General features: G+C 47.4%; 8 protein-coding genes across 9 annotated transcripts; 2 read left to right on the forward strand and 6 right to left on the reverse strand.

The window, feature by feature from the left end:
- Positions 1–7,656: 7,656 nt before the first annotated feature.
- LOC310680613 (BPI fold-containing family B member 1-like) lies at positions 7,657–24,315 on the reverse strand. Its single transcript, XM_083447509.1, has 16 exons — positions 24,252–24,315; positions 23,842–23,968; positions 22,816–22,972; positions 22,071–22,178; positions 20,851–21,006; positions 20,071–20,161; positions 19,810–19,861; positions 18,511–18,602; positions 16,937–17,113; positions 15,223–15,267; positions 14,611–14,739; positions 13,497–13,564; positions 12,202–12,247; positions 10,699–10,762; positions 9,479–9,555; positions 7,657–8,255 (listed from the first exon to the last, which is right to left on the reverse strand). Exons 2-16 carry the CDS (start codon positions 23,951–23,953, stop codon positions 8,217–8,219), a joined length of 1,413 nt encoding a protein of 470 aa, XP_083303635.1. The 5' UTR covers positions 23,954–23,968; positions 24,252–24,315; the 3' UTR covers positions 7,657–8,216.
- A 5,798-nt stretch (positions 24,316–30,113) lies between these two features.
- On the reverse strand, positions 30,114–52,913 carry LOC310680626 (uncharacterized protein). Its single transcript, XM_083447538.1, has 12 exons — positions 52,776–52,913; positions 47,900–48,034; positions 43,689–44,232; positions 42,809–42,913; positions 40,768–40,914; positions 38,934–38,997; positions 38,555–38,615; positions 38,320–38,411; positions 37,135–37,177; positions 36,161–36,215; positions 33,090–34,517; positions 30,114–32,719 (listed from the first exon to the last, which is right to left on the reverse strand). Exons 2-10 carry the CDS (start codon positions 48,021–48,023, stop codon positions 36,181–36,183), a joined length of 1,215 nt encoding a protein of 404 aa, XP_083303664.1. The 5' UTR covers positions 48,024–48,034; positions 52,776–52,913; the 3' UTR covers positions 30,114–32,719; positions 33,090–34,517; positions 36,161–36,180.
- A 9,122-nt stretch (positions 52,914–62,035) lies between these two features.
- On the reverse strand, positions 62,036–88,370 carry LOC310680574 (BPI fold-containing family B member 4-like). Of its 2 annotated transcripts, none has more exons than XM_083447422.1 (16): positions 88,247–88,370; positions 86,642–86,773; positions 84,010–84,553; positions 83,192–83,296; positions 81,313–81,456; positions 80,335–80,395; positions 79,389–79,449; positions 76,332–76,423; positions 72,592–72,804; positions 71,410–71,463; positions 70,368–70,538; positions 68,458–68,525; positions 67,639–67,681; positions 66,533–66,596; positions 63,740–63,816; positions 62,036–62,386 (listed from the first exon to the last, which is right to left on the reverse strand). In XM_083447422.1, the coding sequence occupies exons 2-16, from the start codon at positions 86,751–86,753 to the stop codon at positions 62,363–62,365; spliced, it is 1,833 nt and encodes a 610-aa protein (XP_083303548.1). In that variant the 5' UTR covers positions 86,754–86,773; positions 88,247–88,370; the 3' UTR covers positions 62,036–62,362. The 2 variants fall into 2 exon arrangements, with proteins under 2 accessions (XP_083303548.1, XP_083303549.1); XM_083447423.1 differs by having other exon boundaries at positions 86,642–86,776.
- A 6,976-nt stretch (positions 88,371–95,346) lies between these two features.
- Positions 95,347–109,780, reverse strand: LOC310680583 (BPI fold-containing family B member 3-like). The gene is made up of 16 exons (XM_083447436.1): positions 109,715–109,780; positions 108,478–108,602; positions 106,397–106,862; positions 106,168–106,272; positions 104,531–104,671; positions 104,371–104,434; positions 103,481–103,541; positions 102,246–102,340; positions 101,200–101,376; positions 100,381–100,434; positions 100,110–100,277; positions 99,352–99,419; positions 98,002–98,044; positions 97,054–97,117; positions 96,873–96,949; positions 95,347–95,662 (listed from the first exon to the last, which is right to left on the reverse strand). The coding sequence occupies exons 2-16, from the start codon at positions 108,587–108,589 to the stop codon at positions 95,624–95,626; spliced, it is 1,734 nt and encodes a 577-aa protein (XP_083303562.1). The 5' UTR covers positions 108,590–108,602; positions 109,715–109,780; the 3' UTR covers positions 95,347–95,623.
- Positions 109,781–119,366: 9,586 nt separating this feature from the next.
- LOC310680608 (BPI fold-containing family B member 6-like) lies at positions 119,367–142,419 on the reverse strand. The gene is made up of 16 exons (XM_083447499.1): positions 142,345–142,419; positions 140,204–140,384; positions 138,885–138,984; positions 136,836–136,940; positions 135,799–135,945; positions 134,177–134,240; positions 133,957–134,017; positions 131,477–131,568; positions 128,958–129,134; positions 128,161–128,205; positions 125,421–125,579; positions 124,893–124,966; positions 123,665–123,710; positions 121,753–121,816; positions 120,468–120,547; positions 119,367–119,489 (listed from the first exon to the last, which is right to left on the reverse strand). The coding sequence occupies exons 2-16, from the start codon at positions 140,334–140,336 to the stop codon at positions 119,403–119,405; spliced, it is 1,434 nt and encodes a 477-aa protein (XP_083303625.1). The 5' UTR covers positions 140,337–140,384; positions 142,345–142,419; the 3' UTR covers positions 119,367–119,402.
- Positions 142,420–149,760: 7,341 nt separating this feature from the next.
- LOC310680257 (BPI fold-containing family B member 4-like) lies at positions 149,761–170,307 on the forward strand (the record flags this gene model as incomplete). The annotated part of the gene is made up of 15 exons (XM_083446634.1): positions 149,761–149,878; positions 152,101–152,209; positions 153,330–153,434; positions 154,252–154,407; positions 155,490–155,553; positions 156,431–156,494; positions 157,943–158,034; positions 158,943–159,119; positions 162,204–162,260; positions 163,324–163,491; positions 163,618–163,685; positions 165,607–165,649; positions 166,977–167,040; positions 168,685–168,761; positions 170,130–170,307. The coding sequence occupies 15 exons, from the start codon at positions 149,761–149,763 to the stop codon at positions 170,151–170,153; spliced, it is 1,386 nt and encodes a 461-aa protein (XP_083302760.1). The 3' UTR covers positions 170,154–170,307.
- Positions 170,308–172,258: 1,951 nt separating this feature from the next.
- On the reverse strand, positions 172,259–195,751 carry LOC310680616 (BPI fold-containing family B member 2-like). Its single transcript, XM_083447516.1, has 16 exons — positions 195,670–195,751; positions 193,713–193,849; positions 191,701–191,806; positions 191,469–191,573; positions 190,314–190,460; positions 189,260–189,317; positions 187,110–187,170; positions 182,784–182,875; positions 180,020–180,214; positions 179,336–179,377; positions 177,181–177,357; positions 176,118–176,185; positions 175,854–175,899; positions 174,355–174,418; positions 174,130–174,206; positions 172,259–172,627 (listed from the first exon to the last, which is right to left on the reverse strand). Exons 2-16 carry the CDS (start codon positions 193,816–193,818, stop codon positions 172,586–172,588), a joined length of 1,386 nt encoding a protein of 461 aa, XP_083303642.1. The 5' UTR covers positions 193,819–193,849; positions 195,670–195,751; the 3' UTR covers positions 172,259–172,585.
- A 3,216-nt stretch (positions 195,752–198,967) lies between these two features.
- Positions 198,968–236,689, forward strand: LOC310680241 (uncharacterized protein; the record flags this gene model as incomplete). The annotated part of the gene is made up of 17 exons (XM_083446594.1): positions 198,968–199,104; positions 214,518–214,629; positions 214,843–214,969; positions 216,433–216,520; positions 219,840–219,947; positions 221,915–222,040; positions 222,748–222,799; positions 224,268–224,328; positions 225,065–225,156; positions 227,791–227,964; positions 228,981–229,022; positions 231,488–231,643; positions 232,071–232,144; positions 232,475–232,523; positions 233,675–233,732; positions 234,778–234,857; positions 236,288–236,689. 17 exons carry the CDS (start codon positions 198,968–198,970, stop codon positions 236,327–236,329), a joined length of 1,578 nt encoding a protein of 525 aa, XP_083302720.1. The 3' UTR covers positions 236,330–236,689.
- Between the last annotated feature and the right edge of the window lie 336 nt (positions 236,690–237,025).

Below are 237,025 nucleotides of genomic sequence, written 5' to 3' on the forward strand. Positions count from 1 at the left end.
CATGGGAGCCGGTTGAAGCTAAATCCTTTGAACACAGAGGTCCTCTGGCTGGGATGGGACGATATGGGATTGGGGGGGCAACTCCCATCTCTTGTGGGGGCGCAATTAGTGCCAGCATCGTCCGTTAAGAGTTTGGGTGTAATCTTCGATACCTCCCTTTCCATGGAGGCGCAGATTGCAGCTACAACAAAGGCGGCATTTTTCCATCTCCGCCAAGCTAAGCAGTTGGCTCCTTACCTCTCTCACCCTGACCTAGCCACTGTGATCCACGCGACGGTCACCTCCAGACTGGATTATTGTAACTCGCTCTACGTGGGGCTGCCCTTGAGACTGACCCAGAAACTCCAGCGGGTGCAGAATGCTGCAGCGAGCCTCCTTACGGGGTCTTCGCTGAGAGATCACATTCACTCGGTGCTATACCTGCTGCACTGGCTCCCGGTGGAGTACAGGATCAGGTTTAAGGTGCTGGTTTTAACCTTCAAAGCCCTATACGGCCTAGGACCCTCGTACCTACGGGACCGCTTCTCCTGGTATGCCCCACAGAGAAACTTACGGTCTTCAAATAAAAACATCTTGAAGGTCCCAGGCCACAGATAAGTTAGGCTGGCCTCAACTAGAGCCAGGGCTTTGTCGGCCGTGGCTCCGATCTGGTGGAACACTCCAGGCCTTTGGCCAGGGCGTAGCCTGACTCCCTCCCTCGGCAATCTTCGCGGAGCTCTGGCCCAATGGTTGCCAGTGGCTTGAATTAATTAATTTTATAATGAATGATTTTAGAGTGTTGTTTGTGCTGTACTTTTGTACTGTTTTATTGTTGTTAGCCGCCCTGAGCCCGGCTTCAGCTTGGGAGGGCGGGATATAAATAAAATTTATTATTATTATTATTATTATTATTATTATTATTATTATTATATATATGTGTAAATAAGACCAAATCATCCTAAAGACACCGCAGTCTGCTGACCTTCATCCCAAGGAAACAGGACCTGGGTAAGAACCTGCAAGCCCCAGGGTCTCTCACTGCTTGGAGATTGGGATGGCGGGTAGCAAAATAACAACAACAACAACAACAACAACAACAATTTATTATTTATACCCCGCCCAGCTGGCTGAGTTTCCCCAGCCACTCTGGGCAGCTCCCAATTGAGTGTTAAAAACAATACAGCATTAAATATTAAAAACTTCCCTAAACAGGGCTGCCTTCAGATGTCTTTTAAAAATAGGACAGCTGCTCATTTCCTTGACATCTGATGGGAGGGTGTTCCACATGGCAGGCACCACTACCAAAAAGGCCTCCTTCCTGGTTCCCTGTAACATGGCTTTTCACAGTGAGGGAACCGCCAAAAGGCCCTCAGAGCTGGATCTGTGTCCAGGCTGAACGATGGGGGTGGAGACGCTCCTTCAGGTACTGTATACAGGACCAAGGAATATTGTTGTTTTCTTACTGAGCTCCCATTCCAAAGTGGGGACTCAGCCACACAGGTCAATGATAATGTTTAAAATGCATTATAAAAATGTGACACCAGGGGCGCTTTACAGCAGTACATCGACAGCTATGTAACATTTTTTTCTTAGCATTTTTTTAGATTCCTGTAAATCCAACCAGGGTTTAGCTGCCCATATCTGATGCTCCCGTGAAAAGCTCTGCCCTCTAGTGGGATTTCAAGAAGTTCTGTAAAAGATAGAGGACTATTGTATTGATGAAAACTAAGTGTGTGAAGGTTTATAAAATGCAATATAAAATTAGGAAATGCGTATTTAAAAATTTGAATAATGGATGATTGTCAGAGAGGTTGAAGGAAGTCTAAAAGAGAAAATATGTGATAAATTTAGACTGGATACTATAAATGTATGTTGGAAAATTTATTTTTTTTTAAAAAAAAAGAAAAGCTCTGCCCTCAGCTGTCCCAACCATTCTCCACGCCTGTACAGACCCTACCTGGGTGATAGATTTTCTAAGTATCCGAAGAAGAATCTTCCAGCGCCGTGGCGTGGCTCTGGGTTGTGGGCCGAAATCAAATGGGTTAGTTCTTCTCCCAGGTTGGACTCGACCAGGCACTTTGCAAGCTCTGAAAGAAATGCAAGTCCATTATAATTGTGAGTTTGATTGTGGGCATAGCCGTGAGCTCCGCTAGAGCGCATGGTCTTAGGGGGATGAGCTCTTGCAGGGAGAAAACCAGGATGAACGAGAAAGGGAGTTAAGGGAGGAGTTAGCAGCCAGCAGCAGCTCTGCTTAGCTGACTGCAGCTTCTGGGAGATTGTGACTTCGAAATAGCGGAGGTGGGGGGTTGCAAGGGCATTTAGAGGGGTGGCCCAGGATGTAGGACCAAGAGACATGGATGGCGAGGGAGCTGCTGCGGTGACTTGCAACACCTGCGCCATGTTTATCTTCCTGCCTGAGAATGTGCAAAACAGCACCTGCAGCAAGTGCAAGCTGGTTGCCTTGCTGGAAGAGAAGGAACAGCAACTTGGGGCACTGGGAGCTACTGGGCGAGAGGAGGAATTTCTCAATAGAGCAGAGTGGACTGTTTTGGAGCCATGACACAGATGGAGTGACCTTAAGAAGGAGGAATATCGTCCACTGCAAGAGCTGAACACCTGGAGGACCTTGACGCCAAGAAGCAGGGCTGTCAGGAACCATGCTGTGTCACTGCAACTGCAAAATTGACACCTGTCAGGATGCTGTCAGTGGCTCCCAGCTGGTCGCCCAGGAAAAGACAAGGGAAAGTTTCCTAGCATCCTTTTTTATTTCAGTCTTTACAGAGAGAGGCTATAGAACCCAGCCTCTTGGATAATGGCGTTGTCGCGAGTGAATCTCCACCACTCATCTCCCCCACTTCCTTATTCGTCATTCTCACCATCTCTTCTAGGGGTGCTGCTACGTGCCCTCTGTCTCTGAGCTCTTTGCTCTCCTACTTTTAAGGCTCACCAGGTTCTGGGAGATGGAGGGTCTGGAATGCTTTCTAATGGCAACGTGTCAGCCGGGCGTTGTTGCTCCGGCTCTCCCATGATTTCCTAGCTTTCCCTCTCATCTGCCTCTGAGCTGTAAGGTAAAGGCAAAGGGACCCCTGACCATTAGGTCCAGTCGTGGCCGAATCTGGGGTTGTGGCGCTCATCTCATTTTATTGGCCGAGGGAGCCGTCATACAGCTTCCGGGTCATGTGGCCAGCATGACTAAGCCGCTTCTGGCAAACCAGAGCAGCACACAGAAACACCGTTTACCTTCCCGCCGGAGCGGTACCTATTTATCTGCTTGCACTTTGATGTGCTTTCTAACTGCTAGGTTGGCAGGAGCAGGGACCGAGCAACAGGAGCTCACCCCGTCGTGGGGATTCGATTCGCTGAACTTCTGATCGGCAAGTCCTAGGCTCTGTGGTTTAACCCACAGCGCCACCCGCGTCCCACCTCTGAGCTGTGACTTCCCTCAAAGCCCTGTTGTGAATCTATACTGTCTTCCTCTTGCTCCTCCCTTGAAGGGTCAGGGTGGGGAAGCAGTCTCCACCGTTCCTCCTCTGCCCAGTCTCTGACAACACCATGCCTTCGCCTCAAATTCCGATTCTGGGCCAGAGGAGCAAGGACAACAGTTGCAGACTTCAGAATACGCCAAGGTAGCTGTGAATGGTGTAGTGGATAGAACAATTCCTGTCCCTCCCCAGAGGAGGAAGAGACGTGTGGTGGTGGTGGAGCCCTTGTTTTGCCTGTAGAAGACTCTGGACTCCTTTCCTAGCCTCTCCTGTTAAAGGAACTCAGTGTCCTCTGCCTGGGGAAAGGAGACTCACTCACCAGGCTGGCAGTGCCTCCAGTTTCCAAAATCCCCTGCCCATCCACCTCTCGTGCCAACTGCTCGGCAAGGTGGATCTGCCTACACTATCTGATACAGAAAATGGGAATGTTTTCATTTCCCAGAGGCAGCTGTGATTGTGTGGCTTCCCCAAGTCAGGGAGATGTCAGTGTGATGCTTACTTTCTTCCATGTATTTCTTCTTGATCCTCATAAAGAGCCCCCGGCCCTCATGCCCCAGAGCCAGGCTCAGGAAACCGCAGAAGAAGAGAAGTCTCCATGTTCGGACCATCTTCTCCTCTTGTTGCAGAAATTTCTAGCATGAAGTTCGCAAGAAGGATGCCAGAAACCTAGAGGTGCCGGTTAGAGATGATAGGGAAATATTCAGGAGGGTTCAGTCCAGCGTCAAATATCTAATTCGCAGAGAGAGAGGACTAGTAGACGAGTACTTTCCAGGAAAAAGTTGGCAACTCTGTGGACGATTATCAGTGTTGGATGGGGGGGGGGGGAAATAAATTTTATTCTGTGTACATCTAATTCACATGTTCCAAAGCAAAACACGAAGTAAAACTCTGCTATCCTTTGAAATTCACAATTCTCTGAATTTTGCAATGCAGTTCTCCAGTCAATTAATGTGCACCAAAATGTTCTGGGGTAAAATCTCCATACAAGTGTACATTTTTGGAGAAATAACCCATAAACATGCATCTTATCAAGGAAAGTTTTGCTTTGCAAAAATGCGTGCATTAGGCAAAATCACATTTTAAAAAGTGTCTCTGTAAGGACATTTTCATGTTGACTTTTTAAAATCCCCAAAGGGTATGGAAATGTAGAGAACTGACCGTAACACTGAAAAGTGAGAAACTGAAATTGCATATTAATCTATCCCCAGTCATGGACTACAAGGTATACCTTCAACCATAGGTTTTGGGTTGCTTCTTGACCCCTGATCCTGGGTGCTCCAGAAATCCCTCCCCATGCGCAAGCCCCCCCCTTCCCCCCACCCCACAGGACTTTGCCACCACAGGCAAGAGACCAGAGCTGGGCATGCAGCTAAGTTAGCCGTTTGCTGCTCACCTCTTGGAGTCAGCTGCAATTCTGCAAAGATGAAGCCCTTTTGCTTTTGGGAGTCTCCACCAGACCAGGCTGAGAGAGAGGATTGATCCTGCTCTGCTGCTGCTGCTGCTGCTGCTCTGCTGCTGCTGCTGCTGGCACCAGAAGTCCCTGGACACAAATGTTCAGGTAACCTCACTCCCCAGGGATGCAGCTGTGTACTTGCAAGCAATCTGCTCTCACACCTGAGCCCTGACCTCAGCTATTGCTGGGTTTTGCTGCTGGAAGGGAACAGGGCGAAAAAGCTTCCAACATATATAAAAACATAGTGAAGCATTACATGTTAAAAGACTTCCCTATGCAGGACTGCCTTCAGACGTCTTCTAAAAGTTGTGTAGTTCTTTATCTCCTTGACATCTGAAGGGATGGTGTTCCACTGAGAAGGCCCTCAGTCCCTGTAACCTCACTTCTCGCAGGGAGGGAACCGCCAGAAGGCCCCCGGAGCTGGACCTCTGTGTCTGGGCTGAACGATGAGGGTGGTGTTATAAGAATTTTAACGTCTTAGATATATAATAAATGTTCATAAATGTACCAAGCAAAACGTACATAAATATATAAACCACATGTCTGAAACCCCACAGAAAAAAAGGCCTGAACAAATTGGCCTCAAATATTTCTCTGCAAGGTCAAAGTGGGAAAACTCCCCATTGTTTTTTCCTTCACAAATCCTGTCTTAAGGGCACATTTAAGATATGAATAGGGTGTGAGCCAGTGACCTGGCTCAGGAACTAAGTATTTATCATTACAAAAGACTGGCCAGGCTCCCCAGGGTATCCAATCAAGTAAGCATTAACAGGTCACCTGCCAGACAGGAGAGAAACAAGGACAGGAGAGAAACAAGGCACTCAGATTTCTGCTGTAGACCGCCCTTTCTGTGATGTAGGTATGATGTGTCTGGGGGGTGGTCTTGGATTCCAGGGCGGGCAATTTAAAATGTCTATATAAGGGCGGGCACACCTTGGTTCTGGGTCCTCCTCCTTTCCTGCGTGTGGTTGTGAGCACCCTGTTGCAACAGTTCAATAAAGATTTCTGTTTATTACAGTGGAGACGCTCCTTCAGGTCTACTCGGCCGAGGCCACTTAGGGCTTTAAAGGTCAGCACCAACACTTTGAATTGTGCTCAGAATAATGTTCCTAAATTCAACAGAAAGGGGGCACTCTTTGATTTCTTTTGGGAAGGACTATTTATATGCAGATAACAGCAAGGTCAATCGTGTTTGTGTTAGGAACTGGAAGCATTTAAGTGGCAGCTACACTGTGATTCTATTCTGAGATTTTATTTATTTTTATTTTTACAGATGGAGCTGGAAAGTGTCTTTGATAAGAAGCTGATTAAGACCGATTGCTGAAATCAAAGACAGATCAGGGAGACAAAGGAAGAAGTGTTTTTGGCTTCCCTTGCCCAATCTCCCTGCTTTATTATCAAAGCACATCGCTCTGTGTTTCTTAGATTTGCCTGTGCTGTTTTATGTTGAATTATGTGGGGGAGGGGAAACACATAAACAGCGCATATATACACACAAAGTTGCATGTTGTACGCGTGATATTCCACAATGCACTCACAAATTTCCATGGAGAAGGTGGAAGGGCTTGTGTTGCTTTTGCGTCTGCTAAAGTGTGGTCATGTATGCAATATTGCAAGGAATACTCACAAAGGAGGCTGCTAAAATGTTTCAGACCAGTTCCTTTGTGAAATCAATCGGCCCTAGTGAATGTGAACATCACACTCATATAATATTCGAATTGTTCATAAAGGTAAAGGTAAAGGGACCCCTGACCATTAGGTCCAGTCATGGCCGACTCTGGGGTTGCGGCGCTCATCTCGCTTTACTGGCCGAGGGAGCCAGCGTCCAGCTTCCGGGTCATGTGGCCAGCATGACTAAGCCGCTTCTGGCGAACCAGAGCAGTGCACGGAAACGCTGTTTACCTTCCCACCAGAGTGGTACCTATTTATCTACTTGCACTTTGGCGTGCTTTCAAACTGCTAGGTTGGCAGGAGCTGGGACCGAGCAACAGGAGCTCACCCCATCTTGGGGATTCAAACTGCCAACCTTCTGATCAGCAAGTCCTAGGCTCTGTGGTTTAACCCACAGTGCCACCCACGTCCCAATTGTTCATAGTGTAATAGAATAAGGTCTCTCTCTCTCTCTCTCTCTCTCTCTCTCTCTCTCTCTGTGTGTGTGTGTGTGGCGGGGTACAATCACATCCTTTTGTGACAAAGAAGCAAGTCTGCCAGCCCCAAATCATTATGATATTCATTTATATCCCCCCTTCCAAAGGAGTCAAGTCACAGGATAGTCCGAATACCCTGAAGAAAATGTGGTTTTCTCCTGCTGCCCTGGAGCAAAACACACTTATTTGGAAAGAAGCACTTGTGGAAGGCTGATCTCAGCCAACACCATCCCCTTTGTGTGGCAGCGACTCCAAGTCCTCGGTCAAAGAGGTCTCCCCCGCCCTTTCTCCTGAGAGCCGTTTAGCTGGAAGTGCTGGAGACCCAACTTGTTGGGACCTTCTACATTCAAAGCACCTGTCCTTCCAGCCAGCTAAGCCCACTCACGGTTGAAGCAAAGGCACCGTATCCACATCCCCTCTTCTGCATCGCCCCACATGTTTTGTGAGTTCCTGACATGGAAATCAGGTTCTGGGGCTAAGCCATTATTCGAGAAGACCCTGCCGCTTCAAAATCTGAGCTCGGGAGTCTTGCCTTTGGCACAAGAGGGGAGAAGGTTTTTGCCCTAGATGTGTGAAAAGAGCAGACTCTGAAACCTTTGTGGTGTTGTGAAGAGAAATGTTTTATTACCAAGGCAAGATAAGCAAGCAGAACATCTTAGCAATTCACAGAGGGAACCCTGCAAAAAGACTCTGGGCCAAACACTCCACTGCTTTCAAACAACAGACATTCAAGGCAAGGTTTCCCAAGAGGCAGATTTGACTCCAGCCTTACGGGATTTCCTGTGGTCTCAAGACTCAGGTGCCCTCACTTTTAGCTTTGACATTTGTGCCGTTCCCAAATGGAAGGAGGCAAATCTAGCTCCGGAAATCGCGTTGCAAAGGATCCATTGCTGCTTTCGAGCCCCTGAAGCAGAGAGCCAAGGGATGTCACAGGCCCCAGAGGTCCAAAGCTCTGCCCGTCAGGGGTGCTTCAGTTGTGACCCGTGCATTGCAGGGGGTGGACTAGATGACCCTCGGGGTCTCTTCCCATTCTACAATCCTACGAAAGCAGAGGCGTAAAGGGGGAAGGGAAGGGAAGCAGCAGCAGCAGCAGCATTATCCATCTCGTTCCAGGATCTTTCCCTCTGATTCAGGTGAGGATCTTGACCCCCACATTCAGGAAGCCAGGGGGGGAGCGAAGAGCAGAAGAGCGTTCTGTGAAAAGGAAGACAGTCCCGTTAATGCTGGCCATCATTTCAAGTAACCAAACAATTTAACCCCTGTGTTGCAAACAATAGTCAGTAATATCCAAGGCAACACGATGACCAAATACAATGATAAGATATCAATATACAGTGGTACCTCGGGTTAAGTACTTAATTCATTCCGGAGGTCCATACTTAACCTGAAACTGTTCTTAACCTGAAGCACCAGTTTAGCTAATGGGGCCTCCGCTGCTGCCGCACCACTGGAGTACGATTTCTGTTCTCATCCTGAAGCAAAGTTCTTAACCTGAGGTACTATTTCTGGATTAGCGGAGTCTGCAACCTGAAGCATATGTAACCCGAGGTACCACTGTACACTCTTTATATACTATGAAATATATGAAATCACATAAACAGAAAACTTGTGAATCTCTGAAAATCACAAAATATGCACTCTTAATGGATTCTCTTGAAAACATAAAACCAAATAATCACAAGTCTTATAAGTCTCTGAACGAAGCAATGTATCAGTGGGTATATCCAGAATCGCTGTTCACAATGTCTGTTTGCGAACTACTTCAGCGGCATTGGACGCCATAAACAAAGCTTTATCACCAGATAAGAATCTGATACATTGCATTAAGAGTACATATTTTGTGACTTTCAGAGATTCACAAGTTTGTGCTGTTTATGTGATTTCATATATTTCATATTATATAAAGAGTGTCTATTGCTATTGTATCATTGCATTTGGTCATCGTGTTGCCTTGGATATTACTGGCCACAATTTCAAGCCTGTTTTCTTCTTGGCTATGGCATGTGGGCTCCCAAGAGCAGCTCACAGCCGTTTTGCTCCACAAGGCGCTGGAGATTTAAATGCATAGCTGTCAACTTTCCCTTTCCTTGCGAGGAATCCTATTCGGAATAAGGGAATTTCCCTTAAAAAAGGGGGAACGTTGACAGCTATGTTTAAATGACTAGCAGACTTTGAGAAGCTGGCATCACTCGATTCATCAATTATTATTATTTTTTGGGAATTAGTAGAACCATTGGATTTTGAATATAGTGTGTGTCAATGGATAATTGTTGCCGTTTCAAATTTTCTTCTGTTATTATCTTCCTTAGTGGGTTGTGCAAACCGCTGTTCTGGATAATGCTTTTTACAGGGCAGGGGTCCTTATGGAACCAAGGGGGTGGAAAAGTTTGGGGACCACTGGACTAGAGCATCCTTACCTGGCCAGGGGCAGCGTTGAGATGGTCAATGCCAAGCTGTTGCACCAGAGGCAACGGGAAGCCTTCTGCCAGCAAATCTGAAAGAGAAAAATCTCATGAGCACTGGGGACAAGAAAGAGAACAGATGAAATTGCCCTTTTCACACATTGCATTGGACGCAGGGTGAGCTGTCTGTCTGTCTGTCTGTCTGTTTGTTTTGGTACCATCAAGCAATGTGCATCAAGCAATTTCATGAAATAAATAAACCTTTGCTAGCAGGGCCACAGATCTGCCAAATAATGTGACTGAACAGCCAGGGGCACTGTGATAATTATTATTTTTAATCAGAATGATTTAACAGGCAACCTGATCAAAAAGTCAACACCCCAAGGAAAGAGAGAGGAGGAGGAAGATTGGGGGAAGGGGCAAATCAATCTATTACTCCTCTGTGCCATTTTTATATTAATTATATTAATTAATTAATTAATTAATTAATTAATTAATTATTCATATTCATGTGTGTTCCTTCATAAGACTATTCTGTCTGTGCATTAATCTGCAAAAAAATTAATAAATTTAAGTCTGCAAAAATAATTTTCTGGCAATGTATATATTTCTGGATGCATTTCAAGCACATTTTGAGCCAGGAATTGCAGCACAACATTCAGTTAGTGCCGAATCTGGAGACTAACTAAGGGCTTCTCCTCACTTCTGCTAGTCCCTTGCCTAGAAAGCACGGGCCCAAGCACTTTTCTGAGTGGTGTTGCCTTTGCCCGTTCATTTTCCTGGCAAAACCCACTCTTTAGCGCTGAATCAGAACAAACATCAGTTCACAGAAAAACTGACTGATGTTTGCTCTAATTTGGCAGTAAAGAGCGGGTTTTCGTGGGAGAAAGTGGTGGGACATTCCTTAGATTCCAACCTGCACTTGAGTCCAGAAGTGTTGGATCAGACAAGTTCATACAATGCAATTCCGAAAGCCCTTCTAGAAAACAGCTGCATGTCCCTGCCCTGTTTCGGAGACTTTTCACCTGACAGAGTTGGACTGATGTGCACAGCTGTCTTTGCGCATATGAATCAAAGTGACTTCATGTTTTCCATGGCTGTGGACGTCATGCAGCAGTCCAGTGAATGACCCCCCCCCCGGGTGGCTGGCCCCCAGCAGCAAGACAGGGAAGCTGATCGCTGGATCCTGCGCAGTATATGTTGTCTCCCAACCCTCCCGACCTGCCACCACTTACGGTTCTGATGTGGTAAAAGGAAGGCAGACACCAGGTGTGAAATTGCGCCCCTCAGGTGCTGCACCTGAAACACGAAGGAAGGAAGGAAAGCAAACAGGGGAGGTCAGATGATGACAACAACAACGGGAAAAAAGGTCCCTCCGTTAATTGGAAAGCAAGTTTTCATCTCCATCACAACTTTGCTGCTGCATTGCTGAATCACACTGGTGTTTCTAGAGACACTCAATTTAAATGTCGAAAAGCATTTCCAAACATTTGCATGGATGGATAGAACGGTTTTAATGTATGTTTATTATTATTCACTGCTGGGAAGCAGTTCTTAAGTTGTGCAAAACAAACAAACCACGTTATTTTAAACACAACCCCTCCAACCTCCAAAGGGCACACACACACATCCTCTGCAAAGGGGTGTCCCGTAAGGTAAAATTTCTGGAAAAAAAGAATTATCAGTGAGACCAGCTTCATGCACACAAGGAAGCGACCGGACCACAGCAAGAACCAGTTTAGGAGGTGCCCAAAGCTGGGAGTGAAAATCTGCTCCAGTTAAGGAGCAAGGAGGGCTCTGCATGTACAGTAAAAATAAAAAGGACTGTGGTTGGATGAGAGATGGTTGGGGAAAAGATGGAACAACCTAGATGACACTCCCTCCAATATAATGTGTCACAATGGAAAGCTCTTGCAGACTGTTTCGACTCTGTCCTGGGACTCAGCCATACAGCTGCAAATAAAATGTTTAAAGTGTGTTGTAATGTGCATTATGGGACCTGGGTGGTGCTGTGGGTTAAACCACAGAGCCTGGGACTTGCCGATCAGAAGGTTGGCAGTTCGAATCCCCGCAACAGGGTGAGCTCCCGTTGCTCGGTCCCTGCTCTTGCCCACCTATCTGTTCAAAAGCACATCAAAGTACAAGTAGATAAATAGGTACCACTCTGGCGGGAAGGGAAACGGCGTTTCCATGCGCTGCTCTGGTTCGCCAGAAGCGGCTTAGTCATTCGCTGCCTCCCTCGGCCAATAAAGCGAGATGAGCGCTGCAACCCCAGAGCCAGCCACGACTGGACCTAATGGTCAGGGGGCCCTTTACCTTTTTAATGTGCACTATACAAATGTGACACTAGATGGCGATGGTGAGCTATGGCAAATTCAATGTATTTTTCAAAACGTTTTTTAAAAAAGCATTTTCACGGCGTTTTTTATATGTGTCTATTCCACCCTGTAATGCCTTACTGAATAAAGTCTGGCTAACCAGGAATCTGGTTTGAGCCTCTGCCCTTCAACCCCCAAAGGGAATTTCCTTTTCCCTTGCACAGAACAGGACGGCTGTCCTCTAAAGCTGAGCAAAAGTGACCCTCCCCCAACATCCCCTGGCCTTTTTGCAGGAGGCGCAATTGGAATGGGAAGCTGGAGGTTTATTAAACTTGTGGCTGAGGTAAGATTTGAACAGGGGACTTTCCTACTTTCCTGGGTTACAGGCTTAGCCCTGCTTTCTGGGGATATGCTACTTACATCAAAGTTTCCAACGGAAGAGTTGATCAAGGAGAGATTGTCAATCCTGAAAAGAAACAATAAAACAGGAGATTTTTTAAAAAATAATAAAAATAAAAATAAAACGTGTTTTGGCTAAAAGTTTCTCTTTGCTAAGGAACGGCTTTGTTGCATCCGAGCAACAACCTGAAATGTTGTATTTAAACCAACTAGTCCATCTCTATAATTCTATGATCTGATGATATTCCGGTTAGGATACTGATGTTCCGTTCCACCTTAAAACAGGTGTGTGGATTGTTGTATGTCACATGTCTGTTTACTCTCCAGCACAGCTTGCTGGGAACTTCCGTCTTGTGTATAGCTTTTGCTTATGCTGTTTGCTTGGACACGAAGGGGAGAAGACATGTTTTCCCCTTTGTCCTGATGCTGAATAAAATGCCTGGAAATATGCTTTACACAGCCTCTCTCTGCCCTTCTTTTGCGAAGAGTTATTTTCTCTGCTGGCTTGTGTGCTCAGCTTCTGAAGGTTTCTGAGGCTCGAGTCGCAGTTTAGATGCTGATCCAAAGACCGGAGATTGCCCGGCTGCCGGCCGGTGGGCTGGAGCCAGCTGGGGGCTTGCCAATTGCCCCCGTTCCCTTGGACGCATCCCAAAAATTCCTTCTGGCTGCAGAGGGAGCTGGCATCCAGTGAGAGTCTCCTGCAGGAGTCAGAGTGGATTCCCGCCCCCCCAAGTCCCATTCCCCTTCTAGCCTCTCATGTTGCTTTGGCGCAGTGGTTCCCAATTGGGGTCCGCAGCCCAATCCCTTGCCTCCCCCCAACTATTCCCACCCCCAATTTTGGCATGGTAATATCACAAATTGTATGGTCTGTTTTAGCGCTGTGCGGTTTTTCAATACATTGGCCAAAATCACTTTTGAAATTACATAATGCAATACAGTCATACCTCATGTTGCATTTGCTTCAGGTTACTTCTGGGTTTCGCTATTCGCGCATGCACAGACGCTCAAAATGACGTCACGCACATGCGCAGAAGTGGTGAATCGCGACCCACGCACGCGCAGACGCGGGTTGCGTTCTGCTCATGTTGTGAACGGGGCTCCAGAACGGATCCAGTTCGCAGCCAGAGGTACCACTGTAACGATTTTGACCCAGCAATACACAGCAATATATCGCTCTTTGCGTGAGGGAGAGCAGGGAGGCTGATTTCAAGGCACCCCCAATATCGCACGGTAATGCGACTGATCTGAGCTTCCTTCCCCAGCGCAGGCTCTTTTTACGTTCCTGTGATGCCAAATAAATTGGGGGTTTTCTTTACCCTTCAAGGTGAAGAGTGAGTCTCAGGCTCCCTCCGGCCGCAGAAACAGCACCAAGCGAAGTCACCGTCTGTGATTGAAAAGAAGATTGGCTGTTAACTTGAAACGCTGCTGCATTCTGAACTGAACCTTGGGGGAAAGGGGAATTCCTGGGATGCTCTGCTTCGGGGTTTCATGAGAGCATCTCTGTGGCCTCTGGGAGAAACAGGATGCTGACCTACACAGTCCCTTTGGTCTGATCCAGGTGGGCTTTTTGCAAAGCCACTTCCGCCCTATGGAGGAGGTAGGGTTGCAGGCGTCCCCCCCCCCTTTCCCCTATTATGTTTTTATTGTGATTTTATTGGTGTTAGCTGCCCTGAGCCCGGCTCTGGCCAGGGAGGGCAGGGTATAAATAAAATTTATCATCATCATCATGTGAAAAGGTTGGTTGACCACAAACTTGACATGAGCCAACAGTGTGACGCGGCAGCTAAAAAAGCCAGGGCAATTCTGGGCTGCATCAATAGGAGTATAGCATCTAGATCAAGGGAAGTAATAGTGCCACTGTATTCTGCTCTGGTCAGACCTCACCTGGAGTACTGTGTCCAGTTCTGGGCACCACAGTTCAAGAAGGACACTGACAAACTGGAACGTGTCCAGAGGAGGGCAACCAAAATGGTCAAAGGCCTGGAAACGATGCCTTATGAGGAACGGCTAAGGGAGCTGGGCATGTTTGGCCTGGAGAAGAGGAGGTTAAGGGGTGATATGATAGCCATGTTCAAATATATAAAAGGATGTCACATAGAGGAGGGAGAAAGGTTGTTTTCTGCGGCTCCAGAGAAGCGGACACGGAGCAATGGATCCAAACTACAAGAAAGAAGATTCCACCTAAACATTAGGAAGAACTTCCTGACAGTAAGAGCTGTTTGACAGTGGAATTTGCTGCCAAGGAGTGTGGTGGAGTCTCCTTCTTTGGAGGTCTTTAAGCAGAGGCTTGACAACCATATGTCAGGAGTGCTCTGATGGTGTTTCCTGCTTGGCAGGGGGTTGGACTCGATGGCCCTTGTGGTCTCTTCCAACTCTATGATTCTATGATCATCATCATCATCATTATATTTTGGTGTCCCAGCTACTTACAGCACGAACAGTGAAGAGATGCCGGCTGCTGAACACCTTGACGTCGATATTCTGCTTCACCTCGATCCTTCCTACGGTCAAGGCAAGGACAGGAGCCCCGTAGGAGACCTGCAAGGCCCGTATTGTGCCCTGCAAGGATCCAAGACATGAAGAGGAGACCCCAAAGACACAATTAGGCTTCGAAGAGACTCTCACTTAGCACTTTGCTCCATAGATATTACGACTGTGCATCAAGCCTTGCAGAGTATTTTATTGATTGATTGATTTCATAACATTTTTATACCACTTGGTTGCAAAGAATACCCTCAAAGCAGTTTGCAGAAAGCAACAAAGCAGTAAAAGGACCTGTGAAATGATTAAAAGCAGCTATTTATAACATGCAAATAATAATTAAGATCGCAAATAATTAAGATGCAAATAAACTACATACAGATGAAAATCCTTGCCGCTTTCTATCTGGATAGGCATTGCAAAAAAAGCACCTGATTGGTGTCAATAGGCGGGGAGTTCCAATGGTCCTGCCACAGTAGAAGTAATAATATGCATATACACGCCATACATACATATTTGGCAGAGGGAGGCTAGAAATGATGGATCTTTAAAAATACTGACCTTAAAACCAGACAGAGCCGCCATCTGTTGACTGAATGCAGTAATCTTTGAAGAAACAGAAAGAAGAAGAAAGAGTTTATATTCTCAGTTTTTCTCCCTCCCTTATCTTTCCACAGAGGGCTGTGTGAGAAACAGCTTCGCTGCTGCAAAGGGCTCAAAGCAGCAAAAGAGGAACTCTGAACGTCATCATTAATTAGAACAAGGGGACTCATTTTTATTTTGGGGGATGGGAAGAGCTTCCTGCAGCCAATCAGAAGCCGTGATTTGGTTTTCAAACTTTTTTTAAATTGTTTTTTTATTTTTTACCAACCACCAAAACACAAGCAGCGAAACCCCCCCGGCGGCTGATATACTGGGTATACATATTCAATAATATACATATTCAATAATATTCAATAATAACATATTCAAATCAACCATATGTACACTTCTATATATCTTAACACTTCTCCCTCCACAAGGTTTATTTAACTTTTAACATTTTAATTGCCCCAAATTGTTCAAACCTACCCAAATTATTCAATATCTTCTCAAACCAATCCTCCTCTTTCTCACTGACCTTAAGCCCTTTCATTCTATGTATCTTCACAGTTAGGGTATTCTAAAATTATAATATTATTCAGTTTTTTTCCTCCATTGGTTCACCCCTACCTCTTCTGCATTTTTCCAATTTGTTATGTACTGAGTTGAATAGGATCCAAAAGGCAGCAGTCTTATTGGTCCTAGCACAATAATATTCAGAATGCAGCAGTCTGATTGGTCCTAGAACAATAGGATCCAGAATGCAGCAGTCTGATTGGTCCACAGGAGCCACCCAATCCAGCTCCAGGTGGAAGTGAATCCACAACCTGATTGGCCTACAGGTGAATCCCCAAATTAGCCAATCACGTGGGGCCCATTGTGTAAATAATGTATATAAAGCAGACATTCTGGGGGAACATCCATTCCTCCTCACCACTATGAGCTGAACAAAGAGCATGAAATCCACTCTTGACTCCGAGTATGTTTCACAATTACTCGCTATAACCTGTCTGGCTGAGAAAGCCAAGCAAACGTTTTGGAAGTCGAACGGACTTCCGGAACAGATTCCATTGACTTCCAAGGTACAGTGGTGCCTCGCAAGACGAAAAGAATCCGTTCCGCGAGTCTCTTCGTCTTGCGGTTTTTTCGTCTTGCGAAGCAAGCCCATTAGCGGATTAGCGCTATTAGCGCTATTAGCAATTTAAGGGCTATTAACGGCTATTAAAGGCTTAAGGGATTAGCGGATTAGCTGCTAAAAGGCTATTAGCAGCTTAGCGCTTTAGAAAAAGGGGTTGGGGAGCGAAAAAAACCCTCAAGAATCGCAAGACATTTTCGTCTTGCGAAGCAAGCCCATTAGCGGATTAGCGCTATTAGGGCTATTAGCAATTTAAGGGCTATTAACGGCTATTAAAGGCTTAAGGGATTAGCGGATTAGCTGCTAAAAGGCTATTAGCAGCTTAGCGCTTTAGAAAAAGGGGTTGGGGAGCAAAAAAAACCCTCAAGAATCGCAAGACATTTTCGTCTTGCGAAGCAAGCCCATAGGGAAATTCGTCCTGCGAAGCACCTCTGAAAATGGAAAACCCTTTCGTCTTGCGGGTTTTCCGTCTTGCGAGGCATTCGTCTTGCGGGGCACCACTGTACGACTGTAATGCATTAAAAACGTTGAAATGCTAAAATGAACTCAGCACAATACCTCCTGTGGACTGTGGATGTTTATAGCCCTTGGAGTCAAGAAAGCTCGGAGCATCGCGCTCAGCAGGTGGTCGCTGAGGAGCATGTTCATGGGAGCATCGCCCAGGGGCGCATGGGGAAGCGGGGCGGTGCCAGAGGGGACGATGTAGTTCTGCCCTCCAGGCAGGCGGACGGTGCCCTAGAAAGGAAAGAAAAGCCAGAAGAGCAAACAGGATCTATCTGAGCCCAGCCTCATTTGGGTCTAACCCTGACACATGAATTGCAAGTTCATTCTCCAAATTTGGGCATTCTATACATAGTTATAAGTTGCCAGCAGGTGTAGAGGGGAACCCAACATTTGCAGCAATTCAAGCTTTCCAGGAATGCTTCTGAATAGCAGGTGTTGGAAACCTCAGGACAGGGAGAGCGCTACTCTGACGCACAGATCCTGCTTGCGGATTTCCCTGTAAGGCATCTGGTTGGCCCCTGTGAGAACAGGATCCTGGGCCTGATCCAGCAGCCGGCCCTTCTTAGGTCCTTAATGCAACAGCCAGACTCTCCCCACTTGTGATTCCCACAATGGGCATAGAGAGGCACACTGTCTCTAACAGAGGAGGCAGGCCAGAGAGGTTTATTTTATGCATTCATTTCATTAAAAAATAAAAATTAAATTTTTTTCATTAAAAAATTACGCACTGTTTGACTGCAGAAAAAGTGAAACAAGAAGAAAATGAACAATGATAATTTAAGGTCTTTGGACAGCTAAATCAACAGTAGACTTAAGCTTGCCTTTCTGGGCAGGTTTGTCTAAACAAGAATGTTTTTAGGTAGAGGTAAAGGGACCCCTGACCATTAGGTCCAGTTGTGGCTGACTCTGGGGTTGCGGCGCTCATCTCGCTTTATTGGCCGAGGGAGCTGGCCTACAGCTTCCGGGTCATGTGGCCAGCATGACTAGGCCACTTCTGGCGAACCAGAGCAGCTCACGGAAATGCCGTTTACCTTCCCGCCGGAGTGGTACCTATTTATCTACTTGCACTTTGATGTGCTTTCGAACTGCTAGGTTGGCAGGAGCTGGGACCAAGCAACAGGAGCTCACCCCGTCGCAGGGATTCGAACCACCGACCTTCTGATCGGCAAGCCCTAGGCTCTGTGGTTTAACCCACAGCGCCACCCGCGTCCCTAAGAATGTTTTTAGCAGGCACCCCAAAAAGTACAGTGAAAGTGCCTGTCTGGAGTCAATAGGCAGGGAGTTCCGAAGTGTAGGTGCGGCTACACTAAAAAATCGAGTTCTTAGCCACGTGGAAAGGGTCTTATGCAGCACCTCTAACAGCGCCAGTTATGCCAATCAAAGTGGTTGAGTGACAGCTACAACTCGTTAGATTGAGGCCAGCATAACCCACATCCTCTGTTGAACATGGGCCAAGGAAACCCGGGCTCAAATCCCCACAAGGCATTGCATTTTGTAATGATTCAAAAGATATAGATTAGCAAAGCAACGTGGAGGAAAACATGAAGGTCCCAAGGGCCACGTCCTGGACCCCTCCTGGTGAGACGCTCCTGGCCTCCCCGCCCCCTGCAGCACCAGCCCTGATTTACTTCATAGCCAATTTGCATGACTCCGTTGCGGAGAGAGGTGGACGAGGGTCGCAGCTGGATCATGTCTCCGTGCACATAGGAGGACGAGGAGCCTGGGGGAGAAGGGCAGGGGGAGATATTGTCAACCCAGGGGAGAGGCGGAAGGGGGGGCGGGATACAATGCAAGCAAGGCTGGTGGAAGCAAACCAATTTCACAGCGTGTGGATGGAGCCAGAGTTTCTTGTTGCTGTCTGCTCTGTTGTTTAATAAACAACAACAACAACAACAACTTATTATTTATACTCCGCCCATCTGGCTGAGTTTCCCCAGCCACTCTGGGCAGCTGCCAATCAAGTGTTAAAAACAATACAGCATTAAATACAGTGGTACCTTGGGTTACAGATGTTTCAGGTTACAGACTCTGCTAACCCAGAAATATTACCTCGGGTTAAGAACTTTGCTTCAGGATGAGAACAGAAATCATGCAGCGGCGGCAGCAGGAGGCCCCATTAGCTAAAGTGGTGCTTCAGGTTAAGAACAGTTTCAGGTTAAGTAAGGACCTCCGCATCGAATTAAGTACTTAACCCGAGGTACCACTGTATTAAAAGCTTCCCTAAACAGAGCTGCCTTCAGATGTCTTTTAAAGATAAGATAGCTGCTTATTTCCTTGACATCTGGTGGGAGGGCGTTCCACACGATGGGTGCCACTACCGAGAAGGCCCTCTGCCTGGTTCCCTGTAACTTGGCTTCTCGCAGCGAGGGAACTGCCAGAAGGCCCTCGGCGCTGGATCTCAGTGTCCGGGCAGAATGATGGCGGTGGAGACACTCCTTCAGGTATACTGGACTGAAGCCAAGTTACAGGGAACCGGGCAGAGGGCCTTCTCGGTGGTGGCACCCACCCTGTGGAACGCCCTCCCACCAGATGTCAAAGAGAAGAACAACTACCAGGCTTTTCGAAGACATCTGAAGGCAGCCCTCTTTAGGGAAGCTTTTAATGTTTAATAGACTATTGTATTTTAATATTTTGTTGGAAGCCGCCCAGAGTGGCTGGGGAAACCCAGCTAGATGGGCATAGCTGTCAACTTTTCCCTTGTGAGGAATCCTATTTGGAATAATGGCATTTCCCTTAAAAAAAGGAAAACGTTGACAGCTATGCAGATGGGTGGGATATAAATAAATTATTATTATTATTATTATTATTATTATTATTATTATTATTATTATTTGGCTGTGGCCTCTGTCTTCCACAACACTTTCCCGCAGAAGTGCTTGGGGATAAGGAAAAAGGAGACAGAGGAGATGAATGCAGAAGACTCTCACCTTGGAGCAAATTCAGCACATCTTCTAGAAGCATGTTGACAAGTGGGCAGAGCTGCCAAAAAAACAAAGCAGGGAAAAAAGAAAACCACTCAGGTGATTGACAAGGGAGAGGAGTCATTCTCAGGGGCTCACAATGGAGTGTGTCTGCATGTGTGTTGCTCTCATGCGCAGTTCAGGAGCATCTCAGCAAGCCAGACCCCAGGAGGACCACTGGCCTTCGTGCCCCGCAAGAGGACCAGAAGGAAGCCGCGCACCACTCACCTCTTTCTGCAGCAGATGGGGAACCGTCTTCTCCAGAATGTCGGTCACTGCTCGCAGGAGGTTGTTGACGGTCTGGAGAAGAGGTCCTTTTCTGGAACGAAGGGAGAACGTGTCAGGGCAGGGACATGTGTCACACCAGGGGCTCAGTCCCCACAGCCCTCTGCAAACATCTGCAGCAGGGAGCCTGTGTGGTCGGGATTCTGCACTGCCCAAGGAGCCTGTGTGTGAGTTCAGCAGGACCCCCCCTCCCCATGGTCATATTTGCCCTGCGATAGGTGGGGGCAGTGGGGACAGAAGAGCGCCGGCTCTACTGTTAGGCAGAGAGGAGTGGCTATCTAAGGCAGGATGTCAGCAAACTTTTTCAGCAGTGGGCCGGTCCACTGTCCCTCAGAACTTGTGGGGGGCCGGACTATATTTTGGGAAAATGAAGAAGAAGAACGAATTCCTATGCCCCACAAATACCCCAGAAATGCATTTTAAAAAAAAGGACACATTCTACTCCTGTAAAAACACGCTGATTCCTGGACCGTCCACAGGCTGGATTGAGAAGGTGATTGGGCCGGATCCAGCCACCAGACCTCAGTTTGCCTACCCATGATCTAAGGCAACTGATGCAGAAAGGAACAGAGGAGTCCTTGATTCCTGCGTTGCAGGGGGCTGAACGAAAGGGCCCTTCCAGCTCGACATTTTTGTGATCTTGAAGGCCACGGCCTTTCCTCCTAGTCTCCTTCTTTATCCAAAAGGATTGGCATCTATCCAGTTCTATGACTCCATACTCACTTGTTGAGGAGGGTGATTCTAAGGTGGCCAGGGTTATTGTGGCAATTTCCAACAACGAGTCTCACATGGCCGCTCACTGGGTCTGTCAGGATTCGAACTGCAACCTGGATGTCCAGGTACAGCTTCACGTGAAGGAGCCTGCCTAGATTGAGTGGCCTAAAAACGGGGAAGGAAAGGGGCATTAAGACATACTTTAGGTAAGACACCACCTCCGAGGGCCATCTGTCAGGAATGCTTTTGTTGCAATTCCTGCTTTTGTGGGGGTTGGTCTAGATGACCCTTGGGGTACCTTCCAACTCTACTCAGATTCTCTAAAATCTAGACATTTGACAAAGCACACCGTTTCCCTTGCAGAGATCAAGAGATCTTCTCCTGGTACAGCTGTGTCCTCCAGAGCATACTTGGTTTGCTTCTTTTGGCTCGTGACCCAAAGGGTAGCTCAGTGGGGGAACACCTGCTCCGCATGCAGAAGGCTCAATCCAGGTAGGCCTGGGAGACAGCCGCTGTCTGCAACCTGGAGAGCCATTGCTGCTGCGAGTCAGTGTAGACAATACTAAGATAGATGGGTCAATGGTACACGGCAGCTCCTTAGGTTCCCCTTCATCCTTGGTGATGGGGGCTTTGCAAGGTCTTAGGGACGGAATTAGTGATATATGGAAGTGAGAAGTGAGAGCTGGACCATAAAGAAGGCTGATCGCCGAAGAATGGATGCTTTTGAATTCTGGTGATGGAGGAGACTCTTGAGAGTCCCATGGACTGCAAGAAGATCCAACCTCTCCATTCTGAAGGAAATCAGCCCTGAGTGCTCACGGGAAGGACAGATCCTGAAGCTGAGGCTCCAATACTTTGGCCACCTCAGGAGAAGAGGACTCCCTGGAAAAGACCCTGATGTTGGGAAAGACAGAGGGCACAAGGAGAAGGGGACAACAAAGGACAAGATGGTGGGACAGTGTTCTCGAAGCTACCAGCATGAGTTTGACCAAACTGTGGGAGGCAGTGGAAGACAGGAGTGCCTGGCGTGCTCTGGTCCAGGGGGTCACGAAGAGTCGGACATGACTAAATGACTAAACAACAGCAAGAACAAGGGATGGAATCCACAAACCTTTCTGTATTGGAATGCACTGGTCTTAGAGCATGTTTTGAAACCCAGGCTCCCCTATCAGCCTGCCTGTGTCCTGTTCCACCCAGCCACCCTTAAAGAACCATGGGGAAGCACTCACAGATTTATTTCAATCTCCACATCTGCTGGGACAGTCACAATAATGTGCTTTGCTACCTCATCCAAACGGATGTCGAGTCGGAGAAGCTCTATGTTTCTGATCTTCACCCTGTTCAGAATGGCAAGGGCACAACATTTAGAACGCATTTTACAGAGCACAGAAATTAAAGCATAATAAACAGCGTAATAACAGACGGCATAATAAAAAAATCATAACAACGGTCCCCCGTGTCCCCAGCTTTAACAGACCATAGATTACCATATTTTTTGCTCTATAAGATGCACCAGACCACAAGATGCACCTAGTTTTTGGAGGAGGAAAACAAGAAAAAAAATATTCTGAATCTCAGAAGCCAGAACAGCAAGAGGGATCGCGGCGCAGTGAAAGCAGCAATCCCTCTTGCTGTTCTGGCTTCTGGGATAGCTGCGCAGCCTGCACTCGCTCCATAAGACGCACACACATTTCCCCTTACTTTTTAGGAGGGACAAAGTGAGTCTTATAGAGCAAAAAATACGGTATTTAATGGTTGAAGTCCTGGGTAAAGAATTATGCTTTTGCCTGGTGCCTCAAGGACAGTGCCAGTCAAGTTTCTCTGGGCAGAGCATCCCACAGATGGGGAGCCACCACAGAAAAGGCCTGTTCTCCTGTTGCCTAACTCTGGACCTTGCAGAGAAGGCACAACCTTTTAAGCTGTCTTTTTTCAGTAGCGCACTCCAGATTCCGGCTGTCACATCCCACAGCTCACCCCAAGATGTTGCCCAGAAGCCCGTCCACCAGGCCTCCGAGGACGGGGAGGTTTCCTAGGCCCAGCAATCCGCCGGAACCGCCTTGCAAGATGCTCTGGAGGGGCAAATTCTGGAGACGGCCGACCAGAGCCTGGCTGTCCAACCGATGGGAAATCACTAAAAGCCAAGGTGAAAAGGGCAGGTTAGAGATTGATGGGGTCAGAGGGACTATTCTGCTCGTGGGCTTGAGAACCTAGAGCGGCAGTTGCCAAACTTTTTAGAGAGGGGAACGCCACCCTTTTGTGTAGACCAAGCAGTTTAAAAAGGAGAAGGAAGGGACAATTTAACCATCATTGCTTATATGAAAATTATTTCTACAGCCAACAGTCAGGTATACAACGCAAAAGAAGGAAGTTCTTTTCCTAATAAAGGTAAAAAGGTAAAAGGACCCCTGACCATTAGATCCAGTTGCGGACAACTCTGGGGTTGCGGCACTCATCTCGCTTTATTGGCCGAGGGAGCCGGCGTACAGCTTCCGGGTCATGTGGCCAGCATGACTAAGCCGCTTCTGGCGAACCAGAGCAGCGCATGGAAACACCGTTTACCTTCCCACCGGAGTGGTACCTATTGATATACTTTCACTTCGTGCTTTCGAACTGCTAAGTTAGCAGGAGCAGGGACCGAGCAATGAGAGCTCACCCTGTTGCGGGGATTCGAACCGCCAACCTTCTGATCGGCAAGTCCTAGGTTCTGTGGTTTAACCCACAGCGCCACCCGCGTCCCTCCTTTTCCTAATATATGCAGCCAATTCCTGAATATGAATGGAGGCAGTGGCTCAGGCACTTCTTAGTTCCTGCTTGGAAGCTGAGGGCTAAGGGGCGCAGGATTGTGTCTGCTGAGGCTTGTACATGAGGAGAGGAAAGGGGCATTGGATTGCAATGTGCAGAGCACCCACGTGCCGTCTGGCTCAATGAAGCAAAGGGAAGCAGCGCCAGGCAGGGTCAGGGAAGAGCCCCCAGAGCCCCTTGTGCAAACCCTTGACTTACGGCGCTGAAGCATTTCTGGGCCAAGATTGACAATGGCCTGAGGACTGGCATATCCTTGGGTGTTCTGGGCCAGGAGGCCGCAGAAGATGGCGAGGGCCAAAACCGGAAACATCTTCTGTCCTTGGACCTGTTGAAAAGGATGGCGTCGGTGTGTTAAGAAACAGAAGAGAGAGGAAGGAGGAGGAGGAGGAGAGGCAGGCTTGCTTTCTGCTGTTCCAGAGCTGGTCAGACTAGATGACCCCCTGGGGTGCCATATCTTTGTATTATGCAAATCTGGAATGCCCCCCCCATGCCATACCAAAGTAACACAATTAAGCAAGTGGAATTCTTCCACTTTGCACGACTGAGGAATATTTTTTCCAGCCCTGTGTGACAATCTGCCACTTTCGGTGCACGCGGACCTTTCTTACCTAGATTGCGTAGAAAGTCTCGTCTCCGTCAGCTTCTCCTCCGTCTGTCTCACGAAAAGCCGGTGGCATTTATATACCCCACCAAGGAGGAAAAGCGAGGGCCCGTGCAATGGCTTCCGCTGTTACCAATCACCAAATATTTGTCTATAGGTTGAATCCTCCCAAATAAACAAATATTGATCATGCCAGCGAGCAGGTGTCAAGTTCAAAAGCAAGTCCCGAACCAGGACTGTGCTTGGGGATTTCTGGCAAGATGAAGCTTCTGGTTATGGCTTAGTTGAAATCTCATAGAATCATAGATCGTAGAGTTGGAAAAGACCCTCCAGCCCCATTTGCTGCAATGGAGGAATCTCAGCTAAAGTATCCATAACAAATGGCCATCAAATCTCTGCTTAAAAGCATCATGAATAAGAAACTGGGTACCCACTGGCCCAAATTTGTGTACCTTTGGGAATTGGGAGTCCCACCTGGCCTAGTTTGCCCAGAAGGGATCAAATCAGTTGTGACTCTGGATAGCCTCTTCATTTCTTCTGCCCCTGAGTTGTGCCTCCTTCGCTTTCTGGTACTCACAGGCTGTGTTGGGTCTGTCGATATTCTGCCAACGGTTTCCTAATGAAGAAAAGGGGTGTTGGGGTGTTAATATAAAGGTAAAGGGACCCCTGATCGTTAGGTCCAGTCGTGGCCGACTCTGGGGTTGCGGCACTCATCTCACTTTACTGGTCGAGGGAGCCGGCGTACAGATTCCGGGTCATGTGGCCAGCATGACGAAGCCGCTTCTGGCGAACCAGAGCAGCGCATGGAAACGCCGTTTACCTTCCCGCCGGAGTGGTACCTATTTATCTACTTGCACTTTGACGTGCTTTCAAACTGCTAGGCTGGCAGGAGCAGGGACCGAGCAATGGGAGCTCACCCCGACGCGGGGATTCGTACCGCCGACCTTCTGATCGGCAAGTCCTAGGCTCTGTGGTTTAACCCACAGCACCACCCACGTCCCTTTGGGTGTTAATATATCCTCAACATAAAATGGAACTGAATTCAACAAGCTGACCTCTGGGTCCATTATGCTTCATGCATTCACCCAGAGGTAAGCGGCCATTCAAATCTCTTTCCACATTTGCCCATGATGTATGTACTTGGAATTTAGAAAAACGTGTCTGTTCATTATCTTATTCAAACACCCCTGGACCCTTAGGGTGAAGGGCCTGAGTTTTTTAAAATGTGGATGGACTTTTATTTAGATCAGTGGTTCCCAAACCTTTTCTCTTGGACTTCCCTCCTGCCCTTTGTGGGTCCTATTGTGAATCATTTCCTCCTGCATCTTTTATGACAACCCAAATCTTTTACCTCTCCACTGTGTGCAAAATTCACCATTAAACTACAAGTGATATTCCAATCCTACTAATGATTTTAACTGTTTACAATGGTATTGAAGATAAGTTATAAATTTTACCCATTCCTTATTAAATTTTGGTCTTCCTGATTCCTGGCCTTACAATTTCATTGTACACAGGTTGTACATTGACAATAAAGGTATTATTATTATTATTTCTGATTCTTCCAGTCATTTTATAGATATTTCGGCATAATCCATAACTTGATCTGCCATTCTTCTTTGGTAGGGACTTTATCTTATTTCTATCTGTGGGCCAACAAATTTAGGGGGCGATCTCCTAAAAAGAAAGCTCAATGACTTTGGTTTGTTTCCTACTCAGTGGTCCTGCCTCCATCATAGGTCTTCTCCGCCGAAAGGAGAAACCACCATTTACAGTGGACCATTCAAGTCTGCCATGTTATTTGGCTATGATGCAGTGACCTGCCTACCAGATTTGAACTACATGGTCAAACAACTGCCAGAAGCAGCCTGTTAGGTACGTTACTTAAGTATGTTTCTGAGCACAATTCAAAGTGTTGGTGCTGACCTTGAAAGCCCTAAACGGCCTCGGCCCAGTATACCTGAAGGAGTGTCTCCACCCCCATCGTTCTGCCCGGACACTGAGGTCCAGCTCCGAGGGCCTTCTGGCGGTTCCCTCCCTGCGAGAAGCCAAGTTACAGGGAACCAGGCAGAGGGCCTTCTCGGTGGTGGTGCCCGTCTTGTGGAACACCCTCCCACCAGATGTCAAAGAGAAAAACAACTACCAGACTTTGAGAAGACATCTGAAGGCAGCCCTGTTTAGGGAAGTTTTTAATGTTTAACAGACCACTGTATTTTAATACTTCGTTGGAAGCCGCCCAGAGTGGCTGGGGAAACCCAGACAGATGGGTGGGGTTTAAATATATTATTATTATTGTTGTTGTTGTTGTTGTTATTATTATTATTATTATTATTATTATTATTATTATTATTATTTATTATTATTATTACCACAAGGTCCTTCCATGGCCAGAAGCTTAGAAGTTTAGATGGTTGATGTAGTGATGAACAATGAATGGGACTGTTATGTATTCATTGGTCTGTGCTTGCCTGAGCTTGAGTCTGAACTAAGGATTCTGGGCTCCTGTATTCTGATTTGAGACTTGATGTGCAGTCACAGAACATTTCAGGATTTGGGCCTCTGCCATTGGCCCTTAAACCTTGAGTTATGATTCGCAGCTTGGAAGTTTAGACAGCCAATCACGTTGGCAGTGAGAGTGGCCCAGACTTTCAGGAAGGTATATAAGCCGTTGCTTTGCCCCTGTTTCCCAGTTATGTAGTTCAGTAAAGGTTCTTGCTATGATCGCTGTGTCTTGCCTCGTGGGAAGCCACCTACGCTTCAGGGACCTCCATGTTGAGGGGCAGAAAATCTGTGAATTTACCCCCTGCAGACCCTGGGAACTGTTTGCAGCCTTCCTAGAGGCATTTGGGGTGAGAGTGTAGGGATAGACTAAGCTTGATGTGTGGTCCAGTAGAACTTGTATTAACCAAGGCGCCCTTATTTCCGCAACGGACTGTTCCATTAACTGATCCTGATATAAATGTTAGCGTTAAAAAGACCTTTTTGGCACCCCAGCAGAAATTATCTCCTGCTGTCAGGCACATCACTGACACTTCCTTCTGAGGACGCAATTGGCTCCGTATCTCTCAGTTCATCAAATAACCTTCTTTGGTTTGTGGTTTTCTTTTCCCCTTTCCCCTCTTTTGTTAATATCTGGCAAGCAGAAGAACATTTCTAAAGTGGCGTGATGGTTGCGCACACTGGCCGTGACCTCCCTTGAACGCTCTTCCCATTGCATAGCCTTTTGTCCTCAATCGTTGACTGAAACTAATCGCAGAGACCAGGAAGAATCTGATATGCCAGAAGGGCAAAGGCTGCCCAGGGTGTTTTGCTAAACCAAGGCTGATGCAAACTCTAAGAGTCTCTCTCGGCATGTGGCCCAAATGGACCCCTGAACTGTCAGAGAGAGTTGTGGGGCATGATCTTGGATCATGTGTCCAAAACGTGATGATGATGATGATGATGATGATGATGATGATAATTTATTTATAACCCGCCCATCTGGCTGAGTTTCCCCAGCCACTCTGGACGGGTCCCAATCGAGTGTTAAAAACAATACAGCATTAAATATTAAAAACTTCCCTAAACATGGCTGCCTTCAGATGTCTTCTAAAAGTCTGGTAGTTGTTGTTCTCTTTGACATCTGGTGGGAGGGCGTTCCACAGGGCAGGCGCCACCACCGAGAAGGCCCTCTGCCTGGTTCCCTGTAACTTGGCTTCTCACAGGGAGGGAACTGCCAGAAGTACCTCAGAGCTGGACCTCAGTGTCCGCACTGGATGATGGGGGTGGAGATGCTCCTTCATGCTTGGATCATGTTAAGAACATAAGAAGTACCTGCTGCATCAGGCCCACAGCCTACCCAAGGCCAGTATCCGCTTCCCCCAGTGGCCACCCAGATTCTCGTGGAAAACTCTCCTGCTGTCAGGACAGCACTCTCCAATCCCACAGTTTTCTGCAACGGTTCTTTAGAAGCACTGCTGCCTCTGACCCTGGAGACAGACAGGGGCAGTCTTTGGTCTTCTACATTTCAGCAGCATCCTGTGAGAGGCCAAAATTTGATGCCTCTCGCCTTCCATTCTGCTCAATTCACTATGTTGTCATTATGACGTCCTGTGGAGCCCCCCTAAAGCCCAGTGCTAACTTTACAATTCTGAGTTTCAACTGCAGAAGTTGGGGACTGATTGAACTTCCAGTGTTATGGACTGAGTTGAATACGATCCAAAATGCAGCAGTATGATTGGCCATAGAACAATAGGAGCCAGAATGCAGCAGTCTGATTGGCCCTAGAGCAATAGGATCCAAAATGCAGCAGTCTGATTGGTCCTAGAACAATAGGAGCCAGAATGCAGCAGTCTGATTGGTCCTAGAACAATAGGAGCCAGAATGCAGCAGTCTGATTGGTCCTAGAACAATAGGATCCAAAAGGCAGCAGTCTGGTTGGTCCTAGAACAATAGGATCCAGAATGCAGCAGTCTGATTGGTCCACAGGAGCCACCCAATCCAGCTCCAGGTGGAAGTGAATCCACAACCTGATTGGCCTACAGGTGAATCCCGGAATTAGCCAATCACGTGGGGCCCATTGTGTAAATAATGTATATAAAGCAGACATTTTGGGGGAACTTCCATTCCTCCTCACTACTATGACCTGAATAAAGAGCATGAAATCCACACTAGACTCTGAGTATATTTCAATTCTGATGACCCTTTTCTGAATCTTTCCCATTTATTCGGTTTGCTAGTAGTTTTATCTTGCCCAGGGCAACCCAAAGCAACTTTGTGAGGTGAGGCGACCAGGTGTATGCAGAACTCCAAATATGGTTGCAGCATAGATTTGCAAAATGGCATTATGCTATTGGCAGTCTTCAATCTCTTTCCTAATGATCTCTAGCATGGAATCTGCCTTTTTCACAGCTGCTGCACACTTGGCAGAACCACCGAGAGGAATGACAAAGCAGGTGTGTGTCTGTGACACCTCAGGATGGGGGTGAAATTTGGGTCGGTCCACATTTTAGTGCAAACCTTATCCACCCCTCCTAAAATAATAGCATAGCTGTCAACGTTTCCCTTTTTAAAAGGGAAATTTCCTTATTCTGAATAGGATTCCTCGCAAGAAAAGGGAAAAGTTGACAGCAATGACTTCCAGCCTCAAAAACACCACTCCATCATTGAGCCACGGCAGCCTCCCGACTAAATGTTTCCGTGTCCATTCCGGCTCAACAATGTTATGATTCTATGTAGTGATATGTATCAGTGTCAAGAGCACTGGTTTCTCCATCATATACATCTGAAGTTGGCCTCTCTCTTCAACTCAGAACCTTTCTTCCTTTCTTCTCCTCTGAAATGAAATCTGTTTGCTTTTGCTTTTTCTTTATCCTGCGGCCGCCCTAGAGATACTCATCTTTCCCCATAATAGAAGGCTGCGGAGGGTTTTCTCAGAAGAACAAATATTTAAAGGCACTAAACCATGACCTTGGCTTTTCTCCTTCAAGCTACGCAAACATAGCTGGCCCCAAAGACAAAACCCTCTCCTTCTGGGAGCGCCATTTCCCTGCGTTGCGGTTATTACATAGTGGTCAGGCTCCCAAGGCGGTAATGCTTTTGCCCTTTGGAGGTGCCGGGTCCTTCTCACGCCCTTTCCAGATTATCGCCAGCAGTTATTGTCTAGCCACAAAAACGGGTAACTCAATCGGCCCCTTGGCTCGCGTCTCGGTTTACACTGTGATGAGGATACAGTCGTGGGGCGTCAAGCTGCTGAGAGAGAAGACTCACAAAGGATTCCTCTGGGGGACACATGAAATTGCATAACTTCATTCAGATCGCAGAAGGAACAAGAAACTGCCTTCATGAATTGGGGAGACAATTAAGAACATAGGAAACTGCTCATGCCAACTCAGGTCCAGATTATTTATTTATTATGTACATTTAAGACAGTATTTCCCACACTTCTTTGACGACTCTGACCCCTTTTTATCCCCCGTGCCCTCTACCCTACGAAAGGCATTATTCAGAACAGTGGTTTGCCTGACCCACTAAGGGGGACAATCGCATGATGACATTCAAAACAGTAGGAATTAATTGTGCATTTATTCCAAATTCCATTTCAAACTATTTAATTAATGCAACAAAAAGCATGGACTTGATCTAGTGAAAAAAATTTTTTTTAATACATTCTTACTAACGAACACATAGTAGGAAATTAATAGCATAAAGTATTTATATATAGCTCCTTACAAAACAAACCTACACCTGTTACAGTTGTACTGCAACTAATTTAAAGGAAAATCAAGACCTATTACGAATAATTGGCTCTCTTGTGACTCATGACAACACAGAATCGTAAGTAGAAACACGAACAAAGGAAATAGCTTTGAAAGTGAAAAGAGCACTAAAACTTTAAACATGAAGCGAGGAAAGTGTTTTGCTCTAGGTTCTAGCCTCATCAATCATATTCTCGAGGCAGTTCACGGGAGATGAAAATAAGAAAGAATATAAGGACAAAATAAAACAGCAGAAGCAAAAAGCCACAAAATGACAAAAGGCAGCATAAAACAAGCAGCAAGATCCAATTGCAAATCGAAAACCTTGGGAACACAAAAAAAAAGAAAACACCTTAACTTGGCAAGGAAAGGACGATGAAGGCGTGTTTTCAGGGGCTGATGGGAGTTGTGATGCAAAACATCTGGAGGGAGCCACCTTGGCAAAAGCAGGCAGAAGCTCTCCAGGGCACCAGAAAGGGGTCTTTCATCTCCCTAACTAGTTATGCCAAAGTTCAGATCTGGGAAGTTCTTTGTCCAAAGCAAGTCTTCCGCTGTTCATTCCTTAATGTCGGTTAAGGCTGCAATCCTCTACACATTTCCCCGAAAGCAAGGGCTCATCCAGATTCCTTTTGTGCCACACTTTCCAGACACAGGTCTATGCTTTCCAGGTCTGTAAAGTAAAGGGACCCCTGACCATTAGGTCCAGTCGTGGCCAACTCTGGGGTTGCGGCGCTCATCTCGCTTTACTGGCCGAGGGAGCCGGCGTACAGCTTCCGGGTCATGTGGCCAGCAGGACTAAGCCACTTCTGGCGAACCAGAGCAGCGCACAGAAACGCCGGTTACCTTCCCGCCAGAGCGGTACCTATTTATCTACTTGCACTTTGATGTGCTTTTGAACTGCTAGGTTGGCAGGAGCAGGGACCGAGCAACGGGAGCTCACCCCGTCGCAGGGATTCGAACCGCTGACCTTCCGATCGGCAAGTCCTAGGCTCTGTGGTTTAACCCACAGCGCCACCCATATCCCTCAGTTCCAGGTCTTTATCCAAGCATTTTTTTTTTGTCCTCCAGCTTTCTTCCAGGAAAACCTGCTGAATTAGAACAAATGGCAACCCACAGAAAACCCGATTGATGTTCGTTCTGTTTCAGCAATAAGCAGCCAATTTTCCTGGGAAAAGTGGTGGTGGAAGATACAGACCTGGAAAACACAGATCTGTGCCTGGGAAGTGCGGCACGAAAGGAAGTCCGGATCAGCCCCAAGTCTATTGAACATTTAAGTTGTTCAAACTTCCAAGTAGGCATGTATGTGGGTGTAAGCCACAGTCATGTAGGTCCATGGAAATCAATGGGTGCGACTGATTTCAGTGGTTCTACTCTGAGCATGCGGAACACTGAATAGCACCCATAGTCCAAAGGCACATGATGTGGTGAGCACGTTGAAGCTAAGCAGTCAGTGTTTGGGCTCCTTGGAACCCCACGGACAGGGACTTGAGCCCCCAGAGAGAAAGAGAGATATGCAGGCAATGCTGAAGGGGGTATAAGCCTATAGGATTCTGCCTTCTTAGTATTCATCCCAAAAACCCAATATTCAGCTAACTGGAGGACTTCTTAAATTGGATTTTCAAAGTTAGATATGGATGAGTTCAGTGCTTTATATTTTACAAAATTAATAGATTTTTATGCACTGCTAAATTTTAACGATTGCACGTTTTTAATTCTTAAATTAAAAAATGCCTGAATACTTGCATGATCAAACAGACAACTGAGCAAGCATTTCTGCAGGTCTAGGTTTTTCTGTTCCTCATTCAGGCTACAAATTGATTACCTGTCAACCCTTCCAATCAATTAATTGCTCTGATTCCCTAAAGCAACAGTTCTCTCTCTCTCTCAGGAGTTCTGGTTTTCGTCTAGGTAGGAGATGTTGTCTCCTCACACCGGCAATTTTTATGTGAGTAACTTGTGTCCCTTGCAGAACTGAATTAATGTTATAATTGTAAGAAAAATTATTCACATCCTTGCTCTTATCTGATCTGTTTGTGCTGATAGACCTCAAGGAAATGAAAACGAGCCTATGTTTTTATATTGAAAGCTGCCTCATGATCCTCAGACAAAGGGCAGTATAGAAATTCTATTAATAACAATAATTAGCTGCAGTAGATATTCTTTAAAGTCTGTTTGCCCCCAGCAACTAAGACACCCACCTGATAAGTGGGGCAGAAGTAAAGCTTCCCTTTACTTTAGCCTGGAGAAGAGGAGGTTAAGGGGTGATAGGATAGCCATGTTCAAATATATAAAGGGATGTCACACGGAGGAGGGAGAAAAGTTGTTTTCTGCTGCTCCAGAGAAGCGGATACGGAGCAATGGATCCAAACTACAAGAAAGAAGATTCCACCTAAACATTAGGAAGAACTTCCTGACAGTAAGAGCTGTTCGACAGTGGAATTTGCTGCCCAGGAGTGTGGTGGAGTCTCCTTCTTTGGAGGTCTTTAAGCAGAGGCTTGACAGCCATATCTCAGGAGTGCTCTGATGGTGTTTCCTGCTTGGCAGGGGGTTGGACTCGATGGCCCTTGTGGTCTCTTCCAACTCTGTGATTCAATGATTCCCTGGTCCACATCTAAGGAGCTGTCCCATGAGAAAGTTGAAACCCACATATGAAGAGAGAGTGGCCTTGGGATCAGGGCCATCTTGTCCACCTCCCAGGGAAGGCATCCTGGCAGCCCACTGAGATACACGAGGGATGGCCTAGAATTCCCTGCAGCGGGAATTCTAGTACATGCTTTGATAGAGCCTACATATGAAGAGATGTAGAACAAAGAGTTTGTGAAAGGATGCTGTTAGGAGAATCTGCTTGCTGAGACCGTATTATGGAAGTTTGTGCAAGGAAAACCTGGCCTCATGCTGCTGAACTGGGCACCAGGCATGCTTTGTCTCAGAGAATGTGACTCAATTTCTATGCATGTGTGGAGCTAATGCAAGGCTGTGTAACTGATAGGGTCACGGACTCCATTTTTGTGGGTTTCCCATCAAATCAAATTGTTCTGACCAAGTAAAGACCATCATGGTACTGTATGTTTATTTAAGAAACCCACGGGACCCCCTTGGGTCTGATTCAGCAGCCAGGGTCTTCTGCAACTCTCCAGAATAAGCAATGATGCCTTGCTGGATGTTTGTGACCCCATATCTAAGGGCACGAGCTACTAGTTCACATTTCTTTTGCCTCTGTGTCCGGTTGCCATTCAGGGCAGCCAGCAACACCAGCTGGTCTCCTTCGTCCTCACACCAGCCCTGTAGGCTTCGATTGTCCCCATGCTGCAGACTGAATAACTGAGGCCAAGAGCAAGGACTTGCTCAAGACCACACAGAGGGTCTGTGGACAAATTGGGACCTGTAGCCAAATTTTAGGGGTTTGGATTGGACCTGTACCTCTCACTCTGGGTGTTTGACCAAATCGCTCTGGTCTATCCAAGTCTTTCTCCACCTGCTGCCCTCAGTATGTTTTGGACTACATAGGAAATAGGAAACTGCCTTATGCAGACTCAGACCACCAGCTATCTAGCTCAGTAGCTTTCCAGGATTTCAGGAAGAAGTCTCTTCCAAGCCTGCCTAGAGATGCTATCTGGGGTAGACCCTGGAACCTTCTGCTTGCAAGGCAGGTGCTGAGCTAAGGACCTCTCTGACTACAATTCCCAGCACACCTGCAAAGGCTGGGACTGAAAGTTGTAAATATCCTAAATATCTTGAGAGCGCCAGGTTGGGGGAGGCTGGCCAAGGTAAATGCAAGTTCAAGGGAGAATATGGTCTCCTGGCATTTTGGGGGCTGCTATAGAGAAGTTGAGGAACATTATCCACCAGCACCATGGAGAAGATGAGGAGAGATGTGTTAAGGATTCACCCCTCAATTCAGTTCCATCTGCCAAGGAGGGCGCTGTTCACAAACTGGATTTTGTCCAGAGGTACAAAGGCACATTGCGAAGACAATGGAAGGTCTGTGAGGCAGGTCATGAGCCGAGAAGCCAGAGGAGCTGCTGGCAAGCTTCATCCTAAAGAAAACACGAGATCAAAGGTGCGCCCGAGCATCTGCATGCTTTAAAAGGTGATTAGAAGAGGGAACATTGGCACACCTTTCAGTGAAGTGGCACAAGAGGTGAAGTGGCGGGTTCGAATTACAGGGAGGGGACTGAAACCTGAGGAACGCTAATTCATCAGGAATGCATCCAGCTTTAGGAACTAGCAAAGGAACTAGCAAATGAAGACAGGGTTTATTTATTGCTTATTTGTGGCACTTAGATCCCACCTTTTTTTTCTCCAAGGGGGCCTGTGTGGTTCTCCTCCCCCTCCACATTGAATGCCCACAACAACCCGGTGAGGTAGGTTAGGCTGAGAGGCAGCGACTGATTTCCAAGGTCAGCCAATGCACTTCATGATGAGTGGGGATTTGAACCCTGGTCGCTGTCAGGCCCTAGTATTGTTTTGGGGGAACAGGAGGCGGGCAGGGGTGGGGGACTCCCTGGTCCTGAATGGGGTAACTGTGACCCTGAAGGACCAGGTGCGCAGCCTGGGAGTCATTTTGGACTCACAGCTGACCATGGAGGCGCAGCTCCATTCTGTGTCCATCTGGTACCAGCTCCATCTGGTATGCAGGGTGAGACCCTCCCTTCCCGCAGACTGTCTTGCCAGAGTGGTGCATGTTCTGGTTATCTCTCGCTTGGACTACTGCAATGCGCTCTACGTGGGGCTACCTTTGAAGGTGACCCGGAAACTACAACTAATCCAGAATGCGGCAGCTAGACTGGTGGCTGGGAGCAGTCGCTGAGACCACATAACACCAGTCCTGAAAGACCTACATTGGCTCCCAGTATGTTTCCGAGCACAATTCAAAGTGTTGGTGCTGACCTTTAAAGCCCTAAACTGCCTCAGTCCTGTATCCCTGAAGGAGCATCTCCACCCCCATCGTTCAGCCTGGACACTGAGGTCCAGCTCCAAGGGCCTTCTGGCGGTTCCCTCACTGCGAGAAGCCAAGTTACAGGGATCCAGGCAGAGGGCCTTCTTGGTAGTGGTGCCTGCCCTGTGGAACGCCCTCCCATCAGATGTCAAAGATATAAACAACTACCAGACTTTTAGAAGACATCTGAAGGCAGACCTGTTCAGGGAAGTTTTTAATGTGTGACATTTTAATGTATTTTTTAATCTTTGTTGGAAGCCACCCAGAGTGGCTGGGGAAACCCAGCCAAATGGGTGGGGTACCAATAACAAATTATTATTATTATTAGTCCGACCCTCTTGCCCCCACTGGCCAGCACTGAATGAACAGCTTTTTCTGCAGAATGGAGATCCATGTTAGGGGCGGGGCCTCCTGTCACAGGTTCAGTGAGTGCAGTGCCAATCGCATTGTGGGACAGGCTGACGGGACCCTGTTCTGTCACACCGGCTGTTTTCAGGGGCTGATCACCCACACTGCCACCTTTTGTGGGGGGCTTAAAGGCTGGGAGTGGGTTGCTGGCAGCCCCTGCAGCAAAAGGAAGTCCTGCACTGAAGTTGCACAGAAAATCTGTGCGCGGGTGCATGGATGGAAGTAACCATCTATGGTTCCTTGTGAAACCACCATGCAGCCATGAAGCCACAGCAGGGAATGGAGGCTGTGAGAGTTTCAGGAGAGCAGAAGGTCTTGGGGATCTGTACTCACCGGATGCTTGCAGAAGCCCATCAGTGAGTCTTGTGTCCACCAAAAGAACGGGAAACTGCAGAGAAGCAAGCTAGTTATTGATTCCCAACCGGGCAGCCCAACCATCGCCTTCCACCCCTGCCCATTTGATCTCACATGGCTGGGGTTGGCCTGATTCCTGGGACATCAAAGGGTGTGTTGTGTCCATAGGTGATCACCCTTGCAGCCTCAACAGCATCCTTAACATTGGGCGCTCCCTTTATAAAATTCAGGGCAGCTCCTACACTTTGAAACTCCCTGCCTGTTGTCATCAGGCGCCTTCGCTTTTGGGGCATGCTGAAAACATTTTTTGTTTAGACGAATTACCCGGATCTTTAGAAAGCCAATGCAAGTTTTAATGTGTTTGCAGTCCGTTGCTATTTTAACTTAAGTTATTCTTGTTTATTCATCCCACTGATGTTTTTTGTGGTTTTATCTCTTTTGTAAAACGCTTGGAGGTTTTATTTTATAATCAAAGGGTGAACACATTTTTATGAAATAACTAAATAAATGCAGTCAAACTAGTTGCAATAGGAGCAGCCAGGTTTCCTTCCCCTGTTGACGTCCAAAGTCTTTTTTTCTTTTTTAACCCACAAACAGAGGCAAAAATCTCAATGGGTGAGTGGAGAATGACCCTCCTCTCTTCCCTAATGCAGACCCTTTTCTCCCGGCTCAGATCTGAAACAGGAAGTGCCTGAAGCAGGTATTGGGCACGGCCAGGTAAGGTGGTCCCAAGCAGTGGGTTCAGCCCACCACACCTGTGTGTACACCTTTTGCTGCAAAAATAAGCCTCCACATCTCACCTCACACGTGAATAAGGCAGACGTATCCATGAATAAATGGGGTTGCCCCCATCCTGTCTGGGTTGGCCCTTGGCCCAGAATCCCAAAAAAGGAAACATCGTGATTCTTAAGTATCGCAGCCCATAGGGATGGTGGGAAGGAGGGGAAACTTACACTCGAGTAGCCACTTGAGGAAGGCTCCCGGAAAAGGCTTGTCCTACAAAAGGGGAAGAAAGAGAGTCAGATAAAACTGGACACACTTCTCCAGGGACTGGGAGAGATTGTTCCATGAAGAAAGTTCTGCTTTCTTCATAAGGATGCAAAAATAGCCTGCTGGATCACGGAAGGAAGGTTTGCATGTGTGCCCCGTGCTGCGTGCTTCTCTTTTTCCTTCCCCCCAATAACAAAATATTTCTGCTTCTGGTCTCAATCTTGTTTTGCCCTCTCTAGCCCCCTTGTACACACTAATTTTGGGGAAGGGGGGGCGTCAGCTCGGCCCTGCAAAGCAGTGTCATTGCTTGGGTTCCCTTCAAGACATGTGCTCCCACTTAAAGGTAAAGGTAAAGGTACCCCTGACCATTAGGACCAGTCGTGGCCGACTCTGGGGTTGCGGCACTCATCTCGTTTTATTGGCCGAGGCAGCCGGCGTTCAGCTTCCGGGTCATGTGGCCAGCAGGACTAAGCCGCTTCTGGCGAACCAGAGCAGCACACGAAAACGCCGTTTACCTTCCCGCCGGAGTGGTACCTATTTATCTACTTGCACTTTGACATGCTTTCAAACTGCTAGGTTGGCAGGAGCTAGGACCGAACAACGGGAGCTCACCCCGTTGCGGGGATTCGAACCTTCTGATCAGCAAGTCCTAGGCTCTGTGGTTTAACCCACAGCACCACCCACGTCCCATGCTCCCACTTACACGCATGCAAAAAGTGGCGCCGAAAGGGGCTTGGCGGAAGTGAGGAATCCCCACCTACTTTAAGGGATCAAGGCAGCTGTGGAAACCACTGGTGTGGATAATGTAACTGAGCTAGCTGGGCCAATTGTTTGACTCACTCTGTTCTTGGGCTGACTCACTCTGTTCATCTCCACACCCCACATGAGATCACTTTTATAAAAGAGGAGGCAGAGATGGGGAGACAGGCAAAGGCCCCAAGATTGTGGGAAATGCACCCCTGGGTGTCTACGGAAGTGGAAGCTGTGATCCATATTTCTCTCCATTTAAGGTTAATCGTAAAAGCTTGAGGTCCCTGGGGAGGGGAGCTTTGTCCAAGAGAAGCTTGGGCAGAAGAAGTCCTTAGAACATGGAAGCACACCAGGAGGAGCAGGAGGAGCAAGAAAGCCAATGCATGTGAAGAACACACCTTCAGGTCCATTTCAGAAAACTGTCCCGTTGAAATCGGCACGCTGGAGAGAGCTGTCTGGAGTTTCCCAAGGAGCCCGAAGGAGGCGTATTCTGAACAGGGAGGGGAGAGGGGCATGAATCAGGCCGGGGGGGCCACAAGAGAGTCCATTGGAAGCTGGGATGGGGCAGGATTACGCCATCAGCAGCTCCCCACAAGCTTGCAAACGAGAGGAAGGTTTAGAAAGGAAGCTTACTGTTGAGAGCTTGGAGTTGCATGTTGACAACATTGAACCAGAGTTGGAACACTGGGCACATCTGGAAAGAAGAACAAGGCCACCTTCTGAGATATCACAAGATCAGAGTTCTTCAACCTTGGGTTCCCAGTCATCTTTGCCAATAGGGATGATGGGACGTAGTCCAAGAATATCTGGGGACCCAGGTTTGAAGAACACTGGACTAGATGACCCTTGGGGTCCCTATCATCATCATCATCATCAACAACATGGAAATAATAAGTCAGATGCTCTGCCACTGAGCCATGGCCCTCCCCCAACTACGTGCTCTCCAGTTTCCATTCTTCCAAGCCATTTGCCAGCCTTTTGCCCCAATACATGTAGACAATTGGCTACTCACCACTGAAGGCAGGAGGGCACGGAGGCCAGAATTGATGACGCCACTCAACAGATTTGCAAGCAAGCTAAGGAGGAAATAATAATAATAATAATAATAATAATAATAATAATAATATTTTATTTATATCCCGCCCTCCCCAGCCGAAGCTGAGCTCAGAGCGGCTAACAACAATAAAAGTAACACAACATTCTAAAATCAATTCATTCTAAAATCAATTCAGAGTCAAATCCATGGCAACCATTGGGCTAGAGTTCTGTGAGGATTGCCAAAGGAGGGGGTCAGGCTGCGCCTTGGCCAAAGGCCTGGTGGAACAGCTCCATCTTGCAGGCCCTGCAGAAAGATGTCAAGTCCCGCAGGGCCCTAGTCTCTTGTGACAGAGCGTTCCACCAGATTGGGGCCATGGCTGAAAAAGCCCTGGCTCTGGTTGAGGCCAGCCTAACCTCCCTGTGGCCTGGGACCTCCAAGATGTTTTTGTTTGAAGACCGTAAGGTCCTCCGTGGGACATACCAGGAGAGGCGGTCCCATAGGTATGAGGGTCCTAGGCCGCAAGAGACAAGAGGAAGAGCCAAAACAACACCAGTCAGATTTCAGGGCTGGATTCCCCATTGCTGTGCTGTGTCTCCTGCTCTTATCACCAAGGAAGGTGACCTTATAGGGATTTGACTTTTGATTATGATGGTTGCTTAGGGCTACTTTGGCCTTGATCCAGGAGTAGGTTGTGCAGTGGACATTATTAAGATGCAGATGTCTGGTAGCCAATAAGAACCGTAGAATTGTAGAGTTGGAAGGGACCCTGAGGGACATCTAGTCCAACCCCCTGCAATGCAGGAATCTCAACATGTGGTCCCCCATCCAATTTGAACCCATGCTGGACCCTGCCTAGCTCTGCAAATGTACTAGCAGTTTTATTGCTGCGCCACTAGGAGGCTGCAGCAGCAATAAATCTGCAATTTCCCCTTTTCCTAATAGTGAGAGGGTTTCTCTGCCCCCTTGCATACTGTTAGAATATTGGAACAAGCCCTATAATTCTGAACAAGACAATGAATGAAGGGGGGAAATGGCAAGGATTCAAAATGGAAACAGAATGAAGTTAGTCCCACTGAACTCTGGGGGCTTATCCACACTTAGCTCAACTCATTCCAGGTAGAGATGTGGTCCGTGGATGAGCATTGTTTTGTTTTGTTTTGTTTTGTTTTGTGTTTTGTTTCTGCCCTGAGCTTTCCCCACAAAAAGCTGAAACGGAATGAACGTCAGTTCGGGTTTCCCATGTATTGACATTTGTTCCAACTGAGCTTTAAAGAATAGATTTTTTGCGGCGAAAACTTCATAGCAAAAGAAAAAGAAAAGATCCTCGGGCATGGAGCATTAAGTTAAAAACTTTGCCTTGAAAGAGTGGAGGAAAGCAAAGTGTGGATAAGCTTTGAGTGCGAGCAATAAGACCTGGTTGGCCAATCTGGTTTACTGATTTCATTAGCACAAGGACTTCTGCTTCCACAAATGAATGTTCCCCCTTGCTCCTCTGTCCCCACACTCCCCCTAAATCTGATCTGGGGGTTCATCCAACCCTTTGGAGAAGATCTGGGGAGGACACAGGATGTACATAATGGGGAGTTCTACTGTGGAAGCAGAAATACTTGCGCTAATGGAATGAGAGGTGCCACCTTTTCAAACACCGCAGTGATTCTCAGAGAAGCAGAGGTGATGAGGTGAAGTCAGAACAGGTAAGGATAGAGGAGAAACTGGGAGAAAATTTAATTTTAGTCTGATTTATTTACATTTCCCAAAATGATAAGGAAACCACCCAGATAAGCCCCTAAAACCTTTAATAACCAACCTGCTTGGCAGCTTGATGCTGAAGCCAGCGACCATATCCTGGCAGTTCTTAAGGACCAGCTTGAGATCTCCCGGTTTGTCTTGGGTTAACACCAGGTGAGGGCTGATGTCCATCACCACAGAAGTTCCGCTGAGAAAGCTGAGCACCCTGGGAGACAAAGTCAGACAGCGGTGCTGGGCTTTGAGTGTTGGGAAGGGACCTGCAGGGGCCAGAGAGTGTTCTGGGATGTGTCATCAGCTCATGTGGGGAATGGCCAGAGGCTGTAGGGCCTTTCAGAGGCGCTCAGCATGAACTAAACTGGAAGCGTGACCCAGAACATGCTCAATGCTTTCTGGCAGCTGTGGGTTGCAAAAGAAAAACCGCAGTGGCAGGCAAGCTGCCTCTCTTGTCAACCAGCTTTAGAGAAACACCTGGGTCATTCTTTGAAGACCTCTATTCCGTAGCACTAAAACTGATGGGCACTGAATGAAGCTGGATGTTGGAAGATTCAGGACACATAAATGAAAGTCCTTCTTCATGTAGGGCGTGGCCCACAGGAGGCCACGAACCTGGGTGGCTTTGAAAGAGGATTGGACAAATTCATGGAGGAGGAGAGGGCTATTGGTGGCTACTAGGATGGCTACGTTCTCCCTCCACAGATGGAGGCAGTGATGGTTCTGAATACCAGTTGCTGGAAACCAGTTGCAGGAGGGGAGAGGAACCCCATGCCTGGGTCCCGCTTGCAGTGGACAACATCTGGTTGTCCACTATGAGGATAGGATGCTGGACCAGATGGGCCAGTGGCCTGATCCAGCAGCCAGCTCTTCCTATATTCTTAGATTAAGACATTGTGGAGCACTCCATGCTCTGGGGATGTCTCTTTGTAGAAAGGCTGGATGAGAATATAGTGTTGCAACTCAGTGCAGGCCACCAACAGCACATAAGGCAGGACCAAACCATGCAGGCTCGGACTCTCCTCTGCACCTCCCTCCTGAAGGTTGTCCAGGAGCAAGGGGGAAGTCCCACAAGGGCATCTCAGCCCTTCTGGTTGACAGTGGTTTAACTGCAGAGCTTTGGGGCTGCCTAGAGCTGGTTATGGTGCTGGAGGAGACTCAAGAGAGGTTGGATCTTCTTGCAGTCCATGGGACTCTCAAGAGACTGCAAGAAGATCCAACCTCTCCATTCTTAAGGACTGCTCACTGGAAGGACCGATCCTGAAGCTGAGGCTCCAAGACTTTGGCCACCTCATGAAAAGAGAAGACTCCCTGGAAAAGACCCTAGAATCATAGAATCATAGAGTTGGAAGAGACCACAAGGGCCATCGAGTCCAACCCCCTGCCAAGCAGGAAACACCATCCTGATGTTGGGAAAGATGGAGGGCACAAGGAGAAGGGGACGACAGAGGACGAGATGGTTGGACAGTGTTCTCAAAGCTACCAGCATGAGTTTGACCAAACTGTGGGAGGCAGTGGAAGACAGGAGTGCCTGGTGTGCTCTGGTCCAGGGGGTCACAAAGAGTCAGACATGACTAAATGACTAAACAACAACAAGAGCTGGTTGGGGCAGCTGAGTGGGACAGTGAAGGAGAACCTGGGGGAACTCAGAGGCATTTGGACAAGGAGAGGCACTGACCAAGTCAACAAATCCTCATTAAGGTTTTTGTGGTGGGAAGGAGCTACCTTGGAAGGAACCAGACAACCAGCCCATCCGTTTTGGCCACCTTGACTTGGTATGGAAGCATCTCTGCAAAATCTCAGGCAGAGATCCTTCCTAGCCCTCCTGCTTATTGGAATCCCTTCAGCTGGAGATGTTAGGGGCTAGTCTTTGCTGACTTGGTGCTCTCCCTATACCTTTTGCACTATAACTCCCATCAGCACAGATATATGATGCTGGGGCTGATGGGAGATGTAGTCTGGCAACATCTAGGAAAAGAGAAGGTTGGGGAAGGATGCTAAGAGGTGCAAGATATGTCTTCTGCTACTGGACTTTTGCCCTTTCCTGCTCATGTTAATTTCAGAACAAGCTGAATGTGAAGGAAGCAGCTCTCGCTCTCATGACTCACCCTGGCAAATTAGTAGTAATGGTTGCATGTAGGTTGAGCTGTAGCTCATTTCCACGGATGACCTTCCAGGACCCTCCAACAACCTCAAGGTTCACAGCATTAAACCTGCAAATTGAGCAACATAACAGAAGGGAGAAGATGCATGGAGACCCCAGAGTGGTCGGCACACATTGCAAAGTTCTTATTTGCTCTTCAGGTTGATTCATGTATCCATCCCACTCTCTCCTCCCAATGGCACTGATGTGGTTCAACCCCAACAAGATGATAGATTTTGCCTAATAAGATGCTCTTAGAATCATAGAATTGTAGAGTTGGAAGAGAACCCAATGATCATCTATTCCAAGACCCCACAATGCAGGAATCTCAACTAAAGCATCCATGACAGATGGCCATCCAATCTCTCCTTAAAAACTTCAAATGAAGGAGAGCCTTCTGAGGGAGTCCATCCCACTGACAAATGGCTGTTACCCTCAGGATGGTCTTCCTAATGTTTAGTCAGAATCGCCTTTCTTGCAACTTGAATCTACTGGTTCATGTCCTATTCTCCACTTCCATGTGACAGCCCTTTACGTATTTGAAATTGGCTGTCACATCTCTTCTCAGTCTCCTCTTTTCCAGGCTAAAGATGCCCAACTCCCTCAACCGTTCCTCACAAGACTTGGTTTCCAGACCCTTGGTCACCTTGGTTACCCTCCTCTGCACCCCTTCCAGCTTATCAATGCCCTTCCTAGCGGTAGAAGGGAAGAGAAGGAGATCAGAATTGGCCTGTAGTGCAACCAAGTCCAGAATTAGGGGTGGTGATGGACCTACAGCTTCTCATTCTGGTTGGGGACGTGGTCTGTCAACTGCAATGGCTGCTCCCTTGCCCACACCAACTCACCATTGGAATGGCTCCTTGGATCCTCCACCGCCGAGGAGACCTCCCAGACCAAGTAGGTTTCCACCAAGAAGGCCGTTCTCTCCACCAAGAAGATCACCACCCAGGAGGCCATTTTTGCCGAGGAGATCGCCACCCAGAGCACCACCTAGAAGGCCGCCACCTCCAGATTCACCACCACCGCCAAGTAGACCTCCGGTGGTGTTGCCAAGAAGGCCTCCGCTACCACCGAGCAGGCCATCTCCTCCAGCAACAGCGCCGAGCAGGCCACCTCCATCGCCACCTCCAACAGCACCAAGCAGGCCACCTCCATCGCCACCTCCAACAGCGCCGAGCAGGCCACCTCCATCGCCACCTCCAACAGCACCAAGGAGGCCACCTCCACCTTCTCCTCCACCGCCACCAACAGCTCCAAGCAAGCCGCCGCCTTTGCTGTCACCTCCACCACCAACAGCTCCAAGTACTCCATCTACTGCTCCTCCTCCGACAGCACCGAGCAGGCCACCTCCAAGACCACCGAGGAGACCACCTTTGCCAGAATCACTGCCTGCACCAAGAAGATCCCCGTTATTTATATATTACATTTATAGCCCACCTTCTCTCCCCGAGGAGCTCAAGGTGGCCGGCGTGGTTCTCCTGCTTATCCTTCAATCCCCGGAACAACCCGGTGGGGTAGGCTGGGCTGAGAGGCAAGGAGTGGAGCCAGGCCACTCAGCAATTCATGGCTGCGTGGGGATTTGAACCCTGGTCTCACAGGTCCTAAACTCCACCCTACCACCCGCTCTTTCTGAGATAGTGAGAATCATCCAAGGAGACATGTCCCCAGCGATGAGAGTGGAGGCGCACATCAGCCTAACATCAATCTATAAATGGCTGTCACTGAAACTGCTCCCCCGTGGTATAGCTCCACTGATCCTTTGTGACCAGTTCCAGTCAGGTTGGTAGACAGCAGTCCTGAACACTCTTCAGAAACTGGGTTTTGCCCCTCAAGCCCTTCTAAGTCTGGACTTAGGCCAAGCAAAAGCTATGGTTAGGCAAAGAATTATAGACACCGAGAGACAACAGGACTGCTCAAGGTGCCCCGACTACAAAATTGTAGTAATTGAGAGATATATAGCTGCTCCAGCAGCATATCTCTTTTTTCTTGTATCCAAAAATGCAAGAAGAAGAAGAAGAGTTTGGATTTGATATCCCGCCTTTCACTCCCTTTAAGGAGTCTCAAAGTGGCTAACATTCTCCTTTCCCTTCCTCCCCCACAACAAACACTCTGTGAGGTGAGTGGGGCTGAGAGACTTCAAGGAAGTGTGGCTAGCCCAAGGTCACCCAGCAGCTGCATGTGGAGGAGCGGAGACGCGAACCCGGTTCCCCAGATTACGAGACTACCGCTCTCAACCACTACACCACACTGGCTCTTACACTTGCCAGAAGCTCGGCTCTGCCCTCGCCAGTCTTGGAAGGATCCTTTAAAAAAGTCCCATATGACCAGAGAATTTGCGCCTGTCCATTGGGGGATATAGGAAGCCCTGAACACATACCGTATTTTTTGCTCTATAAGACTCACTTTTTCCATCCTAAAAAGTAAGGAGAAATGTGTGTGCGTCTTATGGAGCGAATGCAGGCTGCGCAGCTATCCCAGAAGCCAGAACAGCAATAGGGATTGCTGCTTTCACTGCACAGCGATCCCTCTTGCTGTTCTGGCTTCTGAGATTCAGAATATTTTTTTTCTTGTTTCCCTCCTCCAAAAACTAGGTGCGTCTTGTGGTCTGGTGCATCTTACAGAGCGAAAAATACGGTATTTTTTAGATGTCCCTTTTACGATGAGGCACGTAGAGAAACCATTGACCCCCTGCTGGTGAGGCTTACTGACCTCCCGGTAAAGCAAAAATTTAATCTTCTCCTGTTAGGCAAAGACCACAAGACGACCCGGATTGTCCCCAGATTCAGTACACAGATCTGTAGGAGCAGACCATCCCCTGATTCAATCTAGTTTGTTAAGAAAATTCCCAAAACCAGATCCACGGGCGACTTTGGGTCATTTCTCTATCTTAAACTTTTTATGTGTTTATACACCTATCACACTTTTAAACTTAAAATCCATTGTTGTATATTGTTTTAGATGTCTTTTTTGCTATTGGGATTGTAGTTCCATTTGGGTTTCACAAGCTGGTCTCTGAGCGTAATAAATTTCATGTTCAGATATGTCCCCAGGAGCCCCTTTTCCCCAGCAATGTCTGTGTATAATAGACCTCCTGTGCCAAATATATTGTCAATACGGATGCTATTTAAGTAGTCAGACATAAAAATATTTATAGACTACGGTTTCATTAAAAATATATATCCAAGTGGCTTACAAGAAGAACCTGCAGGATCAGGCCAATGGCTCAAGGTCCTGTTCTCGCAGTGACCGGCCAGATGCTCCAATGGGAATCCTGCAAGCAGGATCCAAGCAGAAGAGCCCTCTCTCCTACTCTGGTTTCCAGCAACTGGGATTCAGAAACATCATGGCCTCCGACTTTGGTGGCAGAGTAGAGCCACTGTGGCTAGCAGCCACTAATAGCCCTTTTTTCCTCCGTGAATTTGCCAAACCTCTTTGAAAGCCATCCAGGTTGGCGACTGTTGCTGCCTCCTGTAGGAGTGAGTACCATAGTTTAACTACATAAAGGGACCCCTGAGCATTAGGTCCAGGGAGCTCACCCCGTCACGGAGTTTCGAACCGTAACCTTCTGACCATTAGGTCCAGTCGTGACCGACTCTGGGGTTGCGGCGCTCATCTCACTTTACTGGCCGAGGGAGCCGGCGTACAGCTTCTGGGTCATGTGGCCAGCATGACTAAGCCGCTTCTAGCAAACCAGAGCAGCGCACGGAAATGCCGTTTACCTTCCCGCCGGAGCGGTACCTATTTATCTACTTGCACTTTGACATGCTTTCGAACTGCTAGGTTGGCAGGAGCAGGGACCGAGCAACGGGAGCTCACCCTGTCACGGGGATTCGAACTGCTGACCTTCTGATCAGCAAGTCCTAGGCTCTGTGGTTTAACCCACGTCCCTGTACCAGTGGCACAAAACCTTTCCTAAAAGAAAGGAGGCAGAGCAGTCTCCCATCAATCTCTTGGTCTCCAGGGAGATCAGATATCTGCAGTGTATTTCGACGACAAAAAACCAAATAGAGATATTTAGCCACTAACTTGGTGAGCTCCTGATCATTCCCCAGTAATAGAAAATATATGGCCTCCAACTCTGGTTTCCATTTGGGGATGCAGAGTTGATCTAGAAATTGCTGACAGAGATCAGCTTATGGAGCCATATGCATAAGGGTTTCCACCAGGTGGCCTTCACCTGGGCAAGGTCATTCTCCTTCCACCCTGCCTGAGAACCTTCCCCAAAGGAGGTTTGATGGATTTGAATTAAACCTGGTCAGGGAAAATGCCCTTCTTTCTTGAGGGTTAAGCAGAAACTCAAGCTAATTGTGGTTAATTTCATGTGCCCAAGAATGTTGAAAGTTAAGAGGGGAGCATGTTTTCTCTGCGGCTGCTGTTCGTTCCTGGTGCTCGATATCTCACAACCTAGTTTTTATTATAGCCTTGGCAGATGGTAGGGACATCGATCGCAAAAGTTCCACTGACAGCCTGAGTTGCTGTACCTTCTTGTTAAACTGTTGTAGGCCTGGGGGAAGAAAGGGGTCTAACAAAACTTCGCTGAGGAGAGCATCTTTACCAGCATAGAAGAAATCTCACCCAGGCGATAGTCTCTACCTTGTGTTGACCTCCCTCTAGACACAAGACTGCCTAGGGTAGACAGCATGAGACAGTAAAGATCTTGAAGAGGAAAACTGCTTGGACTCATTCTACCAACTGGGTAAACCCTGGCAGCCAAACTGGAATGCCCAGTGGCATAGCGTGGGGGGTGCAGGGGGGCCGGCCGCACCGGGCGCAACATCTGGGGGTTAGGGTTAGGGGGCGCAAATCCACGGGTTAGGGGGTGCAAATTACTTGCCTTGCCCCGGGTGCTGACAACCCACGCTACGCCACTGGGAATACCATAGTACAATTGAGCTATAATTTTGGAGTTGAAGACCTTAAGGGCAGAAGTTTCTTAGAAATGTGTTTCCCAAGGAATTTCATCTTTGCTTTCATATAACCCATGGAAAGTGTGGGAGCTGGACTTCTGCTGCCTCTTCAGCTGCCCCTCTTGTCACCCCTTTGAGGTCCAACTCACCTTTTTCAGTCTTTGCTGAGCCTGAACCAAGAAGACCGCCCAGCCCAAGACTTTGCGACGGAACCAAGGACCTGCAGAAGATGGTGACCAGGCACCACGTCTTCACCGCTGTCAAGGTCTTCATCCTCCTTGCATCTGCAAAAGAGAGAGGGGCAAGGCAGCTGGAGCAGGTGCGGGGTGCTCAGGTGGGAAGGGAACAAGCCAGATGTGATATGAACAGCCACATTTTCTGCTCAAGGTGTGTGGCTTCTAGGTTTTCTTGTGTGTCTTTTTTCTGTTTTAAGCCTGCAGTACAGAGTGTTGTGTTTTGATCGTATGGACGCTACTCTGGAAGGTTGGTGGTTCGAGCCCCCCCCCCCCCCCGGGACACCTATGATTCTTGCATTGGAGGGGGTTGGACAAGATGGAACTTTATATTTCTATGATTCTAAGATTTCTTTGGATGAGAGGTTAAAGTGGTGGCATATTTACTAGACTCTCTGCAGTGGTATACAGTGGTACCTCGGGTTACAGAGGCTTCAGGTTACAGACTCCTCTAACCCAGAAATAGTACCTCAGGTTAATAATAATAATAATAATAATAATAATAATAATAATAATAATAATTTATTTATACCCCGCCTATCTAGCTGGATTTCCCCAGCCACTCTGGGCGGCTTCCAACAAAGTATTAAAATACAGTAGTCTGTTAAACATTAAAAGCTTCCCTAAACAGGGCTGCCTTCAGATGTCTTCTAAAAGTCTGGTAGTTATTCTTCTCTTTGACATCTGGTGGGAGGGTGTTCCACAGGTGGGTGCCACCACCGAGAAGGCCCTCTGCCTGGTTCCCTGTAACTTGGCTTCTCACAGTGAGGGAACCGCCAGAAGGCCCTCGGAGCTGGACCTCAGTGTCCGGGCAGAACGAGAGGGGTGGAGACGCTCCTTCAGGTATACTGGATTGAGGCCGTTTAGGGCTTTCAAGGTCAGCACCAACACTTTGAATTGTGCCTGGAAATGTACTGGGAGCCAATGTAGGTCTTTCAGGACAGTGGTATATGGTCTCGGTGGCCGCTCCCAGTCACCAGTCTAGCTGCTGCATTCTGGATTAGTTGTAGTTTCTGGGTCACCTTCAAAAGTAGCCCCACGTAGAGCGCATTGCAATAGTCCAAGCGAGAGATAACTAGAGCATGCACCACTCTGGCGAGACAGTCTGCGGGCAGGGAGGGTTTCAGCCTGCGTACCAGATGGAGCAAAGTTAAGAACTTTGCTTCAGGATGAGAACAGAAATCGTGCTCTGGCAGTGCCGCAGCAGCAGGAGGCCCCATTAGCTAAAGTGATGCTTCAGATTAAGAACAGTTTCAGGTCAAGAACAGACCTCCAGAACGAATTAAGTTCTTAACCTGAGGTACCATAGAATCATAGAGTTGGAAGAGACCACAAGGGCCATCGAGTCCAACCCCCTGCCAAGCAGGAAACACCATCAGAGGACTCCTGACATATGGTTGTCAAGTCTCTGCTTAAAGACCTCCAAAGAAGGAGACTCCACCACACTCCTTGGCAGCAAATTCCACTGTACTTTCATTCTCTGAATTACGAGCCGAAGAACAAGGCGAGGCAAGCCTGATGATTTCCGCCCTGCCGAACAGCAGAGTTTGGTCTATCCCACATAACTTCATTATTGTTGAATATGACCCTCCTTCCTAGGAGTTCCTGCCATCATTAACTGAGATTCTGACTTGCTAGAATGTCTCTCGCGTCCTGCCTTTGATCAGTGCACACGAGTGGACTCACTGCCATGACTACTGAAAGAGAGAGGAAGGCCAGGATTCAGGCAGCAGCCTTCAGTGCAGGATAGAATCAAAGGGGTTTGCTGGCATCTCTTTTGCAGACACGCCATGGACCAAAATTGGCTCCTTTGAAATCTTTGAAGCCTGCTTTTGGGGGAGAAAACGTGAAGTTATTCGGTATAAAAATAAGCGCTGCTTTTTCCTGCTCAATTAAACATGCAGGGCTTAAAAGGAAAAAAACCCAAAACCTACCTCCATAATAGCTATGGACAAAGTGACTGCATGGTCTCCTGGCAGAGCCAGGCTTCTGAGATGACACAGAAAGGTTACTGTGCTCATTTTTGTTGTTTAGTCATTTAGCCATGTCCGTCTCTTCGTGACCCCCTGGACCAGAGCACACCAGGCACTCCTGTCTTCCATTGCCTCCCGCAGTTTGGTCAAACTCATGCTGGTAGCTTCAAGAACACTGTCCAACCATCTTGTCCTCTGTCATCCCCCTCTCCTTGTGCCCTCCGTCTTTCCCAAGATCAGGGTCTTTTCCAGGGAGTCTTCTCTTCTCATGAGGTGGCCAAAGTTTTGGAGCCTCAGCTTCAGGATCTGTCCTTCCAGTGAGCACTCAGGGCTGATTTCCTTCAGAATGGATGTGTTTGATCTTCTTGCAGTCCATGGGACTCTCAAGAGTCTCCTCCAGCACCAGAATTCAAAAGCATCCATTCTTCGGCGATCAGCCTTCTTTATGGTCCAGCTCTCACTTCCAGACATCACTACTCGGAAAACCACAGCTTGAACTATTCGGACCTTTGTCGGCAAGGTGATGTCTCTGCTTTTTAAGATGCTCATTTAGACTGGCTGATTATCATCTTTCTGCTCAGTTTCCCCCAGTGGGATGGGTCTTTGGGGCAAACAGGTGTGACTTTATCATTCTGGCTAACAGCAAAGTCAAGTGGTTGAGTGCCGAAAGGGATGGAGCCAAGCCTGAGCCACAAAGAAAGAAGAAGGAAGAACAAATGGCTGGCACAAAAGAGTGAACCCCAAGGTATGCAAAGGGGGGGGGACATTTTCCTTTTTTCCAAAGGAGCTAAAGGGGGAAGGGGAGATCTCCATGATGACCCCTCATGATCAGCGGCCTCCGGGAGTGATGCAATATCAGAAGGAAAAGGGAAATGGGGAAAGAACTCATGAATTCACAGGTTCACAGAACTGCAGAATGGGGAGGGACCCTGAAGGTCATCCATTCCAACCCCCTGCAATGCGGGAACCGGCTCCTTCAGCCCCTTAGTTTCCTGGAGAAGTGAAAGGATAGTGATCACAGCAGAGAGACTTTGATACAAACATGGATGGGGGAAAAATCTAGTATTATTCCCTTTGGAGTCATGGTGGTGGGAATTAACAGAAGTAAAATTAAAAGAAAGGATGTGGTTAAGGTTTATTAATAATATTAGCAATTAGGGAAGAAGAAGAGTTTGGATTTGATATCCCGCCTTTCACTCCCTTTAAGGAGTCTCAAAGCGGCTAACATTCTCCTTTCCCTTCCTCCCTCACAACAAACACTCTGTGAGGTGAGTGGGGCTGAGAGACTTCAGAGAAGTGTGACTGGCCCAAGGTCACCCAGCAGCTGCATGTGGAGGAGCGGAGACGCGAACCCGGTTCCCCAGATTACGTGACTACCGCTCTTAACCACTAAACCAAACTGACTCATCTTGGGAACCCATCTTGGACTTTCTGTGTAAAAAGGAAATGAATCTGAGACACCTTAACTTGGAGGAAATATGGTTTAGCAGAAAGTGGAGTCGCTGGATGCTCACATTGACCAAAGGTGTTAAATTATCTTATCTCCTTCTTTTATATAAATGGCAGGTGGGGAATTGGAAGTTCCTCTCTTGAAGTTTTTGCTCATGGTTCTCTTCTTTTGTTTTCTTTATTTTTCTCGTTCCTCTTTTTATCCCTGTTGTCCCTTTCTTTTCCTGTTTCTTTTCTTTGTTTTGCATCTTTCGCAGTTGCAATTTTATTGTACCGTGAGGAAATTTCAATAAAAAAATCTTACCAGCGGGGGAAAAAAAAGAGAGGAGTCCTTTGGGTGTGGAGTGTTCATTCACACACAAACTGAGCTTTCCAAAATATTAGACATTCCAAACAGCACTTCCTTGTTATGTGGGATGAAAGGAACCTTTGTTGGTTTCCGTAGAGACGCCACATTGCAGAATCCCACCTTCCCCCCGCCCAGGGGATTGAGGTGACACCCCTGGTTTTTCCCCTTCCTTACTTAACCCCCACAACAACAGCCCTTTAGGCTGAGAGAGGCAGGGACTCCCCCCCCCCATCACCCTGCGATCTTCATGGCCGAGCGGAGAATTTGAACCCAGGTCTCCCAGGTCTAAGCACTGAAAATTGACCTTCCTTTTTGAAAAAAACCACCATCATGTCAAGAATCATCTTTTCATCTCCCCTCTGCTTGGAATCACCCCTAAATATCTCTCTCTGTTTTTTTACTACTATTGATTTTATTTCATATCCGCCATTACTCCAATTGCTCGGGACAATTGCTGTTTTTGCCAATTCAATCTCCAGGAACAGATTGAAAGTACATTTCCAAACCTCTGCACACCATTTGACTGTAAAAACAACAACCTCAAAGCAGTTTACAAAAATTTAAAACAATAAAAAAAATGCAGCAGTACTTTAAAAAATAAAAAATATTATTTTTATGATTAAAACCTACAAAAAGTTAGAATGCTAAAAGCTGGGCAGGCTTGTCTAAACAAGACTGTTTTTAGCAGGTGCTACAAAGAGTACCGAGAAGGCTCTTGCTTGACCTCATGAGGCAGTCAGTTCCAAAGTGTAGACACTCCACAACTGAGTTCTTACCAATGCAGAATGGGGGTTATGCAGCAGTGCCAATTCTGCCGATCGAAGTGGCTGAGTGGGCACTTTTGGGGTGAGGCGATTTCATAGGTAAAACTGATCCCTTTTAGGCATTCCTACGCAAACTGCACCCCCCCCCCCAGCTGCTCTTTGGAAGCAGAAGAAGCCCAGCCAACCCCGCTGTGCCTTGCTTGGAGGAGAAGCGGAAAATGCTGCAGCGAAAGCGTTAGGAGTTTTGTGTCTCTTACCTGGGACGCCTTGACATTTGCAAACAGGTCTCCGGGGCTGCCTTATCTGCTGCCGCTGCTGCTCTGCCACAAGAGCCCTTATATAGCCAAGCCCAGGGCTGGTATAAGGGGGGAAAGAGGGTTCTGGATTGGCAGCATTCGGAGATGGTATCAAGGCCCTGCACAAAGGATGGATTTCGACACTCAGAAGCAAACAGGAGGCACTTGAAACAGCTCTGGGATGCCTCCTTCAGCACCTGGACTTCTGCTTCCTGGAGATCTTACATAACTTTGTTGTTGTTGTTGTTGTTTAGTCGTTTAGTCACAACCTCAAATATGCAGATGACACAACCTTGATGGCAGAAAGTGAGGAAGAATTAGAATCATAGAATCATAGAGTTGGAAGAGACCCCAAGGGCCATCGAGTCCAACCCCCTGCCAAGCAGGAAACACCATCAGAGCACTCCTGACATATGGTTGTCAAGCCTCTGCTTAAAGACCTCCAAAGAAGGAGACTCCACCACACTCCTTGGCAGCAAATTCCACTGTCAAACAGCTCTTACTGTCAGGAAGTTCTTCCTAATGTTTAGGTGGAATCTTCTTTCTTGTAGTTTGGATCCATTGCTCCGTGTCCGCTTCTCTGGAGCAGCAGAAAACAACCTTTCCCCCCTTCTCTATGTGACATCCTTTTATATATTTGAACATGGCTATCATATCACCCCTTAACCTCCTCTTCTCCAGGCTAAACATGCCCAGCTCCCTTAGCCGTTCCTCATAAGGCATCGTTTCCAGGCCTTGGACCATTTTGGATGCCCTCCTCTGGACACGTTCCAGTTTGTCAGTGTCCTTCTTGAACTGTGGTGCCCAGAACTGGACACAGTACTCCAGGTGAGGTCTGACCAGAGCAGAATACAGTGGCACTATTACTTCCCTTGATCTAGATGCTATACTCCTATTGATGCAGCCCAGAATTGCATTGGCTTTTTTAGCTGCCGCATCACACTGTTGGCTCATGTCAAGTTTGTGGTCAACCAAGACTCCTAGATCCTTTTCACATTAAATAAATTAAATTAAATTAAATTAAATAACCTTTTAATGAGGGTGAAAGAGGAGAGCGCAAAATATGGTCTGAAGCTCAACATCAAAAAAGCGGAGATCATGGCCACTGGTCCCATCACATCCTGGCAAATAGAAGGGGAGGAAATGGAGGCAGTGAGAGATTTTACTTTCTTGGGCTCCATGGTCACTGCAGATGGTGACAGCCGCCATGAAATTAAAAGACGCCTGCTTCTTGGGAGGAAAGCAATGACAAACCTGGACAGCATCTTAAAAAGCAGAGACATCACCTTGCCGACAAAGGTCCGTATAGTAAAAGCTATGGTTTTCCCAGTAGGGATGTATGGAAGTGAGAGCTGGACCATAAGGAAGGCTGATCGCCAAAGAATGGATGCTTTTGAATTCTGGTGCTGGAGGAGACTCTTGAGAGTCCCGTGGACTGCAAGAAGATCCAACCTCTCCATTCTGAAGGAAATCAGCCCTGAGTGCTCACTGGAAGGACCGATCCTGAAGCTGAGGCTCCGATACTTTGGCCACCTCATGAGAAGAGAAGACTCCCTGGAAAAGACTCTGGTCCAGCCCTCTGAAATGTAGGAATCGCAGCTCAATGTAGGAACAACATCTTTGCATTCAATGTGTCATTTTATTTTTAAAGGCAAGTAGCATCTGCTTGGGACGCGGGTGGCGCTGTGGGTTAAAGCCTCAGCACCTAGGACTTGCCAATCGAAAGGTCGGCGGTTCGAATCCCCGTGGTGGGGTGCGCTCCTGCCGTTCGGTCCCAGCGCCTGCCAACCTAGCAGTTCGAAAGCACCCTCGGGTGCAAGTAGATAAATAGGGACCGCTTACCAGCGGGAAGGTAAACGGCGTTCCGTGTGCTGCGCTGGCTCGCCAGATGCAGCTTGTCACGCTGGCCACGTGACCCGGAAGTGTCTGCGGACAGCGCTGGCTCCCGGCCTCTTGAGTGAGATGAGTGCACAACCCTAGAGTCTGGCAAGACTGGCCTGTACGGGCAGGGGTACCTTTACCTTTACCTAGCATCTGCTTATGGGGCGGGGTGGCGAGTGATCTTTTCTGGGATTTAGAGCAGGGGCAAAATTGCTCTCAGTGTGTTTATGCCAATGCCAAGAACCGTCTCCCTGTTTCCTGTGATCCCAGGGGGTCTTCCTCTCTCTGCTTCTGGACCACACCAGAGCACAAAAGAATGATGGGAATCGGCTGCAACCTCTAAACCAGGGGTCAGCAAACTTTTTCAGCAGGTGCCCAGTCCACTCTCCCGCAGACCTTGTGGGGGGCCGGACTATATTTTGGGAAAAAAACAAAATGAACGAATTCCTATGCCCCACAAATAACCCAGAGATGCATTTTAAGTAAAAGCACACATTCTACTCATGTAAAACCACACTGATTCCCGGACCATCCCTGGGCCAGATTTAGAAGGTGATTGGGCGGGATCTGTCCCCCAGGCCTTAGGCTGCCTACCCATGCTCTAGTCTAGAGGAAGATTGTGGAGTCAAAAACAAAAGCCCTAAGCAGGAATTTCCTGAGTCCTGGGAAGACACTCGGATACTATGACAGAGAGAAAGGGAACATGATGTACAGCCAAATAAAACAGACATGATCCTGTGCTCACCTAAAAGCACAACTTCACCTTCCTCAAGTGGTCTCTCAAGTACCAGAGGGACTAGAAAGTCTTTTTTCTTCTTCTGGAGGGACAAAACTGAAGAGAGTCTGATTTTAGGGCTATTTCCTGATCATTTGTCCTTTCTGCTTTCTTGGAACGTTACAAACAATATTTGTCTGGTGTTCGCAATCTTACTTCCTCCCATTAATCTCAGTGATGCAACTTGAGAGAGAAGAGCAACTCTGAGATTGCCAAAAAGGCTTTCATACTGAATCTGAAGTGTAATTCCTGGGAACCTGAAATGAGTAATAAAGTTGGCTGCCAACTCCTTAAAGATAGACACGATAATTACTGAAATGATTATGCATTCTTTATCAATCTTCTGAGAAAAATACACAAAGCCACAGAGGCTTGCAAACTATCCAACCTACGATAAACTTATAATGTCTGATTTCAATGGATTTTTCAAGTGTTTAACTCAGTCTTCTGTTTTCTTTATCTTTTTAGGTAAGTTCAGGAAGATACCAACAAAAGGTAAGTTCGGTGTTGTTCACAATACTGAGAGATGCTAGTGAAGTTGTAGATGGATGTTGATGAAGTTGTAGACAGGGTGCCGGCGTTTTGCACCAGTTTCGCACTGGCAGTCCCAGTAAGGCCGCTGTTTGCCCCCAATGGGGCTTGCAGGTAGCACACTCCCAAGGCACTGTATTTTTCGCTCTATAAGACGCACCAGACCATAAGATGCACCTAGTTCTTGGAGGAGGAAAACAAGAAAAAAAAATATTCTGAATCCCAGAAGCCAGAACAGCAGGAGGGATCTGGCTTCTGGGACAGCCTCTTGCTGTTCTGTCTTCTGGGATAGCCGTGCGAAGCCTCTCTTGGGCAGGGGGATGAAGGCTCCCTTTAAAGAGTGCGTGGAGTATGTGTGCGGCTCTTGGGGACTTTTCGGGGAAGAGCCATACACACACTCCCCGCAGCTCTTTAAAGGGAGCGCTGAGCAGAGCCTCCCACCTGCATTCACTCCATAAGACGCAGGCACATTTCCCCTTACTTTTTAGGAGGTGAAAAGTGTGTCTTATGGAGCGAAAAATACTGTAGTTTTCCGGGCTTCTTCAGTGGTCTAATCTCAAAGCCTTGATATGTATATTGATATTCAGTCTCATAGAGAATACTATTTCTTAGCTGAAGCTTGTTGTTGTTGTTATTGTTTAGTCGTTCAGTCGTGTCCGACTCTTTGTGACCCCCTGGACCAGAGCACGCCAGGCACTCCTGTCTTCCACTGCCACCCGCAGTTTGGTCAGATTCATGTTTGTAGCTTCGAGAACACTGTCTAACCATCTTGTCCTCTGTCGTCCCCTTCTCCTTGCGCCCTCCATCTTTCCCAGCATCAGGGTCTTTTCCAGTGAGTCTTCTCTTCTCATGAGGTGGCCAAAGTACTGGAGCCTCAGCTTCAGGATCTGTCCTTCCAGTGAGCACTCAGGGCTGATTTCCTTCAGAATGGAGAGGTTTGATCTTCCTGCAGTCCATGGGACTCTCAAGAGTCTCCTCCAGCACCAGAATTCAAAAGCGTCAATTCTTCGGCGATCAGCCTTCTTGATGGTCCAGCTCTCACTTCCATACATCACTAAGCTGAAGCTTAAGAGACTGATTTGCTTAGCAGATAGTATTCGCTATGAAATTCTCTACCTTGGGACTGTGCTACCTGCAGAGTGAGAGTCTTTTGGTCCAGCACTCTGACAAGAGGATTTGCACCAGACCAAGAAAGGGGCATCTGGAATTCAAAACAGAAGTGGGGATTGGCTTCTCTGATCCATCATGTGGGCAGCCAGATGCCTCATTGGGAAACCTGGATCTGAGCAGAAGAGCCCTCTCCCTTCCTGTGGCTTCCAGAAAAAGGGATTCAGAAGCATTTCTGCCTCCAGCTGTGGAGACAGAGGAGAACCATCCTGGTGAGCAGCCATCAATAGCCCTCTCCTCCGCCATGAGTCTGTCTCACCCCCGTTTAAAGGTTTTAAAGGTTGGTGGCCACCAATCCTTCCTGTGGCAGTGAGTTCTGTAGTTCAACTATGCGCTGCATGAAAAAGTACTTCCATCCAGGTTGGTGGCCATTTAATAATGATGATGATGCTGTTAATGCTGAGACCCTGATGTTGGGAAAGATGGAGGGCGCAAGGAGAAGGGGAGGACAGAGGACGAGGTGGTGGGACAGTGTTCTCGAAGCGACCAGCATGAGTTTGACCAAACTGCGGGAGGCAGTGGAAGACAGGAATGCCTGGTGTGTTCTGGTCCAGGGGGTCACGAAGAGTCGGACACGACTGAACGACTAAACAACAACAAATGATGATGATGATGATGATGATGATTAATACCCTGCCCATCTGGCTGGGTTTCCCCAGCCACTCTGGGCGGCTTCCAACAGAACACTAAAATACAATAACCTATTAAACATCAAAAGCTTCCCTAAACATTTCTGGCTCCTGCAGCTGTGAGTTCCATAGTTTGAAGCATTGTGCAAAGAACTATTTTGCTTTATCTGTCTTACCTTTCTGACATTCGACTTTGCTGGGTGTCCACAAGTTTTAGTGCTATGAGAGAGAGAGAAGGAAACTTTTCTCTTTGCACTTTCTCCATGAAGTGTACAGCTTTATAAACTTCTATCCTGTCGCCTTTGACTCGCATTTTCTCCAAACTAAAAAAATCCCAAACGAAGCCCCCTTTCTCCATAGGGGGTCTCACTCCACCCCTTGACCATTTTGGTGGCCCTTATCTGAACCTTTTCCAACTCTGCAATGTCCTTCTTGAGGTGAGGTTACCAGAACTGAACACAGTTCTCCAAATGTGGTTGGACCATCAATTTGTACAACCGCATTGTGCTATTGGCACTTTTATTTTCAGTCTATTTCCTGACGATCCCTAGCATGGAATTTGCCTTTTTCCACCGCTTCCTGTAATAAGATCCACTGGACTTTCCCTCTGTTTGCTTCCCCTCCACACACCAGACCTTTAAACAGAGTCAAAGCTTTTGCCTGAATTAATTGTAACCTTAAGCAAACTAGCCAGCTTAATAGAGTCATAACCCAACTTTGCACCAGCTGACAATTAAATTAATTTAACCTATTAAATATGGCGCTCTTATCACAGTTCCCAGAAGGCACAAGCATCATTTCAAATATTTGCCTTTAAAAACCTCAAATTTAACGCACAGATTTTTATTTTATTTTTAAACCACTCAGCATGGCAGAGGTAATTATTAGAGGGTGGGACTGCCCTCTTGTGGCTGGTAGTGGGAATGCCAGTTTTGTCTCTTCAGTCTGTTTTTCTCCTATTGGTCAAGGAGTGAGATGCGCAAGGAGATGGTCCTCATGGTTGGTCGTCATACAAGTAAGCCCAAGGCTACAGACAAAAACTGAAAAACTATCTACAGGCCAGGGTGCCCATTTTTGAAATATATCCGCCTCTTCAAAATAAAAGAAAAAATCCCGTCTCAATCTCAGCCAGTCTTCGCAACCTGGTGCTCTCTAGGTGTCCCATAACCTGTAAAATTACTTGCCTGAATAAAGATCCTTCTTACTCACACGTGAGAGCCTCTGATTTTGTGGTTTGGGGCAGGAGATAGGACTCAGGTTTCCACCATTCCTGCCCCCATGCCCCCCCCTCCTGTGCCAGAGCCTGCCAAGCCAAACTCGATCCCGATGTTCTCGGGTTGGGGCAGGTGGGAGTTGCAGCCCATCGCAAGGTAGACAAAGGCTGCGGGAAGGGGAGAGACTCCATCAGACCAGGCCTCCTTCCACCTGCCTTGCTCCACCCTCTAGTCTCTGCTTCTCAATTTGTATTATATTATTTTATGTACTGTGGCTTGCAGTTGTTTTACTGATTATTGTTGTTGTTGTTTAGTCGTTTAGTCGTGTCCGCCTCTTCGTGACCCGCTGGACCAGAGCACGCCAGGCCCTCCTGTCTTCCACTGCCTCCCACAGTTTGGTCAAACTCATGCTGGTAGCTTCGAGAACACTGTTTAACCATCTCGTCCTCCGTCGTCCCCTTCTCCTTGTGCCCTCCATCTTTCCCAACATCAGGGTCTTTTCCAGGGAGTCTTCTCTTCTCATGAGGGGGCCAAAGTCTTGGAGCCTCAGCTTCAGGATCTGTCCTTCCAGTGAGCACTCAGGGCTAATTTCTTTAAGAATGGATGCGGTTGATCTTCTTGCAGTCCATGGGACTCTCAAGAGTCTCCTCCAGCACCATAATTCAAAAGCATCAGTTCTTCAGCGATCAGCCTTACTGATTATAGTTTAGAAATTTTTTATTGTAACTGTTGAGTGGACTTCTGTTTAACTTTTATATGTTATTATTATTTAATGCTATTCTAATGATTGTTGAATGTTACTTTTTGATGTAAAAAGGTAAAGGGGCCCCTGACCATTAGGTCCAGTCGCGGACGACTTTGGGGTTGTGGTGCTCATCTCGCTTTATTGGCCAAGGGAGCCGGTGTACAGCTTCTGGGTCATGTGGCCAGCATGACTAAGCCGCTTCTGGCGAACCAGAGCAGCGCACGGAAACACCATTTACCTTCTCTCCGGAGTGGTACCTATTTATCTACTTGCACTTTGATGTGCTTTTGAACTGCTAGGTTGGCAGCAGCAGGGACCGAGCAACAGGAACTCACCCCGTTGCGGGGATTCGAACCGCCGACCTTCCGATCGGCAAGTCCTAGGCTTTGTGGCTTAACCCACTGCGCCACCCGCGTCCCTCATAGTTTAGAAATTATTTATTGTAACTGTTGAGTGGATTTCTGTTTAACTTTTATACATTATTATTCTTTAATACTATTCTAACGATTGTTGAACGTTACTTTTTGATGCAGGTTGCCTATTTTAATGTTATGTTTTATTATCACATTTTTGTCTTGCATTAGATTGTTATAAGTTGTACATTTTTTGTTTCTTCAGCTTGCAAACCACCTTGAGTATTCTAAGATAGAAAGACGGTATACAAATTAAAAATGGTGGTGATGATGATGATCTAATCCCGCAGCCTATCCAGGCAGGGACTTGCAAGGAGGGACCTAAAACATCCTTGTACGCTTCTGAACACCGAGGGGCTCAGCTGAGCCCACTGGTGCCCCTTCCTCCTTTTTCACTGCTTTGTCTACCTGGCATCCAGCACCTGAGCCAGATGCGAGAGGGAGGTGGTGACAAAGGAACGTGGGAAGATGCTTGATGCCTGACCATTTACCCCTCTAGCTCAGGGCCCTCGTATTTACGGGACTGCCTCTCCTGGTCTGCCCCGCAGAGGACCTTAAGGTCCATGAATAATCATAGTTTAGAGGTCCGGGGTCCTAAGGAAGTCAGACTATCCTCCACCAGGGCCAGGGCCTTCTCAGTGATGGCTCCAACCTGGTGGAATGCTCTGTCCCATGAGACCAGGGCCCTGCAGGATTTAGCCTCCTTCCGACGGGCCTGTAAGACAGAGCTATTCCGCCTAGCCTTTAATTTGAATTCAGCCTGATCTTTTATTTCCCTTCTCTTCCCTCTCCCTCCCCTTTTATGAAGATCACCCACTCTGAGACCCCACAGCTAATTCTCCCCTGGCTCAAGTAGGACCAATTCAGCCAGCTAGCCCTGGGGGTTATCTAATTGATTTTTGATTTTTGAATTTTATTGTTATTCATGTTTTTATACTGTATTTTATGCTGCTTTTATAATTAAGTGTTTTAAAGTGTTTTAAATTTGTTGTTAGCCGCCCTGAGCCTGGTTTTTGAACTGGGAAGGGCAGGGTATAAATTATTATTATTATTATTATTATTATTATTATTATTATTATTATTATTATTCTGACTTGTAATGGCGCTCCAGGGTTGTAAACAGAGGGAAAGATTAATAATAATAATAATAATAATAATAATAATAATAATAATAATTCCCCCATCATCACGTGCTGTCTGATCTTTCTAACCGGAGATGCAGGAGACTGAATTTGGAACCATCTGCAGGCAAAGGAGGGGCTCTGCCACTGTGCTCCAGAAAACAAAAAGAGCCTGTTTGGGTCAATGGCCCATCTAGTCATGGCAGGGCAGGGGGTTGGACTAGATGACCCTCGGGTCCCTTCCAACTCTAGTCTATGATTCTATCACTAAAAGAAGCAAGTTTTAGAAAAACAAAAGAGCTGCATCATTGGCACAGATCCTTCTCTTTGCTATCAACAGGCCCTCCCAGTGGCAATCCATTTGTCCTCATTTCATCGCTGCCAGATGTTTGCTTGGTTGTTGTTCCGCCTGGCCTTTGGCTTGGAATCAACTTGATCCCCTCTTTCCTTTCTCCTTCTGTGATGGAACTCCTATTTGGGGACGTAGGACCAGTCTGAATAGTTGGCCTTGGTGAAGACTTGATGTTTTCATCCCCCAAAAGTTTTTGAGTTTCTGCTGAAATGAGGCTGCATTTTAACGTTTTAATGTTGTATTTTAATCTTGTTTTTAAGTTGTATTTCAATCAATTTGTTTTATATTTGGTGTTAGCTGCCCTGAGCCCGGTCTTGGCTGGGGAGGGCGGGGTATAAATAAAACTATTTGTTGTTGTTGTTGTTTTTGCAATGACTCTAAAGAGACTCAAGGTCACTCCAAATGCAGTGGAAAGGAGAAATGTTTTATTAAAACAATGCAGGAAATGCAGTTTGTGTGTTTATGTGTGTGCACCCTCTGGGAAATGGCAAAGCTGAAGGGAACGGAGGAAATGCCACGATCTTGTGAGTGACCGGGTCTCGCTGGAATCCTTCTGCACTCAAAACCCAGTCTGTGTTTTCCTGGAAGGAGCCCGGCCTGATTCAAATGCATTGTACAGTTTGAAAGACGATGTTGTGGGGCAAATTGGTCGGGAACTAGCTGGCCTCTTCTCCGACTGCCCTTGCGCTCCACTGAGTACCGTCTGGTCTCCTCTTCGACTCACGCAGACAACACAAGCAGATCCTGAAAAAAAGGGCGAAACCAAGAGCTTCAGTTCTCATTTCTGGGACCCCCTCAGCTCTGGTCCAACATCCTTGTTAGGTAAAGGTAAAGGTACCCCTGCCCGTATGGGCCAGTCTTGACAGACTCTAGGGCTGTGCGCTCATCTCACTCAAGAGGCCAAGGGCCAGCGCTGTCCGGAGACACTTCCGGGTCACGTGGCCAGCGTGACATCGCTGCTCTGGCGAGCCAGAGCCGCACACGGAAACGCCGTTTACCTTCCCGCTAGTAAGCGGTCCCTATTTATCTACTTGCACCCGGGAGTGCTTTCGAACTGCTAGGTTGGCAGGCGCTGGGACCGAATAACGGGAGCGCACCCCACCGCGGGGATTTGAACCGCCAACCTTTCAATCGGCAAGCCCTAGGCGCTGAGGCTTTTACCCACAGCGCCACCCGCGTCCCAACATCCTTGTTAGTGGATTCATAATAATAATATTATAATAATAATTTATTATTTGTACCCCGCCCATCTGGCTGGGTTTCCCCAGCCACTCTGGACGACTTCCAACAAAGATTAAAAATACATTAAAGTGTCACACATCAAAAACTTCTACCTATAAGAACACAAAAAGAGCCCAGACTCTGGACCAGACCAAAGGCCGACCTAATCCAGGATATAGCAATATTTCAAGATATTGTGACAAAATTCTGCATGACGGTTCCTGACATCAAGGAACAAATTTGTGTCTGTGTTTGGATATAACTGGATGCCGTTTTGAATCAAGATGGCGGGCTGAACTTTTCCAAACCCCAAATTTAACCAAATTTAAGAAACCATAACCGAAATTTGTGTGACGGTTCCTGAGATCAAGGAGCAGGATTTTCTCCATGTCTTAATACGATTGGGTGCCATTTTGAAGCAAGATAATAATAATAATAATAATAATAATAATAATAATAATAATAATTTTTATTTATACCCCGCCCTCCCGCGCCAAGGCCGGGCTTAGGGCGGCTAACAAGCAATAATAAAAACAAGTTGAATGATTTCAACTTAAAAACAAAATTAAAATACAACATTAAAATATTAAAATGTAGCCTCATCGCAGGAAGAGAAAGGAAAAGAAAAAAGAAAGAGAGGGAGGGAATCAAATTGGCTCCAAGACCAAAGGACCACACTGATTTTAACCACTGATTTCCAAACTGTACTTTTTGGTTCCTAAGAATTTTCAAAGAACTCCAGGCACTTTCTGCTAGTGAGTCAATTTAAAAGTCTTCAGGCGGCAAAGGCTTCTTTGGGAATGAGCTTAAGCGTGTCGTGACAATTAAGCCTTGTGACAGAATACGGCCAGGAATGATCCGAGCTGGGGCACTTACTTCAATGACATCGATGTCAGCATTGTCAAAGTCTATATTCAGCAACTTGGGGAGGGGAACTCCATTACCTAACACACCTGCAGCCAGAAAGGAGAAAAATATTAGTTTTCTAGTATGAAGGGGAAACTGAATGCGATGAGGTTGTCGCATCTTATTTATTTTGTACTTGCTTCACAAATGCAATTTTACTGCTGATTTTCTGCTGTTTGCACCTGTGGTATTCCCCACAATGTTGGCAGTATAGATATTTTTTGATAAATATTGTTTTGTTTTGATATCTGCCACAAAATATCACCTGCAGAAAGAGGCAGATTTGATTATTCCCTCCAGGAGAGAAGGAACGAGGGATCCCAAAGGTGTGGGAATGCTCAGGGATGCAGGAGAGGATATATTGTTTGATTATATCCTTTTCCAACTTGTGTAAACAAGTTCACAATTTAGCAGAGTAACATTCCCCGTTTTAAACTCACAGCAGATGCGTTTGCTCAGGCTCGCTAAAGCCTCTATAATAACTCTTCTAGTATTTCCCCCTTATTCCCTCATAAAAGATAAGACACGACACAGTCTTCTATAAAAAGTATAAAAAGGTTTACTCACACACCATTCTGTTCACAATAGGATCCCAGAAGGCAGACTTAGCTTAGAAAAGTAACATACACCTGGAAACTATCTCATAAGGAGACAGTCCCTTTGTCCTCTCTTGGCTGGAGGCCAAGAGAGCATCTTTGGCTAAGCAGATACTGCTTCTTCGATGCATGTAGTCAAAGAGAGAGAGATGACTGCCCTGCCCTGTGCTTTTGTCATTACCTGCACAGGTGAGGCCCCGCCCACCTCTAGTCACATGCAGAGGAAGTCTGTCCCAGCCCAGAAGGAAACAGGAAGTTTACCTGCTGGCTGGAGAAACATTCCTCCCCATGTGTAAACATGTTCACTCTAGGAATGTTGTACTTGACTGCTCTTGTGTTTTACATCCCACAAAAGGGAAATGTAACAAGATTTGGGAAGACGAATAGGTCAGCACCTTTCGGGATGGGAGAGTCTTCTTTTCCAGGAGTGATCTAAAGCTTTTGAATTCTGTGGAATCCCTAAAGAAGGTTGTAGGAATGGAGCTACCTGGTGTCAGATGAGCAGCAAGATTTGTGCAAGTGGCTTCTGCAGAAATTGGGAGTTTCAGATTTCTCCTGAAGAGGAAACCAGAGTCTCCAAAATGTAGCAAATATGAGCTGGGCCTTCCAAGAACAAATTTCTCTATTTTGCATTCTTTCTGGTTCACACCTGCCCCTATTTTAAGGTTACCAGATTTTTTTTCAATGAATCCGGGGACACTTTTCAACTTTAGTAGGAATGATAGGTTTTTAAAAAAACAAAAAAACATTTTATTAAAATAATTCAACATTAATGCATACATATTACAAATATACAGGCAAACATACATTTCATACAGTCCTTAAAAATATTCATACATACCCACACTCAATCCCACACATACTTCCTTGTCCCACCACCATCCCTCACCCCACCCTTGTGCTAGACTCCCAATCTACTCAATTGCAATTTCTTTCCACTTCTATTACTTTCACACACTTTTAAACCAACTTTCTACTTCTTTTTCGGTTACACATTGTTATCCATCTTATTTAGTATTTCAGTATTTATAACAGAACTTGTTTATTCTAATAGGAGTTCTGATTTTTTTTGCAAATATCCTTTAAACACCTTCCAGTCCTTGTCTATCTTCTCTTTCGAGATCCTTTTCCAAAAATTGGAAAAGTGGTATATTACCGACAAAAACAGAGTGGCTTGCCAAATTATTGGAGCATTACAATATATCCAAAACAATGGGAGAAATTGGAAGGAACAATAGGATTTTGTATGGGGACTGATTTGTAAATCCGGGGACTGTCCCCGGGAAATGGGGACATCTGGTAACCTTAACCTATTTATAAAAAAGAACAAGATTGTCAATGTTATGTACTGAGTTGAATAGGATCCAAACTGCAGCAGTCTGATTGGTCCTAGAACAATAGGATCCAAATTGCAGCAGTCTGATTGGTCCTAGAACAATAGGATTCAGAATGCAGCAGTCTGATTGGTCCTAGAACAATGCAGCAGTATGATTGGTTGGCAGGAACCACCCAATCATGCTCCAGATAGAAGTGAATCCACAACCTGATTGGCTCACAGTAGAATTCCGGAATTAGCCAATCATGTGCAGCCCATTGTGTAAATAATGTATATAAAGCAGATACTTTGAGGGGACATCCATTCATTCCTCCTCACCACTATGAGCTGAATAAAGAGCATGAAATCACTTTGCGACTCTGAGTATATTTCTTGGAAGAAATGTTCCACTTGGGAGTGGAAGACCTTTGCACATTTACGAATGATCACTGCTGTTCTCTGTCATAATACTGTCCAGATTGCTATTACACCTGCTGCTAAGCTGGACCCTTTCATGTCCGACCTTCTTCTATGAAACAACCTACATTTTTCCAACATTTCAATTTTTTATTTTGCAACCCATCACCTCTCTATTTCATTTCCCTGAGCCGTGGCTCTTCTCCATCCCTGCAGCAAAGCAATTTTTATCCAGGGATCCAAAATCAAGGCTACCTGCGACATCCCTGCACTCCACTCTCATCTCATTTCAGCTTTCTGAGCAAAATATGTCTCTAAGACTACAGTCTGAACTGCCCATGGCTTGGCACGCAATTAGCTCCGCTCTGAATTTTCATGCAGCGCGAAAGAAAGTTGTTAGAATGTCAAATCACGGTTTTTGTAGAACGACCTTACCATTCATAGCGGGAAGGAACGCAACATCAAAGATCTTGCTGACCAGCCCCTCCATGAGGGAGACCTGCGTCAACAAAAGAAGCGATTTCAGTTCAGTTGATAAGTTTATTGTTCTCGTCAAAGACCATGAGAAACCTGTAGCAATAGCTTCAATAAAATAATAGACAGCGGTGCCTCGCAAGACGAAATTAATTCGTTCTGCAAGTTTTTTCATCTTGTGAATTTTTCGTCTTGCGAAGCACGGTTTCCCATAGGAAATGCATTGACGGTTTCCCATAGGAATGCATTGACGGTTTTAAGAAAAAGGCACAAGACGTTTTCGTCTTGCGAAGCAAGCCCATAGGGAAATTCGTCTTGCGAAGCAACTCAAAAAACTCTTTCGTCTTGCGAGTTTTTCGTCTTGCGAGGCATTCGTCTTGCGAGGTACCACTGTATATATACAGTCATACCTCGGGTTACAGATGCTTCAGGTTGCGGGGGGTTTTTTTTTTGTTGTTTTTTGGGGTTACGGACTCGCTGAAACCCGGAAGTCCCGGAACAGGTTACTTCCGGGTTTCGGAGGTCACGCATGTGCAGAAGTGCTAAATCGCGCTTTGCGCATGCGCAGAAGACCAAATTGCAACCCGCGCATGCACAGACGCAGCGCTTCGGGTTGCGAACATGCCTCCCGCATGGATCACATTCGCTGCCCGAGAGTCCACTGTACTGATTATACTGTTTTTATGTAGTGCTTCCATTTTTATGATACTATTTTATTTATTCATGTTGTATATTTTGCACACTGCTTAGGAATTTTAAAATAATAAGTGGTTTCGAGATGTGGGAGAGCTGGGAAGCAGAGTTCTTTCCATCAGCTCTGCAGTGACAGGTCAGCCCCATCAGGAACCACAGCTTAGAAATTGGTGCCTGAGCTTTTATTTTTCCTCTTCCCTCCTTGTCCCTTTCCCCTTGTGTGTCGTGTTCATTTCTCTCTCTTTTTAGATTTTAAGCCTCTGAGTAGGGACCATCTTGTTTTGATTGTAAGTAAGCCACTCTGGGAGCCTTTTTTTGCTGAAGAGTGGGGTACAAATGTTCTGAACAAATAAATAGATATAATATGTTCTTACATCAAATTTCCCAATGGACGAGGAGGCCACTGAGAGATGTGACCTGCAGAAAAAGAAGAAAAAGTGAGAGCAGTCATTGAGGATTCAGACAACCTTAGTTGGCTCCAGGGAGGGAAATAGAGATCAGATGCAAAAGGCCTTTCCCACATCTCCTCTACTATGGAGGAAGCACAATTCAGGGAAGGAATGAGGAGAGAGGTCAAGTGTTGTTTTTATTAATAAAAACCATTTAAAAACAAAATAGGCTTCTAAGCAGTTTACAAGTTTAAAAACCAATTGCACAAATGTTGAAATATAAACATCCCTAATTAAAATGTTGTAATGGTTCTAGGGGTTGCTCGTGCGTAAGCTTGTCCCAACGTCTGGCTGGGTTGCCTGAGTGAACCTTTCCTGTCCGGGCATCCACTCGCCCGTGGCTGTCTCAGTCGCTGGCAGAATCTGTCAGTGGGCGTTTCTTAAACTTCTTCCAGCAAAGAAGCTATTTGACGCCTAGTCTTCTCCTACTCTCTCTGTGCGAAAGCCTTCTGCACAAGGAGGGCGTGGGCAGCGGAGGACTCTTCCTCTCCCCGCTGGTCCCCGGCAAGGAATCATGGGACCGCCTCACCGATTCCCCCATCTCCCCCCCCCTCCACTGGAGCTACGTTGATTCTCTTCCCCAGAAGACGGGCTGCCTCTCCCACTCCCGGGACGCTCTCTGGGATCCCTTCGGAGCTTGCTCTCTCCCTCGGACACTGATGGCAGTTCCCTGACAAATGTGTAACAAAATAATCCCAATATAGCACTTAAAATATAAGTGCCCGTAAGAAATGCCGCACTTACTTCTCAAGAGCAACGCTGATTTTCAGTTTGTTGTCCTCAACAGAAAACGAGGCCAGCAAAGTTGTGTCCTGTGGTGAAAAATGGGGAAATGGTTCGTTTCTTAACCAAGCCCTTCCTGATTCCTGATGACTGAGCAGAGGAGTTATTCAGCCTGGAGATATGAGACCTTGGATACATCTCTACCATTGGTTGAGGTCTCCCACAGCCATGATGACTTATGACCTTACTGACTGGATAGTTTGTTGGTCAGTGTGGTGTTCTGAGAGTGAGAGACATTTGGAGTTTGTTAAGAGAGAGCTAGTTAAGATCCGTATCTGTTCTGTTCTTGTATATAGTAACTTGAAGTCTGCTGTAAATAAGGAACACCTATAAGTAACCAAGTTACTAGTAGCAGCTTTGTCCTGCTTTGTCCATCCTGCCTGCAACTGATTGCTTTCTGGAACTCTGCGTATGCTCTGCTAAGATCTGGCTAAAGTCCTGCAACAGGTCAAAGTTGAGAAACACCAATATAATCCCCTCGTCCCATGTGTTTTCCATCACCTGGTAGGCATCCCATCATCATCATCATCATCATCATCATTTATTTATTTATTTATTCCCCACACACCTGGCTGGGTTTTCCCAGCCACTTTGGGCAACTCCCAACAGATCATTAAAAAGGTAAAGGGACCCCTGCCCATTAGGTCCAGTTGTGACCAACTCTGGGGTTGCAGTGCTCATCTCGCTTTATTGGCCGAGGGAGCCAGTGTACAACTTCCAGGTTATGTGGCCAGCATGACTAAGCCACTTCTGGCAAACCAGGGCAGCGCATGGAAACGCCGTTTACCTTCCCACCAGAGCGGTACCTATTTATCTACTTGCACTTTTGATGTGCTTTCGAACTACTAGGCTGGCAGGAGCAGGAGCTCACCCCGTCGTGGGGATTCAAACCGCCGACCTTCTGATTGGCAAGTCTTAGGCTCTGTGGTTTAACCCACAGCGCCACCCGCGTCCCTGATCTGATCTGGTAAGGGACTTATTGTGTCCTTAAGAGGCATAACAGCACTTTATTCTGCCTCTGGGTCCCAAATCATCCAGCCTCCCCTAGCTAGGAAACCTACTCCACACATCAATACGTCATCACTGTCGCTGCACGTCTGCGATGACAGCAGCGCGGATACTATTGGCCCAGAACTATGAAGGCGAAAGTTGAACAGACCAGTGGTTGCAAAAATTAATGAAAATTATATGAAAGGTTAACATCGGAATGGTTTATTGATTAACTAAGACATGCAATATGATATCAGATGATCAGCACTTTCAGAGCAGAGCATGGGAAGTCACCCAAAAATAGAAAATTTGGCATTTCTATTTGGCTTTTTTTGTTTGTATTGCAATTTGGAATGTTTTAATGTGGTTTTTATTGGATTATTAAATTGAAAAACTTAATAAATTTTATTTGAAAGAACAACTACTGGCCCAGAGATGGGAAGAAGATAAAGTCCCGACCAGATGAAGATGATGGACTCCGCCAAAATGGCAAAATTGACCGGGAAAATCAGAAACCAGGAAGAGAAGAACTTTTAAGAAGGAATGGGGAAAATTGACACTGTAAAGAACTAAAATCTTTGGCAGGATTTGAGTACCATTTGTAATGTACCAAAAACTAAGGTAAAATTGGATTATTCAAGCAAAACAGAGAAAATAAGGGAAGCAGTGGGAAAAGATTGAAAATGGTAACCATGGAAGGGCGAAGGGGAATCAAATGATTCAGGGAATCCTAAATGATGATGATGAATTTAAATTTGCAATGTAAAATGCAATATATATATATATATATATATATATATATATATTTAAAAAAGAAAGCCTGTTCCAGAGGGAGGGAGTGAAAGTGGGAAGGTGTGATGCCGTCATTTCTCGATACTCACAATTTCCAGCGTGCAGAGAGATTGATGAGCGTCATTTGGCTTCGACGCCAGTATTTCAGCGCTGGCTATGAGGTGGATCAGGCCCTTGTCTTTCTGCAGCTTCACTGTTGGAACATCAGGGACCGACACCTTCAGAAGGAGGGAGCGCGGCTCTGGGAACATCTGGAACACCTGCAAACCATGTCCGCTTTATTACTTGCTTGTTGCGTTTTATAGCCCGCCTGTGTCTGGAGGGCACCGGCTTGGGGAAGCCTGATGTAAATATCCCTTAAAATATATTGAGACTGAAGTGAAAGAATTTATGTAGGGCTAAAGGTCTAATGGGTGTGTTTGCTTTGTGGTTTTCTTTGAATTTATGATACCTGTACAGGTATTTTTGCATCTTAGTGGCAAACAGTCCTTTTGCTCTTGCAGTTATTAGTTATTAGTTATGTTTTACGCAGGAACCAGGCAATGGAGAATCCTTTTGTTTTTAACTAGGTGCCAATGGAATTATTGCAGTGACCTTTTCACAGCTTTCTCCATCTGAGGCTGCTTGGATTCATGTTATGTACTAAGTTGAGTAGGATCCAAAATGCAGCAGTCTGATTGGTCCTAGAACAAGAGGATTCAGAATGCAGCAGATTGGTCCTAGAACAATAGGATCTAGAATGCAGCAGTCTGATTGGTCCTAGAACAATAGGTTCCAAAATGCAGCAGTCTGATTGGTCCTAGAGCAATAGGATCCAAAATGCAGCAGTCTGATTGGTCCACAGGAGCCACCCAATCCAACTCCAGGTAGAAGTGAATCTGCAACCTGATTGGCCTACAGGAGAATCCCGGAATTAGCCAATCACGTGGGGCCCATTGTGTAAATAATGTATATAAAGCAGACATTCTGGGGGAACTTCCAATCCTCCTCACCACTAGGAGCTGAATAAAGAGCATGAAATCCACTCTCAACTCCGAGTATATTTCAATGGAAAACTTCAACTGTGCAGGTAAAACTAAGCTGAAGCAGAGCTCAAATTCAGGCAGCACTGCACCAACTGAGTGGACTCACCGAAGGAATCAAGGCCCCAAGAGTCGATGTTGTCAGAGGAGGAAGCTCAGGGAACTGGGGAGAAGGAAGGGGAAAAGAAAATGGGCAAACAATAATACAGACTCCCCGGCTCTTTGCTAGTTATTTTACTTCTTCATGCAGCGCACCGTTAAACTATGGAACTCCCTGCCACAGGAGGTAGTGGTGGTGACTAAGGTGGACGGCTTCCAAAGAGGATTGGACAAATTCACAAAGGACGAGAGAGCTTTCTGGCCACAGTGATCCACGTGACGGTCACCTCCAGGCTTGATTATTGTAACTCGCTGTATGCAGGGCTGCCCTTGAAGCTGACCCAGAAACTCCAGCGGGTGCAGAATGCCGCGGCGAGACTCCTTACAGGGTCCTCGCTGCGAGATCACATTCATCCAGTGCTTTACCAACTGCACTGGCTCCCGGTGGAGTCCAGGGTCAGGTTCAAGGTGCTGGTTTTGACCTTTAAAGCCCTATGTGGCCTAGGACCCACATACCTACAGGACCACCTCTCCCGGTATGCCCTGCGGAGGACCATAAGGTCCACAAATGACAACAGTTAGGAGGTCCCAAGCCTCAAGGTGGTTAGATTGGTCTCAACTAGGGCCAGGGCCTTTTCAGTACTGGCCCCGACTTGGTGGAACGCTCTGTCACAAGAGACCAGGGCCCTGCGGGACTTGACATCTTTCCACAGGGCCTGCAAGACAGAGCTGTTCCGCCTGGCCTTTGGTTTGGACTCAGTCTGACCCTTATGTTTCCCTCCCCTTATGGTTTTAATCTATGGGCTACTATTAAAATGAGGCTGCATTTTAAATTGTATTTTTAACTTGTATTTTAAATTGTCCCCCCCCCATTATGTTTTTATTGTAATTTGTCTGATTCGTCCGCAGGAGCCACCCAATTCAGCTCCAGGTGGAAGTGAATCCGCAACCTGATTGGCCTGCAGGAGAATCCCAGAATTAGCCAATCACGTGGCGCCCATTGTGTAAATAATGTATATAAAGCAGATATTCTGGGGGAACTTCCATTCCTCCTCAGCACTATGAGCTGAATAAAGAGCATGAAATCCACTCTCGACTCCGAGTATATTTCACCCCCTGTGCCTTCAGCTTCCTGCCCTGGCTGGGAGATGCCAAGAGATGCCCCCCCCCCAGCATCCACTTCCCAACTCACCATCCCATCCGAAATATCGATGTTGAGGGCCTCTTGCTTCTGCAGAACAGCCACGACGGAGCTGAGGAAGTTCACCGAGAGCCCCAGCTGGGAGTTGGTTGTGTCGGCCATGGGGGGCATGGGGGGCATGGGCACCCTTGGCGGCAGGGGAGGAGCTTCCGGCTTGCCCAGTGGGTAGTTGAGGAGGGGTCCGGCCACCTGCCCAACCACAGTCTAGAGGGAAGGAACAAGGATGTGAGGCAGGCGGTCCCATTTTGCTGCGTGCGTGATGGGATGGAATCCTAGCTTTGAGGCGGTTTTCAAGGTCATCTAAGAAAGGTGGCAGGGGCACAGGTGGCACTGTGGGTTAAACCACAGAGCCTAGGGCTTGCTGATCAGAAGGTCAGCGGTTCAAATCCCCGCAACGGGGTGAGCTCCCGTTGCTCGGTCCCTGCTCCTGCCCACCTAGCAGTTCAAAAGCACGTCAAACTGCAAGTAGATAAATAGGTACCACTCTGGCGGGAAGGTAAACGGCGTTTCCGTGCACTGCTCTGGTTCGCCAGAAGCAGCTTCATCATGCTGGCCACATGACCCAGAAGTTGTGCGCCGGCTCCCTCGGACAATAAAGCGAGATGAGCGCTGCAACCCCAGAGTCAGCCACGACTGGACCTAATGGTCAGGGGCCCCTTTACCTTTTTAAGGAAGGTGGCAGGAAACACTAGTCTAATAATCCTGGCAGCTGAAGGCCTGAATGTGAAATTTCCCAGCCTGGCTCATCTCCCCAGTCAACCCAGGCTTTTTGCCCAGAGCTGCTAAATTTATTGGGGTGCCAGTGAAGTCTTGCACTGTCTTTGGCTACTAACCACAATGGCTCTGTTCTGCCCTCACAGTTGAAGGCAGCGATGCTTCTGAACATCACAGGAAAGGAGAAATTTGCTCTTGCCCTTGGGTCCTCCTCGTGAGTTTCCCATAATGGGCATCTGGTTGGCTTCTGTGAGAACAGGGCCTGATCCAACAGGCTATCCTTATGTTCTTACTTAAGAGGGACATTACCCCGTTATCCTTTGCCAAAGGGCAAAAGATGCCATGCAGTGGCATGGAATAAACAGCTGCCCCTTCTGCATCCCAGGCTGGGACATTCTCTGTCCTCAGGCAATGCGACCGGCCGAGGTGTCACAAATTTGTCCAGAGCCAGCCTGGAAGGCGATCTGTGACTTGAGGCGCTAATACTTCAGGCTGACCCAGTCAAGGCAAAGAACTGCTTATCACACCCCTTTCCTAGGGCTCATCCTCACCGCACCTGAACATCCACGTTTTCTGCTTTCGTTTTGTCCTCTGCTGACCTCCACAGGTCCATACCTGACCGCTTTGTGCACAGATAACAAAAGTTTTGAAACCTGGAGTTAGGGCTTCAATGGATTTATCTTGGTTTTCATTCCCTCCACCCATCTGTCTGCTTGTGGACCCGCCCCTCCTTTCTTCATCGGTGCCTGTATACACACACACACACACACACCCAACAAAGCACAAGAACCATTTGTGATCACTTCTCCCCCTCAAAAAGCATGCTGCAAAACAGGAATAGAGAAGATTTCCACCCGGAAATAGACAGACGGGTTTAAGGCATCGGTTTCCCAAACCTTGAGGATCTTCGCACCGTGTGTACCCTATTGACTTCCTTCCTTCCCTTCCACCTTTGTGCTTAGATTTCCCTCTCTCCATCCCCAGGGGAGAGAAAGAAACCTTCGCTCTCTCCTCAGAGGAAGGGAAGGAAGGAAAAAGAGACACAAAGCTTCTCTCTCTCACACACACACACACACACACACACACAAACAAACACACCTAGAAGCGAAAGAAGGAATGGCGACCCCAACACTCCCCACCTCCTCGTTTAAAGCCCTATACAGCCTAGGAGCCTCGTACCTATGGGACCGCTTCTCCTGGTATGTCCCACAAAGGACCTTACAGTCTTCAAGTAAAAACATCTTGGAGATCCCAGGTCGCAAGGTGGTTAGGCTGGCCTCAACCAGAGCCAGGCCTTTTCAGCTGTGGCCCCGACTTGGTGGAATACTCTGTCACCAGAGACCAGGGCCCTGAGGGACTTGACATCTTTCCGCAGGGCCTGCAAGACGGAGCTGTTCCACCAGGCCTTTGGCCAAGGCACAGTCTGACCTCCTCCTTCTGTAAACCTCATAGAACTCTAGCCCAATGGTTGCCATTAATTTGATTCTGAATTGATTTTAGAATTAATTTTAGAATGTATTTTAATTAATTGATTGTGATTTTTATGTTAGCCGCTCTGAGCCCAGCTTCGGCTGGGGAGGGCAGGATATAAATAAATTATTATTGTTATTATTATTATTATTATTAGCCCAGCTGGAAAACTTGTGCATGCCATCGATATCGCACACATCTGATTTTTCTTAAAGAGCTAATAGCGTGCCTCTGGGGAAGGTGAACAAAACACAACTCTTTGTGGCTCTACCAACCAGAAATGAACAGGGTCGCTCCCAGAAGCGACAATGAGGACTAGAGTCCTACAAAGGAGGTGAAGGCAGAAGGGAGGTGGAACTCAACCAAGCAGAGATAGTGGAGGAAGTGTCCGCCGGTGTGATCTCGCCAGCAGATTCTTAAAACCTTTTCGCTTTACTATCAGTTAGCAAAAAGATGGGAAATCAAAATGCCATCCTAGCAGTAGGAATGTCTTTTGTTCTCGCAAAATAATGAGGGAAGAAGCAGGGCACAAAATGAATGAAGTGGAGGCAAAGATGGACCCCTGGACAAACTGGCCCTTGGCCCACGAGTCCCTCCCATACCTCAGCAAGGAGCTGTGATTCCCCTTCCCCAAATAAGACCCAATTTCCATGCCTCAGCCTTTTTGGCCCTATTTGGAGAGAACCTTTTGGCGCTCTTCACAGTTTGAGTTTTCATAATCCAGTATAGCTGGGCATCGTCTGCAAATCTTTTCTGGCACTTGAAACAATAAGTGCAAACTTTTATTTGGCTCTGGTGAAGAAGGACCTGGTGCCCGCACCTTGCCCTTAAGCCACCACCCATGTTCTGTGCTTCGCCAGGAGCAAGGCTCTTCTTCTCCAGAGGGAAAAGCAAGGGAGAAACTCTGAAACATACCCTGAAATGCATCTGCGCTGGGATTCATGAGAGCTGAGACAGGGTTGTGGCTTTCATTTAGCAAGACTGAAAGTTTGAGACTCTCTGCCTTAGTCTTTGGCTCATGACACCCAATGCATCCATGTTCCCTGGCGTTCCTATGCATTGCCTGATACAGTGGTACCTCTGGTTGCGAACGGGATCTGTTCTGGAGGCCCGTTCACAACCTGAACAGAATGAAACCCATGTCTGCGCATGCACAGGTCGCGATTCGCCGCTTCTGTGCATGCGCGTGACGTAATTTTGCATGTCTGCGCATGCGCGAGCAGCAAAACCAGGAAATAACCCATTCCGTTACTTCCAGGCAACTGTGGGACGCAACCTGAAAATGCTCAACCTGAAGGAAATGTAGCATGAGGTATGACTGGGCTTTGCAAACTAATAGGACAAAGGACTCATCCCTCTCCCATTGTCATCCTCTCCAGTGAGTTCAATAGGAGCAGAGCAAGGAGAGCCAGACTCAAAGGCCACTCCCATGGCAGACGTTGGTCAAGACCCACAGCCAAGCAAAGCAGGTGACTTTGCGGAGTCCGAGCCAATCCACGCAGGGGCCACCCCACCATTAAGATCCATCTCAGCAAACTTGGACTTACATTCAAATCAATTTCCAGGAAATGTCCCGTCACAAGCGGAAGGCTGGAGACAGTGTACTGGACACTTCCCAATATACCCAGAGGGACCAGAGCTGGGAGGAAAGAGAAAAGGAGGAGGAAGAATTTAGGATTTCTCATGCTTTGGATTGTCAATAGCTCCCCAGGCTTCTCATAATCAGGGTATTCTGACTTAACATTAGGAAGAACTTTCTGATGGCAAGAGCCGCTTGACAGTGGAAGGTGGTGGGCTGTCAGGCAGCAGAGGAAACATCCTCCATAGCACGTTGCCAGGAATGGATAAAACAAGAAAAAGTCCTGACCATCTGCTTCTTATTCAATATTTACAGAGGCTTGGAACACAGCCTCTTGGAATAATGGTGTTGTCCCAAGTGACCCTCCACCGCATTTCCCTTCCACTTCCTTATTCATCACCATCTCCTCTACGGGTGGTCCTGAGGGCCCTTTGCTTCTGAGCCTTTGCTCTCCTACTTTCAAGGCTCGCCGGGTTCTGGGAGCGGGGATGGTGGTGGTCTGGAATGCTTTCCAAAGACACTGTGTCCATCAGCTGTCGCCCTCCTGGTAGTTCTTCTTCTTCCTCCACCTCTCCCATTATTTCCCAGCTTTCCCTCTCTGAGCTGTGACCTCTGTAATTCTGAACTGTCTTCTTCTCTGGAAGGGTCAGGCTAGGGAGGAGGTCTTCACCGTTCCTCCTCTGCCCGGTCCCTGACATGGACTCCCCTTCAATGGATGTGATGGCCTGGGACTCGGGCTCGGACTCGGAACCAGAGGAGTCTCAGTCCGCACTGGATCCTTTGCCTCAGGTGGCTCGTCTGGGGCCAGATCCTGAAGAGCCCCAGCCTGCACAGGTTCCCCTGCAACAAGCACCAGCTGGGCCGAGTCAGGGGCCTGAGCCTGCCCTGGCTCCAGATGTGGGGATGACCTTGTTGCCTCCAGCTGGGCCATCACTTACAGCTGCTCCACTACCGGTTGGGTCAGGAGAGGCTGAGGCGGCCTCTGGGTCTAGTAACCCACCGACGTCTCCCCAGCTGCAGAGACTCAGGTCTGAGAAAAGGAGAGACCTGGGTACTCACAGGAGGAGTGCTCGCAAAACAGGGAGGTGAGTCACTGGGGGATCAGGACCGCCGTTACCCCGACAGAGATAAAAGGCTGTCGGACCCCGCCCAGGTTGCGGGAGCAACATTACTGTTTGCTGTAACCTGCCTGAGACCCTGTGCCTGACCTAGCACGGTTTCCTGCCTTGGCCCTGTTGGACTGACTCCTCGTGGAATCCTTGGATTCGGGACCGGACCTGGACTGTGTGGCTCGGGTTAACCCCCGGGCCCAGCACACTGGAGCTTTTTAAATAGAGGTTGGAGGCCATCTGCCATGGATGCTTTAGCGGAGATATCTGCATTACAAGGGGTCAGAATGACCCTTGTATAATTCTATGATGCTGTGATTCTTGGCCACAGGTTGTGGGAGCCATCAAAAGCAGCAGAGAGTTGGACACAGGCCAACCCAGCTCTTAGAAGAGACATCTACTGGGAAGTTCTGCTGTGTCATCCCCAGACCTGGGAACTGGGGACTCACCAGGATACCAACCCTAGCTTTCAAAATCACCTTACAAACCTCCGTAAGAGAAGAATTGAGTGCACAGCTCCCCCCACTACCTAATCTGGGGTCCTCATTCATTTTTAAAACCCTAAATTATGGAGACACTGTGCTGCCTCCTCCCAACTCCTGGTCTGCCCCGCAGAGGACCTTAAGGTCCATGAACAACCATAGTTTAGAGGTCCCAGGCCCTAAGGAAGTCAGACTATCCTCCACCAGGGCCAGGGCCTTCTCAGTGATGGCTCCAACCTGGTGGAATGCTCTGTCCCATGAGACTTCAGGATTTAACCTCCTTCCGCAGGACCTGTAAGACAGAACTATTCCGCCTGGCTTTCAATTAACGGGATGCCGGCTACAAACCTCGTTTCACTGAACTATTCAGTTTCCTCAGAAGGAAATAGAAAAATCATAAACTTTAAATGGCCAAGATTCAAACAAGGGTAGAACCCCCAAAATTCTGACGTGTTATAATCGTAGCTTGACCCAGGTAAAGCAAAGCACAGTAATAAAGGATTGAGGACTCAAAAGTACAGTTTCTAATAGTGAATTTACAAAAAAGGATGGAAAAACTAAATGGCCAGTTTTAAACAAAGCCCAACATGAAGAAAGCCAAGCACAGTAATAAAGGGTTGACTGTGAAAATTCTAGTGCTGCTTTTACAAAAAGGTTGAAAAACCTAAATAGCACAAATTCAAAGAAAGGAATAGAAGATAAAGCTGTTTTAGATTCCAAAGAAACTCAAGAACAGGGCTGAAACACTCCCATGGTCTAGATGTTACTGCTGATGTCTTTAACATCATCAGTGCAGGATCCAGCGCCATCAGTTGCGTAGCTCTAGCATTCAGACCAAGGAAATTCTCTCTCTCCAAAAAAACTCAAGGAATTCTGGGAACGCCTCACTCAAAATAGATAGCTTGGTTGCAATTTAGCCCTCAAATATTATCACCAGCATCCTGTGAGCAGGGAAGGGAAATGTGTGGTCATTCGCATTGGAAAACAGCATTGAGTCTCTTTTGGGGGTGGAAGGCAGACCCTCCAAGCGCCCCTATTTTCCAGGGACATTCCTGATTTAGAGAAGCTGTCCCAGTTTCTGATTTGATCCCAGAATGTCCCGCTTTTCCGTAGAACATCCCTATTTCCATTGGAGAAATGTTGGAGGGTGTGGAGTTATTCGACTTCTGAGCCGTCTGAAGGCAATCCTGTAGAGGGAAGTGGGGTTGTTCTTTTTAATGTTTAATGTTTTATTGTGTCTTTATATATGTTGGAAGCTGCCCAGAGGGCCTGGGGCAACCCAGTAAGATGTGTGGGGTATAAATAGTAAAAATAGCATTATGGAATGGGACGTCCCTATTTTCGTTGGAGAAATGTTGGAGGGTATGGGAAGAGGCAGTGAGATCATCCATATGAAAGAATGGGAAGACAGAAGGAACCACAAGAGAAACTTACAGTTCACAAGTCCCAGCTGATCGTTCACTAGGCCCAGAGTGATGTCTAGGACTGGACACAGCTGAAAAATTCAATGTTCTAATGAGACGTTTGTGGCAAAATGTCAGGAATCAAATTGTAATACACAGTGGCGTAGCGTGGGGGGTGCAGGGGGGGCCGGCCGCACCGGGCGCAACATCTGGGGGGTAGGGTTATGGGGCGCAAATCCACGGGTTAGGGGGTGCAAATTACTTGCCTTGCCCCTGGTGCTGACAACCCACACTACGCCACTGGTAATACATGCAAAGCAATTGTGCTCACAGTTATTTTTCTTCTTCTTCCCTTTAAGTTTCATCAAAGACTATCTCTTTTTTATTATTTTTATTTATGCATTTTCCAAAATTTAATACGTGCATCTTAAAGGTAAAGGTAAAGGTACCCCTGCCCGTATGGGCCAGTCTTGACAGACTCTAGGATTGTGCGCCCATCTCATTCAAGAGGCCGGGGGCCAGCGCTGTCCGGAGACACTTCCGGGTCACGTGGCCAGCATGACATCGCTGCTCTGGCAAGCCAGAGCTGCACATGGAAACGCAGTTTACCTTCCCGCTAGTAAACGGTCCCTATTTATCTACTTGCACCCGAGAGTGCTTTTGAACTGCTAGGTTGGCAGGCGCTGGGACCGAACAACGGGAGCGCACCCCGCCGCGGGGATTCGAACCACCGACCTTTCGATCGGCAAGCCCTAGGCACTGAGGCTTTTACCCACAGCGCCACCCGCGTCCCATCTTACAATTCTCTTTATTCATCTCATTTCTCCGGACATCAAAGACTTATCCCACAAGGACAGAGTTTGGTCCCCAAGCCAGGAACTACACTGAATTTCTACAAGCATATTTCTATCCTAATGCATTTCCTGAGCCAGATGCCATTGCACGTTGGATGATACCTGCCCCGGCTGATCACTTACCAGTTCTGGAAGGAGCTTGTTAAGGACACGTGCCAATAAATTATCCACAATAGGGAGTAGGCTGGAGCAGTGTAAAAAAAAAAAGGTAATTAATTAAATATTTTCTGCAGTCTTAAAAACAAGCAAGATGTGAATGAAAACCAATGAATTTGCTTGACTGATTTTCAGTCCTGAACATAGATGGACATGAAAACTGTAAAAGTGTTACTGAAATTCTTGCAAACCAGCTTGAGTTTAAAGCCAGTCTGAAAAGGGGAGTGCTTCATCTGCTGCTGTGTCAAAGTGACCGAAATCTACTCAGAGTTGAGAGTGGATTTTATGCTCATTATTCAGCTCATAGTGGTGAGGAGGAATGGAAGTTCCCCCAGAATGTCTGCCTTATATACATTATTTACACAATGGGCCCCATGTGATTGGCTAATTCCGGGATTCTCCTGTAGGCCAATCAGGTTGCAGATTCACTTCCACCTGGAGCTGGATTGGGTGGCTCCTGTGGACCAATCAGACTGCTGCATTTTGGATCCTATTGTTCTAGGACCAATCAGACTGCTGCATTTTGGATCCTATTGTTCTAGGACCAATCAGACTGTTGCATTCTGGATCCTATTGTTCTAGGACCAATCAGACTGCTGCATTTTGGATCCTATTGTTCTAGGACCAATCAGACTGCTGCAGTTTGGATCCTATTGTTGTAGGACCAATCAGACTGTTACATTCTGAATCCTATTGCTCCAGGACCAATCAGACTGCTGCATTCTGATTTCTATTGTTCCAGGACCAATCAGACTGCTGCATTCTGAATCCTATTGTTCTAGGACCAATCAGACTGCTGCATTTTGGATCCTCTTCAACTCAGTACATAACACCCACCCAGGGGACATCAGGGGAAATCAGGATCTGGCCCACCAATCTCATCCCTGGAATAAATAAGGGGAGTCGCTCCATCCCTAACCCCATAAGATGTCAGCTGCAGCTCACCCTCTAAGGAGCCTGACTTTAATGCCTCCAAGAAGGGTGTCACAATGGTCGATCACCAGCTTGGGGTAGCCGGTGCCATCCATGGTCAGGCGGACAATGGCCGTGAGGTTCACCTCCACTGCGATGTCAAGGAACCCAAGGAGGCTGCATTGGAACGAAAAGAGAGAGTCTGGTGAAGCTTCTTTGTATGATGCTTTTAATAGCATCCTGGGGTCCTCCAAAGGTTTTGGAGGACAACTGCCATCAGCCCCATCATCATACAGCCATGCTGACTGAAGCAGATGTGGTTCAAAACATCTGGAGGCCACTAGGTTGGGGAAGGCTGCTTTTAAGTTGTTGGGAGGAGGTTGCACTTCCCACATCTGTAAGATGAATGAGCCAGTTGAAGCTTTTTAATTGGAGGGGGGTCTGCTTGGGATGCCACCACTAGGTGAAGGCCAAGGAACAGCGAGCCGGTCAAAGGCCTTTTCTGTTGCATTCCCCTCGTAGTGAAACTCTCTGCCTCTGGAGATCCATCACTCACCACAAATATTGTGGACATATTGTTGCTATTGAGGACATATTTTTCACTCAGCCGTTGAGGTTATTGCCAATTAGGCTGAGGAAAACTGGAAAACAGTCTATATGGAATTGTTCCGACTTGCTGTTTCAAGGTTGAAGATGATTTTTATGTTACATTCTGTTATGTGTTTGACAATTTGATTTGTGAATTGCTCTGGGGGTTTCTAAACTAACCTACTATATATTGCGGAAAGCTGTTTGTTTTGCGCTCAGACACTTCGTAAGATATCATAACCAAATTTATCATGGTGGTTCCTCAGATCAAGGGACAGGTTTTCTTCTGTGCTTGAATACAAATGAGTGCCGGCTTGAATCAAGATGGCAGATCAAACCTTTCAAAATTGCACTGATTTTAACCACTGAGGTTTGTTTGTTTTTTCTTATAATTTCCAAGCAACACTGGGCACATGTCTACTAGTAAATACCTAAAGTTCCATGTGTGGAGTGTAAATTGACTCTTTTATGCATTGCAGCTAACAGAAGAACAGAAGAAGAGTCCAGATGCTGGATCAGGCCATAAGTATATCTAGAGCAGAATCCTCTCTCCCTCACTGGCCAACAACATTCAGGAAGCCCACTGCCAGGTCTTCCTGAAATTACCCACTCCACGGTTGCTTCACCCAAAACTGCTATATTCAGAGTCATTCTTCCTCCTAGCTCCTGAAAGCGAGTCCAGAATGAAAACCAGCACCACTGCTGGAGGCTGAAGGAGTGCAAGTAGCCCAGTGTAAACCTCTGGCCAGCCTAAAGAGCAGCTGGTATGGTGTGTCTCCTCCTTCCTGCACCATGTGGTTAAGAAACTAGGGAGCCTTTGGGCAAACAAAATCCTCTGCAGTAATGGTTAGAAGAAGGAGTGTCTCCACCCTCATCGTTCTGCCCGGGCACTGAGGTCCAGCGCTGAGGGCCTTCTGGCGGTTCCCTCGCTGCAAGAATCAAAGCCACAGGGAACCAGGCGGAGGGCCTTCTCGGTGGTGGCCCCCACCCTGTGGAATGCCCTCCCACCAGATGTCAAAGAGATAAACAACTACCTAACATTTAGAAGACATCTGAAGGCAGCCTTGCTCAGGGAAGTTTCTAATGTGTGACATTTTAATGTATTTTTAATCTTTGTTGGAAGCCACCCAGAGTGGCTGGGGAGACCCAGCCAGATGAACGGGGTACAAATAATAAAATTATTATTATTATTATTATTATTATTATTATTATTATCATCATCATCACCATCATCATTATTATCATTATTATGAACCTCAACCAGAGCTAGGAAGCTGCCAGCAACATGTGCCTTGAGTTGCAGGGGTCAAGTTGCTCTGCTTACCTCTTACCGTTGAGCGCTACCCTGGTATATAGATCCAAGTGGACTCCAATTCCAGGCAAGAGTCTCAGGTTGATCCTGGGAAGGGTCAGCTCCACAATTCGTAGCCTACAAGGAAGAAGCAGGCAGTGAGGTCATCCAGACAAAGCTCTCTCTTATGACCCGTGGGAACCACTCTCTAAAAAAATAGATGTGGACACATTTGGACTGGAGATCAGACTCACATACTGTATTATTATTATTATTATTATTATTATTATTATTATTATTGCCCAAGGCAACGCAAAGCTACAATAAAACAAAAACAAACAAACAAACCCGCCGCATAGGCTGTATCTACACTCAGCTTTTAAACGTTATGAGAACGGTATTAGGAATATCGTTCTAAAATGTCAAAACAGGAAACATTCTCTTTTGCTTTCTCCCCACTGTTTCCATGGTTTCCGGTTGCTCTGCAGTGCCCTCTGGTGTCACATTTTAATAACGTTGAAGAGCAGAACGCCATGTGACTATATGGTTATCAGAACCATTCCTTAATGCTTTAAAAACCATGTGTGGAGATCCGGCTGCGGATACATTAAAACCAGGGGGGACAATACACTGCAAACAACCTACCCACTTCTAAAAGGCCACAGATCGTTAAGGGACAAAGGCCTGGTTACAGAGGCACCTAAAGATATATAACTCTGGCAACATGGGGCTCTGCCTGGGAAGAGCATTCCACAAAGAGGGAGCCACTGCAGAAAAGGCCCTGTTCCCGCGTGGCCACCCTGTACAAGCCGCCGATTAATTGTTGCAAGGATTACGACTCTCCTGCTTACCCTGTGAGTCCCTGGACGGTGCTGAGTAAGCCTCCTTCTCCCAGGATGCCGAGCACGCCTCCGCCTCCAAGAAGCCCTCCGTTGCCCAGGAGGCCCCCGTTGCCCAGGAGCCCGCCACCACCGCCCAGAATCCCTGCAGTGCCAAGCAGACCTCCGCTACCCAGCAGGCCTCCCGGAGCTAGCAGCCCACTAGCACCCGGACCACTACCAGCCCCGCCATTGCCCCCAGGAACTGGAGGGGCAGCATAGGCAGCTTGCATCCCCACAGGGTCACCGCCACCTCCTCCGCCACCAAGCAAGCCTCCGGTGACCCCACCCAGGAGACCTCCACCGCCGCCACCACCAAGGACGCCTCCCAGAAGGCCGCCACCACCACCTCCTCCGAGTAAGCCCCCAGTGACACCTCCCAGGAGACCCCCTCCACCACCGCCACCACCAAGGACGCCACCCAGCAAGCCACCGTCCCCGCCACCGCCGCCTCCGACCGGAAGTTCTCTCATGGCTCCTTGGAGGGCGTTGCTCTGCGCCATTGAGCTGGAGACGGCTGTGGAAGCAAGTTGGAAAAAGAGGTCAGGGCGAGCAGGACAGTGGAGCCGGAGGGCTTCCCTGTTGGGTCTCGAGGGAAGCTCTTCCACAAAAGGCACAGGCTGGCTGGATTGCAAAGGGCAGAGCTCGACGGGTTAGATTAGGGGCTCTCAAACTCACCCCCCCTCCAGTTCCATAAACTCGGCTCCAGGGCCCCCTGCCCTACAAAAACAGCATTATTCAAAATAGTGGCTTGCATTACCTGCTAAGGAAGAGAGAAGCACATTATAATTCGGGGTGGGTATTGCTTCCCTTGACTTGGGAGGGGGGAGCTTGTTACGATATTCTGTTCCACCTTAACAGATGTGTGGAATTGTTGTATGTCACATGCCTGTTTACACTCCAGCACAGCTTGCTGGGAACTTCTGTTTCGTGTATAGCTTTTGCTTATGCCCTTTTGCTTGGACACGAAGGGGAGAAGACATGTTTTCTTTGTCCTGAAATAAACTGCTTGTAAATATGCTTTACACAGCCTCTATCTGTTGCGAAGAGTTTTTTTTACTCTGCTGGCTTGCGTGCTCAGCTTCTGAAGCTCAAATCACAGTTACATCCAAGGACCAGAGATCTTCCGGCTACCGGCCGCTGGGCTGGAGCCACCTAGGGGCCTGCCAGTTGCCCCCGTTTCCTTGGAAGCATCCCAACAGAGCTTCTGTATATGCTTGAGAACTACCAACTTATATCCCGACTCGACCACTGAGGTCACCAGCAGGAGCATCCCTAGTGAGGCTTGTTTGACAACAATGAGAAACTGAGCCTTTAGCGTCATCGGCCCAGGGCTGTGGAACTCTCTGCCACTAGGGATTCAGCAGGCGCCTTCTGTGCCACCTTTTAACTGCCTGCTGACAACTTTTCTGTTCCGCCAGGCCCAGGCAGGCAATTAAGAGTGGATTACTGGATTTTGTTTTCTTAACTTTGCTGTTTTTAACTTCTTGTGCTTTTATTGTATGGTTTTGTCCTCTTTTTACTGTTAAAAACCTCTTCTATACGTTTCTGCAATACAGTGGTACCTCGGGATATTCCAGAGCCTGGTTCGCATCCTGAATAGAACGTAAGATGCGACAGCGCGTCTGCGTGTGCGCGGGTCGCGTTTTGCCGCTTCCGCGCATCCGCGTGACGTCATTTTGAGCGTTTCCGCATGCGCGAGCAGCAAAACCCGGAAGTAACGCGCTCTGTTACTTCCGGGTTGCCACCGAGCACAACCCAAAAGCGCTCAACCTGAAGCACATTCAACCCGAGGTATGACTGTATAAAGATAAAAGATAAAGGTACCCCTGCCCGTACGGGCCAGTCTTGACAGACTCTAGGGTTGTGCGCCCATCTCACTCAAAGAGGCCGGGGGCCAGCGCTGTCCGGAGACACTTCCGGGTCATGTGGCCAGCGTGACATCGCTGCTCTGGCGAGCCAGAGCCGCACACGGAAACGCCGTTTACCTTCCCGCTAGTAAGCGGTCCCTATTTATCTACTTGCTCCCGAGAGTGCTTTCAAACTGCTAGGTTGGCAGGCGCTGGGACCGAGCAACGGGAGCGCACCCCGCTGCGGGGATTCGAACCGCCGACCTTTCGATTGGCAAGCCCTAGGCGCTGAGGCTTTAACCCACAGCGCCACCCGCGTCCCTGACTGTATAGCAGCATATAAATATTTTTATAAACAAACAAACAAAAACACATAACACCTCTGTCTTGTCTGCATTCAGTTTTTGGCCCACATTCAGCCACCGCTGCCTCTAGGCCTTTGCTCACTCTTGTCTGAACCCTTTGAGGTTCGTTGTTTTGCAGGCTCCCGAATGCTCTGAATCTGCCACATGTCTTGCACTCTGGGCTTCACGGTGGTGCTCCTTAGAGCGACTGCAAAACTCACCCAAAGTGAAACCTTACACAAAATACTGGGAATTCTGGCTCAGGTAATGCAGCCAAGGAATTCTGGAAACCTTAGTAAGGTCAACACTTTTCTTAGGATTTTTGCACATCCAGAATTTCTTAGGGTAGGAGATAAACTGGCGGACCTTGGTCTGTGAGGTCCATTCCAATCCTAGCATGGATAGACTTACCGTTATGCAATACGCCCTTATTGACCCGGATGACAGCATCTGTTGGAAGCAGCTGACTCTCTGATCGCATCAGCAGGCAGCTGAAGATGGCAGCACACCAGACGGCTAACATCTTGGCTGAAGCCGCCACACCTGCTGAGATAATTTTATTCTTATCGCTAATGTTATTGTTTTACTTTTCTTGCAACCACTTTGAGGGTTGTCGTTGTTTACTACTACTACTACTACTACTACTACTACTAATTTATTTGTACCTCGCCCATCTGGCTGGGTCTCCCCAGCCACTCTGGGCGGCTTCCAACAAAGATTAAAAATACATTAAAATGTCACACATTAAAAGCTTCCCTAAACAGGGCTGCCTTCAGATGTCTTCTAAAAGTCTGGTAGTTATTTTTCTCTTTGACATCTGGTGGAAGGGCGTTCCACAGGGCAGGTGCCACCACCGAGAAGACCCTCTGCCTGGTTCCCTGTAACTTGAATTCTCACAGCGAGGGAACCGCCAGAAGGCCCTCAGTGCTGGACCTCAGTGTCCGGGCAGAACGATGGGGGTGGAGATGCTCCTTCAGGTATACAGGACCGAGGCCATTTAGGGCTTTAAAGGTCAGGACCAACACTTTAAATTGTGCTCAGAAATGTACTGGGAGCCAATGTAGGTATTTCAAGACTGGTGTTATGTGGTCTCGGCGGCCGCTCCCAGTCACCAGTCTAGCTGCCGCATTCTGGATTAATTGCAGTTTCTGAGTCACCTTCAAAGGTAGCCCCACATAGAGCGCATGGCAGTAGTCCAAGCGGGAAATAACCAGAGCATGCACCACTCTGGCGAGACAGTCCGCAGGCAGGTAGGGTCTCAGCCTGTGTACCAGATGGAGCTGGTAAACAGCTGCCCTGGACACAGAATTAATTTGCGCTCCACGGACAGCTGTGAGTCCAGAATGACTCCCAGGCTGCGCACCTGGTCCTTCAGGGGCACAGTTACCCCATTCAGGACCAGGGAGTCCTCCACACCTGCCCGCCTCCTGTCCCCCCAAAACAGTACTTCTGTCTTGTCAGGATTCAACCTCAGTCTGTTAGCTGCCATCCATCCTCCAACCACCTCCAGACACTCACACAGGACCTTCACCGCCTTCACTGGTTCTGATTTAAAGGAGAGGTAGAGCTGGGTGTCATCTGCATACTGATGAACACCCAGCCCCAACCCCCTGATGATCTCTCCCAGCGGCTTCATATAGACATTAAAAAGCATGGGGGAGCGGACGGAACCCTGAGGCACCCCACACGTGAGAGCCCAGGGGTCTGAACACTCATCCCCCAACACCACTTTCTGGACACGGCCCAGGAGAAAGGAGCAGAACCACTGTATAACTGTGCCCCCAGCTCCCAGCCCCTCAAGATGGTCCAGAAGGATGTTATGGTCGATGGTGTCAAAGGCCACTGTGAGATCCAGCAGAACTAAGAAACAGCTCTCACCTTTGTCCCTAGCCCGCCGGAGATCATCAACCAGCGCGACTGGTGTATAATTTATTTATTTTTTACAAAATAAACTAATTAAAAGGCAAATTGGTTAAACTCTGCAGAGGGTGTTCTTGCAGACCAGATCTGAGTTACCTGAGTGCACCTTTCTGAAACTAAGGGCTAAAGGAGAGAAATCAGCCCTGCTTCCGCCGATTCTCGATCACGGAGAGTGTTTGGTGCTGCCCATGGCCTCCTTCCGCTTGCCTTCTCCTGGCTCTGAAAAAGGAGCGGTGGCAAAGGCCATTTATATCAGCATCGAGCGGCGGGGCGGGCATGAAACCAGCGCCAGGGACGTGGAGATAACGGGCTCAGTATGCGGTTTGCCATATTCCAGTAAAAATAATTCTTTGCAAATCTGGAACGGGAGTTAAGCAAGAGGGATCAAGTGCCCTCTCTCCAGGTTCCAGGATGTCTTTCTTTGCGTTTGGCAGGAACGATGGAGGAGGAACCGTCTCTCAGCCCACAGAGATTCTCGTTTCTGCAATCTCTCTCTGCTTCGCACAGGGCAGGTAAATAGTTATCGCCTTTCAGGGCTTATCTAGATAGATCTCATTGTGGACAGTGGCACATTTGGGTAATTTAAGACTTTGGGCTTAATGGTCTTGTTCCTGTCTTCGTAAGGTCAGGAGTTTTATTTCACTTACTTTGGAATTTGGTAAGTCAACTCTGCTGTGCTTGGAGGCCTCCTACTCATTCTCCAGGTGGGGACCTGGACTTCTGCGCCCAGTTAATGCCCTGATGGCACTGCTGACTATGGAGATTAGGAAGACAGTTCCGGCGCTCCAAGTCTCATAGAATCATTGAAGTAGAGTTGGAAGGGACCCAAGAGTCATCTAGTCCAACCCTCACACTGTTTTATATTCAGAGTATAGTCGTACCTTGGAAGTCAAACAGAATCCGTTCCGGAAGTCCATTCAACTTCCAAAATGGTCAGAAACCAAAGCACGGCTTCTGATTGGCTGCAGGAAACTCCTGCAGCCAATCGGAAGCTGCGGAAGCCCCGTCGGATGTTCGGCTTCCAAAAATATTTCCCAAACTGGAACAGTCACTTCCGGGTTTGCAACATTCGGGAGCCGAAACGTTTGAGAACTAAGCTAACGTTTGAAAACCAAGGTACAACGGTATTGACTCTCCTTAACAAACCACATAGTGATGGAAGGACCCACTATTCACATAGTTTGCTGGTTAAAGGTTTTTGCTTTCGCCAGAGAGCTGCTTACTGGATACCATTGCATGTTATTACAAAAAAAAGATGGAAAATTCAGGACTGATAAAAGAAAGTGCTTTTGAACTAGGGAACTCACTGCCCCAGGATTGGTGGCCACCAGTCTTTAAAAACCTTTAAACAGGGATGAGACAAATTCACGGAGGAGGAGAGGGCTATTGATGATGATGATGATGATAAATTTTATTTATACCCCGCCCTCCCTGGCCAGAGCTGGGCTCAGGGCGGCTAACACCAGTAAAATTACAGTAAAAACATAACAGGGGAAAGAAGGAAAGAAAGAAACCAATTTAAAATACAGGTTAAAATGCAATTTAAAACGCAGCCTCATTTTAAAAGTAGGCCATAGATTAAAACCATAAGCGGAGGGAAGACATAAGGGTCAGACTGAGTCCAAACCAAAGGCCAGGCGGAACAGCTCTGTCTTGCAGGCCCTGTGGAAAGATGTCAGGTCCTGCAGGGCCCTGGTCTCTTGTGACAGAGCATTCCACCAAGTCGGGGCCAGTACTGAAAAGGCCCTGGCCCTGGTTGAGACCAATCTAACCACCATGCGACTCAGGACCTCCAAAGTGTTGTCATTTGTGGACCTTAAGGTCCTCCGCGGGGCATACCAGGAGAGGCGGTCCCGTAGGTACGAGGGTCCTAGGCCGTATAGGGCTTTAAAGGTCAAAACCAGCACCTTAAACCTGACCCTGTACTCCACCGGGAGCCAGTGCAGTTGGTAAAGCACTGGATGAATGTGATCCCTGGCTACAAGCCAGGATGGTTCTGCTCTGTCTCCACCACTGGAGGCAGAAATACTTCTAAATCTCAGCTGCTGGAAGCCGCAGGCGGGGAGACAACTGCTCCTGTGTTCAAATCCTTCTTGCGGGTTTCCCACAGGCATCTGCTTGGCCCCTGTGAGAGCAGGGTGCTGGACCAGATGGGCCATGGGCCTGATCCACAGCCAGTTCTCCTTATGTTCTTATGACTGCTAAGCCTCAAATGTGCTCTCCTCATGAGGCAACGGACTCTTTGAATGGCTGTCTCTTCTGCTCAGAAATAAGGGGAGTGAGAAATGATATATAGGATGAGCAGAGAGCAATTGTTGAAAAATATTAAATAATATGGATGAATCCTAATCATAGCTGTCAAGCGTCCCTTATTTGGCGGGACAGTCCCTTATCCCAGCGCCATGTCCCGCTGCTGTCCCTTATTGATGATGTCCCTTAAATAAGCTACTGAAGGTAATGGGGCCCTTTCTAGGTCCAGCTGTCCTTTGTCAACAACAAATTGTTGCTGTTTTTTTGTGTTGAATATATGCTATATGGTAATTTATGGACCTAATAGGTACCTGAAGCCATTTGCACGCAACAAAATATGTATTTTATCAAAGTAATCGTTGATCCCTTATTTTGGCTGCTGATCCCTTATTTTCGAGGCTGCTGGTCCCTTATTTTCAAATCTGTAAATTGACAGCTATGATCCTAATATAAAGAAGAACTAGACTCAGAGCTGAAAATCTCCTCCCTGTCCCCCGACTGTGATGTCCACCCTGGGTGTCCCATTTCAGGGATTTCCTGTCCTTGAACCTGAGTGGCCTTTTCCTGAAGATTAGCCTGAGAGGATCTCAAGTCTGTAGCCCAGCGCTGATAAAGCTGACGCCCTGTTTTGATAGCTTTGGGTTCCAGTCCCTGCAAAGACCATTCTCAGAGACATGCTGAGATTAGCGTCAGCTGCAAACTGCCACCAGACCATAATGATATCCTTGTCCTGGCGAAATGAACAGTTAATACCCTGGCGAGATAAAACCCAGCAATTAGTTCCCTGATCAAATGAGGGTTACACAACAGGGGTTGCGAGGGGAGAGCGGAATTACCTTCCCAAACAAAAAGCATTTTCAAAGCTCATCAGCTCCTTTTCTCCACGTAAGAAGATCTGTGGGAGAGGCTGGTGAATACTGACTTTAATTCCAAGAGAAAGCACATTGAAATGGACCAGGGGCCCACAGGACACCGAGACAAGACAGGCTATAATCACATCACCATTAACACCGTGTTATCATATTTTTATCCTCCTGACCAAAATGCCTAAGGGGATTCTGAGATGGAGAATGAACATTAGAAGTACCTACTGGATGAGACCAGTGGCCCATCTAGTCCAGCACCCTGTTCTCACAGTGGTGTGGTGGCCTGGGACTTGGGCTCAGACTCGGAACCAGAGGAGTCCCAGTCCACACGGGATCCTTTGCCTCAGGCATCACCTGAACCAAGTCTGGGACCTGATTCTGAAGAGTCCCAGTCTGCACAGGTTCCCCTGCAACAAGCACCAGCGGGCCGAGTCTGGGGCCTGAGCCTGCCCTGGCTCCAGATGCGGGGATGACCTCGTTGCCTCCAGCTGGGCCATCACTTACAACTGCTCCACTACCGGTTGGGTCAGGGGAGGCTGAGGAGGCCCCTGGGTCTAGTAACCCACCAACGTCTCCCAAGCTGCAGAGACTGAGGTCTGAGAGAAGAAGAACCCTGAGTACTTGCAGGAGGAGGGCTCTCCATTGGGCAAGACAGGGAGGTGAGCATAGCTGTCAACTTACAGATTTGAAAGTAAGGGACCAGCAGCCTCGAAAATAAGGGATCAGCAGCCAAAATAAGGGATTTTCCAAGCACAGGTATGTTCAACTTCTGAGCCCCTCCGAGCCAAAGGCAGAAATCCCAGCCAGCAGCCAAACAAAGCCTCAAGCGGTGGTTCCCACAGCGCAGCAACCCGGCAAAGGGGATGCAGCAAGGAAAACCACCGTCACCTCTCCGCTAGGAAGCGCTGAGCAAAGGCAAGTCCCCAGGCAATGCGGCCGATTTGATTGACACAAGGCATGCAAGCTCCACCCCCCAGTCGTTCTTAGACTCCTATTGGCCGGCAGGGAGTGAGGGAGAGGAGCTGCTTCCTTTGAAACCCGGGAAATTTAAGGGACATCATCAATAAGGGACAGCAGCGGGACATGGCGCTGGGATAAGGGACTGTCCCACCAAATAAGGGATGGTTTACAGCTATGGAGGTGAATCGCCGGAGGATCAGGACCACCCCCGACAGAGATAAAAGGCTGTTGGACCCCGCCCCAGCTTGTGGGAGCACCATTGCTGTTTGCCATAACCTGGCAACATTGCTGTTTGCCAGATCCTGTGCCTGACCTCGCCTGGTTTCCTGCCTCGTGTCCTGCCTTGCCCTGTTTAACTGATTCCTCATGGAACCCTTGGATTCGGGACCAGACCTGGACCGCATTACTCGGGTTGCCCCCTGGCCCAGCACACCGGGGCACAAGCCTGGGCAGTGTCCCCGGAGGTCCTGAGATGCTCACACAACAAGACCGCCCTCTCAGCCTCACTGATGTGGTCGAAAGGGAAGCAACAAGCACCAGCTGGGCCGAGTCAGGGGCCTGAGCCTGCCCTGGCTCCAGATGCGGGGATGACCTTGTTGCCTTCAGCTGGGCCATCACTTACAGCTGCTCCACTACCGGTTGGGCCAGGGGAGGCTGAGGAGGCCCCTGGGTCTGGTAACCCACCAACATCTCCCGAGCTGCAGAGACTGAGGTCTGAGAGAAGGAGAGACCTGAGGACTCACAGGAGGAGTGCTCGCCTTCGGGTGACACAGGGAGGTGAGTCACCAGGGGATCAGGACCACCCCGACAGAGATAAAAGGCTGCTGGACCCCGCCCCAGGTTGCGGGAGCAACATTGCTGTTTGCCAGAACCTGCCTGTGACAGTGGTGTACCGTGGGTTGTCAGCACCCGGGGCAAGGCAAGTAATTTGCGCCCCCTAACCCGTGGAGCCAGGTAGGGGCAGAGAGCTGCGAGTGCGAGCGCCCCCCCCCCTCAGATGTTGTGCCCGGTGTGGCCGGCACCCCCTGCACCCCCCACGCTACGCCACTGGCCTGTGATCCTGTGCCTGACCTTGCCTGGTTATCCACCTCATGTCCTGCCTTGGCCCTGCTGAACTCACTCCTCGTGGATTTGGGACTGAATTTGGGACTGGACCTGGACCATCCTACTTGGGTTACCTCCGGGCCCAGCACAAGTAGCCAGCCAGATGCCCCTCATGGGAAACCCACAAGCAGGGTCCAAGCACAAGACCAACTCTCCCCTCCTGTGGTTTCCAGCTGCTGGCATTCAGAAGCATCACTGCCTCTGACTGTGGAGGCACAGCAGAGCCATCCTGCCCAGTAGCCATCAATAGCCCTGTCCTCCTCCGTTAATTTCTCCATTCCAGTTTTAAAGGCATCTGCCTTGGTGGCCATGACTGTCTCCTGTGGCAGTGAGTTCCATAGATTAACTATCTGTTGTGTGAAGATGTACTGTCTTTCATTTGCCCTGAATCCAGGAGGCATCCAAGGGAGCAAGTAATAGGTGACTTCAGTTATCTGCACATAGACTGGAGTCAGGACAAAGAGAGGCAAATTCCTAGGTGACCTAAATGGCTGTGCACTGGGGGAGACTGTGATAAGAATTTTAAAGTCTTAGATATATAATAAATGTCCATAAGTGTACCAACCAAGCACGTACATAGATCAGCACAGGAAGACCGACCTGAAACCATTTTTGATTCCCAAACTGACCAAATGTTTTCTCTGCAAGGTCAAAGGAAAATGGAAAAGCCTCCCCATTGTCTTTTCCTTCACAAATCCTGTCTTAAGGGTATGTCTGTCTGTGTTTGAATAGGGTGAGCCTGTGACCTGGCTCAGGAACTAAGTATTTATCATTATAAAAGACCGGCCAGGCTCCCAGGGTATCCAATCAAGTGAGCATTAACAGGTAACCTGACAGACGAGATAAACCAGATAAACAACACACTCAGATTTCTGCTGTAGACCGCCTTTTCTGTGATGTAGGTATGATGTTGGGGGGGGGCTTGGGTTACACCCCTTATGTGATGTATGTATGATGCATGGAGGGGTGGTCTGGAGCTCCAGGGCAGGGAATTTAAAATTTCTATATAAGGGCAGGCACACCTTTGTTCTGGGGTCCTCCTCCTTTCCTGCGTGTGAGGGGAGCACCCTGTTGCAACAGATCAATAAAGATCAGGCTTACTAGCTGCTTTGCTTCTCAATATTCTCTGGTTGGCCTCTTTTATTTTCTCCTACCAATAGGGAACCTACTTAAGGACTCTATATGGGCTCTTGGATACCCCATAAGGGGGAAAGGGGCAGATTTTTGTTCACAACAAGACCATGGAGCAAATCACAGGGGAGGTGAAGGCACCCTGGGATGAGTTTCTTCCAGGGACCAGGTATTGCCACCCAAATAAATTCCACGCAGAAACTGGTCCCTTTGGAGATTCCTACTTTGTTTGACTCAGCGCTGCACCACACTAGGACAAGTTGGTTGTGCAAGCAGAAGTGAATATTAAAGACCCTGGCATCGCGTTCACAAAATTGCCCTTTCACTGAACAAAGCAAATGTTGGAAGTTTGAGGCTGAAGAAAATGGAGAAGGCCACTAATTTGGACGGCTTTAAAATGGAAGCCATCAATGGCTACCACCCATAATGGCTGTGTACTGTGATGGTTTCCAGGTCCTAGTAGTCCAATACTCTAACCACTACACCACATCACATCGCTGGTGATGCCAGCTGATGGGCAGGAGGACAGGGTTTGATCCTGAATTAGCTGTGCCCACTGCGCCCAGCAGGATTCAATCCTAGCTCTTTTGCTGATGCGTGGGGGTTGAAGCCCTTTGCAAAAGTGCTCTTTGAAGCACCTCTGCTTTGTAAACCACTTTGAGTGCTGTTAGGGTGTTGTTGTTTTTCTATAATCAAGTGGTATATAAGTTTTATGGAATAAAATTAATGTGGAGAAATAGCAGTGGCCCCATGTCTCCCTTTACTAATATTTTAGGGGCCTACAGGTGAGGAGGGATGGTTTGGCTAAAACTGTAGCTGGGAGGAGAGATGAAAAGGTCTTCAAAGTGTATTGAAAGTGGAAGAAAAACACAGACAGGCTATAAATGCTGAGAAAGTGACATATTTTTACTGAGTGAGGAAGTCAAGAAGCCCCCCGACAGTACACAAGCAGCCCAGAGTTCTTGCCAAGCCAGAACTAGAGGAAACATAGCTGAGGTCATTCTAAAGGCAGCTCTGCAGCTCAAGGAGACGATGAAGAGGGATGAGAGAGGACTCTTCTGCAGTCAGATTCCTGGGCCAAGATGTCACCGGGAACAGCAAGGAGCGAGGAGGAGACTTCTGCCTCAGAGCTCATTTCTGCAGCTGTGTGGATACGTCTACTCTAGAGGAGTTTTGGAGTCACGCTTGCCACCAATGCATTCTGCCGAAAAGAAAAGCATCACAGTTACGGAAGAAACCTGGCTGCATTTCCATGAGAAACTGGAACATCTCCAATCACTACGTGAGCCCAACACATGGCCAGCCTGCTAAATTTGCACATGCCCCAGTTTCGTGGTGCAGTTCTCCAGCAAAATAACAGAAACTGTATATATTGGAGGAAAGTGTGCGAAAAAGGCATATGTTCTCAAACATAGCATACCAATATGTATGTATTAGTCAGAATTCCATTACAAATGGCGGTATTTAGAGAAAGCAACAGTGAAAGGCATACAATTCATTAATTAAGTAATCAATTTTAAGATAACCTGCTGTGGAACTATGGAGAACTGGATTTAAGACAGGAGAAATGAGAAACAGAAACACTGGAAGGGGTAGATCTGTCCTGATTGAATTAAAAGCATGCTTTGCTCCTGAATCTGAAATCCCTTTGGTTTTCTTTGTCTCCTGTCTGTTACATTTCTCGTCCTACTATCACATCTGTCAGCCTCATCAAATAAAGAAATACGAAGCTCCTTACATCATAAGCCGCCCACTCTCCTCTCTCCAGAAGTAGAAAGGATGCTTTCCTCTGCCCCTCTTGCTCACCTGACATGCAGGTCATGTGTCAATCACTGGACCGTTTTAAACTGAGCCCTAGTTAGAGTAAACCCCATTGAAATTAATGAACTTCACATCCATTAGCCTCAACGGAGTTTACTTTGAGTCAGAAGTAGCACCGAGGGACGCGGGTGGTGCTGTGAGTTAAACCACAGAGCCTAGGGCTTGCCGATCAGAAGGTCGGTGGTTCGAATCCCTGCAATGGGGTGAGCTCCCGTTGCTCGGTCCCTGCTCCTGCCAACCTAGCAGTTCGAAGGCACGTTAGTGCAAGTGGATAAATAGGTACCGCTCCGGCGGGAAGGTAAACGGCATTTCCGTGCGCTGCTCTGGTTCGCCAGAAGCGGCTTAGTCATGCTGGCCACATGACCCAGAAGCTGTACGCCGGCTCCCTCGGCCAGTAAAGCGAGATGAGCGCCACAACCCCAGAGTCGGCCACGACTGGACCTAATGGTCAGGGGTCCTTTAGCACTGAATACAACCCACTAAGTTGCGGGTTCTCAGGTGCAGCGTGGAACATGTTACAGATTTGTTCAAGGTGGTGCTCAGCCCACGTGAAAGCCCGGTTTTCAAGAAATGAGCAGCTGAGATCTTACATCAACAATGTTGACATCCCCAGCGGCGAAGTTCAGGTTGAAGAGGTTAGGGAGCGGGATTCCTATCTCCAGGGCACCTGGAAGAAAACCAAGAAACAACGCTAGACATGCAGAATGGGTTTTGCATCCCAAAGGCAATGCTGAAATGGAACGCCTATTGCTACAAATACGGCTCTTTTACCGTTGATCACAGGCAGGTACCCAATTCTGAGAAGGTTTGTGATCCAGGTTTTGAGTACGGCAACCTGCAAGAGAAAGTGAAACTTCTGCATCATCAGTTGGTGAGAGAAAGAGATGTGCATAGCTGTCAACGTTTCCCTTTTCTTAAGGGAAATTCCCTTATTCCGAATAGGATTCCTCGCAAGAAAAGGGAAAAGCTGACAGCTATGGAGATGTGACCTGTTGGGTTGCTTACTTCAAATATTTCCCAGCTAAACATTAGGAAGAACTTTCTGGCAGTACAGTGGGCGCTCGGGTTGAGAACGTGATCCGTGCGGGAAGCACGTTCGCAACCCGCAGCGCCGCATCTGCCCATACGAGGGTTGCGATTTGGCGCTTCTGCACATGCGCAAAGAGTGATTTAGTGCTTCTGCACATGCGAAAGTGCCGAAACCCAGAAGTAACCAGTTCTGGTACTTTTGGGTTCGGCGAGGTGCACAACCTGAAATCGCACAACCCAAAGCGTCAGTAACCTGAGGTATGACTGTATGACTTCTTCAGGAGGTGATGAGCTCCCCTTCATTGGAGGTTCCTAAGCAGAGGTTGGGTGGCCATCCATCTGCCAGGGATTCTCTGGCTGAGATTCCCGCATTGCAGGGGGTTGGACTGGATGACCCTGGAGGACCCTTCCAACTTCACAATTCTATGATGGGACTTCACCCTTTGTAGCTCAAGCACCCAAGGGTTTGTGTGGCTGCCCCAGATGCCGTCTCCACCTCTGCTCCACCAGAAAGCCCCAATCGTGGACGGGTTCAGCCATCTCTTTCTCTTTCAAGTTCCAGGTGAGATGCAGAGACCTTGGGAGTTCTGCTCATGGGACAGGACTTCTTCTCCCCACTCCACCCCGCCCTGCTCCCTCAAAACCTTCTCCAAGGGGTCCACTGCAGTATTGGGTGGAAGGGAGTCTTACATCAAAGGAGCCGATCTGGGAAGACGAGACGTTGAGGCTGACGCTGTGAAGGGAAAGGAAAGGAAAGCATTGGGTGCTAGGCTGCACATCTGGCCCAGAGAAGTCCTCCACCATCTGATGGCCCCTAGTCATCTTGGACTACAACTGGTTGGGACTGATGGGAACTGTAGTCCAAGACATGTAGAGGACATCATGTTGGGGGAGAGCTTCCAGATCATGGCCGAGAAAAGATCAGGAAGAAAGGGGACTATAAACACAGTGCAGAATCGAGAATCATGGACTACACCTCTGGTCCCCCCCTGCCCCCCTTACCTCTTAGCAACCCCTAGGTAATCTCACTGCCCTCCAGGGGGCAGCATCACCCACTTTGGGAACCACTTTCTCCAAATCAGGGACAGATTTTGGTAATGTGGCCCCAAGCAAGGACAAAATTTGATGAGCCCCCTAAACATTTCTTATTTTCACAACAATTCCTTTTGGTACAGTTGCTTTTTAATGGATCTTCTCAGTAGGTACCCATATAAATATAGGTTTTGCTACTACTACTACTACTACTATTTTGGTGCCCCCCCCCCACCCTCGGCTCAGTGTCCCTGTGTGGAAGAACCACCGACACCACCTTAACTCCAGTCCTGTCCAAATGCCGTTTGTTATTCTGCACCATAACCTAGGGATCTAGAGCATGGGTAGGCAAACTAAGGCCCGGGGGCTGGATCCGGCCCAAACACCTAAATCCGGCTGGTGGATGGTCCAGGAATCAGCGTTTTTTAACATGAGTAGAATGTGTGCTTTTATTTAAAATGCATCTCTGGGTTATTTGTGGGGCATAGGAATTCGTATAGATAGATAGATGATAGATAGATAGATAGATAGATAGATAGATAGATAGATAGATAGATGATAGATAGATAGATAGATAGATGATAGATAGATAGATAGATAGATAGATATAGATATAGATATATAGATATAGATAGATAGATGATAGATTGATAGATAGATAGATGATAGATAGATGATTAGATAGATGATAGATAGATAGATAGATAGATAGATAGATAGATAGAGATAGATAGATAGATAGATAGATAGATAGATAGATAGATAGATATAGATGATAGATAGATGATAGATAGATAGATGATAGATAGATAGATAGATGATAGATAGATAGATAGATAGATGATAGATAGATATAGATGATAGATAGATAGATGATAGATAGATAGATAGATAGATAGATGATAGAGATATATAGTCCGCCCCCCCACAAGGTCTGAGGGACAGTGGACCGGCCCCCTGCTGAGAAAGTTTGCTGACCCCTGATCTAGAGCATCAAGATCCACTTACTTGTCAAGAGATAAGGAGACGGCCAATTTTGCTCCTGAAATGCGGACAGATCCACTCAAGTCGATTTGCTGTAAATGCAAGATGACTGGGTAAGAGACTGGCCCCTTTCCTTTCGCTTTTGCAAAACCAGCTTTGGGTTGAGATTCCTGCATTGCAGGGGGTTGGACTAGATGACTAGAGTCAGGTCCCTTCTATGATTCTACGATTCTGCTCTGTTCTGTTCCCAACTTCTATGCCCCACTGAGGTCAGGGAAGGGCTCTTTGTCATAGCATGCATGGCGTTGCGTGCCCTCCTTCCTTTCGGCTAAGAGGAACTGCCACACCTAGAAAGAGGAATCCTGGTGGCTTTCAAGGACACCTAAGTGTCATTTAAAATAAATAAATAAACCCAACACAGAGACAATTGGGGGTGGGATGGGATTACTGACACCCAAGCAAAGGTTCTTTGAAAAGAAATATTGAGCCAAGAGTGCTAGCAATGACTACCACCTTTGCCTCCACAATGCTTCTGAATATCAGTTGCTGGAAACCACAGGAAGGGAGAGGGGTTTTGCGTTCGAATCCTGCTTGCGAATTTCCCGCAGGCATCTGGTCAGCCACTGTGAGAACAGGATGCTGGACTAGACAGGTCACCGGCCTGATCCGGCAAAGCTGTTCTGATGTTCTTACGAATTTTCAACTGCATCGGCTAGATACCCAGGGCAGGGCAGGCGTTGGAGTTTCAAGCTATGCACCATTCACCCCAGCCCATTACTTACAGCATTCAACCCAAAGAGAAGCTCAGGGCCGGAGTCTGCGAGGGCGAAAACGTCAACGGCAGCAGCGAGGGTCACCGTGAGCTTCCCGTTTTGCAAAGACACTCCCGGAAGGTCGCTGATCCGGATCTTGACCACCAGGGGCAGGCTTGTTGGCAGCAGCCGGGACAGCTGTAAAAAATGGGACAGGGAGAATGATTCGCACTCAGGGCACAGGGGCAAATCACTTGACACACCCACCCAAAAAGTGAGATGCCCAGTAGGATTTCCTTACCTGAGGTAGCACAGATTGAAGTGCAGATGTTGTCAGTGGGACGGCTCCACGGAGCTGGGGGAAAGCAAGATGGATGCAAAGAATTTTAAAAGGGGAATGTCTTCTAAGTGCCACCCTAATCTTTTCCCCTTCAGCCTGACGTGGTGATTTCCTTCATGTTCATCCTCTCAAAACAAAGAAAGACGGGGAGAGGGGTTGTTCCCAATTTACAGGTGCAAAACTGAGCCTGAGAATTAATGGGTATATATGTTTGTGTCACGAAATTAAAAGACGCCTGCTTCTTGGGAGAAAAGCGATGACCAACCTAGACAGCATCTTAAAAAGCAGAGACATCACCTTGCCAACAAAGGTCCGTCTAGTTAAAGCTCTGGTTTTCCCAGTAGTGATCTATGGAAGTGAGAGCTGGACCATAAAGAAGGCTGATCGCCAAAGAATGGATGCTTTTGAATTCTGGTGCTGGAGGAGACACTTGAGAGTCCCATGGACTGCAAGAAGATCAAACCTTCTAGGACCAATCAGACTGCTGCCTTTTGGATCCTATTCAACTCAGTACATAACAGGGCCTTCTTGGTGGTGGTGCCCTCCCACCAGATGTCAAAGAGAAGAACAACTGCCAGACTTTTAGAGAGCCATCTGAAGGCAGCCCTGTTTAGGGAAGCTCTTAATGTTTGATGTATTACGGTATTTTAGTATTTTGTTGGGAGACGCCCAGAGTGGCTGGGGAAGCCCAGACAGATAGGTGGGGTATAAAGAAATTATTGTTATTATTATCCTCGGCAGACTCTTCAAGGACTATCATTTCCGGGCCAGGCAACTCACCGCTTGGTCAGTGATGTCTACGTTGAGCTGCCCGTTCTTCATTACCAGCTGCAGCAAGGAGGAAATGAGGTCGCCAGAGAGAAGCAACTGGGAAGTGTGGTCCCCAGCTGGAGGAAGAGATGGCAGCTTGCTTGGGGGAAGCTTGATGGAGTTGCCTTCATTATCAAGCACTAAGACCTGGAAGAAACATAAAAGAAAAAAATCAGAGGTTCAGAGACATTTGGGGACCCACAGAACTGGACGTCTGTTAAGTATAATTCAGGCATAGGCAAACTCGGCCCTCCAGATGTTGGGTTTTTTTAAAAAAAAAATGTATAATTTATTTTCAGTGCAAAATTACAACAAAAATTACAAACATTGAATCCAAAATAAAACAGTACAAACAAGAAAACAAAACACAAGAGAAAAAAGAGCACAAAAACACAAAAAACAAAAAACACACATCTACAAATAAAGCCATATCATCCTTCTAATCTAGTCATTACATACATATACACATATTGACTTACTTCCTTTGTTCTAAGATCTCAAAATTTTTATTCTTTCTTGGTTGTTGTGTCTAACGTAGATTACCTCTATCTTTATACTTTTTACACCATTTTTCTCTTTCTTTAACCCTGCAAAGCATCATATCAGTATGTAATGAATGATGCTCGTCCCTCCAGATGTTTTGGGACTACAACTCCCATCATCCCTAGCTAAGAGGACCAGTGGTCAGGGATGATGGGAGTTGTAGTCCCAGAAGATCTGGGGGGCCGAGTTTGCCTATGCCTGGAATTGTTTAATTGACACCGAAATGGGCAATGGCTTAATGTGAAGGCTTTCACATCAGCTATATTAAGTTCTCTGAGCTCCTACATGGGTTGATAGCTAGCTGTTGTTATTCTCAGCTTCTCTCTCTCTCAGCCTAGCCTACCTCACAGGGTTGTTGTTCTGAGACTCAAATTGGGAGGAGGAGAAGCATGTAGGCCACCTTGAGCGGCTTGGAGGAAGAGGTGGGATATAAATGCAATTAATCAATCGATCGATCGATAAAGGTTCCTTACATTCAGATTCAGCACGATTTGTTGTTCATCGCTGAACCACGGCAGGCCAGCCAGGGTGTAATGTAGTTTTCCCAGCGTACCGAATGGGCAGACGCCTGTGGAGGAAATAAAAAAGAGTAAGGCGTAAGTAACCAAACAAACCCCTGTGTTGCAAAGAGAACGTCGGCAATGTCTAGGCACACAATGACCATGTACATATGCAATAGACAATCTTTGTAGAATTCCTTCAAACCATAACAAGTACAAAATGAAATCTTTAGTTTCAAAGTCTCTGAAAATCTTTAAATGAAGCAAGATACTAGACTTTGTAGAAAAGCAATGACAAACCTAGACAGCATCTTAAAAAGCAGAGACATCACCTTGCCAACAAGTATAGTTAAAGCTCTGGTTTTCCCAGTAGTGATGTATGGAAATGAGAGCTGGACCATAAAGAAGGCTGATGCTTTTGAATTATGGTGCTGGAGGAGACTCTTGAGAGTCCCGTGGACTGCAAGAAGATCAAACCTCTCCATTCTGAAGGAAATCAGCCCTGAGTGCTCACTGGAAGGACAGATCCTGAAGCTGAGGCTCCAAGACTTTGGCCACCTCATGAGAAGAGAAGACTCCCTGGAAAAGACCCTGGTGTTGGGAAAGATGGAGGGCACAAGGAGAAGGGGACGACGGAGGACAAGATGGTGGGACAGTGTTCTCGAAGCTACCAGCATGAGTTTGACCAAACTGCAGGAGGCAGTGGAAGACAGGAGGGCCTGGCGTGCTCTGGTCCAGGGGGTCACGAAGAGTCGGACACGACTAAACAACAACAACAAAACGAGGTGGGACTTTACACAACACATAGCTAAGCATTTCACTTGTGCTTTTAGACGGCTCAAACCCTTTCGCAAGCAATGTCTCAGCCAACAATGCAACAACCCTGTACATTAAGGGATCATCATCCTGTCTTGTTTTGTGCCTCATTTCTAAGCACAGGTCCTCGCTTTAAAGCTCTGCGTCCAAGCGTTTGTTTTGTTTGTTTGTTTGCCCCAGCACTTGCCCTGCGAAAACCTGCTTTATAGCGCTGAATCTCAGCAAACCCAAATTGCAGAAAACCCCAACTGCCGTTTGTTCCTGGGGGAAGCAGCAGTGGTGGTGGGGCGCTCTGACACTTCAAAGTGGGGAGACAGCAAGTTGTGCAACATTATATACGCTAGTTGATGATCCAAAGGAGATGGGGAAGGTGGAGGTCATGGAAAACTTACTGTTGACCGTGCCAAGAAGGGTGTTCACAATATTCAGCACAAGATCTACAACTGGACACAGCTGCAACAAAGGGAAAGGAGCAGGAGTAAAGCCACAGAACTGAATGGTCCCCACATCCTTTGTTGTGTTATCTGAAAAATAAATCTCCCTGTGCAGCATGCCGGCCACTTGCAAGAAAGAAATTCTCATCTGCTTATTCTGGTGGCATCCCAGAGATGCAATGGCAGACAACAAGGACAACAAGGGGTGAACCTTTTACTTGTAGCAGCTATTGCTCATCCTGATTGCCAGAATGGTAAAACTCTAACTCTGAGGTACGGAACCTTTGGCCTCCAGCTTCTACTGAACTACAGCTCCCATCAGTCCTAGAAATATGGGCAATGGTCGAGGATGATGGGAGTTGTGGTTCAAGAACAGCCGGAGAGCCAAAGGTTCCCCCTATTGGCAGTCTCCACTTCAAGTGTGGAGCCAGTGAGAGCCAGTGTGGTGTAGTGGTTAGAGTGTCGGACTAGGACCTGAGAGACCAGGGTTCGAATTCCTGCTCAACCATGAAGCTCACTGGGTGCGACCTTGGGCCAGTCACTGCCTCTCAGCCTAGCCAACCTCACAGGGTTGCTGGGATTCAACGAAGAAGAGGAGAACCCTGTGTGCCACCTTGAGCTTCTTGCAGAAGAAGGTGGGGCATAAATGCAATAAATAATAAACAAATAAAATTCCTAGGGTATCCTTTTGCCTTGTATCAGTATTTACAGCCGCCTTAACTATGTCTGTTGCTCCATCTCATCCACTGCAGTCTACTCTGAATAGCAATGCCTCTCCTAAATTCAGCAAAACTATGATGCAAAGAAAGTGATCGACAACTGAGCTGGCAAATTCTCAGAAGACTCACCACTCCAGGGAGGACATTGCTCAGGAGATTAGTCAAGACCCTGTCCAAGTTGAGTGGAAGGAACCTAAGGAAGAAAATAATTGGGGACCGTGAGTCTTTAAGGTGTTTCAGTGGCTCGTAGCCACAGTGGCTGTGTTCCTCAGGACCTCTGGTCACTCACCCAGACAGGATCTGAATGTTACCCAGGTTGGTCTTGCAGTTTTCCACAACTAGGATGGGAGTGCCTGACTTGTCCTGGACCAGACGTGCATTTGCTGTGATGTTCACTTCCACCAGAAGATTCAGCAGCCCACCCAAAAGCCTGGAAGACAGAGAAGAGGTGGAGATGAGATCGATCACCGAACCAGGTCCAGTTTCAAAATGTATTCTGCAGGTACTCAGATTGCAATGGCTTCTTTGTCAGGCATTGCTTGGGGCACAAATATCAAAAATGCCCTGCAGGTCCTATGACTCCTATTCTGGGTGTGGTTTTGTTTTCCCCAGCAAGTTTTGAAATCTATTATTTTGACAAAGATGGATACTGGAAGTTATCTCCCATTACACTGTGTAACTGCGGTCTCAGTTCTTAGTCTTTAAGTACCCGAAATGGCACCAGCCATGAATGCTTGGTGAACCCAAGTACACAAATGGTTTAGAGAGAGAGATACAAATTGAAGCTAGGGGAGGCCCGCTCCCAACAGCCCAATAAGAAGGAATGACTGTGCTCAGTGGCCATAGAATGATGACTGACAGCTGGGGGGAGGGTTGGGGAACTGAGGGAAGGGGGATGGAGTATCCTGGAAAGGGCATGGCTGGCTGGCCAGAACTACAATAATGTGTTGCAGATCCCTCTTGTACACTATCTGTGAGTCCTGCACAGATGCTACTCTCTGCAGATTTCCTTTTCACGTGGAAAAGGTTGGGTGCCCTCTTTGTCCCCCTGTGGAAATCAAGAAGCAACCTCTTGTGATTCCTGCGTTCCAGGAAGCAGGACTAGATGACCCTGTGAGTCCACACGTCTATGAGTCTATGACCCTGTGCACATGGGCACTTAAGTGGAATTGAAGTTGGATCCAGAGATATGTGTGTGCATAGATGTGCTCATGGAATCACTCGTAGATATGGTGATCCACATTCAGTGATGGGGACCCAATCCGCGAACGAGCAGGTACATTGGCTTATTCCATAGAAGTGAATGAGGGAGCTGCTTTGAGTGAAGGATTGCCACCTGTACATGGAAGCCTATCCCCCAACCCAAGCAATAATAATAATAATATAATAATAATTTATTATTTGTACCCCGCCCATCTGGCTGGGTTTCCCCAGCCACTCTGGGCGGCTTCCAACAAAGACCAAAAATACACTAAGATGCAACCCAACCCAAGCAACCCAACCATGGATATGAAGGAGATTGTGTCCCAAATAAATCTTCAGGATACTTCAATGCTGTTTAAGGTTTTTTTATAATCATCATCATCATAATCAAAGACTTTATCTTGAACTGGCTAGGATAGGAGAACACCTGGGAAATTCCTGGTGAAATAAAAATCCTCGTACACTTTTGGAGGATGAATAAGAGGAGAAAATTCTTGGGCCTTCTCAACAGGAACATGGAAGGCTGCCTTATGCAGAGTCATGGCCATTGGTCCATCTAGCTCAGCTTTGCCTACACTGACTGGCAGTGGCTCTCCAGGGTTTCTCAGCCCAACCCAGAGATGCTGCTAGAGATTGAACTTGGATTCTTCTGCCTACATAGCAGGTGCTCAGCCACTGAGCATCTCTCTCCCCGCTTGCTACGTCCCATGGAAGTCGACTCACGTATCTCCCTTGAGAGCAACTTTGGTATAGATGTTCAGTCCGACCCCAACGCCTTTCAAGAATTTCAGTGAGACCTTGGGAAGGACGACGTCCACCAACTTCAAGCTGGAGGGTGAAGGAGAGGCAGTCAGGAGCAGAAGCTAAATCCACAAAGCAACATCTACATCTTGCCATGGGGAAACGTTGAGTTCTACCCCCTGTGTTTTTCTCAGTAATAGAGATAACTCACCCAAGGAGACCTTCACGTCCAAGGACACCACCGAGGAGACCTCCTTTGCCTCCTAGGGCACCACCGACAATCCCAAGAGGTCCTCCGCCTTGGCCTCCAAGAACTCCTCCAGCCAAGCCTCCGACCAAGCCGAGAGGACCTCCTCCTTGGCCTCCAAGGGCACCTCCAGCCAAGCCTCCGACCAAGCCGAGAGGACCTCCTCCTTGGCCTCCAAGGGCACCACCAGCCAAGCCTCCGACCAAGCCGAGAGGACCTCCTCCTTGGCCTCCAAGGGCACCTCCAGCCAAGCCTCCTACCAAGCCAAGAGGACCTCCTCCTTGGCCTCCAAGGGCACCTCCAGCCAAGCCTCCGACCAAGCCGAGAGGACCTCCTTGGCCTCCAAGGATCCCTCCTAGAAGGTCTCCACCAAGCGCTTGCCCCAAGAGTCCCTGGAGCAGGTTGCCTTTGGCCAGCGTATCTGAGATGCCTGGAAGGAAGAGACAGCATTGAGCACAGGGGACAGAAGTCAAGGAAATACAAGTCAGCGTTGACATTGTCCTCATCAACTCTATACAAGGACACAAAACAAACAACTATCTCATTAGCATGCTTTTCCACCAGAGGTTGGGTGGACTGAACCTGGTTTATTAAGCCTGCCTCTTTCCACGTCCCAGGCAATAAACTGCCTGGATCCTTCGACTGTATGAGTCCAGGCAAGGACATTTCATAGAGTTGCAAGAGACCCTCAAGCGGACTTCTACTTCAGCCCCCTGCAACGCAGGAGTCGTAGCAAACAAATCCCTGACCCATGGTGACCCAGCCTCTGCTTAAAACCTCCAAAGAAACAGAGCCCACCACCTCCCAAGAGAGCCTGTTCCACTGTCTAACAGCTCTTACCATTAGAAAGTTCTTCCAGATGTTGACCCACAATCTCCTTTCATATCACAATTACCATTCACATACAGTGGTACCTCGGGTTACATACGCTTCAGGTTACAGACTCCGCTAACCCAGAAATAGTACCTCGGGTTAAGAACTTTGCTTCAGGATGAGAACAGAAATCGCACCACAGTGGTGTGGCAGCAGCAGGAGGCCCCATTAGCTAAAGTGGTGCTTCAGATTAAGAACAGTTTCAGGTTAAGAACGGACCTCCGGAACGAATTAAGTACTTAACCCGAGGTACCACTGTATCAGGAACTGACAATAGGGAGCTGATTTCTGATTTTAATATTTGTATGGTTTTATGCACTGGTGTTGTAAACCACCCTGATTTTTTTTACTGAATAAAGGTAAAGGGACCCCTGACCATTAGGTCCAGTCTTGGCCAACTCTGGGGTTGCGGCGCTCATCTCGCTTTACTGGCCGAGGGAGCCGGCGTACAGCTTCTGGGTCATGTGGCCAGCAGGACTAAGCCGCTTCTGGCAAACCAGAGCAGCGCACGGAAACGCCGTTTACCTTCCTGCCGGAGCGGTACCTATTTATCTACTTGCACTTTGACATGCTTTCAAACAGCTAGGTTGGTAGGAGCAGGGACCGAGCAACAGGAGCTCACCCCGTCACGGGGATTCGAACCGCCGACCTTCTGATCGGCAGGTCCTAGGCTCTGTGGTTTAACCCACAGCACCACCTGTGTAGTGGTATATAAATATTTTAATTGCTGAATAAATAAACTGCTGGGAGGGGGCAATGCAATTGTCTGGATTGAGACCGTCCCCCTAATTTTAGAAATGGAGGTTGTATAAACCTGGGGAGGCGCACATCACATCTGCTGAGCATGCGTTATCCTGTTCACTTTTGATTTCTGCCTGGCAGGGGGGTTGGACTAGATGGCCCTTGGTGTCCCTTCCAGCTCTATAATCCTATGAAACACCTGTGCAGATCTGAGGGTCTCAGTGGCTGTGCTGGCCCATCAGGGGATGAAGCCCGTTGCAGAGGCACACCTGGGCACACAAGCGCCAAGACCATTGTAGCCACTCCTGTTTTGAAGAGGAGGCTGCCAGTTCCTGCTTCTCTGCAAATGCTCATTCAAGAGTCGGGTGGTTCCCTTGGCCATTTCTCTGAATTTTCATATTTTAGAAAAATCGGAAAGTTCCAGAGCTCACCATTCTCCAGGACATCCTTATGCAGCCGGGCCATCGAAAGGACATCGTCAGCAAGAGCTTGGGTGGAGGGCAGGAGGCCGCAAAGGAGGAGGACAGTCCAAGCCTTTAGCATCTTGATCTGGTACCTAAGAAAATATTACTGGTTGTCAAAAGGAAGGAAGGAAGGAAGATTTGTCCGTGCATTTTTAAGAAAACCATTTTATGCATTGACTTGCTAAGTGCAACCGATTATATCTTGTGATATTTTTCTAAGGCCTGAAACCACCTATTTCTATCATTGAGAATATTTGAATTTAAAACCCTGGCTTGGGGACTGTCCCCACACAAATCCATCGTAGCTTCTAGCTGCTGTTATTGTGTACAAACCTGCCTTATGGTGAGCCGGACCTTTGGGCCATCTTAACTGGGGATGCCTAATTCTGACACACAGCACGTCTCCATCCTCACCCCCCCCCCCGAGGTCTGCCCCAGTCCGGATGGCTGGAGACCCCAAGGGTTGAATCCTGCATGCAAAGCAGCCACAGGTATTCTGCTGCTCAGTTACAGCCTCTCGACTGGAGCAGGACTAATGGATCCGGTGTTTTCCCCACCGGAAAAGCTTTCCCCACAAAAGCCAAACTCCGTTTGGTTAACAATTCAACAACGTATTAAGCCCAACCTTCATGAAATGAATTTGACAGACCACCTTCCATAAATGTCTCCCAGAAGCAAGTCCCATTGAGTTAAATGAGACATATTCCATGTAAGAGTAAGGATCAACAAATCTGTCAGTTTAGGAGTCTCTCGGTTTTTCTCTTCTTCTTTTTCAGTCTTAAGTTGGCAGATTCCTGCATCATTTTGCCATTTTTTGAAGTTTTCATAACTCTTTAGCATTCTATTGTGCATTCCTCCATGCACATTTTGGTATGCCATTTTGCCCAAGAGACACATTTTTGCAAGCAATTTCCCTTAACGTAATGCATTTTGTACGCTTTTCTTCACTAATATAGGTATCCTTCTGCACCCTGTTCCCTAATTTTTGCACTGTGCCACAAAAGTGGCCATCTCAAAGACAGCTCTGTTTCAGTTCCCGTATCATTTTGAGATGTGTGAATGGGTTAGATTCGCATCCAAATGTGAACGGAACTGAACTGACCACAGCCTGAGAGCACCAGCGCTCGCAAGATCCTTTCCAAGCTGTGAAATCAAACTCGGCAGTTACTTTGGGAGAAGCACACCTAGGCGTCTCATCTCTTACCTTGCTCAGCTTGAGGTGTCCCAAGATGCTCCTCACCTGTTGCCGCCTGAGGAAGATGCTTCAGACCCGCGGCATGTGGTCCTTATATATCTAATATCTGTGTCAGGAATGAGGAAAACTGGATTGTTTGTGGACAACTCATGATATTTGCTCGGGTGTAAAATAGCAAGTGGTTTGCTATTTATGTCCAATGCAAACATTTCCTTAGAAATCTCAAAAGCTGTGTAAATCGTTGAGCAATGTGTATCGAACATCTAAGGAGGTGTATTTGGTTCAGCGTTAATCTGGGGTGCCAATTCCCAAGGGGCCAAGTCAATCATTCCTGCCTACCTAGGGAAAAGCCAAGATTGGGTGTTCCATGCTAGGCGTTGGTGAAGCAAGAGTTAGCATCAGACGCTGACCGCAATACTTAAGGGATTATGGCCTTGTTTGCACCAGGGCTTATGCAGGATGGGGTCAAGCATTGATTTCATGCTTTCTGCGCAACAGCCCTCGGAGATCCGTAATGCACCGTGGCCTTAAGCAAAAGGAATTATCAGTAGCTGCTAGCCAGGATGGCTATGCTCTGCCTCAACAGCTGGAGGCAGTAGTCCTTCCAAATGAGAGTTGCTGGAAACCACAGGAGGGGAGAGCCATCTTGTGTTTGAATCCTGTCTGCGGGTTTCCGACAGGGATCTGGTTGACCACTGGGAAAACAGGAGGCTGCACTCCATGGGCTATTGCCCTGATCCAAATATACCGTATTTTTCACTCCATAAGATGCACTTTTTTCTTCTTTAAAAGTAAGGGGAAATGTCTGTGCATCTAATAGAGTGAATGTGTGGTCCCTGGAGCCGAATTGCCCAGGGACAAAAATCAGATCAAGCTTTTTTTTTTTTTTTTTTTTTTTTTGAAATAGGGAAGTGGGTGTTGAAACAAAGCCGCTGATTGCAAGCGATCGGGAGGGAGATAAGGGATGCTAGCAATAAAGGAGGCTGCCTGAGAGCGGGGAGGTAAAGACAGCAAACCTGCAAGGAGAGGAGACAGGAAGACTAAATCAATGAGGAGAGAAATTAGAAGAAAAGGAGGAGCAAAAAACTACTCCAGCTAAGGAAAAGAGACTAAGGCAAACAAGAGGGAAGGGAGTGTTGAGAGGAAGCAGCTGATCAGTGGGATCAGGAGAGAGATAAGGGACACTAGAGATAAAGGAGGCTGCCTAGGAGGGGGGAGGTAAAAGCCCATGGATCCTCAGGATTTTTGCATAGGGTCACCCCAAATTCACCATCAGATCACATAGCATGTCCATAGCTACAGCCTGCACCAAAAAAATCACTCACCCACTGTTGTGTGGGGCCACAATGGCGCAAAAATGTGGTTACAAAGCACGGATCCACATGGATTCTCAGAATTTTTGCATTGGACTACCCCAAACTCACCGTCAAATCACATGTCTGTGGCCACAGCATGAACCACAAAAATCATACATCCATGGTTTCATTCAGAATATTTTTTTTCTTGTTTTCCTCCTTTAAAAACTAGGTGTGTCTTATGGTCAGGTGCGTCTTATGGTTTGCCAAACAACCTCACTTGTCCAGGGAAAAAGAAATCGAGTGAAGTGAAAAATGGCAAGTGAAGGAAGAAAGGGCAATGGTGGGGGAGACAGGGACCCTCTATAGTACAGTGGTCAGATTGAAATAAAAAATATCACCATTTGCATTGTCATTCAAAATGTGGAAACAAAACATGCCTCTCAATAAATCTGCTTTATTGATTATACCTCTTAACCTTTTAAAGGGAGCTCTGTTCCTTCGCCTTTGAGAGCAACCAGCCATGCAGAAACTAAACAGAAGCTTTTCCTGGCGGGGAGATGAATCTGCAAGGCAGGGAGCAGCTTCACCTCTCCTTTTTCTGCATTCCAGGAAAATCAGGGCCAGTAAAAGGAGCAGTGGCAACGCCAGAGGCAGGTCTGTTGGTGGAAGTCACTCTGCTTGGCACAGGACTGGGCTCACTGAGCTACTGCAATTCTGTCTCTTTGCTGAGCCAAAGAAGGCTCTCAGAGCAACTGACAAAAATAAGTAATAAGACGATCCCTGCCCTTCGGCAGACAACCTATGTTTATGAATTTAGAAAGCCAAGAAATGGAGAGAAACCCAAATTTTCAGGTTGGCCAACTCCGCCTCCTTCTCCTCCTGGCACACAGTTCCTTCCCCTTGGAGCTCTCGCTTTGCTTCCTCCCCTTTTGCCACGCAGACTCATGCAGAAATGGGACACAGGTGGCGCTGTGGGTTAAACCACAGAGCCTAGGACTTGCCAATTAGAAGGTCGGCGGTTCGAATCCCCGCAACAGGGTGAGCTCCCGTTGCTCAGTCCCTGCTCCTGCCAACCTAGCAGTTCGAAAGCACGTCAAAGTGCAAGTAGATAAATAGGTACCGCTCCGGCGGGAAGGTAAACGGTGTTTCCGTGCGCTGCTCTGGTTCGCCAGAAGCGGCTTAGTCCTGCTGGCCACATGACCAGGAAGCTGTACGCCGGCTCCCTCGGCCAATAAAACGAGATGAGTGCCGCAACACCAGAGTCGGCCGCGACTGGACCTAATAGTCAGGGGTCCCTTTAACTTTTCCTCATGCAGAAGGGCTGGCATTGGCCTTCTCTTGGGCACCGCAGAGCCCTTGGGAACCTGGCTGGGTGCATCACTGACACATCCTCAGATAGAAATTTGGGGGCAGGTGGGTCGGTGCCCTGCTCGAAGTTTTGCATCTGCCAAGCAAACGACACAAACTAGGGAGCTGTTCTTTTCTAGCCCTGGGACAGTTTGAAGGCCTGTGGAATGATAGAACTGTAGAGCTGAAATGGGTCATCCCGAGGCTCATCTAGCCCAAACCCCAGCAATCTTTTGAGCAACATGGGTTTCGAACCCACAACCCTAAGATTAAGAGTCTCGTGCTCTTCCGACTGAACTATCCTGAGTTCTAAGAGGGGAGGCCCTTTTTAAAAGAAGTTATAGATACACACATACTGGGATAGCTCAGTCAGTAGAGCATGAGACTCTTAAGGTTGTGGGTTCGAGTCCCGAGTTGCGCAAAAGATTCCAGCACTGCAAGGGGTTGGGCTAGATGATCCTCATGTTCCCTTCCTACTCTGCAAAATGGATATATGTATAAATACATAGATGTTTCACATGGTTTTTCTCTAGTTTTTTTTTAGAGAAAAAACTAGAGGCATATTTACTGAGTATAATGAGTAAAGATGGAAAATTATTATTCTACTCCTTGCACAAAACTGGAAAGGGAAATATATACCCACAAAGGATGACCGGATGAATAAACTAATTGAATTTATAGAATCAGCAAGATTAACTAGCAGGATTAAGGTACCGATCAAACCAGAAAATAAAAATACAATGGAAATGGTTTGAAGATTATACGTCCAAGTAAGTACTGCTCAAAAACTAACATGTTGATATGTTTGGATTAATGTTTGTAAAGCTGGTTAAAAAAAAATAGTTAAAAGAGTTAAGAACTATAAATTTAGATAAAAATTGCAACGTGAAATGTTATAATATAATATTTAGGAGGGTGAGGGACGGTGGAGCGAAGTCACAAGGGTGTTTTAATGTCTGTAATTTAGGGTGGTAGGGTAATATGAAATTTGTTTCGTGTCTATGTGTTTGTTTGTAAAAAAAAAATTCTAATAAAATATAAGATTCAATTTTTTTAAAAAAAAAGATGTTTCACATGTTTACTGGAATTTCAGCAGCCGGCATTGCTTTGCATTTTTCATTTTAGAAATGCGATTTTTAGATTGCATTTCTCTGTGGTTTGTCGCTCTGCACTCTGACGGGAGGAAGGGCAGTATAGAAAGGGGATCAATCATTTATTCATTCAATCCTTTCTCTGGCTCCCCTTTAGGGTTACTCTTTCCCAGTCCCTATACCCCAGAAACGGCAGGGCCTTGTTCTGCTTCTGGTGGGCAGCAGGGCTGATACGCAAAAGCGTTGGCTTGTACCCAATCGCTTTCAGGCTCAGAGGAACAGCTGATTTTCCGGGCAAACAAGCCTTGCTGCTGCTGCTGCCACAATGTTCTGCTCAGGTGACAAGGAGCTTATTAAGGCATCCATTGTCCCAGCTGAGACGCTGCAAGCTCCATGAGTTTCGGTGCCAGAGGAGGAGAGAGAGAGAGAGAGGCGCACAATGGTTTGCTGACAAGGGCCGTATCATGTTATCTAGGCCTTTGATCCCCATCAGGATTGGAGCCAGATCCACGTAAGAAGGGGGAGGCCACTGTCAGCAGTCCTGCGATAAAGGTCACCGGGTTGCTTACAAGCTCTGGCATGGCGTGTGTGATGATGGAGGCAATGACGCCTGGTTGCAAAAGCGGAATGTCCTGTCTCTCCCCCGTGGTGACCTTTCCAAGGTCTTCCTGGGAAGCAGCTCCTGTTTGGAAAAGCCACTTTGAAGAGACAGAGGCCTGGGCAAAGGCTTCGCAAAGGGGAAACTCTGTGCAAAGGAGCTGGGCTGAAGAAGATCCACAGCATTGGGACCACATAACACTGGTCCTAAAGGATCTACATTGGCTCCCAGTATGTTTCTGAGCACAATTCAAAGAGTTGGTGTTGACTTTTAAAACCCTAAATGGCCTTGGTCCAGTATACCTGAAGGAGCATCTCCACCCCCATCATTCAGCCTGGACCCTCCCAGAGTCTTCTGCTGGTTCCCTCACTGCAAGAAGTGATGTTACAGGGCCTTCTTGGTGGTGTCACCCTCCCTGTGGAACACTCTCCCATCAGATGTCAAAGAAATAAAGAGCTACGCAACTTTTCTAAAACCTTTTCTAAAACCTCCCCACATAGGACTGCCTTCAGATATCTTCTAAATCTAAGGCAGCCCTATGTGGGGAGGTTTTTAATGTTTGATGTTTTCTTATGTTTTTATACATGTTGGAAGCTGCCCAGAGAGGCAGGGGCAACCCAGACAGATGGCTGAGGTAGAAATAATAAAGATTATTGCTATTATTACGATCACTACGCTTAACTGCAAAGGATTAGTTCATTTTCTCCTTACAGCCGCTGGACCCATAATTGCATAGCCGAGGAAATCCAACTCCGAATGATCCTTTTACACCCGAATAAACATATATATGAGACACAGCCCTGTCTGAGCGCCTTGCAAGAATGTAGGTGGCTTGTGAGGGGTGCAGGCAGGAAGCATGATTTTGGTGACACCTGGTTTCCTTTTTGCATTTATGTTATTTGTGGTGGTGAAGCCCTTACGATAATCTCCACTGAGTGAGGGTTTGTAGACGGGCCGTGTTGCTCCTTGATGACCATAAATAAGCGATAATACTATCAGGTTTCTTGCAGCTGAAATACCGTCCTCTGGCCGTCCATCTTGGTGGTGCCGCAGGGCATTAGAGAAAAGGCTGGCATCTCCCTCCACGTGTGAGCTACCACCATGGTGCCAAGGGTCACAGTGCCTGCTTCCAGGTCCACAGGGTCAAGGTGCTCCACAGAGCTGGAAAAAGGTCTTGCTAGTTATGTAAGTGCTTTTGAATTCTAGTGCTGGAGGAGACTTTTGAGAGTCCTATGGACTGCGAGAAGATCAAACCTCTCCATTCTGAAGGAAATCAGCCCTGAGTGCTCACTGGAAGGACAGATCGTGAAGCTGAGGCTCCAAGACTTTGGCCACCTCAGGAGAAGAGAAGACTCCCTGGAAAAGACCCTGATGTGGGGAAAGATGGAGGGCACAAGGAGAAGGGGACGACAGAGGACGAGATGGTTGGACAGTGTTCTCGAAGCTACGAACATGAGTTTGACCAAACTGCGGGTGGCAGTGGAAGACAGGAGTGCCTGGCGTGCTCTGGTCCAGGAGGTCATGAAGAGTCGGACACGACTAAACAGCAACAACAACAACTATCAGGTGGAGCAATTTCTATTCCTCTGTAGCTTACGCACACTATCAGAAAAAGGATGAGTTATTTAATGGCTCTATATGTTTCTGGACTTTATTTTGCCCTAAAACAATAAAAAATATGGGGAGGGTTCATGGTAATGGTGTGAAAGGGGAGAAGGCAGGCAGCAACTGAAAACTGAATAAATGAGCAATAACTGGAGAAAGAGCCAAGAGTCCACCTCTGCTCCCTTGAGCCTGGCCTTGCACCCTAGAAGAGTCATTACTTGGTCTTTGTCTTTGCTTTCTTATGTATTTTGTGTTCTCGTTTTGTATTTTTATGTTGTGAACAGCCCTGTATCTTAGGATGAAGGATGGTATACAGATTTTTTAAAAAATAAAATAAATAATAATAAATATACTGGTGGGAAGGTTTAAGGATGGTTCCTCTGGATTTTTTAGGCACTGCTTCCCTATATTCCCAAGGGCAAAAAACTTTTCAACGTCATTCTTTTGAGTCCTTCATTTTTTTAAAAAATAATAATAATATAGGTCTTTATTAATTTTCAAGAATACAGCTGCGCAAATCAGTCAAAGGAAACAAAAGAACTGTGACAGTAACCGTAACTGTGCCCGAATGAGTTGCAGAAGTTGTCTCTCGTACGTTCCTCCACTGAAAAAGTAGTTGCATAATTTTCAAAGAAGGCTTCTCCATGACAAAGAAGCAACGAGATAGTTCTCTGTGTTATGCCGTGAGAGCTTTCTGGCGAAACGTATGCAAAGACCTTTTCAGAGAGAGGAAGCCTTTAAGGGCACCAGCTGAGGGCCGGCTCAACAGCAGAATGGGAAGGAGCGGGGCAAATTTGGATTGCGGTCCTAGCTCACTGTCCGCAAAAACTCCTCCTGATCACAGAAAGCCACCCAAGATGTGGGGGTATGTTTTAAGCTGTTTTTAGTTTTTTGTTGATTTGATGTGGTGTTAGAATAGAATAGAATAAAATAGAATTTATTATTTATACCCTGCCCATCTGGCTGGGTTTCCCCAGCCACTCTGGGCAGCTTCCAACAGAGTATTAAAATACAGTGGTCTGTTAAACATTAAAAGCTTCCCTAAAGAGGGCTGCCTTCAGATGTCTTCTAAAAGTCTGGTAGTTGTTCTTCTCTTTGACATCTGGTGGGAGGGCGTTCCACAGGGCGGGCGCCACTACCGAGAAGGCCCTCTGCCTGGTTCCCTGTAACTTGGCTTCTCGCAGTGAGGGAACTGCCAGAAGGCCCTCGGCACTAGACCTCAGCCCATCGGCTGCATGTAGATGTTGAAAAGCATGGGGGAGAGGACAGAACCCTGAGGCCCCCCACAAGTGAGAGCCCAGGGGTCTGAACACTCATCCCCCCCCCTTTCTGAACACGGCCCAGAAGGAAGGAGCGAAACCACTGTATAACGGTGCCCCCAGCTCCCAGCCCCTCTAGACGGTCCAGAAGGATGTTATGGTTGATGGTGTCAAAAGCCGCTGAGAGATCCAGCAGAACTAGGAAACAGCTCTCACCTTTGTCCCTAGCCCACCGGAGATCATCGACCAGTGTGGCCAAGGCAGTTTCAGTCCCATGATGAGGCCTGAATCCCGATTGGAAGGGATCCAAATGTTGTTGATTTTATGCATCGTTAAGCTTTGGAACTCCCTCCCCCAGTGATGGCTACGAATCTGGATGGCTTTAAAAGAGGATGAGACAAAGTTATGGAGGAGGAGAGGACAATTGATGGCTACTAGCCAAGGTGGCTCTGCTCTGCTTCCATAGTCGGAGGCAGAAATGCTTCTGGATCCCAGTTTCTGGAAACTACAGCAGGGGAGAGTTGGTCTTGTGTTTGAATCCCATTTGCGGGTTCCCCACACTCATCTGGTTGGCCACTGTGAGAAGAGGATCCTGAACTAGATGGACCATTAACCTGATTCAGCAGATGTTCTTCTGATGTTTCTGAGTACGTTTCTCAGTGCATTTCCAAACACAATTCAAAGTGTTGGTGCTGACCTTGAAAGCCCTAAACGGCCTCGGTCCAGTATACCTGAAGGAGCGTCTCCACCCCATCGTTCTGCCCGGACACCGAGGTCCAGCGCCGAGGGCCTTCTGGCGGTTCCCTCACTGCGAGAAGCTAAGTTACAGGGAACCAGGCAGAGGGCCTTCTTGGTAGTGGCGCCCGCCCTGTGGAACGCCCTCCCACCAGATGTCAAAGAGATAAACAACTACCAGACTTTTAGAAGACATCTGATGGCAGCCCTCTTTAGGGAAGCTTTTAATGTTTAACAGACTACTGTATTTTAATGCTTTGTTGGAAGCCACCCAGAGTAGCGGTGGAAACCCAGCCAGATGGGCGGGGTATAAATAATAAATTATTATTATTATTATTATTATTATTATTATCATCATCATCATCATTATCATTATCATTATCATCATCATCATCATCATCATCATTATCATCATCATCATCATCATGTTCTTATGCTCTTGTTTTTTAACGTTCTTCTTTTCAAGACTACCTGATCCCTTATACCCCATCCAATAACTGAGACCTTTGGGGCTGTCTCTGTTTGTGGCACCCATGGCCCAAATGCATGTGTCGCAATGCTGCCATGCATCCAGGTTTTCCTGGACGTTACTGGGATTTCAAAGGCGGAATTGACATCTGGGTGGGTTTCCGAAAGGTGGCACTTTAACCGGGATCTTAGGCAAGTCAATCAATTGTGTGTGTTTTTGGTGTATCCTATTTTAAAAAATCAACAATTTTGGGGCGTCCTGGTCCTTTACTTTTTGAAATATGTATCGTAACTGCTAGAGGCCATCTGTTCAGTGTTGTGGATCTTGTTCCATCAGGCATTTTAAGGTAGTGTTTCAGTTTACGATATAGTTTTTTCAGTTCGTTTCATGCATGATTTGTCTTTCTGTCCACAGCTTAGAAGTGTGAGGGATTAAGCAGTATATGAATGTCTTGAAAAAAATAAAGAACAGAGCAAAATCTCACAGGAAGCAGCCAATAGTGAACCGCTGGAAAAGGTTGCCTGCTTCTGTCTGCAGAATTCGATGCCTTATGAGGAACGGCTAAGGGAGCTGGGCATGTTTAGCCTGGAGAAGAGGAGGTGAAGGGGTGATATGATAGCCATGTTCAAATATATAAAAGGATGTCACATAGAGGAGGGAGAAAGGTTGTTTTCTGCTGCTCCAGAGAAGCGGACACGGAGCAATGGATCCAAACTACAAGAAAGAAGATTCCACCTCAACATTAGGAAGAACTTCCTGACAGTAAGAGCTGTTTGAATTTGCTGCCAAGGAGTGTGGTGGAGTCTCCTTCTTTGGAGGTCTTTAAGCAGAGGCTTGACAACCATATGTCAAGAGTGCTCTGATGGTGTTTCCTGCTTGGCAGGGGGTTGGACTCGATGGCCCTTGTGGTCTCTTCCAACTCTATGATTCTATGATTGTGTGGACACTGAGCCCAACTCATTGACATGACGTTCATGTTTCTGAACATCCACAGATTCCTGGCAGGCTTCTGGCCAAAGGAAAACAAAAGAAATGCAGAAGAGGAAACATGGGTTATTTTATTGAAGGAACCCGCAAAATATCATGCCAAGCCTCTGGGCAGAGAGTTACAGCCTAGAGAGCTGGGAATGGGGGTGAGCGTTTATCAGGCAGGCGAGGAAGAAGAGTTCTCCAATCAAGGCCCACTCCAGATCAAATTGTAGAGTTGGAAGGGACCCATTCTAGGTGGATGTGCTCTTTTTGTTTTGGATCAAGTGGGATCCTCTGGGATGCAGGTGCAGGTCTCTGGCCTGTTTTTAAACAGATATGTTTTTAAACTTCTCCAAGTGTGCCATGGAATCGTCCTCAACGTTGCTGTGGTCCACGTCAATGATCACTTCACCCTGCAAAGGTGGCGGGGGAAAGCCATTAGGATTGCCACATTTTTTAAAAAAACAAGGGCTCTGTGTGTCCTTTCAACCACAACCCAATCTGCCCCATGGCCTCAATCTGACCCTCACCCAAAAAATCAGGCCAACCCACCCTGGACCAACTCAGATCTTGTCCTGAATCCGGGGGCACAGCTAATATCATACCCTCCAACATTCCTCAAATGGAAATAGGGACATTTCTCACTCTCTAGCCAACTGACCCTCCTTGTGTTAGGATATAGTTCCGTTCCACCTTAAGAGGAACAGGCATGGCTGTTGTGTGTCACATGCCTGTTTACTTCCAGCACAAGTCTGCTGGGAACATCCGTTGTATATTGCTTTTGCTATTGCTGTTTGCTGGAGACGAAGGGAAGCAGACATGTTTTTCCTTTGCTCCTGAACTATGCTGAATAAATTGCTGTAAATAATGTGCACACATGTCTCTGTCCGCCACTTCTGTTGTGAGGATTTATTCACTCTGCTGATAAGAGCGTGCCGAGTCTCTAAACGTATCTGAGGCTCGTGTCGCTGATTGATGCTGTACTGGGAACTGGAGATCACCCGGCTGCCGGCCAGTGGCTGGAGCCAGCTGGGGGCCTGCCAAATGCCCCCATCTCCCCGGAAGACGGGGGAGACCTTGACCCCCTATTTTTTTTTGCCCCCCTCACCTCTGCAGAGTATTTTTATCAGAAAGGGGTCACAAGTGCCACCACCATGACACCAACGAAACACAGCACACAAAGTTCAGGCTGTTTCTCTGTGGTTGGAGTACAGGGGTCATGGAATCGTAGGACTGTCGAGTTGGAAAGGACCCTGGGGGTCATCTAGTCCAACCCCCTGCAATGCAGGGATCTCATAGCTCAAGCTAAAACCTTCCTGCTTGTTCATCAGACAACCACGCAGGAACGAAAAGCCAACACAAGGCTGGCAAGCGCATTGCCCCACACTGACCTCCACCATCTTGAATTCAGGATGATTATAGTCAGCCCCCATCAGGTTGGGCATTTTCATCTGGTTCTTTTCCAGGGCATCTGAAAAGTGTAAAGAAGAAAGTCGTGTTGGCTTTAGAGATAGTGGCAGGAAGTCTTACTCATAGCTGTCAACCGTCCCTTATCTGGCGGGAAAGTCCCTTATCCCAGCGCCGTGTCCCGCTGCTGTCTCTTATTGATGATGTCCCTTAAATTTCCCAGGTTTCAAAGGAAGCAGCTCCTCTCCCTCCCTCCCTGCTGGCCAGGGAGGAAGGAGGCTCCAACTGTGTTGCTTGGCTGTGTTGCTCACCCAATAAGGAGTCTAAGAACAACTGGGGGGGTGGAGCTTGCAAGCCTTGTGCCGATCAAATCAGCCGCGTTGCCTGGGGACTTGCCTTTGCTCAGCGCTTCCCAGCGGAGAGGTGACAGTGGTTTCCCTTGCTGCATCCCCTTTGCCGGGTTGCTGCGCTGTGGGAACCACCGCTTGAGGCTTCGTTTGGCTGCTGGCTGGGCTTTCTGCCTTTGGCTTGGAGGGGGTCAGAAGTTGAACATACCTGTGCTTGGAAAATCCCTTATTGTGGCTGCTGATCCCTTATTTTTAAGGCTGCTGGTCCCTTATTTTCAAATCTGTAAGTTGACAGCTATGGTCTTACTTCTGAAGGCTGGAGTCATTGCACTGCCAAAACCCTTCTCCTGCCTATGCACCACCTTCAGGCGGAAAACCCAAGTTGCCATTTGTTCTGATTCAGAGTTAAAGAGCAGGTTTTTCTAGGGAGATTGGAGGGGCGAGGAGCACTCAGACACAGACTGGGGAAAACGTGGACCTGGGCCTAGAAAGCATGGAGCAAAACGTACGTAGGAATGAGCCCTTCCGGACCTATCCAGAATACTGCAGTCAGAAGCAGCGTCTGGGTGGGAATCGAAAAAATGTCTGGGGAAATCCGTACGTATGGCAACCCATGTTAGCAGTGTAGTTTTTGGTGATTTCCCTCAAAAACAGGAAATTTGCCAACACAGCTCAACAACTTTGTGCAAAAAAAAGATCTGCAACTTTTCTGTCCAGATTTTCACTGTTTGAAATATGGCAACCACCCTAAGCAAACATCACATCTGAAGGCAGCCCTGTTTTGGGAAGCCTTTAATATCTGAACGACTGTTGTATTTTAATATTTTGTTGGAAGTCACCCAGAGTTGCTGGAAACCCAGCCAGATGGGCGGGGTATAAATAAATACATTATTATAAATTATTATTATTATTATCATCTTACCATTCATCCTTGGGACGCAAGTGCTGGCTATGGCATTCTGTATATATTCCTTTAGTTGGTCTTCCTAAAACAAGAGGAAGAGGAAGTCTTCATTATGGTTGATACACAAACTGCATATGAAATCAGTGTTAGTCCTCCACACTCAAGTAAGGGGACGACAACAACAACAACATTTCTATCTATCCTGCCCTTTTCTTAAACCAGGAATCAAGATGGCTCACAGAAATTAAAACAACACGGATAAAATATGAAAACATATAAAGGCTCATTGTTGAAAAGCAATTAAACTCTAATAGAATTATTATTATTATTTGAATATGCATTTTATTTATTTGTTAACATTCTTATATTACATCGGTAAACATTGTCATATTACATTACAGGACTTGCTATAATATAATTTCCAACATGTATACAAAAATTATATACAAATTTTATATACCTAGAAAGAAAATGAAACAACAAAAAAAGAGAGAAAACAAAAACAAAATCCCCACCAAATCATATACATACCAACACACTAGACTTCCTGTCTTTCCCATTGTATATTCCTTTTTTACAAATGAATGTACTCTTATTATTGTATATTTCTTTACATTTTAACTAATACATTCCTATATCAATATGTGCTCTTTAGAATTAAAACAATATTTACAAAACCTACTCTATTGAAATACTGTTCTGAGTTTGGGTCGTTTCCGTTGCTGAAGGAGACAGGCAAGTTTCTTGGTGAGTTGATGGCCCCTAAGTATGGATCCCTAAGTATGGGGCGTGGGTGGCACTGTGGGTTAAACCGCTGAGCCTAGGACTTGCCGATCAGTGGTTCGAATCCCTGCGACAGGGTGAGCTCCCTTTGCTCGGTCCCTGCTCCTGCCAACCTAGCAGTTCAAAAGCACGTCAACGTGCAAGTAGATAAATAGGTACCACTCCAGCGGAAAGGGAAACAGCGTTTCCGTGCGCTGCTCTGGTTCGCCAGAAGCGGCTTAGTCCTGCTGGCCACATGACCCGGAAGCTGTACGCCGGCTCCCTCGGCCAATAAAGCGAGATGAGCGCCGCAACCCCAGAGTCGGCCACAACTGGGCCTAATGGTCAGGGGTCCCTTTACCTTTAAGTATGGATCATTATTATAAGAGGGGAAGTTGCTTTGTGCTGGAGGACAAATGGATGGGCTGCCTCCCTCCCATGGCTGAGATCTACAACCTGAGATCCTTTCAACAGCGGGCATCAAACCTGAGACCTTACACACAGGCAAGGCAGGTTTTGGATCACTGATCAGGACGGAACAAACGTTAGAAGGGGAAAAGTTCCCAGAGCACTATGTGGGAATTCTCTAGAAAGCCTCTTGAGATGCTAAGCCACAACCTCCTGGGACCTGCCAGCTTGAAGAATTCCTGTTCAGGCTGCATGCAATTGTATACCAGGGAATCTCTCACAGAGCTAAAGCCACTATTTCCTGAAGAATTTTTATCTCCAGATTCTCAAAGAGGGTGGGGAGAAGAGCAGAGGTGGGGTGGTCTAGGCGATGTTTCTGAAAGGTCATACAGTGGTGCCCCGCAAGACGAATGCCTCGGAAGACGAAAAACTCCCAAGACGAAAGAGTTTTCCATTTTCTGAGTTGCTTTGCAAGACAGATTTCCCTATGGGCTTGCTTCGCAAGACGAAACGTCTTGCGCCTTTTTTTTTAAACCGCCAATGCATTCCTATGGGAAACCGTCAATACACAGTGGTGCTTCGGCAGACGAAAAAATTCACATGACGAAAAAACTCGCAGAACGAATTAATTTCGTCTTGCGAGGCACCACTGTATTTGGTTCCAGGACCTGAAGTTCCCCACCATGCCTTAAATCCTTCAGGAGATAAGACAGCAATTCCGTGTGCGCTCTTGAGTAGCCCAAGACAACCTCACACTTACATTAATGTCGCCGACTGAGGGAAAAGTCACAGATATTGCTGTTGTCCTGCAAAACGAAAGAAAGGCAGCATGAGAGGACATGCCAGTGTCTCCATCGCTTCCTCCTTGGCTGCTTTCTTGTGCTTAGTGATATTTCATTATTTGTCGTATTGAAGGTTTCCGCTACTGTTTTCCTCCTCTCACCTCCCTTCAAATCCTTCCTCAACACCCCGTACTTCTTCCACAAAAGGGCTGTAGATTCAAGACGGACAAAAGAAAGGCCCTCTCCCCTTCACACAATGCAGAGGAAGGTGCGGGGAGCTTGAGAGAGGAAGGAATTCATTTCCATCCATTTTTGGAGAGGACCAACCTGATCCAACATTCCCAAACTAGCTTTCGGATTAGACTAGAACCCCCAGTCGGACAGCACACATTTTGCTTTGGGTTTTTGATGTACAAGAAGTACATGTGAAAATACATGTACTTCATAAAATATCCACCCATAAATTGTGTCATCCTAGTGAACGCACCAAACAGAATTGAAAAGTGTCTATTTAGTGTAAAGCAGGCATAGCCAAACTCGGCCCTCCAGATGTTTTGGGACTACAATTCCCATCATCCCTAGCTAACAGGGATGATGGGAGTTGTAGTCCCAAAACAGCTGGAGGGCCAAGTTTGGCCATGCCTGGGGTAAATAGTATGTATCTTGTACTGTATACAGAAAATGCAAACGACAGGATGCAATGGAACAGATTGCTGATTGGATGCCAGCAAAACTGAAACGGGTGGAAATACCTGCTCAAGTCATTCTGAGCCTAAATATGAATCAGGAAGGCACACCTTGTGGGAAAATGTCCAGCCTCATATATGCCACCAAAAGGGGGGGGGGCGGGTTGGTCTTCATGGGCGTGAGAGGAAAATGCCATGAACTGTGCCCTCTCTGCTACAGAAAGGAAGCAGCATTTATGATGCTAATGAGCAGATTGACTAATCAAGGTTTTAAGTGCACATGTTCAGACCTGCCACTGAAATTTCACATACCAAGAAATGTGATAAAAGAAATGGAATAAAAGAAACGAGAATGTTTAAGGGGTTTGAATGGGCCATGGGGTGCTTCTTACATCCCTAGAAAAAAAACAAAGTTTTAAACTTCATGTATAAAAACAGCCATAGACTTGGAAAAGGCCCCCAGACCATCTTCTTCAACTGAGGATTTGTTGAAGGACGGGAAGAATACTCAGCTCAGTACCTGCCCGTTTCCGGTTGCAAGAAGACTTTCATGGTGTCCTCCATCTGCTCATAGCCAGTATCCCATTTGTGCTCCTGCAATGGAACAACAGAAGGAAGCCCAAGTGAGCACATTGCCCTCCAAAGTGACGCAAGTCTGCAGCAGAGGGAGAAAATGACAAAGGCTCTACCCTTTGCAAATGTACTTAGAGAAATGTGAAACTTTTAATTTGTAAATTTGAGTTTAAAAGGGCGGTGTGTGTGTGCGCGCGAGGGAGGTAGAAGTGTTCAACTGTTGATGTGCAAATTAGCAATGAGGCCAGAAATCCTACGGACTTGTTTTTAACTTTATCAGCCAGTTTCTAAAACATGGCACCAGGCATCTGGAAAACCTGGGGTGGAAACACCTGCTCAGTTCATTCAAATCCTGAATATGTTTTGGGGAGGGGGCAGGGGGGCCTTGGGGGGGGGAGCCCAGCAGGGGAGACAGCGCAAGTATAACATGTCAGGAACTGCTGGCCCCTGGGAGTGAGACATAAATTCTGCCTACCATGTCTATGGTGCAGACGGGTTCGTTGTCTGGGTCTGTTTTGACGTCTATTGTTGAATGGACTATCATGACACTTTTGCCGTCTTCGATGAGAACCTTGGGCGTTTCTGCAGATCTGATTTCCAACTTCACTTTCTTTGAGGGGTCCATATCTGCAAGCTGCAGGAAGTCAGAACGCAATTAAAAGCAGCAGTGTAAGGAAGCAGAGAACCAAAAGCTCTTGCAGGTACTCTTATTCTAAGTTTAGTCCTCCTCCTCCTCTGTCGACTCAGGAATTGCCACCCTTTCAATATTTCCCAAAGGCCTTTTTCTTAATACAGTCATACCTCGGGATAAATGTGCTTCAAGTTAAGTATTTTCGGGTTGCGCTCCGCGGCGACCCAGAAGCAACGGAGCGCGTTACTTCCTGGTTTCGCCGCTCGTGCATGAGCAGACGGTCTAAATGACGTCACACGCATGCGCGGAAGCAGCGAAACGCGACCCGCACACGCGTAGACGCGCGGACGCGGGTTGTGTTCGCTTCAGGATGCGAACGGAGCTCCGGAACGGATCCCATTCCCATCCCGATGTACCGCTGTAGTGGGGATATGAAATGTTATCAAAGACCAAAGAAAAGCACTTCAGAGAAAATACAGGGTGTCAGCCCTGAACAACTTTCAACTGCCCCATTACATTTATATTTAAGATGCCAAGAAGGACCAGTGTTCTGGCACTTTCTGTTTGGGGGGGGGAAATATTGAGTGCATTCTGAGAACATGTGCCACATTTGTTTTTGGAAACCTATCATTAAGCTTGCATTGTCTGAAGATGCTTCTCTAAGGCTCTGTGATAGTTTGCTTGGCTGCTGTCCCTGACCCCGGTTTCTGCAGAAAAGCCGATTGACGTTGTGTTCCGATTCCGGGTGGTGGGGAAAGTGGAAGCTTTTTCAGGTTTTCCATAATGGGCATCTGGCTGGCCCCTGTGAAACAGGATGCTGGACCAAATGGGCCATTGGCCTGATCCAGAAGATGCTCTTCTTATACTGAGTTCTTCAGATCATTTGTTAATTGGTCGAGAAGATGTGAGGCTTTAACAATGAATCTGCAGCAGAATGCCAAGGGAATAAATTTTTCACCCAGTCACACTGTGGGTCATAGGGTCATAGGAGCCAGCGCCCAGGGGCCATAGGGTATTCAGCCCCGCAAAAATATTTGAGGGCTGGGTGGGTGTCAGTGTCAGAGCACTTTCCCTCGCTGGAAGTCTGTCGAATCAAATCAGTCAAATCAAAAATTTAAAAAGGAGTGGGAATGTTTTGATGAATATATGGCAAAATATTGCTCAGAAAACATTTCGCTAATATGCCTAGATTAAAATGTGAAGTACTGGATGGAAGAAAAATTAGTAAGGACAGATAATAAGAATATATAGATGATTTGAGAAGATTGTAGAATGCAAAGATTATTGTGAATTGTATAATGTGGAATTGTATAATGTGGAGGAAATCGAGTGGGGGCGGAGGGAAGTGGGAGGAGGGAGAAAAGAATAATAGGATGGACTGAGGAAATGGAAATGTATGGGGGGGATGGGGAGGAAATGGTGTTGGCTTTGGTACATCTGTATTGTAATGCAATATGTGAAAACCAAGAAAAAAGAAAAGGGGAAAAAATATTTGAGGGGGCTGAGTCACCTCAAATGATGGGCATGGCCACTCAAATGGTGTGTGAACACTACATCATGTGATTGGTTGTGTGGGTGGGGCTTACCTGCCCCCCTAATATTTTAGTCAGGTTGGCACCCTTGTTGTGGCTGCAAATCAAAGGGTGGTTTCACAGGGGTTTCTGCCCCCTCAGAATTCAACCTTCCTGAAGAACGACCAGACACAGCCTTTCTTCCCCCAGATCTCTCAATGGCAGTTGTCAGGTGGTGGTGTGGTTGCTCAAGAGCAAACAGGCAAGACTCCAACCTGTCTTTTCCAGGCTTTATTATTAGTACAACCTATTTACAGTGAAGGGATGCGGGTGGCGCTGTGGGTTAAACCACAGAGCCTAGGACTTGCCGATCAGAAGGTCGGCGGTTCGAATCCCCACGACGGGGTGAGCTCCCTTTGCTCGATCCCTGCTCCTGCCAACCTAGCAGTTCGAAAGCACATCAAAGTGCAAGTAGATAAATAGGTACTGCTCCGGTGGGAAGGTAAACGGCGTTTCCGTGTGCTGCTCTGGTTCGCCAGAAGCGGCTTAGTCATGCTGGTCACATGACCCGGAAGCTGTACGCCGGCTCCCTCGGCCAATAAAGCGAGATGAGCTCCGCAACCCCAGAGTCGGCCACAACTGGACCTAATGGTCAGGGGTCCCTTTACCTTTACCTATTTACAGCGAAGAGCGTCACAAGTTCATGTCTGGCTCAGTCACTAGCAGAATCTGGGAGTGGGCGGTCCTTGTACCTCCCCCAGCATAACAGTCGCGTGACCCCCATCTTTCTCCTCCTCTCCTTGCGTCGAAACCTACTGCGCAGCCTTGGCGCTGGCAAAGGGGTCCTTCTCTCCTCTCCGGCTTGCTCAGCCTCGGCACTGAGGCTCTCCCTAGCATCCCCTGGTCCCACCACCTCCTCTCCACTGGAGGTGGGGCTTTCCTCCTCACCAGAGGAGGAGCTGCTTCGCAAGACCTTCAGAGGTTCCCCATAACACAACTGCCCTCCCCCCTCTCGCCTCTGACCTGATGGCAGTTCCCTGACAGCAGTGTTGTGATAAGCAGTGAGAACTCACCCCTGGTATCATTTCTTTCATCTTGCCCACTGTTAGATCAGAAATCTGCCAAAAGAGTGAGGAAAAAACCACATGAATGGACAGTTTAAACGCAGCAGTGGCTCCATCTAAAAGTAGGAACAGCTTATTTCAAAGGCAGAGCCAAAGGGAGCAACGTGAAGAGATGCCACAAAAGCAGGGAATTCTGCTTTCAGTAGTGGTGGAGCCTAGGCTCGGTCAATGGAAATCATGATTAGCAAATGCAAGTGGAAATGTTTCTTTTTCAAAGGTACAAACTCATCATCAGATGGCAAATTCCGGAAAGCTTGCAAGCAGCCAGATGGCTCCAGTAACAAAAAAGAACCTAAAACCAGCAGTTCTAGTTGTGAACGCTTTCAAATTATCCACTCTTGCTTGCCTCAAAGTGCCACTCAGCAAATCTCCATCTACTTCCTACCTCTGATATCCCTGATCTCGGGCTGTGTCTGAAGACTGAGGACCAGAAATATGAGAACCTGCAAGAAACTGAAATTGCCTCCCATCCCTAGGCGGGGCAGCGGCAAAGTCGGAACCAACAGAGCCAATTCCACTGGTTCATCCATATAGCCTTGACCTCACCACTGGTCTTCTTTGCCCCATCCAGGTGAGCGGCAAAAACGCCACTGTCAGGAGGACAGAAGGACCTTTGCTCTGACAGCAGCCACCGCTGACTTTCTCCAGTCAGAATTAATGGTGCATCACCTTTAGAGGAAATTCTGTCACAGGCACAGAAGTGGACATGCCAACAGATTCAAGGAATCAAATATCTGCTCACTCACCGAGTCACTAGTAGCGTCGCAGTCCAAGTCTTTCTTGAATAGTTCCAGCACGGTGTTCAGGATACCGGTTGGTATGATGACTTGAGTAATGCCATCAGGTCTTTCGGGAGACCCTTCAGAACCTGGTGCTTCACAGACATTTGAAATTTCATTTCCATCTCTGTCACGGACTACCGGCTAAAAGAGAAGGTAAGAATAATGGTTGCATCATTTGAAAACTACCCAAAAACATAATCCACATTTACATTCGATGGGATGTAGGACCTTGGCCACCTTCTTTTTTCTTTGTTCCTTTGGTCATTTACAAGTGTGTGTGTGAATTACATCCTCCTTGACAGGGCCTTCTCTGTGGCAGCCCCTGAGTTGTGGCATTCCCTCCCCACAGAGGTGGACCTGGCTCCTTCATTATCTAGTTTCCATTGGATGCTGAACATGAACCTCTTTGTCCTGGCCTTTGACACTTCAGATACATATTTTCAGGAATCAAACTATTCTTATGACCAGTGCTTTTTTTCCCCTAAAAAAAATGTTTAGGGGTACTCTCATTTTGACTCAAGACAACCACCATTTTATAGTTCAAATCAGGAAAAATGGACAAAAGTACAAAGATTCACAAAATGTTTAGGGGTATGTGTACCCCTGTGCATCCCCAGAAAAAAGCACTTCTTATGACTGTAAATTGCTTTCAATATTGTGATTTTTAATTGTTATAGCCTGTGCTAGAATCTTACCGTGAAGGCTGGGTAATAAATTTTGGTCGCCACTGAAATTTTAAAGCCCAAAGTCCACCAATGAGTTATGGTTCTGTTTTGTTTTGGTTTTGGGTGCTCTTTTTAAATTGCATTTATGTTTTATCATGATAAACTACCCTGGGGGCACTTTCTAGGGCTAAAGGGTGGTATAGAAATGTGTTTGTTTCTTCATTAAGGGAAGTCGTAGTCCCACCCTATTCTGCCTTGGTCAGACCTGAACACCACCATTTAAGAAGGCTATTGATAAACTAGAAGGGGGGGCAGAGAAGAGCAACAAAGATCATAAGGGGAAGAAGAAGAAGAAGAAGAAGAAGAAGAAGAAGAAGAAGAAGAAGAGGAGGAGGAGGAGGAGGAGGAGGAGGAGGAGGAGGAGGAGGAGGAGGAGGAGTTTGGATTTGATATCCCGCCTTTCACTCCCTTTAAGGAGTCTCAAAGCGGCTGACAATCTCCTTTCCCTTCCTCCCCCACAACAAACACTCTGTGAGGTGAGTGGGGCTGAGAGACTTCCGAGAAGTGTGACTAGCCCAAGGTCACCCAGCACCTGCATGGGGAGGAGCAAGGAAGCGAACCTGGTTCACCAGATTACGAGTCCACCGCTCTTAATCACTACACCATGCTGGCTCTCATCATAAGGAATGGTGGAGGGAGTTGGGAATGTTTAGCCTGGAAAAGAGGAGACTGAGAGATGATATGAGAGCCATCTTCAAATATCTATAGGGTTGTCCCATGGAAGATGGAGCAAGCTTGTTTTCTCCTGCTCTATGGGTAGGATTCAAACCAATGGCTTCAAGTTACAAGGAAGGAGATTCTGACTGAAGTCAGGAAGAACTTTCTGACAGTGGAATAGTCTTCCTCGGAAGGTGATGGACTCTCCTTCCTTGGAGGTTTTTCAGCAGCGGTTGGATGGCCATCTGTCATGGATTCTTTACCTGTAATTCCTGCATTGCAGGGGGTTGGACTGAATGACGCTCAGAGTTCCTTCCAACTCAATAATAATAATAATAATAATAATAATAATAATTTATTATTTATACTCCGCCCATCTGGCTGGGTTTCCCCAGCCACTCTGGGCGGCTTCCAACAAAATATTAAAATACCGTAATGCATCAAACATTAAAAGCTTCCCTAAACAGGGCTGCCTTCAGATGTCTTCTAAAAGACTGGTAGTTGTTGTTCTCTTTGACACCTGGTGGGAGGGTGTTCCACAGGGCGGGTGCCACTACCGAGAAGGCCCTCTCCCTGGTTCCCTGTAACTTGGCTTCTCGCAGGGAGGGAACCGCCAGAAGGCCCTCGGTACTGGACCTCGGTGTCCGGGCAGAACAATGGGGGTGGAGACGCTCCTTCAGGTATCCTGGACCGAGGCCATTTAGGGCTTTCAAGGTCAGCACCAACACTTTGAATTGTGAACGATGGGGGTGGAGACGCTCTTTCAGATATACTGAACTCTACAATTCTATGACTCCATGATTCCAAATAAAACTGGCTGACAAGATGTTGGACTGAACGGGCCTTTGGTATGATCCAGCAGGGATTTTCACATGTTCCTATAACCTTCTGCCTCTGCTTCACAGCTGAGCAGATCCCATGCTTTTGTCAAAGTCAAGGGGTACTGGCTGCAGAAAATGAACACCTCTTGCTTCGCTCCTTTAAGAGCCTTCACTGGGCAATTTCAATTCATAGAGAGGGGGGAGGCTCTGAAAGATCATGAAAAGTGAAACTAAGTGCAAGAAGATATAACTGGCACAAAGCAGAGCTATCCACACTTACCTTGAACTTCATGTTCAAGGAGTCATCATATACTTCTGGCAGCCCGTCCATTGTATACTGCATTGTTCCCCGCTCACCAATAGGGCATTCCTCTGGGAAAATGACATGGAAAATGATTTGCAGCATCTGACAGGGCAAATAACCATGGGTGATGTAACTATTGCCTTCGCACCTGGCCTGAGGCTTCCCGGAAGCCTGTCTACTCTTGCAAAGCAATTCCTAAGTCCTTAAGCTACTGCCCTGGCAGAGTAATGTCTTCCTCCATGAATAAATCTGACTCGGGGCTTATCTGCACTCACCTTTTGCCCTGCCCTTTCCAGGCACAGGTCCATGCTTGAAAGCTCCAAGTCCAAACATCATCATCATCATCATCAAGATGAATTTTAACAGGGAGAAATGTAAAGTATTGCACTTGGGCAAAAAAAATGAGAGGCACAAATACAAGATGGGTGACACCTGGCTTGAGAGCAGTACATGTGAAAAGGATCTAGGAGTCTTGGTTGACCACAAACCTGACATGAGCCAACAGTGTGACGCGGCAGCTAAAAAAGCCAATGCAATTCTGGGCTGCATCAATAGGAGTATAGCATCTAGATCAAGGGAAGTTATAGTGCCACTGTATTCTGCTCTGGTCAGACCTCACCTGGAGTACTGTGTCCAGTTCTGGGCACCACAGTTCAAGAAGGACACTGACAAACTGGAACGTGTCCAGAGGAGGGCAACCAAAATGGTCAAAGGCCTGGAAACGATGCCTCATGAGGAACGGCTAAGGGAGCTGGGCATGTTTAGCCTGGAGAAGAGGAGGTTAAAGGGGTGATATGATAGCCATGTTCAAATATATAAAAGGATGTCACATAGAGGAGGGAGAAAGGTTGTTTTCTGCTGCTCCAGAGAAGCGGACATGGAGCAATGGATCCAAACTACAAGAAAGAAGATTCCACCTAAACATTAGAAAGAACTTCCTGACAGTAAGAGCCGTTCGACAGTGGAATTTGCTGCCAAGGAGTGTGGTGGAGTCTCCTTCTTTGGAGGTCTTTAAGCAGAGGCTTGACAACCATATGTCAGGAGTGCTCTGATGGTGTTTCCTGCTTGGCAGGGGGTTGGACTCGATGGCCCTTGTGGTCTCTTCCAACATTATGATTCTATGATTCTATGATGATGATGATCATCATCATTATTATTACCCTGCAAAAATCTGCTCTTTAGCGCTCAATGGGAGCAAACGTCTTTGGGTTTCCCTCAGATTGCTGTTTGCTCCGACTGAGTTTTAAAGAGCAGGTTTTCATGGGGAAAGCCCAGAGCAAAAACAAGGCTACGTGGACACCGAGCTTTAAACCGCAGGCTGTGCCTGGAAAGAAAAGAGGAAAGGTAAGTGTCGTCTCCCTTGGGAGGTTGTGGAGGTTTTTAAGCAGAGGTTGGAAGACCACCTGCCATGGATGATTTAGTTGAGATTCCTTCATTTTGCTGTATTTTTAATCTTTGTTGGAAGCCGCCCAGAGTGGCTGGGGAAACCCAGCCAGATGGGCAGGGTACAAATAATAAATTATTATTATTATTATTATTATTATTATTATTATTATTATTATTATTATTACAGGGGAGGGGGTTGACTGGATGACTCTTGGGGTCCCTTCCAACTCTGTCATAGATTCTATGATAAGCCAGAACAGGTTGCTAAGAAAGAAGGATGCCAGAGGCTGTAGCTTTGGTTCCTGAGCACTATTCCAAAGCTACGGTTCAGTCAGTCTGAGAAAAATGAGCATGCACATTCTCTGCCGAATGCCCACTTGCAAGATTCCCATTGCGACGCGCAGGATTTCCTTGGCAGGTAAGTCAAAGTGGAAAGAACTGTGGACAGGTTGAGGACCACTGGAGGAGCTGTTTGCCCGGACACTGAGGTCCAGCTCCGAGGGCCTTCTGGCGGTTCCCTCATTGCGAGAAGCAAAGCTACAGGGAACCAGGCAGAGGGCCTTCTCGGTAGTGGTGCCCGCCCTGTGGAACGCCCTCCCATCAGATGTCAAAGCGATAAATAACTACCTGACATTTAGAAGACATCTTAAGGCAGCCCTGTTCAGGGAAGTTTTTAATCTGTGATATTTTACTGTATTTTTTTATTTCTATGGAAGCCGCCCAGAGTGGCTGGGGAAACACAGCCAGATGGGCGGGGTACAAATAATAAACTATTATTATTATTATTATAAATACTTATTCAGATAACCACCTGGGTTAGATATAGCGGAATGAACAGGGTCCTTCATTCATAAAGCTTGTGATCACTGTGGGTTATCTTGGTCCTAGTTCGCCACATACCTGGGGCACTGACCTGAACCGAGTTAAAAGGAGCAGTATAGAAGAAACAGCCTTGGTCAACCTGGTTTCCTCCAGGCATTTTGGACTACACTGGCTGTGAGCTGAAGACCAACACTCCCAGAGGGCACAGGTGGACCAAGGCTGGCGTAGAAGGTGCCAGCTGAGCTTACCAAATGCTTTCTTCATTTTCTCCTCTATGTGTAAGAGCACTTTCTCTGCTGCTGGGCACATCTAGAAGAGAGAGAAACCCGAAAGGCATTGAAACAGACTCAGATGCTGTTAACATGTTTTCATGTGAACTGTGTGCACCAAGCATATTTCTGCACAACCTCAACAGACAGCAGCACACCCCCCCCCCCGTAGGTTCTCTTTCAGGTCCATCAGACTCACCATGCCAGGGAGGACTTTAGTGAGGGTAGAATTAAGAAATTTGTTCACAATCTTCGGAAGCATGCTGTGGGGAGGGAAAGGGACTTCGTGAACATGAGGTGTTGGGAGACCTGAGCTGAGAACAAGAGCCATCGCTTCTTTCCTGGCATCAAAACCTATGAATGCGGCTGCTTTTAATAAGAGTTGCCATTGATACACAGCCATCCTCATAGGTTTTGAGACCAGCAAAGCGCAGGGAACTTCTGTTCACCAATGAATTGAAGTTTTTTGGGGGTCTTTTTCCTCCAGAGGGTATCTAACAGCTTGTCCACACTTCCACTTGTCCTGTGCCAACACCCCAACCCCAGTCTCCAGGGAAGCTACTTTTATCCCTGCTGGGGAGCAAATACAAATACCATATTTTTTGGTCCATAAGGCGTACTGGACCATAGGGTGCACCTAATTTTTAGGGGGGGGGGGGATCAAGAAAAAAAATCCATCCCGCTCACTGTCTTGGCTTCCTCTTTAGTCGCGCACAACCTCTCCAGCCGGGAGAGGCTGCGCGCAGCTTTGGCAGAAGCCAAGGAAGTGAGTGGGGTGGATCCCGCTCGCTGTCTTGGCTTCGTTTTTAGCCGCGGGGCTGGGGCAGGGGAAGCCCGAGCTTCCCTCGACCCCAGCCCCCAGAACAGGCAGCTATCTGCAAGCCTTCCGAGAGCAGCGGGAACTCCTGCTGTGCTCGGAAGGCTTGCAGATAGCTGCTTGAAGCCCCCGGAGCGCAGCCTTTGAAGCCTCCGCAGAGCAGTGGGGTGAAGGCACCTGCTGCCCTGTGGAGGCTTTGCACAGGGGACAGCCTTTGAAGCCTCTGCAGGGAAGCGGGGTGCCTTCACCCCGCTGCCCTGCGGAGGCTTTGCACAGCCATCCCCAAACTAGAACAGCGAGACGGAGCGCTGTGCAGCCGTCCGTCTCCCTGTTCTGGCTTTGGGCTTAGCCGCACAGCTTGCATTCCCTCTATAGGACGCACACACATTCCCCCTTAATTTTTGGAGGGGGAAAAGTGCATCCTATAGAGCGAAAAATACGGTACCTCCTGCGAATCATGACTTGTTTTCTACCCTCTGGTTGAAAGCATGCTAAGGAGGTTCACATGGTGTCTTCATTGCATGTCTTTAAACACCAGGCAAAAACATTCCTCTTCTCGCAGGCCTTTGGCTAATGAAACCATCTATGGCAGGAGTTGACAGCCTAAGGCCCATGGGCTTGCATGCACCGCACTAAACCGGTGCGGAGCAGAGCGGGGACCGCCTTTGGCAACGCTGGCTGGCTTCCCATTGGCTGCAGGAAGCTCAAACGTCTGGGACCCTGTGTGATCGCCATAATGACGAACACAATTTTCTTCTCTGCCACTTCTGATAGCAGTTGGCAGGGGGAGTCTGGGTCCTAAGACGTGGCAACCGGCAACACAAAGCAGCTTAGCCTGCTCAGGGAATGCCTTGCAGACCAATAGCGACGGGAAACCTTTCGACTGGATGCTGCCATCAGAAAACACAGGACGAAAACACCCCTATTCTGCATATTCAGAGAATATGGACTGCAGAGCCAGAGCAGAATTCAAAGCTCTTCCTTGGAATCTTGCTGGGACTCACCTGCTGGGAAGGTTGGTTTTGCAGCTTACCAGCTCCACCATACAACTCCTTGATTTCAACCCGAGTTCTTCATTCTCATCGTATTCCATGTAGCTGACTGTTATCATGCTTGATTTTACCGTGATCTCCATGGTGCCACCTATGAAGCTGCACAAAATGAAAGCTGGTTCTTAGGGACAGCAGTTTCTGACATACTTGGCCCTCCCTCACACTTCACAGTGACCAAACCGTTATCTACCGTATTTTTCGCTCTATAGGACGCACTTTTCCCCCTTCAAAAATGAAGGGGAAATGTGTGTGCGTCCAATGGAGCGAAGAAGCCATAGCCCCGCTACCCTCTCCCAGCTGGAGAGGTGACGCGCGGCTATGGAAGGATCCTCTTTAGCCGTGCGCCACCTCTCCAGCTGGGAGAGCGCGTGAGGGGCTAAAGAAGCCATAGCCCCGCGACCTCTCCCAGCTGGAGAGGTGACGCGCGACTATGGCAGCAGCCTCTCCGCTGCGCCTTTCCACTGCTCCCTGACCTGCTCTTTGGGGCTGGTGGTGGACTTCCCCCCACCAGCCCCAAAGAGCAGGTCGAAAGGAACCTGAAGCCTGGAGAGCAAGAGGGGTCAGTGCACACCGACCCCTCTCGCTCTCCAGGCTTCCAAGGTAGCCGCCTGAACACACCTTAAACGGCACCTTGTTTTAGAGCAGGAAAACAAGAGGGGGGAAATTCTCCCCCTCTCTGTGCAGCGCCTCCTGCCAATTCGCTGAAGGGGCGCTGGGCAGAGAGGGGGAGAATTTTTTTTCTTGTTCTCCCCCCTCTAAAACAAGGTGCGTCCTATTGTCCGGTGCGTCCTATGGTGCGAAAAATACGGTAAATTCAGAATCTACTGGCTGATGAGAAGTGAGCCCATCAAGCTCTGGGGGGCACCATGTTGGCCATCCCTGACCTAGTGCACCCTTGGGATCACCTAAAGGACTGGACTGCTGCTGTGTCTTTCTCCGAACCACCCTCTGAGATCTTGCCCTGTACTTGGAAGCAAGCTCTTGCTCACCTTTTCCCAGCAATTGTTATCTGAGATGTCACGTTCATTTCGATGTTCCTAGGTTCTAGCAAGCGTATTTGAATCACGGGGGGCTGGATATCTTTAACTTTCAGCCTATGGGACAAAAGACACAATGCATTGAAGCAGAGAGACCATGGAAAGAACAGGCATGGAGTCAAAGCAGCCATCAGCGTAAAGCTCTGATTCAATAGTAAAATGAGGGTTTTCTGGGGGAAAGCGCTGGGACCCCAAAACAAAAACTGGGTGGGGGGGGAGAGGTTACTATATTATGCGTTTTTGTGTTTTTTTATAGTGTAAACCACCCTGGGATCCTCAGGTGGACAGCGTAATAGAAATTTAATAAATAAAATAAAAAATGCAACTCATTGGGGAATAAATTAGGAGAAATATATCAGCTTCTCTTTATTTCTAGTCTTTATTTTCCACATCACTTATTTATTCTTTAAAAAGTCTTCGCAAAAAAAATCATCAGCACCGTGGGGGAAAATTTTCCTAATCTGCACAGGCTTCTATGCGCTTCTGCCAAATTTACATATTTTTGGCAAAGCAGTTTTTCCCTAATATAATGCATTGTTGTATTTACCCATCCCCAATAAAGTATGCATTTTTATAGACACTGTTACCCCAGTCAATACATTTTTAAATAAAATTCCTTCCCCATACCGACCCAAATGTTTGTGTGACATGACAGCGCTTTCCAAATAATAATAACAATAAATTTGATTTATACCCCGCCCTCCCCAGCCAAAACCGGGCTCAGGGCGGCTAACACCCGATATAAAAACAAATTGATTGAAATACAACTTAAAAACAAGATTAAAATACAACATTAAAACATTAAAACAGGTCATTGCAAGAGGCTGTCACTTATAGTTTTTGCATACAGGGACAGCATTCCGTGGGCCAAGTTAAAATATGTGTTGATCTTCTCAACTTCTTCCAGTACACTGGCATTAGTTCGCCTGTCCTCCCAAGTGATATGTATAATTTTTCGGAGACACCATTGATAGAATCTTTTGAGGAGTTGGAGATAGCGTTTGTAAGTGGCCCATGTTTCACAAGCATACAATAAGGTTGGTAGTTTGTTTTGCATTTTGGTTTCCCTGCGAATGTCCCTCTCCTCAAACACTCTGCACTTCAATCAGGAGAAAGCTGCACTTTTACATATTTTTTCATATTTTACATTTTTTTTATATCACTTGGGAAGACAGGTGAACTAATACCAGTGTACTGGAAGAAGCAAAGATCACCAGTGTTGAAGCAATGATTCTTCAACATCAGCTTCGTTGGATTGGTCATGTTGTGCAGATACTTGATGATCATCTTCCAAAGCAAATACCGTATTTTTTGCTCTATAAGACTCACTTTTTCCATCCTAAAAAGTAAGGGGAAATGTGTGTGCGTCTTATGGAGTGAATGCAAGCTGCGCAGCTATCCCAGAAGCCAAAACAGCAAGAGGGATTGCTGCTTTCGCTGTGCAGTGATCCCTCTTGCTGTTCTGGCTTCTGAGATTCAGAATATTTTTTTCTTGTTTTCCTCCTCCAAAAACTGGGTGCGTCTTATGGTCTGGTGCGTCTTATAGAGCGAAAAATACGGTACTCTATTCCGAACTTTAAAATGGAAGGTTTAAAGACTCACTCAGGGCAAATCTTTAAAAATGTGGTATAAACACTGATAATGTGGTAACACTGGCCTGCGAGCGCTTTACCAAGGGTGTCCTGGGCTTTGAAGACACTCGAACTCAGGACACAAGGGAGAAACATGCTAAGAGGAAGGCACGCTTGGCAAATCCACACCGTGATCAACTCCCACCTGGAAACCAATGTCCCCACTGTGGAAGGACGTGTGGATCCAGAACTGGCCTCCACAGTCACCTACGGACACACCATTAAGACCATATTCATGGAAGACAATCTTACTGCAAGGGATCGCCAGAGAAGGTCTTCTCGACACATTTCTACTGGCGCACTGGCATGCCAGGTCCGCTTCCAGTTGGTACAGGCTGACATAGCACTCCCCCTTCCCAAAATGCCTCACCCTTTGATGCCTTTGATAGCTTTCGCGCCACCCTGGTTTTTGGCCGCAGATTCTGCCAGTTCCTCCATAATTTTGCTGTCAGTCATGGATTTCTTGGAAGCTGAAAGAGATATGCCAGCCCGTGAATTAGACCAGTAGAGCCCGGTTGCCATAGCTCACTATGAAGCAGCCCACAGGTAAGGCCATTCCTCCATTACTATTAGAATTGTAGAACTGTGCAGTTGGAAGGGACACCAAGAGTCATCTAGCCTAACCCCCTGCAATGCAGGAATCACAACTAAAGAACCCTTGACAGATCACCATCCAGCCTCCATTTAGCTTCTTATTAGCAGGACATCCCCTCTCTAAATTTCCCCCCTTTAAAGAGTTAAGTCTAGTCAGGGTTCTTGTTTAACCAAGATTTTAAACCAGGCTTTGTAAAGCTTCCTTATAGGGTTTGGGTACATGATGACTTTAGGGACATGGGTGGCGCTGTGGGCTAAACCACAGAGCCTAGGACTTGCTGATCAGAAGGTCAGTGGTTCAAATCCCCGCAACGGTGTGAGCTCCCCGTGCTGGGTCCCTGCTCCTGCGCACCTAGCAGTTCGAAAGCACGTCAAAGTGCAAGTAGATAAATAGGTACCGCTCCGGCGGGAAGGTAAACGAGGGCCTGGCATGCTCTGGTCCAGGGGGTCACGAAGAGGCGGACATGACTAAACAACAGCAACAATGTGCCTGTCTGGTATGAAAATCTGATGTGTCTCTAAAGGACCACAAAAACAGAAAGATGCGTTTTATTCCCATTTAAATCATTTTAACTGAGTTGCATTGGAGGTGATTTTGGGGAGGTATATTTCCTTTTCTTTTGAAGTGTGGGGCTTGCAGGGGAAGCGGAAGCCAAAACCTGGTCAGGCCGGTCTAGTCTAACCAGGCAAGAAGGCTGAGTCAAGTCCAGGCAAAGGTGAAGGCAGATCTCGCTGAGCAGCTCCCAGTGGCTGAGCTTCAGAAGATGTTGTCTCAGCAAAGAGCTGAGTCCGTCTATGCAGTGGTTGGCCCTGCCTCCCTAGGGAGCTAGGTTTATGTTGTGTTTATGGTGCATAAGGGAAGAACTGGTTCTCTGAGTCTGAGCAAGCTACATCCTCAGTTCAGGAGAAGCCTGGGAAAGGGGATAAGGGTCTTTCTCCCCCACCCAAAGTGGAACAGCCTGTTCCCTTCCTCATCCGCTTCTTTCTCAGGGTAGCGAAAGGGACTGGTTTGGGAGTCATGGCAGATCGAATTGCTTCCCAGGAGAGACATATTTGTACATCCAACAAGTTTATGCTTAAGTTTATGTCACTTACCGACCATTATTGTATGTTTATCAATTTTCGCCATGGGCTGACGGCACTCGGAGGTTTCGTCAGAAAGGGCTGCCCGGCTGCAGAACAGCAGCAGCAGGCAGACCTGTGTTGCCTTGAGACAGAGCCCCATCATGCGTCACCACCACGGACGGAAGAAAAGGGAGAAGACGAGACCGAGGACCTGAGGTGGAAGGAGCAAACGTGGAAAAAACAAACCCACAACAACACGTTATTAGTTTGGCTTATGAATGAATTACGGCGGTTGAGATTTAGAACCCAAAATGAGGGACTTTGAGGGTGTACAAAAAGTGAGTTCGAATGTGTCGCCAGAATTTCTTCATTCAATTAAATGTCTAAGTCACAAAAACATTAAGTCACCATTGCTGTATTTTTAACTTGTCTGCGGGGAGAAGCAAATGAGCTCTTACGCAGCCGCAATTACTTTTGAGAAGATCTGTGAATCAATCCGCTCCATTTTTTCCCCCAGTGGAAATTATTTATTTATTTAGAATATTTCTTAACTGCTTTATATTCCCAAGAATCTCGAAGTGATTTGCAACAAGATGAAAACCAGATGCAATAGGACAGAATTCTCAAAACGCTGTTCAGAGTAGAGGTCCAGTCCCTGAATAAGATAGGAGTGGAATGCTTCACTGGAGTCCTAGATTCACTCTGTACATGCCTTATAACGCAGAGCAAACCTCTCTGCTCAGATTGAAAGACCTATCTACTACCGTTTTCTGTTTCCCACCACATTTCATTTATTTATTTAGCAAGGTTTATATATCACTTGATTGTTTTAAAAAACCACTTCTGGGTGGTTTACAAAAATGTAAAATAAAAAACTTAAATCTGTTGACTAGAAAGTTAGAACTAAGTATTTAAAGAATGATTTTTGCAACGTGGTTTTTATTCATTTTCATCTTTAAACTGTTTGACATGTTTGCACTGAGATATAGCTCTGTTTGCATTAGAGCACATGACATGCAACAATTTCATAAAAACAAAACAATAAACAGTCAAGAAGAAATTAAAATCAACCATAAGCTAAAAGCACCTCCGTGCCTCCGTGCCGAGATAGGCTTGCCTAAAGGAAAATATTTTAAGTGGGTGTCAAAAGGCACAAAGTCCTGAAGTGCAGGTGCTGCCACACTAAACTGAGCCCGGCTTCAGCTAGGGAGGCTGGGATATAAATAAAATTTTATTATTATCATCATCAAACTAAATTCTAATTGATGTTACATTTTAGGGTTTGTCCAAATGACCTGTTTACCCTGCATTTGCCATGTTTTGTTTGCCTAAGGCTTACTTGGAGGTTAGACACAGTCCTGTCTTTACTGAGCATTCATTCTGATTTATTTGGGGGCCGGTTATATGAGAATGAGCCTTCTTGATTCGCTTGCACAAAGCTTCTGCGGAGGTCAGACTACGTCTATGCTTTATTGAGCATCTGTTCCGATTTGCTTGTGAGGCGATTCTATGCCTTCCTGTAAATGGTTCACTATTTTCACACTTTTGTGCACATTTTCCACGTCCCTTTCCTAGCCACGGAAGTGGATTTGTTGCACCAGGGTAGGTGCTTCCGGGCTGTCACTATTTTCAAGCTGGATTCAATCACACCCTGGCAAATTCAGGGCAATTCAAGCTGATCTGGAGTTCTTGCAAAACAAACCTGCTTCCCCAAAAGATTGGAGTCTTTTGCAAGAAGGAAAGTTACAGGGAAATTCACTGGACTGGCACATGCTTGCTTTTGATGCAGCAGCATCTAACCTCCCTACAAGCAAATCAGAACGGATGTTCATTTTAAAAAAGTTGTCTGCAAGTGACTGGTAGCAGAGCGCTTTATACCACGCTAATCTTGCAAACCTAAATTTCTGATATGTGCTTGTTTCCCTCCTGCCAATTAACGGCGGTTTGGAGGCTCTCTGAATTAGCTGCAAGCAAATGGTGACATGCGAGCCATTTTGGACGTAGTAGTAATTACAGGCTCGTTTCATAATCCCACTCGATGAAAAGGACTTTTTGTGCAGAGAATGCGAAATCAGCAAAGTCTCCAGCCTCAAAGGCCGTCTCCAGAACCTTTCTCTTTCTTGATCTCCTACCATCAGAGGTATCTTTGGACAACTGCATCGCTCACTTACCTGTCCGGCTGGACTGGAGATTCCTCAGGAGCAGACAGAGCTTCACCTGCTAATCTCCTCTTGGATGATAGGGAAGCGCCACATATTATATACTCACACCAGGAATGAAAGAACCAATTCAGAGCTTCGATAAGCGCCGGGATGTGCAAAGTGAGCGCACGGTGGCATCTTCCAAGGTAAATATTTTTACTGACATATTGGAAAATTTTGGAGATGTCGCCGAGTGCCAGGGATCATATGACTCTCTGGGAGGCGCACAGAGGCAAGGCACAGGATCAGGCCACAGGAGCCCAGCAGGTGACGCTAAAAAGAGCAGGAGGAGATGGGTGGAAAACGGGGCTGTCCAGAGAGGAGGACGACACCACACACGTGCACCGTGCGACACGTGGCTCGCACTTTCTCACCAGGGGATCACCAGCCCTGGCTCCTCTCCCCTGCTATGGTTTTATTGGTTTACTTATTATGGTTTCCCATCCCTGTCCCTCCTTGTAAGGGGGGTTTCATTTGACGGAGGAAGCAGCCAACACTTTCCCCCACTCCAGCCTGGTCCTATAAACTGTTTCACATTAAATAGACGCCACCTCCTTAACATTTATTTATTTATTTTTCTTCCGGGTCTGAGCGCAAACGGAAATGGCTGCTTTCCTCTGATCTCTCAGAGGAAGAGCTCCGAGAGGGACGGGGTTTTACCGCTTCGACGACGCGGGAACCCCCTGAAACCGCAGGCGGGGAAAGCCTACGGCCGTGGGACTCAGCGGGCACCGAAAGCGCAGCTCCAGATCGTCTCCGGGACAAAAAACAGCCCCGGGGAACGGAGGGGGGGCTAGCGCGGTGCTGTGAGGCTATCGCTACCTTCTCAGAGCGACGTCACATTGCCGGACAAAAAAAGAATAACAAACTTAACATACCTAAAGAGAGGGGGGGAAAGAAACTCAATTAATTAATTAAAATTCATTTTCATAAACATTTTAGTTGACTTCCTCTAATCTCCTCCATCTGAATTTCCTCTTAATTTGAATGTAGCAGTTTCCAATATCATTATTTCATAAAACAATATTACAATTTCTTTACCTTTCTTATTGTACATTTACTTATTTATACATTTAAGTCTAATTTAGTCCTAGGCCTGATTGGTTCTTTCAAGTGCTTACATATCTTTAATATTAGAACATTTATTCAAATAGTCTTTAAATTTCTTCCAATCTTCTTGGTAGTCCTCTTCTTTCTAGTTGCAGATTCTCCCGGTGAGATTAGCCAACATTTAACGTGGCTGTTTCTCCAAGATCAGAGGCAGTAATGGTTCTGAACCCCGGTCGCTGAAAATTGGAGAAAAGGAGAGTGATCTTGTGCTCACTTTGGGGTATCTAGTTGTCACCATGAGAGAACACAAAGCTAGACCATTGCAGGCCGTTGACCTGATCCAGAAGACTCTCCTTATGTTCTCAAGGAGTACTCTTTCATTGTTTCAACCCTACCTGTCCTTCCTCCAAGGAACCTGGAGCAACTGATGTTGTGGTTCCAGTCCCAGGGGTCTCCTACCCAGTTCAGGGCTGGAGCTGGACAGTTTAACATTCATAACAGAACTGCATCATGGACCAGAGCCAGGGTGGTGTAGTGGTTAAGAGCGGTGGACTCGTAATCTGGTGAACGGGGTTCGCTTCCCCGCTCCTCCACATGCAGCTGCTGGGTGACCTTGGGCCAGTCACACTTCTCTGAAGTCTCTCAGCCTCACTCACCTCACAGAGTGTTTGTTGTGGGGGAGGAAGGGAGAGGAGAATGTTAGCCACTTTGAGACTCCTTTGGGTAGTGATAAAGCGGGATATCAAATCCAAACTCTTCTTCTTCTACCTCTAGAAACTGTATTCTCAACATGTACGGTTCTGCGGCCCCGATAAAGGTTACACATTTGTATATATGCCAGCAATTTGGGTGGAATCTACAGGCATGTTCAAAACATTGTGAAAATGCTTTTTTTAAAAATAAAATAAAAAATAGTTTTGAAAAATGCATTGAATTTGCTGTAGCTCAGAGCTGTCACCTAGTGTCACAATTGTATATTGCACTTGACAACACAGTCAAAACGTTTTATTTGCAGCTGTATAGGTGCACTCCTGTTCATAGAATCATAGAAGAGACCCAGAGGGTTGTCTGGTCCAACCCCCTGCAATGCAGGAATCTCAACAAGCAGTCCCTCATCCAATTTGGAACCATGTCAGACCCTGTTTATCTTTGCAAATGTGCTTGCAGTTTTATTGCTGCACAACCTTATCCTTTGCTCTTCTTTCACTAGCTTGGTTTATTCTCCACTGCATCCCAACTCCTCTCCCTCTCCCTCTCTCTCTCTCTCTCTCTCTCTCTCTCTCTCTGTCTCTTCCTGCCCTCCTTCTGCCTGTCCTCTGATAAAACAAGCACTTTCCTACAAACTCCCAATGCATAATGTACCTGCTAGCCCCAAAGTCACCACGACGACTTTTTGCATTCTGCCTCCTCTTAGCATGACATGTGGCTTAAATTCCACCTTAGAAGATTTCCACCTTTATCTGATAGGGCTTTAAGATTTCACAATTAGCAGGGGTTTAAGAGAACTCTGTAGAACACTAAAGATGACTTTGTGGCATGTAATACAATCACTCCATATCCCTCTGTGAAGACAGGAAGTCCCTGGGCACCCACACTCTGTACAGTAAGGACGTCAAAAACATTTCAGTGTGATTTGGTGCCATCGTGAGATCCCCTTTCACCTCTTCCGGTCTCTGCAGATTTAAAAACAACAATGTCGCAACAACCTCATTTGAGCTGTAAGTGTAAAAAGCTCTCTTTTTGCCTAATGCGAAGTTTACGGAATAACTGCCTTCCCCACCTTCTTGACCGAAAGAGGAGGAAGTATTATTGGCTATATTTTATTATTCCACCACCACCACTGTTCCCCTGGATTTATTCTATGGATCGCAGAGCAGAGTATCACCTGAGCTCTGCGAGTGCAGCTTTCTTCCGACTGAAGTGCAGGGTGTTTGAGGACCGGGACATTTGCAGGGAAACCAAAATGCTTGCTTACAAAGCTATTGTTCTATCAACCTTACTCGTGTGTGTGTCCCAACATTAAGCCGAAACATCATAGCCCCTTGCTATGGCCAACACTTTAAGAATCCTTGCAGAACCACTCAGATGCACATTCCTGCCTTCTTCCCTCACCCCTGAAATGTTTCGCTTTACTCCATGACAGAGGCAGCCCACGGTCCCACCAGCATCGAGCAACAGCCACAATCCACAACAGGCAATGGCCACAGCCAACCCACACATGGAGCCACACAGCCCAAGGGCACAGACTCTGCAGCGCCCATCTTTTGCACCCATCACACGCCAGAGGTCTGCGCCTCATGCTGCCTGAAGCTTCCACATCTGTGCATGGAAGTGCATTGTGGAACATCATCTCCACAGCCCATGAGTGCAGAGCCCATTGTTTCCCAGGTGCTTTTGAACTTGTGCACTATTGATGATAACATCACAGGCAGCGCATGGTGCAACAGAGGTGATAGTGATCTCTGGTTCTTGGCGTGCTTTGCTTGTGTCATGGAAACCTGGCTGCAGCTGTTGGCTTTGTCTATGTACTCAGAGAGTAAGAACAGGTAGTATGGTGAGAAAAGGGGATTCACTCTGTGTAATCTGCAAGAAGCAGGAAGAAGAAGAAGAAGAGTTTGGATTTGATATCCCGCCTTTCACTCCCTTTAAGGAGTCTCAAAGCGGCTAACATTCTCCTTTCCCTTCCTCCCCCACAACAAACACTCTGTGAGGTGAGTGGGGCTGAGAGACTTCAGAGAAGTGTGACTGGCCCAAGGTCACCCAGCAGCTGCATGTGGAGGAGCGGAGACGCGAACCCGGTTACCCAGATTACATGACTACCGCTCTTAACCACTACACCACACTGGCTCTCTGTGGCCAGTACTGGAATCTGTAGGCCAGTACTGATGGGAGTTTATGAAGGTTGTTGGGGGGGAGGTTGGGGGGGACAAATTGAAGAAGAGGTCTAGCACACCTCCAGTCTTGAGAAAGCCAGGAGAAGGAGGCCATGCTCTGGTGCAGTTCCCCTACATTTGTCATTCTAAGAAAAATGAGAAACTGATCTCTCACAGAGTCACATCTCCCATTTCTTTTGCATTGGTGCAGCAACAATGAGCCAGTTTTCAAAGTGGTTTAAATTTCCTGACATATTCTGTGAGCGGGTCTTTGCCTCTGCTTCTCATGCGAGAAGAAAGGGGCGAAGAGAGAAAGGGCAGCAGAAGAAAATGGGAAGGAGCTGGAAGAGTTAGGGTAGCAAAGTCCAGTTTGCAAAGAGCAAATCGGTTAAGGCCTTGATTGTCTAAGACATTCAGAAAATCTTGCCTAATGGAGGTCTCAGGAGCGTCTCTCCTAGTTTGCACTACAGTGGTACCTTGGTTTTTGAATGTAATCCATTCTGGAAGACCGTTCGACTTCTGAAACGCTCAAAAACCAAAGCATTCACTTCCAGAAGCATTTACTTCCGGAAAACTCAATACGGAAGCTGCGTGGCATGTTCAACTTCTGAAAAGCGTTTGACATCATTTGAAAACCGAGGTACCACTGTATATTAATGTTGTTGTTGTTGTTGTTTAGTTGTTTAGTTGTGTCCAACTCTTCATGACCCCCTGGACCAGAGCACGCCAGGCCCTCCTGTCTTCCACTGCCTCCCGCAGTTTGGCCTCCCGCAGTTTGCCCTCCATCTTTCCCAACATCAGGGTCTTTTCCAGGGAGTCTTCTCTTCTCATGAGGTGGCCAAAGTATTGGAGCCTCAGCTTCAGGATCTGTCCTTCCAGTGAGCACTCAGGGCTGATTTCCTTCAGAATGGAGAGGTTTGATCTTCTTGCAGTCCATAGGACTCTCAGGAGTCTCCTCCAGCACCATAATTCAAAATATATTAATAAGCTGCCTCAAATGACTGGAGAACCAGAGCAGAAACATCTTAATGGACAAGGTTTTGGATGTTGTCCTTGTCAAACCTGAAAACCATCCTTATAATTCCAAAACAGTATTGCTGGACGTCCACCAGCCAAAGGAATACGATCGAAGCAAATGCTCTGATTAGGTAGTGAAGCCCAGATAAGTCTGAGACATTGTTATTAGTAGAAGAAGAAGAAGAGTTTGGATTTGGGGGTTGCTTTCTTTTTGACTTTGTTAGACATTTTTGTGTTGTATATTGCAAACTGTCCTGTGATCCTCAAATGAAGGGCAGGACAGAAATTAAGTACATAATAATAAATATAGGTACACATTTAGCAGACTTGGTTTCAAAGATTATTGCTGGCATTTGAAGTCCATTCAAAATGAAGTGCATTTTCCATGGCACCAGCTTAATATTTTACTTAAATCTTCAGCCCACTAAGCGACGCAATTGGAGGCATTGGAGAACAATGTAAATCACATCGTGTTACATATGGCTTGCATCAAGGGACATTTAGATCCCCTGCAACATCTTTACAATGGAGCAAGGAGGAGCTACCCGGCTGATGTTTATCACTGTATCAGTCCAGTTGTGGCCGCTATATAAAGCTCAGAGGAAATTGCTTTCTCCAGCCTGGGAAGGTAAGGAAGTTCAGGAGTGACCAGTCAGGACAAAGTTCTAGTTGCAGGTAGGTAGCCGTGTTGGTCATACCAATAACAAACTTAGTTGGTCTCTAAGGTGCTACTGGAAGGAATTTTTTATATTTTGTTTCCAGTAAGGACAAAGGTAAGGAAAGTTGCAGGTAGATGGTTGAATTGGCCGATGAGTGGGGGGAATGGGGCAGAGGGTTGGTTGGAAAGCAACCTGGGCAGGTAAGCCTCTACTCTAGACATCAGCATTAATTGCAAGATGCTGCGATTTCTGTGCGAAGGCTTTGAAAGGGAGTGGGGTGGGAGTGTCACAGAATAGAACAAAAAGAATCACAGTGGTGCCCCACAAGACGAATGCCTCGCAAGACGGAAAACCCGCTAGACGAAAGGGTTTTCCGTTTTGGAGGTGCTTCGCAGGACGAATTTGCTATGGGCTTGCTTCACAAGACGAAAATGCCTTGCGATTCCTGGGGGGTTTTTTCCGTTCCCCACCTCCTTTTTCTAAGGCACTAAGCTGCTAATAGCCTTTTAGCAGCTAATCCGCTAATCCCTTAAGCCTTTAATAGCTGCTAATAGCCGCTAAACCGCTAATAGCGCTAATCCGCTAATCCACTAATGGGCTTGCTTCGCAAGACGAAAAAACCGCTAGACAAAGAGACTCACGGAACGGATTCTTTTCGTCTTGCGAGGCACCACTGCATTTGAGTCCCATGCATGCATTAAACTGCATGGTGTGGTTTAGGGCCACTTGTTGGCACATTTCCCCCAGCCAATCAATGGGACCACAAACCTGATAACTCAGCAGAGATTTGAGAGGTCTTTTCACTGAAGGTTTTGCTTGCAATGAAGGTTGTCGGTTTTTGGAATGATCAAACCAATGACATGAATACATGCAGAGAACTTTGCATGCTAATAACCAGCGCGATAACAGTAGAGAAACAGGCTGGGCCCTTTCCTTGTAGAGATGTTTCACAGCGGAGCGTGGCCCTCGTATTCCCCCAAAAATGTGCAATTCAAGGTGAATGTGGAAATGGCAGCCTAAATTGACAGAATATGCACAACTCGCAGACTTATAGTATAAGAGAAAATACATTTAAAGAAGATTGGAAGACATTTATTGAATATAGGGGAGATAATTGTGTACACCTGAAAACGCCGGCAGCATTAAGATAAATTCAACAGTGTAAATAAGTTTGATGGATGCAATAATGGAATACTGATTGGTATAGTTTTTTGTAAAATATGCAGGGATTTATGATATGTAAAGTGAACCATGGAAAGAGACGAAGGGAAGTCACTGATATCGTAAGGATGTAAAATGAGAATTTTAAATTGCAAAACAGAAAATTTAATAAAAATTAGATAGCTAAATGATAGATGATAGATAGAACCTTTACCAACATTTTCCCCCGCTTGAGTAAGTGACAGGAGGCGTCCTTTTCAGATATTTAAAAGGACTAAAAAGGATGCAAATGAGAAACGCATAGTGTGAGTACACTCCTACTTTAACCTACTCATTAGGTACAGAGAATCCCATACGCACACACTTACACACACAAAGGGGCACGTGTGGCGGGATCTCTCCATTGTATCAGGAATTCTGCAAAATCCTGTGGATCTCCTTGCTTATAAATCTGTGTGTGGCCAATGAGCCCGGTCTTCGCACAAATCAAGTCTCCAGTGACTAGGAGAACGGGATTTATCAGCCCCAGGGATCTCTCTCAGGAGCTTTTTACCGGATTACTGCTTCTTTGCACAGCAGGGTTGATGACCTGACCCAACTTTCCCAGCAGGTCTCCAGGCTCGAAGATGTGGAGTTTCTTGGGGCTGCTTGTTCTCTGCAGCCTGGTCAGCCCCTCGCAAGGAGGCCCAAAAGGACTTTCACATGGGATCGTGTCCATCGTCAGTCCGGCCACTGCTCACAAATGTAAGAATGCTTCGTGACTCGTGTTTGCACTGGTTAGGCGCGAGTAGCTCCCTTTTCTGCTTGCTCCGAATCACATCCGTTGAAAACTAGTACCACCTAAACTTGTGAAAGAACCTTTTTATTGATTTCCATTGATTTTTTCAGGAAGGGGGGTGATTTGCTGCCCGTTGATGACACCTGCTTATTTCTTTCCTTGGCCCCACCACCAGAGTGCAAGGCGTTTGACGGAGCAGCAGTCAGAAAGACTTAGGGGTTAAAGCCAAGAGCTTTGTGGGAGCTATGGAAAGGGGCTTGGGAGAAGAAAATGAGGCAGGGCATGTTCTGGGAAGCATCTTTCAGGGATAAGCGTCAACCACAGAGGTGAAGCAGCAGAGACATTCAAGGCAGCCCAAGGATGCTTCAGGGAGCTGAGTTTGGTTGAGCTGGAGATATAGGAGTCCTGGAGGGGAGATAGTTTGAGTTATGAGAACAGAGGGGTTGGCATGGCGACGTTTTGAAGGTCAAGGTGGAGAAATTTGTGCTGGGTGTGGTAGTGGACAGGAAGGCAATCTGGGTATTTAAGGAAGGCCATCACAGTTGTTTTGAAGAGCAGGTTTGTGAACAGAGGAGACTGAGCTGAGCTGTGATGTTCAGGTGGGGGAGCCGTGAGTTGACCTTGGCTTACAGCACATCTTGCATCTTGCTATCACTGTTATTCTTGACTGCTGCCAAAAGTGGCATCTGCATGCTTTACAAGTGCAAAAGCCAGTTTCGCAAACATTGCAACATAAAGCTCCCTAATTCAAGTACAGTGGTACCTTGGGTTACAGGTGCTTCAGGTTACAGACGCTTCAGGTTACAGACTCCGCTAACCCAGAAATAGTACCTCAGGTTAAGAACTTTGCTTCAGGATAAGAACAGGAATCGCAGCGCAGTGGTGCAGCGGCAGCAGGAGGCCCCGTTAGCTAAAGTTAAGAACAGGTTAAGAACAGTTTCAGGTTAAGAACAGACCTCTGGAACGAATTAAGTTCTTAACCCGAGGTACCACTGTAGTATGCAATGAATCAAACCCACTAAAATATGCAGCAACAAAAACCCCATCTTTAAAAAAATAACAGCAATTTTAAAAAAAGGTCGAGAAAGGTGTGTCATCACCTGCTTTTAGGAACCCCAGAGTCTTTTGGGTAAAATTTAGCCGAGTTAGAATTTCTACAATTTTTTTTGCAGCTCCCTTAGCATGTCATCTGCCTAATCAGCTAAGGTTGCAATCCTAGATACATTTACTGTTGAGAGACATGGATAGGAATGGGCTGTGAGACTGTGCCCTTCGCGTATCTTCTCCTCTGCTCCAAAGTTCACCACCCCAATCCTTCCATCACGTCATCTGCAGGGCCCTGAGCCCTGGCAAAAAAGAAACAAGATTTCTTGAACCAGTTTCCAGCATAACATTTCCTGAAAGTCATTGCAATAAGGCTGAATGGCTCATTGAACATTTACTTTGATTTACCTGGGATGCAGGTGGTGCTGTGGGTTAAACCACAGAGCCTAGGACTTGCCGATCAGAAGGTCGGTGGTTTGAATCCCCTATGGGGCTATCTGTTTAGCCCATTTTAGTGTTGGCTAAGTTTTAAAAATCTTTTTCGATGTTTTAACTGTGTACTGACAAATATTCCTTTTTCTGACTGACGGTCGAATAAAAGGTTGATGATGATGATGGTTTGAATCCCCGCCACGGGGTGAGCTCCCGTTGCTCGGTCCCTGCTCCTGCCAACCTAGCAGTCAGAAAGCACGTCAAAGTGCAAGTAGATAAATAGGTACCGCTCTGGCAGGAAGGTAAACGGCGTTTCCATGCGCTGCTCTGGTTCACCAGAAGCGGCTTAGTCATGCTGGCCACATAACCCAGAAGCTGTACGCCAGCTCCCTCGGCCAAAAAAGCGAGATGAGCGCCGCAACCCCAGAGTCGGTCACGACTGTCCCTAATGGTCAGGGGTCCCTTTACCTTTTTACCTGAGAGCACTGCTTTGGTGAGAGAAAACAGGTAGAGAAATACAATACAGTATAATGTATCTCAGTGTTCAGTAAACACTGAAAATGGTGTGTGTGTGGGTGTGGGTGTGTGTGTGTGTGTTTAATAGTTGCCGGGGGTGAAGCTGCATAGTATGTAATAACGGACGACCCACGCCAAGCGAATTATTTTCCACCCACAAGATCCTGTGCCATGATCCTGTTCCTGTATGTTTCAGATGTCTCCTCCGTCTTCCTTCGGAACGAGCTTCTCCAGAGCCAGTTCTTGGCCATTCAGTTCCCAGATGTCCCTCACAAAGATAAGCACCCGGAAAACTGGATTAAGGAGTAAGTAAATGACGAGGTATTTGCAGCGCCATATTTCAGAGTGGAAGGGGAATCGAGGAAAAGAACTGGACCCAAAGGAGGCCTTGTGATGGTTCCAAGAGGGCCTTTATCTCATTTTCTGGAACAGCAGGGAACATGCTGTGATTTTAAATATAATTCAATGTAGTTCTTGGCTGGCTTTGTTCAGGGCTTGCCAGGACTACATCTGAATTTATTTATTTCTTTTAGCACCTGACTGCTTAATCTCCTTTGGCTTTTGTTAGCCCAAACTCAAAGCCAGATGAGGTGCAAAGAGAACATGGCAGGCAAATAAAAACAAACTTTGATGCCCAAAGGAGCCAAGCCCCATCCTCCCCCCAAAAAACAACAACAACAAATAAGACAACCTCCAAGATCAAGGTGGCCAATGGGTCAATGGGTGCAAGTGGTCACTTGGCACAAGGCAATTGATGTTGTTGTTGTTTAGTCATTTAGTCATGTCTGACTCTTCATGACCCCCTGGACCAGAGCACGCCAGGCACTCCTGTCTTCCACTGCCTCCCGCAGTTTGGTCAAACTCATGCTGGTACCTTCAAGAACACTGTCCCACCATCTCGTCCTCTGTCGTCCACTTCTCCTTCTGCCCTCCATCTTTCCCAACATCAGGGTCTTTCCCAGGGAGTCTTCTCTTCTCATGAGGTGGCCAAAGTCTTGGAGCCTCAGCTTCAGGATCTGTCCTTCCAGTGAGCACTCAGGGCTGATTTCCTTCAGAATGGAGAGGTTTGATCTTCTTGCAGTCCATGGGATTCTCAAGAGTCTCCTCCAGCACTACGATAATCAAAAGGGGTTGAGGATCACTCCATGGGAACTGTGGCACAGGTCCAAACTCGCCATAAGGCATAAGCGCAAAGCCTAAATTCCAAGTTAAAATGGCCAGAGAGGGAGGACAGAACCATGGACCGAGCAATAGTGGGGTCCAGTGATCGATGCAAAGAGCATGAATTCTTACTCCTGGAGATGAGTGAGCCTCCCGCATCGCCACCCCCCCAGCATTAGTCATCCCCTCCCCCGATATATAGCCAGCCATGGCCACCTGAACACCCACTTCATTTCTCTCTGCTACCTGATTTTCAATCTTCAGGTTGCATGTCGTGAGGGTCTTCACTCCATCGGTCAGTCTGGAGCTGTACGAAAAGGTAGACTCCCTGGTTTGCATCAAGGCCAGATTTCATCTCAGCGGTAAATTGTGAGTTGCACCCCCTTTCCCACTCCCCCCCCCACGGGCTTTCCGCCTATTTCATTGCTACTGGTTGCCTTTGTTTTGGGTGGGTGGGTGGGTTGCTTCCCAAGTTAAGGCGTTCCTCTGTGGATATTGTAGGGGAGGGTCTGGAAGGCACGATTTATCACTTGCAGGGTTGAACATTTTGTTCCCCTGTGGTTGTTGTTGTGGTTGTTGTTGTTTTAAAGTGTTCTGTCCAAGTGGCACTGCCAGTTCAGGTGGGGGTCCACAAGACTGTGACCTGGGAGCAAGCAGTCGTTGAGAAATGTGCCATCCACTGGGTACAGAAAGCCATAGGACAAGCCCCACTGGTCAGACCAAAGGCCCACCGACCTTGACATCCTGGTTCCAACAGAGGTCTTTTCAGGATGCTCACAAACAAGGAAAGTGTTGGCTGCTTCCTGGTGTTTGTTCGCAGCCACCAGCCTTCAGAGATCTACTACTGAACCCATAAGTCTGAGCAAAACTGCTTAACACCACTGGGTGGCAATGACTTGCCGGAGCTCAGCCCTTGGACTATATATGCTTAGGTTCAGCATAAGGCAGCTGCCAGCTGATCATTTTAAGTAGGAGCATAGGAAACCGCCTTGTACCGAATCAGGCCAGAGGTCTCTATATAGGGCAAGCTTTGGACACCAGCCATAGAACCCCAAATACTGATGCTCTCTGCTGGATTAAAAACACAATGCTTTGGCCAGAAACACAGTGGTTTGGTTGGCGGTTAAGGAATGCAGTAGGCGAGGAATCTCACTGGGGTTCTGTTCAATGTCTTTTCATCTCCTAGCTTTTTCGGCAAACACTTTGAGCGGATTGACATCATCCTAGATGTGGACATCAAAGCGGAAGTCAGGTTTGAGAGCTATTTTGCCGGCGGCTTCCGCATCAGAATGCAAGTGTGCAAGAGTGAATTCGCAATCGCAAGGATCATCTGCCCTTCGCAGTAAGTGCTGACGCAATTCGCTCAACGTGCTCGTTCCTACAGTTTCGTCTGCATGCCTTTGGCTGAGAGAGCTGCCAAAGTTGGCCCCAGAATCCTTTCAGGAAACCAGATCCCTTCCCAGCCGCAGCACACACTCGGCTTCACTGCCCAAAGGTGGTGTTGTGGGACTATCAAAGGATAACCATTCAAATAAGTTTTGAGACATTCCTTATTTTGTTTCATTGCTTGCTGCTTGTCAACCTGGGCTTCTTTAGGAGGAAGAGTAGGATAGAAATGTAAAATATAACAACACAGTACAGTACAATACTACGATATCAATAGCAATATTGAAAGCATGTTTACATTCCAAGCAATGCAAAAATATCATTAGTGGCAGAAGAAGGAACTTTGCTTCTCCTGGCAGCATGACTAGAGATTAGGGCTGGGCAATATAGTGGTACCTCTGGATGCGAACAGGATGCAACCTGCGTCTGCGCGTGCGCGGGTCACGATTTGCCGCTTCTGTGCATGCGCATGACGTCATTTTGAGCGTCTGCGCATGCGCGCATGGCGAAACCCGGAAGTAACGTGTTCCGTTACTTCCGGGTCACCTTGGAGTGCAACTCAAAGATGCTCAACCTGAAGCAACTTTAACCCGAAGTATGACTGTATATCATCCCAAATCAGTTTGAAATCCACATTGTGATATCGGTTTCATAATTTTTGACCTGACAATATATCATGAATGATGGTGTGTGTGCGTGTGCGTGTGTGTGCTATGTAAAATTTGCAATGGGGGGGAAACCGTGAACCAGCCAATGCTTCTCTCTATTCCTGCAGCCCTTGGTAACTCTGCTGGTCCAGGGTTAATTCTGCCTCATTCAGGGAGGCAATAAATCACAAGAGCAGGTGCCAGCAAAAATCACAATGCAGGGAAAACACGATACAGCCCAACTTCTCCAGTTCTTGGAAGTGTCTTACACATCTGTAAGATATGCTTTGCACTCACCAAGAATATGGGCTTCAGAATGAGCTTATAACAAGCTGCTGCTGCCGTCCCAGACCCTTTCCACCCCTCTTTTCTTACTTGCTTTTCCCTGCAGCTTGTTGGTGAATAAAGTGAGGCCCATTGTAACGACCATCCTTGCAGCATCATTCCACAAGACGGTGAGTTGCAGCTCCATGGACCTGGTGTGTGTCAGCCATGAAAGAGGGTTAAATAAGTCTTGGGGATATCATAATACATATATTTGCAGATTACCAAGGTAGACAAGATGCCCCTACAATGATGTCTTCGGGTACTTTTTAAATAAAAATAAAAATGGGGGTCTCAATCAATTTTCCAGCTGGCATCCTGTATCAGCCATTGTTTGCTCTGTTGGAGAAACCACAACTTGTGTATAACTGGATTGTTGTTGTTGTTTAGTCGTTTAGTCATGTCCAACTCTTTGTGACCCCGTGGACCAGAGCACGCCAGGCACTCCTGTCTCCCACTGCCTCCCGCAGTTTGGTCAGGCTCATGCTGGTAGCTTTGAGAGCACTGTCCCACCATCTCGCCCTCCGTCGTCCCCTTCTCCTTGTGCCCTCCATCTTTCCCAACATCAGGGTCTTTTCCAGAGAAGAGTCTTCTCTTCTCCTGAGGTGGCCAAAGTCTTGGAGCCTCAGCTTCAGGATCTGTCCTTCCAGTGAGCACTCAGGGCTGATTTCCTTCAGAATGGATAGGTTTGATCTTCTTGCAGTCCATGGGATTCTCAAGAGTCTCCTCCAGCACTACGATAATCAAAAGGGGTTGAGAATCACTCCATGGGAACTGTGGCACAGGTCCAAACTCACCATAAGGCATAAGCGCAAAGCCTAAATTCCAAGTTAAAATGGCCAGATAGGGAGAACAGAACCATGGACAGAGCAATAGTGGGGTCCAGTAATCGATGCAAAGAACATAAATTCTTACACCTGGAGACATTTTGAAGACAACCCAGAAGCAAACAACCCAGAAGAAACCAAGGCTTCTCCTTTGTCTTAAATCCCTTGCCTTGCATTTCAGGTGTGCACAGCGCTGGAAGTGGTCATCAACGTCTCAGGGGTCGATTTTCTACACACTGCCAATGGTGAGTTACTTTGACTAGCTGCCAAAGCGTCTCTCTCCTTCATTCTCCTTGCCAACTTCTTGAAAGGAGCCGCAAAAGGCTCCTGGGCCTCAGTGCTTATGGGCAGCATCAACTTCCGTTGTCAGCAGCACCAGTGCTTTATAAATGCATTGGTTAAATGCATACATTCAGCTACAAGGCCGTGGTAGATAAAGAGGCATAAAGGAAACACAGATAACATCACAAACTGCTCCTGGTGGGTGCCAAGAGGCAACACCAGTTCCTGACCTGCCCACATGTACTGTATTCTTTGCATGAGAGCAGAGAGGTCGTTCTTTCACCTTGGTTTATTAACAGGGTGAAAAAGTATCCCAAGAGCATAAAAACACAGGTTCCTATTGTTAGTCTTAACATTTGGTTTATTGGACCAATATTCACTGGTTAAAGTAGAGTTCGCAGTACCCTGGTTCTTATGCTTTGTAAACCACTTAGAAGCCTATTTTGGAACTAAGCAATAACTCATTATTGTCATTGCTGTTAGTTTAGTTTCTTAAATTTCACCATCGATGCAATGCCCACTTAAAAAATCCCCAAAGCAATTTCTTATTGTTAATAATAATCTGTTACAGCCAGCTGGGTCATCCAAAAGCGAACCTTCCTGGCTAAATGTGGGCACGCAAGGACCTAACAGAGTTTCCCTGTTTTCCCCTGTTTGTTACATCCAGTGATTATTCTTCATTCAACCCTACTCAGCAACAGCTCTAACTGGGGGTCAACAAAAAAAGATGTTTTGCCACTCCTCTGGAGTGGTCCAGGTGTCCCCAGATAGAATGCACTGATGATTATTATTATTATTATTATTTATACCCCACCTATCTGGCTGGGTTTCCCCAGCCACTCTGGGCGGCTTCCAACAAAGTATTAAAATACAGTGGTCTGTCAAACATTAAAAGCTTCCCTAAACAGGGCTGCCTTCAGATGTCTTCTAAAAGTCTGGTAGTTGTTCTTCTCTTTGACATCTGGTGGGAGGGCGTTCCACAGGGCGGGTGCCACCACCAGGAAGGCCGTAGTGGAAGTCAATGTAGGTCTTTCAAGACTGGTGTTATGTGGTCTCGGCAGCCGCTCCCAGTCACCAGTCTAGCTGCCGCATTCTGGATTAATTGAAGTTCACCTTCAAAGGTAGCCCCACATAGAGCGCTATGATCCTTTCCTTATCTTCACTCCCTGTGCCGTGCGCTCAATGCATCCCTTGTGCCAGGCAAATGAAGCATGGTCTGTACGTGATGCCCGCACTTAGCAGGCAATTGCTCCTTGTGAACAAGATGTAGAGCCATACCCTCGTTCTGAAGCCTGGCTATCAGCATCTAGGATACTGTAGGCAACGTATGGTCCTGCTGGCAAAGCACATGTGCATCCGAAATGTGCATTTGTGAGACTGTAATGCCATCGCTGTGTTTTCTTCCTTGCAGTGTTTTTCTCCATGGGCACAGTGGCTACCATGCAATATCAGCTCGCCAGCCTGCCATTGATAACTTCAAACTACGTCGCGCTGGAATTCAACGTAAGGAGCGTGTGTGACTGCAAAGCCCCCCTGCCCAGGGTCTCTCTCCCCCTGAAGGGAAGCTGAGCTCCATACAAAATGTACACAGAGGAGATCCACCTTCCACTCAGAATTAACCTAGGGAATATTCACAGCCATGGGATGTTGCGCTGGCTGCTTGCAAAAAAATTAAAAATGGCTCTTTTTAAAGGATTCATGGAAACGGTTTGGTAGGCGGCCATTAGCCGTGGCAGCCCAAACCAGCCAGTTTAACTCACCGATCCCACTAGCCTGTCCTAGGACTTCTGCTAGCCCAACAAGGCTTCCTTACTCACCTGCACCCTTCCCCCACCCCCAATTGATGTGGGGTGTTGGGACAACCCCCAGAACATCACATGGGGGGAGGAGAGATATTTTGCGCTCTTAGATGGGTATATTCAGCGTGTCAGGATATTGCTGGGATCCAACTCCCAGATACTAGAATTCCAAGATTGTGGGCTGGAGAGTGATACAGGTAAAGGGACCCCTGACCATTAGGTCCAGTCGCGGCCCACTCTGGGGTTGCGGCGCTCGTCTCGCTTTACTGGCCGAGGGAGCCGGCGTACAGCTTCTGGGTCATGTGGCCAGCAGGACTAAGCCGCTTCTGGCGAACCAGAGCAGCGCACGGAAATGCCGTTTACCTTCCCGCCGGAGCGGTACCTATTGATCTACTTGCATTTTGACGTGCTTTCGAACTGCTAGGTTGGCAGGAGCAGGGACTGAGCAACGGGAGCTCACCCCGTCACGGGGATTCAAACCGCGACCTTCTGATTGGCAAGTCCTAGGCTCTGTGGTTTAACCCACAGCGCCACCCGATAAAGTGATAAAGGCTGCCATTATTTTGAGTAACAGTGCTGTGCTTTTTCGCTCTTTCTCCCACCGCTTTCCAGATGGTCATCCGAACTGGGGGACGATACATTACCCTCCCTGTCGGCGCAGGACCTGTCACCCTCCCTGTCTTGCATCACCATGGTTTCTGCCTAGGGATGTCTCAGGCAAGCCTGGACGCCATCCTCATGGTTCTGATCCAGATCCGGGTGCAAGAGTTCATTTCCACCCCGGAAGTGGTGAGTGGCGGCACGTCAGGCTTGCAAATTTTTCTGCTTGGTTCATCAAAATTTGCAGGTGGAGGCAGAGACTGAGTCATGTGACCCCAGCACCCAGCTAGCCTTTCGCCTGTGGGTGTAGAAGAGGACGCTTACCTTTTCTTTATTTTTCTAATCCTTTTTATTTGATTTTACAAATACAAAATTATAACAGTCCAAACGTATTTCCATAGATAGATAGATATAGATTAGATAGATAGATGATAGATGATAGATAGATAGATAGATAGATAGATAGATGATAGATAGATAGATAGATGATAGATAGATAGATGATAGATAGATAGATAGATGATAGATAGATGATAGATAGATGATAGATAGATAGATAGATAATTTATTACGGTCGGAGACCAGCTTATAAAACACACTTGGGTGTACATTCCCAGAAAGATAACAAACAGTTAAAACAATGTACAACAAAAAAAATGAAATTTATAAATGCGATAAGCATACAGACACTTAGAACTTTAAGATACAGTGGTGCCCCGCAAGACAAAATTAATTCGTTCTGTGAGTTTTTTCGTTCTATGAGTTTTTTTGTCTTGCGAAGCACCACTGCGTATTGACGGTTTCCCGCAGGAATGCATTGGCGGTTTTAAAAAAAAGGCGCAAGACGTTTCGTCTTGCAAAGCAAGCCCATAGGGAATTCCGCCTTGCGAAGCAACTCAGAAAACGAAAAACTCTTTCGTCTTGCGGGTTTTTTGTCTTCCGAGGCATTCGTCTTGCGAGGTACCACTGTATTCCACATATAGAGATTACTCTGAATCTCGCGACTTCCCCCCCATTTCCTCTGTGGGTCTTATTATCAACATTTACAACTGCATATTATTCCATAATCTATATTCTAAATCAATCCATATAATCCATGGTATTTGTTACATTACAAGGGAGATTAAAATTCTGCTGATGTTTCCATCTGCTTGCAGTGGTCTCTTAAATACCTGACAAATTTTCCCCATTCTTTTTTAAAGTTGTAATAATAAATAATAGACCTTTATTGTCACTACACCACCTGTGTGCAGTGAAATTAAATGAGCCCCCCTCCCCCGTACACTCAGTCTTGTTCGCGCTCTGTGTGCATGTCAGAATTCAATTGCACCACTATTTTATTTTATTTTTCAATTTTTGTCCTCTTGGTTCCCGAGTTTTCCAGTCAGTTTTGCCATTTCGGTGTAGTCCATCAGCGTAACTTGACATTCCTCTCTGGTAGCAACTTTGCCTCCTTTTCATCTCTGGGCTATTAGCATCCGAACAGCTGTTGTCCCAAATATAAAAAGTCTTTTCTGAACTTTTGGGATATCGGTACCTAAAATTCCTAACAAAAAAGCTTCTGTTATTTTAAACAAAGGTTATTTTAAACATTTTTAGTAGAGGACGCTTATCTATCCTGTTGCCAATGTTTATGCAGATTTCAATTGACAGTGCAGTAGCTTTTTTAAAAGAAAGATTTCATTTATTTATTCACTAAATTTATTCCCTCCCTTCCACCAAAGGAGCCCAGGAAGGCAAACATGCCGATGCTACAACATTATAGTTAAAACATCTCAACACAGTTAAACGCTTTCCGCCATCGGATGGCTGGGTATAAAAGAATAAGGAGAGGCCTCGTGCCACCCTTCATCGCAGAAAGCCAAATGGATTCAGCTGTTCCTTCTGCTATGTCCTTAGGGAAGGGCGTTCTGACACCATCAGAGCACCCCATGAACTGCCTTGCATGCTGGAGGGTCAAAGTGAGAGGGTCTTTGCGGTGCAACAATGACCCACTTAATTTAAAAGAAGCTTTTATAATAATAATAATAATAATAATAATAATAATAATAATAATAATAATAACAACAACAACAATAATAATAATAATTTATTATTTATACCCCACCTATCTGGCTGGGTTTCCCCAGCCACTCTGGGCGGCTTACAACAAAGTACAGTGGTGCCCCGCAAGACAAATGCCTCGCAAGACAGAAAACCCGCAAGATGAAAGGGTTTTCCGTTTTGGAGGTGCTTCGCAAAACGAATTTCTCTATGGGCTTGCTTCGCAAGACGAAAATGTCTTGCGATTCCTGGGGGTTTTTTTCCGCTCCTCACCCCCTTTTTCTAAGGCACTAAGCTGCTAATAGCCTTTTAGCAGCTAATCCACTAATCCCTTAAGCCTTTAATAGCCGCTAATAGCCGCTAAACCGCTAATCCGCTAATCCGTTAATGGGCTTGCTTCGCAAGACGAAAAAACCGCTAGACGAAGAGACTCACGGAACGGATTCTTTTCGTCTTGCGAGGCACCACTGTATTAAAATACAGTGGTCTGTTAAACATTAAAAGCTTCCCTAAACAGGGCTGCCTTCAGATGTCTTCTAAAAGTCAGGTAGTTGTTTATCTCCTTGACATCTGGTGGGAGGGTGCCACTACCAAGTAGGCCCTCGGCCTGGTTCCCTGTAGCTTTACTTCTCGCACTGAGGGAACCGCCAGAAGGCCCTCGGTGCTGTACCTCAGTGTCCGGGTAGAACGATGGGGGTGGAGATGCTCCTTCAGGTATCCTGGACCGAGGCTGTTTAGGGCTTTCAAGGTCAGCACCAACACTTTGAATTGTGCTCGGAAGCATACTGGGAGCCAATGTAGGTCTTTCAGGACTGGTGTCATGTGGTCTCGGGGGCCGCTCCCAGTCACCAGTCCAGCTGCCGCATTCTGGATTAGTTGTAGTTTCTGGGTCACCTTCAAGGTAGCCCCACGTAGAGCACATTGCAGTAGTCCAAAACGGGAGATAACTAGAGCATGCACCACTCTGGCGAGACAGTCCACGGACAGATAGGGTCTCATCCTGCGTACCAGATGGAGCTGGGAGACAGGTGCCCTGGACACAGAATTGACCTGCGCCTCCATGAACAGATGTGAGTCCAGAATGACTCCCAGGCTGCGCACCTGGTCCTTCAGGGGCACAGTTACCCCATTCAGGACCAGGGAGTCCCCCACACCTGTCCCCCAAAAACAGTACTTCTGTCTTTTAAAAAGTTCTTCCATTTTCAACGCAACGCCATTTTGTGCCAACAGTTCTCCGCTGCCAGCGAGCTGACGACCGTCGTTGCGTCTCTTCTGTCACATCAAAAGGTGAGCGGGTGTTTGCTTTTAAGAAGTGTGTGCCTTGTTTTATCTTCAAAAGCCACACCGTCGATAAGGATAGCGATAAAAACCACTGAAGGAAAAACAAAAAAAGCAAGGTGGCAGCAAATCACCCTTAGCAGGGAAAATCCAACAAAAACATTTATTTAGGAAACTGCAGAGGTGTTCATAAAGGGCATAGCAGTCTTGTCGCAAGCAGCAGGGGCGAGGGTAGAAAATGTGCAGAAAGCCCCCAGCACAAAATTATCAAAGGCTTGTTGAAGCAGACAAGTCTTTGGCCGGGCATCTAAAAAGCGAAAGCATTGCTGCAGACAGCTGTGGTTGGTGCAATGTGAGACTGGCAGGCGGAAGGCAAGGAGGCCAACAGTAGGGGGAGCCAGAGCCACAGACAAGCAGAGTCAATGCCCCCCATCTTCCTTTTCCCAGCTGAGTTCTGCTGAGGCCAAGGAAGAGCAGGAAACTAGGCAATCTCCGGCCCTCCAGATGTTTGGGACTACAATTCCATCATCCCTGACCACTGGTCCTGTTAGCTAGGGATGATGGGAATTGTAGTTCCAAACAGAGGGCCAGAGTTTGCCTGCCCTAGACCAGGGTTTCCCAAACTTGGGTCTCTGGCTGTTTTTGGACTACAACTCCCATCATCCCTAGCTAGCAGGACCAGTGGTCAGGGATGATGGGAACTGTAGTCCAAAGCAGTTGGAAACCTAAGCTTGGGGAATCCTGGCCTAGACTGGTTATAAGTTAAGGAGGCAGGCAAGTGGGGGCAGGTCGTGCCCTGTTGGCCTTAATGAGCCAGCCTCCACCGGCTGCAGGTCTGAGGGACCTTGGGGGGAAATTCTGCAATGGGTTGCCCCAGTGACTCGCCACAAACACATGGCCACGTACAGGCATCTTTTATTTTCGTCTGTTGGTCCAATTTGTCCATCGCTTTTTCTTGCCCAGCAAAGCAACTTACAGCCAAACAAACAGATAACACTCCCCGCACAGATACATTAAAACCAGGAGAGAAAAATGCACCAAAAATATCCTTTGTGCCCCACGCTTTTCACAGTGCCCCAAGTGTCCTCTGAAGGCGCCGCTGAAAATCACCATCTCTTTGGTCGGAATCCGGAGGATTATCCTGGAGCCCAAGAGAGCCGTCATTGAGCTTTCCGTCGAGATTGCCTTGTTGGCGAAAGGTCCGTCCGGGTCCCTCGTTGGGCTCTTTGTCATGAAGGCCGTAAGTGTTGGAATCAAGAGTTTTCTGCGTGGCTTGGCTTTCTGGTCCAGGGAATGGCAGGGAGGAAGGACTTTTCCAGTCTCCCCACCACCTGAGACGTTTTCCTCCCCCCTTGTCTGATTGCAGAACTTAAAACTGAGTGTCCATGCCTCTGTTTTCGGCGGCAGACTGTTCTTCACTACAAAACTGGCCAGGTATCTTGCCTCACTGTTGCACGATCGCTTAGTCTCGGGGAGTCGAAGCAGAGCAGGGGGTGGACCTCTTTGCAACTTGTGGGATGTTGTAGTGAAGGTGCCATTAGAATATTATTCTCTATATGATCCCAAAAACTGTTTAAGGTGAGGTTTTTCCAAAGGGGGGAGGTTTTTCACCAGCCAGAAGAACAAGGCTTTTTCTTGCTTAAATGCAGTGGCGTAGCGTGGGTTGTCAGCACCCGGGGCAAGGCAAGTAATTTGCGCCCCCCGCTGCACTGTCCCTCCCCCAGATAGTCCCTCGCTCTCTCTCCGCACCGCACCGCACGCCTGGCACCCCCCCCCCTCCACAGTGGGCGGCGACCCGGCGGCTCGGATCGGATTCGCACAGCCAGCACTGCAGTGAGAGAGAGTGAGTGAGCCAGGTAGGGGCAGAGAGCTGCGAGTGCAAGCGCGCCCCCCCCCCCAGATGTTGCGCCCGGTGCGGCCGCCCCCCCTGCACCCCCCACACTACGCCACTGCTTAAATGTTACGGTGCAAATGGGCCTCTCGTTGGAATGTCTAGCTTAGGCAATAAAGATAAGAGCAAGTTTGAATGGGCCCCAGTCGGGAGGAGCAAAATGCAGGAGACAAAGCCCCATCTTATTGCTATCAGTATAAATCACATGTTTTACATTTGAACACGTGTTGAGGCTCGTGGCGTGTAGAGGCTGGCGCAGGAAGGAAAGGGGGGGGGCAAGCCCATGTAAGGACATAGGAAGTTGCCATAACTTTCGGTTTACAAGAAATCAGGTGGCTTACAGGAGATCAGGTGGTATTCTATTCTGCAAATCTATATAAAGGGGGCGTACCCTGACTACTGTGTGCAGGTTGTGCACTGATCGCCCTGTACCTTTGTTTTGCATATGCACTTCAAATAAAAATCCTGCAAGGATGTTTTGTCGCTTTGTATGAATCTGTGCTTCAGGGACCCAATAGCAGACATGTGTGGTCCTTCAATAGAGCAGACTTCTGCAACCTGGTGCCCTCCATATCTTTTGTACTATAGCTCCCGTCGGCTGCAGTCAGGCCCTGCTGCTGTGCGGTTGAGCTTGGAGTGAAAGAAGCCCAACAGTCATGTCCAGACCAGAAAGCAAGCCTGACCTGGAACCAGAAGCCTTTATAAGGCTCAAGGGATATCACCTCACTTACTCTGGTCTATTGGGATAAAGAGCCTTCATAATAATAATAATAATAATAATAATAATAATAATAATATAATAATAATTTATTATTTATACTCCACCCATCCGGCTGGGTTTCCCCAGCCACTCTGGGCGGCTTCCAAAAAAAAAAAAATTTAAAATACAATAGTCTATTAAACATTAAAAGCTTCCCTAAAGAGGGCTGCCTTTAGATGTCTTCTAAAAGACTGGTAGTTGTTTGTCTCTTTGACATCTGGTGGGAGGGCGTTCCACAGGGCGGGTGCTACCACCAAGAAGGCCCTCTGCCTGGTTCCCTGTAACTTGGCTTCTCGCAGTGAGGGAACCGCCCGAAGGCCCTCGGAGCTGGACCTCAGTGTCCAGGCAGAACAATGGGGCTGGAGATGCTCCTTCAGGTCTACTGGGCCGAGGCCGTTTAGGGCTTTATAGGTCAGCACCAACACTTTGAATTGTGCTCGAAAACGTACTGGGAGCCAATGTAGGTCTTTCAAGACTGGTATTATGTGGTCTCGGCAGCTGCTCCCAGTCACCAGTCTAGCTGCCGCATTCTGGATTAGTTGCCTGTGTGGCTGGGCGTCCAACAGTTCCCTATTTTGGCTAGTCCTGGGAGGCAGCATGACGTGAATTGTCACGTCCATCCTTTCTTTTGGGATGTAACTGGCTCACTTGGGTCCACCGCCATGTCTCTCTTGACCCTTATGTACAAATTCTTCTTTCCACAGTCTTGAGCTGCTCCTGGTTTCTTCCCAAGTTGGACCTGTTAACGTAAGCTCTTTTCCATTTAGTGATTGACTGAATTGAATTGACGCCTTGATTGCACCTTCCACAGGGACAAGAATTGCTTACAGTATTAAAGGAGCAGAAATAGAGATGCAGCTAGCTAGACAGACAGAATGATCTGACACGCAAGCATTTGCTTAAATAGGGGCCCCCTAGAACAGGCATAGGCAAACTCAGCCCTCCAGATGTTTTTTGGGACTACAACTCCCATCATCCCTGACCACTGGTCCTGTTAGCTAGGGATGATGGGAGTTGTAGTGCCAAAGCATCTGGAGGGCTGAGTTTGCCTATGCCTGCCCTAGAAGCTTCATCTTGGCCATGGGAAGCCATGCAAAACAGAGCTGGAGCAGTGTTTATGGAAGGGAGATTAAGTTTGGCCCCAGAGAGCCTCAGGGGGGTAGGGACAGGACTCTGGCTCAGGAGAGGGGGGCCAGTAATTTGTAGGGAAGTGTACCAGCCAGGAGACAAGAGTCGGAGGCAGAGGAAGCTTCAGGGCCAGAAGGTGGGGCACAGGATGGGTCAGAAGAGGAGGAGGAAGCAGGTCTGGCAAGTGAAGGGCCAGGGGCTTCCCCTCCATCTCCTGCAGCACAGTATCCCAGAACCAGGAGGGGACTGAAGAGGGAAGGACAGAGGCAGTTTCCACACAGGCGTAGTCTCTGGCTGCATGTGCACAGTGTACAGCCGGTGTACAGCTTCCGGGTCATGTGGCCAGCATGACTAAGCTGCTTCTGACGAACCAGAGCAGCGCACGGAAACGCCGTTTACCTTCCTGCCAGAGTGGTACCTATTTATCTACTTGCACTTCGACGTGCTTTCAAACTGCTAGGTTGGCAGGAGCAGGAACCGAGCAACGGGAGCTCACCCAATCATGGGGATTCGAACTGCCGACCTTCTGATCGGCAAGTCCTGGGCTCTGTGGTTTAACCCACAGCACCACTCAGAGCCACAGAAGCGACTGCTAAGCTGTGAATGGAAAGGATCCTGACTCTGGATGAATTCCACTGGAGGACCCTTTTTTTCTGCCGTGCAATTGACACAATCTTCTCTAGATTGTATTTCCTGGAGAGGTGTTGATTATGGAGGCATTGCAAACCACCCGAGACTTAAATCTTCCATGGGGATCTATCAACTCATCTCACAAGAAGCAGTTGTTGAGGAGGTCATTTGCACTGATAGAAAGCGCCCCAGCCCATGCACCTCGGATAAAATGCCCCTCTTGAGCCGGATCCAGTCTGAATCCCCCTTGTGATGGCGCATACATCCTCTGCCAGTTTGATTCCTAGATCACTGCCTCCGTTGTTCTGTCTTACAGGTCTCTGTCCTCGTGAATTTGATGAAGTTGCTTATAGCAGAAACGTTTGTGCCACGAGTCAACGGTAAGGCAACTCAAGTCCCATCTCTGGCACACCCTCTATACATGAAAAGCCTTCTCACACTTCCACATGCACTGTGCCTAGAAAGAACAGGTCCAAGTAGCTTTCCCTGCCCTGCTCCTTTTCCAGGGAAAACCCACCTAGCTCTAAATCAGAGCAAATGGCAATCTGGAGAAAATTCAAATAGCTGTTTGCTCCGATGGAGCACTAAAGAGCAGTTTTCCTTGGAGAAAGCAGCTGGAAGTACGGATAAGCTCTTAGTATACATTTCTTATTTTCCCTGTTACGTTTAAAAATCAGAAACCAATATCTCTATTCTTTATCTACTTTGTATCACTTCATATATTCCTCTTTACAAAACGTCTTGTAGTCCTACAAGCATAATTTGTTGGTTACAATTGCTTTTCAAATAGTTCATATACTTCTTCCAATCTTCTGTAAATCTCTGGTCCCGCAGGTTTCGAATCCTTCCTGTCATTTTGTCCAATTCTGCATAGTCCATTAATTTCATCTGCCATTCTTCTTTTGTCAGAATTTCTTCTTGTTTCCATTTCTGGGCTAACAATACTCTTGCCGCAGTTGTTGCAGATAAAAACAATTTAACATCTTGCCTATCAATATTCTGACCTATAATACCAAGTAAAAATGCTTCTGGTTTTTTTAAAAAATGTGTTCTCCATTTTTGTTGGTGCGTTTCTTTGTATGTGGATTTGGATGGTGCCTTGTACGCCTCCTTTCGGCAACTCCTGCAGCCCAACTGGTGCCAAAGGTCTTGTTCTGCTTCCCTTTCGACCAGTGAGGCTGAGAGGGCGGTCTTGTTGTGTGAGCATCCCAGGACCTCCGGGGACACTGCCCAGGCTTGTGCCCCGGTGTGCTGGGCCCGGGGGTAACCGAGAAATGCGGTCCAGGTCCGGTCCCAAATCCAAGGGTTCCACGAAGAGCCAGTTAAACAGGGCCAAGGCAGAACACGAGGCAGGAAACCAGGCGAGGTCAGGCACAGGATCACAGGCAGGTTCTGGCAAACAGCAATGTTGCTCCCGCAACCTGGGGCAGGGTCCAGCAGCCTTTTTTCTCTGTTGGGGCAGTCCTGATCCCCCGGTGACTCACCTCCCTGTCTCACTCGAAGGCGAGCACTCCTCCTGCGAGTACTCAGGTCTCTCCTTCTCTCAGACCTCAGTCTCTGCAGCTCAGGAGACGTTGGTGGATTACTAGACCCAGAGGCCACCTCAGCCTCCCCTAACCCAACAGTGGAGCAGCTGTAAGTGACGGCCCAGCTGAAGGCAACGAGGTCATCCCCACATCTGGAGCCAGGGCAGGCTCAGGCCCCTGACTCGGCCCAGCTGGTGCTTGTTGCAGGGGAACCTGTGCAGACTGGGACTCTTCAGAATCAGGCCCCAGACTAGGTTCAGATGCCGTCTGAGGCAAAGGATCCGGTGCGGACTGAGACTCCTCCGGGTCTGAGTCCGAGGCAGAGTCCCAGGCCATCACACCCAGGGAGGTCACTTCAGTGTTGCTAATGTTTGACTTGTCTAGGCCAATGAAACGTTTTGGGAATGCTGGTCTAGATTATGGCTCAGACATGACCAAAAGAAAATGCTCCTCTCTGCTCTTCTTTGCTATTGTGCTTATTCTGGTTGCTTTTTTCAGAGTGCCTGGACGTTGGGATCCCTCTGCCACCAGTGCTGCACATTCGCTGGAATTATCCAGTGGTTCACTTTACGCAGGTAAGTCTGCCAGTGGTACCTTCCTTCCAGCCACGCATCCAAACGTATCTGGACTCTCTGCTCCATGTTCTCCCCATTAGCAAATCCCACACATGAGATGCTTTTCCATGAATTTCCACATGCTAGGACTACTGGACCAGCCAGATAATCGGCTTTCCAAAAGAAATATTCCTTATATATAACTTCCCTAGTCTCTACAGTGTAGCCCTGATTCAGCTCCAGCTGTGCTAAACTATGAGCAAGAACTAGTGGCTCTGGATGGAGATGCATATCCCATAATAATATAAGATTGAGGTTAACAGGTTGAGGTTGAATCCTGACAAGACAGAAGTACAGTGGACGGAATGATCCATTCCGGAAGCACGTTCACAACCTGCAGCATTCGCAACCAGCAGCACCGCATCTGCGTGCATGCGGGTCACAATTCGGCACTTCTGCGCATGTGCAAAGCACGATTTAGCACTTCTGCACATGCGCAAGCACCGAAACCTGGAAATAACCCGTTCCAGTACTTCCAGGTTCGGTGTGGTGCACAACCCAAAATCGCACAACCCGAAGTGCCTGTAACCCGAGGTATGACTGTACTGTTTTGGGGGGACAGGGGGCGGGCAGGTGTGGGGGACTCCCTGGTCCTGAATAGGGTAACTGTGCCTCTGAAGGACCAGATGCGCAGCCTGGGAGTCATTTTGGACTCATAGCTGTCCATGGAGGCACAGGTCAATTCTGTGTCCAGGGCAGCTGTCTACCAGCTCCATCAGGTACGCAGGATGAGACTGCCCACAGACTGTCTCGCCAGAGTGGTGCATGCTCTGGTTATCTCCCGCTTGGACTACTGCAATGCGCTCTATGTGGGGCTACCTTTGAAGGTGACCTGGAAACTGCAATTAATCCAGAATGCGGCAGCTGGACTGGTGACTGGGAACGGCCGCCAAGATCATATAACACTGGTCCTGAAAGACCTACATTGGCTCCCAGTACGTTTCCATACTAGTCCAGCAGCCTGTTCTCACAGCAGCCAACCCAGCAGACAGCAGGATCCAAGCGCAAGAGCACTCTCCCCTGCTGCAATTCCCAGAAATTCCCAGCAGGAGGACTCTAAATAAAATTACAAACTGATGTGGATAGCTGATTGGGAAAAATGAAAAATGGAGAGGAATTGAAATGGACAGATTCTTCTATCCCTAGTTTCCATGGGCTGGAATGCAGAGAGAAGGTATGAAGACTCCTAGATCTTCTGCTCTTCACTGCTTAGAGCTTCCTCCAGCACTCAGATTCTTCCTAAATTATGTAGGCCAGTCCTAATACGATTCCCACCATTTATTTATGGGAGACAGTCAGCTAAACTTTTCGCTTTTCCAACGTCTGCAGGGGATGCTGGGACTGTGTGTGTGAGATGGCCAAGAGGACCTCGCATCCGAAGACATTCCACCTGGTTTCGGCTGCGGCAGGAAGGCAAGAGGGATGTCTTAGCGAGAAAGAAGAACCTATACCTATCTTATCCTTTATTTTCCTAACTGTGAACCACCCTGAGAGCCCCAGGTATAGGGCAGTAAAAATTCTAATAATAATAACAACAACAAAAATGATAACATTTTGCACTTTGTTTCAAGCCTGGGGTCAAGTTGAGGGTGATTTGCACAAATGCTAGATGCTAGGAGGAGGACACTCTCAAATAGGAGGCAGGAGCCTTTGCATAGTCTGTAGGTGGTTAGGCCTTGGGTGTTTTCCATTAATGGGAAAGATGGATACAAAAAATAATATTAGAAAGGTAAGAGTGGACTCTTAAGTTTGGCATTGCAAACCCATGCTGAATTTTAGCATGAGTCTGGGTCTGATTGTGCTTCAGTGTGCTTCAGAGAGCCAGTGTGGTGTAGCGGTTAAGAGCGGTAGTCTCGTAATCTGGTGAACCAGGTGAACCGGGTTCGCTTCCCTGCTCCTCCACGTTCAGCTGCTGGGTGACCCTGGGCTAGTCACACTTCTTTGAAGTCTCTCAGCCTCACTCACCTCACAGAGTGAGGAGAATGTTAGCCGCTTTGAGACTCCTTAGGGTAGTGATAAAGCGGGATATCAAATCCAAACTCTTCTTCTTCTCTGTGTTAGGCTGCGGGTCCAATGCAAAGGAGCAGAAGACCAGGTAGCTCAATTATTCCAGACTGCAGGTGAAAGATCTCACATCTTAGAGCTCTCCTATGGAAACAGAGCATCTCCCTAGGCATAGAAAGCTAGCAGATTGAAATTCAGTATAGGCTTCTTCCTGGCATGCTACATTTCTGTGTGCAGGGAGGGAGGCACAATTTGGGGGGGGGCGGCATTCAAACATGCAAGCCTCCCCCTGAGGTATGACCTTCACCACTCAACTCTACGAATCAGAAGAATCGCCCCAGAGGGAGAAAACAATAGTTTGATATGCACAGTTTTCAAATGACCTTATTCAAAGGCACTTGTTAAACCTCATGCCCAAAGGCACACTTCTCCACTGCCTCCCGAGATTGACAGATGTCAGCTAAGGTTTCCTGTCCCACAGTCACCCGTACAATTTAGGTGCTTTTTAAGCTTTGAGCACTGGATTGTGGGTGATATTCTACGCTCATGGTGTCTCTCTTCACAATAAAACTTCTTCGCTTTTCTCAACGGCCAGAGAGTGTTTCTGTTTTGTGATCTTTGTGGCTCCTTTGGCTGCAACCAGAAACAGCAGCTGCATTCAGTATTTCAGGGCTGGCATCCATAAAACGTCAACACAATGGCTGCTCTGGGCCCCTGCAGAGAGTTACTCTCCCAGCTATGGGCTCCAGGGGGATATTAAACCATAAACGCCCTTCACTATTACGTGGCTAATGTTGTCATTTATACAGCAACTCTTTGCATCACTGTCTGGCGCAAGGGCTGCTGTAAGCAAAGACTAAGGGGAAAGATGCTGGAATTAGAGTGGAAGGAGACCCAGGGGAGGAGGCGGTTGTGAGGCCCCCTAAAACACCTGGAAAATAAAAATGCCACCGTGTGCTTTCTAAAAGTAAGGAGGGAGCAGCATGTGGAGGGAGCCAGCTGCACATGGAGCGCGGGCTGCTATAATCCAACTTGTGGCTCAGGCATGGCCAAGATCCACTCAAGGGTTCCTCCTGAGAACCTTCTGCAAAGGAGCCGGACGTGGCCCTCTCGTATTTTAACTCTGGGCCTTATACATCTCCCACCAGGAAAACTAAGGACTGGGGGAACCCCTAAAATATATATGGGGGTGCATGGGGAGAGGAAGTTCCACTGTGCAGGCGAAAACCCTTGTGCTGTAACTGGAAAACTTCATTGGCTAAAATCCTACAGAGCATGATGGTTAGCTATTTCATTCTGAAAACAGCGGGAACACCCCCAACCAACTGAGATCATAAAGAGTATTTTAATGAGGCAAAATGACACAGGATGGACACGATCCAGTTGCATTTCAGCACTTGCAAATCCCATTGATTTCCACAGGAAAAGTGAAGAATCCATTGAAATCAACACACTTTGCTTTGGCTCGATTGCTGCCCATAGTATTTATTTCACTCAACAACATTTACAGGAAAAGAATTGAGAAAGCAGAACACCTAACGAATGCATGAACCCGTGCGTTACTGGGAAGTAAGTTTCCTTTAAATAGGCAGGCCTTATTTCTGAGTTCCAGATCGCACCCCTGTTCATCTCCTGCCGCCAAACCAACAGGTGTGTTTCCTCTGTGTCATGCAGCAAAGAAAGGTAGACTCTCCTTCATTCTTAAGCGAAAGGATTTGCAGGTGCAAAGAGCAGAGATAAATGTGCCTTGCAGAGGAGAACTCTGTGCTCTTCTTTTCAGCTCAGGGCTGGTAGTCAAGGTCACAGTTGACCTGAGCATAACCCTGTAAGTTAAAAGGCAAGAGAAGAGTCAACACATGCTGCTAGAGGGATCTTGGGTAGAGGAATAATATGGAAAGGTGTTCAAATTATCCTACACAGACACAGTTTATTTCTGGGGCTCAGGAGACTGGGTGCAAGATGCGCTCAGGAGCCAATGCAGTGCCCCATCAGATGTTGCACTCCAAATGCCTTCAGCCCAACCAGCATGGCCAAGGGGCAGCAATGATGGGAGTCGTGTGTGGTCCAACAACATTTGGCTTCCAGTACGTTTCCGAGCGCAATTCAAAGTGTTGGTGCTGACCTTTAAAGCCCTAAACGGCCTCGGTCCAGTATACCTGAAGCAGCATCTCCACCCCCATCGTTCTGCCCAGACAGGAGGGGGGGACAGGAGGCAGGCGGGTGTGGAGGACTCCCTGGTCCTGAATGGGGTAATTGTGCCCCTGAAGGACCAGGCGTGCAGCCTGGGAGTCATTCTGGACTCACATCTGTTCATGGAGGCACAGGTCAATTCTGTGTCCAGGGCAGCTGTTTATCAGCTCCATCTGGTACGCAGGATGAGACCCTCCCTTCTCGCAGACTGTCTCGCCAGAGTGGTGCATGCTCTAGTTATCTCCCGCTTGGACTACAGCAATGTGCTCTCCGTGGGGCTATTTTTGAAGGTGACCTGGAAACTGCAATTAATCCAGAATGCGGCAGCTAGACGGGTGACTGCGAGTGGCTGCCGGGACCACATAACACCGGTCCTGAGAGATCTGCATTGGCTCCCAGTATGTTTCCGAGCACAATTCAAAGTGTTGTTGCTGACCTTTAAAGCCCTAAACGGCCTCAGTCCTGTATACCTGAAGGAGCGTCTCCACCCCCATCGTTCAGCCCAGACACTGAGGTCCAGCGCAGAGGGCCTTCTGGAGGTTCCCTCATTGAGAGAAGCCAAGTTACAGGGAACCAGACATAGGGCCTTCTCGGTAGTGGCACCCGCCCTGTGGAATGCCCTCACACCAGATGTCAAAGGAAAAAACAACTACCAGACTTTTAGAAGACATCTGAAGGCAGCCCTGTTTAGGGAAGCTTTTAATGTTTAATAGGTTTTGTATTTTAATGTTCTGTTGGAAGCTGCCCAGAGTGGCTGGGGAGGCCCAGCCAGATGGGTGGGGTATAAATAATAATAAATTATTATTATTATTATTATTATTATTATTACTACTACTACTACTATGGACAGGCTGCCATGTTTTCCAAAGGAGGGTCAATCTGACCTCAGTTATGCTCAGAGTTTAAGGAGAAGACCTTGAGCATTTTCAGCTGTTGTGTTCATCATGGACCACTCAGAAGAACATCAGCTGCACCAGGCCAATGGGCCCAGAATCCAGTCCAGCATCCTGTTCTCACGGTGGCCAACAAAATGCCCGTTGTGGGGAAACCCTCAGGCAGGTGATTTGGGAATGTCTTAGCTAAATAAGTGGGGCTGAAGGAAAGGACGGAGGCAGCGCAGCCCAAGGAGTCTCACCTCATGAATCTCGATCTCGGGCTCGATGTACTGGACGTTGCTGAGCTTGGGAAGAGAGATACCCACACTCAGAGCAGCTGCAAAGGGAAAATGACAACACGGTCAACACCCCCAACTTGATGGGGCAACTGTGGGGCAAGGGCCCATGTTCTTCATACAGCCCCCCTCCCTCTCGGTGCTGAGCTCCTCAGTGGAGCTGCTGATGAAGCGATTGGCCTGCATTACCGTTCACGTGAGCCATGAAAGCATCCTGAAATTCGGAGAGGACCACCTTTCTCAAATAGGAGACCTGCCAGGGAGAGAAAAGGCAATGGGTTGATCCCAGATCTTGACATGAGAGAGAGCAGAGGAGCAAAGTAAGCTCCCTTAGCACAATTTCATCTGCGCTGACTGACAGCAACTAGGGATGGGGAAGAAATTTGACTGACGAAGCACCGAAAGCCGATTCTATCCAATTCACACGTTCCGAAACAATAGGCAGACCGAAACACAGGACTAGGCTTTGAAATCCGCACTCGCCTGAATTTTGCAATGCAGTTCTCCAAGCAACCAACGTTCACAAGAATGCATGTGGCGAAGGGGAAGAGTGCATGAAAATGAAGATATAAGAGGCAAAAAAATACATTGCATATGGGGAAATGGCTTGCAAAAAATGCCTCTTCAGTCAAAACTGCATATAAAAATATGTTTATTGGGCAAAATTTGCACTAAGATGCTAGAGAAGTTTCACTTTATTAAACATCACGAATTGCTGCAAAATGTGGAGAACTGAATTTAAGAATGGAAGAAAGAGAAACCGTAGCAGCCGAAATGGACAGATTGTTCCATGTCTTGCAGCGACTCCCCAGGGTTGTAGACTCAGGGCTCCTTCATAGCCCTACCAGCAGATGCTGTTATTCAGCCCGGACACTGAGGTCCAGCTCCGAGGGCTTTCTGGAGGTTCCCTCCCTGCGAGAAGTGGTTACAGGGAACCAGGCAGAGGGCCTTCTCGGTAGTGGCGCCCACCCTGTGGAACGCCCTCCCAGCAGATGTCAAAGAGACAAACAACTACCAGTCTTTTAGAAGACATCTGAAGGCAGCCCTGTTTAGGGAAGCTTTTAATGTTTAATAGACTATTATATTTTAATTTTTTTTTTGGAAGCCCAGCCAGAGTGGCTGGGGAAACCCAGCCAGATGGGTGGGGTATAAATTATAAAGTATTATTATTATTATTATTATTATGCTGGCAGGAAGTGATGACTCTAAGGGTGAGACCTGGGGCTTTTACACAACTTTTACACATCTGGAATCCCACCAGATGTCAAAGAGAACAACAACGACCAGACTTTTAGAAGACATCTGAAGGCAGCCCTGTTTAGGGAAGCTTTTAATGTTTGATGCATTACTGTATTTTAATATTTTGTTGGAAGCCGCCCAGAGAAAATTTTGCTGACCCCTGTTGTAGAACCTCAGAGGTTGCATCAGGAACCCTGCGGTGTGGGAGCTGAGCACCCACAACAATTTTTTTTTGTGGGTGCTCAGGCACCCAGAGCCCCCTAGATTCTTTTGATACTGCAGAAGATGTGGCCTAAACAGACTCAGAACAGCTATTGGACCCACTTGGGAGCACAACATGGGTGTAAAATACACAGCAACACACACACACCCAGCTAAATCCCCCCCAAGCAAAAAACCTGGCTACATCCATGGATCACAGTAAGGAAGGCAAACGGCGGATGGCGTACCTCTGTTATCTCCACGCTGGAAGACACCACCTCCAGGCCAACATCTCTGCAAGACAAAGCAGAACGACATGAGTCATGATGGCTTCAGCTGGACCAGTGAACTGGACACTCGGGTCCAACAGGTCCCTGAGGAAAGGACGGGGACTGGAGTGTCCCTTTCATCCTTCGCCACAATGAAAGCAGAAAACAGCTGGCCCTCGTTGGGGGGGGGGGTGAGGCAGGAAGTAAAATGGTAAGGAAAGTAAAATGTCTGACTGAACTCACCCATGGACGGCAACTGTCAGATGGAGACTTGTAATTGTGACATCCAGCTTGACAGCTAAGCTCAGGTCCTGCAAACAGAAGACCGGGAAGGGGTCATTTTCATGAGAGAAAGCTACAAAGGCTCTATCCTTTGTTTGTTTGTTTGTTTGTTTGTTTGTTTGTCTGTTTCCTTGTTTGTTTGTTTCCTTGTTTGTTTATAATACTTTTATGTTGTGAACCATGCTATGATCTTCAAATGAAGATGGTATTCAAATTTTAATAGTAATAGCAATAGCAATAGTAATAGTAATATACAGTGGTGGGACATGGGTGGAGCTGTGGGTTAAACCAGAGCCTAGGGCTTGCCTAGGGTCAGCAGTTCAAATCCCTGCGACAGGGTGAGCTCCCGTTGCTCTGTCCCTGCTCCTGCCAACCTAGCAGTTCGAAAGCACCTCAAAGTGCAAGTAGATAAATAGGTACCGCTCCGGCGGGAAGGTAAACGGTGTTTCCATGCGCTGCCCTGGTTCGCCAGAAGCAGCTTAGTCCTGCTGGCCACATGACCCAGAAGCTGTATGCCGGCTACCTCGGCCAGTAAAGCGAGATGAGCGTCACAACCCCAGAGTCAGCCACGACTGGACCTAATGATCAGGGGTCTCTTTACCCTTTATCTTAATATACAGTGGTACCTCAGGATGTGAACAGGATTATTTCAACTGGCAACTCATTCCAGAGGGCTGGAGCTGCAACACTAAAAGCCCAGGTTCTAGTGCATACCAAACACATCTCTAGGTCATGTGGTGCTCTCAGCAGTGCCCTCATCTGAGGAGCATAGCTGCAGCGCAGGACTATATGAGGTGAGATGATCCCTTAGGAGATCCATATGGATGTACAACCATTGTAGATGGCGGTTCACACACAGGTGTGCATTTCCACTGCGAGACTCATCCCGGCTGCATTCAGATGGAGCCCAGCACAACAGGCTTTGACATCCAGCCTTCGTGCCGAGCGAGCCGTCATCTCCCTGAGAGCTGCAAGTCGCCAAGGCAGGAGAACAAGGAAACAAAGGCTAGCTGCTTTTACTCACCACGCCCAGGGTGAAGAGCGCCTGTGACTGTTGGAAAGATCCGGATTCAGCCACGCCCACCTGGATGGCGGGACTGAGGCGCAGGATCGCTGCGCCCTCATGGAAGCTGAGGATGGGCAGCTTGCTGACCACCACGTTGAGCATCAAGGCAACAGCATGGGGGTAACGCTTTGAGATCTATAGTGGGAAAGGAAGGAGGGGGGTGTTATTTGCATTGTTGTGGCCCATCGCACACCTAGAATCATAGAATCATAGAGTTGGAAGAGACCACAAGGGCCATCGAGTCCAACCCCCTGCCAAGCAGGAAACACCATCAGAGCACTCCTGACATATGGTTGTCAAGCCTCTGCTTAAAGACCTCCAAAGAAGGAGACTCCACCACACTCCTTGGCAGCAAATTCCACTGTCGAACAGCTCTTACTGTCAGGAAGTTCTTCCGAATGTTTAGGTGGAATCTTCTTTCTTGTAGTTTGGATCCATTGCTCCGTGTCCGCTTCTCTGGAGCAGCAGAAAACAACCTTTCTCCCTCCTCTATGTGACATCCTTTTATATATTTGAACATGGCTATCATATCACCCCTTAACCTCCTCTTCTCCAGGCTAAACATGCCCAGCTCCCTTAGCCGTTCCTCATAAGGCATCATTTCCAGGCCTTGGACCATTTTGGTTGCCCTCCTCTGGACACGTTCCAGTTTGTCAGTGTCCTTCTTGAACTGTGGTGCCCAGAACTGGACACAGTACTCCAGGTGAGGTCTGACCAGAGCAGAATACAGTGGCACTATTACTTCCCTTGATCTAGATGCTATACTCCTATTGATGCAGCCCAGAATTGCATTGGCTTTTTTAGCTGCCGCGTCACACTGTTGGCTCATGTCAAATTTGTGGTCAACCAAGACTCCTAGATCCTTTTCACATGTACTGCTCCCAAGCCAGGTGTCACCCATCTTGTATTTGTGCCTCTCGTTTTTTTTGCCCAAGTGCAATACTTTACATTTCTCCCTGTTAAAATTCATCTTGTTTGTTTTGGCCCAGTTCTCTAATCTGTCAAGGTCGTTTTGAAGTGTGACCCTGTCCTCTGGGGTGTTAGCCACGCCTCATGCAGAATTAGGCCCCTTTAGCCCTGGCAGAGATGCTTTACCCAATGACGTAGTGGGGGGAACCACAAGGGGCGGTTGCTCTGGGCACAAAATTGTTAGGGGCGCAAAATGTCAACACCCGGCGCTGCCTCAATACAGCTGCACGCTTCCGTCGCTGGGCTCCATTGAAAATGGCTTCTCCATGCGAACCAGAAAGTGACCTTTCCAGACAATGGAACAACTCTTCCACTGAGAGCCAGTGTGGTGTAGTGGTTAAGAGCGATAGACTCGTAATCTGGGGAACCGGGTTCGATTCCCTGCTCCTCCGCATGCAGCAGCTGGGTGACCTTGGGCCAGTCATACGTCTCTGAAGTCTCTCAGCCCCACTCACCTCACAGAGTGTTTGTTGTGGGGGAGGAAGGGGAAAAGAAATTGTTAGCTGCTTTGAGACTCCTTCAGGTAGTGATAAAGTGGGATATCAAATCCAAACTCTTCTTCTTCTTTTCTTATCTCTGCAGCTGCAATCTCCTGGGTGACGCCGATGCCTTTAGGCAGTTGCAGGCACATGCGTACCCCGTCCCTGGCATAGCTGTCAACGTTTCCCTTTTTTAAAGGGAAATTCCCTTATTCCGAATAGGATCCCTCGCAAGAAAAGGGAAAAGCTGACAGCTATGGTCCCTGGGCACTGGCAACCCCTGCTACACCACTGCCTCTACCATCTCCCTCAGACTCCCTTAAGGACTTATTCCAACTTACCATTTGGCCTGCTCTTAAAAACTTTAAAACTCCACATCTGAGCACTCTTTTCCCCTCCCTTTCCCCCCCCCCTTTTTCTTTTGCAGAGCTTTTTCTGCAAAAAACTCCTCTTTAAGGCTAAAGCGCAAAAAAACCCACAGCAATTCAGGCTCTCCACAGAAAAGGTGTGTGATGGAGAGAGAGAAAGAGGGGTGTTATTGCGAGTGGGTTTGGCCCCACCCACTACTGGAATGTGGCCCCTGACATCCTTCCACCCAGCTAAAATACCTCTCAGATCAAATAAAGGGTTCGCCAGGCATGCATTGGTTCCTGGGCATCACTTACCGAGGGGATGGCCCGCTCCAGCATGGAGGTGGTGAGGTGGCTCTGAAAAGAAGCAAAAAATTCTCAGTCTGGGGCCTTAGGAACAGCTTGGGTCTCTCCTCTGTCCCCCTGCTCTGAGAGTCCAGGGCATTCCAGGTTTGTCTGTTTCCAGAAGTCTGTCCCATTTCTGCATTATCTCCAAACACTTTTTTTTCTTTTAGAATAGTGTGTAGATACACACACACACACACACACACACACACATGGAAGTTTAAACTTGTGTTTGTGTGTGTGTGTGTGTGTGTGTGTGATGTTTAATTCCTTCTTAAATATTGTTTTCCTGTGTTTAGCAGTTTCTATTTTATCTGTAAGCCACTTTGAGTCCTTGACAGGGGAAAAGGAGGGATTTAAATAAAGATCATCATCATCAACAACAACAACAAAAACTGCTTTGATAGATTTTTTTAAATCACACAGCAGTAGGCAAATATTTTTTTTAATGAATAAAGGATATTTAAATAATTAAATTATTGCTGTGACTTCTTCTCATTGGCGATTCCATTGTTTTATAAACCACTTTGAGTGTGATTGCGTGTGTATTGCAATCGAGGAGGGTATAAATGTTGGGAAATAAATAAACAGGTTTGGGCTCGCCTCGGCTTAGGGTGGCATTCACTACGCGCAAATAACACTCCCTCTACTGACCGACTGGCCTCCGATTTGGAGGTTCAGGGCTCCCGATTGCTCCAGGCTGGCGAAAAGGCTGGCAAAGAGATGCTCCGAGAGGCCCATGTTCACCATGGAGTCGTCGGAAACCGTCTCTGGGGGTGGCAGAGAGAAAGGGGGCAGAGAGCCGGCAGGTTCGAAGTCGACCGGCTTCCCCATCAGCGCAATGACAGCCTGCAGAGATTTGGAAAGAGACAGAGAGAATTAACTGCCAATCCCTTCCTGCGTTTTCCAACAACTGGCACGCAGAAACATTTCCTGACTCCACTTGTGGGTCTACGGCATCGCCATCCTGGCTAATAGTCCTAGTAGCCTTATTCTCCTCCATGGAATTGCCCGATCCTCTTTTGAAGCCATCTGGCTTCATCATGACCTCCTGTGGCAATGAGTTCCACAATTACACAATGGAAAGACTTCCATTTATCTGTCTTGAATCTCGTTCCGCTTCGTTGGGTGTTCTTGTGTTATGAAAGGGGGGGGGAAGCTTTTAATGAGCTTCCATCATGTTCCTTCTTAGCAGTGCCAGATTTACGTATGAGCTAAACAAGCTCTAGCTTAGGGCCCCACTCTCTTGGGGGCAACAAAAAACACTTAAAGGAAAGAAAATGAATGTACATTTTCAAAATATAAGATTAAAAAACTAATAAAATAAAACCTACATACAGCAACAGTGTTTTGTGTTGTGTAGGCTCCTATGAGGTAAGTCATGGGCCCGCCTGCTAACCTGCTCCCTAAAATATCATTTGTTTGCTCATTTCTAGATATAGGGCGCCTACATTCTGCATGGACTAGTTGCATGGCAACATGGGCAAATGGCTTTAGATACCTATTAGGACCATAAATTACCATATAGCATATATTCAACACAAAAAAACAGTGACAATTTGTTGTTGACAAAGGACAGCTGGACATATAAAGGGCCCCATTGCCTTCAGTACGGGACGCGGGTGGCGCTGTGGGTTAAACCACAGAGCCTAGGGCTTGCCGATCAGAAGGTCGGCGGTTCGAATCCCCGTGATGGGGTGAGCTCCCGTCGCTCGGTCCCAGCTCCTGCCAACCTAGCAGTTTGAAAGCACATCAAAGTGCAAGTAGATAAATAGGTACCGCTCCGGCGGGAAGGTAAACGGCATTTCCGTGCGCTGCTCTGGTTCGCCAGAAGCAGCTTAGTCATGCTGGCCACATGACCCGGAAGCTGTACGCCGACTCCCTCGGCCAGTAAAGCGAGATGAGCACCGCAACCCCAGAGTCGGCCATGACCAGACCTAACGGTCAGGGGTCCCTTTACCTTTATTTTACCTTCAGTAGTTAGGGCCTCATCAAACCTGCTTCTTAGTCACCTTTTCTCTAAACTAAACTTGAAGGGGATAAAAATCTCAAGTGCTGCAACCTTTTCTCATGGGAGAGTTTCTCCATTCCCTGGGTGATTTTGGTTGCCATTCTCTGAACATGATAAGAGTTCTGCTAGATCAAGCCAATGAGAGGACCAGAGTTGTAGGGCAACATGTGCCAGAGTTGTAAGAGCTGTGCAAGAACTTAGCCAAGGGGATTGTTCATTTTCTTCCTTTTTCTTTTGACAAAGCAATAACCATACATATATAAGAATAAAATTGTGCACCCTCCCCCACCAAGACCATTCCATTGTAACTATCCAACCTCCCAAAATTTCAACACCTCTTGCGATGGTTTGACCCCTTTTCCGTTTTAACAGTACAAATTCTCCAAACACTCTCCATATGTCCTCAAAATAATTTCTCCTGCAAATTCCCCGTCTTACCTTAATGGCCCACACTAATTTATCATTAATAGCTGCATCCCACACCTCCTTGTACCATTCTTCCATTTTATATTCTGCTTGCCCCTTCCACTTCCTGGCTATCATTTCCGAGCACAATTCAAAGTGCTGGTGTTGACCTTTAAAGCCCTAAATGGCCTCGGCCCAGTATACCTGAAGGAGCGTCTCCACCCCCATCGTTCTGCCCGGACACTGAGGTCCAGCTCCGAGGGCCTTCTGGCGGTTCCCTCATTGAGAGAAGTGAGGCTACAGGGAACCAGGAAGAGGGCCTTCTCGGTGATGGCACCTGCCTTGTGGAATGCCCTCCCATCAGATGTCAAAGCGATAAATAACTACCTGACATTTAGAAGACATCTTAAGGCAGCCCTGTTCAGGGAAGTTTTTAATCTGTGATATTTTACTGTATTTTTTGTTTCTATGGAAGCCGCCCAGAGTGGCTGGGGAAACCCAGCCAGATGGGCGGGGTACAAATAATAAATTATTATTATATTATCATGATTTGTGCAGCTGTCAATAGACTTGTGAGCAAGTCCTTCACAGCCTGTGAACCTCCCACCCCATCGTCAATTGATAATAATGCTACATCTGGACTTTTGGTCATCATTTTCCAGGTTATCCTGCAAGACAAACCGAGGATCCATCAATATTGTTTCCATCCATCTTCTACGACCTGATCCCCTCCAGTCATTTTGGACTATGAGTCCAGCTGGCTATGTCAGATATGTCTTGTGGTCCAAAATATCCGTTGGGCACCAGGTTGGGGAAGGCGGGTCTACAAGGCCCATTAGCAGAAGACTTCCTTGCTCCTAACTGGAGATCTTCCTGGGACCTTCTACATGCAGGGCAGCTGTCCTGCTCCTGAGCTATATGGCACATCAGTGTTCATGCGAGGTCTGGCTCCCAGGCTAAGTGGGAGCCCTGCAGGCTTGGGGTGGGGTGTGGGGAACCTACGTTTAAATCCAAATCGATGTAATCTTCGGTGATCTCGGGATCTTCCATCATGGCGTACTGGAGGCTTGACATGGGGTTGATGGAATTCAGGCCTGCAGGGGGCAAAATGATGGCACAAAAAGGACATCGGGTTACACCGAGGGCTCTGCGCGCAGTTTTAGCTCTGCAGTTTCATCACATTCATAAATCAATCGTTGTAATGAAGTACCTTCCAATTCAAGTACTGTACAAGGTGCCCTGACCCCTGGTCTGGACCCTGTCCACTACCTGTGCTCCTGGGTCTGATCTGGAGGGTGATTCAAGGGCAGGACTGCTCTTTATCAAGGGAATAATAATAATAATAATAATAATAATAATAATAATAATAATAAATTTATTTATACCCCGCCCTCCCGGCCAGAGCCGGGCTCAGGACAGCTAACACCAATAAAATAAAATCACAGTAAAAACATACTAGGGGGAAAGAGAGGGAGAAGGGGGGGGCCCCAATTTAAAACACAGGTAAAAATGCAATTTTAGAATCCAGCATTGCAGCAGGCTAGACTAGATGACCCTCGGGGTCCCCCCAACTCCAAAGTCCTATGATTCTGTGAAGACACCAAGAACTGCCACGGGCATCAGCTGCAACTTTTAAGAACTTCTGCATGAATTTGCTTTTTCCTCCTCCTCTCACCTTCCTCTTTCCTTGTGTGTTGCGCCTTTTTAGAGCTTGACGTCAGGGACCGAGGACTTAGTACTGGTTTTTATAAGCCACTCTGGCCCTTTTTTTTTACCGCAGAGCAGGGTATAAATGTTGTGAGTAAGAAGAGTAAGATTTAAAAGTACACCACTATGGAGAAATGACCTGAACGCTTTAGACTGAAGCGTTCCTGTGGATGTGAGCTTAATCTGTAATAGAAAAGTTTGTTTTGATGCTGTATGGATGGCTGCATACAAGACGTAACATCTGTACATGCATTTGTCTTGGGAGACAACACGTTGTGTTTGGCAAATGTTTATACAATTTTCAATAAAGTTTTTTTTTAACGGTGGGGAAAATCCCTGCCTACAAACTTGCACTCTCTAATTGGGTAAATAAGAAAGGATGCAAAATAATTTGTTATTGAACTATAATCATACAGCCACTAGACGTCTCAGTGGGCTGACCCTGTGCACTGAAGCGTCATATTTTTGTGCTGATAACAAATTGGGTTCTACTCTGCCTTACAGTGGTCTTTGCTATCTCAGCAGCCTCAGAAGGGAGGAGTGAAGTTGAACCTTCTATAAGGGATGCATGAGATCTACCCAATGGGGCTGTGTGGGTGTCCTGAACATGGAGAAGCTCTGCCCTTGACCCAGATCTGTTGGCTTGCTGTTGGAACGGCCTATGAGAACCCACACAAAACCGCACAGCCCCAAGATCTCACAAGAGAACCAGTATGGACCTGGTCAAGGCCAGTAGGCCAACAGAGAGCCGGTCAAGGAATGAACCTTGCAGCTGTTTTCTCAGCAAAATATCTCTGATACACTCAAAAGAAAAGGAACCCTCAAGGCTCCCTAACATTCACCAGGAAAGACACATAAACACGCAGGCCACTGCAATTCTCCGAAATATCTTCCCAGCTGGCTCAGCTCCAGGACCTTGTTGCAGGAAGGTGGCTCTTGTAATCTTCTGTTGACTTAGCAGGTGCTGGTCAATATTGACCTTCCTCCTTACACGGCCCTTAAAGCATATTTAATTTTCCCATTAAGAGGGATCAAAACAGGACAGAGGGGCTCAGGAGAAACCGACACTGGGCTCTGGAGCGGAGCAAAGAGGAAGTTGATCCTCCAACAAGGAAACTGAGCTCTACCTTGCATCAACAAGGTCTCCACACCTATCGGGTGGGTTGGTTTTCTGCCCAATCCCTTTGCAAGCAAGTTATGTAAAAGACTCAGGCTGTTCCCCCTTTCTTCACCTCTCCTCTCATCGTTGGCATTCTTCACCTCTCCTCTCATTGTTGGCATTTTCCGATGCCATCATGAGAAATTCTAAGGATATATAAAGAGCTCACTGGATCAGGCCTTTGGCCCATCTAGTCCAGCATCCTGTTCTCACAGCAACTGAACAGGATTTGAGCATCCTCCCCTCCTGTGGCTTCTAGCGCCTGGAATTCAGAAGCGTCGCCACCTCCAGCTGTGGAGTGAGGCCATACTGCCTAGTAGCCTTCAATAGCCCTCCCCTCCTCCATGAATTTGCCCAGTCCTCATTTAAAGCAATCTAGGCTAGTAGCCCTTACTGTGGAAGGGAGTTCCATAGTTTAACTATGCGCTGCTGAATAGTAATAATAATAATAATAATAATAATAATAATAATAATTATTATTATTATTATTATTTATACCCCGCCCTCCCCAGCCAAGACCGGGCTCAGAGCGGCTAATACCAGATATAAGACCATTGATTGAAATACAACTTAAAATCAAGATTGAAATACAACATTAAAATGCAGCCTCATTTCAGCAGAAACTCAAAAACTTTTGGGGGGGGGGAATGAAAACGTCAAGTCGTCACCAAGGCTAACTATCTAGGTTAAGGGGTGATATGATAGCCATGTTCAAATATATAAAAGGATGTCACATAGAGGAGGGAGAAAGGTTGTTTTCTGCTGCTCCAGAGAAGCGGACACGGAGCAATGGATACAAACTACAAGAAAGAAGATTCCACCTAAACATTAGGAAGAACTTCCTGACAGTAAGAGCTGTTCGACAGTGGAATTTGCTGCCAAGGAGTGTGGTGGAGTCTCCTTCTTTGGAGGTCTTTAAGCAGAGGCTTGACAACCATATGTCAGGAGTGCTCTGATGGTGTTTCCTGCTTGGCAGGGGGTTGGACTCGATGACCCTTGTGGTCTCTTCCAACTCTATGATTCTATGATTCTATGATTCTATGATTCTATGATTCTATCCAGACTGGTCCTACGTGGGCCAGAAAAAAGCCAGGGAAGTCCCCAAATAGGAGTTCCATCACAGAAGAAGAAAGGAAAAAAGGAAAGAGGGGAAGGGAATCAAGTTGATTCCAAGCCAAAGGCCAGGCGGAACAACTCTGTCTTACGGGCCCTGTGAAAAGAAATCAGATCCCGCAGGGCCCTGGTCTCATGACACAAAGTGTTCCACCAGGCCGGGGCCAGTGTTGAAAAGGCCCTGGCTCTGCTTGAGGCTAATCTGACTTCCTTAGGGCCCGGGACCTTTAGGGTGTTGCTATTTATGGACCTTAAGGGACGCAGGTGGCGCTGTGGGTAAAACCTCAGCGCCTAGGACTTGCCGATCGTCAGGTCGGCGGTTCAAATCCCCGTGGCGGGGTGAGCTCCCGTCTTCGGTCCCAGCTTCTGCCCACCTAGCAGTTCGAAAGCACCCCTAAGTGCAAGTAGATAAATAGGTACCGCTTTATAGCGGGAAGGTAAACGACGTTTCCGTGTGCTGCGCTGGTACTGGCTCGCCAGAGCAGCTTCGTCACGCTGGCCACGTGACCCGGAAGTGTCTTCGGACAGCGCTGGCCCCCGGCCTATAGAGTGAGATGGGCGCACAACCCCAGAGTCGGACACGACTGGCCCGTACGGGCAGGGTTACCTTTACCTTTACCTTTACCCTTATTTATGGACCTTAAGGTCCTCTGCGGGGCACACCGGGAGAGGTGGTCCCGTAGATATAAGGGTCCTAAGCTGTGAAGAAGTCCTTTCTCTGGTGCATTTTGCAATGGCCCTTGCATTCACACTTGTCAATTTAAATGCATTGAAATGCATTACATGGCTGTTTCACCATCAGGAGGTGGCGCACTTCTTAAAGGTAAAGGTAAAGGTACCCCTGCCGGTACGGGCCAGTCTTGCCAGACTCTAGGGTTGTGTGCTCATCTCACTCTAAAGGCCGGGAGCCAGCGCTGTCCGCAGACACTTCCGGGTCACGTGGCCAGCGTGACAAGCTGCATCTGGCGAGCCGGTGCAGCACACGGAAACTCCGTTTACCTTCCCGCTGGTAAGCGGTCCCTATTTATCTACTTGCACCCGGAGGTGCTTTCGAACTGCTAGGTGGGCAGGAGCTGGGACCGAAGGACGGGAGCTCACCCCTCCGCGGGGATTCAAACCGCCGACCATGCGATTGGCAAGTCCTAGGTGCTGAGGTTTTATATTATTATTATTGTTGTTGATGATGCTGCTGTTGTTGTTATCAGTAACAACAGAATATTTTTTACTCTGTGTTTCCACAATGTGTGGTGCACAGATAGCCCTCGATTCTGCTATGAGTTTTATGGGATGAGCAGGCAGAGGAACCCAGAAGCACCTCCCTTCCCCCCGCCCTTCGTGCGGCAACTTACCAACCAAAGTGCCCAGCCTGGCGTTCAGTCCCAGGACCACGCTGGAGAGGCTCAGGCACATCTGTGTGAAAGGGAAAGTGAGGGGTGGGGAAGGAGGGCAAGTGAGTCAGCTGCAAGGGTTGCTCTTTGTCCCGTCACGCGAGAGTTTCATCAACAGATCGCTGTGCAGCTACCAGGTGGGCCTCCCCACCTTGTGCTCTCCTATCTCATCTCAGTCTCCTCTTTTCCAGGCTAAACATACCCAACTCCCTCAACCGTTAGTCATCAGGCTTCGTTTCCAGTCCCTTGGTCACCCTCCCCTGTACACCCTCCAGCCTGTCTGTATCCTTCTTAAATTGTGGGAGCTAGAGGGGGTCATACGATACGATAATCTTTATTGACATTGTCCCTGAAATATACTCAGAGTCGCAAAGTGATTTCATGCTCTTTATTCAGCTCATAGTGGTGAGGAGGAATGAATGAAAGTCCCCTCAAAGTATCTGCTTTATATACATTATTTACGCAATGGGCTGCACATGATTGGCTAATTCTGGAATTCTACTGTAAGCCAATCAGGTTGTGGATTCACTTATATCTGGAGCATGATTGGGTGGTTCCTGCCAACCAATCAGACTGCTGCATTGTTCTAGGACCAATCAGACTGATGCATTCTGAATCCTATTGTTCTAGGACCAATCAGACTGCTGCAATTTGGATCCTATTGTTCTAGGACCAATCAGACTGCTGCAGTTTGGATCCTATTCAACTCAGTACATAACAGTCCCATACAGAACAATGAAATTGAAAAATCTACATCAGACATTCAAAACCCAACAAGCCTGCTATCCCAGCTATCCCAACCTGGTTAGCCTCCTAAAAACTCTGATACCCCATTTTTAAATACAATGTACTCCCATAGAGACTTCTAACACTGCGTTTAAAACCAAAATCAAATTTGGGTAGAAACTGTTAGGATATACAGTGGTACCTCGGGTTAAGTACTTAATTCGTTCCGGAGGTCCGTTCTTAACCTGAAACTGTTCTTAACCTGAAGCACCACTTTAGCTAATGGGGCCTCATCCTGAAGCAAAATTCTTAACCTGAGGTACTATTTCTGGGGTTGCGGAGTCCGTAACCTGAAGCGTATGTAACCTGAAGTGTATGTAACCTGAAGCGTATGTAACCCGAGGTACCACTGTAGTTCCATTCAACCTTAAAAGGGTCAGGCATGGCTGTTGTGTATCACATGCCTGTTTACTCTCAGCACTGTCTGCTGGGAACTTCCGTTGCATGTTGCTTTTGCTATACTGCTGTTTTGCTGGACGCAAAGGCAAGCAGACATGTTTTCCTTTGTTCCTGAGCTATGCTAAAGAAAATGCTGTTCATTTTGCTTGCACATCTCTCTGTCCGCCTCTTCTACTGTGAGGTGATTTACGCACTCTGCTGACAGAGCGTGCATGGGTCTCTAAACACATCTGAGGCTCATGTCGCTGACTGACTGATGCTGTTCCCCGGGAGACCAGTGATCGTCCGGAGCCAGCTGGGGACCTGCCGGATGCCCCCGTCTCCCCAGCAGTATCCCAACAGAAACAGTTTCTCAGGCGGCTAGTCCTAGTCTTTATAACCCTGTACCTTCCTCCAAAAGGCAGAAGCTGAAAGAGATAATTTCCGGGGTGCGCACTATCCTGCACTATCTCTGCAGCTTTCTTATGGCACCTGGAAGCGTAGATTTGATCCAAGGTGGGAAGAGTGCACCCAATTATTCTCTCCGCAGACTTTACAACCTTGGACAGCATTGTGTTTTCCCTGGCCGTGCAGTTCCCAAACCACACACACAGACCGTAAGTTAATATACTCTCCACAGTACAGTGGAGCCAGTACACAGAGCCACTGTCTCGCTTTCCCCCAACCCTTCTACATCTTTGATTGCTTTACCCTTCCATCCATGTCTTACTGTCTTTAGGGAGGGGGGGGGGAGAGAAGAGGAAATCCAAGGCGTCCTGCCTCTCACATCCCAACGCACTTTGTCGACAGCAACCCTGCAGAACCCAAGAAACTCGGTTGCTTGAGATGACTGCCTCAAATTGCCTCATGATCAGGCCTGGAGCAAAGACCTTTCTCGTGTGTGTGTGTGTGTGTTAAAATGAACAGCAATGAGCAAAGCAGTTTACCTTGTCAACCAAGACAGCGCGGATGTGGTTCTGAAGGGGTTTCAGGAAGCCCAGCAAACTGGAGAGCAGGACACAGAGGAGAAGCATCAGAAAGAGCAGGTGTTCAAACACTTTCAGTTTTTCTCTTGCATACAACTTTCATATGCAAGAGAGCCAAGGGGTGATCACCCACAATCCACAGTAAAAAGGTAAAGGGACCCCTGACCATTAGGTCCAGTCGTGGCCAACTCTGGGGTTGGGGCGCTCATCTCGCTTTACTGGCCGAGGGAGCCGGCGCACAGCTTCCGGGTCATGTGGCCAGCAGGACTAAGCCGCTTCTGGCGAACCAGAGCAGCTCACGGAAACGCCGTTTACCTTCCCGCCAGAGCAGTACCTATTGATCTACTTGCACTTTGATGTGCTTTTGAACTGCTAGGTGGGCAGGAGCAGGGACCGAGCAACGGGAGCTCACCCCTTCGCAAGGATTTGAACCACCAACCTTCTGATCGGCAAGTCCTAAGCTCTGTGGTTTAACCCACAGCGCCACTTGCGTCCCATACAATCCACAGTAGACGGGGACAAAAGACCATCCCCACAAATGACCTTTAAAGAGATAGAATCCTTGGCTGGTGGGTGACATTTTCCCCACCCGACTGTTTCCTAGGGAACCTCTTGTCTTTTTTTCCACCACCCTCACCCCCTCTGCAAATCTATGGGCAGAGATTTCTCTCCCAGGGATAAGAGTCTGTACCCCAAAAAATTGTGGGGTGGGCTGGAGGGAGACTGCCTAGGACCCATCTGCTTGCCACCTTTGGTTCCATGATGGAAGACAAGTGGGACATAGCAGGGAGGATTAGATAAAAACGTTCTTCAGATTACATAAAAATGTTCTTCAGATGTTCTTCAGGTGATGAGAGTTCGCTAGCAGGAGATGAAGCTAGCAATAGACCCAGGCTGCTCAACAAAACTCTCTTTTTCAAGGTAGGAGAACAAAATCCAGCTAAGGTGAAACTTCATCCCACTTGCAAGAAAGCACAAGTCAAGCCCAACCTGTGCACAGGTATCCGCTACTCACTTGCTACCTCCCAGGAGGATGTCCACGTCTCCCAGAAGGGACTTGCAGGCCGTGACGCTCAGGATGGGGAATCCATGGGGGCTTCTCATGACACGGACGTCGAGCAGGATGGAGGAGCCCACCCTCAGCTCCACGGGAGCAATCAAGCTGCACCGAGAGGAAAGGGGAAAGGTCAGTTGAGGGCGCTGTGTGCCCAGGGAGCTCACGCCTCTCAGTTCGCCCCAAGACTAAGGAGCGCACAGCTTGCTGCTCTCATGGGAGTTGACTTAACCTGCCCACAGTTCTGTAGCTGAATTGAATTTGCTCCTCCGAAACCTCCTGCACAATTGAATTTTTCAACCTCTTATTAAATGCCAAGTTGGCATACATGGAGCTTTCATACTCCAAAGTTTACTATCAAAGTTTACTCATCATAAACTCTTGGTTTGCATCACTTGCACCTAAAACTCTGTAAAAAAAAGAAAGAAAGAAAGAAAGAAAGAAAGAAAGAAAGAAAGAAAGAAAGAAAGATCAAGAAAGTAATAGGAGAGAGAAGGAGAGACAGAGAACCCCCATCGTTCTGCCCGGACACTGAAGTCCACCGCCGAGGGCCTTCTGGCGGTTCCCTCACTGAGAGAAGCCAAGTTACAGGGAACCAGGCAGAGGGACTTCTCGGTGGTGGCACCCGCCCTGTGGAACGCCCTCCCACCAGATGTCAAGGAGATAAACAACTATCTGACTTTTAGAAGATATCTGAAAGCATCCCTGTTCAGGGAAGTTTTTAATGTTTGATCTTTTATCCTGTTTTTAAAATTCTGTTGGGAGCCGCCCAGAGTGGCTGGGGAAACCCAGCCAGATGAGTGGGGTATAAATAATATAATATCCATATCCGTATCCGTATTCAATAGTGGAAGAGAGCAGATCTCCCAGAGAGTGTCTATGCTTCAATTTGCAGCCACATTCTGATGGGCTGAAGCTTGCAAACTGCATGCGGTCTTCTTAATACTTAAAAAAAAAATATTTCAAGGCCCTCTCACCCACCTGGAGATCCAGGCCTTCCAGATTACCTTGCTCGTGGCCCTGCGCCACCTGCCCTGACACCTGGGTCTGATAGCAGCTGCTAGTATCCTAAGTTAACCACCCCGTAGAACTCCGAACCGGAAGCAGGGCACTCACACGCTGCCTCGGATGTGCAGCTGGGCACTGAGGGACAGCTGGACGCCAGTCCTTGGGATCAGCTTCACGGAGAGATGAGGGAGCTGAGCGTTCAAAACTCGGATTCTGCAAAAGGAGGGGGAGGGGAGGGGGGAAATAAATAGCAATCAAAACTCGAATGCAGTGGTTCCCAGACTTTTTGGGGCCACCACCTCCTTGGGTTACAGAAACCCCTGCGAGAGACATCACTCACCCCACGACCTTCAGAAGTGATCCGATAATGGTTCGTGGGCTCATGAAATTCGGAATCTGGATGACCATGAGACCTCGCAGCAAAGATGGCTTCCCTTGCTGGCAGACTGTGGAGATATTAAGAGAAGGGGCCATTTTTTATATAATTCTTATTAGATTTTCTGTTTTGCAATTTAAAATACTCATTTAAACATCCTTACAACAACTTCTTCTCTTTCCATGGTTCATTTTACATATCCTAAATCCCTGCATATTTTACAAAAACTATACCATCCAGTATTCCATTATTGCATCCATCAAAACCTATTTACACTGTTGGGTTTATCTTAATGCTGCCAGAGTTTTCAGCTGTACACAATTTTCCCCTATATATTCAATAAACATTTCCCAATCTTCTCTAAACGTTATGTTCTTCTTGTTGTCTTATTCTATATGTTAAGTCTGCAAGCTGAAGCATATTCCGCCAGCTTAAGTGGCAATTTTTCTTTGGCTGGGACCTCGCTTGTTTTCCATTCCATATCTGGGATTTGTCCATCAAAATATGTGTCCTGCCAGAATTTTTCAAAATGGGTTGAAAATGTCTGGGGAAATCCAGGTACAGTATATGGCATTCGGAAGTGGCCGAATTCCCCCAAAAAAGAGCTCAACAAATTTTGTGTCCGGATTTTCACTTTTTGAAATATGGCAGCCCTAATTAATGGGCATGTGCAACTTAGGTCCATAATAATAATAATAAATTATTTATACCCCGCCCTTCCCGGTTCAAAAACTGGGCTCAGCTAACAACAAATTTAAAACACTTAATTATAAAGCAGCATAAAAAACAGTATAAAAACATGAATAACAATAAGAATAAAAAATCAATTAGATAATCCCCAGGGCTAGCTAGCTGAATTGGTCCTACTTGGGCCAGCAAGGAGGCTGGAGAGAATTAGCTGTGGGGTCTCAAAAAAGGGGAGGGGGAGGGAAGGAGGGGGGGGAGATCAGGCTGAATTCAAATTAAAGGCCAGATGGAATAGCTCTGTCTTACAGGCCTGACAGAAGGAGGTTAAATCCTGCAGGGCCCTGGTCTCATGAGACAGAGCATTCCACCAGGTCGGAGCCACCACTGAAAAGGCCCTGGCCCTGGTGTGGATTATTGCATTTATATCTCACCTTTTCCTCCAGGGAGCTCAAAGTGGCAGACCTGGTTCTCCTCCCCCCCCCCCATTTAATCCTCATAACAATCTTGTGAGGTCGGCTAGGCTGAGAGACAGTGTCTGCCCCCCCAGGGAGTGGCATGGCCAAGTGTGGATTTGAACCCTGGTGTCTCCCAGGCAGGTACGCCAACTCCTTGGGTGTGGAGAAGTCTCTGCCCCCCCCCCTCAATATCGGCTGGCAGGGGGTGGAAGAGGCCGAGTGGAGAGCAGTTTGTTGGCTGACTCCTCCTGAGCATGAGAGAGGAAGGTGCCACGCTGGGCTCTAGGCTTGGCCCCCTCCCATCAATGTGATGTGATGTGCGTTGTGTGCATGATATCACATGTGTGATGCATGTTGCATGCATGACATTGCATGTGCCCCACATGCCAGCCCCAGCTCCCAATCTTGGGTGCAAGACAACACCTCTGCTCCCAGGTCCTAGTCGAAGAAGAAGAAGAAGAAGAAGAAGAAGAAGAAGAAGAAGAAGAAGAAGAAGAAATTTTTATTTATACCCCGCCCTTCCCGGTTCAAAAACCGGGGTCAGGGCGGCTAACAACAAATTTAAAACACTTAATTGGTGCAACAAAAACCAGCATAAAATACAGTATAAAGCATGAATAACAATAAATTCAGAATTCAAAAATCAATTTGGGGGGAAATCCATTCAGAAGAGGTTCTGAATAGACTGCATAGCACCACAGAGCACCGAAGGACCTACAAGCGTCCAGGAACGTGAGTCGGCTGGGCTGTGTCATTTTTGTATGAATACAAAAATTCACTAATGTTGCGTCCAGGTCTTCAAGAGATGCAAGGTGCTGTGGAGAGGGCACTCACCATACTCAAGGGCTTCTTGGTTGACCCTCACTACAGTCCCTGGGGTGGACCCTTGCGAGGGGACAAGGAGGCAAAGGAGGACACTCAGGACGCAAAGCTTCAACATCTTCTGCGTTGTGGTGCAGCCGCTGGGCAACCTAGGGGGAAAGGAAGAGGCACGAGAGACAGGACAATGGTCAAAACCCAAAGGATCTTGCAGCTTCTGTAGGCCAGCAACAGAAGGTCCATGGGAGCAAATAGTGCCTTCAACCTGCTACAACCTGAACTGCCTACTCACTCACAAGGTAAAAAGGTAAAAGACCCCTCTGTCCACTATATCTGAAGGAGCGTCTCCACCCCCATCATTCTGCCCGGACACTGAGGTCCAGCGCTGAGGGCCTTCTGGTGGTTCCCTCCCTCCCTGTGAGAAGCGAGGTTACAGGGAACCAGGCAGAGGGCCTTCTCGGTGGTGGCACCCGCCCTGTGGAATGTCAAGGTGTCAAAGATGTCAAAGATGTCAAAGAGAACAAAAACTACCAGACTTTTAGAAGACATCTGAAGGCAGGCCTGTTTAGGGAAGTTTTTAATGTTTAATAGGTTATTGTATTTTAATATTCTGTTGGAAGCTGCCCAGAGTGGCTGGGGAAACCCAGCTAGAAGGGCAGGGTTTAAATAAATTATTATTATTATTATTATTATTAGACAGTAAAGTCCAGTCAAAGGCGACTATGGGGTTGCAGCGCTCATCTCTCTTTCAGGCCGAGGGAGCCTGTGTTTGTCCACAGACAGCTTTCCGAGTCAGGTGGCCAGCATGACTCAACTGCTTCTGGTGCAACGGGACACCATGACAGAAACCAGAACACACGGAAACCCGTTTACCTTCCTGAGTGGTGCCTATTTATCTACTTGCACTGGTGTGCTTTCAAACTGCTAGGCTGGCAGGAGCTGGGACAGAGCAACAGGAGTTCACCCCGTCGCAGGGATTGAACCACCGACCTTCCGATTGGCAAGCCCAAGAGACTCTGTGGTTGAGACCACAGCAGGACTAGTAACATTCTGTGCATGCCCACTTGTCATGGATGCTTTAGTTGAGATTCCTGCATTGCAGAGGAAGGGCTAGATGACCCTCTATGATTCTACCCATTATCAATTCCCACCCTATGCAGCCTGGGCATTCTTACTGCATGACAGAATAATGATGAGAAGAGGAGGAGGAGGAGGAGGAGGAGGAGGAAGAAGAAGAAGAAGAAGAAGAAGAAGAAGAAGAAGAAGAAGAAGAAGAAGAAGAAGAAGAGAGCTGGAAGTGAGAGCTGGACCATAAAGAAGCCTGATCGCCGAAGAATTGATGCTTTTGAATTCTGGTGCTGGAGGAGACTCTTGAGAGTCCCATGGACTGCAAGAAGATCAAACCTCTCCATTCTGAAGGAAATCAGCCCTGAGGGCTCACTGGAAGGACAGATCCTGAAGCTGAGGCTCCAAGACTTTGGCCACCTCAGGAGAAGAGAAGACTCCCTGGAAAAGACCCTGATGTTGGGAAAGACGGAGGGCACAAGGAGAAGGGGACAACAGAGGATGAGATGGTGGGACAGTGTTCTTGAAGCTACCAGCATGAGTTTGACCAAACTGCAGGAGGCAGTGGAAGACAGGAGTGCCTGGCGTGCTCTAGTCCATCATGAAGAGTGGGATACGACTAAACAACTAAACAACAACAAACAATAATAATAATAAAGAGCAGAGGCTGGAGAGCCATCAGTCATGGATGTTGCAGTTACAACCTGCGTCGAGCCACAAGATTCCCTTCCAAGATTCCCTCTCGAATGCTGTGATTTTTTGGCTTTTAAGGTGCAATGGAAAAGGTGGCGTATCTTTGGCTGCAGGTGGCAAACTCTCCTTCCTTGCAGGTTTCTAAAGAGAGGTTGGATGGTTGTCTTTCAGGGGTACTTGAACTCGCCAGCCCACCCAGAGACTCAGATCTTACCTTACTGCTTTGGGAAGGTGGTAGATCCCAGAGACACTGGCTGGACCACTTCTGCTGCCTCCCTTGCTTCTGTGGGCGAAGGAGACTTGGCTTTTATTTGGCTACCAGGTGTGGGCAAAAAACTGAAGGTCAGGGGACATGTCAAGCTTAGGTTTGCCGAGGGCGTGAAACGTTTACTTGTGGGAAAATGGGGAGCCTGCTTTCTGCACACAACCCACAATGTATATTTGGGATGCAACCAATCAATCTATCCATCCATCACTCTCAAAGAAGCACCGTGCCTGGTCAAACGGGGAGAGGATTAGCAGGTCTCAGAGCTTCTGAGATGACAAGGCATCTGGGATTCAGACCCCACCAAGTCAAACTTTAGGATCCAGCGGGAACTGCTAGCCATTTATGACACTTTTTTTCCCATTTGCAAAGGGCTAAAGCCATTTCATTTGTATTGTTTGTCCAAAGGGATCTATCTGGATGAATTCTTGGGGTCCCGTACCCGGTGTGAGTTAAAATCTAATGGAGGATTCTACTGCTGAACAAGTTTCTCTGGAAGGCAATGACCTCCGCTGGCCACACGAGGGTCCTGATCCAAAGAAGCTTTGTTGCAGGAGCTGCACTAAAGGGATGGGTATTGGCACCCGCCCTGTGGAATGCCCTCCCACCAGATGTCAAAGAGAACAACAACTACCAGACTTTTAGAATACACCTGAAGGCAGCCCTCTTTAGGGAAGCTTTTAATGTTTAATAGATTATTGTATTTTAATATTCTGCTGGAAGCCTCCCAGAGTGGCTGGGGAAACCCAGCCAGATGGGCATGGTATAAATTATTATTATTATTATTATTAGGCCCTCCAGGCTCATGGGTGGGCCTTTCCTCTTCCCCTCCCCCCACCTCACCTGGCTGCTAGGTAGGAGGACAGCCACAATTTTGGGCTGTGAGTTGAGCTGGAGAAACAGGGACCGGCTTGCTCTGTGCTGGAACCAAAGCTGTGACTAATGGAGAAGAAATAGCTCCTGGGGTGTTGATGCTGTAAGCCCCCCCCCCCATACTATGCTCAAGTTGTAAAGGTAAAGGGACCCCTGACCATCAGGTCCAGTCGTGGCCGACTCTGGGGTTGCGGCGCTCATCTCGCTTTACTGGCCAAGGGAGCCAGTGTACAGCTTCCTAGTCATGTGGCCAGCATGACTAAACCACTTCTGGCAAACCAGAGCAGCGCACGGAAACACCATTTACCTTCCCGCCGGAGTGGTACCTATTTATCTACTTGCACTTTGACGTGCTTCCAAACTGCTAGGTTGGCAGGAGCAGGGACCGAGCAACGGGCGCTCACCCTGTCGTGGGGATTCGAACCGCTGACCTGATCGGCAAGTCCTAGGCTCTGTGGTTTAACCCACAGCGCCATTCACGTCCATGCTCAAGTTGTATAAATGTGTAAATAAAACCATATATGTTAAAAACTCCAGAGTCTCTGCTGACCTTCATCCCAAGGAAACCAAACTCTGGGTAAGGACCTGGAATTCCCAGAGCCTCTCACTGCTTTGAGAATGGGGTGGCACATAACTGCATTATCTCAGTAATCCTCACATCCTTTCATTGGCTCCTGTCCTAGCTGCCTTTCCTCCAAGGACCTCCAAGGGGGCATGCATAGTCCTCCTCCCCACCCCAATTGTATTCTCACAACAGCCTTTTGAGGTAGGTTAGTCTGTGTATTTGAACCTGGGCCTCTCCAGCCCAAAACTCTAACCACTACGCAACACAGTCTCTCCCTCCCTTGCACTGAGTGAGTCCAAGAGAGGCGTTTCTGGGTTCAAAGCTCAGCCTTTCAACCATTCCACAGCAACCATAGGCTTCAAGGTTGCCTTCTGGCTAATCTTCTAAGCCATGGGTAGGCAAACTAAGGCCCGGGGGCCGGATCCGGCCCAATCGCCTTCTAATTCCGGTCTGCAGACGGTCTGGGAATCAGCATGTTTTTATATGAGCAGAATGTGTCCTTTTATTTAAAATCCATCTCTGGGCTATTTGTGGGGCATAGGAATTTGTTCTTTTTATTTTATTTTTTTCAAAATATAGTCTGCCCGTCCGCCCCCGACAAGGTCTGAGGGACTGGCCCACTGCTGAAAAAGCTTGCTGACCCCTGTCTAAGCTGTTAGGGAATCATCTTGGTTTGGCTGCCATAGACAAATGTGACTTCCCCTCTGGGGCCAGTTTCCTAAAATTCAGTTCATTGCCCAAATAACTTTTGCAAAGGAGAGGAGGTCTGTGTGCACTGCTTACGACATGCCTGGATATGGGATTTAATCTCCTGGCTCTTTTGTTTGTTGAGACAGCACCAGAAGTGGGCACGGGGTGTGTGTGTTAATGGCTCTTTTTGAAACGCCCCAGTGAAAGTTGCAAAAGCAGGCATCTCTGAGTCAACACTCGTTTCTCCTGAGTTCCTAAGCCATTTAGGCATCCCTTTGTTATGAACTAGCAGGTTTATTTGCTTTCCGAGTCCTTTCCCATCTTTCAGCATCCTGATCCTGGACTTGCTAAAGAGATCTTGACGTTGCAAAAGGGCTGCCTTCTCTGCCACTTAGGAGCAAACCACAAAGGTTTCACCTTTGGGTTCACCTGCCCATCACACTGAAGAGCATCACTTAAGGTTCAGCACTTAAGCAGGAATAACCAGCGGCAGAAATACAAGATGGGTGACACCTGGCTTGCCAGTAGCACAGGTGAAAAGGGTCTGGGTGTCTTAGCAGACCACAAGTTTAACAAAAAAAGGGAATGGAAATCCAGGCTGCATTGACAGAAGTCGAATGTTTCAATCAAGTGAAGTAATAGTCCTACTCTATTCTGAGGGATGCAGGTGGCGCTGTGGGTTAAACCACAGAGCCTAGGGCTTGCCAATCAGAAGGTCGGCGGTTCAAATCCCCTCGACAGGGTGAGCTCCCATTGCTCGGTCCCAGCTCCTGCCAACCTAGCAGTTCAAAAGCACGTCAAAGTGCAAGTAGATAAATAGGTACCACTCCGGCGGGAAGGTAAATGGTGTTTCCGTACGCTGCTCTGATTCACCAGAAGTGGCTAGTCATGCTGGCCACATGACCCGGAAGCTGTACACCGGCTCCCTCGGCCAATAAAGCAAGATGAGCGCTGCAACCCCAGAGTCAGCCACAACTGGACCTAATGGTCAGGGGTCCCTTTACCTTTACTTTATTCTGCCTTGGTCAGACCCCACCTGGAGTCCTGTGTCCAGTTCTGGCACCACATTTTAAGAAGGACGTTGACAAGCTGGAAAGTGTGCAGAGCAGGGCAACCAAGATGGTCAAGGGTCTGGAAAAGCTACTTCCGCCCTTCAGAGGAGGTGGAGTTGCGGGCTTCACAGCCCCACCACGCGTGAGGCAGCTGGAACCCAGCCCCCGCGAGATTGGGGTGATCCCCAGCCGCATCACCTCCTGGCCAGCCAATCCGAAGCCTGGGGAGGTGAGGGCCTAAGGCAGGCCCCCTATTGGTGACCCCGGGGGAGTTCCTAGTTGGTGTGCATCAGCAGGACTCCCCCTACTGGTGGTTAACCCTTCTTGGACTTCAAGCAGACAGGCTGAAGTCGGATATAGTCGGTTGGGACCAATGCCTAAACCAATACCGCTCATCACCTGTAACCAATAAAGTTGTGGCCTTATTTAGTCCATTAACCTTATTAATTGTGTCATGTGTCATTATTTCCACCTGGGGGGGTTGGGAACTCGCCACGCAACCAAGCTTTAGAGGACAGTTGATGGAACTGGGTAACAGGAGATTGAGAGGAAATATGATAGCCATCTTCATGGCTGCCGTGTGGAAGGTGGAGCAAACTTCTTTTCTTCTACTCTGGAAGGCAGGACCCGAACCGATGGCTTCAAGTTCCAAGAAAGGAGATTCCCACTAAACATCAGGAAGAACTTTCTGAGGGCTCTTCAACAGAAGGTGGTGGACTTTGAGTTTTTAAAGCAGGGGTTGGCTGGCCATCTGTCATGGATGCTTCAGTTGAGATCCCTGCATTGCAGGAGGTGGGACTAAGTGATCCTTGATGTTTCCTCCAGCTCTACAATTCCATGATTCTAAGAACAGCATCTGCTGGATCAGACCAGCATCCTGTTGTCACAGTGGCCAGCCAGATGCCTGCAGAAATCTGGCAAGCGGGACCTGAGGATGACATATGCAAAACTGCAGTCCAACATGCAGTGGTACCTCGGGTTAAGTACTTAATTCGTTCCGGAGGTCCGTTCTTAACCTGAAACTGTTCTTAACCTGAAACACCACTTTAGGTAATGGGGCCTCCTGCTGCTGCCGTGCCGCCGGAGCATGATTTCTGTTCTCATTCTGAAGCAAAGTTCTTAATCCAAGGTACTATTTCTGGGATAGCAGAGTCTGTAACCTTAAGCGCATGTAACCTGAAGCATATGTAACCCGAGGTATCACTGTATCGGTCTTACCAGTGACTTGCAGGTACTGGAAGTGAGTGGGGCAAAGAGGCAAGATGTTATGTACCAAGCCTGGATCCTAGAACAATAGGCAAGTAGGATCCTAGAATGCAACAACTGACTGGCCTGCAGGAAAAGACCAATCAGGTTCCAGGAGGGAAGCAGAATGAGCCAATCAGACAGGACTCAATGTGTAAATAATGTATATAAAAGCCTGAGGTTTGAGGAGCAATTCAATCACTGTTTTACAAGCTACAATAAAGAGCATGAAATCACTACAGGACTCCGAGTATATTTCACAAGATGTGGATAATGTCTTACAGATTGCTATATTTCCATAGCTGTCAACGTTTTCCTTTTTTTAAGGGAAATCCCCTTATTCCAAATAGGATTCATCGCAAGAAAAGGGGAAGTTGACAGCTATATATATTTCTGCCACACCAATTTGGCTGTCGATGGAGCCCTCAGAAGAACCTCCCGAGCCTTGTGTTCTCCTTCTGCAACTCAAAACTAACATCAAGGACCTGGTGAGATGGGAGGGGCAGCCCTCCCATGCTTTATCAAGCATAAAGCTCTTAGAAAACCACAGCGACTTACGAAGAGGGCGTGAGCACGGCAGAAAGGGCACAGGCTCCTCAAAGTTCAACAGAAAGTGTTTACCCAAAAGCTTTGCTCTCTTCCCTCTCCATTGGCAAATCCTTGGCTGACGTGTCCTTAGCGCTACTTGCTGACATCCCTGGAGGTCTGGGGCTATGTTGCACTGGCTCCAGGTGGAGTATTGGGTCAGGTTCAAGGTGCTGGTCCTTTAAAGCCCTTTGTGGCTGAGGGCCCTCGTATCTACAGAACTGCCTCTCCTGGTCTGCCCCGCAGAGGACCTTAAGGTCCATGAATAACCATAGTTTAGAGGTCCCGGGCCCTAAGGAAGTCAGATTATCCTCCACCAGGGCCTTCTCAGTGATGGCTCCGACCTGGTGGAATGCTCTGTCCCATGAGACCAGGGCCCTGCAGGATTTAACCTCCTTCCGACGGGCCTGTAAGACAGAGCTATTCCGCCTAGCCTTTAATTTGAATTCAGCCTGATCTTTTATTCCCCTTCCTTCCCTCCCCCTCCCCTTTTTATGAGGATTCCCCACTCTGGGATCCCACAGCTAATTCTCCCCTGGCCTCCTCGGTGGCCCAAGTAGGACCAATTCAGCCAGCTAACCCTGGGGATTCTCTGATAGATTTTTGATTTTTATTGTTATTCATGTTTTTATACTGTATTTTATGCTGCTTTTATAATTAAGTGTTTTAAAGTGTTTTAAATTTGTTGTTAGCCACCCTGAGCCCGGTTTTTGAACCGGGAAGGGCGGGGTATAAATAAAAAAAAATGTTATTATTATTATGAGCCATAATGGTGAAGTTCTAAGTCAGAGGCAGCAATGCTTCTGAATGCCAGTTTCTGGAAACTGCAGGAGGAGAGCTACTCTTGCCCTCAAATCCTGCTTGCAGGTTTCGCATTATGGACATGTTGTCAGCCCCTGTGAGAACAGGAGGCTGGACTAGATGGGCCATTGGCCTGAACCAGCGGATGCTCTTCTTATGAAGTGTTCTCAGCAGCCAAAATTTAAAAAAAAAATGGTGGGGTGTTTGTTAAGTTGTGGGCGAACATATCAGACGACACAGCGATTCTTCAAACAGCTCTTCTTTATTCAGAGGCCAGAACAGAACTGAACTGAGGGGCTCAATCAGCCTGCTTATATAGAGCTCCAGAACACATAACTGTAGCAACTTTCTAAAACTATCCAATCACTGAACGTCACTTTCGATCCTTCATTTGCATACAAACGATCCAATCACTGAATGTCACTTTCGATCCTTCATTTGCATAACTATCTACAGTATCCCCCTGCTGGCCCAGGGTGAGAACTTCAGTACATAACAGTGTTGTGCTGTGGAATCTGTCGTTCCACAAAGTGGTGTGTGTGTCTCACAGACTTGAAAGATCCTGATCTGTTTTGACCAGAATGAGGTTCGCACACTGTCGTCTGTGAACTGCATAAACTGAATTTTCCAGTGCAGGCTCCATGATAAGGTTGCAGAACAATCAAGGATATCTGTACATTAATAATAATAATAATAATAATAATAATAGAATTTATATGCCGCCCTATACCCAGAGGTCTCAGGGCGGTTCACCTGATCATGCACTGCATTTCTTTCTTTATTTTCTCACAGAGATAAAGGCCACTTCTTAAACAAAAAGCAAGGCTGGACTATGAAACAGGCTGACTGTGGCCCTGTGGTGACATTCTCCTCTTGGAATTGGCAAGCAACTTTTTGGGAGCGACCGAAGCCCTCCTAGATGTGAAAACTGCTATCTGGACCTTGAAATGCTTTTTCTGAAGAAGGTTTCCCCATTCTGCTGCAGTTTGCCTTCCACCAAAAAGCACATTATTTGCATCGCTGCCCACTGTGGCAAAATTATGTGAAATTCATTGGTGTTACGTTATTCCACCTCATTTATTTTGATGCAAAGGAAACATTCTGCAAATAGGAGAGGGACATTATTAATCGAGAAGGCGCTGGACTTTCGTTCCTTGGACGTTTTTAAGTAGAGGTTGGATAGCCATCTCTCAGGGGTGTTTAGGTGTGATTCCTGAATTACACGAATCACAGGCGTCCAAGATTCCAAGATACAGGTTGCTGTGTGTGTCTGTGTGGAAAAATGAGCACAACCAGCAATTCACACACCCAACACACACACACACACACACATCGTCCCTCTGTGGATGCTGTTTAAACCTAAACCTTCAGAAGCTTTGTCTCTCTCTCTTTTTAAAAAAAAAAAAACACCATAATTTTTCAACAATGCATTTATTCACCTAGACAGCATCTTAAAAAGTAGAGACATCACCTTGCCAACAAAGGTCCGTATAGTAAAAGCTATGGTTTTCCCAGTAGTGATGTATGGAAGTGAGAGCTGGACCATAAAGAAGGCTGATCGCCGAAGAATGGATGCTTTTGAATTCTGGTGCTGGAGGAGACTCTTGAGAGTCCCATGGACTGCAAGAAGAACAAACCTCTCCATTCTGAAGGAAATCAGCCCTGAGTGCTCACTGGAAGATCGTGAAGCTGAGGTTCCAATACTTTGGCCCCCTCATGAGAAGAGAAGACTCCCTGGAAAAGACCCTGATGTTGGGAAAGATGGAGGGCACAAGGAAAAGGGGACGACAGAGGACTGAGATGGTGGGACAGTGTTCTCAAAGCTACCAGCATGAGTTTGACCAAGCTGCGGGAGGCAGTGGAAGACAGGAGTGCCTGGCGTGCTCTGGTCCATGGGGTCACGAAGAGTCGGACACTACTAAATGAGTAAACAACAACAACTTTTATTCACACCTTATTAATAACAATACATTAAACGTCGACTTCCCTTCCATGGTTTCCTCCAAATAACAATTACTGCTGCACATTATAATTCAACCATACGTTATTTTTCTCATCTTAATCTCAATACAACTTTTACAGCTGATTTCACTCTAAACCTGCTAATGATTTAACCTGTTCTACGTATGGTCTGCAGACATTCTCCAGCTCTCCTTAAATGCTGTTACATCTTGATCTCTTTTTCTCCCCTTGGCCTGGCTGACTGGCAGGTTGATTTATGTCCGGAGGTTCTAAGTTGGCTATTTACTCAGCGCTCCCTCTGATCACTTGGAAAAACCTGCCAGACCAGATCTTGACATCTCTCTTTCTGCTCCTCTCGTCTTCTCCCAGCTTTTCAGTTTGACAAAACGGCTTGGCGGAGGGGGTGGTTGGAAATCACTAGGAAATGATCTGCAAGGGGATGAAATAGGAACTGGCATGGCGGGGGTGGGCTCTCATAAAAGGGGAATTTCAGGCACACAAAGTCAAAATGCAGGTGGGGGTATATCATTTCCCCAAAAAATGTAATTACCTTACAATCCCACCACATATGATAAAATGTCCCCTCCTTTTCCTTACACTTCCAACATATATTTGAACTAGTTTTGTACATTTTCCCTAACTGCACTGGTGTCATATGCCATATGTCCATCATCTTCATATCATTCTCCTTCGACAGGGAACAGTCTGTAAATTTTAAATCAGTTTTCCATAATGTTTCCCAATCTTCCATCATAATGTTGTGAATTGAAGAAAATGTTCCATCTAACATTTTTTTAAAAACCTGAAGCATTTTTGTTAGGGATTGTAGGGAAAGACCTGCCAAAAAAGCTGGAAAACATCTTCATGTATGCGACAACGGCCGCGAGAGTCCTAATAGCACAAGGATGGAAGACTGAAGAAATTCCAACTAAAGAATCATGGCAAGAAAAACTGATGGACTATGCAAACTGGCAAAACTGACACATAAGCTATGGGACAAGGATAACTGTGATTTCAAAGATGAATGGGAACCTTTACAAAATATTTGAAGACGCAACAAAGTGAATTGGACTCCTTGGCAGGTTTTGAATAAACATTCACAAACTTTTTATTGACATACTCCTAAACATTTTGTGAATCTAAGTTTGGCCTCATTGAGGGGCAGTATTTCAATATGAGTAGGAAAATGAGAGTACCCCTAAACATTTCTTTAGGGGGGAAAGTACTGATAAGAATAATAATTTATTACTTATACCCCGCCCATCTGGCTGGGCCTCCCCAGCCATTCTGAGCGGCTTCCAGCAGAATATGAAAAACAGAATATTAAAATGAGTCCCCTGTCTCTTTCCCCCCAAATTTGTCCATTTGACTTGGGAGCAGAAAATATCCAAAATATGCAGCGGATCTGGGATGGCGGAGAGACACGTTCGGAAAAGATATTTGCCGTTTCCTCCAACGGCAAAGGGTGGCACTTTCTTTGTCATTTGTCGAAAACATAAGAAGAGCAGGCAGGCAAGAAGGGAAGAAATTGCACAGCCTCTGCTTATTAAGAATATCCCCGAACCAAATCCCATTACTTTGAGGCAAAGGCTAACAAATCTGTTTGCAAAGGGAGACAGCTCCTGATGGAGGCGGCTGAGCCCATAAACCATCTCCAGCGCCACCTCCGTGAGTTCAGTCCCTTAGAACTGATTGCTTCTGACAGGGAGCCACAGGTGTTGCTGGAATTGCATCAGCGACGGGAGCATCAAACCCCGAGGGGGAAGGCGACAGGCTGAAGAAGCACTCGAGGGCGGAAATGAGACACACTAGAATCTGTGAACCAATATCAGCTACTAAAACAGCCCACTCTGAGCAGGGAAGAAGTGGGGAGGTTTCTGTGCTTTCTGTTTCATTCCAAAAAGTTCTACTCATTTTTTAAAGAAAGTCTAAATAGGTACAAAAACTGAGGACCAGTTCACTGCTGAGTACAGCACCCACCTCGTATCGTAATTGTTCAAATGCCCATGGTCCCAACAGCCATACACGTGTGTGTATAATAGATATGTGTGTATACCAGACCCTCCAAGTGTCCCTATTTTTCAGGGACATCTCTGATGTAGAGAAGCTGTCCCGGTTTCTAATCTGATCCCAGATTGTCCCACTTTTCCTTTGTTGTTATTTAGTCACGTCCACCTCTTTGTGACCCCCTGGACCAGAGCACGCCAGGCACTCCTGTCTTCCACTGCCTCCCGCAGTTTGGTCAAACTCATGCTGGTAGCTTTGAGGTCGTCCTTGTGCCCTCCATCTTTCCCAACATCAGGGTCTTTTCCAGGGAGTCTTCTCTTCTCATGAGGTGGCCAAAGTCTTGGAGCCTCAGCTTCAGGATCTGCCCTTCCAGTGAGCACTCAGGGCTGATTTCCTTCAGAATGGATAGGTTTGATCTTCTTGTAGTTCATGGGACTCTCAAGAGTCTCCTCCAGCACCAGAATTCAAAAGCATCAATTCTTCGGCGATCAGCCTTCTTGATGGTCCAGCTCTCTCTTCCATACATCACTACTGGGAAAACCATAGCTTTAACTATACGGACCTTTGTCACGGCAAGGTGGTGTCTCTGCTTTTTAAGATGCTGTCTAGGTTTGCCATTGCTTTCCTCCCAAGAAGCAGGCGTCTTTTAATTTCGTGACTGCTGTCACCATCTGCAGTGATCATGGAGCCCAAGAAAGTATAATCTCTCACTGCCTCCATTTCTTCCCCTTCTATTGGCCAGGAGGTGATGGGACCAGTGGCCATGATCTTCGTTTTTTTGATGTTGAGCTTCAGACCCTATTTTGCGCTCTCCTCTTTCACCCTCATTAAAAGGTTCTTTAATTCCTCCTCACTTTCTGCCATCAAGGTTGTGTCATCTGCACTTTTCCTTAGGATGTCCCAATTTTCATTGGAGAAACGTTGGAGGGTATGGAGTTAATCTACTTCCCAGACCTCTGTAGGCAACCCTGAATAGGGAAGGGTTTTTCTGATGTTTAATGTTTTATCATATTTTTATATAAGTTGGTAGCTGGCTGGGGCAACCCAGTCAGATGTTTGGGGTACAAACCTGTGTAATGGGACGTCCCTATTTCGTCAGAGAAATGTTGGAGGGTATGGTATGCCCATTTGTGTATACCAAACAATATAATGTGTCAGGAGAAATTTGCACTCAAATATTGATGAATGTTCGTGAAGACATTGTAAAAAAACTGATATAGAAACATGGAGAACTGGGTTTAAGATTGTGAAAATGAGAACCTGAGGGAAAACCCCGAAATTGACAGATTCTTTCACTCCTGTTCAGGAGGACTCCAGATTTGAGAAGGTGCGGAAGCTCCAATTAATTGCTTTAGAGAGAGAAAGAGTTGAGCTCACCCAGTTCATTGTAGTCTAAAAATGTATTTTTAACCTTCTGTTGGAAGCCGCCAGAGTGGCTGGGGAAACCCAGCCAGATGGGTGGGATAGAAATAATAAAGTTATTTTTATCATCATCATCATCATCATCAGAAGTCATTCCCATGGGGGTGGAGCCCCAACACACCCAACACATTGCTTTCCTCACTTTTCAAATGCAGTAGCCACCTGCTCAGCTTAAACTGAGCTGAAGTACGGGAATGTCAGTCAGTTTGGAACCAGGCTTGCTTGCTTTCATTAGTTTAAACTAGGGTTTTTTGGGGAGGCACTCTCTGAGCTAACTGAGCTGCAAGCTCAGCTAGAAACAATCTTTGCCTTGTCTTTTAGTGCTCCCCAGTGGCAGCAAGCATGAGTGCAGCTACTCTGGGAAAATCTGAAGCAGCCGTTTTTCTCTGGGCTTCTCCTGCTCACGGTCACAGCACAATGAAGACACTTATTCTGGGATGCAGGAGATGCAGGTCACCTGGGTGGAGGAACCCGAGTGCAGAATGGCTATGAATAGAATAGTTAACTACAGAACATAGGATTCATAGTCAGTGGCGTAGCGTAGGGGGGTGCAGGGGGGGCCGGCCGCACCGGGCGCAACATCGGGGGGGGGCTCGCACTCGCAGCTCTCTGCCCCTACCTGGCTCACTCATTCTCTCTCACTGCAGTGCTGGCTGTGCGAATCCGATCCAAGCCGCTGGGTCGCCGCCCACTGTGGAGGGGAGGGTGCCAGGCGTGCGGTGCGATGCGGAGAGAGAGTGAGGGACTATCTGGGGGAGGGACCATGCAGCGGGGGGGGCGCAAATTACTTGCCTTGCCCCAGGTGCTGACAACCCACGCTACACCACTGTTCATAGTATGTGACAGGAGCGAGCCTGCGGTAAATTACACAGAGCGAGTTAGAGTTAAATCTTTATTAGCAAAAGCGGGGTCTGCACAGGAGCGGCAGGCCTAATGAGCACAGCAACTCATCTCCCGCAGGTCTTGCCCCCCAAGAAGCAGTTGCTGAGACTGAAGGTCCCTGCCTCGCCACAATTGCCTCCTCTCCAGGGTTTTCCCCAAGCAATCTGAGACTGCGCCTGCGTGGAGCTAATTTCTCCTCCACCCTCTTCATGCCTCTCCTGGTACTGCAAGACCAGTGCTAAGGGGAGCTCATCACAGCAGGAGGAAAAGACACCTTTGCTTCTTCACCAGCCTGACCCATCTCTGTCTCTTGGCCTCCCTCCCACTTCAGCTTCTGCCTCTGAGTCTGGACTGCTCTCTGCCACAGACTCTCCCTGCTCACTAAGCCCTGTTGCCTCTTCAGCTTCTGACACCTCCTTCTCCCAGTCTTCTCCCTCTTCTCCCTCTGACCACTCATTGTTGTCCCACCACCAATACCCAGGCTCTGAACCTTCCTCCCCTGGGGGTTTCCCACCTGGTTCCTCCCACCATTCCTCTGCACCCACCCAGTCAATGGCAGGATGATGTTGTGGCTGTTTAGTCGTTTAGTCGTGTCCGCCTCTTTGTGACCCCCTGGACCAGAGCACGCCAGGCACTCCTGTCTTTCACTGCCTCCCGCAGTTTGGTCAAACTCATGCTGGTAGCATTTTCATGCCCTCCACCCCTGCATGGAAGCTGTAGCCCTTTGCCTTTCTGGGTCTTTCTTCTTGGACAATCCCTCGTAGCCGAGGACGATTGTCTTCCATAAACACGCTTTGACCAGTGAGCCCATAAGTGACTGTGGAGGCCAGTTCTGGACCCACATCTCCTTCCACAGTGGAACATGCTGCTTTCCTAGATCTGGTGATAGACGTTGCTGGAATCTTTGAGGGCTCAGGGCATTTTCCCTTGTTGTGGGAAAGAGAGGCGCTCGACCGACCCCCGCCTGTCCCCCCACCAAGGAAAGGAAGTTGAGCATCACCTACTCGATCAGTTGGTCTACTTTGACTTCCACGTACTCCGAAGAGCAGCTGCCGACGCTCAGCCCCAAAGGTACCACCGCCAGCCGGATGGTAGCGCAAAATGCGACGCGCACTGTGGCCGGTAGCAGCCTAAGCAGAGAGGAGTGGGAGGTCAGCTGCTATCCATCCCTGATTCGAGAGGCGAGGCCGAAACGAGGGCACTATGGCCGCCAACACCACCCAGACGAGGCACGGCTCAGTGGCCAGGCGTGTGCTCTGATCACAAATGGTCCCAGGTTCAAATCTTGGCATCTTCAGATAAGACTGGAGAGCCACTGCTAGTAGTGGAGCAGAATCAGATTTAGGGCTTTGCTGGTGGTTCCTCCGCGCAGGGTGCCCAGCCAGGGGGGCAGAGAATCTGTGATGGAGAAGATCCATTTGGTGCTTGCACAGGGCGCCATATTGGAGGAATCAAATGAATCAAATGGGATTTAGCTGCCCCAGCGTCCCTGGCATCCCTTCACCCCCCCCCGCCACTCCCGTGATTTGCAAAAGACAGCAGTTTACAAGAAAGGAATAAGGAAGTGAAGTTATCTTGAGAGGGGGACTAATCTTGAAATTTGCTTATAAATCATGTTCCCCAGCGGAGGAACCGGTGGGGTGGAATTCTTGTGATCTTCCTTGCTTGTAAAAAATTTATAATCTTGCTCTGGGAATGCTCATATATCCTGCAACAATATTACAAAAGATTAGCTTCCCCCCCCCCCTTTAAAATTTAAGGGCCAATATTTGCAGCCTATTAAAGTGCTCAAGGAAATGGAATCTATAAAATATAGCCACTAATTTTACCCTTCAGAACAGTGGAAGAACCATTAACTAGTGCTAGAAAAGCACTAGAAGGAATAGAACAATTCGGACAAGTAGCAGGTTTCAAATTAAATAAGAAAAATCCAAAAATGTTAATGAAAAATATGAACTGAGATTTGATTGATACATTGCAGCATCAGAGTGGAATAGAGGTTGTTAAAAAAGTTAAATACCTAGGAATCTGGTTAACATCGAAAAATATAAATTTATTTAAAGAGAATTACACACTGGTATGCAATGGTACTAAAAGTGACTTAGAAGTGTGGGGAAGAATGAAACTATCCTTAACGGGTAGGATTTCAGTTATTAAAATGTGTGTGCTACTGAAAATGTTGTTTTTATTTCAATCAATCCCAATAACTAACCGAGTTGGTATCTTTAGAGAGTGGCAAAAAGCAATTTCAAGATTTATCTGGCAAGGGAAGAAGCCAAGAATTAAATTTAAACTGTTAACAGATATAAAAGAAAGAGGAGGCTTCTCCCTACCACATTTGAAATTGTATTATGAAGCATCATGCCTTTGTTGGTTAAGGGACTGGATATTGTTGGAGAATACAGATCTTTTAGATCTAGAAGGATTTGACAACAGATTAGGATGGCACGCATATCTATGGTATGGCAAAGTAAAAGTTCATAAAGGATTTGGAAACCACATATTTTGAAAGTCATTGTATGAGGTGTTGGATAGATATAAAAATCTATTAGAACATAAGACACCATGGTGGTTCTCACCGCTTGAGGCAATGAATGTAAAAAAGAGAAATATGAGTAAAAATTGGGCCACCTATGAACAATTAGTAATAGAGAGGGAGAACCAATGGAAGCTAAAGCCACATGAAGATGTAAAATGTATGGTGAATGATTGGTTGCATTATCGTCAAGTCAATGAAATGTTTAAAGAAGATAAAAATAAAAATGGATTCAGCCACACAAAATCAAGATATGAATTGGAGTTATTAAATAACAGAGTTAAAATATTATTAAAATGTATAAACAACTGTTGGAATGGCATTTGAAAGATGAGGAAGTTAAATCGGTTATGATTCATTGGGCCAAAGATATTGGTCATAAAATACAAATAGAGGATTGGGAAAAATTATGGAAAGAGGGAATAAAATTTACTGCTTGCAGTGCATTGAAAGAAAACATGAAAATGATGTACAGGTGGTATATAACACCAGTGAAGTTAGCTAAAATGTACAAAAGTGATAACAAATGTTGGAAATGTAAAGAAAAGGAGGGTACTTTTTACCAAATGTGGTGGGAATGTAAGAAAGTGAAGGACATCTGGGAAATGATTTATAATGAATTGAGAAAAATGTTGAAATATACATTTGTTAAAAAACCAGAAGCCCTTCTGTTGGGTATTGTGGGTACAGAAATTCATATGAATGGTAAAAAATTGTTTTTATATGCCATAACTGCAGCAAGGATATTGTTCGCCCAAAGATGGAAGCAAGAAGGAATGCCAACGAAAGATGAGTGGCAAGAGAAATTGATGAGATGGCGAGATTCACCGGGAAAATTCGCAACCAGCAGGACCAGACTTTCCTAAAGGAATGGAAGAAGTTTTCAACATATTTGGAAAGCAACTGTAACCAACTGACATCGCCTGTAGGCTTAAAAGAAGTTTTGTAAGGAGTAATATAGAAATTATTGTGAAAAGAATTAAGAATAGGTATTAAGATTTGAATTTATAGCAATAACTGTAGTAACAAAATGTATAATTAGAAAGGATTTTAGAAAACCATCAGTTGAGGCTGAAGGAAGTCTTAGGCTGTGATAGCCAAAGATTTTGAAATGCTGTTTAAAAGGATGATATGCTGGAAAATATGAGGAAAAACCCATAAAAAATATTAATATATTTTTAAAAACGAGAAACACTGGACAAGAAGGTCAGAAACCGTAAAATGAGGGCAGGGTCATAACCATGGCATGGTCTGCTCAAACAATCTATAAAACACACACAAATTTTTTCTCTTCCATTTAATTTGCATGCAAAAGCCAGGGAAATGTCATTAGAAGCACTCATCTAGACAAAGATGAGAAATGTCAATATTTTTTTATTCCCTTCTCTTCTGCTCATTTTATAGATATAGATAGATGATAGATGATAGATAGATGATAGATAGATAGATAGATAGATAGATAGATAGATAGAGATACATATTCAAAGATATACAAAAATACAAACCCACAGCAAAGTATCTTTTTATAATATACGGAATTAAAACAGTAGGCAAAAACCAAATGGCACCAATCAGCCAATTGGGCAAAATTCCTACCAGGCCCCTGCCCCAACGGCAGACGACCCCATGACAGGCATAGCAAGGTCAACACACGAGACCTAAAATTAGGGAGGGTGGGCGGGTGACCCAGTGTGCGCAGCGAAAGAGAAAGCACAAAGCTGCGTGCCCAGCTTAAGAAACCTCTGTTCCCTCCCCAAAGATGGTGTCCCCTCCTGGCTGTGCCACCTGCGCCTTGCTGATCTCGTCAGCCATCACGAAACGCCACTTCACACGACCCTCTCGCTCGCTCGCCCCGCGTTCCATATCCCGGCTCCACCTCCTCCAGTTCCATCAAACTCTTTCCCAAAATATTCTGTGTTTTTTTAAAATATACATTTTTACTGATTTTTTAACATATCAGTTCCAACAGTCATACAACATAACTTCTCATCATATACAATATTTTTTAGACTTCCATCAACACCTCTGATGATTTTCCGTTCTTTATCACTTATTATGCATTTCTTAGGGATGCGGGTGGCGCTGTGGGTTAAACCACAGAGCCTAGGACTTGCCGATCAGAAAGTCGGCGGTTCGAATCCCCGCGACAAGGGGAGCTTCCATTGCTCGGTCCCTGCTCCTGCCCACCTAGCAGTTCGAAAGTACGTCAAAGTACAAGTAGATAAATAGGTACCGCTCCGGCGGGAAGGTAAACGGCATTTCCATGCACTGCTCTGGTTTGCCAGAAGCGGCTTAGTCATGCTGGCCACATGACCCGGAAGCTGTACGCCGGCTCCCTCGGCCAATAAAGCGAGATGAGCGCTCCAACCCCAGAGTCGGCCATGACTGGACCTAATGGTCAGGGGTCCCTTTACCTTTACCTTTATGCATTTCTTAGTTTCTATACTACATTTAATTGTCCTTAACTAATGATTCTCTTCATAGTCTTTCTTGCAATATTTCAAATAATCCACCTTACAAAACCTCCTGCAGTCCTACTAGCGTAATCTGCTTATCACAATTACTTTTCAAATAGTTCATATATTTACTCCAGTCTTCTAAGAATCTCTGATCCCGCAGGTTTCGAATCCTTCCTGTTAATTTATCTAATTCTGCGTAGTCCATCAACTTCATCCTCCATTCTTCTTTCGGCGGCAGTTCTTCTTGCTTCCATTTTTGTGCCAATAATATTCTTGCTGCTGTCGCTGCATATAAAAACAACTTACAATCCTGTCTATTAATATCATCTCCTTTTCCAAAATACTCTGAAGCATACGGGGTCTTGGTCTTGGTCACAGCAGTGGCGTTGGAGTGGGTGGGCACCAACCATTTCTGCCCATGCCCTGATTATTAACATTATTATTTGTTATATAGTGATTGATGCTTTGCTTTTTCCCCTGACAGAGACTCAAGGCGGCTTACACATGAAACAGAGCCAGCTAAAAACATGGGGGGGGGGGACAGCAGTGGAGCAAGCCAATCGGGCTTCTGGGGTGGTGCGTGTGCCCTGTGCCAAGGGTCCAGTCGCCCGCGGGGCGGGGTGAGCCAGGGCAGGATGCTGGGGGGGGAGGCAGCGGGCGGACCAGGAGAGACGCATGGCTCGGACGTGCTGCAGGCCCTGCAGTGAGCGCTGCCTGGCATTTTGTCACCCCCCTCAGTGGTGACACCCGGGGCGTATCACCCCCCCTTCCTCCGCCCCTGGTGGGGAAACCCAAACATTAAAAAACACCTAAACATCAATAGAATTAAAACTATATATAAACACAAGAGGTCTGTAAATACACAATATGTAATTAGGGATGGGTGAATCTTTCTGACATTTCAGTCTTGAGTTCAGCTGCACACATTTCCATGTGATCTTTTTTTTTAAGTCCTCATGAAAATACATCAAACTTTTAGCGTCAGTTTCTCCCACTGTGCAAATTTCCCACTCATATATTTTTTGCATGTTGCTTTTACTACTGCATGCATTTTTATGCACCGTTTGCCCTGCTATATGTGTTTTTGTACGCATCCCTGGGCTGGCAAACAGCATTGCAACGGTCAGGAAAGCGCCAATTCCAAAGGCTGGCTCCAGTTTGCGCATTGTCTTTCTGTTTGCGCATTGTCTTGGAAAGCGCGGATTCTATAGGTTTGCCTTTAACTCAGGAATTAATGGAAGCTCTTCCCTGCCTCTGTTCATCCTGCTTGCAGCGCTTGGTGATGCCACCTCAAAGTTAAACAGCTGCTGATTCTTATCTAGAACAAATGGCGTCAAACTGGAAGCTGAAAAATAACGTATTTTCAGGCTTAATGGATAGAAATGTGTTTTGCAGATAGCAGCCAAACAACCTGTAGAACTTGGGGGAGGAAACCTGTTTTAAAAAAAAACTCTGACTTTCCTTCCTTCCTTCCTTCCTTCCTTCCTTCCTTCCTTCCTCTCTTTCTTCCTACCCTAAGCTCACCAAAGACAGCACACTCAACAAGCATGGAGTTCAGAGCCCATGTTGCGCACCAGCCAGGCTGCTCTTGGTCTGAATGGCCTGTTCATAGCTAAGGAGCACATTCAACCTTTTCTCACAGTCTGAAGTGGCTTGGCTCTTCGCAGCGCGACCCCTCTCTCCGAGCTCTTATTCTGGCCACGCCTTCCTCATTTTAGGCTCCACTGGCCCTGCCTTGCTGGTCTATATAATGCACACCTTTTGCCGCCTGGGGGAGGGCTGTCCAAGGCAGCCACCAACCACCCAGCCCAGATCAACCAGCAACAGAAGGTAAGGAGACTGGGAGGAGGGGTGGTTCAAGATGAAGTGGTGGCAGGGGGTCTTTTTTAAAGAAATATTATTTTAAATTAATTTTTCAACATATCATTTTCAACAGTAATTAAACTTACTTTCATTTCAAATTGTGAGCTAGAGACGTGCTGCTTTAATGAAGGAGGCCAGACAAAGCCCTTGGATGCATTTTGGCTGTCTCTCTTTCTCCAGGTTTCTTCAGAAGCCGCCATGGCCCAGACTGTTCTTCTGAGCGTCGCCCTTCTGAGCGTCATCCTCTCCTTCCATGGCGCTTTGGGCATCAGTGGCTGCAGAGTCACTCAAACCGGGCTGGAAAACTGTAAGGGGGTCTCCACCAATTCATCTAGTCCATCAACTTCATCTGCCATTATCTAACACTTCTGTGCTTCCAGGAGACAACCATTCTCTCAGCCAGCAAAAAGCAGATGGTTCACAACAAAATTTAAGGGTCTGACAGGGCAGGTCCACCTCCTTCTTTAGCATCCGTCAATATCTTAAGTTTTACTCGAGACTTCCTGCCCTGCCAAACAACTCCAAAAACATCCCTCTGCCACCTCCTGATACAATCCATCCCATCCAAAGCTTGCACTATTTGGAACAAAAGCAACATCCCCAGCATCACTGCAACCCTCATCCCCACCACAACAACTCGGCCCAGTGAATCTGCCCTCACTGCGAATGTGCCACTTAAAATCCCCAAGCCAACCATTTATTTATTTTGCAGAAAACCCCCAGGTAGCTCAACGCTTGGTGTGCTTCTCGGATGCAACAACCACCATACGAACAGGTTCCAGACACGGTTCCTTGCCATGCCTCCCCTCCCTCAGAGAACCAGGGGAACTGTAGTTTTGCCAGGGCGCAAAGAGTTCTTGGTCCTGCACCTTTCTTGGGATTCCTTCCTTGTGCACCACCAGCTATGACCTTTAAGACATTCTGGAGCTGTGTGGCATCTATAGGGTTGTGGTTGGCATCTGTCTGTCTTCAGAGACATTGGAGTGTGCCTCCGGGGGTGAAGTCCAACTGCTGCACTAGCAGCACCAAAATGACCTCTCTGGGGGACAAGACTGGGCAGTGTGTTTGGAGGTCCTGGGATGCCCAGAGGACAAGACCTCCCTCTCAGCCCCACTGATGTGGTCCGGAGGAGAGCAGAGCCATGTGTTTGGGCCTTTTCTTCTCCCAAAGATGCCCTGCAAGGCAGTGGAGGTTTAGGATGAGCGCTTTCCTTCTCCCAGATGGGATCCCTTCCCAGGTGGGCAAGGCTCAGCCAGGCGTTCCAGCTTCCAGATACCTGCTGAAAACTTTTGCAATTATTCCATCAGGCTTGAGCAGGCAATTAAGAACGGCATCTTTCTGTAAGAGTTAGCTGACCTCTGATTATAATTTTTTATACAGCTTTATATACAGGTGAAACACGGAAAATTAGAATATCGTAGAAAAGTTCTTTAATTTCAGTAATTCAACTTAAAAGGTGAAACTAATGTATGAGATAGACATGCAAAGCGAGATATGTCAAGCCTTTATTTGTTATAATTGTGATGATCATGGTGTACAGCTGATGAAAACCCCAAATAAACAATCTCAGAAAATTAGAATATTAAATGAAATCGGCAAAACAAGGATTGCAAATAGCTGTACACCATGATCATCACGGCCACGACTTTCCCAATGCTAGAGGTAGAAGACTGCTGGCTTGCACCAACCCTGGCTTGTTCCAGGGCATTGAAGAACCTGGTCCTTGCCTCTCCCATCTCCAATAATCTGCTGTTTGTGTTGTCTTTACAGATTGCCAATCCACAAAAGATTACTGGGCGCAATCCATGCAAGGTCCTATCCAACAGCTCCCTGTCCCCGCCCTTCCTGGCCTGGCTGGGTGAGTAAACAATCTTTCTGCTGGGAAGTCATTAGTTTAGATGCTTTTATGGGAGACAAGTTCCCCTCTCCAAGTTTGGGGCAAGCCCTCCTTGGTGAAAAGACCCCCCAGCAGAGATTTAGCATGGCAAAACACGCAGCAAAGAGAAGTGTAGAAATATAGGCTGTGAAACCTTTCAAATGTGTCCTTCTGGTGAGTAGCACAATGTCCCCTTTTAAAAGCTTTCCCCAAGCTATCCCACTTCCCTAGCACAGAGAGAGGCCACATGTCCGGTAAGACATAAAGTGCTTTACTTACAAACTGTTCAAAGGTCAGGTTCATGTGCTTTTCCATACAGCAATCAGAAAAGATGCACAGGCAGTTTAAAATGTTGCTTAGTTATAAAAAATAAAAGTAGAGGAGAGAAATGCTAGTTTCAGGCTCCATTCTTTCTGAAACAAAAGAGGCTGGTTAATGCCATGCGACTGGAGCAAACAGCTCAGACCTCCTCTCATGCTGTAATCCACAGGCTTCGTCTAAATCGGTGGTCCCCATACCTTTGGGGGCTACTGCCCCTTTGGTTCCATAAACCCACCCCCAATGCCCCTTGCCTTACCCTCTAGAAAGCCTTATTCAGAATGGTGGTTTGCATGACCCACTAAGAAGAACAACACAGTGAAATTCAAAACTGTCATGGTGACTTGTACTGTACATTTATTCAAAATCCAAATGAAGCCGTTCAATCAAATGGATGAATGTTATGCAGAGATGCCAGATTTTCAAAGTCTGACAAGTTGTTTGCAACTCCAGTGCCCCCCCAACACCTCCTTGCCTCTTAGCACCTGGGTAATCCCTCTGCCCCCCCCCACCCGGTGGCAGTACATCTCCTAGCATCTATACATATCCGTACAAAGACTATGGGCCCAGAAATGATTATTGGTGGATGCCAGTAGAGTCTCTTAAGAAGAGAGACCCAGGAGAATCCAGCCTGCCTTAAAGCATCCTGGATTACTTAAACTACAAGGCTAGAGCTAGCCTATCAAAGCTTCCCTTTTAAGCTGCAAAGTGATGGCACTCTGCTGAACTCACAAATGTGAGCAAGGAAGGATAATATCCAATAAACAGATCCTCTCCTAGCATCTATAAACATTCCTACAAGTACTGCCCATTTTGGGAACCATCGCTCTCTAAAACAATGGCTGTCACCCACCTGAATAATTAACTTTGCTAATTAATCAGATGCTTAATAATATAATATAATATTTATACCCTGCCCATCTGGCTGGGTTTCCCCAGCCACTCTGGGCGGCTTCCAACAAAGTATTAAAATACAATGGTCTGTTAAACATTAAAAGCTTCCCTAAACAGGGCTGCCTTCAGATGTCTTCTAAAAGTCTGGTAGTTGTTTTTCTCTTTGACATCTGGTGGGAGGGCGTTCCACAGGGCGGGTGCCACCACTGAGAAGGCCCTCTGCCTGGTTCCCTGTAACCTCACTTCTCTCAGTGAGGGAACCACCAGAAGGCCCTCGGAGCTGGACCTCAGTGTCCAGGCAGAACAATGGGGGTGGAGATGCTCCTTCCGGTATACTGGACCAAGGCTGTTTAGAGCTTTAAAAGTCAGCACCAACACTTTGAATTGTGCTCGGAAATGTACTGGGAGCCAATGTTGGTCTTTCAGGACTGGTGTTATGTGGTCCTGGTGGCCGCTCCCAGTCACCAGTCTAGCTGCTGCATTCTGCATTAGTAGTGGTTTCCAGGTCACCTTCAAAGGTAGCCCCACGTAGAGCGCATTGCAGTAGTCCAAGTGGGAGATAACCAGAGCATGCACCACTCTGGCAAGACAGTCTGTGGGCAGGGAGGGTCTCAGCCTGCGTACCAGATGGAGCTGATAAACAGCTGCCCTGGACATAGAATTGACCTGCGCCTCCATGAACAACTCTGAGTCCAGAATGACTCCCAGGCTGCGCACCTGGTCCTTCAGGGGCACAGTTACCCCATTCAGGACCAGGGAGTCCTCCACACCTGCCCGCCTCCTGTCCCCCAAAAACAGTACTTCTGTCTTGTCAGGATTCAACCTCTATCTGTTAGCCGCCATCCATCCTCCAACCGCTTCCAGACACTCACACCGGACCTTCACCGCCTTCACTGGTTATGATTTGAAAGTGAGGTAGAGCTGGGTATCATCTGCATATTGATGGACACCCAGCCGAAACCCCCTGATGATCTCTCCCAGCGGCTGCATGTAGATGTTGAAAAGCATGGGGGAGAGGACAGAACCCTGAGGCACCCCACAAGTGAGAGCCCAGGGGTCTGAACACTCACCCCCCACCACCACTTTCTGAACACAGCCCAGGAGGAAGGAGCGGAATCACTGCATAACAGTGCCCCCAGCTCCCAGTCCCTCTAGACGGTCCAGAAGGATGCTTTGGTCGATGGTGTCAAAAGCCGCTGAGAGATCCAGCAGAACTAGGAAACAGCTCTCGCCTTTGTCCCTAGCCCACCAGAGATCATCGACCAGTGCGACCAAGGCAGCCTCAGACCCATGACGAGGCCTGAATCCCGACTGGAAGGGATCCTGGAAGGAAGCGTGCCTGGAGTTGTTCAGCAACCACTCACTCAATCACTTTGCCCAAGAATGGAAGATTTGAGACTGGGCCATAGGTGGCCATCGTGGCCGCATCTAAAGATGTTTTTTTTAAAAGCAGTTTAATGACCGCCTCTTTCAGCGAGTCTAGGAAGACTCCTTCACAGAGAGAAACATTCACCACCCCGTGAAGCCCATCGCCCAGCCCTTCCCAGCTAGCTTTTATAAGCCAGGATGGGCAAAGATCAAGGAGACAGGTGGTTGGTTTCACTCGTCCAAGCAGCCTGTCAACATCCTCGGAGGTAACAGATTGGAATTGATCCCACACAACTTGACTAGACAGGACTCTAGCACTCTCCTGCCCCGGCCCTGCTCCCATGGTGGAGTCTACCTCTTCCCGAATCTAAGCGACTTTATCTGCAAAAAACTTTGCAAAATCAATGCAGGAGTTCATGTGGCCCATAACTCTTAATGAATTGCTTCAAAGGTGCCTATATCTGCATGGGGGTAAAAAACCCAAGACCCCAATACTTGGGCAGTCTCCTTCCTTTTTTGCTTTTGATGGTCACACACAGTCGCAGAGCAGTAAATGCTGACATGCCGGAGCTTGCGATGACCACAGCCGGAAAATCCCTTGTCCAGCATGGAAATGGCTGGCAAAGGGTTGTGTCGCAAGGAGCGTGTTTTCCTTGGGTCGTGGAAACTTCGGCTGGCGCTGCTCAGCCCCCTCCTAACAGCTCCTTTTCCATTTCTGCAGCTGCCGTTTCGATGTCCTGACATGTGAGCGTGTGAGTGTGGTGATCAGGCCGCCCTATGGCGTGGACGTGGTTGCGTGCTTCGTGGTCCAGATCAAGTGCTCTTTGCTGTGAGTAAGATGCATCCTGGGTCGCTGGGCAGATTTGGGAGACCCTTCGTTGCCGAGAGGTGCCAAGACAAAACTGCAAAAGCCTTTGCGCCCGCTCTGCCCGGCTGCTGACGCACGGCAGGACTCTCCCCTTGGCCGTGAGCTCTGTGGTTTGAGGACAGGGGGGTGCTGATCTCTTGGCACCCCCTTCCCTTCCAGAAAAGCTCTTGGTACCCCCTTCCCTTCCAGAAAAGCTCTTGGCACCCCCTTCCCTTCCAGAAAAGCTCTTGGCACCCCCTTCCCTTCCAGAAAAGCTCTTGCTGTTCCCGTGGCGCCTGCTGGGCGTGAGGGGCCAGGCTATTCCGGCTGGGTGGGAAAGGGAACCCCAGAGGTGAAAAGGGGCAGATCAACAAAGCCAAACCTGGCCTTTGCTCACTAGGCAAGTGAATCATAGAATCATAGAATCATAGAATCATAGAGTTGGAAGAGACCACAAGGGCCATCGAGTCCAACCCCCTGCCAAGCAGGAAACACCATCAGAGCACTCCTGACATATGGTTGTGAAGTGAAGGAACATCTCTACAAGCCAAGATGAAATATGCAGGAGAATGAATAAAAGGAACACATGGCCTGGCTCATGACATCCTCTGTCTTGCATTTAAGACGCTAAAGAAAAATCGGATGGGAGGGTGGCTCTCCAGATGATTTGTCATTTCACATCATCCCCTGACAGCATGGCTAAGGGCACATAGGAACACCGGGAGCTGCTTTTTGCCTGGTCATCTAACTGCATGCTGTCTGCGCTCTGGATGGACCTTCATAATATGGCCATCATTCTCTTCTTTTTCTTTCTCTTTCTCTTTCTCTTAAGGCCTTTCTTTTCTTTTCATTCTTTCTGCCTTTGTTCTTTTTTCCCAGTTAAGTAGCTGTTTTAATTCCGTATATTATAAAAATATACTTTGCTGTGGGTTTGTATTTTTGTATATCTTTGAATAGGTATCTCTAGCTATATCTATCTATCATCTATCATCTATCTATCTATTTATCTATCTATCTATATCTATCTATCTATCTATCTATCTATATCTATCTATCATCTATCTAATCTATCATCTATCTATCATCATCTATCTATCTTTCTATCTATCTAGGAAATATTGAGCAAAAGAGAAGGGAGTAAAAAAATGCTTGATGTTTCTCATCTTTGTCTAGAGGAGCATTTCTAATGACATTTTCCTGGCTTTTGCATGCAAATTAAACTGAAGAGTAAAATTAGTGGCTATATTTTACAGATTCCATTTCCTTGAGCACTTCAATAGGCTGCAAATATTGGCCCTTACATTTTCAAGGGGAGGAAGGTAATCTTTTGTAATATTGTTGCAGGATATATGAGCATTTCCAGAGCAAGATTATAAAATTTTTAGAGGAAGCAAGGAAGAATTCCACCCCACCGGTTCCTCCGCTGGGGAGCATGATTTATAAGCATATTTCAAGATTAGTCTCCCTCTCAAGATAACTTCACTTCCTTATTCCTTTCCAGTAAACTGCTGTCTTTTGCAATGATTCACCCATCACGGGAGTGGGGGGGGGTGAAGGGATGCCAGGGACGCTGGGGCAGCTAAATCCCATTTGATTCATTTGATTCCTCCAATATGGCACCCTGTGCAAGCCCCAAATTTGGCTGCCCCAAAAGGATCTTCTCCACCATAGACCTGCACAATTCTGTGCCCCCCTGGCTGGGCACCCTGCGTGGAGGAACCACCGGCAACGCCCTAAATCTGATTCTGCTCCATTACTGGCAGTGGCTCTTCAGTCTTATCTGAAGATGCCAAGATTTGAACCTGGGACCATTTGTGTTCAGAGCGCACGCCTGGCCACTGAGCAGTGCCTCGTCTGGGGTGGTGTTGGCGGCCATAGTGCCCTTGTTTCGGCCTCGCCTCTCGAATCAGGGATGGATAGCAGCTGACCTTTCTCTCCTCTCTGCTTAGGCTGCTACCGGCCACAGTGAGCGTCGCATTTTGTGCTACCGTCCGGCTGGCGGTGGTACCTTTGGGGCTGAGTGTCGGCAGCTGCTCTTCGGAGTACGTGGAAGTCAAAGTAGAGCCACTGATCAGGTAGGTGATGTGCAACTTCCTTTCCTTGGTGGGAGGGCAGGCGGGGGTCGGTCGAGCGCCTCTCTTTCCCACAACCAGGGGAAATGCCCTGAGCCGTCAAAGGTGTGTGAGATTCCAGCCAAGTCTATCACCAGATCTAGGAAAGCAGCATGTTCCACTGTGGAAGGAGGTGTGGGTCCAGAACTGGCCTCCACAGTCACTTATGGGCTCACTGGTCAAACCCTGTTTATGGAAGACAATCGATCCACGGCTCCAAGGGATCGCCCAAGAAGAAAGACCCAGAAAGGCTACAGCTTCCATGCAGGGGGGGAGTGCATTAAAATGCTGCCCAGGTGGGGTGTGCAAGGCGCCCCTCCCCCAGGGGTGTGGTGCGGAGGGAGCCCGCAGCAGCAATGGGGCAGGGGCTCACTCCTGCACCCCAGTCCTGGAGAGGGCGCAGCAGCACTGCAACCCAACCCTAACCCACTTTCTGCCAGAGCTGCTGGGCCGGCCGTGAGGAAGCAGGATCTGATGTTCACCCTCCATGCTCTCCAGCACCCCCTGCTGGCAGGGCACAAGGGGGATCTCTGCCGGGGGGGCTGGTTCAGTTGCAATTATGGGAAGCGATGCATAAATGAATAATAAGAACAGAATATGAAGAAAGGACAGAGGAGCAGGATTCCAAAGAACCTCTCTGCTAACTTAATTCCTGCTCTCTTTTTTTGCAGTTTGCAGCTGCCAGCAGTGGCGAAAATCCTGGCCCCCGTGCTGGATCCTGTGGTAGGTCTCACAGAGCATTTTATCTCCCCTCTGCTAGCAGCCCCACATCAACAAAGTGGTTCCAAAATGCAGGAAGCAAAGTCAGTTGATCGGAGGCCTCTGCCTCTGCAATGCTCTCTTCAGGGGAATCTGGTGTCTCTTGTGCATCTATGCTTTCTTGTTGTTGTTGTTTAGTTGTTTAGTCGTATCCGACTCTTCGTGATGGACTAGAGCACGCCAGGCACTCCTGTCTTCCACTGCCTCCCACAGTTTGGTCAAACTCATGCTGGTAGCTTCAAGAACACTGTCCCACCATCTCGTCCTCTGTCGTCCCCTTCTCCTTGTGCCCTCCATCTTTCCCAACAGCAGGGTCTTTTCCAGGGAGTCTTCTCTTCTCATGAGGTGGCCAAAGTCTTGGAGCCTCAGCTTCAGGATCTGTCCTTCCAGTGAGCACTCAGGGCTGATTTCCTTCAGAATGGAGAGGTTTGATCTTCTTGCAGTCCATGGGACTCTCAAGAGTCTCCTCCAGCTCCATAATTCAAAAGCATCCATTCTTTGGCGATCAGCCTTCTTTATGTTCCATCTCTCACTTCCATACATCACTACTGGGAAAACCAGAGCTTTAACTATACGGCCCTTTGTCGGCAAGGTGATGTCTCTGCTTTTTAAGATGCTGTCTAGGTTTGTCATTGCATACTATCTGCATGCCATCCCTTGCTTTTCCCTGTAGGACTAATTGCAGTTGTTAACAGTCGTCCACAGGTTCACCATACGCATTGAGTCAATCACCCATCTCCTACTACCCTCCTGAGGGTAGTAGGTGACTTCTATTTCATGTGACTAATAGGTGGCCATGACCTTTCCAGACCTGGTAAAAGCATGCACACGAAAGCTTATTCCCAGAACAAACTTAGTTGGTCTCTAAGGTGCTACTGGAGAATTTTTAAATTTATTTTGAAAAAAGTTCACTCACATTTCAGTTCACGATTTGATCCCTGAAAGGCAGGCTTTAGCTAGTATTTACATAACAATCTGTGAGTTCATCTCACATGGAGATTGAACTCATGTGCTGCTAGCTGAGAACCAGCAGACAGCAAAATTACATTAAGAAAACAAAATGGCCGCAGGAGAGCAGCACTGCAGTAAGAGATCAGCCAGCAAGAGAGCAGGTGAATGTGTGAGAGAGAGAAAGCTTAAGATGGCTGTGTGACTCCACTCTTTTATGGAGTCAGCCAGGGCTGTGCCCATCTCCCAGGTCACATGCAGAGGGAGGACACTCCAGCCCAGTGGAACAGGAAGTTTGACTGGCTGGACGGTCATCCCCTGTATGTCCCCTCTAGCAATACAGGTAATGTTGTACTTGACTGCTCCACTGGATCACATCCCACATCTAGGATGTCCCCAAAAGGGTACATGAAGGCACCTGCTTGATCTCAAGTGGCAGGGAGTTCCAAGTTTCTGACCCACTGGACCTTCTCTTTTCCTGCAGGTTTGTAGCCATGCCCCGAAGATGATCACGCAACTGAACATCCCCCTTAACTTCCAACCTCGTAAGCGTTAATGGGGTGCATTGCTTACTTAAAAGACTCACGAGTTGCTTTAATATTTAAAAAAAAATCCCAAAGTGGTACGGAAAAGAATAGAATGTCTAAATGGGCACAATAAGATGATATTTAGCCAGAAAGCTCTACGCCTTCACAGTAACCCAGTGATGGCCAGACTTGGCCACTGCGGTAACCAATAACGTAGCTGAACTCTGCTCTGAAAATGAACGCAAATGGGTTTTGTCCGACGCAGAGGACACAAAACGGCATTAGGAATGAGGTCACCTGGGAGGAGGCTAAAGCTGATGGTCTGAGGGTCAAAAATGAAGTCTAGCGTTAAATAGGTCTTTGGTTCCCAGTCCTGGGATTCTCCTTTTTTTGTTTTTGAAGAAGAGGATTTGAGAGGGGAAAGTTTCATTTGGATTTTTGGGGGTGGGGTGAAAGTCCCTATTCTTCAGAACTCCCTGCCTATCATGTACTTCTAGCCCAGAGGTTGGTACCGCCTCTTGCTCCCCCCCCCCCTTTAGTCTCAGTGCTGTCCCTTGCAGAACTCAGCAGGGGGCAAGATGGAGACCAGACTGTGTGGCCTCTGCCTGACATTGGCTCTCTGGTGCCACCTACTGCCTGCCTCCCTGCCTCCTGCCCCATCAGTCCCAAGAGCTGCCAGGCATCCCTGCTTGGGCTACTGTTCTGCTGTGCTTTGTGGTCCAGCTTTGGAAAACTCCCGATCTTTCTCCCCCAGAGCCAACACCGTTCTTCACCGGCTGCCAGTACATCTGCACAAGGCCCTATCCGCCTCAAATCAACTCTGCCTACCTGGATTTCCCTTTTGTGGTGAGTGACTTCATCTTCTGGGAGGCTTGTTCCAGGCTCAGAGGGGGTCAGTCTGAATGATGGATGCAGGGAGGGAGGGCTAGAAAAAGGGCCGGGCGATATCTCAAGACTGTGATATATCACCAGCTAAACATTGCAATATACTGATAAATCACTATGCCGGAAGTAAGGATCAGGCTATGTACAGGCATACGTGGCTGGCGCTGTGGGTTAAACCACAGAGCCTAGGACTTGCCGGTCAGAAGGTTGGCGGTTCAAATCCCCATGATGGGATGAGCTCCTGTTGCTCAGTCCCTGCTGTTGCCCACCTAGCAGTTCGAAAGCACGTCAAAGTGCAAGTAGATAAATAGGTACCGCTCCAGCGGGAAGGTAAACAGGGTTTCCGTGTGCTGCCCTGGTTCGCCAGAAGAGACTTAGTCCTGCTGGCCACATGACCCGAAAGCTGTACACCGGCTCCCACGGCCAGTAAAGCGAGATGAGCGCTGCAACCCCAGAGTCGGCCACGACTGGACCTAATGGTCTTGGGTCCCTTTACCTTTTATGTACAGGCATCGGCTGGCTTCACAGTTTTCCCCGCATCGTGATTTTTGGATAGCGCACACAGATTCACAATATATTGGCAGGTCAGAAATTACGAAACCAATATCACAATATGGACTTCAAACCAGTTTGGGATGATACATCACCCTGAGCTAACACACATCATGATTCACGATAAACTGCCAGGCCAGAAATTATGGAACCGACAGCATGATATGGACTTCAAACCGGTTTTGGATTATAGATTGATATATCGCCCAGCCCTAGTTAGAACCAGAGGATTCTATTGCGGAACTAGTCTTTGCGGGACAAGGACCTTTGCTGCCAATCAAGCGTCCCCAAAGCATCCCGAAAGAATGAGCCGGGTTGGGAGAGCCACAACTAATGCTGTGAGCCGCTCCATCTTGGACTCATATAAGTGAAAATAAAGCCATAAAGCCACTGAACTTCGCTCCAAGGAAACTGAACCCGGGCAAGCGTTGCAGGGGGTTGGACTTGATGACCTTTGGGTTCCCCTCCAACGCCACGATTCTATGAAGCACCTGGAACCCCCTGGAGTCTCTTCCCACTAGGAGATTGGGGGGGCGCGTACCAATATAATAGGGTCACCTCCTTGTTGCTGCAGAGGCTGGAACTGTCTTGCTCATAGAATTGTAGGGGGAAGGGACCCCATAGCTAAGGGGGCCATGGCCCCGGGCACAAATGTATGAGGGGGTGCAACCAGGCACCTCCGTGAGAGGATTCCTCATGGAGGCCGGAGTTGCGGGGTGGCAAGCTGCGCCCAGGCTGGACCTTCGTGGCTGGAGCAACGCGCTGGCCTCCTTCTCGTGGCTGGGAACGCAAGCCCCGCCCCTGGGTTGGCGGAGAGGGAGGGAGAGGGAGGGTGCCCCCACTGCCACTGCCACACACTGAGGAAGGAGGGGTGGAGGAAGAGGAAGGTGGGAAACCATTGCCGGAGCCAGTTGCCCAGAGCACCTCGCTGCAAGGACATGAGGGCAAGGCGACACAGCGGGTCTCTGGGCTTTGTGTTTCTCTGCATTATCTCTGCTCTAGCCCCTGTCTCCCAGGTTGGGGCTAGTTTGCAAGAAAGACTCCCTTGATTAGACGCTGGCCGGTGAAGGGACTGACTAGTCCACCAGGGGGCTGCAACACCTGCCCCGTCCCGGGTGCCAGCAACCCACGCTATGCCCCGGCCACAAGGGTTATCTCGTTCAAGTGGCTGCAGCACAGGAATCTCAGCTTGCTGCTCTCTGGGCTGGCAGTTCCTTTAGCAGTTGGCGCTCTGACCTTCCCACCTGCTTTCTGAAAGGCCGCTGGACCTGCCTTGGGTCGTTTCCAGCCAGTGACTTTCCTGTGCCTCCAGATCTTATGTTCAGGTGCAGGCTGACTCACGGCGACTGTGCTGATCCCGTGGGTTACCCAAGAGGCGAGGTCCAAGTCCGGTCCATGGTCAGAGGTGCAACATGGAGACAGTCCATAGTAGCTAAAGCTGGGTGCAGGGCAAGGAGTCAGGTGAAGTCAGGAACAGACATGCAAGCAAGGAGCCAGGGCGGGTCAGGAGCTCAGGCAGGAAAGCAGGACAGGGTTCAGGCAGGAACTAGCAGCCAACAATGTTGCTCCCGCAACTTGGGACTGGGGCTGGCCGGCTTTTATCTGCACCGAGGCATAGGGCAGCCCCGAACTTCTGGTGACTAGCCTCTCCTGGCCTGGAGGCGAGCACTCCTCCTGCATGAACTTAGTTCCTTCCGCCTCTCTGCCCTGAGCCTCTGCAGCTCAGGAGAGGCAGGAGGGTTACCGGACCCAGAGGCAACCTCAGCTTCCCCTGACGGGGCTGAGAGTGGAGCACCTGCAGGCAATGGGTCCTCCATCACCTCCGGAGCCAGAGCAGACTCAGCTGGTGCCTGCACCTGAGGATCCAGCACAGGTGAGGACCCTTCAGGCTCAGGCCCCAGCCCCGGCTCAGCTGGTTCTGGAGGCGGGGAATCCTGTGCAGGCTGGGATCCCTCAGGTTCAGCCTCCGAGTCCGAATCCCAGGCCATCACAGCGACTGCAGTTGGGTCCCACTGAATTTCCCCCCTCTTGGTCTCCTTGCAGCCTCAAATGATCTGCGGAGGAGCTGTGGTTCCGTGGCCCACCTATCCCATCTACTACCCGCCAGCCACCCTCATTCCTGACGGACACATCTGTTATTTTTTGAACGAAGCTGACATGGGCAACATCTTTTCAACTTTGATGGCAAGAGAATTGTTCAGCCTTGAGCTCACCCAGGTGAGTTCTGCACAATGAGGGCCCTTTCCCTGGGCAATTGATAACAAGCTGGAAGCAGTGGTCGCCAATTTCGGGGGGGGGCACTGCCCCCTTGATTCCATAAGCTCACCCCCAGTGCCCCCTAACTTTACCCTATTAAAAAAGCATCATTCAGAGCAGCGGTTTGCACAACCTGCCCAGGAAGAGAATAACACAATAAAATCCAAACCAGTAACAATTAATTGCACATTTATCCACAATCCAATTTGTTTGTTCGTTTAGCTTAATTAATGCAGCCGAGGTGATCAACGAGGTGTTCAATGTGACACCAGGGGGTGCTGCAGAGCAGAGAGCCACCGACAATGGGAAACTCCCATTAATCGTTCTAAACGTCATTAAAAAATAACGTTCTGTAAGATCAATGTAGATCCAGCCCCTGCCATAAATATAAGGGTAGTATCCGGTGCTATTTGCAACAGGACACCCGTTTCCTCTTCTCCTCTCTGCGGCTTTGCACAACCTCAAGCTTCAGTTTAAGTATCCAGGGAGACATCCGTTCAGACAGAGTGTCTCCTTTTTCCCCCAAATTTTTTTATTGATTTTCCAAATTTATAACAAACATAAACAAAAAAGAAAAAAACACATATAAAAAACCAAACAAACATACAAACATTCATCCTATTATACTCCCACTTTTATTACCATTGTTAGCTGACTTCCTCAAATCCCTCTAGCTGATTTTCCATATATTTCATTGTAGCAGTTTTCCAATACTAATTTCCAATAAGATTAACTTAATCAATTAACATCTTTCTTTCTTATCATATTCACTTCTGTCCATAGTGTCATACAATTTAAAACCTTTAACTCCCAAGCCAATTTGGTACTGACAAATATTACTACTTATATCATCTTAGAATATTTTACTAAATAATCCTTAAATTTCTCCTGGTTGACTCTTTGAACAGCGCCCAGCATGGGGGGGGGGGGCATGACAGAACATTATAATCAAGATGTACAATATTTTCTTTCCACAGTCGACTGTGACCACCACTTTAATAATGAGCCACGTCCCTGAGGTACGTGATCTTCCTTGGTTGTGAGATGTTCTTTGGGTGTGTCAGGGGATGGGGAGATTTTCAGAGATTTGTTCATGGGCTGGCAGGGTGGCGAAATGGCTTCTTGGGCCCCCTGCGATGGACACATCATTTTGGGAGCGATAACGACCACTTTGGAAACATCCCTCAACAAGTTCAGGACAACGATACCCTTTTCCTCTCCCCAGGAGAAGCTCTGGAAACCAGCCTTGCAAGTTTGCAGCTTGGTTCAGCTGAAGCTGCGCGGCGGGAGCCGATTGGCTAGTGCCTGTGTTGTCGCCAGCACATCTCTCCGCTCTGTCTATGGAGCAGTTTTGCAGCTGTTTTCAGGGGCTTCAATGGGGACAGGAAGGACTGCCAGCTGAATCAGGATTTGCTGGTCTGTCACACAAACTGTGAAGCCAGCTCCGACTGAAAGCGAAGAATCCTCTGGGCTGGCTTTTTCAAAAGCATTTTATTGTTTTCCCGCATAAGAGAAACACAATTTAAAATACAATAAACAGCAGCAGCTTATAGCTGGAATCACTGCTTAGAACAAGTTTATGTTGCATATTGAAATCTCTCCAGATGTTTCGGTGGGTCTGGGGAGGTTGTCTCGGTCGATTGTCACATCTCATATGGTGAGATATTGCCTCTGGCCTCCCTGACCTGGCAGGTCAGTTTCTCGACCAGAGCAACAGGGCCACACCTGAGCATGCCATGAATCTCATTGACAGGCCTGCTGCAGAAAACCAATGTTTAGCAATTTCTAAACGAGCAATTTCTAAACAAAAAAGCCAGCATCTCCTGGTGAGATGTTGATTTCATAGAATTATAGAGCGGTGGAGCTGGAAGGGAGACCCAGGGTCATTGTATATTATTGAAATTGTATATTATGTCCTACATCTTGCGCCCGTTTAATCAGTACTCATTTTCCTTCTTCATCTTTGGTCTCCCATTCCAAAAGGATATTATATGCCTTTTAAAAATAATTTTGTGTTTTCTTCTATCACTTCCTTTTGGAAGTTGGAAGCCGAATATGAGAAGCCTTTTTTGTTATCCTCCTTAAATATATCCTGTCATTGTCTATGATGTAACCAGCTTTGAAGATGTTCTTTTATTTCATCATATTCTTTCAGTTTTAACTTCCCCTCTTGTTCTCTATATCTTGGACACTCTCCTTTTCCACCCAATATTTTAAGTGATAGTGCTTCGATAGGTGATAGCCACCATGGTGTTTTGGGTTCTAATAAATCTTTGTATTCCTCCCATACTTTAAACAGTGACCTTCTTATTAAATCACTGTTTATGCACTTTGGCTTTTCCATCCCAGAGGTAGGCATCCCATCCAAATCTATTATCATGTCCAGGAATCTCAGCTTAAAGCATCCCTGACAGATGGCCACCCAACCTCTGCCTAGGAACCTACAAAGAGGGAGAGTCCACCAGATCCCAAGAGAGTCTGTTCCACTGTCCAACAGCTCTTCCTCTCAGAAAGCGCTTCCTGGGGTTTAGCAGGAAAATTAGAGCAAATTATATAGCCATGGTAGCCACCAACTGTAAAGGAGATGAATTTATTTGACCCTATCTACATCAAGCTATATTCTATCTTTATCACCAAACTCCGAATATAATTGCACACTGTATTAATTAACATTATTTTTAATATATTAGTGGCCATGTGATAATCTTAGCTTACAAATTTTATTGTTTAATGTCTTAATTTGTATAGTAAGGTACTTATATAGCTCTGTTTAGAGTAGGTAATGTCTAGATAATATAAATGTTTTAAGTATATTTTCTTTTAATTGTTGAATGATTCTGTGTACATTGCGGCAGCCTTTGGCTATGTGCAATAAAACTGACTGACTGACTGACAGCTCCTTTCATCATATATACCAAAATTGGTCTTCCCTCTAAAAGATAACTTCCATAACACCTTACGTTAGAAACCTGACAGTACCAAATGATCGAAGGTTATTCACCAAAGCCAGACTAAACGTCTTTCCTTCTGCAGTGTTGGATGGCAGGTTGAGAGGAGTTCCCTACCAGCACAGACTTTGCTCGTGTGCCCAAGATATCGATTCCATAAAACATATTTTGTTGCACTGTGCAAAATATGAGCAAGCCAGGGCTGAACTGAGATTACCCTTGCTGGTACCTTTCCCGGGAAAATCAGAGGCTCACTATGTCAGGTTCCTATTGGAAGACCGGACAAATGCTAGAACATTAACAGTGGCAAAGTTTTTATCGGTAGTTGCAATAACCAATGATCCCTATATTCTGAACAAAATGCTTGTTTAACCTGGAGGTGGGCTGTATGAATTGTGTATTGCTTTGTAACGATTTGTTGGGTCTCTGGACTGTAATAAAGATTGAATGATTGATAACTTCCAACCCACTGGTGACGTGCGCCAGAGCCAGGATAGATGATCCTGAGAGATCACATCTACCCTCTTTTCCGACAGATTGAATGTCCAACAGATATTCCTTCTTTGCTGAAGTTCTCGTGCTCAAGTATCTCCATCCAGTTTACTGCTAACTATGTCTATCTTGATGCTGAGCTGCATATCGATATTGGCTATTTCGAGTCAGAGTTTGTTGGCCTCATTCAAGCCACAGCGGTAAGTAAAAACATGACCTGGAAGCTGTACGCCGGCTCCCTCGGCCAATAAAGCGAGATGAGCGCCGCAGCTCCAGAGTCGGTCACGACTGGACCTAATGGCCAGGTGCCCCTTTACCCTTTACCTACATTACCGATAAAGAGTTTGTGAATGTTTATTCCAAACCTGCCAAGGAGTCCAGTTCATTTTGTTGTTTCTTTAAGTATCGTACTTCGTAAAAGGTTCCCATTCTTCTTTAAAGTCACAGTTATCATTGTCACATAGTTTATGTGTCAATTTTGCCAATTCCACATAATCCATCAGTTTCTCTTGCCACTGTTCTTTAGTCCGGATTTCCTCATTCTTCCATCCTAAAAAACCCCCGGATTGCTCTCAATCTCCCCTGACCAACGGTTCGACTCTGATGCCCTTTGCATCCCAATTTCAGAGAGTGAAATTAATTCTCCGCCCGGGCATTGACTGCCAAAGAGGACTGCTGCTGTTGTCGGTGGATGTAATAAGGTAATGCATGCAAGGACCCGTCCCCTGGTTTGGATTAGGTCCCTTGGGACCGTGGATGGAGGCCCTCGTGGGCAGCTGTGGTGGGCTTGGGGTAGAGAGCATTGTTTGTGGGCACCCGTGATGCTTCTTCCTCCCTGCACACAACTGACACTTCCTGCCACCTGACTTTTCCTGGCTCTGGAAAGGTCTCCAGATGTTGGAGAGGCCTGTCTCAGAAAGCAGGGATGCAGGGCTGAGGCTGTGAATGCAAGGAAGGAAAGAGGCCCTATAGATGGGGAGGGGATGGGTGGCTCTGCCTCGCATCACAGCGGCTCATTCCTCTCTCCCCAGCGACCTCCAGATTACAGCTGCTTGCAGCGGGAGCAGCTGCACGGTTTATGTAAGTATCGGGTGATTTAATGGGGGCAGTGGGGCTCATGGATGGAGCTGACCTCACTCAGCCCCCCCCCCCCCCCAGCTTTTAGTTGGGCAAAATCAACATCTCATGAATTTTTGCCCAGGCCGTTGTAGGGCATATCGACCGCACAGATTTTAAACCGATTGACACATCTGTTCCCTCTCTCTAGGGAATTGTGGGCCCTGTGGTTTTGAGGGTGGCAGGGACCTCTAGCAGAGACCCCCCCCCCCCCGGCCTTGACACCCAACTACAATTCCCATGATTCCTCGAGGGGAAGCCATGACAGAGTGGAACTGGTGCTGAAGCGATGCTGGTTGCCCGCCTTGCATCTTGCAGTTTCTGGGCTCGATGGTTCTCCCCCTGCTATCTGGCCTTCCTTGGGGTCTTCACACCTCTAAAATTACTAGCATTTGCCAAAGCCCCCAACTCTCGATCTGTGCCATTCAGGGCTCTGCCCAGTATACCTGAAGGAGCATCTCCACCCCCATCATTCTGCCCGGACACTAAGGTCTAGCGCCGAGGGCCTTCTGGCGGTTCCCTCATTGTGAGAAGCAAAGCTGCAGGGAACCAGGCAGAGGGCTTTCTCGGTGGTGGCACCCGCCCTGTGGAACACCCTCCCACCAGATGTCAAAGAGAAAAACAACTACCAGACTTTTAGAAGACATCTGAAGGCAGCCCTGTTTAGGGAAGCTTTTAATGTTTCTTAATCTTTGTTGGAAGCCGCCCATAGTGGCTGGGGAAACCCAGACAGATGGGCGGGCTACAAATAAATTATTATTATTATTATTATCCAACACACACTGGTAGAAGTGCTACTTACCTACCTTTCCCCCAGTCTCCTTCCAGTTGCTTTGAAAGGGACCCCAAAAGGCATCTAGTCCACCCCTTTGGCCCAAGGGCTGGTGGTCTCCCACTCACCCTCCTGCCCCACTCCCTGAGGTGCGCTGCCTCAGAAGGTGGCCCAATTCTCCTTCATTTGGAGGCTGCATGGCCATGCGCCATGGATTCTTTAGACGTGGTTCCTGCACTGCAGCGGGTTGGACTACATGACCCTCAGGGACCCCTTTGAAGTCCACAGTTCCATGATTCCCATCTGCCTCTCTCTTGACGCGTGGAGGGTTTTCTTTTCGCAGGGCTCCGTGATAGAGGAACTGTTTCCGATAAGGACACACTGCCAGAACTTATTCAACGGTGAGTGTCGCTCAGGGGCGCGTTTTGCTGAGACAGCTGGTGAGATTTGCACCGGCTCAAGCATCTCCTTGCGACTTCGCCGCAGTGAAATCTAGGGGATGGTCGGTTTAAAGGCTCCAGCATTCGGGGACCCTTGACATGAATGTCAGCGGCCCCCCAATGGAAAACCTTGCGAGACTGGCAACTTCCGTGTGGGTAAAAAAATAAATAAAAAGCATGGCAGAAAAAATAACTCAAATATTATGTGTTGCCAAAGGCTTGGAAGACTCTGAAAAACCCAAGCTGCTTGGTGGGACTTTATCTGCCGGACCCCCTCTCTGCAGTATATTGTGGAGAGAATAATTGGGTGCACTCTTCCCACCTTGGATCAAATCTACGCTTCCAGGTGCCATAAGAAAGCTACAGAGATAGGGCAGGATAGTGCGCACCCCGGAAATGATCTCTTTCAGCTTCTGCCTTCTGGAAGAAGGTCCAGGGTTATAAAGACCAGGACTAGCCGCCTGAGAATCAGTTTCTAAGCAAATGCAATTCTGGTTCTAAACTCAGCATAAAGAGTCTCTATAGTATATTTTAAAATGGGGTTTCAGAGTTTTTAGGTGGGGTTGAATGTCTTATGTAGATTTTCAATTTCATTGTTCGGTATGGAACAATGACAATACAGTCATACCTTGGTTGAATGTGCTTCGGGATGAGCACATTCGAGTTGCGCTCCGTGGCAACCCAGAAGTAACGGAGCGTGTTACTTCCGGGTTTCTCCACTTGCGCATGCGCAGACACTCAAAATGATGTCACGCGCATGCACAGAAGCGCCGAAACATGACCCGCACAAGCACAGACTTGCGGACACGGGTTACATTTGCTTATAGATGCGAAAGGGGCTCCGGAACGGATCCCGTTTGCATCTAGAGGTACCACTATAAAGATATTGTATCATATCGTAAGTGCTCCAAGGCAAAAATGCCGGAGGTATCAGTCTTTGGCTCTTGCGATGTGGGCACAGCCATAACTGCATGATAATTTTTTTATTCCCCGTCTTCTCCTGCAGAAAAGCTGAGAGGCGGAATCCCCTGGCCTTTCCCCATAAACTGCGCCTGTTCCTCCTGCCATGACGTTATTGTTATCCCGGTGAGAAGAGAGACTTTAAATTGTATGCCAGTGCTGGGTGGGAGAGCATGCGGGACAAAAGAAATGGGGGAATTGGGAAATAATGCGGGGAGGGGGCACTGTGTCCCATAATCCCTCTTCTGTATTCGTAAGAACTTGATCATTTAGTGTGGCAGCAGCTACCCTGTGGAACTCCCTGCCTCTTGATGTTGAGCTTAGAAACGCTTGTGTGAATTTTATTCTGTTCTGGTATTTGAACTCCAGCTCTGGAGGCAGATCAGAGCCATTCTGGCTAGTAGCCATGAGAACGGGGGGAGTTTGGGGTGAGGAAGGTCTTCCTTTTGGCTATAGTTTTACTACCACCAAGGATCTCTTTAGCCGCCCCTGGCAGGCTCCCTCTGCAACCCATCCCGCTTTTCACTTCCCATAGTAAAGTTTCATTTCATTTATCTCCCTCCTACTGTGTCCCGAGGGACGCGGGTGGCGCTGTGGGTTAAACCACAGAGCCTAGGACTTGCTGATCAGAACATTGGCGGTTCAAATCCCCATGACGGGGTGAGCTCCCGTTGCTCGGTCCCTGCTCCTGCCAACCTAGCAGTTCGAAAGCACACCAGCACAAGTAGATCAATAGGTACCTCTCCGGTAAGGTAAACGGCGTTTCCGTGCGCTGCTCTGGTTTGCCAGAAGCGGCTTAGTCCTGCTGGCCACATGACCCGGAAGCTGCACGCCGGCTCCCTCGGCCAGTAAAGCGAGATGAGCGCCGCAGCCCCAGAGTCGGCCACGACTGGGCCTAATGGTCAGGGGTCCCTTTACCTTTACTGTGTCCTGAAAGGGTTCCTGTTGGCCAGGATTCCTTCCGTTGCCACCTTCCCCCCCATGCCCCCGTTCATTTCAAAAGGGCCTGTGCAGGAGAACTTCCCAAGGAATTGTGCCCCGAGTTTATTATTTCATAAAAGTTACACACCCATCTTTTATTGGGAAAGGAAAACCTCGAGGGACCTTGCAAAAAAGAGAAAAGAAAATGTGTACAAGGTATTTGTAACAATGCAAGAAATATAACTGTGCAAGGAAAATGTATATGGAGAGTTTAATTACTGAAACAGACTAAAAGTCCCGTTAGCTTTCTAAGCACCTGGATGGGCTTGTCTAAAGAAGAATGTTTTTAGCAGCTGCCAAAAAGAGTCCTGCCACTTTTATGTCCATAGGCCAGGAGTTCCAAAGTTTGGATGCTGCCACACTCAATGATGGAGTTCTTACAAAGGCGACATGGGTGTTACGTAATGCAGTGGCCCCAATTCCCCTTCCCCGGAGGGCATGTGTCCACTGTTTGGCTTTTCTACCTCAGGTGCCAGAATTTATAGGGGTCTGAGTTGAAGAGGGTGGAATCCAGGGGCGAAATGGGAGGTTCATCATTCTCACCCAATCTCTTCTGGCCTTTTTTTTTTTAACAGAAATTTGCCATGTGGTGCTGCAACCTGAACTACGTGCCCTGATAACCTCGGGTGGCTGGAGAAGACCCTTCGACGGAAGCCAGAGCGGTCCCTTTGCTTCGCTCAGAAGGGGAAAAGAGGGGAAACCGGGGTGGTTGATTTCTCTATGTTCTCTGTAGTGGGAAGGGTTCAATCATGCACAGGGGTGTATCTTCAATTGTGCACATCTTTAGATCTTGCAATCAGGGCTTTTTTCATCTGGAACTCAGTTGGGTGCCATTCTAAGAGAACAAGGGGGGCGTTTGTGGTGAATTCTGGCAGCTATTTTTCTAGAAAAATAGCAGTGCTTATTCTGCTGAAGGGCAGTTTCCAGGGGTGATTTTAAGTGCTAAAGGGTGAGAAGAAAGTTGTTTCATTAAAGAATCTTTGGACTGCATTCCTGAGTTGTGGCATCTGATATTTATTTCTTTATTTAATGGCTTTGTCAAATTTATGCGCCGTTTTATTCTTCAAACAAACACACACCTCAAAGTCGTTTATGAAAAGGTGAAATGACAAAATCAGGAATGATCTGCGATACTTTAAAACATGCAGAGAGTTAAAATGCTAAAACAGATTAAAACTTGCACCAACTTTCTAAGCCTCTGGACGGGCTTGTGTAACCTAAAATGCTTTCGGCAGATACGGAAAAGAATACGGCAAGAACATCTGCTTGGCCTCAAGAGGCTGAGAATTCCAAAGTTCAGACGCTATTGCACT

Source organism: Podarcis tiliguerta (genome assembly GCF_965153285.1).
Source record: "Podarcis tiliguerta genome assembly, chromosome: 6".
Classification (NCBI taxonomy): domain Eukaryota; kingdom Metazoa; phylum Chordata; class Lepidosauria; order Squamata; family Lacertidae; genus Podarcis; species Podarcis tiliguerta.

Coding starts and splice junctions, on each gene's coding strand:
- LOC310680613 (XM_083447509.1), bottom strand. CDS start 23,953: ATGTTTCCGGTTTTGGCCCTCGCCATCTTCTGCGGCCTCCTGGCCCAG. Junction 22,179..22,815: donor CTTCTGGGCAACATCTTGGG/GTGAGCTGTGGG, acceptor CATTCTGAACAG/GGTGAAGATCAGAAACATAG. Junction 19,862..20,070: donor CCCATCTGCTGCAGAAAGAG/GTGAGTGGTGCG, acceptor TTTTTTTGGCAG/CTCTGCCCACTTGTCAACAT.
- LOC310680626 (XM_083447538.1), bottom strand. CDS start 48,023: ATGAAGACCTTGACAGCGGTGAAGACGTGGTGCCTGGTCACCATCTTC. Junction 42,914..43,688: donor TCCAAGGAGCCATTCCAATG/GTGAGTTGGTGT, acceptor CTCAATTTGCAG/GTTTAATGCTGTGAACCTTG. Junction 38,412..38,554: donor GCAACTCCAAGCTCTCAACA/GTAAGCTTCCTT, acceptor CTCCCTGTTCAG/AATACGCCTCCTTCGGGCTC.
- LOC310680574 (XM_083447422.1), bottom strand. CDS start 86,753: ATGTTAGCCGTCTGGTGTGCTGCCATCTTCAGCTGCCTGCTGATGCGA. Junction 84,554..86,641: donor TAAGGGCGTATTGCATAACG/GTAAGTCTATCC, acceptor TTGCTTCCACAG/CCGTCTCCAGCTCAATGGCG. Junction 68,526..70,367: donor CTCTCTGCACGCTGGAAATT/GTGAGTATCGAG, acceptor TTTTCACCACAG/GACACAACTTTGCTGGCCTC.
- LOC310680583 (XM_083447436.1), bottom strand. CDS start 108,589: ATGCTAAAGGCTTGGACTGTCCTCCTCCTTTGCGGCCTCCTGCCCTCC. Junction 106,273..106,396: donor GGACGTGAAGGTCTCCTTGG/GTGAGTTATCTC, acceptor TTCACCCTCCAG/CTTGAAGTTGGTGGACGTCG. Junction 104,672..106,167: donor GTTGCTCTCAAGGGAGATAC/GTGAGTCGACTT, acceptor TCTGTCTTCCAG/GCTTTTGGGTGGGCTGCTGA.
- LOC310680608 (XM_083447499.1), bottom strand. CDS start 140,336: ATGATGGGGCTCTGTCTCAAGGCAACACAGGTCTGCCTGCTGCTGCTG. Junction 124,967..125,420: donor CCGTCTGCACCATAGACATG/GTAGGCAGAATT, acceptor GTTCCATTGCAG/GAGCACAAATGGGATACTGG. Junction 119,490..120,467: donor CTGAATTCAAGATGGTGGAG/GTCAGTGTGGGG, acceptor CCACCTTTGCAG/GGTGAAGTGATCATTGACGT.
- LOC310680616 (XM_083447516.1), bottom strand. CDS start 193,818: ATGTTGAAGCTTTGCGTCCTGAGTGTCCTCCTTTGCCTCCTTGTCCCC. Junction 176,186..177,180: donor CGCTCTTCACCCTGGGCGTG/GTGAGTAAAAGC, acceptor TTCTGTTTGCAG/GACCTGAGCTTAGCTGTCAA. Junction 175,900..176,117: donor CTGACAGTTGCCGTCCATGG/GTGAGTTCAGTC, acceptor TTTGTCTTGCAG/AGATGTTGGCCTGGAGGTGG.